This window comes from Neodiprion lecontei, chromosome 5 (genome assembly GCF_021901455.1).
Source record: "Neodiprion lecontei isolate iyNeoLeco1 chromosome 5, iyNeoLeco1.1, whole genome shotgun sequence".
Classification (NCBI taxonomy): Eukaryota; Metazoa; Arthropoda; class Insecta; order Hymenoptera; family Diprionidae; genus Neodiprion; species Neodiprion lecontei.
Window position 1 is genome coordinate 9,370,769 of NC_060264.1, and position 248,869 is coordinate 9,619,637.

The 248,869-nt window shown below is 37.2% G+C and overlaps 22 protein-coding genes and 2 long non-coding RNA genes across 67 annotated transcripts; 14 read left to right on the top strand and 10 right to left on the bottom strand.

The window, feature by feature from the left end:
• The first annotated feature begins 3,186 nt into the window (after positions 1 to 3,186).
• On the top strand, positions 3,187 to 70,387 carry LOC107224081 (rho guanine nucleotide exchange factor 10). 8 transcript variants are annotated; one of them, XM_046740886.1, is made up of 14 exons: positions 3,187 to 4,248; positions 15,703 to 16,210; positions 23,331 to 23,624; positions 24,792 to 24,958; positions 62,133 to 62,346; positions 62,421 to 62,661; positions 62,902 to 63,084; positions 63,244 to 63,540; positions 63,665 to 63,757; positions 63,843 to 64,067; positions 64,147 to 64,308; positions 64,404 to 64,610; positions 64,695 to 65,009; positions 65,098 to 70,387. In XM_046740886.1, the coding sequence occupies exons 2-14, from the start codon at positions 15,786 to 15,788 to the stop codon at positions 66,964 to 66,966; spliced, it is 4,692 nt and encodes a 1,563-aa protein (XP_046596842.1). In that variant the 5' UTR covers positions 3,187 to 4,248; positions 15,703 to 15,785; the 3' UTR covers positions 66,967 to 70,387. The 8 variants fall into 8 exon arrangements, with proteins under 8 accessions (XP_046596842.1, XP_046596843.1, XP_046596846.1 ...); XM_046740887.1 differs by having other exon boundaries at positions 23,334 to 23,624; XM_046740890.1 differs by lacking the exons at positions 3,187 to 4,248; positions 15,703 to 16,210; positions 23,331 to 23,624; positions 24,792 to 24,958 and adding an exon at positions 36,847 to 36,866.
• Positions 30,911 to 40,160, bottom strand: LOC107224082 (YTH domain-containing protein 1). 7 transcript variants are annotated; one of them, XM_015663998.2, is made up of 5 exons: positions 39,932 to 40,097; positions 39,172 to 39,265; positions 34,310 to 34,412; positions 32,276 to 32,589; positions 30,911 to 32,079 (listed from the first exon to the last, which is right to left on the bottom strand). In XM_015663998.2, exons 1-5 carry the CDS (start codon positions 39,963 to 39,965, stop codon positions 31,551 to 31,553), a joined length of 1,074 nt encoding a protein of 357 aa, XP_015519484.1. In that variant the 5' UTR covers positions 39,966 to 40,097; the 3' UTR covers positions 30,911 to 31,550. The 7 variants fall into 7 exon arrangements, with proteins under 7 accessions (XP_015519484.1, XP_015519483.1, XP_046596849.1 ...); XM_015663997.2 differs by having other exon boundaries at positions 32,276 to 32,598; positions 39,932 to 40,095; XM_046740893.1 differs by lacking the exon at positions 39,172 to 39,265 and having other exon boundaries at positions 39,932 to 40,160.
• Positions 54,495 to 55,679, top strand: LOC124294652. The gene is made up of 2 exons (XM_046740898.1): positions 54,495 to 55,138; positions 55,520 to 55,679. The coding sequence occupies exons 1-2, from the start codon at positions 54,549 to 54,551 to the stop codon at positions 55,521 to 55,523; spliced, it is 594 nt and encodes a 197-aa protein (XP_046596854.1). The 5' UTR covers positions 54,495 to 54,548; the 3' UTR covers positions 55,524 to 55,679.
• Positions 58,291 to 59,475, top strand: LOC124294653. The gene is made up of 2 exons (XM_046740899.1): positions 58,291 to 58,934; positions 59,316 to 59,475. Exons 1-2 carry the CDS (start codon positions 58,345 to 58,347, stop codon positions 59,317 to 59,319), a joined length of 594 nt encoding a protein of 197 aa, XP_046596855.1. The 5' UTR covers positions 58,291 to 58,344; the 3' UTR covers positions 59,320 to 59,475.
• On the bottom strand, positions 70,275 to 79,207 carry LOC107224075. Of its 6 annotated transcripts, XM_046740900.1 has the most exons (6): positions 78,887 to 79,207; positions 78,160 to 78,186; positions 75,511 to 75,674; positions 75,203 to 75,216; positions 72,180 to 72,261; positions 71,855 to 72,010 (listed from the first exon to the last, which is right to left on the bottom strand). In XM_046740900.1, the coding sequence occupies exons 2-6, from the start codon at positions 78,170 to 78,172 to the stop codon at positions 71,951 to 71,953; spliced, it is 333 nt and encodes a 110-aa protein (XP_046596856.1). In that variant the 5' UTR covers positions 78,173 to 78,186; positions 78,887 to 79,207; the 3' UTR covers positions 71,855 to 71,950. The 6 variants fall into 6 exon arrangements, 2 of the variants coding, with proteins under 2 accessions (XP_046596856.1, XP_046596857.1); XM_046740901.1 differs by having other exon boundaries at positions 72,180 to 72,252; positions 78,160 to 79,207; XR_006904582.1 differs by lacking the exons at positions 71,855 to 72,010; positions 75,203 to 75,216; positions 75,511 to 75,674; positions 78,160 to 78,186; positions 78,887 to 79,207 and adding exons at positions 70,275 to 70,955; positions 71,464 to 71,502; positions 71,722 to 71,848 and having other exon boundaries at positions 72,180 to 72,258.
• LOC124294651 (putative nuclease HARBI1) lies at positions 72,280 to 74,410 on the top strand. Its single transcript, XM_046740895.1, has 4 exons — positions 72,280 to 73,143; positions 73,256 to 73,552; positions 73,674 to 73,882; positions 73,981 to 74,410. The coding sequence occupies exons 1-4, from the start codon at positions 72,877 to 72,879 to the stop codon at positions 74,273 to 74,275; spliced, it is 1,068 nt and encodes a 355-aa protein (XP_046596851.1). The 5' UTR covers positions 72,280 to 72,876; the 3' UTR covers positions 74,276 to 74,410.
• LOC124294654 lies at positions 74,412 to 74,822 on the bottom strand. Its single transcript, XR_006904585.1, has 2 exons — positions 74,763 to 74,822; positions 74,412 to 74,655 (listed from the first exon to the last, which is right to left on the bottom strand). It is a non-coding gene; the product is annotated as an uncharacterized LOC124294654 (long non-coding RNA).
• Positions 75,604 to 85,383, top strand: LOC107224100 (transmembrane protein 47). Of its 5 annotated transcripts, none has more exons than XM_015664029.2 (6): positions 75,604 to 75,735; positions 76,798 to 76,872; positions 80,729 to 80,915; positions 81,017 to 81,166; positions 81,285 to 81,347; positions 81,886 to 85,383. In XM_015664029.2, the coding sequence occupies exons 2-6, from the start codon at positions 76,822 to 76,824 to the stop codon at positions 82,101 to 82,103; spliced, it is 669 nt and encodes a 222-aa protein (XP_015519515.1). In that variant the 5' UTR covers positions 75,604 to 75,735; positions 76,798 to 76,821; the 3' UTR covers positions 82,104 to 85,383. The 5 variants fall into 5 exon arrangements, with proteins under 5 accessions (XP_015519515.1, XP_015519514.1, XP_015519512.1 ...); XM_015664028.2 differs by lacking the exon at positions 75,604 to 75,735 and adding an exon at positions 76,070 to 76,395; XM_015664026.2 differs by lacking the exon at positions 75,604 to 75,735 and adding an exon at positions 76,070 to 76,351.
• A 1,002-nt stretch (positions 85,384 to 86,385) lies between these two features.
• Positions 86,386 to 96,465, top strand: LOC107224098 (zinc finger protein 729). Of its 2 annotated transcripts, none has more exons than XM_015664023.2 (7): positions 86,386 to 86,496; positions 87,843 to 88,202; positions 89,055 to 89,972; positions 90,091 to 90,219; positions 90,832 to 91,068; positions 91,366 to 91,693; positions 91,792 to 96,465. In XM_015664023.2, exons 2-7 carry the CDS (start codon positions 87,871 to 87,873, stop codon positions 93,151 to 93,153), a joined length of 3,306 nt encoding a protein of 1,101 aa, XP_015519509.1. In that variant the 5' UTR covers positions 86,386 to 86,496; positions 87,843 to 87,870; the 3' UTR covers positions 93,154 to 96,465. The 2 variants fall into 2 exon arrangements, with proteins under 2 accessions (XP_015519509.1, XP_015519510.1); XM_015664024.2 differs by lacking the exon at positions 86,386 to 86,496 and adding an exon at positions 86,510 to 86,658.
• Positions 96,466 to 99,495: 3,030 nt separating this feature from the next.
• On the top strand, positions 99,496 to 101,899 carry LOC124294655. The gene is made up of 3 exons (XR_006904586.1): positions 99,496 to 99,621; positions 101,351 to 101,488; positions 101,739 to 101,899. It is a non-coding gene; the product is annotated as an uncharacterized LOC124294655 (long non-coding RNA).
• A 17,813-nt stretch (positions 101,900 to 119,712) lies between these two features.
• Positions 119,713 to 126,379, bottom strand: LOC107223810 (ester hydrolase C11orf54 homolog). 2 transcript variants are annotated; one of them, XM_015663620.2, is made up of 7 exons: positions 126,302 to 126,379; positions 122,089 to 122,172; positions 121,904 to 122,002; positions 121,564 to 121,742; positions 120,901 to 121,168; positions 120,615 to 120,781; positions 119,713 to 120,405 (listed from the first exon to the last, which is right to left on the bottom strand). In XM_015663620.2, exons 2-7 carry the CDS (start codon positions 122,165 to 122,167, stop codon positions 120,220 to 120,222), a joined length of 978 nt encoding a protein of 325 aa, XP_015519106.2. In that variant the 5' UTR covers positions 122,168 to 122,172; positions 126,302 to 126,379; the 3' UTR covers positions 119,713 to 120,219. The 2 variants fall into 2 exon arrangements, with proteins under 2 accessions (XP_015519106.2, XP_015519105.2); XM_015663619.2 differs by lacking the exon at positions 126,302 to 126,379 and adding an exon at positions 123,297 to 123,563.
• Positions 126,380 to 127,798: 1,419 nt separating this feature from the next.
• LOC107223812 (solute carrier family 35 member G1-like) lies at positions 127,799 to 129,578 on the bottom strand. 2 transcript variants are annotated; one of them, XM_046739865.1, is made up of 4 exons: positions 129,215 to 129,578; positions 128,825 to 129,040; positions 128,388 to 128,657; positions 127,799 to 128,297 (listed from the first exon to the last, which is right to left on the bottom strand). In XM_046739865.1, exons 1-4 carry the CDS (start codon positions 129,524 to 129,526, stop codon positions 128,175 to 128,177), a joined length of 921 nt encoding a protein of 306 aa, XP_046595821.1. In that variant the 5' UTR covers positions 129,527 to 129,578; the 3' UTR covers positions 127,799 to 128,174. The 2 variants fall into 2 exon arrangements, with proteins under 2 accessions (XP_046595821.1, XP_015519108.1); XM_015663622.2 differs by having other exon boundaries at positions 127,799 to 128,657.
• Positions 129,579 to 133,641: 4,063 nt separating this feature from the next.
• On the bottom strand, positions 133,642 to 139,231 carry LOC107223819 (ester hydrolase C11orf54 homolog). 4 transcript variants are annotated; one of them, XM_015663635.2, is made up of 7 exons: positions 139,118 to 139,231; positions 135,845 to 135,926; positions 135,074 to 135,172; positions 134,740 to 134,918; positions 134,374 to 134,641; positions 134,113 to 134,279; positions 133,642 to 133,942 (listed from the first exon to the last, which is right to left on the bottom strand). In XM_015663635.2, exons 2-7 carry the CDS (start codon positions 135,921 to 135,923, stop codon positions 133,769 to 133,771), a joined length of 966 nt encoding a protein of 321 aa, XP_015519121.1. In that variant the 5' UTR covers positions 135,924 to 135,926; positions 139,118 to 139,231; the 3' UTR covers positions 133,642 to 133,768. The 4 variants fall into 4 exon arrangements, with proteins under 4 accessions (XP_015519121.1, XP_015519122.1, XP_015519120.1 ...); XM_015663636.2 differs by lacking the exon at positions 139,118 to 139,231 and adding an exon at positions 138,542 to 138,664; XM_015663634.2 differs by lacking the exon at positions 139,118 to 139,231 and adding an exon at positions 137,422 to 137,578.
• A 20-nt stretch (positions 139,232 to 139,251) lies between these two features.
• LOC107223807 (rotatin) lies at positions 139,252 to 158,254 on the top strand. 4 transcript variants are annotated; one of them, XM_046739861.1, is made up of 30 exons: positions 139,252 to 139,456; positions 139,553 to 139,737; positions 139,926 to 140,102; positions 140,234 to 140,349; positions 140,809 to 141,067; positions 141,217 to 141,375; positions 141,512 to 141,616; positions 141,766 to 142,287; positions 142,406 to 142,626; positions 142,702 to 142,939; positions 143,021 to 143,230; positions 143,318 to 143,524; positions 143,661 to 143,834; positions 143,912 to 144,047; positions 144,329 to 144,553; positions 144,662 to 144,923; positions 145,012 to 145,187; positions 145,300 to 145,545; positions 145,633 to 145,856; positions 146,034 to 146,327; positions 146,435 to 146,675; positions 146,768 to 146,936; positions 147,028 to 147,224; positions 147,322 to 148,061; positions 148,307 to 148,511; positions 148,690 to 148,901; positions 149,129 to 149,269; positions 149,446 to 149,575; positions 150,230 to 150,512; positions 156,906 to 158,254. In XM_046739861.1, exons 1-29 carry the CDS (start codon positions 139,411 to 139,413, stop codon positions 150,499 to 150,501), a joined length of 6,489 nt encoding a protein of 2,162 aa, XP_046595817.1. In that variant the 5' UTR covers positions 139,252 to 139,410; the 3' UTR covers positions 150,502 to 150,512; positions 156,906 to 158,254. The 4 variants fall into 4 exon arrangements, with proteins under 4 accessions (XP_046595817.1, XP_046595818.1, XP_046595819.1 ...); XM_046739862.1 differs by lacking the exon at positions 156,906 to 158,254 and adding an exon at positions 150,585 to 153,064; XM_046739863.1 differs by lacking the exon at positions 156,906 to 158,254 and adding an exon at positions 150,710 to 153,064.
• Positions 158,255 to 172,350: 14,096 nt separating this feature from the next.
• Positions 172,351 to 189,405, top strand: LOC107223821 (inositol-trisphosphate 3-kinase homolog). Of its 3 annotated transcripts, none has more exons than XM_046741814.1 (4): positions 172,351 to 172,911; positions 187,378 to 187,663; positions 188,245 to 188,925; positions 189,028 to 189,405. In XM_046741814.1, exons 1-4 carry the CDS (start codon positions 172,814 to 172,816, stop codon positions 189,229 to 189,231), a joined length of 1,269 nt encoding a protein of 422 aa, XP_046597770.1. In that variant the 5' UTR covers positions 172,351 to 172,813; the 3' UTR covers positions 189,232 to 189,405. The 3 variants fall into 3 exon arrangements, with proteins under 3 accessions (XP_046597770.1, XP_015519123.1, XP_015519124.1); XM_015663637.2 differs by having other exon boundaries at positions 172,352 to 172,911; positions 187,394 to 187,663; XM_015663638.2 differs by having other exon boundaries at positions 172,353 to 172,911; positions 187,394 to 187,579.
• Positions 189,406 to 190,953: 1,548 nt separating this feature from the next.
• LOC107223817 (pre-mRNA-splicing factor ATP-dependent RNA helicase PRP16) lies at positions 190,954 to 197,756 on the top strand. Of its 4 annotated transcripts, none has more exons than XM_046741812.1 (8): positions 190,954 to 191,823; positions 192,014 to 192,246; positions 192,445 to 192,728; positions 192,890 to 193,497; positions 193,633 to 193,776; positions 195,446 to 196,358; positions 196,445 to 196,725; positions 196,808 to 197,030. In XM_046741812.1, the coding sequence occupies exons 1-8, from the start codon at positions 191,344 to 191,346 to the stop codon at positions 196,886 to 196,888; spliced, it is 3,024 nt and encodes a 1,007-aa protein (XP_046597768.1). In that variant the 5' UTR covers positions 190,954 to 191,343; the 3' UTR covers positions 196,889 to 197,030. The 4 variants fall into 4 exon arrangements, with proteins under 4 accessions (XP_046597768.1, XP_015519116.1, XP_015519117.1 ...); XM_015663630.2 differs by adding an exon at positions 197,232 to 197,756 and having other exon boundaries at positions 190,960 to 191,823; positions 196,445 to 197,120; XM_015663631.2 differs by lacking the exons at positions 190,954 to 191,823; positions 192,014 to 192,246 and adding an exon at positions 197,232 to 197,756 and having other exon boundaries at positions 192,594 to 192,728; positions 192,910 to 193,497; positions 196,445 to 197,120.
• LOC107223818 lies at positions 194,097 to 195,331 on the bottom strand. Its single transcript, XM_015663633.2, has 2 exons — positions 194,985 to 195,331; positions 194,097 to 194,659 (listed from the first exon to the last, which is right to left on the bottom strand). Exons 1-2 carry the CDS (start codon positions 195,253 to 195,255, stop codon positions 194,256 to 194,258), a joined length of 675 nt encoding a protein of 224 aa, XP_015519119.1. The 5' UTR covers positions 195,256 to 195,331; the 3' UTR covers positions 194,097 to 194,255.
• A 137-nt stretch (positions 197,757 to 197,893) lies between the features above and the next one.
• LOC107223809 (RNA-splicing ligase RtcB homolog) lies at positions 197,894 to 200,923 on the top strand. The gene is made up of 11 exons (XM_015663618.2): positions 197,894 to 198,055; positions 198,193 to 198,293; positions 198,379 to 198,574; positions 198,696 to 198,826; positions 198,937 to 199,063; positions 199,147 to 199,253; positions 199,337 to 199,496; positions 199,676 to 199,851; positions 199,934 to 200,068; positions 200,152 to 200,316; positions 200,533 to 200,923. The coding sequence occupies exons 2-11, from the start codon at positions 198,198 to 198,200 to the stop codon at positions 200,758 to 200,760; spliced, it is 1,521 nt and encodes a 506-aa protein (XP_015519104.1). The 5' UTR covers positions 197,894 to 198,055; positions 198,193 to 198,197; the 3' UTR covers positions 200,761 to 200,923.
• A 996-nt stretch (positions 200,924 to 201,919) lies between these two features.
• On the bottom strand, positions 201,920 to 203,850 carry LOC107223811 (mitochondrial import receptor subunit TOM22 homolog). Its single transcript, XM_015663621.2, has 3 exons — positions 203,590 to 203,850; positions 203,126 to 203,231; positions 201,920 to 202,788 (listed from the first exon to the last, which is right to left on the bottom strand). The coding sequence occupies exons 1-3, from the start codon at positions 203,695 to 203,697 to the stop codon at positions 202,583 to 202,585; spliced, it is 420 nt and encodes a 139-aa protein (XP_015519107.1). The 5' UTR covers positions 203,698 to 203,850; the 3' UTR covers positions 201,920 to 202,582.
• A 1,835-nt stretch (positions 203,851 to 205,685) lies between these two features.
• Positions 205,686 to 213,395, top strand: LOC107223813 (protein flightless-1). Its single transcript, XM_015663623.2, has 23 exons — positions 205,686 to 205,828; positions 205,972 to 206,137; positions 206,357 to 206,467; positions 206,591 to 206,829; positions 207,085 to 207,246; positions 207,441 to 207,661; positions 207,748 to 207,964; positions 208,098 to 208,339; positions 208,460 to 208,551; positions 208,629 to 208,699; positions 208,808 to 209,054; positions 209,306 to 209,491; positions 209,720 to 210,034; positions 210,147 to 210,319; positions 210,418 to 210,544; positions 210,613 to 210,735; positions 210,836 to 211,039; positions 211,190 to 211,311; positions 211,450 to 211,701; positions 211,798 to 211,924; positions 212,055 to 212,237; positions 212,352 to 212,465; positions 212,528 to 213,395. Exons 2-23 carry the CDS (start codon positions 206,075 to 206,077, stop codon positions 212,660 to 212,662), a joined length of 3,726 nt encoding a protein of 1,241 aa, XP_015519109.1. The 5' UTR covers positions 205,686 to 205,828; positions 205,972 to 206,074; the 3' UTR covers positions 212,663 to 213,395.
• Positions 213,396 to 213,588: 193 nt separating this feature from the next.
• Positions 213,589 to 215,881, bottom strand: LOC107223808 (essential MCU regulator, mitochondrial). Of its 2 annotated transcripts, none has more exons than XM_015663617.2 (2): positions 215,157 to 215,869; positions 213,589 to 213,811 (listed from the first exon to the last, which is right to left on the bottom strand). In XM_015663617.2, exon 1 carries the CDS (start codon positions 215,454 to 215,456, stop codon positions 215,187 to 215,189), a length of 270 nt encoding a protein of 89 aa, XP_015519103.1. In that variant the 5' UTR covers positions 215,457 to 215,869; the 3' UTR covers positions 213,589 to 213,811; positions 215,157 to 215,186. The 2 variants fall into 2 exon arrangements, with proteins under 2 accessions (XP_015519103.1, XP_046597771.1); XM_046741815.1 differs by lacking the exon at positions 213,589 to 213,811 and adding an exon at positions 213,818 to 214,654 and having other exon boundaries at positions 215,157 to 215,881.
• Positions 215,882 to 217,631: 1,750 nt separating this feature from the next.
• LOC107223815 (ADP-ribosylation factor-binding protein GGA1) lies at positions 217,632 to 223,228 on the top strand. 3 transcript variants are annotated; one of them, XM_015663625.2, is made up of 11 exons: positions 217,632 to 218,060; positions 218,281 to 218,441; positions 219,257 to 219,490; positions 219,586 to 219,759; positions 220,484 to 220,703; positions 220,811 to 221,161; positions 221,494 to 221,629; positions 221,817 to 222,175; positions 222,292 to 222,458; positions 222,546 to 222,656; positions 222,738 to 223,228. In XM_015663625.2, the coding sequence occupies exons 1-11, from the start codon at positions 218,024 to 218,026 to the stop codon at positions 222,828 to 222,830; spliced, it is 2,043 nt and encodes a 680-aa protein (XP_015519111.1). In that variant the 5' UTR covers positions 217,632 to 218,023; the 3' UTR covers positions 222,831 to 223,228. The 3 variants fall into 3 exon arrangements, with proteins under 3 accessions (XP_015519111.1, XP_046596004.1, XP_015519112.1); XM_046740048.1 differs by lacking the exon at positions 222,546 to 222,656; XM_015663626.2 differs by lacking the exons at positions 217,632 to 218,060; positions 218,281 to 218,441 and adding an exon at positions 218,568 to 218,636.
• Positions 223,229 to 223,283: 55 nt separating this feature from the next.
• LOC107223816 (target of rapamycin complex subunit lst8) lies at positions 223,284 to 227,746 on the bottom strand. 4 transcript variants are annotated; one of them, XM_015663629.2, is made up of 9 exons: positions 227,583 to 227,746; positions 227,163 to 227,327; positions 226,792 to 226,914; positions 226,430 to 226,566; positions 225,921 to 225,982; positions 225,104 to 225,254; positions 224,483 to 224,685; positions 224,173 to 224,315; positions 223,284 to 223,785 (listed from the first exon to the last, which is right to left on the bottom strand). In XM_015663629.2, the coding sequence occupies exons 3-9, from the start codon at positions 226,841 to 226,843 to the stop codon at positions 223,661 to 223,663; spliced, it is 873 nt and encodes a 290-aa protein (XP_015519115.1). In that variant the 5' UTR covers positions 226,844 to 226,914; positions 227,163 to 227,327; positions 227,583 to 227,746; the 3' UTR covers positions 223,284 to 223,660. The 4 variants fall into 4 exon arrangements, with proteins under 4 accessions (XP_015519115.1, XP_046596005.1, XP_046596006.1 ...); XM_046740049.1 differs by having other exon boundaries at positions 226,430 to 226,582; XM_046740050.1 differs by having other exon boundaries at positions 226,792 to 227,071.
• Positions 227,747 to 227,998: 252 nt separating this feature from the next.
• Positions 227,999 to 230,455, top strand: LOC124294526. 2 transcript variants are annotated; one of them, XM_046740051.1, is made up of 4 exons: positions 227,999 to 228,179; positions 228,841 to 229,072; positions 229,358 to 229,442; positions 229,567 to 230,455. In XM_046740051.1, the coding sequence occupies exons 2-4, from the start codon at positions 228,918 to 228,920 to the stop codon at positions 229,846 to 229,848; spliced, it is 522 nt and encodes a 173-aa protein (XP_046596007.1). In that variant the 5' UTR covers positions 227,999 to 228,179; positions 228,841 to 228,917; the 3' UTR covers positions 229,849 to 230,455. The 2 variants fall into 2 exon arrangements, with proteins under 2 accessions (XP_046596007.1, XP_046596008.1); XM_046740052.1 differs by lacking the exon at positions 227,999 to 228,179 and having other exon boundaries at positions 228,416 to 229,072.
• Positions 230,456 to 248,869: the final 18,414 nt, after the last annotated feature.

Sequence of the window (248,869 nt, forward strand, 5' to 3'; positions counted from 1 at the left end):
CGGAGCCCAAGAAACTTTGCACTGCCTACCTAATCTCCAAAAATCCGAGTTTAAAAGCTGAAGTTTGAGGTTACAGTCTGCATGTAAATCCGACAAAACTCGCGCATGCGCAATCGGTAAACTTCAGTGTTAATCATCATTTTTTCAGCGAACCCTCCAGCCGGAATCAGTTGGTCTGCACGTCCAGCCCTTGGAAAAAATATTGCGAACCCCTGAGGCAAGTTGTTTTTTTAACCAGTTGAAAATTGAGTCTCTTCATCGAGATAGGAGCAGATGCCGGGTGGACGGTTCGTGGCTTGCACTGCCTCTTGCGCTATAATGCTGTATAAGTACATAATATATGAATACGTGTGTACATCGATATCTCGCCTGCACACGAACGGAACGTGCACAATGTGTGTATTGGGTGCATGACCTCACAGCCTCGTGTTCGGCGCTGTACGCGCATCACACAGACGTATTACGTGCAATCAGTGGTGGAACAACAGCGGAAAACTACCCTGGGTATCAGGACTTATACGGTTTACAAACGTACGTACAGTAATATGCATAAATGCCTCAAACTTCCGGCTAACTTGTTTTCGGTCCGAAACCAGATGCGAGTTCGATTCTATGCGAATTTTGTGATAATGACCGGCAACGCAGCCGACGTGAGAGAATGAAAGTCATTGTACACATAATTCGTATAGAATCGAACTCGCATTTTGTTTCGGACCGAAAACAAGTTAGCCGGAAGGTTTAAGCAGTAATGAACATGACTGTACCTATACACTCCTTGCAGGGAACGCCGACGATGAGATCAGCCCCGGAGCTCTTTTCAATTGGGTCGCACTCACGATAAGATTTTTCAAACCATCCACCTAAGCTGGCGACGACTTTAGGTACCGTTTCCTTGCCCTCCGCTCTTCGGTATGCGACCGTGACTACAGAGATGATATTAGATTCAAACTCACCGGTGTAGGTATATGACAAGAAAAAGTGAGAAAAACGAGTTCTGTTGTTAAATTAAATACGTGAGCTTGCGGCTTGTCTCACTTCGGTGACTTTGTCGTTGTGAACTTGGACGAAATTCTTGATGCTGGATCCTCCGCGAAAACGAACCTTTGTTTTAAGAAGTTGCGCTTCTTTCGTGTGGTTGTTATTCAGTTTCCGGGGATACGTGTCAGGTCTGATTCCTACATACAAAAAACAGCAAAAAGAAAAGAATTTCGATAGTAGTAAGGTATAAAATAACTGTGACCAAAGTCAATCAAGTTCATTTGTTCCAAGCATAAATCACCAAAATAGTTGTCGAAGATCATATTGATCAATTACTTATGTTTTATTAGGTATATACACATAGATTTAGTTTACACCTATGTGGGAATACAGAAACATATGAACGTCATCAAAAATTCATTTCAGGGCATTTGTAGAGGTATCAGTTCACACGAAATGAATCCACAATTTAACAAAATTTAACAGTATAAAATGCGATTAGTGTAGCATTCTGAAGGGCAGTGTTGTGAAAGTTACGTATACGACTGTCCATCGGTTCTAATGACCAATCATTTATGCGTTAGAACAGATTATACCTAAATCGATCCGCTCGTGAAACGTAATCGGAGATAATTGCGTACAGTATTTACACTGGTCTCCAAAACACTTTCGAATAAAGAGGCAATATAAAAATATGCCTATAGTAAAAATTCTTCCAGTCGTGTGCTTTGATGGTATTTTTCTAGACTTTTAAGAATTATATTATAAAAAGCTAGTTCTCATTACAAAAGACCATACAGCAAGGTAATACACCAGATATGCAATTTACAATTAGTAACATAACAATTCTACCGCCAGAGGACTACACTGCATATTAGAGATGACAAATTACATTATACAGTGATTTATTCTTTTTGTGTAGCAAATGTAGATGATAAATTAAACAATGTCTCCCACGAGGTATTGATTAGTAATTATTAATAGCATCCGGGGCGACTATTCCTTATCTCACAATCAGCTCTTACAAAAACCATGTTACCCAGAAGTTTGGAATAAAATCGAAAATATTTAATTACAATTTAGTCGAGATAATTGTGTTTCACGTTAAGCTGCAATAAAGAAAACGAAGACTAAATTCTTGTAGTTTAAATCAATTTCTACGATTATTTAATTCAAATTAATATTTTTATCACCAGCGACTCCGTTTTCACCTAGAAACTTATTCGTTATTTTGGTTTTCGATTTATTCTAAAAACGGTTATCTCGTTTACCAATGGTTCGGAATTCCACATTGAGTGTAACAGGAGGCTTTGGCCCCATTTACTGAATTCCGAAAAAATTCCTGTAATTTACTGGTTTCAAAATTTTATAAATACTCAATATACATCAATGCGTGGTTACAAAACATAAAAAGTATTGGTTTGCGACCAACCAATCACCTTAACTCGAGAATAAAGAGGAAAAGAACAACTTCTATTGAATATGGATTTCTAAGAAAACTTTCCGCCCGGAGCGGCGGAGCCAATTTGTCGGAACTCATCGCTGTGTAGGAAGAGCAAACAACGATCTTTGATAAAACAGGCTGGCTATAAATTTTTGAAAAACAAATTCCATGACATTTCCAGGTTTCCAGAACTTAAGACCCTGCAGATTTCCCTGACATTTTCCCAGTTCTAGTAAGCTACTAAAACCTAAGTCGTTCAACTCATTAACTCTATATTTGGTTCAAATTCCATTCGGATTGGAAAAAAAATATAATATTCAAAAAAAAGACAGTTCAAGCCAATTTTTTTCAGGACTCAAAAAAGTAAATTTGTCATCTAAAAAAAATCATACTAATTCCCATGATAGAAAACAGTTATTACTAGTTTTTTCCTCGGTCAAAATAAAACTTCCCGAACAATTCCCGGTTTTCCATGACCAACCTGTTTTTTCGGCAGGTGTGTGGCCACCCTGCCGAAAAGCATGAAAAATAACAATCATCAAAATGATGAAGTCCGTAACGAACGTTCGAAGCGAAGTGTGCTTCCATAGCGGCAAACAATCGAAAGTTTTCGCGGGGAGCAAGTACCGCGTTACAATTGCAGCAGTCGGTCAGTTCTCGAGTGTTTCCGTGAATAATCGGGCCGACCGAACCGCGTGGTCAGCCGACGAACCAACATGGCCACCTGTTGGCCGGCCTGATTCGATGCCTCGTGAAGTTGGCCCGCGACTCTCGCGGCGCTCGCACCGCAAGGGTAATTCACGCACCGAGTAGGTTGTATATTATGCATTGGAGGACGGCTGCATGCGGAGAGTAGAAAGAAGCCCGCGTGCCGTGATCGTTTTGCATCGAAAAACGGACACGCGACTGACGGAGTGACAGTGACAGTGACGCTTAAGCGTCGCCTTCGGACTATCGGCATCGGCCTGTGCCGTTCTCGTGCGCTCCTCGGCCTCTCCGGCTAAACAATGGGACGCGTTCGTGATTCGTGAGGAAGAAAGCAAGCAACCGAGCGACGGCGACGGCGGCGGCGGCGCCGAGCGGCGAGGCGAGCACGTTTGAGCTCGGGCGCTCTGTCGTCGGATTTTTAGCCCAGTTCTCTTCAGGCCGTCTCCTTGTCGACGACGACGAGCCCTCGAGAGAAGGGTCGAGAGAAGTATCTCCGAGTCTTACCGAGTCGCTTGCTCGCGGCGCGTGTATTCTTTTGTTTCGCGCGCTTCCTCTTCATTCTCAATCTCATTCTCATCTTTACCCCTGTTCCCCCTTGATGATAAAATCCGGTCTCTCAACCTCAACCTCAACCCTGAGAGGTCGTCGTCGGGCACTTGCCGCCGGTAACAGGAACGCGGCGTTCCTGCAGCTAATATCCAGCCTCCTACTCCTCCTCCTCCTCCTCCTCCTCTCTTCTGCTCTCTTAAACCGACCATAAGTGAAGTGCTTGGCGGTGAATAAATTGTTATTTTTACCACTCGTGCGGTTTACTCGCTCTTTTACCTTCGCGATGAGGTGCTTGCTGGAAGTTTTGTGGTGTGACTAAAACGTGGGGCGTTACTCTCATAATCGTCATCATCATCATCATCATCATCATCATTGTGGTATAAACAACAATGCATGTAAAACGGCCGTTCGGTAGTGCAAACTGGGGCTGAACAACCGGATTCGTCTTTGTTTTCTTGTTTGAAAACTTCTTCCCCGTTCCGCCGTTGCGAGATTCGTATACATACACGAATCAAGAGATACAAACACGGATAAGAGAGGAGAGACACGCAAGGATTACAAGAATTAAGGTAACGATCCATTACCATGTCATTTATTACTCTAATGCGTATTTATTGCCTCTTAATTCCCGGATCGAAACTCACGCCGCCTTGCAAGGAGTCCAGAAACGGACGCCCGTCTTCTTGCTAACTAAAATTCCGTAGTAGCATGGTTCTCATCGTCGTCGGTTCTCGGGCTCTGATTCTGAGTTTTCTCCTAATATCCTTGTCTCTCTCTCTCTCTCTCTCTCTCTCTCTCTCTCTCTCTCTCTCTCTCTCTCTCTCTCTCTCTCTCTCTCTCTCTCTCTCTCTCTCTCTCACGTTCTTCCCACACCCCTGAATATGGATATTTTTAGCAATCCAGTCCGCCGTCGGCCGCTTTTCGGTTAGAGTCTGCACCGAGGTAATGGGAACCATAGATTTACCAGATTTACGTCAAGCATTCGTGAATCGATTGCGGAAATCACGTCGTTTTCGGATCAAGAATCGATATTTCGCAGGTCTAGCTATTCGTTGAGATTTCATTGATCGGCTTAAATGCTTATATAAACACGATTTACCAGTAATTTTGACCCAATAAACGGGGATCCATGCAAATCGACCACGTTGTCATTCGGCTTCGTTAAAAAAACGAGGTTGAAATCGGTAGCGTTATCGTAATGAAAAAATTGAGAAAAACATTACTATTTTCTTATTTTTTCAATGACTTTGAAGGGACTAAGATTTCGAAATATGCTTGTATTATTACGGTTTATTGAATTTCAAACAATTCCAATGTCGCAAAATAACAATTTTTCCTCAGCATAAATCGTTACGATAACGTTACTAACTTCAGTAGAATCTAAAGATGATGCTGAAACTAGTAACGTTGACGTAACGAAACATCGGTGAAAAAAATCATTATTTCTCAATTTGAAAAAGACTTTCAAAGGAGTTGGCTTTTCAAAATAAGAGTATGTTTTGTTTTTCGTAGTTTACTATAACTTCGGACATTGCTAAGGGTGCGAAGTAACGATTTTTCCTATACATGCATCATTACAGTAACGTTACTAACTTCATAATCATGTCGAAGTCGACCAGGGCGCCCCCTGAAAACAAAGCGTAGATCTAGTATTTTCAGAATTTAAATTTTGACGTAACAAGGCGCAAATGTTTAAAATGATCAGTTCACAACACTTTTTTCGACTATCGTATCAACATAATGTCTGCGTTAAAAATCAGTTAGACAAGATAATTTATCATGCAACGTATCATCTTAAAAATCCATAAATAATTTTTCGAATATACATTCGCAACAATCCCCGAGTAATAGTGACGAGAAGTGAAACAAGAAGAATATATTACATATAATACAAACTCATCGCTTTTCAAGCGTCGGGTTAATCTCATGTTTTTGTTATAAATTTATCCTCGGATTATTGTTGTCACATGCGTCGTATAAGCGCTCTGTTTACGGTGTGATCACGTTTATGCGCCCCCCTACGTATTACATAACTTTACAATTCAAATTTAGTGTAAACAAAACTGTAACGGTTCTTCTTCTTATTCTCTCCGCGACTTTTGGATTGCGTATTATACGCATAATATTACGCCGAGCAAAGCGTTTGCGACTCGCGGTTTTTTTTTTCCTACGTCTGTCTTTTTACTCGGTTTTTCTTTTGACATACCTTCCCTTCCTGCTCGCGGGGGATAATTTAAAATGCGCGCCAGGTGGCGAATATAAGCTAAATTACTCGCAAAGCCCGGGGGATTACCTTCACGTACACAATTCGGGTTGAAACCTGAACTTGGGGTGTTTCGGGTTACACATACATAATATACATTATATACCTATATTTTTACGGCAACATAAACACCGGTATTCATTAGCTCTCCGAGACGACCCGTTTTACAACTCTCCTTTGTTTGTTTCGTATTCAAATATGTATGTGTATTTGTTTATCGTTTCTAGTCACCGTGTTCTGCTATAAGCTTGTTGCGTGTCTTTCCTTCGACAATTTTCGTTTCACAACGTTTGAGAAATCTGATTTTTCTTCGTCTCAACATTTTTTTACTACGAACCGCACCGGCCTGATCATTCTTAGCCTTGTCCGGAGTTGAAAAAGTGTGTGTAAAGTGGATGGGACCCTATTGCGTGTCGAAGCGACTATTAATGTAAGGACGAACGTGCCCGATGTGCCCGACCTTTGTTTTCTTTCCGTTCTTCCCCAACGCATGTGCATACACAGATCTAATACTTGTCTGTGTACCCAGCCCACCCTATTTCGTTATTTGACCAGCATAGTTTGTCGAAGGAAAAGACACGCCGCGCGACGAGTTCGGACAATCTGCAACAATAATAACACTGATCGAAGTACAATTTATCCTAATTGAAACGAATCGTCGTCAGGATCTCTAAACTAAGTAGGCAGGAGGAGAAAACTTTGACGAACGATCTTTCCGGGGGTTTTTTTTTTCCCCTTCGTTCTGTACCATAAGGTAGCCTAAAAAGCGATAGTTTTTCATTCCTTGTCGTCGCGATATCTCATCAAATGAAATAACGAAATCATCATTCGTCTCTAAATTGCGTGCGCGTAATGAGTAACGAGGCGATGCGGGATCGTCCGGCGTATAATTGAGTGAGTAGAATGAGCGTATGGCAGATGATGGAGAACGCACTCGAATCGACGAACTGTAAAAGACGTACCAATTTAACCTACCTACGCCGGATGTATTTTAGTTTATTGTATCTGCGCGTAGCCTGTTGCGTTTCTACGTGCGTTTTCGTTTTTTGAAGTTGCGTTTATCCCGTGCACTAGACGTTTATTCGATTGACGAGAAATTCTCTGTAACTTGATGAAAGGAAAAAAAATTGATGAGTAAATATTTTGTAATTTTAAATCACGGGGTAGAGTTGAAGTTTCGAATTTGAAAAGTTCTGGATGCGCCAAAACGTCGAACCTTCGATTGGTCCGAAACTCGATGCCCAAAGTTCCGAAGGGTCGAAATATTGAAAGGGCATAACTGCGAAGATCCGAAAGTGCGATAATGTGAAAATTTTAAAATCTGAAACATTGAATTTCTGGTTTGGTGAAATTTCACCGCCTTGATCTTTCCTTTGTTTTGGATTTTTCATATTTTCTTCACGTTAGAAATCCTGATCATTCAGATTTTCAGCTTTTCTCATTTTTACACCCACCCGTTGAGTAAACTACGCTGTCGGAGTATATTTTAATTTTCGGAATTTTACTCTATCGAAACTGCTCTATCGCACTTCGCAATTTTGAGCCGTCGGGTTTACGATCCTTCGAAGCTTGCTTGTTTCTGCAAAGTTTGATTTCTTTACTTCAACTTTCGGCACCGAGTAACTCGGAATTAGACGCTTTCGTAACTTTTCAAATTCGAAACTTCAATCCTGCCCCAAAATCACTCGGTTATTGATAAAACGAGCCGTGGTAATTCAGAGAATTCAGTAAATAGCTACTTGAAAAGCAATCGTACAAATTTCAAATAATTTTGTAAATACCAGTCTCTTTCACTAACGAACGAAACTCCATGTCAACAGATGTTTCAGCCTTCTCAGTAATTTATCATGCCTCATATCGTGTGTCTACGAATAGATTTAATTCCCGGCAGTGCTTTGTCTGGATTTTCCGTGCGGTATTATACACATAGGCATGCTTTTATTATTAGTTATCGGAAATTCTTTGTAAACTGCACTCCGGTCAATAAACGTACACGTACCTATTTTCCCCCATCGATCTTCTACTGTAGTTACACGATATTTCTTACATTTACCAACTTCTATTGAGGTTTGTGGGCATTCTGCTCAACCTCCAAGCCAATATAGAAAGTGGTTCACAATTCACTAAAGAGCACATTTTCTCATGTAAAACATACATAAATCAGTCGAGTGTTTTGGGATATATAAACCACCACTAATTTTTCCATTGAGAATCACCAGCTGGATTATAATTAATTGAATACCTTTTTTTCACACGCAGTGAAAATAAACAAGCTTTGTACGATGGTTATATTGACTTCGCTGGAAAAATACGTATTTAGGAAACTTTTACTGTGATTTATTGTATTTAACCGCTGATTTAGGCAAATTGGCGAATAAAATTTTTTCATTTCGTCCCCCGAACAATCTGCGTCTCCGATCGGTCAGAAAATAATTCATAAATCAATAAGAAATTTTCCGGAATGTTTGATGAAAAAACCGCGATTGTAGAATCCGATATTTAGCATAAAAATTAGCAACGCAGTTGGAAAGTGGCATCAAAATTTATATGTAACGTATAAAGCCTGAAACGATTTTGGGAATTGTGCGCGCTGCCACATTCATCGAAGACGAGGGAAAAGAGGTGAAGGAAAAGAAGATTAAGAATGAGAGAAATAAAGGAAAGGCAAGAAAAGAAAAGAAAAATAACTTCCATTGAAGTGTTATACCCACTTGTTAGGGGCGACCGCAAGAGTCTCTACGTAAGAGCATAAAATCGACTTTTTTTTTTTATACAAACTTCTTTTAAATATCAATAATGAAAGAGCTGGCTCTAGCAGCAGCAGCTGCTGCGGTCCATCCATGATCGTTGCTTGCCGCTCCCCGTGTTGAGAAGAACGCCGCTGATGCGTCGTTATCGTAAATGATATTATACACATACATGATATATATGGTGTATTCCATGGCAAATAATTCAATTTCAAACACGACTATTTTTTATTTTATTGTTTTTTTTTTTTCCAGGACACGATAAATTGTAGCATCTTTGAAACTGCCTGTGTCATGATGATTTTATCCAAACACTCTCATAAAGTTCAACTTTGTTTAAAAATGACGAAAAATTCTCGTACGTTTATTTTTTTTCCTTGTCTTTTATCTCAATCGATTTATAGATTGGATTTATGGTGGACCGATTATTATTGATTGAAAAAATTCAATGTTCAACGTTTTCGTAATGTCGTGAAAAAATATGCTGAAACTGTTTCAACTGTTGTAAAAACGCCATTGAAATTAAATTTTATTTCGCGATTTTTTTGTTTTTTTTAAACATCCAAGTGGTAAAGTAACCCGAACGACGTTCTAATCTACGAGAATTACCAAAGTGACTTGAAGGATGAATAAATAGACGGTCTCATTTCGTTTTTAGTAACTGCATTGATTCCCGTCAATCTAAAATTATTTTCAAAAATCCTGAAACAATCTTGAAAACAAATTTTTGATAATTTTTCAAAACAGGCAAAACTCTGATTCGTAACCTCAAAGTGATTCTGTAAAAGGAAGGTATAAAAACATAAATTGTGGACCTGTCACCCAAACAAAGTTATCAACGAAATGAAAATTAGTGTTGAAATCAAGATCGCTAGATTCGGCATGGAATGCCCCATATAAAAATTTATGCACCGAAGCAGCAGCGGACGATAAAGTTTCACTTTTCTTCGATTTCGGTTAATCAATCATTCAACAACTTCAAACTTCATTCGCCCTTCTTAATCTTATCGTATCTCGGAGCGGTATGAAATTATTGTTTTAAGTTTAAAAGACGAACTCGGTCCTCTCCCTCCTTCCCTATAATACGTGTCCATTCATTTTGGGTAATAAATTTCAACCGGAAATGCTTCGGCCTCTAATTTGCCCGTACGTATCCCTCCACCACATGCGCGATCATCTACAAAAAAAAGTTTCACTTCTTGGTACGCATTTATTGGTTCCTATACTTGATGAGAATAAGCATAAGTCAAGGGCGTACCATCACAGATTTACGATAATTGTTTCACAGGAGATACAATCCCACTTGTTACCTTCTGTCTAGTTTCACGAGCGTCTTGTTTCTTCATGTTTTAAAAAACTGTGTTGAATTGAAATGAAAAAAAGACCCACTCTGAGATTTCCGTCAACTTTATTACGATAATAATTACAATGATTATTTATAATTTAAAATGAAAATATCTTTTCTATTCCATCATTTTTATATTAAATACTATTCTTTTTCTTCTTTTTCGTAAATTATTTTCTTACAATTCGACGATCATGTCAATTGACACGCGGTTAGTAGGACCATGTTGAACTTAGTGACATTATCGTAAAGATTCATGCCAAGGAAAAACTTTTACATCATGATTTTGAAATAGTTTGAAATTCGGTAAACCCTAATGAAAAAAAAAAAAAAAACATACCCATATTTTGAAATCGTCGTTCCTTTAAAGATATGGTGAAAATAAAAAAAATAATGATTTTTATCCCAATTTTTCGTTACGATAACGTTACTAACTTTAATCTCGTTTAGTAGGTATATAATTTTTCATTTTATTTTATTTGAAAGAAAAAATGTAGTTCGTCCATATAGAAAGGGTTGAAAGCATAACGTTGTGTATCAAAGTTTGTACAGGATTTTACAGATAAGCGATTCGAACGAGTGGAATCTCTTGATAATTGGTCCACCGCCTCTCAGGGATTTGAAGTCTTTTTTTAATCTCCTCCTGTCACGTTCTCGTATAATTCCATATCGATCTCGTCACATCTATAGCGCATTCATACCCGCAGTATATTATATTATACGCTACATACATGATACATAGGTACATGTATTCCCTATAATCTTTCCTACGTGATCTGACAGTCCAAAACCGTGATGTTGCTGCTGCTGCTGCTGCTGCCTGCTTCTGATCATCGTAGTCGTCATAAGCTTTGGAAGCAACGGAAATGACTGAAATGAAAATAAAATTGAAGAAACAATACGAGTAACAATTTTATATAAAATATCGATACGTATTATTCTAAATCGTGCTGGGCGGAGGTTGAAATTACGAATTTGAAAAGTTCCGAAAGTTAGAAATTGTGATGTTTTTCGTGCCGAAACTTGAAGTGAAAAAATCAAACTTTGACGATACGTCGAAACACGACAGAGTTCCCAAAGTGCGAAAATGTGAAAATTAAAAAATTTGTAACATCGAAATTCCGAACGATCGAAGATTTTCAGTTCTGTGAATTTCAGACTTGGTGAAATTTCACCACCAAGATCTTTCTTTTTTTTTTTTTGGATTTTTGATATATTTACGCTCGGAATCTTGGTCATTCTCATTTTTGGTTTCTCTGATTTTTTACACCCACTCATTGAGTAAACTACGCTGTACGAGTATATTTTAATTTTAGGAACATCAAACCGTCGAAACTTTATTTCTCAGAACTTTGCTCCATCGTAACTTGAATTTTCGGAATTTCGAGCCGTCGGAACTTCGGCTATTCGAAACTTTATTGTTTCGTAAAAGTTTGATTTCTTTTCCTAAAGTTTCGCCACAAAATAATTTGCAATTCATCGCATTCGGAACTTCGACTCCGCTCCTACCGTGCACATTCCATCGGTAATAATAAAATTCCAATAACATAATCCACATTTCTAACAGTCACATTGTCACCTGCACCGCGTGTCTCCGATTTATCAACGAAGCACACAACCTGCATTTACACGTAATAAGAAAAGGAAGAAAATGTTTGTTTTGCGTGCAATTTCGTTCCGTCTCTTCTCAATCTTCCATTCATTCATTCATTCATTCATTCATTCGAGCCGTGACGACAAAGATACACACACGGTGCTTGTATACGCGTGGCGGCACGTATAACGTTCCGTGAATTAACCGACTGTGTCGTGTGTGTTCCTTGCCAACATCCCATAATCCCATCCAACGAAGCCGTTATCCTACACCTGCATCCCCCCCCACCGCCACTTAACATACACAACAGCTAGTTTTCTCACGAATTTTATTATTTTCGTGGTCAAAGATACCACCGAATTTTTTTTTTTTGTGTATTAACCTTTGTGTATTATACAACGCTCCAAATAAGCTCGGGTGATGAAATTTTTTTGTCACACGCTGTCGCGCCTTTTATCGCATCTCTAGGTGAAAAGTTATTGTTGTTGTTATTCTGAACACCGGTGCGACATTTTCGGTTGGAAAAAAATCGCAGGTATTCTTCGAGACTTGACCTTTGCGTTGATTTTGCCTTTTTTTTTCTGTGCTTCTTTGGGCAACTATAAAATTATATCTTGAAACATTTGGGTTTCCGAAATATGATTTATGCTTTACTTTGTTGGAATTTACTGAAAATTTTAAAACTATGTTGAATTGATTCATTTACGTCACGTTATTGACGATTATAGCATTAAATAGTTCGTGGAAAAAGAGGAACTCGATGTACCTTAATTCAACTATTATCAATAAAATATTTTTTCTACTCGCCAAGAATTCGAATTCCGCGATGATGAATTTTTTTATACGTTCCTAATGCACTGCCAAATACAATGTAAAATTTACAGAGAAATCAAAGGTGTCGTGTTGGAAGAAAACAAATAATTTCCGTTTTTTTTTTTCGTTTAAAATAGCCTTTCTTATGCCATAAAAAATATAACATGTATTGCATTGAATAGTTCGTTTAAAAACAAAACTTTTTTCTATTGAATTTTTTTTTAGTCCGACTTCAATCTTCCTGGATGTATGAGTGACAAAAAATTTTTTATTTTTTTTCGAAACGAGTAAATTGAAAAATTAGTAATAATTCACAGAGAATACCTTTAAGTAGTATTACTGGATATTCAATTATGAAACACATCCAAGAGGATAAGGAAAAAAGTGGCCGCCTTAACGGAGACCGCCCCCTATGTGATAAAATCCTTTCTTTTTTTTTTTTGTAAATTCTTTGTCAACTGGAACAAATTTTATTTAAAAAAATTGATATCAAACATCTTAAAATTATAAATGAGGAAAAATTGTTTTTAAATACAATTTTCAGAAAATACGATAAAATCTAGAGTGCAAATTAATTGAAATTGCAATCAAATCTTAGAATGTTTATCGAAGACGCGAATGTATTTAAGATTATTTCAAAATTTTCAAATTGTTTTAACACTCATTTGTATAAATCAGACATTTTTGAGGTGCTGAAAAAAGAAAAAAAAATGAACAGAATTATTATCTTGAAAAAGGTGAGAAGTGGCATTGTTACGATATTCAAATTGAGATAATTTGAGTGTTGAAAACAAAGACCAAGTTTCAAACCGACGTATTAAACATACTGTCAAATTTTTACCAGTTGAATCGTAATTATAATTTGTACGTTACACGTATAGTGTAACTCGTCTCGTAACATATATAACGTAATTGAATGTTATTCATTTCTCACAACTGTCTCTAATACGAGAAAACGCGCGCTCTGGACACGCGGTTGAATGAACTAAATTCACACGCTGCTTTCCTTCTTCGGAGCTGTTAATTATTGTGACGTCATCGTGCGATTAACGCTCCTGTCCTAATGCCTTTAGCCGTTGTCGTCGTTTATACTGCCGCATTATCAACGATTCAAGAGAGCTGGGATTACATTTTTTTTTTAATTTTATTTCATACGGTATTTTTCACACATGATGAAATTACCGCTGGTGTAAAAATTTCTTTTCATGTTTTCCCAATTTCTCAAACATGTTTAATAATTTTTAAACGGTGAGTTTTTACGTAAAACCGATAACAAAAAAATATACCAACAACAATAGACAATCAGCGCCGTAAAAAATTGCGCGTACGATAATTCTCTCAGATTTATCGTGCTTTGTTTATAATCTGTGTAATATACTGTACATACATAATAAACACGCATAATCGGGGTGGGGTTGAAGTTCCGAATTCGAAAAGTTCCGAAAGCGCCTAATTCCGAATTATTTGGTGGCGAAATTTTGAAGTAAAGAAATCAAGCTTTGACGATACATCAAAGTTCCGATAGAGCGAAACTATGTAAAAGTAAAGTTTCGATGGAGTAAAATTCCGATAATTGAAACATAAACAGCGTAGTTTACTCATGGGGGGGGGTGAGAAAAACAGAAAATCAGAATGACCAGAATTCCGAACGTGAAAATATGAAAAATCCAAAACAAAGAAAGATCAAAGTGGTGAAATTTCAGATTAAAAAGTTTTCCCATATTCATCCTTTCGGAACTTTGAACGTCGGGTTTCGGACCATTCGAAACTTTGACGTTTCGTCAAAGTTTGATTTTTTTTAACTTCGAGTTAAATTAGGCGCTTTCGGAACTTCAACTCCGCCCCGCCGTTAATACAGCATCGTGAAACTCATACATCGTAAATTCAACTATTATTGTAAAGGCGCAAAATAGTAATTTGATGGTTCAACGTTTCCATACGTTAACGTTACCAACTTCAGCCCGGTGACACATCTTCGTTCGCCTTACGGATGTCTCTTGGGCGTAATATTACGTGGTATAATGGTATAGGGTGTACAACACGCATCGCTGGGTTTCTCAGAAAAAGAAGAACGCATCAGCTGTAGAGCCGGTTGTTAGAAAAACATTAATCGAAATACCCTTAATGTGTCGCCATAAACCTTGTCTTATTAATTCGGTTCACTTAATCCGCTCGATATCCGAAACCATCGATCCAATGTATCGTACCTTGCGTACACAGTCGGCGGCTGCTCGACAATCAAAAAAATTCCACCATTTTTAATCACTTTGTTGCGTATGTTTTTCTCATTATTTTATGGGAAGATCATCGTTGCTTTTACGAATTTAATACATAACCTAAAGTTGGGGAAAAAATGTAATGGCTATCAAACAATTTTTGGGATTTCGGTCTGGTCGATGAGTAAAATCAGCTCAAAAATAATGGAATCGGACTAAAATAAAAAACAGTAAATTTGTATTATCTTCAAATAGACGAGGGTGTAGTTAGTAATGATACAGTTGTGATACGTTGAGAAAAAATATGAGATCAAAGTTAGCGACGTTATCGTAACGAAATAATGGAGAAAAAATCACTATTTTCTTATTTTTACAATAACTTTGAAGGAACGAAGACTTCAAAATATGAGTATGTTTTTTTTTTATTACGGTTTACCGAATTTTTCAAACAATTCCAAGATCACGAAGTAACCTTTTTTCCTCAGTATGAATCGTTATGATAACGTTACTAATTTCAGCATGGTGAAAAAAATCATGACACTGGAAGCAATAACGCAATTACAACGAATAATACGTTTGATAAAAATCTTTATTTTGCAACTACAGCGTTGTTTTGAAATTTATCAAACCCATATCAACGATGTAAAACGTACCGCGCATATCTTGAAAATTTAATTCCTTCAAATGAATCCTTGTAAAGATGCATAATACTGATATTTTTCTTAATGCGTTGTTGCCAACTTCACCGATGAAATTAGATTACCAAAATATGACTATATTTTACTTTGTTAGGTTTTTCAGGATTTTTTACACACGCATCGTTACACTTACAAGTAACGTGACCAACTTCAATCTGATTCAAATTGTTGATATCCCAGCTTGCGTAATTCGAATTTCGCTCAGATCAACTTAACTATTACGTATCACATGCGCAAATAATATTCCTGGCGATGTTTTTTCTGCTGTTTATCACGAATTTTCATTATGCAAACGGTGTACGGAGTATAAATATATAAACATAACAATGTTCTTGTTGGTTTTTCAGCACCAGGATGTGGTGTGAAAAAGATGCGAAATAAGCGGGGAGCGAACGGGAAGAAGAAGGTGGCAGCAAGCGAAGGATGAACAATGGCCTCCTCCCTCGGTGCGGGTGGACCAGGTCTGGCTCCAGGAGGTTCCATCCCTCGGAGAGCCAACCTGGAGTTCCCGCCACCGCCGCCTTATCCACCGCCCTCGAGGAACGCAGCAACGCCGCCGCCGCCAAATAGCGTCATTCCCTCTTCGCCGACGTCATCCTCGACGCCCCGGCACTCTAGTCAGACGGTCGTCGCCTCGGCGCAGGATTATGCCTACGCCTATTACGAGCCTGGACCTAGTCGGCTGCATCCATCGGTCTTTCATCATCATTCCCACGCCCAGTACCCCCAGGTTCGTCATGCCTCTCTGCAGCAACAACCGGCACAAACAAACGCCCAGGAATCAATCAGACGGCACACTTACGTCACTCGTTACGGTACGGAGGAAAATATCTACGAGGAAATATCGGAGATAAGGTGAGAGACACTGTCGTGTATCCGTACGAGCTATGTGCACTTTGGCCGCAGTGAGACGGCTTGTCTTCTTCTAGAAGAGTCCGTTACGTTGGCAGTCCTGAATCAGACCGAAGCGCCACCCTCGGCCGGCTGCGAAACAGGCTCAATCTTTGTGAACGCAATATAACCCGTGACCGTTTACTTGTCAGAACTTAATTTAAATAAAACTGAAACACAGAGTAAATATAAAACTTGGGTATTTAATCGTTGGAATCAACAGACGTTGTCAATACAATATCAAGCCTCACGCCGAACTGTTTATAGTCAGTTTCTCGTTCAGTCCACTCTCCCTAGAGGTGGGAATAGATCCGAGCGTCGTGACTTACGGGTACGATTGTGATTTCATTCCTACCATCACTAATCTAACCTAAAAATACAAAATTCGGCGGTCATAACGGATAGGGTGACACGGCTGCGTTTCCCTTACGGATGTGTGGTGGGCGTATTACGTTCTAACATAAATCATGACCGTAGAATCTAACCCAAAAACACAAAATTCGACGCTCATAGATTAGGTTATGTTTACATAGATTGAGCTGCTTTTGCTATCGACCGGTGGTGGCGCTGCCCGCTGATTCTGCATTGCCAACGTAATCGACTCGTTGGAAAAATTAGTCGCCTCAGAATCACTGAGGCCAAGTGTACTCGTCCCTCGTTTGTATAAAAAGGCAGAGGAAGAAGTCGCGATTGAAAATGGTCATTTTGGCGAAATACAATGATACTCGAAAAATATTCTGATGTTATTGCGTTATACGATGGTATCGATGGTCTTCGCTGAGAAGCAAAAATATTTCACACATTTTGAGCAGAGAAAACGAAAATCGTTTGAATATATTTATATCTTCTTTTATTAATTTCTTGATTTTTTCTGATAAATAAGAAAAAATAGGTCTCGATTATTCCTTGTTTCTCTGCCTTATGCACGTATAAAGGTGGGAGCTTTTTTTCTTTTGAATGCAAATCCTAATTCAATCTGATTTTGGAATTGAGTTCGTTAGTAGGATCATCAACGAAGAGACGAATCATACAATAGCATTGAGTATCAACGCACTAATTACTATGTAACTAACTAAAAATGCACTAACAAAGACAAGCGTCGTATGGCAGAAATCGTAATTTGGCTGCTTACTTTAGCTTCAATATTTGGAAAATTGAGGTAGAAAGAGAAATATCGAAAGTATTCAATCGGCAGATTCCCAATTTCATTCTAATTGGATACCTGGTAGTGCTCTCAGATACTTATATAACAACTACCCGTATTTCTTTTTTTATTTTTATTCTTTATTCTCAAAACTGACGAAATTACAAGCAATTACACCTGCAATTATACGAAAATTTGAAAAACTTACAGCAAGACGGTGCAAGTATCTCTCTAAGTATCTTCATTGGCTTGGAAGTTCTGAATTATATAACTATCGTTGCGAATCAATTGCGAGAAAGTTACAGATAAAAAATTGAAAAGGTGTTAACAAATTAAAAAAAAAATAAATGATAAAATGATGTAAATACATTTCGCAATCTTTTGATGTATCCGGAATTGTTTCTTCAATTTTCTGTTATTTATTTCAGATTATTCAAATCGCCCGTAAAAATATAGAACAATAAATTAAGTCATAGTGCTAGTAAATTTAAATACACCATTTCTACGGACTCCTGTGAATGTGGCCCGAAAATAATTTGACATCTGACAATTTTGAACTTCAGAATAATGACTAAACTTGAGTGAAAAATAAAAATCACAGATGATTTTATTCGACAGTATTTACAAATTATTGAATCAGGAGAGTTATAAAATGCTTCTGTCTTTCTTTTCGTGCTGTAAGAAATCATCCATCATGTACACGTATGCACATGGATGCATATATCACGTACCTGACTTCCCCTTCGCCGTCGAAGCAATTTGTGCTTACGAAAATAGCACGTAATTGGAGAATTTGATTCAATATTATCTCAACTCAACGCTCGTACGTCATCATCGCATTTCGTATAATAGTTGGCTGGGTATCCTTCACGGAAAAAAAACCCAAATTGGGTGTAAAATCGTACCCCTAACTTTCTTCTTATGGGAAATTAGCATTATCTATGAGTTGGGGTTACGAATTCACACTCAAGCGGAGGTTTTTTTCCGTACGGGATGCGCTTAAATTGCTCGCCTATTTTCTATTCGTAGCTTTATCACACACCTTATATCGGGACAATCTCTTGAAACTTGAAAATCAACCGCGCATGCGCCAAATAATTCAATCTCATTCGTCTCATTTTTGCATGCGATGCAGGGGGCCAACGTAAACAAAATGTGTACGTTTGAATTTTCAAAGAGCATGAGCATTAAATTCCGACCATTCTTTGAAGAATCAACTTTCCGACCCAATAACAAATGCTTCCCAAACCTTTCCGGGTCAGCACCTCAATTATTTGCGATTCTAACCTCGAAAATTCGTATCAACTACATCGCCGGCAGAAACAGAGTTTGACAGCTGAAACTCGGGATGGCCAGCCGATAAAACTCGCGCATGCGCGGTTGATTTTCAACTTTCAAGACATTGTCCCGGCTTATGCGTCCCAGAATATGAACTATATTTGCGAAACTCGATCGATGACGTGCACAAAACGTAACTTCTTCATCCTTGGTACGCAGCCTAGGTGAATAGATCAGGTGCGTGAATTGAAAAAAGAATAAAAAAGAAGAGTAAAAAATAGCAGAGTTGAATTTGAACGGACATACAGAAGGATAATAAAAAATCGCACTGTTGTTTGAAAAATTCTAAGACGCGATGACGGACAGTCGAATAATGAATGAAATTTCTCCAATGAAAAATGTATTGTAAAAGATTTTCAAAGACCATGCGATAGATGAACTGCGATACTGTATCATTTCGTACAACTGATGGGACATCGTCGGCGACAAGGTTTATATTGTTTTATTACATGTCGGGCATTCCGATGTGGACGTTTATACTTGGAGTACTTGGTACCAGCACCGAAGTCGTGCATGCATACACCTGATGTATTGAGAAACACTGATCTAGACTAAATAATAAGTTGCTTCGTGAGCAGAGCGCAAGCCGTAACCGTGCAGGTTGTGTTACAAGGGTGAAGGAGCAGTATAAGAGCCTCGGAACCGACAAGTTGAACGTGCGTCCTGGTGGTCAGTAGCTGTTAGAGGTAACGTCAAAAGTATAAAGGAGAACGCTATTTCTCTCTGCGTGTGTATGCGTATGCATTGATGCATTAGTGTATACATAGGTGGCACATGGGTATTATACAGAGGAAAGAGAGAGAGAGAGAGAGAGAGAATTTCCTCAAGATAGACTATTAATTAAAGGTGTAGTGCAGAGACGAAGGCGAGAGCATCTCATGAAGCTCAAGCTGGCGGCCATAATTAGCAGCCGAATGTGTTAAACTTTTTAGAAATAGAAAAATGCAGTTCAGTTTTATGCGGCGGGGTTGAAATTCCGAATTTGAAAAGTTCCGAAAGCACCAAATTCCACATTTTTTTTCATGGCAAAACTTGAAGCAAAGAAATCCGACTTTGATGAAGCATCAAAGTTGCGAATGGTCCGAAAATCGACGCTCAAAATGCCGATAGGGTATAACTCCGAGAAGTCATGGTTCCAAAATTGCGAAAATTTTCAAATCTGGAACATCGAAATTTCGAAATTCTGAAAGTGGATCAAACAAGGTTTAATTATTTAACATCATTGGATCTGGGTTAAAATGTGGAAAGAAAATGTGTAAATAACCAAAATTTCTGAAATTTCTATGTGTTTCGGTTTGCTCCTTTCTTATCCGTGCCGGTCATTCCATAGTTTAGTTTCTTATATTTTGTCCTTTCTACATTTAAAATTTTTACATGTTTTAATTCCACCCGGTATGTTTAGGTGCCTTTTTACAAAATCGATACTTTGACGCTTCCAGTTTTCGATGTTTCTACATTTCTACTCCCACCCACTCTACGATTACCGATCGATGTTACTTATTACTGTAATTCATTCGTAATTATTCAATATTGCAATTATTGTTCACCTTAGTTTTATTCACACCAATGCGATGTCGTATTATAATTTTATTATTGATAACAACAACTTATTTCGTTAATTTTAACCTGTTAATCATTGGACCCTTTCTTCCGACTAGTATGCTATATTTCGTAGCGATATACAATTTTTAAGAACAGATACGTGCAGAAAAATTCGTATCAGAAGTACGTAGACAGTTTCTCCGTAATTTGTACCTCAAGTTTACAACAAACGAAACGACCAGCCGAAATTACTCCAATACCTAAAACTACATTTTCATCAACGAAATTTAACAAATAATAGCTTCGTATATCATGCACAATACACACGCGCAACTTATACGTCTTACATTCATGTATAAATACTACAGTATACAGCATGACTATAGCCGAAAAAAAACCTCCATGGGTGGTCGAATTCTGCGGCTTCCACCGCGTCGTTCTTCGGCATTCGTTGCAAGTTCTCTGACTGTGTATATATATATATATGTATATATATAAATATATATATATAAACACTGAATGTATATATCGCTAGTCGAATGCATACCGGGTGTGCCGGGCGGTCGGCGGTCTGAAGGTTGAGGTCAAAATTCTACAAATTCCAAAGATATGAACGGATTGACTGTGAGCGTTTTGTTGTTGTTGTTGTTGTTTTTTCTTCTCTTATTTTATCTTTTTAATCCTTTTCTCTGTCCCCCGCGCGTTTCTAATGGTCCAATGGAAAGAAAATAAAACTGGGGGCCGCTCACTTCGTTTGACGATTTTTACATACCTTGAATGAAAATTTATAAGGCGCAGACGAGTCTGACCACATGTGTGTAAATAATTGTCGTAATCAAATCCACGTGTTAAGTTACATGCGGTAGTCGTCGTTGACCTTAGACTGTGTGTGCGTACATGCATACGTACACAGGTATATAAAACTAATCTGCTACCAGAGCATATATAAGGTGCATACTTGAAATTGAAAAAGTTTCGAATTCTCTCAGCCTAATTGCTATCTTAATCGCTACCGCGAAGACTGACTTACAAATTAGTACAGTGTGCATACATGGTTTTTTTTCCTTATTTGAAAATTCTAATAGCCTTCGAATCATGTTGAAGCTAGTAACGTTATCGTAGCGATTCGTGCTGATGAGGAAAAAGCGTTATTTCGCGATTGTTGAAATGTCTGAAATTCATTACACCGTTACAAAACAAAACACAGTCATATTTTGAAATCATAGTTCCTGAAAAATCATTGTAATATTAAGAAAATAGTGATTTTTTTTTTCACCAAAGTTTCGTTACGATAACGTTACCGAAGTCAGTTCGATACAATCTCTTTACGGACGATGTGCCCGAGAAGAGATTTTCTCTAGGTTTTCGTCGTTGTTGTGTTTTATTTTCATGCTTCTCTTGAAAATTACTGGGGTGCGAGGGTTTTATTGAATTCACATGGGTATTTATTGATACAAGGGGTTTACTGCCTCTCGCTGCAAGTAGGAATGGCCTGAAACTACCGAAGCTTCTGCTCTCGCAGGGAATCTCTAAACAGGTTTAAGGTTATACGGGCCGGGCAGGTACAACCAATAAATATTCCTCGGATTAATTTATACGCGGGTTAAGAATCGTGGAAAAAATATCTCTACAGGGATTCAAAGCTTTATCTCGCTTTATCTAAAATTTTCCCTGCACTCCACAAACTTACTTCAGGGCCTCTCAAATTATATACCACTCGACGTTTTGTCACTTGAACGAACAATTAGTTGAACCTTTTGATTGATCGTGGATGTAGGTTGTATTTTGTATGCGTAATACTTACGCAATACTTTACTTAAGATTTTTTTTTTTTTCTTTTTTTACTTCTATCTTGATACGTATGACGTGTATCAGTTACTTGTAGTATTAAAATGTCCGTACTTCTCGAGTATTACATGTTTGGAAATCTACATTTGGAAGACATAAAAATGATTACACCGTTTCAGTTTATTGATCCATATTAGAAATTTATGATAATATGTGCGGTAGAAATGATCAAGCTACTTTTTTTTTTTTCTTTTGTAAAGCAAAACTGACTCGATTTTATCGGAAAATTTTATAATTTGATCACAAATTGATAGTTGGACTGTCTTTTTATCGTTGAAAATTATAAAACCTGTAATTCGGTTTTTCGATTTGTAGATCATTTTTTTTCGTCCGACGATATCTCGGGATCGAGTTGTCGGATTTCAATGAGTTTGATCTCAATCGACGCGACTTTTTCAAACTTATAACTGATTAGAATTTGGCTTTGATCGGTTCAGTGATTTTTGAATCATTTCAATAACAAAATGCGAACATATAAAATGAAAACGGTGATATTTTGAAAATGGGTGAATAGATTCGAATTAAAATTTATACCGTAAGGTTTTTTGTATCGTCGATCACGGATCTAAAGTCAGATTTGCAAACTTTAAATTTAACGTATTCAATATGCTGAAAGAAAACTAAAAACATTTTGATTTTCATGAAAATCGGTCCTCAAAGGTTTGTTGAACGGCTGATCACGAATCTGACGTAATAGATTTGCGAAATCCAAAGTGGCAAATCCAATATGGTGAGAAAAAAATTCACAAATATTTGGATTTTGGTAGAAATTAGTAGGCGAAGGTTTTTTGCGTCACCCAAAACAAATCCAAATTCAGATATGCAAAATTTGTAACGGTGGATTACATTACATCACATTATAGCAGTTCGTCATACTTTCGTGTAATACGGTAACCTGCAGTCTTTTTGTAAATTGTTAATCACGTTTCTGAATTTGTAGTTCAAAACTCGAATTGGATATTAATCTTTTTTTTTTTTTCCTGTCAACTTGGAACCTGCAGTGTGAAAATGAAAAGTTCGATGGCTCCCTTACGGCCAGCCCTAAGCCGCATGTTTAGTTTTATCGAGCACGAACCTCACATTGACTTACAATTGTATCCATCGTAGTCTCAAGCTTACGTGGAGCTTATAAATTGAAGCACCCGAAGTAGGAAGGAGACGAACCACCGGTGCAGGTATCATGGTCTTTAATTTTCGACTTTTCCGTGACAGTAGGCAATGTCGAAGGGGGATTCACGGATCGAGGAGATCTTTGGTGGCCGAAGAAGTGAGGCGAGTACAGTCGCGGCATCGGCGAGTACTCGGCGAGCTGAACCTCAGCGTCGAGGCGATGCTGATGCCCCCCGGGTCTAACTGTCCGGTCCAGAACGACAGAGGTCAACGAGGTCAAAGAGGAACTTCCACGGAGGAGCTACTTGCCCCCGTAAGTCCAACCGACGAGCTACTATCACCCGTTGCCTGTGATTTGGACAGCGGTTTTAGCGGCAGTTCCAGCGCCAGTTACAGGTCAGCTATCATACCTTAATACGTCCGACCTTTTGTCAATCGAACTTGTCGCGAGTCCGCTTTTCGGTGTGTGAACTTGACGCGAGCCTTGGGCCATTCGTTTGGAAGTCAAATTAATCTTTACGAATCAGTGACATTGGTTTCGAGCGATTTTTACCTTTAAAATCGTTTGATTTTCATTACTGTACAGCGTAACAAGGCATTTTTATTAACTTCTGATCTTACTCATGATTTTCAATGATTTCCCAGTGTTTCAGGCGATTTCCAGATCAGGATCAGATGGAATTACAGGAAATGATACGAAATTAATCAGAACGCTGGGGAAATCATTGGAAATCACTTTGTAGGGTGGAAATTTTTACGAATTGAAAACAAGTGGCGTTTATCGTAAACAAAACTTACAACGATTTTCAATCTATTCAGTTATCTCGTATGATTTCTCGCGATCACAAGGAATACAATTTTAGTCATTTACTTTCCAAGTGTTAAATTTACGACCTCCTTGTGCGAATCAGTTGAATGCCTCCTCGGTTTGCTGTTTTTTCTTCACTTTCAATCATACAATCGTTGAACAACATGCTTCGAAACCCACATTTTCACGCATTCTTTTTGAATATCTTTTCTTCACTCAGGGTGGCTATGAAAGTGGAAATTTCGGAGAACTTGGAAATGTCACGGAATTTTTATAGTCTGGCAAAATCCATGCATTTTAACTATGGTTGTGAATCTTTTACAGAAAAAACAGATGCGGAACGATATACCGTGGCAATAGTTGTGCTATGTGTTAGTCAATGTTTGAGAAAAGTCCGATCTTGTGAATCTTCGTAGAATTTTAAATAATATCAAAGTTATACGATGAAAGTAAATTTTAGAATTTTTTTTTTTACTCAATAAATTTCACTATTCTTATTGTAAAATAAACGAGAAATTTCAAAGTCTACATTTCTGATTACCGCAACAAAAACAAAAAACTAGGTGTGAACTATTTCGAATTCAAGTTTAGCAATAGTCGACTTTTGTCTCCCACAAACTTCATCGACTTCGACAAATTATATAATTATACTCTTTATGACACGGTAGGAATATTCACAAAACACAGAATTCTCCGCAAGCTCCGTTCAAATTGTTTCAGTATACACTTAGACTAATCATTTTTCACACGTGTAGATCTGGACTGGGGTCACTTAGTCGTGGATATGTGAGAACAAGTACACCGGAGCTGTCTGCAGAATCTGGAGGCGGAAATTCACAACGAAAAGCAAAGGCTGTAATGCTGTGGCGAAAAGGCTGGAAGGGTTGGAAAAAAATACAATCATTTGGGGCGGCGAACAAGGGTGAGTAAAAATAATAAATATCTGTAAATACAATGCTCATCTTTACGTCAATAAACATATCTTCTATTATTTCGCAAGAAGAAGACAACGTCATTCAGACATTTCAAAACTTTATTATACATGTATCGTAATACTGGTTCCATTTGTTTTTTCCTTTTCTCTTCTAAGATTATAGTAAAAAATTTCGTCTGAACTCGCGATGGATAATTATAAAAGATGCTTTTCACTCGAAGCTGGTATTTTGCTAAAGAGAGGAAATTGACGCCGAAGGAAAAATCTCACGAAAGAGTAAAATCAAGTGAATTATATACGTATAACTGACGGTATATTTTGGACTCTGATGAATGAGAGTGAAAAGTAAGCCGGCGTACAATTAAGACGGTGTAATTAACTTTTGCCAATCTGTTTTTGAAACACCTTACTTCGCCCCTTTTCTTTTTGCTGTCATTGTGCCTTTCTTATCTCATTATACAATGGCATACGACGACAAAGTGGAGAGCTAAACTTAATAACACTTGTACGTTACTTACATAGAACGATACGGTGATACGTTATGACGGTACCGTAATTTACCCCGCATTAAATCCAATCAAGCAAACAAGTTTATTATGCGAATTTTCTCGGTTCAGTGGATCATTGCAGACGACAAACGTCTCCGCGTTATGTATAATATTGTGGTGTGCGAAAGGATCGATATTACAAGCAGATCATTTGCATTTTAACAAACAGTTGTGGGATATTTTCTCATAACTTAGGCATACACAAACGAATGCATACAGTAGATGATAAATTCATTCAACGACGCTTGGGGATTGATCGTTGAATAAAAATAATCAGTACATCGATCTTTTGAATCGTATAAAATATCATACAATGTTTTTCCTCTTTCAATATTGTTGAACGCCGTTATCCGTTCATATTTCGTGTACCATAACTGGCAGAATTGAGTTGCGAATACTCTAATTGCAATCAACGATATTCACCATTTATCTACGGTATGATTTATGAAAGAACCGCAAGCAATAGACAAGTTCACGAACTGTACGAAGACGGAAGATTGTCCCAGTTAATTGTTCACGTCTGTATTCATTAATTTTTTTTCGTAATCCAAACACTCGAATCACTCGATGTTTTTTTTTTTTTTTTTCAACGGGTTCTGCTGATTGGCCGCAGCATTTATGACGTCACTGACTTCGCACGTGCGGCAAACAAATGAGTTGCGTAATAAATACATCAATTTTGGAATGAAAAGATGTTTGTCTTGCTAATTCAATCTTCTTATCATCTCCTTTTTTTTTTTTTACTGAAATTCATGAAAAGTTTTCTTCATATTATCATCCTGAAATTTATACACACGTTAGAACGTCCGTATGAACGAGTTACCGAGCAGCTAATTAACGCCGACCTCATGATTGATAATTTCGAGGTAAATTAGAGCGGGAAATGACGTCAGAAGTATTCAACGCGTATATCCCACGCCCCTGTGAGCACAGTTGACTATGTTTTGTTTTTTTTTTTTTTTGTTTTTTTGTTTCGCGTTTCGCTTTTCCTGTAACAACGGGGAAACGTTGAAACCGAAAACGAGGCAAGACACAAGGTGTGATATAACGTTACGAAAGTGCGAAAAATTGCAATTGACACATGAGGTGTACAAGACCTCGGTAAGTCAAGCATTTTGCAACGAATGCAAGTTGCTCAATTGTCGCGAGGAATTTTTAGACATCGGCAATCGCTAGATGGGCTAATTTTATGCGGCACGTGCAGTTGAAGCGTAAAGAAATTTTGAATTGAAGGAATAAACGGTCCGTTTATATCTAAAATCAATTTTCCACTTTGTATCGAGAGAACGCGCAATTAGGGAAGGAAAAAGAACAAACGACAAAAAAATAATTAATCATCATTAATTATAGAAATTTTTCACTGAAAATGAATCGTGCTTGATTACTACTCCTTCATTTTCGTATATTATACATAGTTCAGATCCATTTGTACAGGGTGTGTATATCCAAGATACTAAATGTTGAAAATTTAACTTTATTATAACCTTGTGTTTCGTACAAGAACGGCTATTTTCTACATTGTATGTGTGCGGTAATGACTAATTAACGAGTATAATTAATTACTCGGTACTTTGACTGGAAGAGTCCGGCACGATAATGTATATAGTGGTTCACAATCAGTCAATTATAACCCTTATATGTAGAGTCTCTCTTGTCTTGTGTCTTTCTTTCGCTTCTTTTTTTTTTCTCTTCTTTTTTTAAATACTTATTATAACATCAGCTCGTACACGTGTTATAGGATATACATGCTCGTAATTAATAATTATTATAATCAAATTTACCCTATTATTTAAGCTGTATAGAAACTCCCCTGCGCCTTTGTACAAAACTTTCTCCACGTAATATGCAATGCTTGAAAATATATGTATAATACACGTGCACCTTCAGGACTGTTTATAATCCAATGGCGTAACTGTTGATGGTTTGCTTACGCTTATAGCTTATCCAACTCCAAATACCGTGTAGCGCATATATTGTTAGGAACTTTGCAACACTTCTTTGCTGTTATATGTACGTTACATTATTATACGCTATACTTGATATTTTTAGCGTATTGGTAGCTTTCTTTCTCCTATTCAAAGACTATGGTTTTGTTTGGCAATAATCTGTCAATAACACAATAAGACATGTCAGATTGATTGCGAGATTAATGTATCGATTTACCAAGCAGTATTAGTTGCAATAAATTTTATCTTTTCGAATGACCCTCGCGTGTGACAGTTGATTATTTCGCATTGAAATCATCTATGTGAACAAATTGAAAATTATGGTCGTCCAAATGGTTTTTTTTTTTTTTTCTTCTAACCAGCAGGTATAACGGTGTAAATAATATATCTATTTCTTTCTTTGACCTCGTCAATCTGTATCTTGCATCCTCTTTTAGGCTTCGAAGGTCATTAGCAACTCATTAGGTTTACATTTTTACCGCAAAGAGGGCCCTCTACGGAATTAAATTTTTCGATTAATTGACAGTTTTAATATAACTTTCCGATAGCCATTTCTATATTGAATATACTTAAAAAGAATTCGAATTATCATACAAGTATTCTAATTTAACGTAATTTTATGTTGGCGATTTTAAACGTCGAGCGAAGATTGTTTCTACACGAACATATGTGCGATAGGTTCAATTATTTTTAACTATATTTAATATAAAATTTCTTTTGGACAGTTGTATTACAACTGCTAATTAATTAATATTTTAGCTGCGAAGAAGGCCCTCTGTTTAATTGATGTACGTCAATAATTGATATAAAGTGCTAATGACCTGCGAATCTTGAAAAAGAACGGCAAGACATGAGAAATTAATATAGCAACGAAGCAACAGTTTTATCGATCTTTATATTCTCCTTTGGGAATAACAAATGATGGGGGTGGGCGGTTAGAGGCTTTTATGAAAATAACACACGTTTGAAGTTGGTAACGTTAACGTATAAGGACAATTCGGAGGGAAAATGACCGTTTGAAACTTCGGTATAGTTACGAATTAGCTGAATCAAATTTGTCAATGGCGTATGATAATTTATTAAATTTCAAACAATTCCAAATTTCTAAAATAACCATTTTACGCGCTATTGAATTTCAAAAAAAAAAAAAAAAAAATGACACTGTTACAGGAACGTTGCAAACCTTTATCCCAACAAAATAACAAGGGACAATCGTCACGCTGCTACGCCACTGCGCGTGCGCAGGAAGGTCCTGATGATATGTGCCATAAGTATACCGAACTCCACTCTATGCGTAATACCTAAAGCCCTTCATTTAACGCGTTTGAATCTGTGAACACGCATACACGTGCACATGGAACACGGTCACGCAGGGACGCGTATATTCGTATGAATGGGAACGCGTACCCTGTCTCTAATTTCCCGAAGGATATAGCGTCGCCGTCCGCGTTCCTCCTCCTTCTTTTTGCTCCTCCTCGTTCGTTGTTGTTCTTGTTATTATTATCATCACGCGTGAATACGATACGCGCATACCTTGTACCAACGTGTAACACGTATTACGCCGAGTACTCAACAACGAGTGTTCACGAGTCGGTGTGCAACAGGCTGCGTGCGTTACGAGAAGTGAACGCAGCCGCGCGATGACGCAACCAGGCATTCGTCGTTGCGGGATAATCGAGGAGAGCCGGGGCCGAGTTAATTATTGGTACTTGGCGAGGGTCAGCTAAGGGTCATTCGTCGGGGAGCAGATGCGAGCCACGTGCATCGTCTCTCTTTCGCTCTCTTATTCTTGTAGAGACTCGCTAGTCTCGGCCATCTTTCTTCTCGCTCTTCAAGCCCGACGATCGTCTCTTTTAAACGCAACTCGCTGACGAAACTTATTGTTAGTATGTACACTGAGAAAAATTTCATTTGTTACGGTAACTAGAAAAATTCAATGAAACAGGTATCGTTAGAAAAAACTGTTCGAATATTGTTGGAATTACGAAAAACGAGACACGCGTAAACATTTTCCGCTATCGTCGATCCTTTTTTGGTTATTGCAACGCAAAATCAGTTTTTGAGGTTTACTCGATTTTTTTAGTTAAACAAGGCTTTAACGTCAACAGTGATCGTAATGAGAAAGAATAGTAACGGATACTAGACTTTCCGGTAACTGCTAGAAAACTAATTATCATTTTATACCTGGAACTATATTTTTCGATTGTGGTAAAAAATGAAAATAGTCAAGGACTGAGCGGTAACCGAAACTAAAAATTTCACTTAGTGTAGGTGAAAGAGAAGCGAAGAGAATAAAATAGAACGGAACGGAACGGAACTGAGCGCGGTGACATTTCTCAGTCGCATATTACGTATAATCCGAGGTAAAAGAGATCAGAAAACCGAAAAATTGCTCGAAATTTTTACCAACCGACGACGCACGCCTTTCTCGATGTTCTTTTCCATGTTCAGGATCTCGTGGCCAACTGCAGCAGCAGTCTGTCCCATTCCCTTCCTCACCACCTCTCAGCCCTAGCAACTATCGTAGCTTAGGCCTAAGTGGTTGCATCTGTTTTCCGTTTTATCTAACGCTGTACAACTCACAGTTCTGGAATAACACTGAACAGGACTGTTGACGAAAGAAGCACACGGGAAAATTGGGAAAGTGGCTGGGCATTTTTAAGCTGTACCTAACTACTTTAAATTGTATAAATACACTGGTCGAGATAATTTTTCTACACAAAATTTGACACTTGGTATCTAATCTGGCACTTGGGTTGCAATTGAGTAATCATTTTATAGATACATCAAATAAAACTTGATGTAAGTAAGAGTTCACATTGTTTCAAGTTCAGATTATCAATACATGTTTCAAACAATCGTATGATTGATGACTCGCGAGTTAACTTTCTAGGACATTCAAGAAATGTTTAAAGTAAAATTCTTTTCAATAATACGCAGGGATTAAAATTGAATCCGAATCTAAGAATATATTATAAAGTGCTTATCGTTAAGACATGATAGCGAGTAAATAATTTTCCATTTCACTCTGATAATGAAATGTTGGAACATTTTATTCATTACGAGCCTTAATTGTTAAACCTTTGATGTTTTCAAACATGAACGTCAAATGTTGAGATAATTGATCATTTTATTACAACGTAGGAGGCGGGTCTTACAGATCTAAAGTCTTCCTCTTAATTCAAAAGAGTAAGAAGGAATATTGATATTTAAATTTTGCAGAAATAAATAACTTCTGTTGGAGTGCTTTCTGGAATTGATGTGAACAATATTTAATATCATTCTCTTCGTTTCCTAACTGACAATTAGTTCACCTCATAATATCGGTTTATATGTATTGTTTTGTGGTTGTTTTTTAATATTTAAGCGTCGTGTTTATTCACACGTGTACGAAAATCAAAGAATCATTATCGCATGTAAATTCCTAGCCGGCATTATAATTGGAATCGGTTTCATTTCTATTTTATTAAACATTTATTTACGATTAAAACAGCTCATTGTTACCCATAAACATCCAGAATCCCATAATACATGTATATCAAAGAACAAAGTATGATATAAGAATGAAAAAAAGAAAAAGTATTGAAAAGACACTAAACAGGTGGATGTCTGGTTCTTTTTTCTAAGTTTCGTAGTTCCTTCGTTCTCGTCTCATATTTTACAGCCGGAGCCAGGCGACGCTTTTGTGCTCCGTGAATAATGATTTCGTCTTTTTCTACTTCGCCGTTAGAAAATCAAATACAGATACACGTTTCAGGCGAGAGATGGTGACTTGAAATTTATTTTCAAACGAAACCCGACTCTCTCGACGGAAACACGAACGTTTTACATTATGCTGCAACGTATTTTCGAAGTACAATTTCCGAAGAAACAAAGTTTGCTTATAACGTATAATAACCGATGAATCGAATCTTGCAATAGTTGAAGTATAAAATTAGTTTCAGTTTAAAAAAGTTGGACACCAGTGGTCGGTATAAAACGGTTTAGTCACGGTACTCAAAATAAGGCGATTTCGGAGCGCTTCATTCTAGACTAAAATATTGACAAGTCACTGAGTCTAACGACAATAACAACACACACTTTTCACTATTTATCGGCGATTCTTTCAACGGCGTTAAGAATCCGGTTCATGATCACACGGTTTTCTTCATCACGACGTTTCGTGTACTCGAAAAACTCGCTCAGACATTTTTCTAAACTGCATTCATGACCGTGGCATGTTCCTTCGAGTTTCCTCCTCTTCCTCCGTTTCTGAGGAGGCTCATCTTCTTCCACCTCTTCTATTTCTTCCTCCAGTTCTAAACCATCCACCTCTTCAACCGCCTCTTCGTCGTCTTCGTCGTCGTCGTCATCTTCATCTCCATCTTTCATGGAATGATTACCGTTTATTTTCGTTACCGCCAAGGCGTCGTCGCTCCGCAAGAATCGTCCGATATTGGAAGACGGGTTAGTACTTCGGTCCTTTGAAAAATTGTTGACCCGGAGAACGGGCACCGAGGACGATGACGATCTGCTCACCGTTTTGATCGACAGTTCAGTCGCTGGTGGCAGTCGTGAGACCAAGACCTCGCTCGCATTTCGACGCCTCAATTCCTGCGCGATCAGCGACGCTCTGCTGTGAAAATCAGAAAAATCTTCGTTGTCAATGAGGTTGGGAAAAATAAAAATTTAACGTTAAAAAAAAAATGAGAAATTTTTTTTTTTTTGCACGCCCTTGTTTCTTTTCACTCAAAGTTAACTACAATATATCTTTGTGCCTCGTTATTACTTACACGTATAATTACTAGGATAAATATGCGACAACTACTCACGTTGCAGAAGTTCTAGGTCGGCGTATCGGAACCCTGGGCAGCCGTTCAATTTCAATTGAAAAGTCTTCATTGATACTTCGCAACCGTCTTAGAGCGGTGATCGAGTTCGATTCCTCGGTTTCGGAGTCTGCCCGTTGTTCATCTTGCGGTAAAGCCGACTCGTCTGGGGTCACCGAGAGGCATAGAAATTCATGCGGATTAACGTCGTCCTCGTCGTTACGATTGCCGTAACCTGCGCCAAGCACCTCGTCGATTGCACCGTAAAATGGCCACGATATGTCGTCTGATTTATTCTTGTCGCCGTGCACCGGGTTCTTCAGTTCCTTAAACAAATTCAATCTAGTCATCTGGTCTCTGTGGCAGTAAACGCATTGTACAGCATAAATTGGTTATTAAATAGAAATACAGTATGAGCTAGAAAATACAAAAAAAGTTGAGAGCACGATTTGAGATCAAATAACAGAATTTAAAATTCGTAATTGTAGATATTTCTAGAATGGAAGCACGAAGTTGCAAAAAATGCAATTGAAGTTGGAAATATATTTTTAGTAGGATTTTTCTTTCGTCTCGCTAGCCAGTTTGAATTTTCAACAGTTGAGTTGAAACCTCTTATGGAAAAATCTACGTATCTTTACCGATTTAACATTTTGCGGTAATCCATCATGAATCAAAAGGAAAATTAGAACTGATGGTTAGAGGGTCTGGATGGGAAAATCCCGTAGTTAGATCTGCCGGGTCGAAGTTATAATTGGACACGGGGTTTGCAGTTTATCACGGCGTGTCACGAGATCCTAAATATCACCCCGAAATCTCTAATTTACCCGTAGGGTGTGCGAAATTTCCCTTGGGGAAATCGTGCTCGGTTGAACGGGTTGCTCTGCGCATCATGTTTACAATAGTGATTAATTTTGGGCTGAAATATTTGGATATCGAATGAATTTGACCGAGAACCACGTACTACAAATATAAATGTTATAGGTTTCTTAATCAATTATTATATAAGATTATCTCTGAGGATTTTACAAGGGTGAACTTTGTCGAGTTTTTATGAGTGATTGGAATCCATCGTCTGAATCCAATGTTTGATAAAGAGATGGAACCGCTTAAAAAATGTCCCGCAATATTTTTGAACAAATTCGATGTACCAAAGCTAGGATACCAACAATTCAAAAAAAAGTTTAGTAATTAGAACGTTGAAAATGACTAAACTGTGATATTTTTCATCCTATTATAATGTTTTGGGGCTTATTTTGTTCGCCGTAGAAATCTGTAAATATCGTCTAGAAAAAATATGGCAAATGATTATTTTCCAGAGTGTAAAGATAAAATTAGATTTGTATAAGTACGTTCAGCAGATGTTTGTCGACAATTACATTTGCGCGTTACAACTATATTATAATGTAAGATTTTTTAAACGGTTTTAGACAATCAGTGGGGATCTTTTCAGCGAGCAATTTAGTTCCAAAAGGAACAGAATTGGATCAGAAACGTCAGTGTTTAATGAGGTTAAAGTTAGTAACGTTAAGGCAACGACGACACATTGGCAATAAGTGTACTATTTTCCAAATTTTCAGTGATTCGGAAGGACCTGAGTATGTTTTGTTTTGTCGCAGTTTACTCGATTTTAGATAGTCAAAACTTCAACAAGATAGAGTCTCATGATCTCGAACGTTCCAACTATAAAACCTTCTCTCAAATTGATGGTATCTTACTTGTGTTAACTTGTGTTATTCGAATTTGTTCGGATTCATTTTTGCTACATGTACCAGAGATGTCGTTTCATTCGTGTTCGATCAACGTCATTGGCGCAATTAATATTAATGGAGGTTATTTCAATAGTTTCTTCTATCTCTCTGTACCTAGATACAGACGCGATTGCTCAGTATTCCTTAATTCAAATACAAAAACTCGTACATGTGTTTTTCACCGCAGATTTGACTCAAAGAGACACGTTTTCATCGTCAATCACTTCAACGATTGACAAAATGACTACTCGTAATCGTTTAAATAACGTGTAATTAAGCCACTCCTCACTTTGTATTGTTGCAAAAGATTCGACCACTTCTTCTTGAGGACACGGTAGTGGACGTCAGCCATGATGGTTGGAAATTCCTGCCTCATTTGTTGGAGTATGTGTCTGAAAATTAATTCAATTGCGGGTAACAACAACTCATGTATGTAATATTACCCTTTATACCCTAACGAAGAGGGTTGAATCATGCCGTGCAGCATGACGTTTGCATTTGAAAATCCGCGAAGCTATATCTGGATCTTGGAAAATAACGATTGGGGGAACTTGCGACTGGACTCTGCGAAATTCGAGAACCTCGTCGTAGTCGCGTTTCTCTCCAGGCCCTCGTCTTTTTCATATATTTAGAATTTACGACTCTTGATAGGCTCCCCTGACGCCTCGGTTCCAAGCTCGAACATGCATGACCAACGTGCATAATGTTATTATTTAAAACGACACCCAGCCGGACTTGCGATTCGCCAGTTGCGAACGGTGCGCGTTGTTATAAATTACAACTAGTAAACGACGAGCGTCCCATCTAGTTACACTATCTGTACTATAAACTGGTTACACTCACTTCATTAATCGATCAAAAGATCAATCGCTGAACGGCTCTTCAATGCAGCTCTGATGTATCGATACCATCTCTTTTGCATCTTATCCGCGTAAGTTCAAGTTTTCTCTTAATAACTTAATTTATAGAAAACATTATCGGAAGGTTTCATTGTTATAATTACTCGGAAAGTTATATTTTCCCCTTTGATGTGCGTATACGTATTGATAAGCGGATAAACGATCACGTGAAAGCACGCGAAGAAAGCTTTTAGCTTTTTTTTTCAAACTAATTTTTCCTCTTCTTTGTTGCGTTCGTAATCAAATCTCTCTTTCTCTCTCTCTCTCTCTCTCTTCTCCATATAATAAGTCACAATACTACAGTGCAAGTTGCAGTTTGTCTTAGGCGTGTATCGCAGATTATCATGCATGTTGTTATCCATCTTCGTGGTGGGTGTAGACAAAGTAGATACAAATATAAATATTATACATAAATGCATGTGTAACTATAACGTGTTTGTATGTGAATATTTACTTTCAACATATAGTGATTGATGCGAGTAAATTTATTTTAAAACTTAGTTCTACCGCTGCGGGTATAAAAATATTCAAAATATTTGACCAGAATTTGTAACTAACCAAACAGTTCTAATGTTTATATTATACGTATACGCGTGATTTGGTGAGTAGATTTCGCGAGAAAAAGAGTAGAAGAAAAAAGAGGATGCGAAGCGAAAGAAAAAATTCTAATCTACAAACATTTGTAACATACCTAATTGAAAAACAAAATTCCGACTCGTTGTTCATAGTCTTAGCGAAATTCGTAAACCGAACAATTGCATACCTGATTCAACTCCATTATAGTTTCACTTCGGTGGGTTTCTTTATTTCTAAATCGTGCAGTCTGTGAAAATTTCAAAATATTTATCGAGTATCCTTTCAAAATTTCTAAGTATATTGATAAATATAAAATCTTGTGTATAAAATATTCACACACGAAAAACACGGAGAGATAATACATTTTTTTTTTTTCCTTTCATTATAATATAACATTATTAACCGTGTAAATTTGTTATCCCGCCTTATTGGAACTGTTTCAAAATTACGTTGAACTCTCTTGAATTGCAAAATTGGTACAAGTTTAAGCACAGCCAACCTTTGGCCCGAAGTGAACACCGAGTTCGGTTTAATGCCCAACGAACCTTAAACTTTCCTCGGCTCGGGTGAACAAATATTGAAAAAAGAGACACGAAACTTGCAAGTAAATTTGAACCGTCTTCGTTCGAGCGATAAATCGATAGGGAGAGAAAGAGAGAAGCCTTTACATTTTAATCGCTCTTTTATCAAGCCTAGAAAATTTCTGGTGGACCGGAGGCTAAAGCTTATGATATGTCTTCATTTTTGTTTATTCTTGGATCATCTATCTTTTATCTAAAATCGCACATTCCTTTCTCCTTGGTATAGAATTAATTCTAAATTAATTCCACTGGAACAAAGCACTTATTATTCGTGATAAATCATAAGAAATACAAAGGCCAGCTTCGATGATTAACCGATAGCTATTCATTATATGTGTAAAGTCTCGACGGAGGGGGGGAGATTACGTTAGTCGGAAACATTCTTCGCGGGTTTGTAATTTTTTTTAATATATTTATTTGTTTTCCCCCTTCTTTCTTTCCTCAAACGTGTACTTGCTCGTATGGCGTTAAAAGAAAAAAAAAATAAATAAAATAAACGGGAAGGATAAAAAAGGAAAATAAAAATAGGCGGTGATTATGAGCGGTTACATTGTTTGAAATAAATAACTGGAAAGCATTTGTATATAACGTATACAGTATACCGAGTTATATATCTATACCGACTCGATTGACGTCACTCGTTTCTCGACCTTGTTAAACGCGTATAATCGAATAGCGTTCGACAAATTCTCTTCTCCACTTCAACGACGCCGCTGTCAGACGAGAGAGGAGGTGGACCAAGAGTAGTGCTGTAGGATATTGAAGGGAATATAATAATATGGTATATGCGGTATGTATTTATTGTACATAGTACATTTTAAGAGGTGAAAATAGAGGAGCGAAGAGACGGTCGGTGGGAGGGTGAGGGGGGGGGGGGGGGAGGGGGGGGGGAGTAAAATTGTCAATCAAAAGGAAGGAAGATCAATGAAACGGCATGGCGACGCATGCGCCGGAAATTCTTAATATAGGGACCGATTTTCTCTCTCTCTCTCTCTCTCTCTTTCTTTATCTCTATCTCTCCCTAGATTCGCGCTCATGGATAGAAAATAAGATTGCCTTGTCTGGAACAGGCGTATGCTTGTCCGTTGTTTAAACCCCCCCCCCCCCCCCCCCCCCCCCCCCGGCATCTTGTCCAGCTGCAGCAGTTGTTATGTAAATACGATACAAACGGCATTTTATATTCACTTTTTACTGTTTCGGTCATGTTTTATTTATTTTTTTTCTTTTTTCGCCGTATTGTCCAAAATTCGCAGCAATTATCGAATCAAATGAACCGATCGATGAATTAAAAGCTCGCAATTTATGGTGTATTACCTTAAGGGAGTGTACCCTGATCGATTTCGACTTTGACTTCTACGTTTCAGAATATTTAAGTACACGTATCGCAAACGCAAAGAAGGGCTTAACGAACGCGGTTCTGTATGATATTCTGAACAAAAGCATACGAAATATTTTCATTCGACGCAGAAATAAAGAAATCGCATGCTTTCTACGAAATTGCAATAGTAAATTCGTAGATGTTATGTAATTTTTTTTTTTATTTCTGAGTCAAATTTATTGGAGTGTTTTTATTCGGAATTGCATATAGAATCGTGCTTCTAATTGTAAGTCTTTTTTCACATTTGCGATACGTGAACATCGATATTTGGAGACGTAGACGTCAATGTCGATACATTCGTAACGAATTGTTACAAATCTTCATTACTGTTATAATTATTATTTTTTATTATTGACTTTCTAGAATAAAGGTAAACTTTTTTACCCTAAGATTCTGTACATCGTTTATGCGATTGCAGACAATTATTATGCAGTAATAATCATCTGCGCAAATCGTAATATACATATGTATTATAATTGAGCCTTGTTTGGATAAGGAAAAAAAATTCAATTCCTATATTTTGAAATTCAAATCTACAATTTTTTAACACGTATCTTGATTGAGATCCTGCGCCATAAGATTGAAAATTCTGACCAAATTTTGCAATTTACTCATACCACCTCACTAGTATATGAAACGCGTAAAGCATCACGGTATGTGTGAATGTAAACGATGAAACGATATCGAAGAATAAAATTGTCGTGCGATCTTTGATATGTTCGGGACGACTCGCGCGCACGGTGATTAATAAAAAATCTATCTCGGAGCGAAATGATGCGTCTGTGCACACATATGCTACATGTTACATGTAGGTGTATGTAACACGTATGGAGGGATAACGATCAGCGCACTATGCACTTGCCGGCGGCCTTCTAAGTCTCTGTTCCCCCATCAGTCCCGATCTTGAGTATCAGCCTCCTCCTCCTCCTCCTCCTCGTCCTCCTCCCACCACATTTAACTGGACGTCGCCGTCCCACCTCAAAAGTTACAAACGTCATCCTGTTCTCGAGGCACGCTAAACGCTATAACAGCGCATCTCATATACGTGTATATAGGCGTAAAGAAATATAAAACTAAAGCAAAGGAAAGGAAAGCACGTTTTATACCAATAATGAAAGAAATGTACCAGTTCGACGGTAAAAAGGCGAATTGTACCGTTTTCACGGGTCTCAATCGAGAGATGAAACGACGCTGCGAGTATTAGAGAAGAGTGTATTATTATTATATGGTAGACTAGGATTATATGGTGCGCGGTGGGGCGCGTTTGATGATCGCACGATAACGACGACGACGCGACGGTGGTGGCGAACAACGTGTGGTACAAACACAACTCCGCGACGACGACGACGACGACGACGACGACGAATTATTACAACGCCTGTCCGTCAGTTATACACTGTATAACTTGACCGATGGGTGTCACGGGTGCTGCTTGTGCTTATTGTGCTTATTGTGCGAGTGCGAGTGCGAGTGTTTTTTATACGGCTCATAAACAACGGAACAACGAAGCGAGGGTGCAAAGGAACAATTATACCATTAGCTCCAAAATGACGCCGCCTGTAGCGGTAAGAATATTAATAATAATACGTGCGATCGTCGTGATGATTATATTTTTTCATATCACATTTCTACTAGAAGGGGTAAAGGCGGACTACTGATTTCTATGATACAGTTTAAAAAGAAAAAAAAAAAAAAAAATTTCTCATATTATACTCACTCCCATCCCGCCTGAGCGGAATACTTCCGTCCAGTAAATAAATTCCCGTTCTCCTTCCGCAGCTGTATAAACCGCGACGTCAGATTCTCCGTCCCTGTAACGTTCAATCGTACAAAATATTAGAGTTCTATTCCATTGCTTTATTATTATTATTGTTTTTGTTGTTGTTGTTGTTGTTGTTGTTGTTGCTGTTTTGATGATATTTATTTTAAGTGTATTCTTCATTCTTTTTTTTTTTTTTGTTTTCTTTCTTCAACAATGTAATTAACACATTCACAACTTCGGTTCCCGCTGTTGCTGCGCGATATTATACGCCTTGCGAGACTCGTTAACTGACGGGTGAAGGAAAACACACGCACTGAATCGTACATACACACCCCCACATGCGCGCACACGTACGTGCATGCATGCACGTGCGACGGTACGTTGATGTGTGTATGTAACGTAAATTGAATGTAATTCACATTTACACGCTTACTGCACGACCTAATCCATCCCACATACTGTCGGTATGTGCATTTTAGATATGCGTGTGAACGTACGTGTGCATGACGTTGAACACACGTTGAAAAAAAAGAAAAAAATAGACCGTGTGAATTCACCGAGTATACCGACGTTAGAACAACACAAGAAAACAGAAACAGCTAGAGTAAAGAGAGAGAGAGAGAGAGAGCGAGGATAGCGAAAGGGAGATGGAGAGAGAGAGAGAGAGGGAAAGAGAGAGAATATAGACGAAGATGACGAGAATACGAAGACTCACAACGAAATTTGGTCTGATGAAAAGCGTGAGTCATGGTGGTGGTCGTGATGGTGGTGATTATTGTAACAATTACGTCTCGGTCTCAGGTACGAAATGGCAAAACTGATCATGTTCGGATTCTAGTGCGTACTAAAATGTAGACCTCGTTTCAGTCTTGACTTGGAAAAATAAAGTGGGGATAGATGGATGGATGGGATGGACGGATGTGTGTATGTGTTAAAATGCCCAGCGTCGTTGCAGCGGCAGGCGAACGACGAGCCGAGGATCGCTCTGACGGGAGCAACGTTGCGCATGGAGGGGATGAGAGGACGCGAATTCATTGGTAGAGAGACTCCTGGGATGATATGGGACGAAAACAAACTGTATCGCCATCTCTCAATCGTTTCTACAAGCCTCCGACTGTTCGCCGCGGCGCCCCGCGCTTACTTTACCCAGACATTTCCTCCTAATATTCTAGGTGCAGCGCAGAACGGAACGAAAGAATTGCTGCATTATCGACCCAGATATCCTCGCGCTTGCCTGGATGCTGCCTTTCTGCCTTGGAGAAATCCCCACCCCAACCACATCGACGCCCATTCACCCATCCATCCGCTAGCCGCAAACTACTCTTCAAATCTCACTGCATTTCATTGCGATATTACGTAATTCCTCTCCTCTCTCATCATCCCCACCACACACCAAACCTTCCGCGACGTTATACGAACAAGAAGTTTAACGCGCTCTGATTCCTTGCGAGATTCGTCTTCTTTTGCGCTGTTACGTATGCTTCTTACGCGTGCGGGGTTTGATTCTTTTTTTTTTTTTTTTTTTTTTTTACCGTTCTTGAAATTAGTCGCGGACTTGCGACGAGACCTCGAGTTTCTTGGATTTAATCGTAAAAGCCTTTAGAGGGTGAAGGTGATATGATTATGAGATTGAAGTTAGGAACGTTTGTTGTAACGATTTATGTTTAAAAAAATCTTTATTTTATAATTGTCAGGAATTCAGTAATCTGTTATAAAGTGAAACGTAGTTTCATATTTTGAATATATATATATATATCCTTCGAAATTATTCTAAATGGGCATGATATCGATTTTTTTTACAATTTTTATTCGTTATTTTTGTTTGTTTGAAAACAAGATTTGGAAGACGTACACTCTTCACCATCGTTGAAACTTTAATATGAAACCTGTCCTATTCAAATTCTTGGCAAAATTCTTTTGCTTTCGTCAACCATTGACCGTATAACGGATTCAAAATCTGTTCTCGTGAAACACTTCACGTTTCGAACAAAGTAACGAATGTTAGCATGATCTTCTTTCTTTTTTATATTTTTATTAAAGTTCACTTCGAACAAATTTTAGAAATAGTCGTAATGTGGTCGTGTGTGAGTAGTTGTATTTAAATATAGGTATGATTAAACTTGCGGTTTTTGAGCGATAATCAAACAAGCGAATTATGTGACGTTACAGGGATTTTCTACTACCAGCGTAGAGTGACACCGCCGTGTCAACTTGAGCTGGTATACATATGAAATAATGGGCATTAATGACCAAAATACATTTATATAATATATTCTCGAACAACAAGGGTACAGTTATCATAGAATTTTATGAAACCCTTGCACACAAAATTATCTGCATAAAAGATAATATTATTTTGAAATTTTGTCAGAACAGTAGAAAAATTAACGGTCAAGTCTTACGATTCTTTTGTACGCGTGTTATGTAAATGGCTGAGCGGTTAGGAAGTTCTACCAAAAATTTGATTATTCCATTATTCGAGTAACTCTTATCTCAGATTCCGAACGTCGGCTAAATGAACATAGCGAATAAAGTCAACCCGGATGTCAATTGTCACGAAAATAAGAGATTAGCTACAAATATGATTAAATTAATTACTTCGATTTATCAAATACTGCCGTAAAAGGCAGATACCTGTACATACAATTTCCATAATACGAGATATGAATGAAAATAATGACTCGTACTTTAACCGCTATAAAGAAATATGCCACGGTTACATTGCGCAATGTCTGCATTAATATTAGATTTAAACAGCGATAAACAAGCATTGGAATATCAAACTTTTATGAACGACTGCAGGTATTATCGTTCGTAAGAACCTGAAAATATCTGGGAGTTTGAGACGAGAATGACTGCACTCGACGTGCTCTTGAAAAATCGACGCAACTGATTTAAACGACGCGATCCTTTGCGTGCGCGCTGATACATAATCCATCCTGTACTCCCGTTTGCAGTTTCGAATTTCGCACGCGTAGCTACACATACGTGTTGTGTAGACATTTGCCCACACACTACAAAGTCCCAGTGACTAGCTACCTACTGTGCACAGCCTTGTAACGCTCTTCTCTATTCTCACAAGATGTTGAATCGATCTTCGGCCGACTTCGCGTCGTACATATATGTACGTATACCTGGGTTGGTCGGAGTTCTTTCAGAAATGTTCGGCATGTCCGCCATCCGTTGCAGCTTGAGCCTTCGGCTCCGAAAAATGGGGGGGAATTGGAAGCGAGGACAGAGCACGGCAGGAAGAGAGCTGTTTGGTACAGAGATCCTTCCTGCCTCCGACAGATGCGTAGATTCCGAGATATGGGAGAGAGAACAGCTGCTGTTACTAATAACGCGGCTATACATTCAAAGCCAAAATCTAGGTAGGTTGCCGACGGGCTCACGCACGGTTTTCCTCAATGCGATGACGCCGGTTTTCAGAAGGTACGACGTCGAGTGTCGCGCTATTTCACGACTCGTAAGCACTCGTTTTACGTCCATTCATCCTTCTAAAAATTGACAATTTCTGCGTCAGCGAGGATTTCTCACTATAACCCAGGCTGTAATCAAAGCGGTTAACCCGACGCGACGCCGGTCTATCCTTGCCGCCTCGGATCTCTGACTCACGTTTTATTATTCACGAGAAGAAAACCCTCTCGTAATGTCTTCCGCTCGAGTAATGTATCAGAGCGCAAACTGATTGTAGACGATCTTTCCGGTCAACCCTTTGAGTCACACATTATTGTTCTCAGTCTAATTTTATAACAGTATAGTTTCCATAGGGTTTTTGGGCTTGCCGATTACGAAGTTGAAGTCAAAATTTCGAAATTCAAGATGGCGGATGCAATACAAAGGAAAAAAGTTTGTAAAGTTCATTAAACTCGGACGAAAATTTAAGCATAGAGTTTTTTTTCGCTCGTTTATGATTAAATTCAAAGTCTGAATATCAAAATTAAAAATGGTGGATTCAGATAGTTGACATCACCTTTTTAAGAAACTTTGTCGGCCATATCAGGGCCGCCGATGTGACTTGTCAAAATCTGAAGTCATGTTCGTAATGACCGAGCTAAAAATCTAGTAAACGATGATTTTCGTCCAAATTTAATAAATTTTTGTCTTCGACACTGGATCTGCTATTTCAAGTTTTCAAAATCTTGTTTCGGATTCATAATCACTGACCCCAAAAACCCCTACGCACTATTTTTTGTTTAGATTTGATCCAATTTGAATATTCGAAGTCTGGCATTAGATTATGAATCAGCAGCTACCTGAAAAACATATAATTTCTCAATAATATGTATATGCTTAAGGGGGTAATTTAATTGCAAACGAATTATTCCTTCAAATTTCACGTTGTTTCAATCAATTCTTTTAGTATACTGTCAGAAAAAGCAAAAAACCGTACTAAGGTATATCGACAAGTTTTGTAAATATTTACAAAATGGATACGAATTACGTAGGTGGTAAGAACACTTACCACCATGAGTCAAAGGGTTGCCATGCAATTACGTACACCTGCTGGAGTACCCTAAATCATGACACTGAAGTTAGTAACGTTAAACGCAACGAAACATTTGGGGGGGATAATACTATTTTGCAAGTTTACATTGACATTCAAGTAGTTGAGTTTTCAAAATATGAATAAATTTTGCTTCATTCCGGTTTATTTCGTTTCATACATTTCTATAATTGTATAAAACGTAAAATCATTAGAAATAGCGTTACAAACTTCAGCCCCATTCTAATAGGTATTCTTACATGTCTTCAAAGGATTAAACGCCGCTAAAGGGTGAACGGACAACAAGAGGCATTCATTACAGAAACTAAGCGCCTAAGCGTAGTTTCGAATCGAGCCTCTCCCTCGCAACGATGAAACGGTATAAACAAGGAGTTACTTTTTGGTCGGGGAGCTTGCGCTCACGCGCAAGGGTCACTAACGCACGGCTATTTGCCGTCGGCAACCACCGCACGAGGAACTATAAGCAGGAACAGCCGCAAGAACCAACCACGGACAATAGGCGTCCGTGTACGCCGTCTGTCGTCGACGGCGAGAACTATCGAGCATTTCATTTCCTCTCCCCTTCAGCTGGCTGGCCGGCCGGGGTACCATCAGTGCTCAACGGGCTCCGCTCCGCAGGCCAGCAATCCGACGCCGACGCCGACGGCAACGACGACGAGGACGGCACGAAGTCGTCAGCCATGTTTCTCAACGTTGTTAATACCGTCTCTTTGTTGTCACGCGTTGTTTGTTGCGCCGGGGATGCGCTAAATAAATAAACGATGAACGGGGTTCGCGAGCGTGTATGACCGGAAAGGCAAGAGGAAGAAAGAAGAGAAAAAAAATAAATAAAATAACAGGCAACATAAAAATAAAAGATAAATAAAGAAAGAAACGCAACGGAAGAGAGAGACTGCTCGTTGGGACCGGGCGACTACCCCCTTTTAAAAAAATACACATACTCACAGGAATTTGTATTGTTTACAATTTACACGAGATAGTTTGAAACAACTGTGTCTGCCTGAGAAGATGCCCAACTCCCTTATAATATCTTCGTCGGTGCCTCTTCGCACGCGTGTTTAAAAAAAAAAAAGAAAAGAAACAACAATAACTAAACAGAAACAAAAAACAAGAAAAAAAAGCGCATAAGCCCGGGCCACGGGACCCGCGATGGATGAAATGCACAACGGCGTTGTACTAATCAAGTGTAAGTTGAAACTGCTAATGTGTTTCGTAATCCATTTCTGATGTATGCATACTATGTACTACAGTGTACACCTATAAGTGCTGGTACAGCGTATAAGCAATGCAGATTGTTGAAAGGTTCTTTAAAATTAACATCATTTATCCATCCACGCGAGAGGTGCAATTTTTGTGTCGTGTGTTGTTACTGGTGCGCGCGGTCATGGTGCTGTGCTTATGTTTCGTGTGCAGGAAGCAGGTATTCTTCTCTCCTCTCTCTCACTCACGTTCACTCTCACTATCTGACGTAGGTATGAAACGTGTATTCCGGGTCCCAGCCCTCCGTGTTTGTGCGCTATTGCGTTGCATTCTCGCTGCTGTGTTGGCTTGCACATTCTGATCTCTCAGATTTCTCGGTACTTACAACGTGTCGTTCCGGAAACTCGGAGCAACGAAGGACAGTTTTGTTCGCTGGGACGTAATGATTAATCGAGTTGTCCTCGCGTTTAATTAATGCGCCGACTGCTCGGTTGGAGCATAATACAAACTCTTGTGCCTTGTGTCAATGCCTGTTGCACAGGCTCATTCACGCGATGACCGGATATAGTGTGCGGCACGATTATCCTCGAATGTGGTCGATTATGTGTAGGAGTCATTGTTCTCTTCTCTGTGTCAGGCTCAAAGCGTTTCTATACCTGCTTCCTATTGTCACACGGTTAGGTTTCGTTGAAATTCATGGCGAGTTAAAAAAGATTCGTCGAAAATTCATCGCACAGGCGTTGCGTTTGTTTACGTTTTTCGGAATACGCATCTCGCCATCGGCGAAAAGTTACAACGACGTATCTCGGTTCTTGCCCCGGTACTGTTGCAGCATGCAAGCGAAAACGTAAACTTGAAAATCGTGGAATGTCGAGGCGTGCGTGCCTGCTGCGCGTGGGGTTCCAGCTCGTTTCTCGGTAGTTCAAATCGTTGTAGTTACACTGGTACTATTTCTCGGGGACAATGACCTAGTTAGGCTATATTTGAAGCACGCTTAGGTACGAATCGGACGATTATAGATCGAGATTCACACCCGATGTTATTGCACTCTTATACCGAATGAAATTCGCGAACCTTTTCAGTCATTGTGGTAAGTATTTTTATTTTTTTTTTTTATACTTTGAGAACTTTTCCACATATTTCTTTGCGGTTTTCTTGCTATTTCCGATATAATACTATAATAGGTTTTCAATACTCGCGGGTAATTATTGCGATGTGATGTAAATTATTATTCTTAGCAACAAATTGATTGAAAAAAATCGTGAAATTTGAAGGAATAATTGATTTCCGAGGAAGTTACCCCTTCGCACATGTACATTTTTAACATAATTTATAACTTTTGGGTTCGCTGATTACGAATCTACAATTGGATTTAAAAAATTTAAGATGGCGGATCCAACATGGCGGACGAAAATTTCAAATTCAATCGAAGCTGGATCAAAAAAACTCTGTCTAGGGGTTTTTGCGGTTGCTGATTACGAATCTGAGATCAGATTTTTAAAATTCAGAATGAAGAATCCAATCAGCGACCCCAAAATCCCTGTACAGTATTTTGTCACTGTATTCTATCAAATATGAAATTTTCCTCCACCATTTTGGATCTGCCATCATGAATTTTTAATATCTGATTTCAGATTCTTAATCAGCGACGTCAAAAATCACGGAATATTGTTATAAAAGTTGACGCGAGCACTAAAATGTGCGATTCAAAAGGTTAAGTCGAGTTTTTTTTTTATTTCCTCTATGACATAAACAATATCCGCGCATCGTCATGCGGGATTGATTTTCTTTGAATTCAATTCGCGGTTACAAATAAACGCAACAGCGTAAACTCTGTATAATAATGTTACCACGGTTCCTTGATGTTCGCGATTTCCTGCGTACGACGTTCAGCGTTGTATACATTTCCCAGGATTATTATATGGGTTATCCATTACGCGTTAAGTGAGTTAGCTCTTCCGGAGGCTTGTAATCCGTGCAGAACCCGTGGTGTTGTTGCTGCTGCGCCCACGAAGCAGCGGCAAACAGTGGTTTGGTAGGGCATTAATACCTGTGCACCTGCTGCCTGATGCAAAACCGGGACCAGTCAGTCCCTTCACGAGTCGGAAGGTCTCCATTGTTTGTACAGGACCCTAACTTGGGGCTTCTTAATCGTATTCAGCTATGTTGTTGGATATGTGCAATACGTACATCAATTATACGAAAGTGATGGTATATAGAGTCTTAATATTCGAGTAACTCCCGTCACCGAGTAGAATAACAAATACGGTACTTTATTGTTTCACCTATAATGCATCATTCGATGAAAAAAAAAAGTAATCGAAGAATAATAGTGTCGTAACGATTCGACTAAATTACAATTCTCTTTCCTCGTTTGACTTCATTCGTCATTATCTGTGACACTGCATATCGTTTGTGGTAGGTAGTTCTAATTTCTCAAGTTCGAAAAAAACGTGGTGCAGGGTACTTGTAAACCATTGCATTGCGGCTGACAGGAATGCGCGTACTGCGTAAAATGACAAGGAATAAAGAAAGAAAGAGGACTGAGAACGTGCTCACACTGTATCCATGTATGTACGCGTATTATACCATACCTACCATACACGGCGCGTTGTTAAAACCCTGACAACGCAATCGCGGTGGGGGTGGGGTTCCGAAAGCGGCTAATTCCAAATTATTTTGGTGGCGAAACTTGAAGTAAATGAATCAAACTTTGAAGAAACAACAAAGTTTCGAATGTTCGGGAAACCCGACGGATCAAAGTTCCGAAAGGAAAAATTCCGAAAATTCAAGTTACGATGTAGCAATGTTCCGATAAAGGAAAATTCAGAAAATTAAAATACTCGAAGAGTTTTTCTAACAAACTTGTCAGATTTGGAATTTTAACCTCGCCCCCGGTAGAATTCGGTGAAAATAGCGAAGCGGCATGCGGATAATGTTTATACATATAACGCGTGCGTAAGTATCTCGGTTAAACACGGACTGTTTGCGGGCACTCCATGTAAACGAGTAGCAGCCACACACCAATTTCTACACATACCGCCATCTGTGTATACGTGTGTGTGTGTGTGTGTAATGTGACGTATCGCGGAGCAGAAAAAACTATCGTGGGTAGCTGGTACAGTAATAAAGAGAGAGTCGTCGTTCTCTCGTTGAGAGAGGGAATAATATGTTATGCTGGTGTAGAAGAGAATAGCCCTCGCTGGTTGCACGTTTCGTCCGTTGACAAGGCTGAAGGAGCAGGCGGAGGGCCTCGGGTCTCGCACCGTGGGTCGTCGTCGAGTTATCCGAGAGTCTTTTCGGCCTCTCTTTCATCGAGAGAGCGAGAGAGAGAGAGTGATAAAGCGGCTGTGGAGGGCGGCAAAGAACGAAGCGAGGACGAGGAGGAGGAAAAGGTTTTCTCGTCGGTTGTACAGTCGGTACCAAAAAGCTCTACGAAAATCAATTGCTTATAATTTTAAAGAGGTTGATCCGCCAAAAATTGATAATTTTTATACATTTTATTACACGAGATTGTCGTACGTTGAGTATTTGTTAACTTATTGTATTGTATGAAGATACGAAGATTTCTTTCAAAATATAAAACCCGAAGACACCTACTGGAATTATAACAGAAATTTAAATATCTATGCTTTTTTTTCAAATAAAAATCTAGCCGATTATGTAACCCGATTTCACTCTACGATGGCTCATTTTATTCAGAAAACTATAATTGCTTTTATACAAAGTCGCTGAAACAGATTTTCTTTTCAGTAACCCATGCAATATTGCCATTGAATTTGTAGATCGTAATTAATACTCGTGATAGATTGTAAGATTAAATATTTATGAGACTGAAGTTTTTAACGTTAACGTAACGAAACATTTGGGAAAAAATCATTGATACGCAATTTTGGTATGACTTTCAAGAAATCGGTTTACCAAAATGATACCATGTTTCGTCCATCACGGTTTACTACGTTTCAGACATTCCTAAAGGTGCGAAGTAACGATGTTTCCCAATCACGCAACGTTACAGTAACTTTACTCACTTCATCCTCATAAACATTTGACAATGCAACTGTATAAAAATAAAAAAAATTTTAAAAATATACGGTTGAGTGAATATTTGAAAAAATTGTCTTTCGAATAAAGTTGGCCACCGTATAGAGTGCAATTCAACATATCTATGTACTAGATTTTTGACAATTTTAAAATGATTTCAAACAAAGCATCGATATCTAAGTTTTCATTTAAAATTTCAGTATTTCCTGCATTTCTATTCTCAAAGTGATCTTCGTCGCTTACGAATACGGTAATTTATTGAATATTCAACGTACGATTTCTGATAATAAAAATGAAAAGTATATATATATATATATATATATATATATATATATATATATATATATTTGTATATACCCAGCAAACCCAACATTTTCAAATTCGATTTTTATAATCTGGCCTCAAAGTTGCATCGCGTAATTCGTTCACGCTGACATTCGACATCTGAAATTTTAATTTAAATGTTTAATTGTACAATTGGGGACAATGAATCTGAGACGGCTAATTTTTTACACTAGACAGTTACGTTGGCAACGCAGAGAAACCTACAGCGCCACAGTCGGCTGATCGCGAAACAATCTCAATCTTAATAAACATGACCTGACCCATGACCGTCGAATCTAAGCTTAAAATACATGTCAATCCAACAAGTCATCCCCGCGGTATTCTAAGGTTAGATTATACGGTCATGGGTTACGTTACGTTTATTGAGATTGAGTTAGTTTCGCACTCGGCCGACCGTGGCGCTGTAGGTTTCTCTGTGTTGCCAACATAACTGTCTAGTAGAAAAAATTAATCGCCTCAGATTCATTGTCCCCAAGTGTACATACTATATACATATATAGTACGATACGTATGTATATAGAATGAGAGGATTTTATTACGTGCAGCATACGGCGATTTTCCCACGCGTAATCGACGTCGCGGCTATTCCCTGCTCTCGGTATTTGTCGGTAGCGCAGTTTACGTTTTTACCCCCCTCTCCCACCGTTATGAAACCGTGTAGTGTACATTTTATCCTTTCTTTTCTTCTAATTTCTACATGCCTGCGGTGAAAACCTGCGATTAACTTTAACTTTTGCCTTCTATCTTTTTTCATACAGCTATATCTATTATGCGCCTGCAGTGGTATTTAAGCGTTTTGTGACTACAGAGGTGATGATGTTCCATGTGTCACCGTATATTTTGCGCGTAATTACCAACATCTACTTCTCATTTTTCTCAAATATTTCACTGTGCGAAGGGTTCTCTCTTGCACGGCAATGTCGTTAAAACGCCTCGTGTTTCGAAACCTAAACAAAGGGCAGACCGAGTGAGGCGAGGCTGCATGGCGCGGCTTCTATTCGTTCGAGAGTCCGAGTCCACGATCCTCGACGAAATTCGATACAGTGACTGTTGAGCGTAATGCGCGTAATAAAATTCAACTACAACGCGGTTGACGATAGATTGAGAGGTATCTTCTCTGATGTTACACATGTATACCTATACGTATGCGTAGAGGGCTTTATCAAAGAAGGCGTGTGTATAATTTACTTCTATCCGTGTCGATATAATTTACAGTGAATTCATTCACCTCGTGTTTTCGAATAAAAACTGCACTTCGTTAATTCTACTGGAAGACTCCGCTAACAAATTTTACGTACCTATGAAACGGATTGTTGCTATCATTCTTGTTTTCTAAAGAAATCGTGTATGGTTGAGAATTAATTTGCCGCACTTACTGCATGAATGTCGAACATTTTCCTGATATTCAATATCACACGATGACGACGAAAGTGACACTTCGATGTAATGTGTGACTGATAGATAAATCTTGTCGTATTTCTATTGTTTCAGGATTTTTCAATTTAATGGAGTCTCCCAAATCCATTTGTCATTTGGAGGTTGAGCATATTCAACCGACTTTACGTGGTTCAAATTTCTCAGAAAATCCTCAGTTTTTATGTAAGCCTATTCGTCACCGGTGATGAGACTTTGAAATTAATTCACGTATATTTGTATAACTATATGTGTAGCGATGTATTTAAACAACTTATTTACCCTTTTAAATAAACTCATACTTTATTTCACAGTTTTTCGACACACATTCTTATTTTCGCAGGAAGGAAAGTAAAATCGGAATTTATTTTACCGTATGTTATCTTTAATTATACACGGGAAGGCTGAGCATTTTTTGTCTAAACAGCGTGAGATTGAATAATAGTTTTAAAAAAACATACCACCGAATGTACACACAGCAGAAACTGTAGCGCTTGTGCACAAACCGTGATATAATTTCGATGAAAGTAATTTTTTCCTCGATTTCACCAAATGTCTACCTTAACGTGCCGTCATATTTTACTTTATGAACACTGTGAGGTGTTCACATTATACCTACATAGCCCCTGGAATTACATTAACGTTCATAAATTGTTTCGCAAAGAAAACTATGTTGTCGTTTTCAAATGTTATATTTATGTTTGGATTGATTTACAGTCATAAATTTACTAGAATGTGCATTTATTGAGGTGAAACAATGTTTTGCGTTCCGGTAAAACATTCAGAAGTAAAATTTGAGAGTAACAATTGAATGTTTCTTAAGTGAATCTGATTCGGTAAAATCATCCACTTACAAACGAACTTCATTTGGCTCTGCAAAATGTTTCCTTGTAATTAAACTCAAAAACTATATCACCGATGAAAACTAAATCCTTAGTCAGTTATAAGTTACAAAAAGTTGCATCGATTCAGATCAAAATCGAGATGTAATTTTTTTCTTCTCTTTTTCATGATGGAAAGAACTTTGTCTACGGGTCAAATGAAAATTAATAACTTGTAAATTAAATGACTTTTTGTTTCTCCATATGAAAATAAAAACGAATCTGTGATTGCAGTTTATATCAACAATTGAAAATCCTTCAAGATGGGATGTATCGATCCGGCCTCTATGAATAAGCGGCACAAATATGCAGCATCGCTTCATCGAGTTGCGGTTGTTACAGCAACTCTTTGTTATCCAATCGATTTGTACGTCTGACAATGAACGACGAGTAGGTTGGACGCAGTGTGTGTAAACGACGCGCGCTTGTACGTTTCAAGTTTTAAACTTGCGATGAACTTTAAAATAGATCCCATCCACATCCAGTCATGACGATCATTGGGGTCGCGCATGGGGGTTCATAAGCTCAACTCACTGTTATCATTTGCATCCGCTCGTAACCAACCCGCCTATCTTGTCAGTTTCATTCCAGTCTGCTGGCGACGACTCCTCGAGTCGTTGCATTCCGCGGTCGACGTCCCTAAACTGTTGAACTCCCTCTTCGTGTATTACACGGATTAAACACACACGGATTACACGCAACACCCGCGTACAAAGGAAATTATCTCACACGTCGCATTCTTTCAAAAATCCAGTGTTTATACAGAATGTAATACGTGTTACAATTGTCAGTATATCGTTTCTGAGAATAACTGCGGGGACAAGGAAATAATAGTGTTCTCGAAAATCATTGTTGTTGTTATACGCGGGGTGATTTTTTTTTTCGCCGGTCATCGCACGTTACTTCGTATATGAAAAGGCAAGTGCAGACAATTCTTTGTTTTGAAAACAATGCATCGCTTGATTTTTACTAATCTCTTTTACACGATCCGCGTTATTACGCACGTTGAAAAGAAAGGGATACAAAAAAATAACCGATTTGTCGCTCCTTATCGTCGCAAGATTTATTTAAAGCTATATGTATAACAATCGTTTATCGTCATGTTCTTCGTAATCGGGTAATTGTGGTTTGTTTCCGCGCGTGATCTGTAATAACAACGCAAGATGATTCTTTCCTTTTTACATGCGGTTGAAGTTAGTCACGTTAACCAACAAGATATTGGAGGAAAATTCAATGTATTTTGTAATTACAGAATGACTTCGAAGTACGTAGTCGAGTTTATAAAATGTACGGACGTTTCGTTTTATTTATATACCGTTTACCGAATTTCAGACAATATCGCATCTTAAGATTGCTTAAGAACGATTCATTCTTAAGGGGGGGGTAGGGTTTTGAGGGTTCAAAAAAAGTGATTTTTTTTTATTGCATATTATGAAAGTATAGTAACTCAAGAATGTTGTCTGTTAATTGGAAGTCAATCGGAGCAAAACTCACAAAGATATAGCTTTGGAAGTAGGCGTGTCTCGAACGACTACCTGAGCTGTAACCGCTCAGCGGGAGGGCCGCTGTTTTTCAATCTCTTTTGTTATTGTCTCTAAGCAGTTTACAGAAAGGTCTTAGACAGAGTCATTGTAACGGTACCTGGTGTTGCTTCATTTTCGAAACAGACGCAGAGTGTAACAGTCGTGTTGTATTTTCTTACTCTATTTCATTGTGATATTTTTGTTGTTCGCAAAATGCCGAGAAAAGTTTCCAGAGAGTGTAGAAAGGAGACTGGTAAAAAGTTGTATCAAGCTAAAAAAATAGTTCCTCCGCATAAACGAAGAAACGATGACGATATTGAGGCAAGGAGTACGTCAACGAAAAAAATCAGACTAAGTTTTAGCCAAAAAGTTGCTGAAGATACAAATAAGCATTTCAGAATCATTGATTTTCTGTTAGTTTTTTCAACAATTTCTACGTTAGTGAAGTGTGCAGTTTGTGATAGTACAGTATCATTTCAGTGTTGTGGCAAAATAGGTCTTGGTTTCAAGATAAAAATAAAATGTGAAAAATGCAAAGAACCTCGTTACGTTCCGTCCAGTGAACGAGTAGATAATCATATGTATGAAGTGAACTACCGATTTGCTTTCGTGATGCGAGTTTTAGGCTTGGGATTAGCTGGTTGTGACAAATTCTGCGGACTGATGGATTTATCCAGTAATTTCGTATCAAAATCGGTATACAACAATTACTTGAAGAAAATGTCCTCCAGTGTGACGAATGCCGCAAAAAGATTTTTTGTTTCTGCGATTGAGGAAGAAAAAGCAGCTATGTGTAGAGAAAAAAATATTGAATCTTCATCAGAATTAACCGTATCAGGCGATGGAAGTTGGAAAAAGCGTGGATTTTCTTCTTTGTATGGCGTGGCTTCCTTGATTGGATATTACACCGGAAAAGTCGTCGATGTTCTCGTAAAAAGTTCATACTGTCACATGTGCGTTACTTGGGAGAATAAGCTTGATTCTGCAGAGTTCGAAGAATGGCAAGAGAACCATATAAATGAAGATCAATATTCTGCAAATCACAAAGGAGCATCCGGTAACATGGAAGTCGACGCAATTGTCACAATGTTCAAAGGATCGCAAGAGAATAACGTGAAGATTCGCAACTATATTGGAGATGGTGACTCGAAAACATATAGTGGTGTTATCAATGCTAAACCTTATGGTGAAAATTTTCTAATCAATAAAAAAGAATGTGTTGGACACGTCCAAAAAAGGATGGGAACTCGTTTGCGTAATTTAGTCAAAAAAACTGTGACTGATAGTGAAACCAAAACTGGAAAAAAAATCAACAAAAAAACTCTCTCAGGTAAAGGGAAACTGACTGCAAAAATGATTGATAAGCTCACCCAGTACTATGGTCGTGCAATTCGTTTCAATTCTAATTATGTAGAAGAAATGAAAAAAGCCATTTGGGCTACTTACTATCATTATGCCTCAACCGATGCAAAACCACAACACGAAAACTGCCCTAGCGGAGAAGGCTCATGGTGTGAATGGCAGAAAGCTGCAGCTTCAAACAAGCTGAATAATTTCAAACACTCATATTCTGCTCTACCAACTGATGTTTTACAAGGAATCAAGCCAATTTATGAAGATTTAAGCAAAGATGCTCTCCTAGAGCGATGTATTGGCGGATTCACACAGAATAATAATGAGAGTTTGAACCAGCTTATTTGGAAGATTGCGCCGAAAGTTGAGAGTGGTTCAGCAATTATCGTCGAATTTGCATCTTCAGTGGCTGCTTGTGTTTTCAATGAAGGCTGTGAAGCTTATTTAACCTTCCTAGAAGAGATGCGAATCAGTACTGGTCCAAGTTGTCATGGATGGGCGCTTCTAACCGACGATATTCGAATGAACAGAGCAGATGAGCGAGCAGCTGAAACCGCTAAAAATGATAGAATTCGCCGCAGACTTGATCAAAAAGATGCTTTGGACATTCTTGACGAAAGTTCTATACTCTATGGTCCCGGCATTGATGATTCTATGTGAGTAAAATAAAAAATAAATAGCTTACTAAGTTTTATCAGGGTCTTTTCGCTACGAAAAACTTTAAACGCGTTTTTCTCAAATCGATGTTTTTTGAGTCGGTGCCCTCTGTATCTCAAAATCTATTCAACCGATCGTTCTCAAATTTTTTACAGTATTTCCTTACATAATTTATGAGGTAACACTGTTGAGATTTTTTCGTTTTTGATTTTATTTTTTTTATTATTAACAACAATAGTCATGAATTTAGGCCAAAAATCGGTATTTTCACTTTCAAGTCTTGTAAAAAGTTCAAAAATTAAAAAAAAATGGAAAAACTCGACAGAGATACCTAGAGGGACATAAAAATTAAAGGAAAAACTTTGGTTATTTCATTTCAGATGATCCAGTGCTGAGGTATGACGTGCACCGCAAAATGTATTTTTTCTGAGGCGCCTGCGAAGAATTGCTGCCATTCGGTCAATTTTCAATATTTTTCAACCAATATTTCACAGAATATAGTTCAATTACTACTCTTTAATGTACAATAATCAGAAATAAATTTACTTTCACCATACGCCCAAAAAAAAATCTGTAAAAACCTGTTTTTTTCTGCCTTCAAAACCCTACCCCCCCCTTAATTCATGCAACGTTACAACAACTCGACTAATAACATCAAAGGAGTTTGTAAAGCCTTCAATATTCAATCCCATTCTTTTCAACCATACCAGATCCGATCACGTGTACTACAAATGAAAATGTAACGTGAATGTACGTACACGGTACACTAATAATATTAATTACGTAATCCGTCTACCTTTATATACCTAGGTTTTATTAATAGTTACATCCGTCATTGAATTGACTAGATTGACTGCGCCTAGCTTGTGCCGTGGCAGGGAAGAACAGACAGAGTTAAACGGAGAGAGTGAGTTGAAACGGTCGATCGTTCAACGTGCATAATAAGCAACAGATATTGTCTCTCCCCACCCACTCATTCTCTCTCTCGCTCTCTCTCTTCTGTGCGATGTGGCGTTATTATATACGACGTATATGCATATTGTGACGACACACGATCCACCAGTCGAACCTCCGGTGCACACTGTGCGCGGTGCATCAGTAGTGACTAGTGCGCGGAGGCACACCTGAAGCAGCAAGTAGGTAATCCACGTATGCAGGCGAGTCGCAGCAGCATTGACAGACCTCGAAGTAAAGCGTATATTATACCCACTCCGTGTACCGGAGCTCCGGTGCCACAGTCATCAAACTCGGGAGAACAATCTACGCTCTGAACCTGTTCGTTTACTACCCACGCAACTGCTGCCCATACGCACCTACACGACGATACACGCAAATCACTGAATCCCGGCATATTAGGTTCAACAATGAGCACTGGCACCGAACCGTACTCGCCTCGTTCTCATCGCCCTGAAACATCACCTCGAAAGACCTTTCTTTTTACACCGCTCTTTGCCTCGTGTGTAGGTATAAGACGTAGGTACTACTCATGTGTTGAATTGGATATAATACGGTCCTGTGTTGTGCAGCATGCTGTTTTGTCGGATTCATAACTGCGATATTTATGTGGGATGGTTAATTCCGTCTTGAATCGTTAATACTTGTATTGATTCATGTTGGTGAAAAAATCTCGTTGATTTAAGGGGGGGGTAGGGTTTTGAGGGTTCAAAAAAAGTGATTTTTTTTTATTGCATATTATGAAAGTATAGTAACTCAAGAATGTTGTCTGTTAATTGGAAGTCAATCGGAGCAAAACTCACAAAGATATAGCTTTGGAAGTAGGCGTGTCTCGAACGACTACCTGAGCTGTAACCGCTCAGCGGGAGGGCCGCTGTTTTTCAATCTCTTTTGTTATTGTCTCTAAGCAGTTTACAGAAAGGTCTTAGACAGAGTCATTGTAACGGTACCTGGTGTTGCTTCATTTTCGAAACAGACGCAGAGTGTAACAGTCGTGTTGTATTTTCTTACTCTATTTCATTGTGATATTTTTGTTGTTCGCAAAATGCCGAGAAAAGTTTCCAGAGAGTGTAGAAAGGAGACTGGTAAAAAGTTGTATCAAGCTAAAAAAATAGTTCCTCCGCATAAACGAAGAAACGATGACGATATTGAGGCAAGGAGTACGTCAACGAAAAAAATCAGACTAAGTTTTAGCCAAAAAGTTGCTGAAGATACAAATAAGCATTTCAGAATCATTGATTTTCTGTTAGTTTTTTCAACAATTTCTACGTTAGTGAAGTGTGCAGTTTGTGATAGTACAGTATCATTTCAGTGTTGTGGCAAAATAGGTCTTGGTTTCAAGATAAAAATAAAATGTGAAAAATGCAAAGAACCTCGTTACGTTCCGTCCAGTGAACGAGTAGATAATCATATGTATGAAGTGAACTACCGATTTGCTTTCGTGATGCGAGTTTTAGGCTTGGGATTAGCTGGTTGTGACAAATTCTGCGGACTGATGGATTTATCCAGTAATTTCGTATCAAAATCGGTATACAACAATTACTTGAAGAAAATGTCCTCCAGTGTGACGAATGCCGCAAAAAGATTTTTTGTTTCTGCGATTGAGGAAGAAAAAGCAGCTATGTGTAGAGAAAAAAATATTGAATCTTCATCAGAATTAACCGTATCAGGCGATGGAAGTTGGAAAAAGCGTGGATTTTCTTCTTTGTATGGCGTGGCTTCCTTGATTGGATATTACACCGGAAAAGTCGTCGATGTTCTCGTAAAAAGTTCATACTGTCACATGTGCGTTACTTGGGAGAATAAGCTTGATTCTGCAGAGTTCGAAGAATGGCAAGAGAACCATATAAATGAAGATCAATATTCTGCAAATCACAAAGGAGCATCCGGTAACATGGAAGTCGACGCAATTGTCACAATGTTCAAAGGATCGCAAGAGAATAACGTGAAGATTCGCAACTATATTGGAGATGGTGACTCGAAAACATATAGTGGTGTTATCAATGCTAAACCTTATGGTGAAAATTTTCTAATCAATAAAAAAGAATGTGTTGGACACGTCCAAAAAAGGATGGGAACTCGTTTGCGTAATTTAGTCAAAAAAACTGTGACTGATAGTGAAACCAAAACTGGAAAAAAAATCAACAAAAAAACTCTCTCAGGTAAAGGGAAACTGACTGCAAAAATGATTGATAAGCTCACCCAGTACTATGGTCGTGCAATTCGTTTCAATTCTAATTATGTAGAAGAAATGAAAAAAGCCATTTGGGCTACTTACTATCATTATGCCTCAACCGATGCAAAACCACAACACGAAAACTGCCCTAGCGGAGAAGGCTCATGGTGTGAATGGCAGAAAGCTGCAGCTTCAAACAAGCTGAATAATTTCAAACACTCATATTCTGCTCTACCAACTGATGTTTTACAAGGAATCAAGCCAATTTATGAAGATTTAAGCAAAGATGCTCTCCTAGAGCGATGTATTGGCGGATTCACACAGAATAATAATGAGAGTTTGAACCAGCTTATTTGGAAGATTGCGCCGAAAGTTGAGAGTGGTTCAGCAATTATCGTCGAATTTGCATCTTCAGTGGCTGCTTGTGTTTTCAATGAAGGCTGTGAAGCTTATTTAACCTTCCTAGAAGAGATGCGAATCAGTACTGGTCCAAGTTGTCATGGATGGGCGCTTCTAACCGACGATATTCGAATGAACAGAGCAGATGAGCGAGCAGCTGAAACCGCTAAAAATGATAGAATTCGCCGCAGACTTGATCAAAAAGATGCTTTGGACATTCTTGACGAAAGTTCTATACTCTATGGTCCCGGCATTGATGATTCTATGTGAGTAAAATAAAAAATAAATAGCTTACTAAGTTTTATCAGGGTCTTTTCGCTACGAAAAACTTTAAACGCGTTTTTCTCAAATCGATGTTTTTTGAGTCGGTGCCCTCTGTATCTCAAAATCTATTCAACCGATCGTTCTCAAATTTTTTACAGTATTTCCTTACATAATTTATGAGGTAACACTGTTGAGATTTTTTCGTTTTTGATTTTATTTTTTTTATTATTAACAACAATAGTCATGAATTTAGGCCAAAAATCGGTATTTTCACTTTCAAGTCTTGTAAAAAGTTCAAAAATTAAAAAAAAATGGAAAAACTCGACAGAGATACCTAGAGGGACATAAAAATTAAAGGAAAAACTTTGGTTATTTCATTTCAGATGATCCAGTGCTGAGGTATGACGTGCACCGCAAAATGTATTTTTTCTGAGGCGCCTGCGAAGAATTGCTGCCATTCGGTCAATTTTCAATATTTTTCAACCAATATTTCACAGAATATAGTTCAATTACTACTCTTTAATGTACAATAATCAGAAATAAATTTACTTTCACCATACGCCCAAAAAAAAATCTGTAAAAACCTGTTTTTTTCTGCCTTCAAAACCCTACCCCCCCCTTAATTTTCACGTGGTATCACTGTCATCGTCCGAAACTGCTGATCTTGTTTGACATGGATAGTCAATGCGAAAGATGCTTATTCGCCAATGAAACCGTTCAGTATTTTGTGTATGATATAAAAGTGCTTCCGTATATTGACGGTTATCTTTATTATGGTTAAAACAAAGATGAAGAAGCAGTCCGCGTCATCTTTCGTCTCGTGTATTACAGCTACGATAACGGAAGTTTAAAACAAGGACCATAAATGCTATGGTGTGAGATATTTTATAGGTATATATACTATATATATATGCAATACATTTGTTGGAATAAATCTGAGCATTAAGCATGCAGGTGCAACAGGTTTGTTAGTCAAAATAGAGTGAGAGATTACTCGGTGACCGGTAGATGTTTGTTTCATTTATGAATCGTTCGCATTTATGCAGGCATCGATTGTATCTCTAGTCGATATTATTTTTCACATTATTATGGAACAACGAAAAGATGGAGGTACGCTTCCCTTTTTACTCCAGGTACTTCAAATCCATGAGTCATTGCTATTAAGGAGATTTGAAATTCGTTACGTCACACTGTCGGTCAAATTCGTGGGTTGGGTGACAATACAGGACTCGAATGAAAGTTCAGCTTAAGGCAATCTTACGTTTCCTCTTGACCGACTGAAATTATCTTTATTACAATTTCTCGATTCGATCTTTAACGAAAATGTTATTTTTACTGCCTTCTTCTCACTGCAGATCTTCCGTGAAGAATCGAATCAAATTGCGAAGTTTTCAGGTACCTAGTCAGTGAAACCAAGCAAGAGAACTACTTTGGATTGATATTTCTACACTGATCTGTGATTCATAAAATCATATAAGTCACGACCGCTAAAAATAATTTCGGATCTTTGAATGTTCTTATCAATATATTAAAAAGAACAAAAATTCATTGAGTGTTCACGTTATCGACTTGTTAAAGTCACAACCTTTCAAATTTCTCTGTGATTATAAAGTAGGTATACAGCATCGTATTCATGTTCAAGCTGTGTAACGTGAAATATCTCTTTTTCTTTTATACTCGCGTAAGTTTTCTTTGACGATTTCTGAACAAAACCGCGACTACGCCCAAGTTTTTAGTTCCACAACACCAATAGTTATCTCCGGGACTACGAAGGCAATCTTGTATAGAATATGCGTTATGTGGTCTTGGAAATCTGGTCGAGAAACAGAACGCAACCATTTTTTGCTACCCGTTGAATTTCATTCAGACTTATTTTCTCGGTCCGCTAATAGTTGACGCCGATCTACCATTAAACAATGTAAATGAGCATAATGATGAAAGTAAAGTTAAGTCGTTTTTTCGATTATCGAGTGTGTCGCTATATAATCGCTCTCTCACCTCAAATTGAGTTCTCTTTCTCATGACTAATCACTGTTCCTATGAATCACGCTCATTGATATGTGGGTTTGAATAAAAAAAAAATTGAATGGAAGCGCACATAACGTTTTGTGCGAAGTTGAAGTGAGGGGAATCGGCGATTTAACTGCAAATTGATGTCAGAGGATTATTATTATACATACATATAATAATCTGTATGTATATATCTACGCACTATAAAGAAATAAAAGGTTGCCGGGAATCTTTTTTGCATTATAATCGAGGTCGAGTGCATAACTATGTATGTCGTTTTTAGTGGAACGTTTTCATTCGCGCAATCCTCGTCGACTTATGATTAAATTTGCATTATCATGATCTATTAAGACCGGACGATGAGATAAAATGGAAGCAGAGAAGATTCACGACTGCCTACGAAATATGCATTTAACAAATATCTTTATATAGATTTACTATCCATGTCTTGCTTTTAATTTATTACATTGAAACGAGAAACTGATATTATCCCGCGATCAAAGAACTCGACAATGAATACATAACTACGCAATTATAACTAATAATTACTGTTGCGTGTCGTGTTTGGAGGATATAGGTAGGTACATGTATTATAACGGACGATACGCTCGATGTGTTTTGCTCGACTTCAACCGGCTGCATATATCGTGTGTACGTATGTATGTACAATACGTGCATTCGAATGCGGTAATCTGCACTCTTTATTTACCCACGCGGTAGTATTACAAATAATTTGCGGTATGCGCGTCTGCCTACGATTTGTACATACATGATGCAGCTAATCAGCGATTGCTGCATTGTAGGATGCGATATGAAAACTCATTTATGAGGTTTTAAATCTAGATATGTCTATACTTATACTATATGAAACGAAAGCGGGACAAGTAACATATAACAAAGCTCGCCTACAAGTTTCCAACATGGATATTCGCTGATATAGTTGAAGCTATTTGAAAAAAATATATTTTTATGTCAAGAGTCTTTGTGACAGATATTTTGCAGAGAATAACGTCATATTTGAAGCTGAAGAATCGAAAAAATGCAAATTTTGTTTATCGTCATTGTAGAGATCATTTGCTTGTGATGAAATTCGTACAGGTATTAATGGTGTTTTGTTTATTATTATTACACATGAAACGACGGTTTGATAACTTTCTCTTATTAATTTTTGATGTATTTTTCTGTTAAAGATGAGCCCCGTTCAAGATGTAGATCATGGGATGACGTAGGCTCAGCTAGAATGGAGTCAGCTAGCCAACAGCACAGAAATCCTCACCCTCCGTTGGAGGCAACGAGGTCGACGCAGTCAACTCAGTCTGCGCGTAGCGAGGATTCTTGGTGTTCTGCATCCGATCATGACCTTTCTTCTGATGATGAGAGCGAGAAAAGTAATATCAGTATTAAGTGAGTATTGAGTGAAATATTTTTTTTATCTTGATCAACATCTGTTCCTTTAACTACCTTCAATTTCACAACAGGAGCAACGGTCAGTTGAGGAATACTTTACACAAGGCACGAACGCTTTGTGACAAATGGAGGTCTCAGAATTTGAGGGTGAACAATCCGCCGGAGCCGCTAGAGTCGCCTAACAACCAAGGCAGACTTTCGAGGTGGTTTAGTATCCGGAGGGGATCCACAAATCAGTACGATGTGGATACGTGTGACACCATTTCCTTAACCAGCCCGATGAAAGCTTCGCAGATGCCACAGTTGCGCGAGGTATGTTTGAGTTAATTTTCAGAAAGATTTCATACAAGTCGCATATGATATTTCACAGGAAGAATCATTACATACGATTTAGATATGTTTAATTTAGAAAAATCAAAAGTATTCTGTTTCACGAGGACATTCAGTATGTCTGGAAATGATCAAAATCCTATAAAATTTTCGGAATTCTGTGCATCAATTGCACTGTATACTTCGAAAATATTTTGAATATTTTCTTATACTTGCGCTTAGGTTGAAGAGGAAAATGGAGCTATGGTACAGTTTCAATGTATGCAGCAGCGCAGACAAGCGCCGCCAACTCTTCCTCCTGTTCCTTCTAATTTGACACCTCAACAACTCAAGAGAAGACATATTGTAGCCGCGATTGTTCACTCGGAAAATAGCTATGTTGCTACCCTGCAAAGGCTTGTTAATGTATGTTCATCCACAGTTTTTTTTCTTTCTATTATTCCTACTTATTTTGTGAACATATGGAGTGGTCGCGCAATTGTTACACTGTCAAATATGGAGATTATAACACCAACTTTTCTCATTAATGCTCTGATTATTGTTTATTTTACAATATTCTTATAGGATTATAAAAAGCCTCTGGAAGAATCATCTCCACCTGTACTTGGCCAGTCAAAAATAGCTACGTTATTTCACAGGCTACCAGAAATATTGCAGTGTCACACGTTGTTCAGAATAGCTCTAGCTGAGTGTGTACGATCATGGGATAAGGATGAAAAATTAGGTGACGTGTTTGTTGCGAGCTTTAGCAAGGCTATTGTATTGGACATATATAGCGGCTTTATTAACAACTTTTCCGTCGCAATGGATCTGGCTAAACAGGAATCAAAGCGAAAGACTGCTCTGTCTGATTTTTTTAAGGTTTGTCAACTTGTCATTGACTCTTCTTGTTCAAACAACTCACCAATTCTGTAACAGTTTGTTTGCGACGCTTGATTCTTAGCAAGAAGAGAATATTTTGAAATACATGTGTCTTAATTTTCAGGTCAAACAAATTAGCGCGCACGACAGATTGTCATTTTTTGGACTGATGGTGAAACCAGTTCAGAGGTTTCCACAATTTATATTATTTTTACAAGTAAGCTTGAACTGAGTTACAATTACTTTCATTGCTCAGTGAATCGAGACTTCTTATATTAATTATTACTACGTGTGCATTTCAGGACTTATTAAAACATACGCCCCAAGGGCATCATGACAGAATGTCGTTGCAGCTGGCATTGACCCAACTAGAGAGCCTGGCAGAGATGTTAAACGAGAGGAAACGTGAGGCTGAACAATTCCAAGCATTTAAGGAAATGTTACGTCACGTTTCTGGCAAACTCTCTCATCGTCCCCTTTCCTCTTCTTCGCGTTATCTAATTAGAGAGGATAACGTTACGCAACTGGTAAGTGTTGAAGTGACTCATAAACTACGAGATTTTATTATATGCATTGATTGAATGATTTAAAATATTCCCATTTCAGGAATTCAATCAAAATGGAATGATTACCAAGTCTAAAAGAAGAAGACTGTTACTATTAAATGACTTAGTTGTATGCGTATCTGTTGCACCAAGATCTACTGAGGATTTTTCTGGCAGTGAACGCCTAAGTTTAAAGTGGACATATCCTGTTGCTGACGTTGAGGTATATTTACTGATTTTTCCTTTACTTTCCTCAAATTCTAGTACAGAGAATGACAATTTTATTCGGGAATTCTTATGGGAAAAATTCAATTAAAGATTCAGGATACCAGTACTTCGCCAACATTAAGACGTTTATTAACGGCTGGATTGAATAAAGGCGGCAGCTTGAAATCTGATAGAAGCGGAGAGTGTGGGCAGGCAGGTGCAGATAGTTTGTGTGCCGAAATGAGTGACTTGATGCAAGATTACGAGGTCATGTCAAGGATAAGTGATCTTGTCGCTCAACTCAAAGGGTCGTATAACGTGAGTTAACTGTATTAAATATTTTTAATTGCAACGTGACGTTTTGTTCTCTCATTGGATTGCATTAAATCAACTTTATTGCAGGGTATGACTCCGGAGAATACGAAACAAATCTTACAATCCATACAATCGTCGATACAACAGAAAGACGAGGATATGATATGGGCAGACAGCTGTTGTCTACAACTAACAACGAAACAGGGCCAGATGTATACATTTCAGACTGAAAATCCGTTTGTCAAAAAAGATTGGGTAACGGAGCTGAGACTCGCCCAGCTTGCTCTAGATCCTAATAATTCACCAGCGTGGGAAGTTCCCGAACAAGAACAGAGACCTTCGACAAAAATGCCTCTATTTGTTAGCTCACAACCTGTATATCACTCGCAACATCAATCGGAGGTATGTTGTACAGAAATACATTTTTTTCTTGTTTACAAAACTCGACACTTGAGACAAAGTATGCGAGCTCAAAGATATTTGTTTATAGGTGCGCTGCGGTTGTTACTACACGACACAAAATCCTCGCCCGACACGACGGCGAGGAAGAAATCAGAGTTACTTATGGATCTGTACCAGTGATGGAGTGTCAAGTCACGTTACGGTATTTGGACAATCAACTACAGCAACAACTACAGCTCTAAAACAAATTATTGCGTTCGATTTGGTTGAAACAAGAGTTGCGGCTGTTGAATTTGTCAAGGGTCTTTACAATGAGCCAGTTACACTTGCCAGCGATCTTGTATGGATGGGGACAGATTCTCGAAAATTAATCATTTATGCAGCTTCAGAGCCAGAGAAACAGGAAGAGCTAGGGAGTTATCCAGTCTCTGGATCTGTAGTACAAATAAAATATCATTGCGACAATGTTTTTGTGGCGCTAGGTACCGGATCATTGTTGATGTTCATAAGACAATTTGATGGAAGCTGGCTTCTCAGAAATCCTTTGGAAATATCGCTGGGAAATGATCCGGTTTCCTGCCTAATGCCAATAAATACATTTGTATATGCCGCCTGTGGTAAAAAAGTTTGGGTACTTAACGGCAATAACGGAGAAGTAACAAAAAGCTTTAGCGCACAGCATGAGCACGTCGGAAATGTTAAACTTATGGCTCATTCCGGAGTTGGACTGTGGGTTTCGCTGAAAAATTCTAGCACAGTTTGTCTCTATCATACGGAGACGTTCAAGCACCTTCAAGACATTAACATCGCCTCAAATGTACTTAGGGTAACAAAGCCTAGTAGTTCAAATAATTCTTGCGGTGATAACTTGAACAATAACCAAACTGTCGTGACTGTGACGGCGCTGATGGCTTGTAAGGGGTTGCTCTGGGTAGGTACAAATGTTGGTATAAGTCTTACCATTCCGCTTCCTCGATTGGAAGGAGTTCCTATAATCAGCGGACGCGTCAACATATCCTATCATGCCCATTTCGGTCCAATCACCTTTTTATTAGCTATACAAAACAACAAAAATACAACTAACTGCATCAAGGAAGAAATCATTGAAGAGGACAATGTTCAACTTAGAAACAAAGATGTTGAGCATAACCATCGGCCAAGAGATAGGGCCAGTTTAGATGCTTCCCTCTCCAGCAACATGGCTAAATTCAAACAACAGCTAACGAGCAGCCCTGTTATGCTGAGGCGTAAAAGAAGCAAGGAAAACGAGTATCGAGGATCAAAAACCCTCCCTCGAGGTTTAGGTTGTGGCGGTTGTTTATTATCCAGTTCTATAACAAGTTCGCAAAGTTCGGGTGAGAACTGCGACGTGTATGGATTGTACGGTGAATTGATGTACGTCAAAGATTATGAAAATGAAAATAGCTCTGGTATCGATCCTATTTATGAGACTCTAAGACAGAGCGATCCGGAACTAGCAGCTATACCAAACAAAGTAAGCACTTTGGACCGGAGGTTAAAAATGAAGATCACTAGACCCAGGTCTCTGGATCTATCTAACTGGTCTGTAGATTCGCATGCGAGTTCTTTGTATACATCGTCGGGATCTGAAGAAAACCTATCACTAAAAGCTGGAAAGTTATCACGAAACAGTAGCAATGCTAGCAGAAATGCTCCATATGAGATAACAATACCTGCTTCCAACAACACAACCCCACCTGTTAAGGATATAACGCCAGTGGTAAAATCAAAAGTAAACGGTAAGAAAAATAAAGGATCACAGCAAATTGATCAGCCTAAAAGAACAGTTTTAACTCTAATGGGTGGACGAGGGTACATTAATTGGAGATTACCAAACATTCAATCTGTTGTAGATAAAAATCCGAAGTCAACTTACACTTTAAAAGATCCTAATAGTAATGATGCTCATATTGTGTTGTGGGAAATGAAGTTATGATACCCATTCATAATAGACCTGCTAGATTTATTCTAGTAGAGGCAGTATCACTCGCCATTGCCACGGATTGGTGGCTGAGATTATTTAAACTTTGAAAGATCAGATTTTATCCACTGCGGTAACGACGTAAATTTCAAATACTCGTAATACAACGCAGTCAATGCAGGAAACGTCTATTATTTATGATGAATTATCCTGAGATTGTAGACGTTCCGTGAAAGTTTTGACATGACATATGCTAAAAAAAAAATAAAAAGAAACGAGCATCAATTAAACTTTGATCTGAATAATAAGGAATAAGATATGTGTCACCATATTTCATAACTTCACTTGCTATTACACTGTGATAGTGAATGGTAAAAAAAAGTGTGTAGTGCATGCTTCGAAAAAGTAATTGCAAAGTTGTTGAATACGATTTTTTTATTGAATCTTTCTTTCAAGTTATGCTCTAAAACATTTACATCCAGCCGCGTAAAAATACGCATATGTTATTTCTGGGGATAACAGCTTTAACACAAATAAAGTAATATGCTTATTACTTATAATCCCAATTGAAATATGTAACGTTGCAGAAATTCAGGCAGGTGCTAAGTCTTTATTTTGTTGAAATTATTTACGTAGCTTTAGAAGTGTAAGGGATCAAGAAAGTTTGTTACGTTTTATAAAACTATACGAAAAAATATGTATGGTATACGACAGCAAAGCCTGTTAATGCACGTGTGTTATCTGAGTGATTATTTTTTAATCATTGTAATGTTTAGCGATAATAGCACAGCACGCTGGTTCAGTTGAGCTCAATGATATGGACTGGTGAAGAGTGACGATAATATAAAGAATAAAGAATTGTAGCCAGAAGAACATGAACACGTATTTATCTGCCAAAGTGAAATTACAATAATTAGAATTTCTCATAATATGAGCAACTAGACAGTTCGCATAGCGATTCAATGTCATATGACTAAAAATCACCCCATTTTGAAATCATAATTCTAATTTACTCATATTGAATCTCTTTATATGTTAATTGAATATTCGCGCTCATTGTATTGTCGTACGACAATTCTTATCGCAAAATGTAACTATAAGTTCAATTGAGCGATCTCTTAGGAACATTGTACAGATTATCATGATCTCTGATAGAGCATTGCCTCTCTTATTCATACAAGATATGGTACTTGCTCTTATTTTTTCACCGCGTTTATGAATTCAGCAAAGTATTCTTGTTTTTTCTTTAATGACGTGAAATATATATAAAGCAATTCAAATCTTGTTTCAACATGAAAATGATGCTCTGATTTCGCAAAGTATATAAATCTAGCCCAATACTGACATTAAGGTCTACCTACTATATGAAGTACGTATATGTTATATGCTATTGGATATTCACGTCAATATTGCTAGGTTCGGAACATTCACTTGTAAATCTTCATACAAATACAGATTATTGAGATGAAGCGCAAGTTTATTTTGCGATCAAACGAGTTGAATATTCTCTAGATAATTGTGACCAAAGTAAGGCATGGGTTTCTGTCGGTGATACATGTAAATACGAACACAAACATTGATAATAGTCGAAAGACATGCTTTGATTCATTAATTTTATAAAGTCGGTGTCATATAAATATAATGTCCTTCTTTCGATGATTCAAATAAAACTTCTGCTTTCACATGCATCTGTATTTGCATAATTCCTCATGTATAAATATGGAGAAGACTGGCAACAAATGGTTTTTTGATATATTAGCTTTAGATGTGTTGTTGACAAACAAATTTGACTGGCTTCTTTGTATTTTATACGTTATATGCATTATTGCTCGATTGCAAGCCATGCCTCATCATTATAGTTTTGCGTCAAATTGTAGCGCGGCGACGTCCATTAACTAATATCCAATGGCATTTATGTTGTAAAATAATCAACCAGATATGCATCCATAAACACATATATCCAGAATAAATATAAGTACCTATTTGAAATTGTACATAGCGTTAAAACTAAATAGTATTGAAAACTAGTTTCTGCCATACAGTATTTCATTGTGTTATTAAACAATTGAAATCACTTACAATCACTATACATCTATGAGAATATAAACATTTTAATCCGCGTTACTAGTCGGAGCATTGTCCCTCTGGATTACGAATCTAACAATATGAAAGATATAGGTATCCTTTATTTGTGGTAAAAAAATCTGTTGTAAATTATCATGAAGTATTAGTTGAATTTGTTAAATTGAGTTAAAGTTTGGTTTGCTTGTTTTTGTTTCTTTTTCCCCATTTCCATTCCACGTCACGGCAGTAAATTTTGTGTAATTCTTCTTTTTTTTTGTTGATTTTTTGAAGTTGGTTTGTGCGCTGTGTGATAACAGCTGCGTTCAATCAAGTGAAATTAATACTCTAAATTGAACACAATGTTCTGATTTCAAACGATACTGAGAAAAAGTTTTTGAAAAAAATGCGTTGGATTTGTAAATGTATATTTGACCAGACATAAAGCATTTTATACTTTCTTAGTATCACCGGTAACATATTATAATATTCTAAAAATGTTAAGGATGTTAATAGATCTGATGATGTTGAAGTATTTGTAATGAAATATTTGTCAACCTTTTATATTTTATAAATGTTAGCTCATCAAATTATTTTCGCACAAAATTCTACCACTGGCACAATTATTGTATTGAGGAAGGCGGGGAGGATGACTCTTATGTGTAAAAGAAACATGCGTAGATAATTCGAAACATACAAAAATAATGTAAACAGACAAGAATAAAATTGTCTAATTTTTTTTGTTGTGATAAAGGTAAAGGTTTAAATTGATGTCAGTTACCCCAGTGATCGAGAATTATGCACTTTTTCATTGCAAGACCGTTAACATATACATACATACATATATATATACACATGTATATACATAGGTATATAACAGCTGGCACAATTACCGTAAGTGACGTGTGTGTGTGTGTGTATAGATACACATGCATACACACACACACGCACACACATACACATATGATCTTGTATTTACATCTGCAAGCCCAATTTTATACACTGTTTAGAGCAAACGTGTTTGTATTTTGTACACAATCTTCTTTAAAATGCATATAAATTTTTTTTGTATTTATACGTACACTAGATTAAGTAATTAGTATCGAAAACGCGCCGATACTTGATCAGGTGTATTTATTATTTAAATAAATATAGCATTGTTTCTTCAAAAATTACCTTAATGCTTTGTTTTATAGATCATTGTAATTAACAGGACATATGTTTTCACAAAATTATTAACAATGTAGGAAACATTTTTGGTAGTGACGAATCTGTATCTAGCACAGATCTGTTTTGTGCCTATCAGTACCTATCGCCGCCCCGCAACGACGGTATTAAACTTTGCTAATAATTAAATAAAATTACCGAACTGTAAGACTCCATTATCTTGCCTATGTGGTTGACTAATGATTAACGATAGTTTCACCTTCATGAAAATCGTAAATGAATTTAACTAATACTGTGATATTTTGGTAGGTTGAAAAGATGTTGATTTATTAGAGAAAATTATATTACGTGAATGTGTCTAAGAAAATGGACAATACGAAACGTATCAAATTGTAGAACTTGGTATGATGTGTAGATTGCCCTAAATGGGGTATACATATTGAAACACATGGTAGTTATTTTAACAAATATAATCTGCATTCGAAGTAAGGTAGATTGAAATAAATAAAATTAGAAGTATTCCTTCAATTGTCTTCTATTTTCGTACATATTCAAAAGTAGTACAGATTACTTCAGAAGTTTTAATTAACAATAAGGCATATTCGCAGCTCATTTATTAACATTAACATATTCATATAGCATTAGCAGGTATAGGAAGTTTAGGAAATGAGCTTATTCAGTTTCATTCTTGATCATAATATCAAACAAAAATGTACACCTTCAAACTTTTAGACGCACCATTGCGTTGGTAGTATGCAGATTGTCCACTGGAGCATCTATTCTGGAAGAAAAAAAACAAACAATCTTTGTTAGTCACATAGTAGGCGGGCTATGTATCTATTGAAACTCATAAAGGTTGTCAGCTGGTAGTGCATGTTTTGATTAATCATAATCTCATTTTATTCGGTCAAGGATATCATCATTTAGTAAATGTATAAAAAGCTATTTTGTAAAATTGTACATATCATGTCCTCTTAAACTATTAAATCAAGGAATTGGGTAAAAAAGAATATAAGAACGTCCTTGCTAATATCGTAAAATTCAAGTTCTAACTTCTTTTTCTAATCGTAAGAGTTACTCTTCACCTTTTCACCTTTTTTTTAAAGTACCCATGCAATTATAATTATGAAAGCTTCAAATTGACTGATCACTGTTAGACAGAAAGTAATGTTACACAGATAGAAATGTTTCAATATGTAAGCATACATATATTCATAGATCTTATAAAACTGCTATTGCTTGTTGTACACAGACCATAATAATGCGCAGAGTTTGAACACTTACCTATCAATCAACCTATCTTTTTTGGCGTATGCGCAAAACCTGGAAAGATAAAGATCAATTTTGTTACTTTTCTGTAATCAAAAACGGCAAGGTGGAGCAAAAAATTTCAAATATTCTTCAGTTGGTAGTGCATGTATAAGTTAATCACGACATCATACGAATCGGTAATGTGTGTCATCATTGGATTTAGATAGAATCATAATTATACTAAGCTATGGTAAACGAAACTGGTTAATAAAATACAAAACTTCAACTTACAGATCATTTTCTGGGTAGAACATGTGGTAATTTACCACATCTTATAACTGGAATCTCAAGAAGACGCATAACTTTTTGCGGAACTTGTCAACATCAAGTTAATCCTTCCAATATCTCAAGATTTAACCTGTGAAATCAAAATGATGAGTAAAACGTCCTGGTTTTACATGAATTTATAGTCTCAAATGATATACATCAGTTGGTAGTGCATGTTGTATTAATCACAGTTTCATTTAATTTCGGTTGTTATGTCATCACAAGTTTTCGTCCGATATATCCATACTTCTTGCTGATTAAATCCATTAACATTTTATGAAAAACGTGGTAAAATTTTACACATTGAGTAAATACGTGAAATTATTGGATTACAGTAATTTTGAAAAGAAATGAAGACATCTAAGACATTCTTTCATTCGCTATGATATCAGAAATGTAAAGTAATAAAATTTAATGATTACCAAAGCTTCGATGCGATCAGATATCCCATGCTTGGTTTTGAAAAACGCAAGATCAGCCTCACCATCGCCATCATCGCCATCACTACGGCCGGTATTCATAGTCAGTGCTTAAGACCGGACTCGAATAAGACGGTCTTATACGAGGCCTTAAGATGGCGTTTGGTTCCATAGACGTCAAACAAGACGGTCTTGAGACGCGGCAAATAAGACGGTCTTCATCAAGTCGGTCTTATTCGAAGCGTGCTTACAAGGTTGCATAGTCCAGTCTTATTTGAAATAAGCATGGTCTTGAGCACGCAACGTTTCATAGTCAATTAACGCAGTCTTATTTACGTATCTTGATCAAGTCGAGTTCGGACTGCACTTAAGCAAATGCTTGTTGCCTAAATATTACTCAATTGTTCTGATGCGTACGAAATTGATAATTACGAATTGTTTGGAAAATATTATATTCGAACAATATAAATTAACAGGAATAGATTGTGAAGGAATGTTTGGGAAAGTGCAGCTGGGACGGGATTATTTACTGTAAAAGGGTAGCAACGGAAACTTGCAATTGAAGTAGAGGTTATGAGAGCATTCGCTTTGAAAAATTTGTGAAGTGAAGTGAATAGTGAAATTCTACTGACATGGCGAATATGCAAGATATGTTTAATTTCTACGATCAGATCGAAGAAATGAATAATATGATTGTTCAATGGTCAACGTTGGGCCGAATGACGAAGACGAGGGTGAAGTACAGCGAGCTCCGAAGAGATACATCAGAGATGGTCAAAACCCGTTCGAGTTTTATTCCGAGCAGGAGTTCAAACGGCGATTCCGATTTTCAAAGGATGGTATTATGTACGGAATACTACCTAGAATTGAAGCTGCCTTAGTCAGTGCCAATAATCGTGGTCTACCAATTCCACCTGTCATGCAATTATTAATATGTCTACGATTTTACGCTACCGCTAGCTTTCAAGTAAGGATCATTGTGATTATAATTCCTGACATTCTACTGAAAATATAAAGTGATTTCATTGCTTCCTGTGATCATGGAATAAATGATTGCTAATACATTTTGTACTGTACAGCTCGTCAACGGAGATCTGATGACTATATCGCAGTCTACAGTATCGAGGATAATACACAGAGTATCGGCTCAAATTGCATCATTGATTCACGCAATTATCAAATTTCCTAGTACGGAAGCTGCTATGATCGCAAACAGAGATCTATTCAGACAACTTGGTGCACGCAGGGAGGGTATCGGTTTACCTGGCGTTGATGGCGCTATCGACTGCACTCACATTCGATTATGTCATACGAAATTTGCAGACCTGCAGGAGGTTTATAGGAATCGTAAGGGATATTTTTCCCTCAATGTACAGGTATGTCGCGTTGGTGATAACCGTTTACAAATACCATAAGTTGCAATTAATTTTATCTAGGATACAAATAAACAATACTATTCTATGAAAATCGGTACTTTTAATTTAAATGATACCACAGGCAGTTGTCGGACCCAATATGGAATTCTTGGATGTGGTTCCGGAATGGCCTGGAAGTAACCATGACAGTCAAATATTCCAAAATTCACGAATTTACATGCGGTATCATGAGAGACAACTTACTGGAACCCTGGTTGGAGATGCCGGCTATCCGTGCTTGCCATTTCTGCTGACTCCACTGGCAAATCCAATTACAGATGCTCAACAAAGGTAAGATAAAGATTATCGCATTACTTTAGATTTCGATAAGAAGTCATAAAATTGACAAAGTATACATGTGTGAATTAACCAAGTCGGTATCTTGATAGGTATAACAACGTACAAAGCAGAACAAGGCAAATTGTTGAAAGAACATTTGGAGTTTGGAAGCGACGTTTTCCTTGCCTATCCCGAGGTTTGGGAACCAAATTGTTGTGCTCTACCACAATTGTTGTAGCTTGTGCCGTACTACACAATTTATCACTAACATTGGATAATGCTCTTCCGGAAGATAATCGCATCGAGGAAGAAGAAGCGGATGAATTGCCACTTCAAGCACCGCATTGGCAGCCTGGAGAGGGTTTTGCAATACGCGAAGCTCTAATCGAACGGTTATTCATTTAATCAAAATATATGTATATCAAGTTAATTTAATTGTAAAGACTAATTGATTTTAGAATGAATATACTCCAAATATTTAATAAAATTGAATTTAATCTGTACAAACAGTTAACATTAGAATACATATTTTACTCATAACTTATCATTGGTTCTCATTTTATTTTTAAACCCCTCACTTACTCATGAAAATACTGATATGTACGTAATTGTACTAAGCGTCAGTCTTATAGTTACGATAATACTTATGAAAATTTGTCTACGTAAAAATATTCAGTACATTATAAATACAGCCAGTAAATAGAACTAAAGTTGCTCTTTTGAACTTTGAAGATCAAAGGTTGTCCCTTTCACGCGCATTTTTTTGCAAGTCTGCACCGGGATTCCTTTTAACATATCAATACAATTTATTTATCAGTAACCGGTATAGAGATTTACATAATGATATAGGTTAAAATATGTGTATATAAAAATTATATACACATAAACATACACTATAAAATTCTTTTTCTTCTTCTTCGTTTTATAGCTATACACCCACTACAAAAAATTGTATGCGATTTGTTCCCGTTTTTTAGTTCCTCTACGTGGCGCTAACGTTGTTGTGTTCATAAACTATAAAAATACTCAAGAGCTGCATGCCTATACGAATATCTTGCACAGGCTGAGAAATAAAATCCGAGCATCTTATTGGGGGATACATCGGAAATATTCCGAACATAACCGAACGTCGAATAAGACCGTCTCAAGCTCAGTCTTCGTCAAGACGGTCTTGAATGAAATAAGCTAGCGCTTGAGACCAAATTCTTGACGAAGACCGTCTTGTTTTCCGACTATGAATACATAGCATCTCAAGACGGTCTTGAACGAATAAGACGATCTTCACCAAGACGGTCTTAAGCACCGCCTTGAGACCTGACTATGAATACGGGCCTACTTGCACTGTTCTAAGCATGGAGCATGGAGACTAGAGGTAAGGAGGCCGAACGCATATGGCGGAATCGTCGAAAAGTGGTTTGTGAAAGCGATAAAAGATTTTGTAGTTCGGGATCTATCCGCAAGCGATACCAGCGCCTGGTTACGAATAGGATGCATCAGTGGGATGCATACGTGAGGATCGACGATTCACAATCACCGCGCTGACGGAGCCCGCAGTGGTAGCGCCGCCAGGCGGTTACAATCCGCGGATCGTTCATCACTTTCACCGACCATTTGGCTAGTATTGCGTTCGGCCTCCGTACCTCTAGTCTCCATGGTTTTAAGGTATACAGCAAATGAAACCATGTGGCCCACTTTGTAACGCGAAGATATGTCTCCTTCCCTATTTCATTCCTGTATGGACAGTCGTGCTCGGTACACAGTAAGTGACGGTCTGTTGGCCGGAGTCCGGAGGAGGATTTCCGGCCTGTGGTAAAATCAGTGGATTGTGCCGGGTCACGTTCCCAAATGCACGATTTCTCGACCAGGTAAATGTTTTTTTCCCATCGATTTGCATTTTAAGGTATGTATGTACTAATAATGAGTTACGTCGTGCGTTGAGTGGTCGCACTTGTGTCAACGATTTCGCAGATGGAAACCTCTCAGTATTCAGATGAATCATTATTCGTTACTGTTTGTGCGTTTCATTTTAGGGTATAATAAATGCAAAAAAATATTACAATTCTTTTCTGCATCTTTCAAATTCATAATAAACAAGTATGTGCTCCAAGGCGTAGACTAACTATTCGTATAGTTAGACAGAGAGCGGCCATTTTAAAAGAGTAAACACAGGGTGGTTGAATATCTATAATAAGTGCTGTGTATATGATATACGCACGCACCTCGATACGCCATTAAAAATATTTGAGAGCAGCAGCTTGGATGTTTACTTTTTGTCTTCATTCTCTCTTTGTACTTTGTGATGATATATCTCAAATAGCCTTCGAACGCCGTACGAAATATAAATTATATTTTCAGTCGATAACAGTTGATACCCATATTTTAAACGCCTTAGGTCGATTAGTAATGGACGCGAACAAGACATAATAGCTATTCACAATTATTCATCGGAGTGACTAATGTTTGCTTGTGATTAATGATTACGTGAGTATTTCGTATAGTGACTACAAGCGGTCTAATAAACCGTCGTAAGTGAATACCTGCTTACAGTGACATTTGTATATCGCCATAAATTGTTGTTAATAATACGATTATCAATGTTTACATAGATGAAAGTGTCTAACAATTAAACGTATTCAACTGAGTCCTTACGAAGAGTGAATTATTGTCTACCCGTGCATTGCGCTACCTGTTCGTTATTCCATTTGCCACTTTTTTTCTTTACATATTAATATCCTTTTGTTTACCTATCGACGAAATACTTTCACACTGTATATTATCATACCTATACCTTTCAACTCATTGTCTTTAGTTTAATCTCGCATCTACGTCTAAAGATTTTTTAATCAAATTAATCTATGATTGCACTCTTTATACATCAACTCTCAAAGGAAGCAAATGTTAATTCGACCTTTGCTTATGTGATGCAGAATAAATTCCATCCTCACGACACAATGGCTCAAACAACCACAATCGAAACTGTGACCATCACCAGGCCACTGAAAGTAAGTTTTCATGTTCTTTTTAACGGCATATAGCCAGATTTGCTTTCTATGTGCCAAATACCTTCGCCTCTATGTCGCGAAATAACTTTCAACAATGAAACTGACACGTTATAAAATTTCATGAACGGGTAGTAACACTTATCTTTGTCACGGAAGCAGCGATACGAGTTATTTCACCTGTTCAGTAGATTAATCAGGCCAAGGATTTTAAAACTTAAGTTGAGCTATATTTTTCTGCTCATTTTGCCTCAAACTTTCCAATTTTCCAGTCAAGTATGATATAAGTGATATGTACATCAATTTTGAATAACTTTTTTTCTCATGATTTGAAATCTAATTTTTTGAAAATAAAGATGAATTTTCCACCATTTGCTTCAAAATTAGTTCATGATTTTTTCAAACCGGTTATCGATGTTTACAAAACAAAAATAAAAAATAATACGAATTTGAATGACTATGAATGTTTATTAAAGATCGTAGAATTTTTTGCGACTACGAATTTTTTTTCTTTATCTCTTGACATCCTCTGCAAAACACTTGAATACATCGATTTATTACGACTATGATCGCTTTGATAGCTACGCAATCATGAAATAAAAGATTTAAAAGTTTTCTGAACATTTTATCGAAAATAACTTGTAAAAACCGAAAGTCAGTGAAATCTTTTTTTTTTTTTCAAACACAAAGTTGCATTCCAAAAATATTACTTGATATTGCAAGAGAGGGTTAAAATTCCTTTCCGCGAAATGGATTTATACTTTCCTTATTAAGTAATCGCTCTACTTATCTGTTCCTAAGATTATGTACCGCTAATGCGTATGTTGATAATTTTCGTTTATTTTTAGCGTATATAGCGCAAATGGTTAAAAGTTCTCATTTATCATATTCAGTCCGCCGTTGTGCAGAGTGCTTTTAATACTGTGTGACCTAAAATTCAGAGAAGTCTAATTGTAATCGTCTTCTTGATCCGACTGTACATTTACAAGCTCTGTAGTTGCGCTAGTTGAGGCCGAAAGAGTGTGAACTGCTGTTTCCGTTCTGGCGCTGATAAAAAATATGCCCTTATCTATTTCCGTAATCTTATCCGACTAGCGAATTTTTACGCACATATTTAATAATTCGCCCGAGCTTTTTCCTCCTGCTAGCCGTATTCTTGAATTGAAATGATAACGTAATCAACTTCCGTGAACTTGATTCCTTTTTTTACGCAAAACACATGTGTTACGCAACACATGCGTCCTTTGTAAAATCCCGTGTATGCGCGTTATAAATTATTCGTGCATGTACCAACAACCTCCATTTCCTTCAATTATTCTAGCGTTTGTTCACGCATCAAAAAACAAAACAAAGGAAGTCGAGATGGTAACATGTCGGGTTTAAATGAAAGAAATTGAAAAAATTAAGGGGGTGCCTGGTCGATATTCACGTTGACACATATATATCCAAATATCGAAGCCGCGTATCTTAAACGCAAAAAAAGGTTCATATTGTAGTTAGTAACATTATCGTAATGATTCCTGCTGAGGAAAACCGTTTTTTCACGATTTTGGAATTGCCTAACATTCAGTAAACCGTGATAAAACGAAACACACTCATATTTAAAAATCTTAGTTCTTTAAAAATCATTGTAAAATTGAGAAAATAGTGATTTTTTCACCGATGTTTCGTTACGATAAAGTTACAACTTCGTAAAAAGAGTTTAAAAACCCCGTTGTATACACAACTCTGAACAAAACACTCCAATATATTTTCGTTTGATGCAGAAATAAAGGAATGGGCACGAATTCTACGAAATCGCAATAATAAATTCACAGAAGTCAAGCCATTTCTATATTTCTGCGGCAAATGAAAATGTGTTGGAGTGTTTTTTTTTTTGTTAAGAATCGTGTACAGAACGGGGCTTTCAAGCCCTTTTCGCATTTGAGATACGTGGATTTCAATATTTAAAAATACATGTACAACGTCGAAATCGCCTAGGTTCATCCCCTTTTTCATCGCGACGAATTCCAATTACGCAGAACTTCCAAACTTCCGGTAAGAAATATTCTAATGGATAATGCATCATCAAAAAATGTCCACAAGCCATAAAACCACGCGTGTGTATCGATTTGTGGATTGGTTTGTTTTACAATCCGGCTCTTGACCGATCGATGTTAAGCACAATACAAAACCTCAGAGAAAAAAGTCACGTATCATGTGGCACTCGCATACCTCGTCTACCTAAAACAACCCTTCGCGCATACCCGCGTCGCGATGGCGACTGGGGTCGAAGTTGCGTAGGTATAGTCGGGATTGAATAGAGCGAAGAAGAAAGATTTGACGGTGAAGACGCGGATGAGGATGGGGGTCCGGATAAGGGCGAGGGCGAGGGTGAGCAAGTGGAAGCATCCCTCGCTCGCGCATTGCGCCGCGACCTTTACCGGACCCCTTTCCTCCCGTCGAACGACCTGGGCCAGTAAAGATGGCTGTCCATTACTCTCAGGATTCTTCAAATGCGAATGGTTTTTAGAACGCGATAAACGGTTTCCGGTTTTTCGATTAAGAATATCTCGCGACCATGCTCGGTGGACGGAGGAATTTGCCGATCGATGATTGAGGCCGTACAGGGAAAAAGTTGACGAACAATCGCGCTGGTCGCCGGTGGTGTAAAAATATTTGTAAATGCTCGCGACACACCTTCGATATGGCGCGGTCTACGACGTTCCTTAAATCGTAATTCCTATCTCCTATCTAAACTATATATAAACAGTGCGCAAGGTGCATAAGATGGACTGAATTTCGTTGAAATTACGTCATTGTATAACGTGCGGATATTCTTATTTATTCGAGAGACTCGCTGATATATTTTACGTGGAATATCAATTCATTATGATTATGTACACCGCCGCTGATAATCGTATGGGGCAAAACGAGATTGCTCAGGTATAAAAAGATTATAATAATTCGTTTTTATCGCACCCCCGAAAAACCTCGTTTTAGGGATCGATTTAAAATATAGCGTACCACAAATGCTGTGAATTTTTAGTTTGAATTATCATCCCAACCTATGCGTAATTTTTATTCATTTAAAATACAATTTTCATTATTCTACATGCAAAATACTTTAAGACTGATATTGAAGTTCGTAACGTTATTGTAACGATTTATACTGGGGAAAAAGCGTTATTTCACTATTTTGGGATTGGTTGGAATTCGGTAAATCGTAAAAAAACAAAACAGTCATACTTAGAAATCTTAGTTCCTTCAAAATCGTTGTAAAAATGAGAAAAAAATGATGTTTCCTCCCATGTTTCGTCACGATAACGTTGCTGACTTCAACTTCGAAAAGACTACTTAGCATACACTGTTCTTCAGTTGGTTCAGTTTTAGAAGTTTTTTTTTACTAATTTTCATGACTTACTGATTTTTATTTCCTCTTGTATTGATGGTCAGGGAGCGTATATTCTTGACACAGAACGCCCCCTTTTATTTACACATTTTTAAATGGTTCCCAATTCATTGAACTCTTAATAAGTTCGTACTGAGTATTTTTTTCTAATAAAGTCAGCTGCAGATTCAGTCAAATTTTCGTACACCTGGTATTTTAATTGCAGTGTTAATAGCAAACCAAAGATATATGTTTTATTCGTGTTTTTATTGAATTATTCTGTTAAATCACATCAAATAATATGCTTACATCATTTACATACTTTTATCTAAGATAATTGTCTTCAATAATTGGGTCTCGTCACTTATCTCTGGGAGTGTTAATTAATTTATCTACAATATTCTCTAATAAACCGTGAAAATAAGACAGCAAAGTCTTACTATTCTACAGGATTAAGTTATTTTTAATGTTTTGAATTTATACCAACAGGTGATAGCATTCGTATGTGGGGTGATAGTCATTTTGTTAATGATAATGGGACTGGCATCGACTGACTGGTTGATGGCGCTAGGATGGCGACAAGGTCTCTTTGCACACTGTATTGAAGACGGTGCCCCGACTCCATTGCCATTCCATATGACTACACCAGCGGGATGTTATCAGGCTCGGGATGTCGGTAAGATTCGTTCTTCGATTGATAATATTTTAATTTCATCTATACTATTAAAAAATTAACGAAACTTATCAATAAAAATGTTTTCCGTTCATTTTTCACAGGATACATAAAAGCGGCAGCTGCGCTCTGTGTCGTATGTCTTTTGGCTGATATAGCAGCAACAATTTTAACAGGACTAGGCCTGCGATCTCAAGACCATCGCGATAAGCACAAGTATTATCTTTTTGCGGTGTTCTGTATGGGGCTTGCATGTAAGTGGCAGTCTGAAACGTGTATAAATAAATTTTGTTGGAATTGTATTATGTATACAGTCAATCAATTGCATGTCTTGCCATTCACTAAATTTATTGATTATTTTCTCACTTTCAGTAGCCGCTCTTCTCATAGCTCTCGTCGTTTATCCAGTCTGCTTTGCTGCAGAACTGAATCATGGTAAGCAATTATTTTTCTCCCAAGTATCGCCAGAAGTCTTGTGCCACAAGTCTATGTTATCTTATCTTGCATAAACTCGGTAGCGCAATGCTTTTCGTACCAGGCAGTACTTTCATTGTGAAATGTAATTAGATATAATTTTTAGTAGTGAATATTCAGTTGATTGCATTAGTCTACTGAAAAAATTATTTTATTTAGGAAATACAAGAATGATCGAGTTGTAATTTATTGACGGATGACTCAAGTCTCCGCATTTTTTTAATGGAAATTTTCGAAAATTAATTGGTCCAAAGAAAATTTTTACTTCACTTGCATATCTTGAATAGTAATTAGTTCAACTGGTTTACTGCTCTTGAGGATTAAAAAGAAATAGCCGCACCATGAGTCATCCACATTGATTACAGTCGAGTATTTCTCTCGTCGACTGATTACTCAAGTTCCTATTTCAGTACTCAGAAATTCAAAAAAGCAGGCCCATATTTAAATATATACATATATATAGATGGTGATTCATGACAAGAATGTTATTGTCCTCAAGGAAACCGAACTATGTGGGAGTTTGGCTGGGCGTATGGAGTTGGCTGGGGGGCAGCTATTTTTCTATTTGGTGGAGCAGTACTTCTCTTATGTGATAAAGAGAGCGAAGAAATTTACTACAAGGAGAGAAAAATCGTCCGTGATGATATAGGAGGTGGAGGAGGTTCCATGATTGGAGTAGGGCATCACGGAGTAAGAAGCGGCACACAGCTAGCTTAGTGGCATTGCTCCCTGCCCGACGTTGTCCTCTAGGTGACTGGTTATATTTCTCTTGTGTCCACTTATTGCGCGATGTGTTCACAAAGAAATATAATAATATCGATGTTCACATGGGTTGAATTTCGGATAAAGTAACGGTATGTCTGCTACTGTTTCTGAGAGCGAATGATTTTTTATACGAGCAACGTGTCTTTAGAATATGCATACAAAATATATACATTGTATGTAGATTACGGAATTACGACTGAAATTCTGACTCAAAAATTACGGTGTACACTAAGTCCCAAGGTGAAGAATTTGTTTACAAAGGTAGAGGAGTATCAAATCAATTTTAGTACAGATTATTACATTATTTACTTATACTTATGAAAAAAGGTATCACTTTTCTTCCTGTTCAAAATTTTGGGACCATCCATATATAACGACAAAAGTTCAAACCCGTTTTCTTGAAATTAATGACGATATGTTTTTTCTATTCGACTTTAATACTCGTATAGGTGTCATAGTTGGGTCTGTAGATTTAATTGAATTGCCTGTCTAGCAATGATTGTGAGAAAATGGGAATAATTTGATGAAGTAAAATATTACATCCTAGGTGAGAAAGAAAAAACGATGAAAAAAATTAATTTACCGACCAGTATTGAGTATAATGAGAAGTGAATTTCTTCATATATGTCGATACAGGTATTTGTGTGGTTTCACAGTGAACTCTATTTTGTGGGATAATATTTGGCTGCGTCATTTAATTTAGATGCCAGTGATAGGTTTTAATCCACAGCATGTTCTCATTATGTTGTTATTAAAGAGACAAAATTGGATATTTCTTTCGGCTGCAATTTGTGTGGCTGTTTTCACTAGTTATTTGACAGCAGATTACTTATATAGACGAACGTTACGATTTAGTATTATTAAATTATTTCTACTTGATATTGTTCGTTCCACAACTTTCGTTTTTTCATGTTGGCAATGTATATAGGCATTTCCTTGGAGCGTTCAGTACTTCATCATGAATCATACCTCCTTCAGTATGAATTATGTTAAGGACATTATGGAAGAATAATTTATTGCATTTGAAAATTCTCATCTGAAATTAGTGTTTAATATTTCAAATTATAATTTACAATTAGCTAAGGTAACATAATTTTCATTATTTTTCCCGGTATCTAAAAAAAAAAGTATTAGTATATCTCTAAAGTTATTATACGAAATAAATTTGTGACAGCTATAAAGAAAATTTTAAATAGATTAAGTTAAGTTTTATCTACCAATCAGGGTCGCGTATTATATAAATTAATTTAGGTTGTCAGATATATAATTATTGTACTTGATTTAACTTTTATTCCAAACTTGGTGATACTTTGACGAGAGTACAAAGTTGACTGAGACTCTGAGGTAGGAGCACAATTATACCTAAACATTTTCACAGGTACAATAACCATTTTTTATATCTTCAGGTATATATTAATCAAGTTACGGTATCTCAACATTACAATGTCCCCTCTCCCCGTTGCATCGCGTGTGTTATTTATCACAATCATTGTTATTCGATATTAAGATTTTTCGCGATATGTAATTTACATCGCAATGATAGCAGAAAAAATTTGGCAATTACATTACAATGCAGCTTTCTTCCTCTTGCAAGGATATACTCAAGCTGCTCTTGCTACAATGGTTACATCTTATACATACTGGGTTTACGAAAAAGTAATAGTGCAACATCGTACAGTGCAGCTATAAATTAAGAAATGTTATCCGATTTTTTTTTTCTTCCATTAATCATACTGTTGACTGATTGTGAGTCGAGTGCGAAGTGTTTTGAGTGTGTGAGGTAAAGAGGCAGTTCGGGCAGGCATTACTGATCCATCGTGTTACCAGCGTCACATACGTGTGTACATACATACAATAGAGATTCTATGATTGCTTGTAACGAACTCAATGCAACTAATATATATTGGTCTGAATATAAGACGACCCCCAATTTTATGACTTCATTTCAGTGATTGTTTTTACAAACTGAATTATATGAAAAAATCATTGATTATCACAAGCATATTTATGGATTAATATTGCATTCATCGCATCAATAAAATTTGAGTGTATTGTATAAATATATCGTTTTTATTTACTTTTACTGCAGATTGATGCTATTCGAAGAAATTGAAGTTTGAGTTTTCAAGGTCCGTGATTTTATTGATCAAATTTTGTGACAATTGGTCGATAACGAAGTTTTTTCAGTTGATGAAGCAAAGTTCCGAATAAATCCCGATTATAAGTGGAGTACGGATTTTAAGAGGGATATCGGCTAACAAAAACCTCGACTTGTGTTCAGACCAATGCAGTAATTCTAATAATTATCATTGACATTACAGTTGCACTTACAATAAGCATAATATAGTCAATATTCGAATACATAAATGTATATACTTATATGGAGATATATACACAAAATATATCTGTGCATAAATATATCTCATACATATATACATATATATATATATACTTCTATATACATAGTTTGCCATAAACATAACTTAGAACACTACCACAGCTGTGTAATAATATCGCTGTATTGAAGAAAACAAATGTTCAATTCATTATTTCCGACAATTTTACGGGAGTGCATTTCAATTTTAACAAAGTAGCATGAAAATGCCGTAAAATTCTGTTGATATAATCTGTCCTCATAAATTGAATTGAACAAACACCCGAAAATCTACGTTGACCGTATGTGCAAAAAAAAAAAGTAATTTTCGGTATACGTTGGTTAATTATGTTCTTATACAAAAGATTAATGACAAAATATCAACAAGTAACTAAAATTCGATTGCGTCCAGAATTCATTTATTCTCAACTGTCATTTTCGGGTATCATATATATTTTATGCCGATGGAAGAGTACATACGTGCATGATACTGAGAGCATACAGTGAATAATAACTTCCATATCAAGTCCGTTAAATAGATGATTAGTATGCTTCTTTATTAATTGTAATATACACAGTGTAGTATAGAAATATTCATAATGATAACTATTTCTCGACATCTTCATATCAGAATAGTGATGTATGCATATCATAACAGAAAGCAAGTCAATGACTTAATTGATATTATAATGTTATATGATATAACAATATCTATACATAAAATTTCATGTTTCCTACCAACATAAATTATTAGAAGTAGTTATGTAGAATTAATTGTCACCAATGTTTGTATAACATTTACTTGATGTATACACGTAACAGGACTGTACAAAGAATTATATAGATCTTAAAAAATTATCATAATCTTGTTTCTTAAGCCATGTTAAAAAATTATTTGATCCTACTAAACTTAATAAGTACTTTATTTCGATTCAAGATCTCATTTTTTTTATTCACAATCATGTGCTTATACGTCACATATCATATTAACCATAATTTTAAATCAATTAGATTAAAAAATTTTTGAACACAGGTGATCGTAGCCATTCTGATTTGTATTATTTGATGTAAAACATTTCTAATATTTATTGAAAATTATTGTTTGTAATAATTAGTATGGCTTAAAAAATCTCATATTTAACAAAAGAAAACTTTGAAGACACTCATTTGCAATTCTTTCTTTATATATTAGAAAATACGTTTTGCATCGTTCCACAGTCGATAGAAAGAAATCAGTGCTGTGCATAAATTACCACACTTTGTAGAAAAATGTTAACAATCGACGAAAGATACAACAGAATTCAACAAATTATAGTTTTTCATTCTAACGACTCTGTTCCTGAAACAATTCTTGTTAGGTTGCAAGTTTATCGTAGCTGGGCTGGATTTGTCTCTAACTCCTCGGAAAGCATATTATACGCCTCTTTAATTGGAACATCAAAATTAATTTTGACCGATGATTGAAACACGATTTTTTCTGATGTGCTCACATGTTTCTACTAACAATAAAATTGAAAATTCCTTGCAAAAAAATTTCTACTTTTTTTTTGTGAAGAATTAGAGAATTGTTACGTTAGTTGGTTGTGTGGTAGTGACCCGACATCGGATTGAAATAAGGAGCCTAAAATGATTTAAGGAAAACCCAAATCTTCATTCTGAAAAGTAAGATGCTTAAGTGGCACAAGTCTAAAAGAAATGACCAAATCTATATCTTATCCATAGCCAGAGATCAGTAGTATTTTTTAAGTATATACTGGACAAGCCATGTGTTATGCAGCTGATAAAGCCTCTCGTCGGGTCTACTATCTAAGTTCTTTAACGTTCGTGGCGAGAAATGCCAGCCGCCATTTTGTTAAAATATATTTCTAAACGCATCCCCTCCAAATTGAAAACAACCGAAGGTCGACGCTGTTCTCGATCGCTATAAAGTATTTTTGGTTAGGTTCATAGCTGTGTTAAGGATATTAAACAGTAAGTAAAACGCTGTGATTACGTTAGTGATAAATGCGCACTAATTCGATATAAAAATACTGCGTTTACAAGGGCCGAAACGTTTCTTCGTGTCAGTTTATACTGTGTAATTGGGTGGAAGAAGGCTTGGCATAAAGAGAGGCTATGGCTACTGCCTGCATCGTATGTAAAATATTTATTGCGTCTTCTCGCCCACTTTTTTGTTTTCCAATCATTCAAACATACGCAACCATACCAGTCATTACTTGCCGGCTCGCATTATGCAATCATAATTACTATTTCACTTACTCGTTATAACCTCTAAAGTCATAACCTATATGTATAATATAACCTTAGATGTCAACAATTTTATTTGTGCCGTCTGGAAAATGCATTTTGATGAAAAGTTGATATTCGGGGGAAAGAAAATGGTGTAATACAAATCGGTCGACTGTTACTATTCTTGACTAATCGTTGTCAATGTCGAAATGGTTCATCCTATTTTCAATGCCGAATCTGATAACCACAATTCTTTGACTGCGAATAATCAGTGAGCTTGGAAACCATTATTATGCGAATCTGCTTCTGTATATAGGGCTCAGAAAAAATGTATTAAATTAAGTGATATATTCGTGCTTGTCACGGCCTCGTTTGAAATTTTTCAAAAATATATTTACAATGGTATTTCAATTTTTAATGCTTATTGTGCATGTCAGTGTCTGACGATAGGCAAAAAATTGTATAAGAATGGAAATAGCTACGCTTAAACTCTAGACTCTTTATTTTTCAACAAATTGATGAGAGCGAAATAGAAAATTTCAGGCATGCATTTTGTGTTGAGCTATAATATGACCGATCGATTTTATTCGAACATGCAAATATCAGTTCGCCGAGAATGAAATACTTTTTTCATTCTAGTCAGCCGAATAAGAATTTGCCGGAGCAACTCATTACATCACTTACTTGGCAGAAACTTCAACGTCGATGCTGAATCAAGAAACAAGAAAATATTGATTCTAATTTTTTAATAAAAAATTAGCTATACGATGACTCGGTGTCGTTTATCTAGTAAATTCATTTCCGAAGTACGAAACTTAATGAACAACTTTCATTGAAAAATGGGGAAAATGTACTTGCCCACTTTCCCAAATTGGAATTACTCGAATCTTCTTCAATTCTATTTATCATATGATAAAATAAAATAAAGCCACACATTTTTATCCACCTTATGAAACGCTATCAGACCGGCTTTTTAAAAGATAGGTTCTATGCAAGCAGTTTTCTACCTTAAATGATAAAAAAAACTATTATTTGCTAATTGATACATTCTGACAACTTATCTTTACGACTTAATTGACTGCTTTCAGTGATCAAATAGATACTTAGCTGAACGAGATGGATGTGGCCGGTGATTTGACCCTGCAATGGGTCGAGGAAGTGGGAAATGTAGTTCATGAGGAAGTAATATGCGACTTAGAAGGGGAGTTGGACACTCCAGAGGAGGAGGTGATCGGGGCATGTGAAGAAGTAAGCGTCGAGGACACAGTCGAAACTGTTCCAGAGGCTTGTCCAGCACCCGACTCCGAAATCCTCCTTGTGCCACAGTCTAATGACATGGAGTCTATTTACATAGTACCCCAAGATGGCCAAGGTCATGATTACTTGAATATCCAGGTCACTGAGGAAGTAATTAGTGATAACTGGGATAGACCGGGACAGCATGACGGGTAAAATTGAACTTTGATCATTTTTATGATATTAGAAGCGTCAAAAGTTGTGATTCTTTGCCTATGACGCTTAAGGAAAGACCACTCTATTTTTTTTTTAAAACTAAATTACACAATTTCAAAGAACTTAGATTGATATTCATGTATTTGAAGTTCCAACTATTCATTTCAACGAAATTTTGAGATAACCCTTTTCTATCGTTAGGAAACATTCTGAAACAATTACTGCCCGATTGAGGTAGCTAGTTGCAATCACACATATTTCGTTTTTTGCATAAGAATGTGGTTGGTACATAAGTCTCCATCGCTTTTCCTTCAGATGAATGTTCAGAACTGCATACACATTGATATTCCATGTACATCGAATGCTATTTGTACTTTTGATGGACTCACATAGTTTTTACCTGGAAAACTATGAAAATTGATTGAAACCCAGTAATTAAATATGTTGCGGAAAAATTTACCATAATTGTACACAAAGTTTTTCTTGCACAATGCCTGGCAGATAATTCCTAATTCTTAAAGTGCTTTGTAATTGAAGAAAAATCTTGATTGCATATTTCCATTCCCAATATTTTGGAAAACGTGAGAAAACAGAAAATTTGATATTACTAAACATGCTACAAAATATAAAAGCAAGACAAATATAATTTTTTTTGCAAATTTGTCAAAGTACTTCACCCAGAAACTAAAAAATGTTTGCACGCATTGTTGAGTGAAATTTTTTTACAACTTTGTGATCACCTCATGCCTCTTTCTACACTGATTGGAATATTTTTAAATTATTTACAAGAATTGAAACCTGTTGTAGTCTTAGCTAATTATTAAAATAAACATTCATGTCCATTACAGTGTTGAAATCCCGGAGACTAAAGTATCACACGACAATTTGCTTGAATATGACGACATGGAAATACCATTGCCGATTGATCAAGATTCATACACAAACACTCGCCCTTACCCGTGCGATTTCTGCAGTCGTCGGTTCAGGAAAAAAGCAAATCTAATGAATCACATGGTAGCTCATCAGACGGATCGTCCTCATGGATGTAATTTGTGCGGTGCTAGATACGTCAGAAAATGTGATTTAATGAATCATTTGAAAATTCATGCGTACGCCCCGTCTCGTGATGGATTGGAAGATGACTTGAATGATGACGATTCTCTTATCCCAGAAGAGGAGGAAACAAATAAAGGAAGGCGCAAAAAAGTTCAGTCTAACGCACCAAGAAAGCGCAAGAACAATGCAGCAGCGGCAAAGCGGGCTGCTCCAGAAATCAAAGTTGAGATGGGAAAATATGTGAATAAATCTTACGACTATGTGGATGAAGATATGCGACTTTTAGAAGAAATGACCAACAGAAATTCGGCGAGAGGAAATAATTATGCATCAAGTTCACGGTGGAATGAACAACTGACCTCGGAACATATTGAACCCCAACCACCACGTTGGCCTATCACAGACCCAACCAAACCGTATGTTTGTCAACACTGTGGTGTTGGATTTGCCAGAGAAAAAGCTCTGGCTTCTCACTCTCGCGTGCACGGAGGCGATAGTCCATTTGAATGCACTTCTTGTGGTGATATGTTCTGGGATGTTAACACCCTGCGTGAACACGTTAGAATCAAACATGGAGGTGCTGTGCAATCAGACTTAGAAGAGTACGATAATGATGCAACTTACACCGGTGATGAAAGATTTGGAGAATTTTACTGCGATACGTGTGGAGTACCTTTTCACCGTCTGGATCTTCTTAAACGCCATCGAAAGTAAGTAGTGAATGATGTATGGAACATCTACGTTTTAGTATATGGTTAATCTATGATAATGTATCCTTGCACTTGTTTAGTGATAAATTTGTTCACAAACATTTCTCAATTTTTCCAGGATTCATGTCAAGCAAGAAACTACAGAAGTGATTACCAAGGGTTCAAGCCAGCATCATGTGTGCAATGTTTGCGGAGAGTGGTTTGAAGAAGCTTTGGCATTACTTGCACATGCTGAGCTGCATGCCAGGTATTTGTATAGAATGCATTATTATCTTTACGATTGCTTGAGAAAAGCATTTTTACGGGATATATTACTGTAAAAGTAAGTACTTCTTGGAATTTTTATTCTGAGGACTATTTATTATGTTAATCTTATACGGTCTTCATGGGAAAAAGGTGCATGTCGATTCATATAATACGGACGTTAAATTCTAGTTAAAAATGCGGTTAGAAATAAAAAAATGTGTTGGGTAAATAATTTCTAATGATGACTGTTTGGTATAAAATTACAACACTTGAAAATCTCGTAATCCTCAGTTTGATATGGGTTATATCACCATTCAATAAGCAGCAGGCAAGAATTATTTAAATTGAAACTATAGTAATTTTTCACATTTCCGTGTAACATTGACACTTATTAATTATTTGATTTGTACGTTTGATATATGTATCTACAGAAGTACATTTTTTTAGATTATTTCTTATTCATTGTATGTCATTTCATGCTTTTTTTCATGTAACGAGGCTAAAATATTCGTATAAAAAGAATTTAATATGAAAAATCGAATTTGGAAAATTCATCGCCTATGTAGAAATTTTAAAGGGTCTCAAAACTTTAAGAGAAACTTGTATGATTTAGGTCACCTAGTCGGCGTTGCTTATTATGTGGCCAAAGGTGTCGAGATGATGCAGAAGTCGCAGAGCATGTCCGTCAAAATCATGCGGAGGATGCGCCGCCAAATACTTGCACTCTTTGTGGAAAAACGTGCAAAGACAAGCGTAGTTTGATCAAGCACTCCTGGGTACACAATGCTGATAAGACATTTGGATGTACAAAATGTGGTAAACATTTCCACAATAAGGCCAGACTCCGCAGGTGCGCTAAGATTCATTATCAGTATTTAATTTATCAATTTTCACACTAAATTAATATTTCAATTGACCTTTTGCAAGCTGTCAACTCAACTTGTTACTGTCAGAAACCAAGCTCCGGTTACTCGACATTTTAATTTTTGATGCATTAGATAAAATATAGCATGAAGTACTTCTGTTCAAAGGTTCTCGTCAGTTGTTGTAAACCCCATTAAATTTTAACTACTTAACTGAATTTGCTGTTTTTTAAAAAACCCACGTATTGTGACGAATGTTGGTTATAAATGAAAATCTTCAATAGGCACATGGTGTCCCATCGCAATAAGATGGTCGCATGTGACGAGTGCGGCGAAGAATTTCCTGATGGTAGAGCACTGGTGAGCCACCGTCACTCTCACAACAAGGATTTGGGTGGGCGTTCTTTCCCCTGTAGGGAATGTGGAAAGACATTTGGTAGCCGTAGTTCTCAACAGATTCATATCCGTATTCATACTGGTGAAAGACCGTATGGATGTAGATTCTGTTGGAAAGCATTTGCAGATGGAGGAACACTCAGAAAACATGAACGAATACATACCGGTGAAAAGCCTTATGGATGTGCCATCTGCCCTCGAGCTTTTAACCAACGTGTAAGCTTGATAATTACTTAATTGTTTACCAATAATCATTGATGCGAGTATATGCAATAACCTGTTCAATAATTAAAATTTTCTATAAAAACTTACAGGTCGTTTTGCGTGAACATGTTAGGGCTCATCATTCAGGTCCAGATCCAAAATGTCATGGCAGTATGACGCCATATCTATGCAAAGTATGCGGTGATTCTTATGGCACGTCCGAAGAAATAGTTGCACACATAGTGCAACACTGTGATGACAATACAGCCTTGCGCCGACAACCGCAAACTGGCCCGCGAAAGTATAAAAGGAGGCGCAAGCTCAAGCCTTATGAAACAAACCCTGTTCCCCCACGCATGGCTGCAGTGAGTTACGAAACGCCAGACATTGCATCCGATTCGGACGATAATACAAAACGAAAACTTGGAAAGAAGAACAAGCAACAGCACAGGGCGAATGTAGAAGAGGGTTATCAGAACGTATTGAAAAGCTTTGAAAGTTCACTGCAGAATATAAGCTCGATAGTAAGTAATTCCAAGGCTAATCCAGCCAAATCGAAACTTTCGAAAAGAAAGGCCAAGAAGGATGAAAAGAAAAATGAAACACAGACGTCTGCTCAGTCCAGTAGACCAAAAATGATTCACACTCAGAAAACTCGTGTACCGGTTCAGATTGGTGGTGACGGAGTGAAGAAGGGCCAAAAAACTAAAACCATGGTTACCAGAACTCCCAAAGTTATGCCAAACGAACATAAAACTGGGGTATTTCCCAGCGGTGAAAGAAATAGACCGAGGACTAAAAATGTTAGTTATCATATTGAAGGGAAACTTCAACTTACCCCAGCAACATTCCCAACAAAACCGAACGAGGAGCTCGAAAAGCCGCACTCCGTGACATTTTTAGAGAAAAATATTAAAATTGAACCAGGATCGCAAAAGAATAGCGGTGCAGTTCACAGTAATAATAACGGTAATATAGCCATAGCGGAGCGAAAGGTGGAGCCAACACCAAGGAAGAAACCTGCCGTCGTTAAGAAAGTGCGAAAACAAAAGCAAGTTGTAATAAAACAAGAGCCAAAAGATGATGAGTCGAGTCAAGAAGCCACGCAAAACAACAACAATGCGATAGAAATGAATCAAACGAGTCACATGTTAGATAATGCTCTGGATGGCAATAATTTAGAAGTTGCTTATGAAGCAAGCATCGTTACAGCTGAAGAAGAATCCATCCTTCCTGATTTAGATACGCACACCATCCATAATGAGGTTGCGGAAAAAGAAAGTTTCCAACTAAGTGTTAAAATGCTTGAATCAGCACCGCACAGAATGCTAGCTGTACATCACGTTATCACACCAGTTGACGAGGTTCCAGAGACCATAATTCCGGATGCTGTTGAATACACGTGCGAAATGTGTTCAGCTGTATTTTCAAGCCGTGCAGAGCTTTTGGTTCACGTTCCGATACACATTTGATTGCATTTGATTGATGTTATGGGAGAAGCATCCAGGTTTGTTCAATTGTAGGCCTCTTTTTGTCTAATTAATGTTTTTTTTTTTTTTTTTTGCCAATGCCGTTATGGATGCTGAACAAACTCGGCTTAGGTATCTAATCGTTTGAGTTGATCGTACACATAGGTTCAAGCCAAGGCCCCCTATGCTTGTTACTCTATGAGTTATACCACGTTCATTGTTGCATGTTCTATATTTTCATTGTATTGAGTTTTTGCAAAAGAAAAAAAACAAACCAAAAAAAAAAGAATATTGTTCACTCAATTATACATGGTGATATACTTACGCTGACAAGTTTATATCCTTTCCTAAGCATCGTTTGTTGCACCACAATTCATACCATGCAGTATGATGAGGGCAAATCACAAAATGAGCTGGGATTAACAGTTATTTTGTCATGGAAGATGAAAGGATAATTAAATTTTCAATAAATTTAGAATAGACCATTCAAATAGAATTTCAGCATAAAATGACTGTAAAAAATCTGTGTTGATGTAATCATTGATGTTTTACTTAGGTAAATTCAAAGATAATGTATATTACCTAAATTTATTCATCAATTACTATAAAATGTATATTATAACTTTCTTCTATATTCAATTATTACATAACAGGTTTCCACTCTATGGCTCATTCGTTTTCTTTGCTTAACTTTACATTTGGTCTTTTATGATTAAACTTAATGTAATTATTTCTGAGTTTTAAGAATATATAGTAGTTTATTGAATTCAACTTTAATGTTATTTTATGAAACATGGTTATTCATTTTCAGATACTGGCAATGTAATGCCATATTATAGGGGTATTAAAAATAATAGTAACTAAAGTTAACAACGTTCGAAAATTGTGTGTATTCATAATTAGATAGCTTGTAACAACATTTTGAAAAACAGGCCAATACTAGCCAAATGATCATATTTTTTTTCAATACTGCAGAAGATAAATTTGACATAGTGTACTAGAGCAATTATCTTATGATAGCCATGTGTTTGGAGTATAATACATAAATGTACATACAAAAAAAAATGAGAGCAAAATAGTATCAATCTTGTCTGAATAACTTTACTAGTATACAGTGTTTTCTTTTTTTTTTGTATATACCTATTTAACGTATAGATCTTATATCTTTACTCCCAAATTTTAAGAACAACAATCTGTATTCATTTTTCTGCTAAACACTTGTGATTGAATTTTTTGAAAAATACGAAAAAATAATTACTGTAGATCTAACGGTCGTAGCATCCCAATAAACAGAATCGATCTTTACAAGCATACTATATTTGCTAATAAGAGGGGAAAAAATATGTACATAAACAAACAAGAAATTTTGCAGATTTATAAACATACTCCTAGAATTTGTATGCCAACAAGTTATGATTTAGCAGGATATTTGAAATATTTTATAATGACTTAGACGTCAATAAAAAATAAATAAAATTACCTATATAACAGATACTTCCTTACTTTATAAACGGATTCTCCATAGAATATAATAAATATTAATAACTTGTGTGAATTGTAAGGTTCGCGACTATACTAACCAATATTTCGATATCGCCTTTTGGGTTAAAAGAATATTATGATATAATATGGCATTGCTAGTATCGTACAAAATGTACTGCTTGGTTAAATTATTTCAATTTTTCTTCCTCTTTAGTTCGCAATATTTAATAACCTCTAGCATGAATCATGTGAATACAGAGTTAGATATTCTTATTCACAATTTAATTGTTACATTCTTCTTTAGTTCTTAGCAATATTCAAACAGCTTTAAGATCAGTTTGATATAATAAATAATTACTATTTTATAAATTAAGTCAATAATGACATTATAAAGAAATTGAGTTAAGTCTTTTTAATCGCACATTCATCAACTTATACTAATATGTTAATAACGTTTTATGTTTTATTTATCAAGATGGTAGCACTAGATTCTTTGTTTCAAATTGTTACAGCAACGGAGTTGGCGTAACATGTACGTACGTACATGGCATTGCAAAGAATACGATAAACGCTGTTCAAAAATAGTTCTGTATTAAAATGCTTCAGTTTGTTAAGCTTAAGTTTTAAGTGATTTGCAGTTACACCCCTCATATTAATGAGCTCTATGCAAGATATAAAATTAATAAAAAGCCGTACTGTTGAAAGCGCTCTTATTTGAAAATTAGAAGAAAATTAAGCAGATTGATTTACCACGAATCGCAATAAATTAGTGACATCAAAGTATGTCTTTATCTTAGGAAAAATGATTCGCATTTGCATTTGTAAAACATTCACTGATTGAATAATCGTGCAAATTCACTTTGGCATACTATAAAGACCACAGTTGCCTTGTCAATTAGCAATCAACATAAGTTTTATAACGCATTATAACTTGAGCTGATGGTTGAAAATTAACAATGTTCATAGTACACCTACTTTTTCCAGTGAAAGCTTTGTTTTCATACAAAGGTCATAGAATTATAACTTAGTCCCAAAGATATTTTATGCAGTATATCTGTAATTATTTTAAAGGTGGTTAATTGCAGCAAATTTTGTGCTTGAAAATATTCTAAATTACCTTATGTAATATAAAATGTGAGTTGTGGCATTGGGCTAGGACCAAGAGAATACACAATCGGTGAATATACCTGTATTAGAGAAAATTGACAAATATTAGCAGAATCAAATTTTCGGTTACTCCCAATTTATCCGGAGGCTTTTAATTATACATTTTGCGATTGCCATATGGAGCAGCCGAAACAGTGGCGTATAATAACAAAAATACGTCTAACAAACATTAAATTTTTAAGCCATTTTGCTACGTGAAGTATAATAGTAATAAAACTATTCGAAGATCATGAAACACTTGTCATGAGTGTGGAAATAATTCTTGGTATTGAAGTTGAGAAACAGAAAAAATTTAATAAAACAATTAGTTACTCGATACATAGATGGATAATGCCATGTCATCATAGGTATGTAAGACTTTTAAAGAATTTAAGAAACTATGTGCGTGTATATATATATATATATATGTATATATACACACACACATATGTATAAGTTCAGTTGTAATTTGTGCTCCACGAAATGATTATTATCAACGTACTCTATAGAAATTGACTTAAGATTTCAAATATAGAAATATTCATTCATATACGCGGGATTGACCAGGAAAGAGTAGCAAGTTGTAAATATTGTTATATCTTGGGTTTAGTAAGGTGGTGCAATTTAATGTTAATCGTAGTTGTATTTTTATTTGAATAAATCATTAATAGTCACATGTTTTATAAAGGGAAACGTTACTATCTGAGCCCGCTCTAGTTCTGGTACAACTGACCTTAGTTTGCTAGGTCCACTAAATTTATTGCAATTGAATATTTTCATTGTGTAGTGAATCTATTATAAATAAGTTTAATATACAGCATTGGAATTGTACAAATTCATAGTAAATGAATCACGCAATGGATCATTTGATGCAATATCGTGAGTCACGCAAATACACTATTCATACTGCCACATGAATGAAAGAAACGTGATGGTAAAAATTTTAGAAAATACTTTTTTCATAGAATGATATATATTCTGTATATTTCTTCCTCAAACGGCATACCTTCACGGAAATAACTCAACTCCCGTGTATATTCGTACCCCCAACTCATAAATAAAGCTAAATTCCCACAAGAAAAAAATGAAGAGTACGAATTGACACCCAAGTGGAGGTTTTTTTCGCTTGGGTACAGATTACAGGTGCAACGACTGCCACTGCTGCGACAAGACAGTGGATGAAGTAAACCTCGACTGATCTGGGCAACACAAGCCAGGAATATGTCCAATGACCTGGTAACCAAAACCTTTTTGAACCCATAAAACACTAACATATGACATTTTTTTAATTTTATTCAAATAACTCAAAAACCACGTGATCTACAGAATCCAAAATTTAATCAGTTCTACTTTAGGAAAAACCCCGTCGATTCAAATCAAAATGACCCAAATCCGTTCATCCGTTCTCAAGATATCGTTGGACAAAAAATTCATCATATATTATACACACAAACACCTAGTCATAGATCTTGAAACGTTAAGATCTAATGAAAACTCGACTTTTCATTTTTGGTGGGATTATAATAACTTTTCGTATTCCCTGGAGAAAAAGAAGTAGGAAGTTAATATTTGAGAAATGTAAAGAAATTTGAAAAAAATCAAGAGGAATACATTGGAAATGATTGGTAATTATTACGAAATTAACGTCAATCCTGAAATGTCGAAATTGCAACTTTGTCATCAATGGGGGGAATATCTATGGTTACCTGTAATTTTAAATTATTTCTCGCATTTTATAAATTCTTTTAACGTCGCACGGCACGCTGGTAACACATTCGGCTTGCCCCCCCCCCCCCCCCGCGCCATTACTGAATAATGCCTACCGGACGAGCGACATTATAGTACATTATGTAACAAGAAAGTAGAGTTTTATTCCTATGTTACATATGGGACTTAATTTCCGACTCAAGTCTGACCACGATATTTATTTGAAAATTGGGACTTTTAAATTGGCCTCATATTTTTAGGTGATTTGAATTTGCGGGAAATGCGTTTTAGAGAAAAATATGCCACTTTCGTCCCGCTTTCGAGGTCAAAAAGGTTAACTTTGTGGTTGAGTCGGGAATAAAAAGAATCATCGAAATGCGACAAATACTGGGAAGTTATGGTCAATGTCAGATAGTCAGGAGGTAGAAAATCTTGAACTGTGAATTTATAAAAATTAAATTGTAATTTATTTTTCCTCCCTCGTTTCGAAATAATTCAATGAAAAAATCTGATATTTACAGAACTTTACATTCGTTGACTGAAGAATATAAACAGTTGCCTTGATGGGCTTTGGTGTGACAACCGAAAATCGTCGTGCACTTTCGCCCCCTGAGACGTTCCAATGGTAGAGTTGAGAACTTATTGCAGAACATCAGAGAGTTACCGATTTCGACACGATGCTGGCTGCATTCACCTTCCGAGTAACACAGTCTTCGCAATGGTAAGCCCAGGCCGGCGATACAATAAATTAATAAAAATAAATTACTTCCAAAATAAAGTTTAGGTACCCGAGAAAAGAATGTATACATAGATCATGAATAATAACAGATCAGATGTAATAATGATGCGGAGACAAAAAAGTATATGTATATGTATATGCGGTCCATGTACGACATTAATATACATGATCCATTTACGATTAAAACGTGATGCATACTATAAATTTTATAATTTTCCAGGAGACAAACTAGATTATCTACAATAATACGGCTATAATATGTAAATAGAAGAATTATTCATTTCGAAATGGGATTCTATTTGACACGCGCTCGATGTATTCCATCACATTAATATTCATAATTATTCCAACGACTTTTTATTTTCTCTCTCGATCTTGAATTTTCGGAGGCATAGAATCGAAACGCTGTTTTAGCTAGTCGCAAGTGAAATACTTCATGTTGGGTAGAGAAGCAGATTTGTTTTTCGTAAAGTGTATGGAAAAAAATTCAGAGTAACTGCAATACATCACGGATGCGCTAATTTTGATCGAGACGAAATGGATGCTCCGTATATGAGTCAGTATTAAACGCAGTGTCTTGATTTAAAGACCTAAAAACATGATTGTCGGCGATTTTTTTTTTTTTTGATAGGGACAGAAAGAACGAAGCTTCTTAAAACTTCGAGTGTATTTTAACACACATTTGAAAGGTACGAGCAAAAATTTTTATCATCCTAGTGTCGCAGAACGGCAGCGTTATTAGCTGACCCGTTAACTAAAGAATATATCTTAAGTCAACGGCTGACCATCGAAGGGCCAAGCCGCTTGAGTCTGGAATCGGCAGGAAAGATAAAGCGCGTATTTCTTGTCTGAAATGTGAAAACTAAAATCATCATACATCATATCATATTATCGTACATCATACATGATACATCATCATACCTCATACATCATGCATAGTATTAAAGTGCGAAACTACAGTTTGGATGTCGGATGTTTGGCTGTTCGGAAAGTGACGTCACTCAAATTTTTTTTTCTCTTGACGTCATCGATCTACAGTAATCAGCTAGCCAAATTCCTCAGTCTGGAAACAACCGCGCCGTAGCGCGGACGGATGAGAATCGCGCTCCGCAAATTTCGTGTACCGGGTTCTCTTCCTCCTGGGTCCTGCGTTCCGGGTTCACTTCCTGGTGAAACTCGACTTCAGGGACAAGCACTCCGTAGTTTCTGCACTCCAAGCCCGCTACCTGGTGAAAATCGACTTTCAGGACAAGCGCTCCGTGGTTTGTGGACTCCGGGTACGCTACCTGGTGAAACTCGACTTCAGGGACAAGCGCTCCGTAGTTTCTGCGCTCCCGGTCCGCTACCTGGTGAAAATCAACTTCCAGGACTAGCGCTCCGTGGTTTGTGGACTCCGGGTACGCTACCTGATGAAACTCTACTTTAGGGACAAGCGCTCCGTAGTTTTGGCTGTCCAGGTCCTTGACTTGGTGACTTCTGACCTTTGGACTAATTTTCCGTAGTTCTGGCTGTCCAGGTCCTCCACCTGGTGGATTTTGACATCCAGGAAAAGCGCTCCGTAGTTCTGGCTGTCCAGGTCCTTGACCTGATGACTTTTGACCTTCCGGACTAATTTTCAAGTTTACAAGTTTGATTATTGAAAATATCATGTTTTCTACTATCATCGGATCGGAAAAAAAATTGAACGACCAGGATCAACAAATTGCAATTGATGAGTGGTTGGCATTGTATGCATAGGAATACATGACAATAACGTCGTTCATTGGAGCTAGAATTGCTATGCGTAGTGTTTCAAATCTCTCAGCACTTAGCTGATTGTTCTGTGGTATTTTTTGACGAAATTTATTGTCATAAAATCACAATACGTTATACTTACATGCATGTGTAAACGTGATTTGTACCATTATATAGAAAAAATCTTACTGGTAGATTCGGTTTGCGTCAGTTGCACCAACACAGTGTTCATTCTGTATACTATGAAGCAAGTACCAGAATTTTTTGGGGACTCATCGTGCCCCAGTCTCCCCTACAACTATGTCTTCCCTACAAAAACCAATTACACTAGGCATCCGACCCCGAGCGAGCTTTAACAAGAGAGTGTTTTAAAACTAGTTATTTTTGATTCGCGCACCATTCTATTATCGATCTACCGAAATAACCCAAAAAACCGTGATATAATATTAATTGTCGAGCTCAAACGTAAAAAGTAACGATTTTTACCAAGAAAATTCGGAACCAAAATGAATGTGATTTAACATTTTTTTTATGAGTTTTGTAGTTCATCGTTGATAAAAATATGTGTCAATTCAAAGCAATTTTAGTTTTTACATTTCAGACAGAAATTATGCACTCCATCTTTCCTGTCAATTCGGGATTTCAGCGGCGAGGCGCTTCATTGGCCTGCTAATAACTTTGCCATTTTGCGATAATTGATGATAAGTAAATTTTTCTTTTACTCTCCAAATGTGAGTTGAAATACACTTGAAATTTTAAAAAGCTACGTTAGTTATCTCCCATAGAGAAGAAATAACCGACAATAAACGTTTCGCTTAAAAATTGTCGTGTTTGATTGATTTAAAAAATAAAAATATTTGTACTTTTCCCGATCTTTCATATGGCAGCATTTGAAAAACCCGGTTTCCACTTTGAACCGACATGAGAAATATTTTTTCTCCATTATCTGATTTTACTGTTGACCTTTTTTCGGTGTTACTTGAATATTTATCTGTATAATTATTAATTGCTTTCAGTTTTTAACCATTTGTATACGATAATAGTACAAAACAAATAATTATAATCAACTATTTTCATGTGAACCATTAACAAAAAGCTATGTTACTATTTGTGCACGGTCAGTATAACATTTTTATAACATTTAATGGCGATTGTAATTATATTTTATCCACATTTTTTTGAACTTGTCACATTTACTATGAACTATTTCGATTCATTTTTCGTGCGAGCCCAAATTCAGTAGCTATCAATGCGATAATAATATGTCTATATTTTTTTATAATTTTCACATAATCTTCTTGGTAAGATGTGTCAATAAAAATATTATATTAATCCTTACACAATATTTTTGAGTGTTCTAAATTTTACTGAAAATATTTATTAATATTCAAGGTATAACCGAGGTTAGCGGTGGTCGTTGGAGGTAGTTGGCGGGGGTTGCCGGTGGTCGGAGGTGGTTAGAGGTGGTGACGGGTGATCGTGCGGGACGAGGAGGAAGACAAGGAGGAGAAGGACGAGCATTTATGCATGGTGAGTTTTTTATTTTTATAACATTTTTATAATATTTGGTAGCAAGGTTGATTATATTTTATATGAAATTTTCTAAACTTGTCATGTTTACAATAAATCATTTAAATTTTTCTTCGTTCAAGCACAAATTCAGTAGCTATAAATGCGCTGATGAAATTTATTATTTTATTAATTTAATAAATAATTATATAAATCCTCACACAATATTTTTGACGTGTTCTTATACTGAAAATATTTATTACTATTCAAGGTATAACCCGAGGTGGTCAGCGGTGGTCGCTGGAGGTGGTCGAAGGTGGTAAGAAGTGTTTGCGGCTGATCGAGGGCGACGAGAAGGACGGAGGTCGTCAAAGGTGATTGAGCGTAGTGCGATGGTGGTCAGGTGTTGGGGTGGTGTGGTCATGGGTTGTTGGGGTGTTGGGGTAGAGGAGTGATGTGGTGGTGGGGTAAAGCTGTGGTGGGGTGGTGATGGGGGCAACCCCACCCCCTACCCCCTACCTTCTGCCCTACCCTACTCTACCCTACCCTACCCTACTCCTACTACTACTACTCTTACTTCTACTGCTCCTACTTCTACGTTAACTCCAACTCCTACTCCAGCTCCCACTACTCCAACTTCTTCATCTACTACTACTCCTACTCTAACTCCTACTCCTACTCCTACTCCTGATCCCACTCCTATTCCTACTCCTAATTCTGAATATTGATGTTATGAAATATAAAGACTGCATGTCAAATAAAATCCCATATCGAAACGAACAATTCTTTTATTGTCATATTATAGCCGATTATTGTAAATAATCTAGTATGTTTCCTAGAAAATTATAAAATTTATAGTATGCATCATGTATTCATCATAAATAAATCATGAATATCGCTTGCCATTTCTCTCCTGTTGGTCCTACGCTCTTTTCGCTGCGTTTTCTGAGTTCCTGGGGGTCCAATTGGTCGGGAAAGGGTCATACAAATCAATTCTGAGGCGGAAGATTTTTCGGTCAAAAAAAAAGGAAGGTTAACCCCTTTGTATTTTTGGCGAAAATTTTCGCGATTTTAAAAAGTGCTGAAATCAATTTCTACTGGCACTATTCCGACGCAATTTTGCGAGAGAAATCGATTGGGCGCAGTCCCAATAGACTGCGATCAACGGATCAAAAGTTACAGCCAAAAAACGAGAACCTGTGTTTTTGACATTTTTCAGCTGGTGCTTTTTCGCTCGCCATTTCCCTCCTGTTGGTCCCACGCTCTTTTCGCTGCATTTTCTGAGTTCCTGGGGGTCCAATTGGTCGGGAAAGGGTCATACAAATCAATTCTGAGACGGAAGATTTTTCGGTCAAAAAAAAAGTAAGGTTAACCCCTTCGTATTTTTGGCGAGAATTTTCGCGATTTTGAAAAGTGCTGGAATAAATTCTTTCTGGCACTAGGCGGACGCAATTTTGCGAGAGAAATCGATTGGGCGCAGTCCCAATAGACTGCGATCAACGGATCAAAAGTTACAGCCAAAAAACGAGAACCTGTTTTTTCGACATTTTTCAGCTGGTGCTTTTTCGCTCGCCATTTCTCTCCTGTTGGTCCCACGCTCGTTTCGCTGCGTTTTCTGAGTTCCTGGGGGTCCAATTGGTCGGGAAAGGGTCATACAATTCAATTCTGAGACCTAAAATTTTTGGTCGAAAAATGAAGAAAAAGTAAGGCTAACTCCTTTGCATTTTTTGCGAAAATTTTCGCGATTTTGAAAAGTGCTGGAATAAATTCTTTCTGGCACTAGGCATACGTAATTTTGCGAGAGAAATCGATTGAGCGCAGTCCCAATAGGCTGCGATCAACGGATCAAAAGTTACAGCCAAAAAACGAGAACCCGTGTTTTCGACATTTTTCAGCTGGTGCTTTTTCGCTCGCCATTTCTCTCCTGTTGGTCCCACGCTCTTTTCGCTGCGTTTTCTGAGTTCCTTGGGGTCCAATTGGTCGGGAAAGGGTCATACAAATCAATTCTGAGACGGAAGATTTTTCGGTCAAAAAAAAAGGAAGGTTAACCCCTTTGTATTTTTGGCGAAAATTTTCGCGACTTTGAGAAAAGCTGGAATCGAATAATTGTAGCACTATTCGGACGTAATTTTGCGAGAGAAATCGATTGGGCACAGTCCCAATACGCTGCGATCAACGGATCAAAAGTGACAGCCGAAAAACGAGAACCTGTGTTTTCGACATTTTTCAGCTGGTGCTTTTTCGCTCGCCATTTCTCTCCTGTTGGTCCCACGCTCGTTTCGCTGCGTTTTCTGAGTTCCTGGGGGTCCAATTGGTCGCAAAGGGTCATACAAATCAATTCTGAGACGGAAGATTTTTCGGTCCAAAAAAAAGGAAGGTTAACCCCTTTGTATTTTTGGCGAAAATTTTCGCGATTTTGAAAAGTGCTGGAATAAATTCTTTCTGGCACTAGGCGGACGTAATTTTGCGAGAGAAATCGATTGGGCGCAGTCCCAATAGGCTGCGATCAACGGATCGAAAGTTACAGCCAAAAAACGAGAACCTGTTTTTTCGACATTTTTCAGCTGGTGCTTTTTCGCTCGCCATTTCTCTCCTGTTGGTCCCACGCTCGTTTCGCTGCGTTTTCTGAGTTCCTGGGGGTCCAATTGGTCGGGAAAGGGTCATACAATTCAATTCTGAGACCTAAAATTTTTGGTCGAAAAATGAAGAAAAAGTAAGGCTAACTCCTTTGCATTTTTTGCGAAAATTTTCGCGATTTTGAAAAGTGCTGGAATAAATTCTTTCTGGCACTAGGCATACGTAATTTTGCGAGAGAAATCGATTGGGCGCAGTCCCAATAGGCTGCGATCAACGGATCAAAAGTTACAGCCAAAAAACCAGAACCCGTGTTTTCGACATTTTTCAGCTGGTGCTTTTTCGCTCGCCATTTCTCTCCTGTTGGTCCCACGTTCTTTTCGCTGCGTTTTCTGAGTTCCTGGGGGTCCAATTGGTCGGGAAAGGGTCATACAATTCAATTCTGAGACCTAAAATTTTTGGTCGAAAAATGAAGAAAAAGTAAGGCTAACTCCTTTGCATTTTTTGCGAAAATTTTCGCGATTTTGAAAAGTGCTGGAATAAATTCTTTCTGGCACTAGGCATACGTAATTTTGCGAGAGAAATCGATTGGGCGCAGTCCCAATAGGCTGCGATCAACGGATCAAAAGTTACAGCCAAAAAACGAGAACCCGTGTTTTCGACATTTTTCAGCTGGTGCTTTTTCGCTCGCCATTTCTCTCCTGTTGGTCCCACGCTCTTTTCGCTGCGTTTTCTGAGTTCCTTGGGGTCCAATTGGTCGGGAAAGGGTCATACAAATCAATTCTGAGACGGAAGATTTTTCGGTCAAAAAAAAAGGAAGGTTAACCCCTTTGTATTTTTGGCGAAAATTTTCGCGACTTTGAGAAAAGCTGGAATCGAATAATTGTAGCACTATTCGGACGTAATTTTGCGAGAGAAATCGATTGGGCACAGTCCCAATACGCTGCGATCAACGGATCAAAAGTGACAGCCGAAAAACGAGAACCTGTGTTTTCGACATTTTTCAGCTGGTGCTTTTTCGCTCGCCATTTCTCTCCTGTTGGTCCCACGCTCTTTTCGCTGCGTTTTCTAAGTTCCTGGGGGTCCAATTGGTCGGGAGAGGGTCATACAAATCAATTCTGAGACGGAAGATTTTTCGGTCCAAAAAAAAGGAAGGTAACCCCTTTGTATTTTTGCGAAAATTTTCGCGATTTTGAAAAGTGCTGGAATAAATTCTTTCTGGCACTAGGCGGACGTAATTTTGCGAGAGAAATCGATTGGGCGCAGTCCCAATAGGCTGCGATCAACGGATCAAAAGTTACAGCCAAAAAACGAGAACCCGTGTTTTCGACATTTTTCAGCTGGTGCGTTTTCGCTCGCCATTTCTCTCCTGTTGGTCCCACGCTCGTTTCGCTGCGTTTTCTGAGTTCCTGGGGGTCCAATTGGTCGCAAAGGGTCATACAAATTAATTGTGAGACGGAAGATTTTTCGGTCAAAAAAAAAGGAAGGTTAACCCCTTGGTATTTTTGGCGAAAATTTTCGCGACTTTGAGAAAAGCTGGAATCGAATAATTGTAGCACTATTCGGACGTAATTTTGCGAGAGAAGTCGATTGGGCGCAGTCCCAATAGGCTGCGATCAACGGATCAAAAGTTACAGCCAAAAAACGAGAACCCGTGTTTTCGACATTTTTCAGCTGGTGCTTTTTCGCTCGCCATTTCTCTCCTGTTGGTCCCACGCTCTTTTCGCTGCGTTTTCCTGAGTTCTTGGGTGTCCAATTGGTCGGGAAAGGGTCATACAAATCAATTCTGAGACGGAAGATTTTTCGGTCCAAAAAAAAGGAAGGTTAACCCCTTTGTATTTTTGGCGAAAATTTTCGCGATTTTGAAAAGTGCTGGAATAAATTCTTTCTGGCACTAGGCATACGTAATTTTGCGAGAGAAATCGATTGGGCGCAGTCCCAATAGGCTGCGATCAACGGATCAAAAGTTACAGCCAAAAAACCAGAACCCGTGTTTTCGACATTTTTCAGCTGGTGCTTTTTCGCTCGCCATTTCTCTCCTGTTGGTCCCACGTTCTTTTCGCTGCGTTTTCTGAGTTCCTGGGGGTCCAATTGGTCGGGAAAGGGTCATACAATTCAATTCTGAGACCTAAAATTTTTGGTCGAAAAATGAAGAAAAAGTAAGGCTAACTCCTTTGCATTTTTTGCGAAAATTTTCGCGATTTTGAAAAGTGCTGGAATAAATTCTTTCTGGCACTAGGCATACGTAATTTTGCGAGAGAAATCGATTGGGCGCAGTCCCAATAGGCTGCGATCAACGGATCAAAAGTTACAGCCAAAAAACGAGAACCCGTGTTTTCGACATTTTTCAGCTGGTGCTTTTTCGCTCGCCATTTCTCTCCTGTTGGTCCCACGCTCTTTTCGCTGCGTTTTCTGAGTTCCTTGGGGTCCAATTGGTCGGGAAAGGGTCATACAAATCAATTCTGAGACGGAAGATTTTTCGGTCCAAAAAAAAGGAAGGTTAACCCCTTTGTATTTTTGCCGAAAATTTTCGCGATTTTGAAAAGTGCTGGAATAAATTCTTTCTGGCACTAGACGGACGTAATTTTGCGAGAGAAATCGATTGGGCGCAGTCCCAATAGGCTGCGATCAACGGATCAAAAGTTACAGCCAAAAAACGAGAACCCGTGTTTTCGACATTTTTCAGCTGGTGCTTTTTCGCTCGCCATTTCTCTCCTGTTGGTCCGACGCTCTTTTCGCTGCGTTTTCTGAGTTCCTTGGGGTCCAATTGGTCGGGAAAGGGTCATACAAATCAATTCTGAGACGGAAGATTTTTCGGTCAAAAAAAACGGAAGGTTAACCCCTTTGTATTTTTGGCGAAAATTTTCGCGACTTTGAGAAAAGCTGGAATCGAATAATTGTAGCACTATTCGGACGTAATTTGGCGAGAGAAATCGATTGGGCACAGTCCCAATACGCTGCGATCAACGGATCAAAAGTGACAGCCGAAAAACGAGAACCTGTGTTTTCGACATTTTTCAGCTGGTGCTTTTTCGCTCGCCATTTCTCTCCTGTTGGTCCCACGCTCTTTTCGCTGCGTTTTCTAAGTTCCTGGGGGTCCAATTGGTCGGGAGAGGGTCATACAAATCAATTCTGAGACGGAAGATTTTTCGGTCCAAAAAAAAGGAAGGTAACCCCTTTGTATTTTTGCGAAAATTTTCGCGATTTTGAAAAGTGCTGGAATAAATTCTTTCTGGCACTAGGCGGACGTAATTTTGCGAGAGAAATCGATTGGGCGCAGTCCCAATAGGCTGCGATCAACGGATCAAAAGTTACAGCCAAAAAACGAGAACCCGTGTTTTCGACATTTTTCAGCTGGTGCGTTTTCGCTCGCCATTTCTCTCCTGTTGGTCCCACGCTCGTTTCGCTGCGTTTTCTGAGTTCCTGGGGGTCCAATTGGTCGCAAAGGGTCATACAAATTAATTGTGAGACGGAAGATTTTTCGGTCAAAAAAAAAGGAAGGTTAACCCCTTGGTATTTTTGGCGAAAATTTTCGCGACTTTGAGAAAAGCTGGAATCGAATAATTGTAGCACTATTCGGACGTAATTTTGCGAGAGAAATCGATTGGGCACAGTCCCAATACGCTGCGATCAACGGATCAAAAGTGACAGCCGAAAAACGAGAACCTGTGTTTTCGACATTTTTCAGCTGGTGCTTTTTCGCTCGCCATTTCTCTCCTGTTGGTCCCACGCTCTTTTCGCTGCGTTTTCTAAGTTCCTGGGGGTCCAATTGGTCGGGAGAGGGTCATACAAATCAATTCTGAGACGGAAGATTTTTCGGTCCAAAAAAAAGGAAGGTAACCCCTTTGTATTTTTGCGAAAATTTTCGCGATTTTGAAAAGTGCTGGAATAAATTCTTTCTGGCACTAGGCGGACGTAATTTTGCGAGAGAAATCGATTGGGCGCAGTCCCAATAGGCTGCGATCAACGGATCAAAAGTTACAGCCAAAAAACGAGAACCCGTGTTTTCGACATTTTTCAGCTGGTGCGTTTTCGCTCGCCATTTCTCTCCTGTTGGTCCCACGCTCGTTTCGCTGCGTTTTCTGAGTTCCTGGGGGTCCAATTGGTCGCAAAGGGTCATACAAATTAATTGTGAGACGGAAGATTTTTCGGTCAAAAAAAAAGGAAGGTTAACCCCTTGGTATTTTTGGCGAAAATTTTCGCGACTTTGAGAAAAGCTGGAATCGAATAATTGTAGCACTATTCGGACGTAATTTTGCGAGAGAAATCGATTGGGCACAGTCCCAATACGCTGCGATCAACGGATCAAAAGTGACAGCCGAAAAACGAGAACCTGTGTTTTCGACATTTTTCAGCTGGTGCTTTTTCGCTCGCCATTTCTCTCCTGTTGGTCCCACGCTCTTTTCGCTGCGTTTTCTGAGTTCCTTGGGGTCCAATTGGTCGGGAAAGGGTCATACAAATCAATTCTGAGACGGAAGATTTTTCGGTCAAAAAAAAAGGAAGGTTAACCCCTTTGTATTTTTGGCGAAAATTTTCGCGATTTTGAAAAGTGCTGAAATAAGTTTCTACTGGCACTATTCCGACGTAATTTTGTGAGAGGAATTGATTGGGCGCAGTCCCAATAGGCTGCGATCAACGGATCAAAAGTTACAGCCAAAAAACGAGAATCCGTGTTTTCGACATTTTTCAGCTGGTGCTTTTTCGCTCGCCATTTCTCTCCTGTTGGTCCCACGCTTTTTTCGCTGCATTTTCTGAGTTCCTGGGGGTCCAATTGGTCGGGAAAGGGTCGTACAAATCAATTCTGAGACGGAAGATAATTCGGTCAGAAAAAAAGGAAGGTTAACCCCTTTGTATTTTTGGCGAGAATTTTCGCGATTTTGAAAAGTGCTGGAATAAATTCTTTCTGGCACTAGGCGGACGTAATTTTGCGAGTGAAATCGATTGGGCGCAGTCCCAATAGGCTGCGATCAACGTATCAAAAGTTACGGCCAAAAAACGAGAACCCGTGTTTTCGACATTTTTCAGCTGGTGCTTTTTCGCTCGCCATTTCTCTCCTGTTGGTCCCACGCTCTTTTCGCTGCGTTTTCTGAGTTCCTTGGGGTCCAATTGGTCGGGACAGGGTCATACAAATCAATTCTGAGACGGAAGATTTTTCGGTCAAAAAAAAAGGAAGGTTAACCCCTTTGTATTTTTGGCGAAAATTTTCGCGACTTTGAGAAAAGCTGGAATCGAATAATTGTAGCACTATTCGGACGTAATTTTGCGAGAGAAATCGATTGGGCACAGTCCCAATACGCTGCGATCAACGGATCAAAAGTGACAGCCGAAAAACGAGAACCTGTGTTTTCGACATTTTTCAGCTGGTGCTTTTTCGCTCGCCATTTCTCTCCTGTTGGTCCCACGCTCTTTTCGCTGCGTTTTCTAAGTTCCTGGGGGTCCAATTGGTCGGGAGAGGGTCATACAAATCAATTCTGAGACGGAAGATTTTTCGGTCCAAAAAAAAGGAAGGTAACCCCTTTGTATTTTTGCGAAAATTTTCGCGATTTTGAAAAGTGCTGGAATAAATTCTTTCTGGCACTAGGCGGACGTAATTTTGCGAGAGAAATCGATTGGGCGCAGTCCCAATAGGCTGCGATCAACGGATCAAAAGTTACAGCCAAAAAACGAGAACCCGTGTTTTCGACATTTTTCAGCTGGTGCGTTTTCGCTCGCCATTTCTCTCCTGTTGGTCCCACGCTCGTTTCGCTGCGTTTTCTGAGTTCCTGGGGGTCCAATTGGTCGCAAAGGGTCATACAAATTAATTGTGAGACGGAAGATTTTTCGGTCAAAAAAAAAGGAAGGTTAACCCCTTGGTATTTTTGGCGAAAATTTTCGCGACTTTGAGAAAAGCTGGAATCGAATAATTGTAGCACTATTCGGACGTAATTTTGCGAGAGAAGTCGATTGGGCGCAGTCCCAATAGGCTGCGATCAACGGATCAAAAGTTACAGCCAAAAAACGAGAACCCGTGTTTTTGACATTTTTCAGCTGGTGCTTTTTCGCTCGCCATTTCTCTCCTGTTGGTCCCACGCTCTTTTCGCTGCGTTTTCCTGAGTTCTTGGGTGTCCAATTGGTCGGGAAAGGGTCATACAAATCAATTCTGAGACGGAAGATTTTTCGGTCCAAAAAAAAGGAAGGTTAACCCCTTTGTATTTTTGGCGAAAATTTTCGCGATTTTGAAAAGTGCTGGAATAAATTCTTTCTGGCACTAGGCGGACGTAATTTTGCGAGAGAAATCGATTGGGCGCAGTCCCAATAGGCTGCGATCAACGGATCAAAAGTTACAGCCAAAAAACCAGAACCCGTGTTTTCGACATTTTTCAGCTGGTGCTTTTTCGCTCGCCATTTCTCTCCTGTTGGTCCCACGTTCTTTTCGCTGCGTTTTCTGAGTTCCTGGGGGTCCAATTGGTCGGGAAAGGGTCATACAATTCAATTCTGAGACCTAAAATTTTTGGTCGAAAAATGAAGAAAAAGTAAGGCTAACTCCTTTGCATTTTTTGCGAAAATTTTCGCGATTTTGAAAAGTGCTGGAATAAATTCTTTCTGGCACTAGGCATACGTAATTTTGCGAGAGAAATCGATTGGGCGCAGTCCCAATAGGCTGCGATCAACGGATCAAAAGATACAGCCAAAAAACGAGAACCCGTGTTTTCGACATTTTTCAGCTGGTGCTTTTTCGCTCGCCATTTCTCTCCTGTTGGTCCCACGCTCTTTTCGCTGCGTTTTCTGAGTTCCTTGGGGTCCAATTGGTCGGGAAAGGGTCATACAAATCAATTCTGAGACGGAAGATTTTTCGGTCAAAAAAAAAGGAAGGTTAACCCCTTTGTATTTTTGGCGAAAATTTTCGCGACTTTGAGAAAAGCTGGAATCGAATAATTGTAGCACTATTCGGACGTAATTTTGCGAGAGAAATCGATTGGGCACAGTCCCAATACGCTGCGATCAACGGATCAAAAGTGACAGCCGAAAAACGAGAACCTGTGTTTTCGACATTTTTCAGCTGGTGCTTTTTCGCTCGCCATTTCTCTCCTGTTGGTCCCACGCTCTTTTCGCTGCGTTTTCTAAGTTCCTGGGGGTCCAATTGGTCGGGAGAGGGTCATACAAATCAATTCTGAGACGGAAGATTTTTCGGTCCAAAAAAAAGGAAGGTAACCCCTTTGTATTTTTGCGAAAATTTTCGCGATTTTGAAAAGTGCTGGAATAAATTCTTTCTGGCACTAGGCGGACGTAATTTTGCGAGAGAAATCGATTGGGCGCAGTCCCAATAGGCTGCGATCAACGGATCAAAAGTTACAGCCAAAAAACCAGAACCCGTGTTTTCGACATTTTTCAGCTGGTGCTTTTTCGCTCGCCATTTCTCTCCTGTTGGTCCCACGCTCGTTTCGCTGCGTTTTCTGAGTTCCTGGGGGTCCAATTGGTCGCAAAGGGTCATACAAATCAATTCTGAGACGGAAGATTTTTCGGTCAAAAAAAAAGGAAGGTTAACCCCTTCGTATTTTTGGCGAAAGTTTTCGCGATTTTGAAAAGTGCTGGAATAAATTCTTTCTGGCACTAGGCGGACCTAATTTCGCGAGAGAATTCGATTGGGCGCAGTCATAATAGGCTGCGATCAACGGATCAAAAGTTACAGCCAAAAAACGAGAACCTGGGTTTTCGTCATTTTTCAGCAGGCGCTTTTTTGCTCGCCATTACTCTCCTGTTGGTTCTACGCTCATTTCGCTGCGTTTTCGAGTTCCTGAGGGTCCAATAAGTCAGGAAAGGGTTGTACAAATCAAATCTGAGACCTAAAATTCTTGGTCGAGAAATGAAGAAAAAGTAAGGCCCCTTTGCATTTTTTTGCGAAAATTTTCAGGATTTTGAAAAGAGTTGGAATAAATTCATTGTTGCACTATTCGGACGTAATTTCGCGAGAGAAATCGATTGGGCGCAGTTCCAATACGCTGCGATCAACGCATCAAAAGTTACAGCCGAAACACGTGAACCTGTGTGTTCGACATTTTTCAGCAGGTGCTTTTCTGGTCGCCATTTCTCACCTGTTGGTCCTACGCTCTTTTCGATGCTATTTCTGAGTTCCTGGGGGTCCAATTGGTCGGGAAAGGGTCATACAAATCAATTCTGAGACGGAAGATTTTTCGGTCAAAAAAAAAGGAAGGTTAACCCCTTTGTATTTTTGGCGAAAATTTTCGCGACTTTGAGAAAAGCTGGAATCGAATAATTGTAGCACTATTCGGACGTAATTTTGCGAGAGAAATCGATTGGGCACAGTCCCAATAGGCTGCGATCAACGGATCAAAAGTGACAGCCGAAAAACGAGAACCCGTGTTTTCGACATTTTTCAGCTGGTGCTTTTTCGCTCGCCATTTCTCTCCTGTTGGTCCCACGCTCTTTTCGCTGCGTTTTCTGAGTTCCTTGGGGTCCAATTGGTCGGGAAAGGGTCATACAAATCAATTCTGAGACGGAAGATTTTTCGGTCAAAAAAAAAGGAAGGTTAACCCCTTTGTATTTTTGGCGAAAATTTTCGCGACTTTGAGAAAAGCTGGAATCGAATAATTGTAGCACTATTCGGACGTAATTTGGCGAGAGAAATCGATTGGGCACAGTCCCAATACGCTGCGATCAACGGATCAAAAGTGACAGCCGAAAAACGAGAACCTGTGTTTTCGACATTTTTCAGCTGGTGCTTTTTCGCTCGCCATTTCTCTCCTGTTGGTCCCACGCTCTTTTCGCTGCGTTTTCTAAGTTCCTGGGGGTCCAATTGGTCGGGAGAGGGTCATACAAATCAATTCTGAGACGGAAGATTTTTCGGTCCAAAAAAAAGGAAGGTAACCCCTTTGTATTTTTGCGAAAATTTTCGCGATTTTGAAAAGTGCTGGAATAAATTCTTTCTGGCACTAGGCGGACGTAATTTTGCGAGAGAAATCGATTGGGCGCAGTCCCAATAGGCTGCGATCAACGGATCAAAAGTTACAGCCAAAAAACGAGAACCCGTGTTTTCGACATTTTTCAGCTGGTGCGTTTTCGCTCGCCATTTCTCTCCTGTTGGTCCCACGCTCGTTTCGCTGCGTTTTCTGAGTTCCTGGGGGTCCAATTGGTCGCAAAGGGTCATACAAATTAATTGTGAGACGGAAGATTTTTCGGTCAAAAAAAAAGGAAGGTTAACCCCTTGGTATTTTTGGCGAAAATTTTCGCGACTTTGAGAAAAGCTGGAATCGAATAATTGTAGCACTATTCGGACGTAATTTTGCGAGAGAAATCGATTGGGCACAGTCCCAATACGCTGCGATCAACGGATCAAAAGTGACAGCCGAAAAACGAGAACCTGTGTTTTCGACATTTTTCAGCTGGTGCTTTTTCGCTCGCCATTTCTCTCCTGTTGGTCCCACGCTCTTTTCGCTGCGTTTTCTAAGTTCCTGGGGGTCCAATTGGTCGGGAGAGGGTCATACAAATCAATTCTGAGACGGAAGATTTTTCGGTCCAAAAAAAAGGAAGGTAACCCCTTTGTATTTTTGCGAAAATTTTCGCGATTTTGAAAAGTGCTGGAATAAATTCTTTCTGGCACTAGGCGGACGTAATTTTGCGAGAGAAATCGATTGGGCGCAGTCCCAATAGGCTGCGATCAACGGATCAAAAGTTACAGCCAAAAAACGAGAACCCGTGTTTTCGACATTTTTCAGCTGGTGCGTTTTCGCTCGCCATTTCTCTCCTGTTGGTCCCACGCTCGTTTCGCTGCGTTTTCTGAGTTCCTGGGGGTCCAACTGGTCGGGAGAGGGTCATACAAATCAATTCTGAGACGGAAGATGTTTCGGTCCAAAAAAAAGGAAGGTTAACCCCTTTGTATTTTTGGCGAAAATTTTCGCGATTTTGAAAAGTGCTGAAATAAGTTTCTACTGGCACTATTCCGACGTAATTTTGCGAGAGGAATTGATTGGGCGCAGTCCCAATAGGCTGCGATCAACGGATCAAAAGTTACAGCCAAAAAACGAGAATCCGTGTTTTCGACATTTTTCAGCTGGTGCTTTTTCGCTCGCCATTTCTCTCCTGTTGGTCCCACGCTTTTTTCGCTGCATTTTCTGAGTTCCTGGGGGTCCAATTGGTCGGGAAAGGGTCGTACAAATCAATTCTGAGACGGAAGATAATTCGGTCAGAAAAAAAGGAAGGTTAACCCCTTTGTATTTTTGGCGAGAATTTTCGCGATTTTGAAAAGTGCTGGAATAAATTCTTTCTGGCACTAGGCGGACGTAATTTTGCGAGAGAAATCGATTGGGCGCAGTCCCAATAGGCTGCGATCAACGGATCAAAAGTTACAGCCAAAAAACGAGAACCCGTGTTTTCGACATTTTTCAGCTGGTGCGTTTTCGCTCGCCATTTCTCTCCTGTTGGTCCCACGCTCGTTTCGCTGCGTTTTCTGAGTTCCTGGGGGTCCAACTGGTCGGGAGAGGGTCATACAAATCAATTCTGAGACGGAAGATGTTTCGGTCCAAAAAAAAGGAAGGTTAACCCCTTTGTATTTTTGGCGAAAATTTTCGCGATTTTGAAAAGTGCTGAAATAAGTTTCTACTGGCACTATTCCGACGTAATTTTGCGAGAGGAATTGATTGGGCGCAGTCCCAATAGGCTGCGATCAACGGATCAAAAGTTACAGCCAAAAAACGAGAATCCGTGTTTTCGACATTTTTCAGCTGGTGCTTTTTCGCTCGCCATTTCTCTCCTGTTGGTCCCACGCTTTTTTCGCTGCATTTTCTGAGTTCCTGGGGGTCCAATTGGTCGGGAAAGGGTCGTACAAATCAATTCTGAGACGGAAGATAATTCGGTCAGAAAAAAAGGAAGGTTAACCCCTTTGTATTTTTGGCGAGAATTTTCGCGATTTTGAAAAGTGCTGGAATAAATTCTTTCTGGCACTAGGCGGACGTAATTTTGCGAGTGAAATCGATTGGGCGCAGTCCCAATAGGCTGCGATCAACGTATCAAAAGTTACGGCCAAAAAACGAGAACCCGTGTTTTCGACATTTTTCAGCTGGTGCTTTTTCGCTCGCCATTTCTCTCCTGTTGGTCCCACGCTCTTTTCGCTGCGTTTTCTGAGTTCCTTGGGGTCCAATTGGTCGGGAAAGGGTCATACAAATCAATTCTGAGACGGAAGATTTTTCGGTCAAAAAAAAAGGAAGGTTAACCCCTTTGTATTTTTGGCGAAAATTTTCGCGACTTTGAGAAAAGCTGGAATCGAATAATTGTAGCACTATTCGGACGTAATTTTGCGAGAGAAATCGATTGGGCACAGTCCCAATACGCTGCGATCAACGGATCAAAAGTGACAGCCGAAAAACGAGAACCTGTGTTTTCGACATTTTTCAGCTGGTGCTTTTTCGCTCGCCATTTCTCTCCTGTTGGTCCCGCGCTCTTTTCGCTGCATTTTCTGAGTCCCTGGGGGTCCAATTGTTCGGGAAAGGGTCATACAAATCAATTCTGAGACGGAAGATTTTTCGGTCAAAAAAAAAGGAAGGTTAACCCCTTTGTATTTTTGGCGAAAATTTTCGCGACTTTGAGAAAAGCTGGAATCGAATAATTGTAGCACTATTCGGACGTAATTTTGCGAGAGAAATCGATTGGGCACAGTCCCAATACGCTGCGATCAACGGATCAAAAGTGACAGCCGAAAAACGAGAACCTGTGTTTTCAACATTTTTCAGCTGGTGCTTTTTCGCTCGCCATTTCTCTCCTGTTGGTCCCGCGCTCTTTTCGCTGCATTTTCTGAGTCCCTGGGGGTCCAATTGTTCGGGAAAGGGTCATACAAATCAATTCTGAGACGGAAGATTTTTCGGTCAAAAAAAAAGGAAGGTTAACCCCTTTGTATTTTTGGCGAAAATTTTCGCGACTTTGAGAAAAGCTGGAATCGAATAATTGTTGCACTATTCGGACGTAATTTTGCGAGAGAAATCGATTGGGCACAGTCCCAATACGCTGCGATCAACGGATCAAAAGTGACAGCCGAAAAACGAGAACCTGTGTTTTCGACATTTTTCAGCTGGTGCTTTTTCGCTCGCCATTTCTCTCCTGTTGGTCCCGCGCTCTTTTCGCTGCATTTTCTGAGTCCCTGGGGGTCCAATTGTTCGGGAAAGGGTCATACAAATCAATTCTGAGACGGAAGATTTTTCGGTCAAAAAAAAAGGAAGGTTAACCCCTTTGTATTTTTTGCGAAAATTTTCGCGATTTTGAAAAGTGCTGGAATAAATTCTTTCTGGCACTAGGCGGACGTAATTTTGCGAGAGAAATCGATTGGGCGCAGTCCCAATACGCTGCGATCAACGCATCAAAAGTTACAGTCGAAAAACGTGAACCTGTGTTTTCGACATTTTTCAGCAGGTGCTTTTTTGCTCGTCATTTCTCTTTTGTTGGGCCCACGCTATTTCCGCTGCATTTTCCGAGACCCTGAGGGTCCACTTAATCAGTTAAGGGTAATTCAAATCGAATCTGAGACTAAAAATTTCGGCTCCAAAAATGGAGGAAAAGTAAGGCTTTGCGTTTTTGGCGAAAATTTTCGCGATTCTGACAAGTGCTGAAACAAATTCTTTCACGCACTATTCCGACGTAACTTCGCGAGAGACATCGGTTGGGCACAGCCCTAATACGCTACGATCAACGCATGAAAACTTACAGCCTTCGACCACCTACAACGATCACCGCTAAACACTTCGGGTTATACCTTGAATAGTATCAAATTTTCTCAGTATAAGAACACATCAAAAATATTGTGTAACGATTAATATAATTCAATAATAATGAATAATAGAATAAATATCACCAGCGCATTAATAGCCACTGAATTTGGGCATGCGTAAAAAACGGATTGATGTAATTAATTGTAAACGTGACGAGATTCAAAAATTTTCCATGAAAGATATTTACAATTGCCATTAAACATCATAAAAATGTTATACTCACCGTGTACAAACAGTAACATAGCTTCTTGTTAATGGTCAACGTGAAAATAGTTGATGGTGATCATTTATTTTCTACAATCAACGTATACAAATGGATAAAAACTAAAAGCCATCAATAATTATATAGCTAAATATTTAAGCAACACCGAAAAAAGGTCAATAATAAAATCAGATCATGGAGAAAAAGTAGCTTTCATGTCCGTTCAAAGTGAAAACTGGGTTCTTCAGATGCTCCCGTATGAAAGATGGGGGTAAGCACAAATATTTTTTTTTTAATCAAGTCAGTGAAATACGATAATTCTTAAGCGAAAAGTTGATTGTTGGTTATTTTTATTTAATTGGAGATAACTAACGAAGCTTTTCAAAATTTCGAGTGTTCTTTATCTCTCCAAATGGACAGTACAAGAAAAATTTACTTATGATCAATTGTCCCAAAATGGCGATGTTATTAACCGGCCATTGAAGCGCCTCGCCGCTGTAATCTCGAATTGGCAGGAAAGATGGAGTGCGTAATTTTTGTCTGAAATGTTAAAACTCAAATTACTTGAATTGACATATATTTTGGTCATCGATGAACTAAAGAACTGAGAAAAAAACGTTAAATCACATTTATTTTCGTTCAGAATTTTCTTGGTAAAAATCGTAACTTTTTACGTTTGAGCTCGACAATTAATATGATATCACGGTTTTTTGGGTTATTTTGGTACATCGATAATAGAATGGTGCGCGAATTAAAAATAACTAGTTTGCAAACACTCGCTTGCTAAAGATCGCTCGGGGTCGGATACCTAGTGTAACTCGTTTTTGTGCTCGTGCGCTCGCTAACTCGTCGCCAGTGTTTCACCAGATGACATAGTTGTAGGGGAGACTGAGGCACGATGAACCCCCCAAAAATTTCTTTTACCGTTCTTAAAATTCTTAAACGTTGAAACATGCATGTAAGTATAACGTATTGCGATTTTATGACGTTAAATTTCGTCAAAAAATACCACAGAACAATCAGTTAAGTGCTGACAGATTTCAAACACTACGCACAGCAATTTTAGCTCGAATGAACGACGTTATTGTCATGTATTCCTATGCATACAATGCCAACCACTCACCAATTGCAATTTGTTGATTCTGGCAGTTCGGTTTTTTCCCATTCAAAATGTCATCTGAAGCATGGATATTGGTTTGATAGTACAAAAGATGAGGTTTTCAATAATCAAACTTCTAAAGTTGAAAGTTAGTGGTGAAGGTCAACAGTCACCAGGTCAAGGACCTGGACAGCCAGAACTACGGAGCGCTTGTTCTGGAAGTCAAGTTTCACCAGGTAGCGGACCTTGAGCGGAGAAACTACGGAGCGCTTGTCCTGGAAGTCGAGTTTCATCAGATAGCGGACCTGGAGCGCAGAAACCACGGAGCGCTTGACCTGGACGTCGAGTTTTACCAGGTAGTGGATCTGGAGCGGAGGAATCATAAAACGCTTGTCCTGGAAGTCGAGTTCCCGCAGGTAGCGGACCTTGAGCGCAGATACTACGGAGCACTTGTCCCTGAAGTCGAGTCTCACCAGGTAGTGGACCTTGAACGCAGAAACTACCGTGCGCTTGGCGCTGAAATCGAGTTGCACCAGGTAGTGGACCTTGAGTGCAGAAAGTACGGAGCGCTTGTCCCTGAAGACTAGTTGCGCCAAGTAGTGGACCTGACGCGCAGAATCTCCGGAGCGATTGTCCCGGATGTTGAGTTTCACCAAGTAGCGGATTTGATGTGCAGGAACCACGAAGCGCTTGTCCTGGACGTCGAGTTTCACCGGGTAGTGGATCTGGAGTGCAGGAATCACGGAGCGCTAGTCCAGGAAGTCGAGTTTCACCAGGAAGCGGACCCGGAGCGCAGGATCGAGTAGGTAGAGAACCCGGTACTCGAAATCTGCGGAGCGCGAGTTTCATACGTCCTTTATACTGCGCGGTTGTTTCCAGACTGAGGAATATGGCTAGCTGATTTTCGTCGTCGACGATTACTATAGATCGATAACGTCAGGAGAAAAAAAAATTTGTGTGACGTCACCTTCGGAACATCTGAACATGCGAACATCCAAACTTTGGTTTCGAACTTTAATACTATGTGTGAAGTATGAAGTATGATGTATGATGTATGATGGATGATGTATGATGAATGACGTATGATGATATGATATGATGAATAATGTAACATGAATCGTAACGATAAGAGTAATGTTATCTGAAATTAACCAAGCAGCCTCTGCCTAGCGATTCCAGGTAATTTTTTGAGCGGCAGCAAGCGACAGCAATCATCGCTGCAACCTGCAGAACTGCTTTTACAGTTTTACAGGTTGCAAAATCATTCAATCGACAGTTTCAACCAGAGCTGGGCTGATGGTAGAAAGTACCGAAAAGAATGCAATAAATATATAAAAACAATTCATTCCCTTGTGATTGGTTTCACCATTGTTATTACAACATTCAGCATATATATATATATAAATATGCTGGGTGAATAATACTGTAAGATGCAGTAGCGTCAATACTGAACTTGATGCTTCGGTAAAATCGTAAACGATTGTTACGTTCTGTAAACGACTTCCAATGGAATATTAACTGTCACACATCTGGTACCTTTGATACAACTGCAAATACAAAGCTTTGCATGTTGAGAGGATTATTAAGGATTGGGATTAATGAAGAAACAAGTTGCGGGTGGGGTGCACTGAATTTATCATCTGAATAATTTAGATACAGTCGTAAAGTAGTTCATCTAAAGTCATCAAGAGTGGTAGAAACTCAATAATGTTTTCATCAGTGAGAAAAAAAAATATTTTTCGAAACAGACCTTCGATTAACCTTTGATCTTATGCTTGGATCTACATTTATTATAATTTTTTGCATGGCAATAATATGTACAGCGTAACTTAGGAACATTGGCCCAGAGGTTACCAATGTGTTTCTCGATAATTCTTGAGACTTAAACGTATTTACTTTTGAAATTTATCGATCGCGAATTACAGTCGATTGAAATTGGCCAATCCACCAGCCCTTAGCTATTAGATGCTATCGAATAGGTCAATTACAAACGGATGTAATTTTTTGCTACACATTAACGAGAAATCCTGTAAAATATAAAATTCGCAATAAAATGCTTTGAACAAATTTGAGATGTTAGTTAGTTAGTTGTAAATACTACAGATTAATTAAACGTTTCTTTAAATTAAAACAGATTAAATTCCCCTTCAAAGTTGAAAGGCACGGGAGGTTGGTCCACTCTGTAAACTGTTTCAATAACATTGAAGTAGCCCACATACTCAGCAGTATCTGGAGTCGTATCAAAATGGAAATGCCCTCCCTCACCATGATCTGAGAAGGTATGGAAATGTTCAACTAGCAGATCCAAATCCTGCAATAATAATAAACAGCAAATATCTGATCCATAATTCCGTCGAAAATGAAATTTCACATACAGAATGCTTCGGTGAATTCGATTCATTTACTTTCGGTAATGAATAATAATTAATAATCCTTTGAAATAATAAGTGATGTAACAATATTTTTTCGCTTATTCTATATGAGCCGCTAAAACGAACAGATTTGATGTCATTAACTTACTGTGCTTGCAGTGACGAGAGTACCAAGAGCTACCAGAGGTGCAGACATTTCGAAGAAGTTGAGCCATTTCTTCAAGTCATCATAACTTATTAGTGGTGCCTCAGTAAAATCTGACATAATGTGGAGTTTGGCTTTACCTTCTTTCAGAAGGAAGGCTCCGCCCAAACCTGAGATAATGGATCACAAGATAATGAAATTATCGTAGAAACTATATGGGCACACAGTAAGTAATAACAAATATTCTTAAATATTATTATGGTTTGTTTAAGTATTAATATAAACTTACAGACAACTTGTTCAGTGTAGCGAGCTGCTAGGGCTGCGCGAATGCTGCCAATAAAATCGTTACTTCCCGACCGTTTTTTGACATGAACCTTTATGACCTTGCCAGGTTTACCCTCGCTTAGAAAAAGATTGGCTGATAGAGAGAAACGTGTTTCACTAGCAGATAAGGTCTTGTCAACGCATTTTCCATCACCTTTGTCAACCATACAAATGTGAGTGGCATTCTTAGTTGAACTCTCTGTCGGAGAAATTGACATGTTCATCATCAACTGTAAAAATGTTAAATAGTCCAGGTAATGAAGTCACAAAATAAGGCTTTGGATGCAAAACGTCAAGGACAGTTTTAATTTGGTAGATTTTTGCAGTTTGGTGTCCTAATTTATGCTTAATACTTTCAGCCTGGGTAGGGACGAAAAGGAGATATTTTCGAAAAACTGGTTTTCTCGCCATTTTATCAATATGGCAGCGATTATCCAAGTTCGAAAACTTAGAACATTTACTAGGAGGCGAAATATCACAAAACTGTTCAAATCTACGAAATTAGAACTCTCCTTGACCATTTGCAAGTTAGAACCTACCCATTGCCAGTAAGAAAATTGAATTGCGGATTGAAAATTATTAACAAGAAGTTTTAGTACATACAAACAAACATTTGCTGAATTACCTCACAATTTGATTTCACAAGTGGCCATGGCCCAACTCCAGCACCAATGATGAACGCTTTGCCACTGTGATCTACGTTCTGAAGTATGGATTTTATATCATACACCTTGTCTCTGTGGACATGAGGGAACAAGTATGGAATGCCGCCGATTTCAAGCAGTTTTGTACCACCACCAAAACCTTTAAGTAAAAAAAAAATAATTCAAAAACTCACATCAGATAACACAGAGCACAAATTAATCTATATTATAAACTTCTTTACAAAAGTTACAGAGAACAATTAGTCAAACTTATTGCATTTGGAAATGATGGTAATGTTTTCTAAATTTGGTACTAATTACCTGGTTCAGCCAGAGAGAATGGCTGCTGAGTGAGGTCTGGGCAATCAACTACGTCTATTGTTACCTCTGCAAAGTTTGCAGGCAAGGCTTCCCTCAGGACTGTGAACAGATAAGTAAATATTATCATATACGTTTCACTTAGCCACTTTGTTGTTCATTATTAAATTATTTTGTTAATCTGTTACTGTCTCTTATTTCTTCTAGGGGTGGAACATGCAACGCTCTCGTCACTATCGGCAGTTTGCTCGAATCCAGGGTCGCCATTGTACCTGTAATAAGGAAATATACTACAGAAATGTATAATAATATTCAATATAATTAAATGTTGATATAATAAAAACTATTATCAGTTATACATAGTAATAAAGATAACAGGCAACCTATTGCCCTTGGCAAAATCAAAATGGGTATGTCTTTACGTAAAGACAATCTGAGACGCAAAAGCTGATTTTTTGAAGAAAATATAAAGGGTACTGAAAATGTAGGATTGATCTGTAAACAAAATTCGACTGAAATTGCGAAAATAAATAGGGAAATTACATGACAACATGCCGGTTAGTTGTAAGAAAAATGAAGCTGTTTCACTTTGAAACGAATGGGGTAGAGTATTAAATAAGCAAAGTGCATTTGTGCCACTAAAAGTATACCCCAAACAATCGGAGAGTTGACGATGAAGAAAAATATACCAAACAATGATGAAAAATAAAGTAGTAGCAAAAGCTCAATTAATAAAATAAGTTATGTATCTTCCATTTCCCATGAATTAAACATGGGAGCAGTTCAATTTTTTTAAATTTCGAGACAGAAAATTGTTAAGACCAATTGTATAATAATATCAGGTGTATGAGAGCGAAGACTTCTTAGGAATGGAATGATCCAAAGGAAGGAGTGTAGTAAACAAGATTTTTGATTTTAGGATAAAAATTATACATATATAATGTCTTTATATATACCTATATTTGTAATTTCTTGGCAGGAAACGAATCGCTCAATTCATTCCGGTGAATAAATATTACGGTATTAAAATTATATTCACAAAATATTGAGACCCTAATTCACAGCGGGTTACAAACAGGGCTTAATGTGCGAATAACGCAAGAAAATTTTGAACGACTCAGTCAATGAGAGCAATTGACGTAGCTTACAGCTCAGACGATAGTTCTGCTAAATAGTAATATAATAATAATAGTACTCCGTTAGACGCGGCTAGATACGTAGAAAAACTGTGCCAAAAACTGTATCGAAACAGATGTAGAATCAATATTTTGTCTATTTCTTTACAATTTTAGGCACATATTCTGTAAGTTTCCATTCGCGACTAACGGAATTGTAAATTCAAATGCGACAAGCAATTCATGTGTATTATATAACAAAAAAAGATTTGTTGACTCACAGTATTTGAGAGTAGCTCTTTACAGCTTGCGACGAATAGAAGAGCTAGACCAAGTAAGCCAGTGGATTACGTAGCGTGATTTACTTCAGAAAATATTGCACTCGAATTGGCTGATACGTGCCTTAGATCATCTTCGATAAACTTGTATGACTTGATACCATTCTCCGTAATCAACACCGATGTTATAACTCAATTTGATAGTTCAACTACGCCGAATGTTTGCCTCCTCGCCTGGACTTGCATAATTTAAACGCTGTACATTCGGACCGTACTCACCTAACTGTATGACGTAGAAAAAGAGGGGAGGACACGTGACGAATGAGCAGAACAAAATTTGATTGTAACGACCGAAATCATTTTGTATAGATGAACAAATGAAAACAAGTATTCCTTGATTATAATTTAGCCTGTATGAATTAAGAGTCATATCTAACAACGGAAAAGAAATACGCCATTGTGAATCGACAGAGTGGTTCAATGGTATTAGAACACAAATGATTTATTTCTGCTGATTATACTAAATAGATGCCTGGAGCTCCTACTAATAACTGCTCATCTTACTTCTCTTGAGAGAAAGGATTTTTGACTTATCACAGAGAGTACTTTATTACTTCAAAAAAAAATTTTGTACATTTACGATGCAACATATTATTTGATAGCGGTAATCATTTAATAGCTCTCATGATTTTGTAAATTTTACCAGAGGGTATTCGATATTTTGATAATACCATGAAAAACGCATTATTTCTTTTATTCCCGACTCAACCGTAAAGTTAACTTTTTTGACCTCAAAACCGGGACGAAAGTGGCATATTTTTATGTGAGATCATATGAGATCATATTTGCTGCAAATTCAAATCCGGAAGAAGCGAGCGCCTTGAAGAAAACAGAAGAAGCGAGCGGCTTGAAGAAAACAAAAGAAGCGAGCGTAAACAATTGCCCATAAGACGCACCGCACCGCGTATGCCGCGGGAAATTTAAAAGTCCCAATTTTCAAATAAATATTGCGGCCAGAGTTTAGTCGGAAATAAAGTCCTATCTAACACAGGAATAGAAGTCGACTTTTGTTCTTGTGTTGCATAATGTACTATTGATTGACTAAATGAAAATCGAGATATCGTATTTGTATACTGAGAAAAGAGGTTATTTACTGTTAACAAACGCTTATTTGCATATAGCGAAATAAAAGTTTTTTCATTATTATCAAATTTTAGTTGATCTAAATATCGATCGATATAAATTTATTAATAGTTAACAAATCATATTTGGCTCAACTAAAATTTGATAATAATGAAAAAAGATTTATTTCACCATATTCAAATAAACGTTTGTTAACAGTAAATAAACTCTTTTCTCAATGATAATTATATTTTATTCTAATACATTTTTTAGTAATCCTTCGATGTTTACAATAAAATATTGTGTTCTCAAGGGAAAATTTTCTACAAAATTCTTCTACAAATGAATTTCTTTAAAAGGCAAAAAGTTTTCTTTGTGAGTGCAAACATATTACATTCCTATCACACGAATCACTGCGATGTTCTTGAAGAAGCGGATTGTGCCGGTCATGCTGATTTTCAGTTTCTGTACTTTTACCTTGAGCCGACTAACAATGTAAACAAATCGCGAAACGGAATCCGTTCGCGATAGTTTCCGCTAAACTTTGGCACGTCGAGATTTGTCACATATTATTTTGGCGGGTCTCGTTAAACGAACCATTATTACGTATTGGAGGGGGGGTCTAAAATCGTCCAAAAAAGTGAAGGTATTTGTTGAATGGCTCTTTTTCCCTTTGACGCAAAAACCTGCCGAATTCGGTCGAAGGAGCAAAATGTTTGTTTAATATTTTGACGTTGCGGTTCCCATCGGAAAACGAAGATTTCAAAATCTTAAGCAGGGAAAGGTTACTGTTACTGTTTTAACAAATATTTGCGGTGAATGCAATGGTATTGAGAACAGTCCGAGGAACATCTTCTATTAAGTGTAAATACGTCAAAAAATTAGAGAATTTCACGGCTTTGAGTATGTAGCAAGAATCAGGTATTCTGAATGTCTAATACACTCAGCGAAAGATGTGAGAAAATTGCGTTTAAAATTGACCAATTTTGCATTCACTTTTTTCACAAGAGAGGAAAACTTTAAATTACATCTGTTCGCAAATAATCTGTTAACAGAGCTTCAAGAATTAAAATCTTTGATACTGTCAGCCTAACGGAAAATAAATACATATAGATCATTATCGACGAGATAACACAAGCAGCTATCTTTTTCACTCTTATGGCCGGTGAGCTGCACTCAAGTTAATTTGGACACACACGTAATAGAAAATCAGTGCCTGAACTGTAAGATCATGAGTAACGCGGATAAAAATTATCCTGTGTAATGAAATTTGATTCAATGGTGAATCAATTTTAATGCAACAAAATTCAACTCCGTGGTAACAACCGATCAATTGTCTAATGATTTTATTGACAATTCTTATTACATTCTCTGATTTAATTTTTCCGCTCCTATTCATGATGGTTAAAAATCGCGATCACTGAACATTACAATCGGCACGATATAATTAGCGATATAAGGGACAAGCAAATACAGAAACTATGAACTGCAGTTTTAAATTTGAAGACAGCTTTTCTCTTCTATTTTTATGGACGGTATAACTTTGTATATGCATTCTGATAGAAATACTGCACCGCTTGAACATGACAGATTTGAAGAATGAAGATCGAAGCTGCTTCACAAAAAACGCGATATCAGATTATTTTTTTAATTACCGAGGCTTTCGGAAATTTTTGTCGTTTGCCCTCTTAACTTCGGGAGTTTTTTTAAAAGAAATTTACGGATTAATGTTGAAATGTTTGAATCGAAATATGAATTAAATTACGTACAAACATCTTTGCTGTCTGCTATTAAGTAATAACTAAAACTAACTTATATGTTGATATTACTACATGCTACATATGCCGTGCAGTAGAAAATTGCCAATTAACCAATGAAAAACTTACCGAAATGTCAGTCTGTGGTCACTACACTAGGAATGGTGTTGATATCTCTTGTCACGAACTCTGAATATCAGAGACTGATTATGTTTATCTTTAACTGTGAGTTACATAGAAACCCACTATACGTTATCTTCTCAAGTTACACACTCATTCTGAACGACCTTATTTTTGTTTCAATCGACAGAAATATTTCAAGATCTGGGAGTGAGAACGGCTCATCTATGCATAATTTCATCAGTCAATAAAATCTTCTCATTCTAAGGAGTTAATTAAATATGAAGCTAATGAATCGCGACATATACCTATTAACTTGATTACATTGATTTCAAATTTGGATAAACGAAAGTGTAAGGAAACAGAGCACAGTGCACCTTAACTTTATGAAATTCATTTTGATTCCTCATAATAATAAAAGCTGCACTTGCTGTCTTTGTAAAATTGAGAATTCGCAAATTAAACTCTTCAGACGCTCCATTTTATCAATATGTTGATTATTATTTTTATTTTTCACCTACAAAGAAAACATTCAAAAAGGAGACCCATACGGAAATTTTCATTAAAAATTCATTAAAAAATTTTTAAATTGCCTCTGACATTTCTGATAAATGGAATTCGGAAAATTCATCACCTATTTAAAACTGATTTGGGTCGTCATTTTATGTTCTACACGATCTACAGAAATATTTTATAATGACACAGACGTCAGTAAAAAATACGGAACCCTGATAAATAAAATTACCTACGTAACTGACACTTTCTTACTTTATAAACGGATTCTTCATAGCTGGTACAATGCATAATAATATCTTGAAGTGAATTGCATGGTCCGCAACTGCACTAACCAATCTTTTAATATTGCCTATTGGCTGTAGGAGAATTATAAAATAATATGGCATTGACAGTACCTATCGTACAAAATGTACCAGTTACCTTTTTAGATTATCTCAATTTTTTTTTCTCTTTAGTTTGCAACCATTAATAACCTCGAGCATGGTTCGTGTGAATACAGAGTTGAATATTTTTATTCACAATTTAATTATTACGATCTTGTTTAGTTCATAGCGTTATTCAAACAGCTTTAAGATCAGTTTATTACTACTTTATAAATTGCATCAATAATTAAATCGTATAGAAATTGAATAGAAAGTTTTTGTAATTGCACATAGATATACTTCGATTGATACAGTATCATTCAAACATAGTTCTGTACTTATTTTCTTCAATTTTTTAAGGTTAAGGGTTAAATGATTTACAGTACACCTTACATAGGTATATAAATAAGCCATCTGCAGGATTTAAAATCAATGAAAAGTCGTAGTTTCGAGAACGTTCTTATCTATTATTTACAAATTAGTAATAGAAACTAAGCGAATCAGTTTACCAGTAATCGCGGTACGAATTGTCGTTACGTCTTGGTCTTGGAAAAAATTGTTTAATTTAAATTTAATTATAAAATTTCATAACAGAAATATTTATAAATATACGTGGGATTGCTGTCACCAAAAAAGAGTAATTGTAAATATTGTTATATCTTGGGTTTAGTAAGGTGGTGCAATTTAACGTTAGTCGTAATTGTATTTTTATTTGAATAAATCATTAACAGATACATATTTTATAAAGGGAAACGTTACTACCTGAGCCTGCTCAAGTTCCGACCCAACTAAACTTAGTTTAATATTTATATTGTGTATTGAATCTATTACGGTTAAATTTAATTCACAACATTTGGAATTTTGCAAATTCTTAGTAAATGAGTCGCACAATGGATCATCTGATGCAATATCATGAGTCAGGCAAATACACTATTCATACTGCCACGTGCAGAATGAACAAAGCAAAAAAACAATATTGTTAAAAACATTGGAAATGACTTCTTTCATGGAATGATGTCGCATACTCCGTATATTTCTTTCTCAAATCCCATACAGATTACAGATAAAAGGACTAGAAGTGCTCCAACGATACTGGTCGAAGTAGGCATTTCACCGAAGAAGTAGACCTGAACAAAATAAGCTAGGATTATGTCCAAGGATCTGGTGACGGAAACCTTTCCTGCTCCTTCAAGTTTCAATGCTTTGGCAACTAATACCTGGCCAGAGAGTCCTGAAATTGCTACAATGGTAATTTGACCCCACTCCCACCAGTCGTGAGGGAGATCAATTTTGTACTTGTGATTCTCAGACATTACAAGGAAAAAAAATATTGCTGTTAAAAGAGACCACACCGATAACGTAAATACTATAACACAGTAGTGTACATCCATGCACTTTCTCATTACAACTATGTTCAACGCTGTAAATAACGTTGCTAGGATTGCGTAAACGTAGCCCATGACGTCATAAGGTACCGTTCGATGCATCTAAAAAATATAGTTGCATTCACTGTACAGATATTTGTAATATTATTCTTCTTCTATGGGATGAAAAAAAAATCGAGGTCATGTAACTTGATATACTTACATCCAACACAAGTAGATCTATGATTTTCACAGTAATAATAATTTTCAATGGGTTACAGTGTACATACCTGAAATAGAAATGGTGGTTTTGCAACTAAGATGACACCCAGCATTAAGGCGCAGATGACGACAACGCGTAATAGGCCACAGGGTTCTTTTAGGAAAATAAACGAGAGCGCAATGACGATCACAGGCGAACTGAATATTATGGTCGTTGCATCTCCAAGGGGAAGTTTTCTGAAGCTGTAATAGAGCAGTGCTAAGGTAAGGCCACCGATCAGGCCCTAAAACATGAATGTAGAATATATTCTGATTAAGAAACATGTCATTGAAACGAAAATGAAATGTCTTTTCCATCTCATTTATGAACGAACACCGCATTCTGCGCAGTATAATATTCAATTTTAAATGTAACTATCGATGTATTAAATTTAATGAAGTCTAGATAGTAATCTTACCTGAAATTGAACCAGCAGTCTCTGCCCTCTCGGTCCGAATAAATTTTTTGAGTGGTAGCAAGCGACAGCAACCATAGCTGTGATTTGCAGAACTGCTCTTATGGCTAGCAAAATCATTGGATCGACAGTTTTGATCGCCTTAACCAGAGCCGAGCTAATGGTGAAAAATGTCCCAGACAAGAATGCCAAAAATATACCAAACCAATTAGTTCCCTCGTGATAGGTTTCCACATTGTTGTTGAAGCGTTCAGTATATAAATATGCTGGGTGAATGCTATTGTAAGATGAGGTAGCGTCAATATTGAACTTCATTTTGTGATATAATAAAAACGATTGACTAGCAATATATCAATTACGTTTTACAAACGACTTCCAATCGAATACTGACTGTCACACATCTGTTACGTCTGATACAACTGCAAATACAAAGCTTTGCATGTTGAGCGGATTATCAAGGATTGACGAGTACTGAAGACTGTATAATAAACAAGTCGCGGGTGGATGCACGGAATTCATCGTTTGATTGTGAATAAATCATACATTCGCCGGTTCGATAATAATCAGTGTTAAGAATTGAGTTCCTTGGTTTGTATTTAGTTTCCCTGGATCTATGAAGGATGATCGTGACCTCGAATAAAATAAGATCCTTATGAATGCAATAGTAATGAATCCGAGCACATTCGAATAACACGAGCCATCTAGTGTTTGTTCAAACTATAATTCTAATGTTTTGCAGTCCATTCTGTTCGATGTAAAGGACTCCTGAGATCGCATTAAAAGAATTTTACGAATTATAATTGCTTCTCGAGCTCGACATAGTCAGAAATGGTAGAGAATTAAAGAACTCAACGATCTTAGATTGTTCTATGGAAATCGAAATTATGAAAAAATCTGAGTCGATGCTAGATATTCATTCGATTTTTATATGTAACTGGACTTAGTGTTAGTCAGAAATGGCTAGATACAATAATACGAATTCTTAAGAAAGAACCACTGCTAGATGTTGCACTTTTTTCACAAGGAAAACTTATGGTAGACATTATGGTAGACATATATTTGAAGACTCTTCTCGTCTTTTGATTATGATGGAGACGGTTGTAGAGAATCTGGTATGTATTTGTTCACGCACCTTGTCTCAAGATCTGAGTCTTATAAAAAACTAATATTAATTGTCAATTTCTCTAAATCAGGAATTCTAAGATATTACATAACAAATTATATCTGTTTGATCATTTCATATGAGAAAAACAATGCTGCAAAATGCGATCCATTCTACAATTATCCATAAAAAAAATCATGAGAATCTACCGAAAAGTACGATAATATACAAAAAATATTCATTAATATGCAAAATAAAAGCCCAATAAGTTTGGGAAAATTACTAAAATCTAAGAATTCTAATAATTCATCTTAATTTATTCATATTTCTCAACGAGTCTCTGCGCTTGTTGAGAATGTGAAACGAATTCTACAGAACTACTACGAAATTCGTTGTTAACTGTCTGAAGTATCTTATGGAGGATGAGAGAGATTGTCGCAGTGGAATTTCACTGAATCCGGTATTTTTTTTAATAGCGTTTTCGAAAGCTACGTGAGCTCAAATTTTCAACAACGGCGCATTATTCTGAAAAATTAGAGAGGAATACAGCAATTTCCTCAAATAGATTGTTGATGCAGAGATGTCGGAATTTTTGCGCACAGCCTTGCATTACCTCGCACACACATTTTCATCGCAGGAAGTTGACATTGTTTTTCACAGTCTATACTACCATAAAATAAAAGTTGGTGAAAGGAATTTATTACGATTTTTTTTTAGACAGTTGAGAACTATAATTTGCTTATGAGATCGCTGCGAGCGGTAAGACGGAAAAACTGACTATTTCAGGGTAACGATCGGTTTGCCGATCTTTATACTAAAAGCTGACTAAAAGTGTAATCAACTGAACAGAATGATTTCTTGCCCGCTACAATATATTTGGCATTGTTGTGTGGGTCAAATACAACAAATCTTTCGGTAAAAGACTCGGTTCAAAAGCTTCAGTGACCGTTCACATACGCTCATTTATAGCTCATCCCATTGTCAAAATCTGAATGGAAACCGTCTGAACAGGAGTCGTCGAAACGGACTGATACTACTGTACCAAGTTTTAATAGATTGCGTGAAAATACCCATTTCTCGTTATAGGGCAGTAGCTCAGCGATCGTTTACAGCCAATTCTGGATCCAGAGAAGGCGGAGCCTCAAAATTGAAGTACTCTAGCCTTACTTTTATCAACTTCCGCTTCAATGCCTATTACAACATTTCCAGCCATCTCACTGTTGCCTATTTGAATCGGTCGCGTTGTGCAAAGTCTCACGTCAAACTTTGTGCAAGAACGGGACTTGTTTCGGACATTATATTCTAGCTGACATCTTCATTTAGTTGGACATGGTCAAATCCATTACAGCAGTATTTGAAATTGGCTTTATCATTACCGGTATATACCCGCTTGAGTCTGGTATCGGCAGGAAAGATAAAGTGCGTATTTCTTGTCTGAAATGTAACAACAAAAACCATTATACATCATATCATATCATCATACGCCATTCATCATACATCATCATACACCATACATCATGCATAGTATTAAAGTGCGAAACTACAGTTTGGATGTCGGATGTTTGGCTGTTCAGAAAGTGACGTCACTCAAAATTTTTTTTCTCTTGACGTCATCGATCTACAGTAATCAGCTAGCCAAATTCCTCAGTCTGGAAACAACCGCGCCGTAGAGCGGACGGATGAGAATCGCGCTCCGCAAATTTCGTGTACCGGGTTCTCTTCCTCCTGGATCCTGCGTTCCGGGTTCACTTCCTGGAGCAACTCGACTTTCAGGACAAGCGCTCCGTGGTTTGTGGACTCCGGGTACGCTACCTGGTGAAACTCGACTTCAGGGACAAGCGCTCCGTAGTTTCTGCGCTCCAGGTCCGCTACCTGGTGAAAATCAACTTCCAGGACTAGCGCTCCGTGGTTTGTGGACTCCGGGTACGCTACCTGATGAAACTCTACTTTAGGGACAAGCGCTCCGTAGTTTTGGCTGTCCAGGTCCTTGACCTGGTGATTTTTTACCTTCAAGAGTAATTTTCCGTGATTCCTGCGCTTCAGGTCCTCTATCTGGTGGTTCTCGGCCTCCAGGACTCGCGCTCCGTAGTTTTGGCTGTCCAGGTCTTTTACCTTGTGGATTTCGACCTCCGGGAGTGGCACACCGTAGTTACGTTTTGTTGAAATTGTTGCTGTACATTCAATATCTACTAACAACGTGATCGAGTGAACGTCGAGATTCACTATGTAAATTATTGTGTATGTATTGTAACGTTTTGGCGAACGTCACAAAATAAATACGAGTTCGTGAGCTTAATTAGTGAACCAATGAAAGGCGGAAATTAAATATTGAGAAAATGCTTTAATGGCAAGTAAGTGTTTTCAGTTTAACGTCCGAAACAAGGCTGTTTTTACAATATTATCGGTTGACGCAGCAACCTTATTCATTTTATGAAATGTGAAGTCTTACATTTCTTTTATCTGTGACCACTAGATCAATTGAAAGGGAGGTAAAACGGGTGATTTCACTCGTTGTAACAGTATATTACGATACATACAAGCAGAATTATCAGGTAGTGAGTTATGTTTTAACGTTCTACGAATGTAGGTACGCTAAAGTAATGACAGTAAGGCTTTATCCAAACGAGCACAAAAACCAGCTACGCTAGGCATCCGACCCCGACCGAGCTTTAGCGAGCTAGGGTTTTAAAGCTAGTTTATATTATTTTGACGAATTAATAACATAGATCGTATATAATTCACCCATTTAGTACCATAAAGTACACGGTATTTTGCAACACCATTTACAGTATTAATTAATTGCATCAATTGAAAATTTTGAATTATGTCCATACTAATCTTCCTGTGTGCTACTTTTTAATTAGTCATACTGAATCCCAATTACCTGAAATAACTATACAGCCGGGACAGAAAACAAGGTATATACACGCAATTTCGAATTGCCAAAAGTATTCGCTTTGTTACATTCCAATAACTCTTTTTAGTACTTCTCAATACTTCTCAATTGATTAATTACTCACAAATTTTTCTATAAAAAACCAACTAAATTACTACTACTATTTTATTTTTTGCAATTCGATCGATATCTAAACCGTTTTTGAATAACGTTACTCATTTTACTAGAATTTTCTAGTAACTAGGAAATCAAATTTTTCTCAGTGCCGTGGTTTCTACTGATATTTGGCATGGAGTAGCGCTATAAATAGTTTCATTTTATATTAAAGTCATTTTATAACGTGTTAAACTAGTCGTTCTTCCATAAACTGCATAAAACCAAATTAAATATCGAAATTGATTGAGGAACATTTATTAATCAGAGATATTAATGTTTCAGTCATAGAATGTGAATAGACTTTATTCATAGAAAAAATATATGTATGAAAAATATTCCATAACATTGTATAAAACTATAATATCGAAATTCTGTAAATTTTATAGACGTTACTCTGTTGCAACTAATCCTTTCCGAATGCTTGAGCCATGGGCGGTTTGTCTATTCTGTAAACTGCCTCACCAACATTAAAGTAGCCCAAATACTCAACAGTGTCTGGAGTTGTGTCGTAGTGGTAATGCCCTCCTTCACCATGATGAGAGAAGCTGTGGAAATGTTGAACTCGCAGATCCAAATCCTGTAATAATAATTATCAGGAAATCTCTGATTCATGATTCCAGCGGAACTAAAATACCATTTACATTTAGCACTCAAAAATTATCTTTCCATGTAAATAATACATCAGTATTTGTTTTAATCGTCATATTTGAGTTGATTTAACGAAAAAAGTTAATACGATTAACTTACTGTTTCAGCTGTAACGAGAGTACCAACAGCTACCAGGGGTGCAGACATTTCATAAAAGCGTAGCCATTTGTTCAAGTCATCATCGCTTGTCAGTGGCACCTTGGAAAAATCTGGCATAATGTGCTGATTGGCTTTACCCTCTTTGAGAAGGAAGGTTCCACCCAAACCTAAGACGATGAATTACTAAGTTAATGAAAGTATCAAAGACATATATAGATAGATGGTAGGAAATAACACATTGTTTTTTCATCATAAACTTACCGACAAGTTGGTTGGTATAACGAGCAGCTAAAGCCTTACGAATGCTGGCAATGAAATCATTACTACCAGTCCGTTTCTTGGCATGGACCTTTATCACCTTGCCAGGTTTGCCCTCACTTACAAACAGATTGGCAAGTAGAGCAAAACGTGTTTCACTAGAAGATAAGGTCTGGTCGATACATTTTCCATTATCTTTGTCAACCATACAAATGTGAGTAGCATTCTTTGTTGAACTCTCTGCTGGAGATATTGACACGTTCATTATCAACTGTAAGAATGGTAAGTCTTAGTTAAAAAATTTAGTTATGGATTGATAATTATCAACAAGGTGTTTCGGTATACATATGCAAACACTTGCTGAATTACCTCGCAATTTGTGTTCACAAGTGGCCATGGACCAGCTCCAGCACCAACGACGAAAGCTTTGCCATTGTGATTCACATTCTGACATATGGATTTTACATCATATACCTTGTCTCTGTTGACAAGAGGTAACAGGTATGGAGGTCCACCGATTTCAAGAAGTTTCGTACCACCACCAAGACCTTCCCGTACAAAAAATGTTTTAATATCTCAGATAACAGGGAGCGCAAATTGAACTGTAGTATAATAATTTTACAAAAAAAATGTAGAAAATAGTTAGTAGAATTTGTTGCTTTGGGAAATGATGACAATATATTTCAAGTTTAGTATCTGTTACCTGCTTCAGCGAGAGTAAATGGCTGCTGAGTGAGGTCGGGACAATCGACTACATCAACTGTCACTTCTGCAAAGTTTGCAGGTAACGCTTCCCTCAGTACTATAAAAGATGAATAAATATTATTACTCATTACGGTGGTCCTTGTTTGGGGGTCGGAAAAGTTTTCATTGGGACGTCCCCAGATCTGTTCCAAATCATTAAAAAAACTCTACGTCAACTGGAACACATGCCGCTAAGGTCTGATAGTTTTAAATGTAAAATACATCAAGTTTTTATAACCAGTAACTTGGTAGAGTTATTGCTTATAATAACAGAAACAAACTGTGAAAATTTCAATATTTCATCATCATTTTATAATATATTTCTCTTTATATGGAAGCTTAATAGTATTACTTTTATTAGGCTTATATATAAGGGAAAAATAATGATAAAATTTTGAAATTTTCAGGGTTTGTTCCTATCATTATAAGTAAAAACTCTGCCAACTTTCAAGTCAGTAACTCAATTTATACCAAAGTCATACACAACAAAATAACTGGTTATAAAAACTAAATGTATTTTATATTTAACACTTACAAAGACTAGCAGGACGTGTTCCAGTTGACGTAGAGGCTTGAAACTTTACACAGATTTTTTTTTAATCATTTGGAACAGATCTGGTGGGTGTCGCAATGAAAATTTTTCGCATCCCTAAATAAGGACCACCCTATTATACGTGTTTCATGTAACCACTTCGCTGATCATTATTGAATTATTTTTTCAATCCATTACTGTCTCTTATTTCCTCTAAGGGTGGAATATGCAGTGCTCTCCGCACTATCGGCAGCTTGCTCGAATCCAGGGTCGTCATTATCTGTAATAACAAAAAATATTCAACGAAATTCGACGTAATATCCATTATATAATATTCATACAATATAAATATTTAATAGTATTCAACTTAATCTGCTTGGCAATTCATCTACTATCAGTTGTACATAATAATAACGATAACAGACAACCTATTGCCCCTTGAAAAATCTAAATATATCTTTCCTTGAAAGCCATTCGAGTTTTTGTTAAAAAAAAATTATAACTATAGCATGCAAAGAAATTCTTTAAGATACTACTTGATTTAACACATAAGACACATATGCGATGCTTTAATTTTACTTTCTTTTTTAAATATTTTGTTTTCATGAGAATATGAAAACTCAATACAAAATTTCTTATTTGAGAAAAAAAAAATGGTCTATTGTGTCTGCCTTTGGCTAAATTTGACCAACAGTAATCATACAAGAGTTTACATGTTATACAACTATAACATACTCAAGTTCAAATTTGAAATATTTTTTAAATCCAAATTTCCGTCAATAATTATCGTGAAAATCCACTTTACACTTCCAGACTTTTTATATTTTACATATTGGCTCGACATTGCAAAACCGTGAATGAAATTCACCAACCCATAATCGACACTTGGATTCATCGTTATATTACTTTTCCTGCCAATGCTTGGCAGATTATTTTTCTTATTTGGTATTGATTAGGTGAACCAAATTCCCTTCAATTCCTATCAGCTGTTATTGTTTTATCTCCGATTTCGTGTTTCCTCTATTATTCATGATTATTATACAATACCATGACCACTGCACTTGGAACGATACAAGCCATTGCAACTGGCAAAGACAAATACTGAACTATAGTTGTCAGACCCCTTTACTCTTGAATATCGCTTTCCTATTCTGTTTTTAAATCTCAATCAATTCTATCCATTTCTTTATAAATTTCAATTACAGTATTCCTAAAATATATATCTAAAGATAGTATTCTTGACCAGAATTGATGGTTGAGAAAAAAATCGTCGAATGTTAATCAACCATGACTTTTATTAATAATGTTAACGTTTCAGCCGGGCCCAGCCGACTATCGTCAAGATTTTTTGATGACCTGTGCCTGCAAAGATGTAACTTCCGTCCAAAATGGTGTTACATTAACATCTTAGCAGCCACAGTTCGAAATGTCAACGTTATTAATAAAAGTCATAGTTGACCAACATTCAACGAATTTTTCGTCAATAAAACTTATATCCTTTAGGAAATTTGAAGAAATGTCTAATTTTTGGAATTTTTGGAATTTTCAGCCTTGCAGCTTCATAAATTCTGGAAATTTCATTCACAAAACTAACGACATCAATTTTAAAAGATTTGAATTAAAATAAACAGGATTTTTATTTCTGAAATTATCGAGGTATATTTTCCTTGACTGTTGCCAAGTGATAATTTGAAATTACTTAAATATTTATATTACGACATGCCACATACTCATTCCATTGTAAGTAATTGTTGAGTAAGCAGAGAAAAACTAACCGAAATGTAAGTCTGTGCTGACTACACGAGGAACGATGCACACGCGTAAAGTTGTAATCTCTTGTCGCAAACTCTGAGCAGCAGAGACTGATCATGTTTATCTTCGAATATGAATTATATGGAAAGCCACAATTCGTTATCTTATCAAGTTATACACTTATGCTCAACAACCTTATTTTTGTTTCAATAAACAGAACCATTTCAAGACCCTGGAGCGAAAATGGCCCATCTATGTTTAATCGCATCACCCAATAAAACCTTTTCATTCTAAGGAGGTAATTTATGTACAGAGTTATGCAACAGTATGAAGTTAACGAATCGCAGCAGATACTTATTGACTTGATTAAATTCATATCAGATTTAGATAAACAGAAATATAAGGAAACAAAACATAGTTCATTTCAAGTTTATAAAATCATATTGATTCCATAATAAAAGCTGCAGTAGCATTTTTATAAAATTTGCAAATTATAAAATTTAGCCGTATTATCTTACTGTTATTTTATTAATTTTTTTTTCTCCACTTTTTAATTACAGAGAAAACATTCAGAAAGAAGACCTAGGCGGAAATTTTTCTGTAAAAATTTGTTAATCAACTCTGGGATTTGCTCTGACATTTACTTGAAAAGTGAATTGCCTGCTTCTATATTTGCAGACTTTTCGTTTAATTTTCTTCAGGCAAAAATTTTAACCAGGGAGAAAGTAGTTTCAGATTGTATGTAGCATATCGATCACATTGTTAATAAATATTGGTAATACATAAGTACAAAAAAAAATGCAAGATTAATCATTAATTTGTGAGTAAACCGTTCAAAGCATCTGTTGAAATTTTCAGAGTCAAGATAGATTTGACGTCATTTCTACATTGCGTAAACGCAAATAACAGTATTTTCTAACTTGATTTTATTATCGTAACACAACTGGCAAATCATCTATTACGATTTGTAATCGCGGTTGCAGATCATTGCCGTTGGTTTAAAAACCGCATTAAATGTATTATTATATGTGAGGTGGATTTTATTAAAATGAAAAACATCGTGAATATAAATTTATAGAAATACATCAAGTTTATTCTTATTTATTAAACTAATTAGCGTATTAACTAAAGTAGATAGCTTACAAAGTAAACTCGAGTCAACAGGTTGTTTTACACGAATCTGGTCACATATCAGCACAGGTGAATAGTGTGTGCGGAATTCAGTTTCTGACCTTTCGCTCGAGATATCAATAGTTTCTCTTTTTACGAGTATCAAATAAAAAAAGATAAAAGTTACCTAGATTCTCCATGATGAAATCTAAACGGAAATATGATGAGAATAAAATTTAAGGTTATCAATAAAATGCACACGTGTTTTAAAGTAGCTTTTCTTCGTAAGTGTGCTATATTTTGGATTATGGCATATTTTTTCGAGCATAGAAACTCCGTCAAAATCTGAGTAGGTGACTCATTTCAGTTACAATTTTCGTATTATCAAATAATATATTTCCGAAAATCTAGTCGCCATCAAGCGGATCACAATTCATGTTTTGGCAAGAATTTTAATGAGCTTTTGGACGTTAATTCGTTCTTAACGAGCTCCAGCTAAATTTGGTGACAAGTAAATCAGTTCTTTGGATAAATCAGTATGATTTGCACGAATATTCATGCTTTAAAATTGATATGATTAACATTAATAGAACCGTGGTAGAAACGCACCTTTCAGTCTCGACTGAATTTCAGCATGTCCTTTGGTTTTTCATGTCATTCATGGACTTCCGTCGTCGTTGTTGCTTTGGGTTCGTTCCGAAACTAACTGACCGCGCAAAAAACTCCCTAGGACAGAGACAGACTTATCCATAAATTCGGCAGCGCAAAAGAGATGAATGACTGTTGACAGTACTGGGAGCTAATTTCCGAACGCATGGTTTGTTGCGGTGAAAATTTCAAACGTGTTTTATAACCTAAACGATGACTGATAAAAACGCCGATGGATATGGTCGATTTACAAAATGAGCAGTATTAATACGATAACGTCGGTCCACATAAAAAAATTAGGTAACCTGAAGCTATGGCAACTCCATTGGGTATCCAGATAATATTTTGGAATTCGTACATAAATATCTTCTTTCAATTTGGGATGTTTATTTTCAGGCCATTCAATCGACGAAATCCGCCTGAGAGCACTCGACAGTATCATTTCAAAATTTGATCTTGGTTTCGGTTGCGATTGTGAAGCGGTCAAGAAGGAGCTTATTCTCAAACTATTCAATTGGTTCACGTTTCCAAACGTCCCACAGCCAGAAAAAGTTTTGGATTTACTACTACGATTAATTCAGGTAAAAGAGAAATCAAAGACTGTTATAGTTATCACGTTATTAATTACCGCCACTTACCATCGAACTGATCAAAGTGTACCTGTGGCTAAGCGAGGAATGTCAGTATGATTAACATGTCTCAGAATTTGAAGCACATGTTTTTCCAAGCCTTGTTTAACATGTTGATCGTGTTGTTCACCTGTTCGCAGGAAAATGGAGAAAATTATACAAACGCCTTTGGCAGACTCAGATTTCAAAATGAAATACGTGAATTACGAGCCCATCTCGATCCGGCACTTCACAATAAATTGTATCAAATTGAGGCTGTTGCTACAGATACAAATAATTCTCAACGGTCTGCCAATATGGAGGTTCGAACTATCAAGGTAGGAATTTTTACATTTTGAATAGAGTTTGAAATATAAGTATCAACAAAATAGATGTGGCCCAATCTATAAATTGTGAGGATATTTGAACAGTTTCAATTCCAGTTATACACAAAATTCTATGATTTCAGAGACCAGGTCGGTTTGTTACATCTTCCACAGAAACTGCAGATCTCCAGCTTAGAGACATTGAAGGGAGTAATAGTGTTTTGCAATCTTCTACAACAAAAACTGCATCATTAATAAGGTGTGCAGTTTGAAGTTAAAAATATAAAATTTATTTTTTTCATATGTGAAACAAATTCAAGGCAATGCTATATTCGATTTCATTCAAATTTCGATTTTTCACCCATGAAACTGAGTGAATAACTCGCAAATGACAATACTGTATAAATTTCCGTTCATACTTGGAAAGGGCATTGATCCAACACAGCCTGATCCTATATTAAATTATTTACATGATTTGTTACAAAATTGTGAATTTGCAATTTGACGTTTTTCCAGTTTCCTCTCCATAGACAATTCGTTATGAGAAAGAAAATCGGTTTTACTTCTTTCTGCAGACTTAATTAGAAAAATTATTCACAGTAATTTGAATTTCTCAAGAAAAGGTATAGGATCACCTTGAATGTTATGAGTAATGATGAAATGAAACTGCTTTCAAATTTGTAGTTTTTGAGTGGTATTATAAGTGATTTTCATTCAGTACATCACTATTTGATCCGACTCTTCAATGTGGAGATGGAACACACATTGACAAAAAGACGGATGGTGGTATAAGATGGCTAGTTATGCCCTGGCAGCCTCTGGTTACTTCGGACAGAGGTGTGCTAGCTGCTATTGAAGAAGCACTGCACAATGTAACTGATACAACTCTAATACTACATACGTGTCAATTCATCACAAACGTTATGTTGCAAGATTTTCCAGCAGAGGTTTTTTTGCAACGGCCAGCTATTGTCACGGTAATATTTTCTTGTTTTCTATATTACATGGATCATTGTGTATAAACCACACATATATCCCAATGAAGAGGCATGGCTATTTATTGATGCTTCATTAATTTTCCCATATGGTTTATAGTGTTTGGAGTAATGGTTAATATGTTTTACAGGTTTTACATAATCTTATTACAGCGAACGAGGACTACGAGGAAGGTAATTTTTCAGAGATGGCTACGGCGTTGCTGAAAACTTTGTACAAGTTGACACGTTCTTTAAGATTTCGTGTTTACTATTATTGTGATCCTTGTGTCGCCAATAAAAAACAAAAGGTGAATTATGAATCGTATTTTTCCATCGTTTGATTTCATCTCCATCTTTTATTAACTTTTTTTTATATTGCTTATCAACTCTTACAAAGAGAGTTGTAATACCTTTATATTTTTGTATATTGTTTTTTGATCACAGCTGCTGGCAGAAAATGTGGAAAGTGCGACCTACCCTTCATCCGAGGAAAGAGACAGTCCAGATCCTGGACTTCCAGAAGTGAATTATCAAGCATATCAATCCACGGTGAGTGATGCAAGTCTAGAATATGACAATTTTTGTTCTGACCTTACTGTACTTTAATTTTTGAAAACTATTTTACGTAAAAACAATTTTAACAATACCTTTGGTGTTGTTCTGCGTTGTTATGTTTTAAACATATTTTTTCCATTTAGGGTACAAGCGAACGAAGTCAAAGTATTGTAGATAACATAGAAGACACTGTTTTACAATCACAGCAAATGACGATACCAACTTATTGCATACAGACACTAAAGAATATTTTGTTACTTTTGGGTCTTCCAATCGATCCTGCATTTCCATTGACAAATGTTATGCATGTAACAGATTTGGCTTCTGAGCTTATTTGGCTATTAAATATAAGCCTTTTGCCCAACATTTGGCTCTGTGGCGACAGCGAATCTTTGAAAGTGAACGAAAGCTTAAAGACCTTGTTAAATCTGCTCGGCGAGATAATTGAATATCTAGCATCATATTCCAGTCTGGATCACTGCAGAGTAACGTATTTGCAGCTTGTATGCATTACGACGAAACTGCTTAGTAATCTTGTTCCACTAGAATTAGCAGACTTGATACTTGCCAAACCATTGAAGCTTGCAATTGTCACTGCTGTTATGGATGCACCAACGTACTTAATGTATCCAGATATACACACAATTTTACAAGAATATGCAAGAGTAAGTTTTCTTTATTTTACCAAATCAGACAATAGATTTGCTATGAAATTACCCGGACGGATGAATTTCGGATAAATTTTTGGTTGATTATTCTTGTTATGTTTTATCACAATCACAGCAATTTCATGGTAAAGAAGAGCGCGAGAGTTTGAAATTGTTTGACGAAACATGTCTAATAACGAAATCGATGGAGGCTGCTATTTCGTTGATGAAAAATACTAATGAACTACCCATGCCAGTTGCTCTAAAAAAGATTTATGCCTCAAAATTATGCTTTTCGTATCATAAAAACTTCAATATAATTAAACAGGCAGTTTCAATTTTACAAAATCTTGATGAGTGAGTATTCGTAGTGTATGATTTTAGTTAAATTTGACCTCTTACTTCTTTGGTAACATTGATCACGTTTTCAAGGTGCCGCATAGATCCTAACGATAAGACATTAGCTACAAAACTGGTACTGAATTTATTGGCGAATAACGATGTGCATGTACAACTGGCAATGTATGTAGAATGTCATAAACTAGTGGTAGCGATTTTAGGAGTCACTTTCACTAAAGGAAAACATTCGTGGAGTAAAATATCGTTTCTTCTGGAACCAAGTGTCTTGGTGGAAATTATTTGTCATGGACTGGGCAATGAAAATCTGGAGGTATAAATAAACATTGATTGCATATTTATTTAATTTATCAGTTATCCGAAATTCATCAGACATACCTGTTTCGTTTTCCAGCTAAGAAACTTGGCTGAAGAAATTATAGTGTATTTACTCAAAGCAAAAATTCAATTTGGAGAAGAAGGATGGCGTACTTTCTTAGAAGTCCTTTCGCCAGCTCATGCCCTTTTGCAATGTTTTGCTAGTACTAAGTCAACTTTAGGATCATGTGTGTTGAAAATGTTAGACCCTGATTTGTGGTCTAGTATCCAAATTCCATATATTGAGGTAACTTATATACAGATCTGAAACTCTACCACATATTTGTGATTTTTATTATCGCTTATACTTTTTCTCGCTTGTCTCCTTTTGAAGGTTTTGAAGGGCAACACTAGGCTCTTGTTCGCTATTAATTCTGATGTTAGAGAAGAGGCTGTTTGTCGGCTCATCTGGCTGTTGGGAAAGGAAACTGATTCTGTTAGGAAGTTACCCCGGTTATCTTCCCTTCACGGTCTGCCGCTGAGTTCTGTCTGCATAATCGATAGAAATTCTTCAATCAGACAAAGCCAAGGCAATTATCAGGTTATTTACTTATGATTTTAATACTTTGCAATCCAAAACCTAGTTACAGCTCAGAATAAATGAAACGAATTTGAGTTAAAACTTGCAACTGTATGACAAAATACATATTATTGTGACTGAAATAATTCCCGTTTAGAAAAGCAGTCTATTGTCTGTTATTGAGATGCTTAATGCGCCTGGAGTTGACCCAAAAATGCGGAAATCAGCATTGGTACAAATTAGTGTGATGCTTACTGATTCATCGCTACATAGTATTTTTATCAACGAAAACGGCTTGGAGTTGATATTAAAAATCTTTGATAGTGCCTTGGTATGTACGTGATTAACAACACATTTTAATTTTATTGTCAGTTAAGTACTCATTATTTAATTTGAATTTATTTCCAGATTGAACAGGAGTACACAAATTATCCAGATTCTGTAATCCCTATATTGACGATACTGAAGCTGGTTTGCTCAATGGATAGCTCTACAAGACACGAATTGGCAGGCCGACCTGCAATATATTTGAATATTCTTCGAAGTAATTATTACATACTCATTACGAAGATGGTTGCTTGAGAGATTTTTTTTTTTTTTTTTTAATTGCCGAAATCCCAAGTTTCTTCGCCGTAATTTTTAGGGTTGCATTTCAATATCTTCGTTTAGAATAGCTGTTTTTTAAAATCCCATTCTCTCTAATGGTAAACAAAGCTCGCAAATGTAAGAACGACTCCAAACTGATGCTCAAGCGGCTTATTTTCTTTCAATCATATCCTGTAACTGAACTACAGTAATTTGAAATATGTTATATGTTTTTTGTAGGTTTATTTTTGTTTCCAAATAACGATTGCGTGAAAAACAATGGATCACATCTTCTCTGCCTGTTGTTGTACAGCGATTACATTCTTAGAGTTGGGGACAAAGATACAGATAGACCAAATCCTACAAATGTATCTCTTCCATATATTGTGGTAGCAAGAATGAGGTTGCCATTCACAAGTAAATGCCATTGGAAAACCAGTATCCACAGGTGTCCAGATTTGTCAGGTACGTGACTCTTCAGCATTAAAAAAATTGGCCATCATGTATGTTGGTAGAGGAAGTCTGAAGAGGCGAAAGTTTCCCTTTTTTTTTTCTTAACAAACCCTGAATCAGTTCTTCACAGCAGCAATGAAAAGGCATTGACGTTTGTGAGGCAGTATTGGGCTTGGGAATGGAATGACAAATTCGATACATTGTGGAAATCTATCCATACAATAAACGACACTCAGATATCAGAAAGACTAATGATCCACGAATCTGAATTCACTTGTCTCCAACTGAGTTCGGTACGTTACTGTTGTCAACAACAACTGTATAACATACAGAATTCAACTACCCATGGCGGAGTAATATGTGCGCTTGATTTCCTTACTGTGTAAGTGGTATGAAATTAATTGCAAAGGTATTAAATTTATATTTTTAAGCTTATTCTTCATGTTACTCACATAACACCTACAATGCAGGTATCTGAAGTTGTATGATATGTCAAAGTGTACCGAATTATCTGACGTTACTTCTCTGCCTTGGGAAAAATCGTTTGAACGGTTTTTATTATCATATCCCACGAACTCAGAAGATTCCAAACTATTCGTTCATGTTCTATCGTTTCTCTACTCGTTTGTGAACATTACAAAAAGTGGTAGGTTTGAAGGGTCAAAGTTATTTCAAAATTTTAACTCCCCTTATTTAAGATTTAAAGTTTATATTAATTGTAATTACTTATTCAATTCTTACCTTGTATTGGACACTAGGCAGCAATGCTTGGCTCTGTAAGATTATGAAAAACATGACAAAATCTCTGTCCGATTTACTTCGAAATCTTGATACAAACAACCAGGATGCACATCAGGCCATACTTAAGCTGGCTCGAGCATGTTCAGCAACTGAGTCGACAGATGAAACTCATGAAAAATCGAAAGATGAATCGTGGATTAATTTCATTGAGCTTGTTGTTTCCAATCTTTGTTTTGGTGATCAGCAGCACTTCTATAATCTAGGTATGTAATAGATCCAAACATACCACTCTGGTAGAATCCTGTGATTACTTTTCTCATTGCGTAATGGGTGATTACTGCAATTTTTAGCATATCTCGACTGGCTCCTCTCCTGCCTTTCTTACTTGACGGGAAAATGTCAGTGGAACAAACATAAGAACTTGTTAATTTCACTTGGCAATGCATTGATCGAACTGATCATATCATTTCACGGAGCAGGAACTTATAGTTACATGGGGCTTTCAATAACGAGGAACTCAATTCTGTGCTTGAATCATTTACTGTATCAGATGCAACAAAGTGTTGATAAAAACGTGAGTAAAGAGAAATATATTCCTGAAACAAATATCTTCTCAATGTTTTTACATTTAAATGAAAGTTGACTCTATGCTTCTGAATTTTCTTTTCTTTTCATTGTACACTACGGTTGCACTTTAAAAAATTTGAACTCCAATAGACACGTTTAATCGTAAGAGTACCGTAATTCTCAGACATGGGCAACATTTTGGTACAACGAGGGAAGTTGTCTCAGTTGGTTGCCAATGCTTTGGCAGAATCGAGATCCTCTAGTTAGAGCATCGGCACTCCAGTTACTTGCAGGATTGACTGCTGCGCAACATACAGCTGTACAACTTTTAAACGCCGTTGCATTAGCTCCGAATGAATTGTGCCATGCACTGCTTGATCACATTACGAACAGAATGGAATCTTGTATAGTGAGAGAACAAGCGGCTGTAGCTTTGAGCAATGTTCTACGGAATTGCAAATCATCGGCATATCAATATGTAAGCATCCTCTTTCAAAGTCATCCTAAATGTTAAGCTCATTGCAATATAGGAAAGTTGTAATTGCAAAATAACTTTAATTTTTGTTTTAAATTGACGAATTTTAGGCAGATTCACTAAAGTCTGAAGCTATTTTAATATTTGCTGAACAGAGCAATATTTATTACGAGATCAGTCTAATATGCTCCAACATTTATTTGCTATCAACACTGGATCCAGATCCATCTAGTACTGTTAGTGAAGAAGTTATGTTATGGCAATCCGAACATAGTGGCACGTTTGATAATACGTTGTTATCACGGAAACATGTCACCCAGGTTTATAATTGTCATGAGGAATATAACTTGCGTACGTTGGTACTATATTCTCCAAATTTTTGTTTCAAATTTTCATTCTACAAACCATTTTCTTTCTCAAATTATTCACACATACATTTACAGTGTCAGGCAAGGACTCCGAAATTACAGAGGAAGACAACACTCTCCAATTTGTATCCACTCCGTCTCTAATCACAGCGATTTGTACATTACTCACTGATTTAATACATGCTGATGAGCATAATATCATTCGGCAACTCTATGAACATTCGATAGATAAATATTTTTTTGGGTACGTAAATTTTTGGATACGCTATGTTCCTCGAATTTTTTTCATTCATCAAATTCATCATGCTGATAATTCATTTTATTTGGATTCATAGATGTTTCAAAGGTATTCCACAGAATATTGAATCTAGGAAAGGTCTAGTGCATTACTGTGATGTCATTGAAATGTATACTGGCTTATGTACGGTAATCACAAAGTGTGTGACACACAACAGCAAGCTTACGACTACAGTAAACTTTTCTCCCGACTCACTTTATCTGGTCATAAGTCTTTTAAATCATACTTTATATTGTAAGTACACACCATTTCAAAATAATTCTTACATTTCATAAATCTTTGTTGAAATTAGCTGCAATAAATAAACTGATTATGCATTTTGCTTGTACAGATACACAGACACCAAGATTAGTTTACTTACGTAATCAGCTTTGGACAGAAATTTATAAGTTATTAGCTGTTCTCGCTATTTCGGAGAATCAATGCTCGGAGGCTGTGCAATCTGCAATCGAATTATGTGGGCCAGAACTAGTGGTGTCTTCGATGTGCATTGCCATTAAAAATTCTACTTCTGAGCTTCAAATGAGTGCAATTGGTTCACTCGCATCTCTCCTGTCATATGAAGTTCAGAGTGATGTGCCATTGAGAAAGGATGCTTCGTTGAAAGTTATACTAGATACAAGTCACACTACAGTTTCCGATAGGCGTAAAGAAGTAAGCTTGAGGGATATTGTGTCAGATGTAAATAAACTGTCGATAAAAAACGTGAACATGCATCTGAAGAAATTAGATGATGGTGATCTAAATGGGGAAAATATTTGCAACGAAACTGAAAGGATAACTGCAGATGGAAAATTAGCTCTGATTGGTTCGGAAATTTGTAAGACATTGTTGCAACTCTATGTTGCACACAGTTACACTAGATTGAAAAAAAATCGTAAACCAACGGACGACAAGGATCTCATAATTGGAGCTCTTACAAACTTACTATGCGTATCCATAGAAGCTAAGAAAACTGCACTAGAGGAGGGATTACCCGAAACTACAATGATGCAGCTAAAAGAGTTATATGTTAAACTCAATTTACAACCGTTGGAACTTCAGAAGAATGGCTTTGACAGAGAAAATAAAGTAAGTTCTGGGTAATTAAATTCAGACCGATATATGTTTGGTTAGTTGTAAAATTAATTTGGTCAAATCGATGTTTGTAATTTAAGTGGTGCGCAGCTTACGAATACTATAATGGTGCTGCAATTTTTTACATATTTATATAGTGATTACTACACACAAACTGTGGGATGGACACATATTTAAAATAATTCTTCAAATATAGAAAGTGAGTGATCAAAAAAAAAGGATCGACATATTTTTTACAGATGAATCCTTTACTTCACGAGGTAGGGTGTATTTTTACGCTACTCATGAATTTTATGTACAACGGTCTCCAAATGAAAAAAACCATGGCGAAAGCTGGATTAGCGGACATCTTGCATAAATTGTGGGCTTGGGTTTCGATGAATAAATCCGTAACAATTTCTGCACTGAAATTACTCGCAACGTTTACAACTCATTGCCAAGAAGGTAGTTTATATTGAGAGCATGTTTATAGATCCTTAATTTTTTTGCACAGGTTTGAAACTATTTCATTTCGTAATTCTTTCATATTTTAAATATCATTTTCCCTCAATTTCGACTGCACCAGTTAGAAGGTATCAATTGTCTCTTAAAAAAATGTATTTTCCATTTCTATTGTTCTCAGCTACACAGTCTCTGACATTAACATCAACACTACCTGGAGTTGGACTCAGAAAAACGCCAAACACTGTTGCTTTGATTCATGTTATGATACACTTGGCTGCGAAAGAAATTGAGAAAGCTGGTCATCACTTTGACAATCACAAACTCCATTTTGCTTTTCATATTTTACGGAATGCTACTCATATCCATGAGTGCAGAGTCTCAATTTCGAAGGTGAGCTGAGCAATGCTCTGTGTATTGTGAATAAATATTATTGTGTAACTTAGCGCTGTTGTCTCGAAATATGGCTCAGCTTTTTATTTGTAACTTATATTAAACATTGAGATTTCTGAAATAGAAACGTAATCAAACATGTACGTAATATTTGTAGAATGAGTATTACAGTTATATTATAACTTTTGAAGATATAGCTAGCGCCTACACATTGTATCCATTTTCAGAGTAATCTGCTGCAGTTTTTCTCTAAAATTCACCCAATGACAACAAAAAGAGTGAAACCATGGCCTCTGGTGGAAATATACTGCTTAGAGTTTTTGATCGACTTTACATATCACGAAGAAGGGCAGATATCTGTATCAAAAGTATATAAATTTATAGTTTCGTAATTTATTTGATTATAGTCGCTTACTCCTAAGATTGCTGACCAAAATAGTACTATCAATTGTTTTATTTTTTTTTTTTTTATATCCTCTTCATTTCATCTTAACAAGTGTAATAATTCACAATCTATCAATGATTTATGATTATTAATTTACAGGCTACGGATGGTTTGGATGTTCTGATCCAATTAGCTAAGTGCTCATCATCGTCAATTAGAATTTTGGCTATATCAATACTACGGAATTTGGGATTCAACATGGCAAATAGGCCAAGGCTTCTGAGTTCAGGTAGTTATTCAATTTAAATTATTCTCAAATAGTTCTTCAACAGGTATAAGTTGATTTGTGTCTTGGTTGATCTAAATTTTCACTAGCATCTGTATGGACTTCATATTTGGTTTTTTTAAATAGTGTTTCCAGTTTGAATCATGTGTTTTTTTATTATTGTAAATTGATCACTCTTAAAAATCTGAATTTTGTGGCAATCGTGGTTGCATTATATTTGATATTGATGCATTCTACGTATGCAACTCCCTATGATACATTGTGTAAGTTGTCAGTGGATTTAGACAGTCAAAATCTCGCACTTGCACACCATTTTTGTTACATTCCTACATATTTTGAATAGTTAACATCGATTAATCAAATTCAGCTGTTTGCATTACCATACTAATTTGCCTCCAGTTCTTACTACCTCTGCCCCTATCTACTAAATTTGTAATTACTATTCAATTATTTGGCGCAGAATGATACCATGGCTCAAGCCTACTCATTTCGAAAATTTAAATGTTAATCACTCGATGCTAATTTTTATTGGCGAAACCAGAATTACAATATCATAAATATGACTTCCTTTAAAATGGGTTTGACTTCGTGGGCACATATGATTTGTTTACGCTATAATCAAGTTCTGGTTATTTGTATTATTTTTCTTTATTGCAGTTGATTTCATCAACTTGCTGCATAATATATTTAGCAAAGGATCATTAGCTGAAATTGGAGTAGCAGGTGCTATGCTTTGGTCTCTTGTCAGCAACAATCAAAAGGGTAAACTAATTGCTAGAAATGCTGGTTTTCTTCAAAGTATCCAAGAAGTACTGGGTCGATTGACACTCTCTGTTCCACATGCCGAACAAGAGCAAGAATTAGTAAAGATGTTGCAATACCTGATACGCATTTTGTCAACTTCTGAAAATCCAAACCATGGAAATTAATTTCTGCAAAGGTAAGAATTTTATATTGATTCACTATTCAATTAATTTGTAAATATGATTCAAATCCAGTTAATCTCTTGCAGAATAATCGAATTAGTTAACCTTATAATTAATTATAACACTGTAATTTTAACTTATTTGATAGACTGACTATTTAAATAAGATTTTTTAAGCATATTTACACAAAGCTTATAAATTTTATACACAGATATCCTGGCTTTAATTCACAATTTGTAATATTAAACAGAAAGTGTGTCGTTGATTCGTTAAAATTTTGTAAGTTCGTCAACCGTTTCTACCGCCATTTGTGATTCAAAAAGTTTCACGGAGAATTTAATGCTGTTTTATTTGAGATTTTTTTATTGCAAAAGTAATACACTTACGGGTACAAGGTTAATCCAGAGCGTTGTATCTTAGACAACTTGCCTGCCAACTCGTTGATTCAAATATTGCTCGTTAAATTAATGAGGAGGAAAAGCTGGTCTTTGCTCTTTTTCTTTTACACATTCTGTATATAGGCAAAGATACCATATTTATATGTACGTTTGTATAAACAGCTTGTATAAAACAAATTTCAGAGCGAAACCACTCAACCATGTCTCTGATAAAACTCTTTGTATTGTTTATTAGGTATTAATGAGTTGTACTTTACATACATATTTACATGAATTAAAAATCGCGTTGGGAAGATATTTTCAAAAATTCAAGGAAAGTAACAATTATTTTACCATTGAAAATCACGTTTAAAATCTTTTGATCAAGTGCCATCTGATTTCTGATTGTTACCAATCTGAGAACATATTGCTGGTGAATCTCACTAATAAGATTCCAATTTTCTAAATAGCGAATTGATTTTTTTTTCACGTAAAAACACGTCATTTCGACAATGGTTTCAAACTAAGGAAAAACTAATGATGTGCACGTATCTTATAAGTTTCACCGAAATTATGTGTGAAGATTACTATTTGCTTATGATAATTAACTGATGAATCAGTCTGACGAATTTTAGGCGGATGATTGGTGTAGAATTCAGCACCTACACACACCCATAGAAATAAAATAAAAACTGTGCTAATAGTCAACTAGGTTGAAAAATGTCGGTTACACAGCTGTGTTTTTTTTCTGAGTTCTGACATAATGTAATCAGTTGTTTTTCACCAAATCGCGTAAGAACTTGAATTTTACGTGAAATCGTGAAAAATTCGGGGGATCTTAGAATTGATTAAACAGGTTCGTTCCATAAGCCTTTTGCACACTTTTTATCATTCGATTCTTTCTTTAATCTGACAGTTACAGTTCTTCACTGTACCTACTTGTATGTTAAATGTACAATTTAATCGCCTATAAACTACTTTTCGAAGCCGTCTTAAGTTTAAGCAAAAACCCTGTCGTCGCTGTTCAGACTCAACGACTCGTAAGTGTTCGTTTCGTTTCCGTTAAACAATAAGCCAATCATTTGTTCGGTACAAAACGAAATTTACCATGTTCGCGTAATCTATTAAATTAAATGTATGGTGGATGGCAGCAAACTTATTGTATAACTCTGTACGTTCAGACATTCATAATTTTATTAACGATTTCAATGACGTATCTTTTTTTTGCAAGTTTAAAAATGTTTTCTTTTTCACTTTCTTTACCTTTCACCGTGGTCATATACATAATTCCTGATGTACACGTTGCGTTATAACAATTACGCAACAGCCTAATTATCAACGAAAGTCCAAAACGCTTCTTCATTTTGTGCCGATCTTTCTTACCCTGCTGATTTCAATCTCTATATTTGAAGTTTCGTGATGCAAATGCTTAACACAAACGTACAGAACGTTCTTACGCTACTCCAGCAATGATATAACGCGGTTCAAGAAACAACCAATCTCCTCGGACAATCCGATACGAGATATTACAATAACCATCTTATTTTCAGCCGGTGTTGAACTAACCCAAGTTTTCGTTGTATATATGGGAAGATGCAAACTCTAGTGATTTCAAATTTAGCGAGGAATTCGGGAATCCGAAGCGGAGATTCGTTATTAGATCATTATTTGTATATTTGAATTTATGGAGAACGATAAGGTATCGTGAAATTAAACACGTAAACAAACTCGCCCGGTAATTGTCAAAATCCTGAATGAGAGAACTACTATTTCATTCTTCATAATTTTCGGACCTTGTTCAACTCGATTTATTATGCAACCAGGGGTTTTGTGCTTCTTTCACAACCGCGTTAGTAGCAGCTACCCACGTCAAAGACTCGCCCGTCCTAATCAGTTGAATAAATTTAAGCAGGATACAGTAGTGATAAGCGATTATATTATCACAGCAGCAACGACGTGAATATCTCAGCTAAATTATTGATTTTGGCTGTTCAGATTATTACGAAATAAAAGAATAAAATCCGTGACGTGAGAATATTCGAAAAGACCTTTTTCTATCATTTTCTGTTTCTCCTGTTGCTTACTTTTATTTCGACGGATAATTTTTTATTTTAAACAAGAAATCTCTATCTTTCCACATATCATTTCATACGCTTATAAACGTAGGACAAAACAAACAAACATCCGCATAAGAAGGTGTGTAAAAAAAAAAAAATACAAATCGTTTTCATAAGTGTTTACGTCAGTCTCTTTTCGGAGCGAACAAAACTAACGATTGAACAATTTGAAATCATGTTTTATTCGATGGTATACTCTGTAGTATTATTCGGAATTATAATCTGTAAAAAGCATATGATAAATTATCGTACATGTATCGTGTGTGTAAAATAATCGTTTACTGTTGGACTCCATAATCGATGCGAAAAGAACTTTCACCGACTTGATCATCGGCGTTACAAAGTTTCCTAATTATACAACGTAAAAGACTGTCGAAGCCGCTCGCACGTCACGATCCCCGTGTTTTCAATTAAATTCATATTAGGTTTTTTATTTTTCATTCTTCTATTTTCGATCCTTGTAATGCCATATCACCTCCGCATTCGAGCATAAAATAAATTGTCACTGTTCTCTTTTTTCCGTAGCTAGTTTTCATTCTTGCATAGCTTTAAGTTAATCAATCGAATATGAGGAAAATAACTCACTTGTCATGTCAGTGAACATTTTTTTCTATCCAATCACGAGGAAAAATGGGATTTGAAAAACCGTCGAGCCGAGCGATACGATTTCATACGGCCAACTACGCGTGCCGGAAAATAAATACCGAACTAATTGGGGCCGGGAACCATTCGGATAACCGAACAATATGCAAAAAAAACGTTGATATGTTCAATGCAGATACATACGAATGTATTTCAAACAAATGAACTATCTTCTTATTCGATAGATAGTACTTTTGGTTAACATTTATAATACTTACGTAATAGAATATATAGTGTATAAAATATATGTATTGAGAAACAAGTGTCTATACTAATATTAATATTTTATAAGTGGCAGGTCTATGTACATATTTGGTTTAATTCTTTGGAAAAAAGTCCACAATTTTCTTCTGTTTTACAACGAAAGTTCAGCCTGTAATTCGAAAAATCAGGAACTAAATAATCTTTCGGATGATTGACGATTCGGATAAATCAAATCACCATTCGGATAATTGACGTTTCGGATAACTGACGTTCGGATAATCGACGCTCTACTGTATTACATGCGTGCACTAATAATAATAAGTACATCACGATTTATCGCGAGTTGGATTATTTCGATATTGCGCGTTATTTAGTGATGCCTAGTTGCATCTAATCAAACAAAAGGATCCGGCCGAGTAATTTTTATAGCTTCCACAGTACCACTGTACATCGTATTAATTTCCTCAATTCATTCGCCGAAATCGAATCTGTAATACGCAGCTCTAGTCCACGCAGTATCCGATATAGTTTCTTCATTATGATAGAAAAGCATACGGATACGTTTTGCGTTCAGTCCGTGCGATGTTTTCGAACACAGCTTATGTATTTACTGTTGCGAGAAAACTCCACACCGGAAACAACAAACTACGTAGCTCCTAGATTCTAGCGATTATCGACAGTGATCATAGTACGTAAATGCATATTTTTCTCACGCCAATCTGTGAAATTAATGGGACAGCCTCGTCGTGTTTTTGTAGATGATATTTTTGATCGTGATAATTAATTGTCAACGATGAAAGACCGATCGTTTGGCATACAAAAAGTCGAGTCGACCTCGTTGGTTTCGCTTCGCTTTATTTCTCATTTCTCTACCTCCAAGACGGTAATGACTGAGGTGAAATTATCCGCTTAACATTGAGTCTTGTAACACGGAGGTTAATGAGTGCCGTCAAATAATTGTCTATGTGTATTACGAAAGCGTGGGTGGCCCTCTCTATAAATACATATAGGCATGAATTTAATGAAAGGTGGTCTCTCTGACGGTATTGTGTCCGAGTCACGTGGCATCGGATGGATTTGCGTCAATGGTGACCTCCGACGTTGTGTCGACGCATACCGAGCGGATGAGGAGAGGTGGCCAGCGAACGGTGGCCGACAACCGAGGCTGGGAGGCGTGTCCGCAACAGACAGCCTGGTTTCCAAGTCGTTTAAACTGTCCAATTTACGCCGGTCGCACAGCATATGCGATACATACACTACTTCGAATATTACACACTTTCTTGTAATCTCGGCATATGCGTATCTACGTCAATTCTATGGCCCCTGATAAAGTTCACTTAACTTTATAGAGGCGTCACGATTATAATATCCAAGTAACTCTACGGACCCTGATGATAAAACTGATGACTCCTGTATATTTAAAGCATAGAAGATAATTGTTTTATCATCGGGGTTCGTAGAGTTACTTGCTTTGTAATTGTCACGTCAAAGTTCGGTCTTTTATGATCAACCTCTTTGAAGTTGAGTCAATTTTATCAGAGGACATCGAATTGGTAATTAGACCGTAATCTGAACGTCTACGTACGATGCGGCTTCCCCTCTCCAATATCCTATTTTATGCTCCCACCAAAGAGCCAATTACATTCTTCTGACGCGGCTTTCGCATATGTGTTCGTACGACGTATTGTCCACGATGGGAGATTATCTTACTTAGGACGTTTCAACCTCGACTATGGATCGTACACAGGCTCGTATCTTCGACCGAAACAATTGCCTGCATGCTCTCTTCGTCCCGTAAAAGGTGAATTGTTTTGAACGCCAAGCACGATTATCGGAGTTACTGCTGTATATGTTTCGAAAAACAGCGACCGAAACTTTCCGTCGCATCTATTTTCTACGATCTGCATTGTCGATGCTTAACCGCGGACTATCGCATTCAAACAACTATTCAAAATTCGAACGCTTATTTATGTACATCATGTACATGTGTATAGTATATACTCTATTGCCAGAAATCGTTTGCCGTTCTTAGAGTATTCTGAAATGTTTCCCATTATCCGTGAAGAAACAAAGAGTAAAAATAATTAAACGTGCCATAAACTCGGTTCAATCACGTATTCAATTAAAAATAACGAAATGAGTTCTATTCTTACTTAAAAATAAAAACCAGGGAACTTTTTTACTATCCTGCAAGACAGTTGAACCTGTAAAATACCTTATACATCCTGGACAACCGAGCCGTTACCGTCATGAACAAGTCAATTTTGGTCAACATCCTGGTTATACTTTATATTATACGAATGACTTTTACAAACCTCTGTATTCTCTGTTTCGACTCCGATCCGAACGAGTATTGCAGCAGTTATTATTTCTATGTGTATTTTTTAAAGTCTTAAATTCCCTAACGAAAGAAGCACGCACATAGCATCTACTATTGTTACACCAAGTATCGCGTTCATAGGTAACATCTATCAATCAATATCCCGTGTAGATTTTACGGCCGTACGATGATTGATGAGTAACCGCGTTGGGAGGGCGCCGGTCACGATTATCTAACAACCACCGTCGTGTCCGAGATATATGTTTTTTTTCCAGCACCACCCAGTGCAAAAACAATCGCACAAACACGCAAAGTGCGAAACAAGGTAACGCACACCTCCCGCGGTGAAATTTATGCTGTTTGAATTGTGTCGTCATTCGGTAAGTTATGCGCACTTCAGAGACACGGGGCAACGGACACGGTGCATGACACCCGTTTATGATCTGGGTTTTTGAATGCAAAGACGTTCTAAATCCACGTCTAGTCAAGCTCAATGATTTAAAAAAATATATTCCATTAATACTAAATACTTATGCTTGCTTGTCTTTCGTTCTATCTATTAATCAATCGCGTTTCAACCTATATACGTTATATGTACAAAATGACCACGCAGCTTTTATCTACTGTGGGGATACTAGACCTACACGATTTCGCATCTTTACTACGCGCGTATAAGTACACGATTCATATTGTATACAACAATACCACTGTTTTATAGTTGATACTCTACTGTTGCTTTGCTCCTAGGTTATGCAGGGGGATTCAGATTGACGTCATTTGCCACAATGTCAATGTACGACAATCAGAGCGTATATCATGCCGGTTTAGTAAACACCAGTTTTACACAACATATAAAGCCAACCGAAGATGCTATTTCTTCATCGCGCAGGACATTTTCGCTCATTCACACGGTATGACACTAGAATAATTTTCGAAGAAATTTATCCTGTGAAAAAAATCCGCAGCTTGCTATGTATTATACACATATATACGTCGTGCTTTTTGCTGTGAAATATTAAACTAAGTATCGCAAGTATCGTTAACACCATTAAAAGTACATTTAGTTATTTATCGTTGCCAATTTATTTATTTATTTTTTTTTTTGCACATATTCACGTAGGAATGTGTGATGTGTATAATTTACGGTAAAATAGAGAGTAGAGGAAGCTCGAAATTTATCAGGGTATTTTTTATAAGACGAATATAACCATAAAATAAATATCGTTGGATGGTCTGTATACAAAGTCGAGTACTTAATGTTCTTTGATCAAAAGAAGTCGGCGATAAATTATATAAGGAAGAATGAAAAGAAAGAGAAAGAAAATAAAAATTGTATTTCGCCGCTCTGTACAACCTTGTCGAAAACAAGAATTTTTATTTCGCGTTGGCCATAAGAAATGAATATTAGAAAAAAAAAGATGGAAAAATGCAAATCTTGGGCATGGGCCGAAAATTTATATGGCGCCTTACAAACAGAGTGATTATGTGCGCGTGTGTACGTATAACATTTGACGTCATCGTAGCACCGTTTATATGTTTTTACATGTATCTTATTCCATACGCGATTTGTTTAGCCTTATAGTTGAGAAGATATTTATCTATGATGTAAAGTAACTTGACAACTTATATATTACGGTATTATACATAAGACCGAACGCTACAATAATTTTATATGTATAACACATGAAACACACATCAGTACCTGTATGTAAGGGAAAAATAACGGTACTATTAACCATTACTAATCGGTATATAAATGGCAATCATTTCCTCATTCATGTGCCTTCTACGGCTCGGTTTGAGTCTTCTCCAAATCTTTTTATCGCACTAATAATTCAATTACGTATTAATATAACATTTACAACAATGGCGAAAACCAGTACAATTTTTTTGACAATAAATCGTAACATTATCGTACGTAAAGAGACTCCAACAACGATTGTGTGAAAATATTATTTTGCAATAAAAAATCGGTGCAAACGAAAACTAATAAATGTATCAGAACATTATACGCAACTGATTTTTTACAAATCACCAATTGTACGTTAGTTATAAAACCTACACCTGTATAATATACTCATGATCCTGACATGAAGTTTTATCCTAAGTGAATCGATGGAGTTGTTGTATGTGTCTGAAAACACAGGTATAAACCGTACAAGGTATACCTGCTCGGATCCAACTTTCAAGAAGATCTTGTTTTCATTCTAAAGCTTGACACCGACTCCCCTTCGCCTCGCCCTCCAGCACGTTTAACGTTCTTGACGTCAAGAAGAGAGGCCATGACGCATTGTTGTAGGTTACGCCAGACGATCGGATAAAATTAGAATTTTCGTCCCTGGCCGACACAAAATCGATCCGTAATGTGCAAGCTCAACAATGTATAAAGTAAGTATGCTCAAGCCTATTACAATATATTATGTTACAAGTGCGGAAAGTTGGCGATTTCCAAAAAGTGTGAAGTTTGCAGCATGAGTCAAGGCGAGCGCTTTAATTATACGAGTCAGATATCGCCCATTCGCACGTGTGACACAAGCTATTTATTCCAATAATTGTAAACGAAAGTTTGATTTGAGAATCGACGAAGGTACCACTGACAGTGCGTAAAATTTGAGTTAGGTAACTTACGCTCAATGACACAGTGCGTGAAATAGAGTTATTCGAGGGTGCGCATGCGCCAAAGAAAGCTCTAGTGTGTAAAACCGAGCATTTCAGTGGCGCGCGTGCGCCAACGTCATTCCACCGTACAGTTCAGAAATGAGACACTTTATGCACGGTCCACAGGTTTCAAAAATCGAACTCTTCAAGCAGGTGACAAAGAAATATATTCATTCGTTATTGTGCACAGTTTCGCACCCACATTTGTAAATTCTGCCCGCTGTACAGAATGAACTGTCTGCCTTTTGTACGTGTAGGTAGATATCTTTTCAAAATTAGTTTAATATTTTCATTTTTCTTGAATTGTGTTCAACCCTTAGATACTTTGACGAAATTCGCAAGTCTGAACACAATAAAAGTGTCGAATGCCTGACACTGCATATTGTAAGGTGTTATATACGCATGGGATCACGTGACCGATCACATTAGTCAAATACGGCAAATCGTATTTTAAAATTCTTCCTTGTTCCGAGCAACAAAATCTCGTAATTGTAAGTTTGGGAAATGATAGATTTTACGATTGTGCTTTTCGGTTGACCAAGAAAATTTCGGAAGATTGATGCTAAAGTACAAAAAATATCTGATTCAGTTGCAGTAGCGTACCATCATTTCAAATCAAGTGAAAACGACCTGTAAATACCCTAATGTTTCCGGCAATTTTCCGAAAAATTTTTAGACCTCTTGGAAGCCAAATTTTCTAAACTTCGAAGATATTTTATTACTTAGGAATTAAGAAAAGAATTTTAAAATATGATTTGTCGTATTTGCGTAAAATATTGGTTCGATTTGAGATTTTTAGTGATACGGTAGTTTGGATATTACGAAGTCCGCTCTGGTCAGCTAGGATCGATAGCTGAATATGAATTAGTAATCAAATTATTTGCAAAACATAACCTTGTAGCTCGTCTCGCTGCAAAATGAATACATTAAAGCTCTCTTCGATATTTGTTTTGATCTAAATGACCTAACACGACTTAAAGTTATGACATCGTCATGGGGAGACAATGTTGAATTTTTGACAGTTTTTCCTTAGACCATCTGGAGTATTCGAAGAAGTTTGAAGATGCGATATGTTTATGATATATTCGCCTGAAAAATGCCTGTCTTAGAATACAGTTGATTAAAAATACGGTTGATTATGAGTTAAACAAACAGACCGCTACGTTGTACGGAGGCAGTTGGTCGACATTTGCCATTGGTATAATATCACGTCATAAAAATAACAAAACCAGCATGTAAATTATACCGTGATGTGTGAATGTTGTAACAACGTTAGACATTAGTTGACAAGCGTCATCGATGACTTTGAATTTTGCATCAGACATTGACTAGATTAATGATATCTTCGTTTTTCGAGACGCATCTTACAAGCAAACCTACAAAGTTGACCTGCACAACTCGTAATCGAGATCCATGCGCAAAATTGGATGTTGAAAATTTTATAGATTAACGATCGTTTCATTCTACGGCAATTTACACCATTTCATAGATGATAAAAACAGTGATTTGCTCATTCGCGCAGAGATTCAAATTTGATTCGTAACGATGGTCGCGTCTCATTATGGACGTAGAAGTAGCTGCATTAATTCATTTCCGTGTAAATACGATAATGACCACAATTTTTTGGATTTGAAAATGAGCAGAAGACCCTGTTGTGATGATAAAACAGATCACGCTGTCATATCTGATTGAAGACGGAAGTGATAATGAAGTCAAAAATGGATTAAGCCTCAAACTCCGACATGCTCTGTATTTCTATTTTGACTGATTGTAAATCTAACCCCTTGAAATCATTTTTTGCGCACATTAATTATTCTCAAACACACCGTTAAAAAAGTATTTCAGCTAAGTGACGAGCACAGCTAACACGTAGACCAGACATTTTTATGAATCATTTTACGTTTGACAAAGCTTCTCAAAAAAGGTATATCAAATTTCTATTCAAAAATACGACACGATTTTTAATATTTTATTACACTTGAAATACAACATAGAAATTATTCTGAAAAAAACTAAAAACTTCTGTGCATTGAAATGTTTCACACAAATATCTTCTTGTATCCCAAATTTTTTTTAAATATTTGCAATGCAAAATTTGTCCTAATTTGGTAACTGCGTACCATTAGAAGAAAAGACGAGGAGAACGATGATTAGGAAAAACGAGATGAGACTCGATGACACAGCCAATAAATTATTTGCATTCCGAAAATGACTCGTAAAAAATAGTGAGTTCGTGAACACGATGAATTCTTAATTAAGTAGCTGTACTTAAAAAGCCGTTTGTTGATGTACCAACCCTGTCTGCAATCCAAAAATCTCATCGTATTTGTAAAATTATTACCAAAATAGCAAACATTTTAGGCTACTCATATACGTTAGCACTTTGCGTATTTTGTAAAAATTAAAAAATTCTGGTCTAAGGTTGTGATTGAAGAACAAACTGATTATTCATTGGATGTAATCATATCCTGAACAATTGAAATTATCGCATCCGTTTGCAGAGTGCGAGGATTTAGTGAATTTTAACGTCGTAGAATTTTGTATATGTAAAGTGTCTAGAACACCGAATTTAATCAGATTTTTTTTTGTATTTAGTACTTTATTCGGTATATCTAGATACCGCTGTTTGCTAAACATTTAGACAGCTACACCCACAGCATAACTTGTGAGCTTATACTAGTTGACCTTTGGTATTTCAGCTATTGGTGAGGATAAAACAACATTTTTTGCTGATAAATGGGATACCGATGTGGAATGCTGTTTTCTTTTTTCTTGTCCCTTAAGGTAACCGTTCTACTCTTTTTTCTAAACTCTTTTTCTTCTGTCTATGGGACGAAAAGACGTGTCGCAGTTGATGTTATTTGCATCTTATACCGGTCTTTATAACTTACACCTCAAACGAGCGGAGATTTATATCTATATATTCAAATTTTCGCGTTAAACTTGTGCTTCAATGTTCTTTAATAAATATGTAATACGTTGTTAAGTGAGTACAGATTACTAATCATCCCTGAAGAGAATGAAGAGAATATCAAGATCTTTGCAACTACTTCTAAGCTTAATTTGCATTAGCTTCCTTTTTATTCGAAATTTAGATACACTGTTAAACATGTTTGTAAAATTACTAAACATTTACTACACGAAAGTATAGCTAAATTACAAATTTCGTGTTTTAAAGTGAATTTCTAAGCATTCTCATTAAATTTGCAATAAAAATTTGTAATTTTGCTCAACTTGGTTGGAGAAACGCAAAACCGTATTTTGAATTTACTAAATTATGTATTAAATGTATTATATTTGTAAATTTACTATACATTTGCTATATGGTATTTGGAATTTACTACACATTTTGCTGACTGTGAGTTCCCGAGATAAATGTACAAAGAAATTCGAGTACAGTCCGTTAAAATTAAAAATCTATTATAGCAAAAAGAATTAATATGCATCTCTATTAATTTAGACTTAAGTAAACTTTAAATTCCGTAGTCAGATTTCGAATTTCCCAAAATCTAAGTTCTCAAATCAGCCCGAAGAATTTCAGTTTTTCTTGATAGTACGTCACGCGTGCCGTATTTTAAAAGTTTCTCAACAGTTTTTGTAAATTCCGGAATTTTCTTGCGAATCTACTCAAATTGTGTGTGTATAAATTTTATAAAAAATACTTAACACTATCAGATTTCAACAAAGCCCAAAAAATTACCACGTTAATTTTGGCATAAGTAATCAAATTTTCAATTTCAAACAATTACGCTGTAAATTTACTGACTATCTAACAATTTATTAAATTTGTAAGGTAAATGCTCTTGTCAATTTATTTAAAATTGTACTGCGAGTACGAATTTGGAAACTATAATCTTGTTGCTGAGTTTTCAGTGACTGTATTGTCTGTCACGTCATGTGGACCGTATTATATTACATTCACATAATATTGTAAAAATAATACTCAGATTTATTGAAATTATTGTACTAATACTTAATAAATTTACGGTAATGTTACGATGAATTCAAAAAATCAGTTTTCGAAAAATACTTGAAACAAGTGAAGTAAATTTATTCTTCCGTAAGAGGATAAAACGTCCATTATAATTTTTTTTAAACTTCTAACAAAAAATTTTAACAGTGTACGCACACGTTTTGTTCTGTACCTTATGTCTAAAAATCTGAGCGGTCTTTGCCTAAATTGAAAAATTTTATCACAACATTTCACATATCTGATGGAAATTTTAGCGTTTGGAGTAATGGATTATATAGTTTCTATATACGTCATAGACTGGAATTGAAAGTATCGAAATAAAAAAGGCAACAACACAAAACCGCGTAAAAAAACACTATGCTCGTAAAGAATCTTCAAGATAGAAATGCTATATTCAAATTGCTTATAATTTTTTTCTACTTATAATGAAACGAGCCTTATATATTTTGCGTCGTATTCGCACCATTACACATACCTACGACGTAAAGATTGATCTACAGATAAGCATAATATGTTAAAATGTGGTTCGTAATTAATTGAATCCTTGATTCGAATGAATAACTTGCAAGCTTCAAGACCATCCAATTTGGCGAATTTAAATTATACGTGAATTCGTTTCTCACGTGGAAGAATCGTTGACAAGTTATGTATATGACCTTGAGCCTGAAACGTTAATTAACCAGTCCTATTTGCCTCGCACGTTAAATCGCACCAATTTCATATTCCACAAACTATGATTTTACTTTCCATAAGCTTTACTTACACATGCTTGTACGTACTTACGGAATAAAATCGAATTGTAATTTATTTCCTACACATTTCACGTAAAGTGTGCGGGGTTGGAACGAAAAAGGAACATTATAATATTCATCTTTGCAGAATATATCTATACGCAAATGATCTATAGATTAAATTCCGATCGTGTATTATAATACACGATGTGTGCAGTGATTGAAAGTCTGAGTCTTTTCGTGTTACTTGCAATACCGAGATTCGCATTGCCCAATATTGTGTAATTTTACCTCATTATTCTACGAATTATATATAACTCGAGTAGGGTCAAGTTTTATACTGCCCGCATGCATGTAATTACGTACTGAATGTCTCATTCTAAAACCATTTTAGGAAACCTATCGTCTTTATCAGATAAAATCATTACGCCTGGCTTTGAGACAAGTCCGTAAAAGGAATTGTTTTTTAATTATCTTTAAAAACACCGAAATTATGATGCTTTTTAGTTGGCAGAGGTTTTGAATCTGGTTTATTGCCAGTCGAAGCGGCCATTTATGGTTTTGGTTACTTCGTACCAAATAATGAAAAAATAAAATCTTCAGCACGGATGACTCGAAAGCCTTTATTGGACTACAATCTTTGGTAATCAGTGATCAGAATCAACCTTCGTTGAATCCAAATTTGAGTACTCTTGGATCTTAAAAATTGTACAGCTATGGTTGTGGAAAGTTTGAAAGATGCTTATTCGGTGCATTTCACTTACGATTATACGCCTTGTATACACCACGACAATTATAATTCTTATCTCTTACCGGCAAACATTTACGTCAGTAAATCACGACTTCCACCGCACCAGCTCGATATATCCCACTTCTACGTGCATCAGCAATTCATTTTTCCCGAGGAATATACATATATGATACTTTATACTTTGTTTTCGTAAATTCCGTGGTTTCATCTCCCAAAACTCCCAAACGTGTCGACACGGAAAATGATGATGCTGAAAGTAAATTTCATCGAAATAAGATCCCTTGAAAAATGAACAATCAATCGATAACCGCAAATTTGAATGGCTTGATCATTATCAAATTTGGAGAGTACAACTGTACTTTGTGAGCACTCACTATTTTCACTACCGAGAAATTGGATAACGCGTAATTTTGGTCAGCGGTCATTCTGACTTCCTTATTCAGCACATTGCATCATATTTATCGTGACGTCGATGGATGTTGGTTTACTCAAACAGGAAACATTCATTGTCAGCTACTAACGATTTGTCGATTCGCGTTCACCAGAAATATAAAAAGAAAAAAACCTTTGTTTGTACACTCGTGGACGGATTTTACGCGATTATGAAGCAAGCCATTGTGATAGTTGTAAATACGTCAGTCCGAAGTTGGGATGTATAAAAGGAAATCACGTTGCATTGCCGGATGTGTAAATATCGAGAGTCAATGTGAGTTGTCTTTGATCTGCAATAGAGGAAGTACCGATGCAATCTAAGGTTGATATTACTTCACAAAAAGAAGATAACATTTCCCCCAACAGAGCGGAAACGCAAATAAATTACAATTTTTCTGCTCAACGACTCAATTTCGTAAGATTAAATATAGATTTCAATATTTTAGGACTCTTAACTTACCTCAGAAAAAGCGTTTACAATTTATAGCGGAAATTTTGATGCCAAATTTTCTGAAAATATTCTGATTCGGAATATATCAAAAACTCGGAAGAAATATGTGACTTTTTCTCGAAAACAATTACCTAGAGGAATGCGTCGTAACTTCCTTCGATCGGTAAGAACCTCTGGATATTAGATCGATTGTTAATTTATATTCAGGCTACTGTGAGACGGAATATAACTTCGTGCAACAATCGATCCATACACCTTATGGTGTATTAAATCGTTCAATCCTATAAGAGATAATTTAAGTCTAACCTTGTTAAATTAGACCGACTGAACACATAGTTAAAGTTAATTCGTGGCTTGAAACGCATACCACGCATATCTCAAACACACATGATACATAATAGTATATTCTGACACTAGTACGAGAAAACGACCATTATATGCATGCTGCGAAGTTAGCCGCAGAGCTGATTAAAAGTAAGCTTTTCTATACCGCGCGCATGCGCTGTCGCAAACAAATCCGACATTAAGCGACCCTAACCTCAATTTCGCGCTTCGTGAAAAAACGCGTAACGTACTATTGTTATGTAAAGAATCGTGTGCAACAAGGAGGAAACTATCTTTTCGCCTCGCGTATTTGCAACATTCGTCCTCGGCTCACCTACGACTCATATTGCAAATTTACGTTCGGCCCGAAAACACGGAGTTTGCCTCCTTGTTACATCCTATTCGCGTACTCCGATCCTCGGTCTCAAATCCAGTTGTGGCGAACAGGTTTCGTAGTAATTTTCTTCCTTTTATTTCCTTCTCAACTCTAGCATCATTTCCCTATACTTATAAGGATTTCTTATAAGAGTTATAAATATATATATATAATGAATTTAATATTAGATCGAAAAATGCCTTTGTTTATAGCTGACGAATGTTCCAAGTTAATTTGTGTAATGACGTACGTATGCTTATAGTTATAATAAGTGGGCAACCATTTGAATCAGAAATATAAAATATCGTGGTCGCTGTGAAACTTCATTCGGTTCAATTACTCATTGTCATAAAATCAGTCAAATAATTAGTCACCGGTAACTTTGATTAATTGTAAATGTTTCTTTCAGCATGTGGTCAAGTAAAAAAAGGTTGATGAAGATTAATGATCGATATACTTTTAAGGAGATTAAGGATAAACGGACATCACCGTCGTAATCAAAACTTAGGAAGAGAAAAAAAAACCGATTAAAAAATCTCCAGTAATGTTATTTGCGCGAATGACAGTGAACAGAAAAAAAATAATATTCCTACTACGTAATAGAAATAGATTCAAGCAAATTCGAATAACACATGATAAGGCAGCAACGATTTAAAAAAAAACGATTTATGGGAATTAGAACGTTCAAAATGATTAAACTCTGGTGTTTTTAAACTGATTCTAATGTTTCTGGACTCATTTTTGTCTCTGATCAAATGTCCACAATTTATCTGAAAAACATTCAAGAAATCTTACATTATGATACAGTCACCGCACGCTAACGTAACTATTGACGAACATTCGTTTCACCCTACCTGCAAAGGTCTATTTTTATTCAATATGGAGATGGCTGATCGTAGAAATTTTTCAAGAAAAGTTTCGAATAGGATCAACACAGCAGAGTTTGATCAGTTTCAACAACCCCGATTACAAATCCTTGTCTCAAACTGTTGATACCTTAGTTTGTGGAATCAGAATCTGCTGAGATCCATTTCTATTTCATAGTAGGTATGTCGTGACATTCGTGTTCTCTATCATTGGCTCAAATAACACTGATAGAGATTTTCCAAACAGGTTTCTTCTTTTTTCCTAACTTTTGCTTCAGACGGTTGGGACTCATTCGTCCTTAACGAGATATCATTGTCCGCCAGCGTGTTGCCGAAAGACGTGTGGTTTAAAATAGCATCAAACCAAGATGGTTTAACATTTTTGAGATAACTAAAATAAGCAGAACCGTTGTTACATGATACAAGTACGTATTTGAATGGCGATAGGAGTGACTACGGAAAATGTTTGTAGACATCTGCGAGTTTATCGTTTTATAGCACAAGTGTTAAGTAAAGTATAAATAGTAATTCGTAGTACATACGAATTCATGCATACCTTAGCTCAGCGAATGTGTACTTGATAATTTCAGTGTAATATGGTATACTCCGTTACTTAGAAACGTATAACCTGCGTACCTACGTAGTACAACACCTAACAATTTGAGTATATCACACCTTTAATACCACCTGTCACGATGCCTTTAATGGTTAATAAAGACCCGGGATAAATTGCAGAGAGATATAATACCGGTGTGCACATGTGGAATAATTTCGCCGGTTATCTCATTGGTTGCTTGTAGATTCAAGATTCTATCTCGCAGCTCATTTGTCAGCCGGTTAAATTTTATCTGCAAAGAAATCTCCATCCACAATAATAGGTCTAATGGCGCGTCATTCCATGGTTTCATGTCTCTTCCTCAGCCTACCCCGTAAACGTTGTAATAATGGTACAATTCCCGGAGTCCTGTACCCGTTCTTTAACGGTAATAAATTAACTTATTTTTTTCCCCGTTTGTATACAATCTACAAGATGTCTCATCATTATTCCCGCGATGGATTTACCGCGCGTTAAACGTTTTTACAGATTAGCCGTCTTTTTTCACGCACGTATATGATATACATCCGCATCTTTCCCACGTCTCATAACGAACGCCTGAGCTCAGATAAAACGAACTAGCCAATTGACGCACGCTTTGACCTACAACTTCTTCAGACTATTGCACGTATTACATGTCTACACATCCTACAATTACATAGATATTACGATCATCGTCCGTATGTCCTCGGGTGTATATTCATCTTTGTGCAAATACGATCACGGTTATCCTCTCGTTCATTCGGTATTTCACAAATAGATACCGTGTGTAATACGTATGTACATCGTTAAGGTATAACCCTGGTGACAATAGAAAAAGAGCGAATCGTAAAAATTCATCAAGAATTGAAGAAGAATTGTCATAGAAAACTACGACGTTCTTCATTGAAATCATGAGAAATAGTTCCGCGTACATTTTGAGAAAATAAAACAGAAAATCTATGAAAAACTATCACCGCAGTTGAACGGAATAGTTTCTTTCGATTCAGCAGAACAAAAATATGACGATATACGAAAATCTAAGCTTAGAATTCGAAATTTTGAAAAGTACAACCCTTCGTAAGCTTCGTGAATTCTCATAAAAGAGTACGAATTTTTACGAAAAATTGTGATGATCGACAATTTTGCAATTCAATTTAGATGTAGATTGATAAGGTAACGAATATGTAATGTATGAGGAAGTGTGAAATACTATTTTCGAACCACCGCTAGATATCGCGTCTCACTCGCAAAGAAAACTTATTGCAGATAAGTTAAGTTTCTAGTAAAATTCGGGTGGAAGTCCGAAGGCTGATCTTCTCATTTTCTGATTCTGAGTATGATCTAGACGGATTTAAAGAATCAGGCGTATATTTGTGAAATCACCTTACCTGAATAAGTGAGTTTTATGAAAAAACTAACATGTTTATTCTAGTAAACTAGGAATCTTACGATATTTTATAACAAGTTGTATCCATTTCAACATTTATGATATAAGAAAAATAATCACGCAGATTCGATTCAATCTACACTTATCTATTAAAGACTACGATAATCTACCAAAAAATACAAATTGTTACTTAATCCAAATTCAAAAACTATGGATCGGCTCAACAATTCTCTACTTTTGCATAGAAATTTCCATAAAAATTCGTTGAAATGTTCATAGAAATTCATAGAAATTTTTATACAAATTCGTAGAACTATTTTGATCAGGGAATTCGACCAATGTTGACACTTACCGAACGATCACTGCAAGTACCACAGTTGAAATTAGTCGAAAACTGGTTACATACATGGCAAAATAACAATATATATAATCGGGAATTGTTGCTGCATTTAAAGTTCGTTTTTCGAAATCAGGTATTCCCGAACAATCATACTCGATATTTGCAAAAGTATTTCTTCCAATAACCGCTGCAAATTACCTGATGCTTTAATCAATTGTTGAAGAAATATCACGTCGAGACAGTGATTGATCCCTGCGGTGTGGAAACGACGTTCATCTGCAGTTTGTTTAAATTTGATGTACAGAAATTCCTGCTAGTTGGACTGTGTCGACTACTTCTAGTCAATTCGGGATTTTCTTAATCGTATGTGTTATATCTTAATCATAATGTTAAATTCGCGAATTCGTACGCCTATGAAAGTTTGCCTCCCCGTTTCCGGAGAAGAGAAAAGAATCTTTTTGCTACGTCTGCAAATATGCACGATCATTATAATATGATGTTCTCTGGAGGAAAATTACGTCAGAATAAAAGATGGTGTGTGGGAGAGAATTAATTAATTTTCTCTTATGCATACTTACGTAGGGATCGTGTGATCTAAAGCGTGATGTAGTTGGCTGATTTTACCGCAAGTCTGACTGTGAGACGGAACTTGTCACTGCGTTCGAACGATTTAAAGGTCGTGATAGTCTCGACTGCAGGAATTGTCTGACAATGAGTAATAATGTAAAATTGACGTTCGACTACGGGAAATCGACTATCAGAATCGAAAATTCGCGAAAAGCGAATAATCGCTAGATGAGTATTACACAATGAGCGCATTTCTCGCGTTCGTGAATTCATTAGAATAGGTAAGGATCGGAATTCATTAAAATAGCGACACTCATGACTCATCCAAATTCCCTGGATATTCATGTGGAGACATGCGTAAGTACTTTCTTCGCTCTCTGTTCGTTCTGCTTTGCTTGTTAACACTTTCGGTTTTCGCTAGAATTTGTCCAAGCTGCTGCTCCTTAAAAAAAAAAAAAGACCTCTGATTCCCTCGAATATCAGTAGCCACGCATTATACTTTTTTTCTTCTCTCTTCGTGGATGTTTGTTATCACGATGGCACGAAAAAGGCCACTCTTTCAGCCATGTGAACAAATATACAAGCGAGCCGGTGTTTTTAGTTTAGAATCCAAAAAAGATAGGAAAAACATACAGTGTTTTGTTGAAATTCTTCCGTGATAAATTTACGAAACATTCGATAATTTGCTCCGCTTCCTGCAACTTGTATCACTTATAGTGTATATATAACCGAACAAGATCTCCATTATGCTTCAAAGACGAGGATTACGTGAAATTGATCTCCGGATACGAAAATTGTTTCGTAAGATTAAGATCGTGCAGGTGATGCGCGCTTTTGGTTGTTTAGTTCAACCAGTCGTCTTATAACACTTTGTTTTTTTTTTTGGAGCAAGGCTAACAATAAGGAATCTTTATGTAATATCGATCAACTTATTATACGACGATTTTTCCTAAAATTCTTAGCAATCGTCATTTGTACAAACTTCTACGAAATGGAATACATCAGCTAACAGTCGCACACTCCTTTGTACCAATAATTTTTTACACAGGTAGATAAATTGAAAAGCGGTGGCAGGTACTGGCGGCTACTGTTAACCATGAATTTAAAGTTCCGCCAGATCACATTCGCCAGCTGTGAAATTAATGACTTCTGACGAGCATTGCACACACCATTTGTAACGCGTTTCTCGTGTTACAGAGTCGAGAAAGCTTCGCTTCAAAAATAAACTAATCTTCTTAACCGCGACAAGGAACCGCAAGGTTCGTTTCTCACAACGATGTACTCGAGAGCCCCTCGTCCACGGGTCAAAGAGGAAGCTCTACTTGAGCCCGGTCGACTCGTCGTTTTGTAAATTTAGAGAGCAGATCAGTCAGCATCGTTCGTCGTAAGGATAATCAATCGCCTGCAGCTCGTTTTTCAACCGAGTGTCTAACTATACGTTAGCATACGGAATAACCTTAGGTTTTTTTTCCTGCACTCAAAGCAACGATCTTTTTGTACAACTATGTGACGACAGTTGAACGACTCTCCATTTTTATTCAATTTTTACTGATTGTCAGCCGCAGTATGTGCATGCAGAATTTGGGTTGATGACCTGGCAGAAGGACTACAGGGTACTGTTTATTGACAAAATTAGCGAATCTGCAAACAAGCGAAAAAGGTTTGACTCAGACATGTTTTTATGGCATCGCAGGGTTCTCCATTTTACAGTTTACCTGTATATTCAGCTGTATGGATGCAAGTTATGAGGTTAAACTTCGCAACTTTAGTGTAACCGTGTGCATTTCTCTGAAAAATCGTTATTTCGAAAACTTCCAGATAACTAATACACTAAAGCGTTTTTGCCTGCTCAACTCCTTCGAAATCACTCTGAAGTAATAAAATAATGATTTTTTTATTTCCGTTGTTTCGTCATACGTTAACGTTATACAAGCTTGAACCTCGCAAGAAGTTGACTGTCGTTCCTCTTCTTCATGCTCTTCTTCGAATCATCCAAACGTCTATAATTTTCGGTATCGATTACAGTGCGTTCAGTCGCGCCCTGCGTACGCTTTTAAACCGGATACGAATGACGCTGAGAACAATTAATGGGTTCTCAGTAGCTTACCATTTTTGTAGAATCATACCTGGAACGAGTTTCCTTTCCAAGCAAATTTTATGACGAATGAAAGAAACCATAAGTTGATCACAGACACATCATATTTCTATAGAAAGAAAACTCGTTTCAGTTTCGATTCCAAACAAGAAAAAAAAAAAACAAAAAAAAAAAATTGGCGAGCCGCTGGAACCATTGAGGAACAGTAAAGTTCATAAATGACTTAATTTTCCGGCTGACTCGTTTTCGGTCCGAAACAAAATGCGACTTCGATTCTATACGAATTATGTGACAATCCATCTCATTTTTTCGCATCAGCTGCATCGCCAGTCATTGTCACATAATCCTTATAGAATTGAAGTCGCATTTTGTTTCGGAACAAAACAAGTTAGCCAGATGGTCAAGGCATCTATGCGTTTTACCGAACATTACCGCAGTACAAATCTAGCGAGTAAATTCCACTCCTCGCCTCAAACACGAGGCACGCTAGCTGCGAAGGGTGGTTCATTCCTCTATCGCAAAATGGCGAGTAAAACAAAGGAAACAAACGAAGTCGTCTGGGCGATAGAGTGACGTCGTCTATCCGATGATACCGCGTGTGGTGGTGATAATTAGAGTATAGCTGGAGCAGTGCTCGACAGATTACGATTAGACCGTGGAGCGGCATTAGCTACGATCGTTGGACTGAAACCAACTGAAACCGTGTGGCAATTTCTACACGAGTGAAGTCAGCTATTGTCGCAACTGCTGGCGTAGTTTCGGTGGGTTATAACGGCGGCAGCGAGCGAACCGGCGCAATGAGACTAGTTCGAAAGGCCAGGCGCTAAGCCTCCAGTTGTAATCCAACCACGGAGAAGAGAAGAACGTCGGACATCCTCTCCGTCTGCGGTGTAAAGACGCAACATATTATCGTCGTACGTTTACCTTCGAAGAGACACGTGTTTTCTCATTCGAATGCCGAGACGCTTAGTGGGTGATAACAAGTGTTCCTCTCCGCTGTTACCTGGCACTATTCGTCGCTCGAAACTGTTTTACCTAACACCGCGGCTACACCCTGCAGTGACAATTCCGACTCCTCGTCATACTCGGAGTGTATTATTGTTGTACGATGTCAAGTAGTGTGTGCCATGCCCCGCTTCCAGCCCGAATGGAAGCCTTCACCACCAGGCTCTGCCTGCGAGCTGTCGACCAGTATGAACGCCTTCTTCAGGCTCACTTCAACAAGGTAAGCCATAGCGATTCGATATTGTTTGGATCATTTTACCGGCTGATCTTCGCGCTCGGCTGCTCTCTCTGTTCTCAATTCCATGCCACCTAGTTGTGCAGTCGAGCTTTTCGAATCACACGTGACTTTGCTGAAATGAGGTTGAGGCTCGTAACGTTATCGTAACGATGGAAATCCTACGAGGTTGAAATTGAGGTTGAAGTTAGCAAAGTTATCGTAACGACTTTCTTAATATTACAATGATTTTAAAGGAACGAAGATTTCAAAATATGATTGTCTTTTGTTTCGTTACGGTTTACTTAATTTCAGACAATTTCAAAATCGCGAAATAACGCTTTTTCCTCTACATGAATCGTTACGATAATGCAACTAACTTCAATACGATCGAATTCTTACATATTTCGTAAACTATAATATACTGCATAAACGTAATCACATTTATGCATTTCGAAATCCGTGATTATTAGGGACAAAAAATTACTTAACGACCCAACGATTCCAACTTCAGCTTCGTTGGATGTTTCGAGCGTCCGTCACGTGGGAAAACCAATTACCTGTATCAATTTTGAATTCACGCGTGTTTAGCTAATGTCTGTCTCCAGAAAAAAATCGTGTAATAAGCTTACATGAAATAAAAAATCTGTTGGAGAAATTTTTACTCGCGCACACTTTGCCGATTATCAATTCAAGAGTTACGTAAAAAAGGGGGGCTATAAACTCACGCGATTTTGATGGATAAATTATTTTAAACGTTACATCAGCGTTCTAATCATTTAAAAAGTGTGCCGAAGTTTCTTTTAATACTTATTTTTATTTGGGATGGGTAAGTAGCTGTTAAGTCGCGTCGAGGTTTTACGCCAATGCTGATTAGACGATATAAACGTTGACAAGCTGATTAATGCAGACAAGTTTTTGCGAATTATTGCCTTTTTACTCAGTCATTTAATGGCCTTTTTCACTTCTACCTCACACTTTTTTTTTTTTTTTTCGTTTACGTCCCTGCATCACATATCCGATCAGTTCAGACTTCGGTTCAAGCGTTTTATTGATCCGCAAAAAGATTCTGCAGAGTCCAGCTGGCCGTATTTTCGAAGCCTGTAAGTTAGAACCGATAAGGACTGATTGATTTCAGCTGTTTCAGCTATTTTCACGTATATCTGTTCACGTGTTTTGAATCCAATTTCTCGATGATTGATTCTAAGTCTTATAATTTCGGCGAAGCAGGCGTTGATATGTGATGATTAACAGGGTGTGAGTCAAAATTTGGAAGGAGTCAAAAATCAACATTTCGAACAATTCATCTTTCGCTATTTTATTATCGCATACTTGAAGTCTCGATTTATCGGCCATTCCAAATATTGTTCATTCCAAGTTTTAACCCCCGCCCGATTAACATCCAGATTCATTGATAATCCAACCGCAATGGCAATAGTTGCCCCTCATTGTTTACCCATCGGAATCACGCCACACGCAAATTAGCTCATCAAAATGTCATACGTCAGAGAAAATTTTTATAGTCAGAGAAATTTGTTCCTGTATATATGTGTATATTTATATATACATATATCTATATATAATATATGTATGCACGTACGTCTGTAAAACGACTATGAACGTACCTACGTACGCTTTTATACTTATATGTATATATTATAGATTCGCTCGACGCAGCACGCGCATCACGTTGCTTGAAGTTTATTAAGCACAATGTGAATAACAATGATTAGAGCTATTTATAAATCAGGCTCGAAGGCATTAATCATTCATCGGTCATCCGTTCTTTCGGTGATGCAGTTTTTTGCTTTTGCAAACACACGATATGCACATTGGGTATATATATATATGATAATTAATCTCAAACGAACAAAACGGCGTTTCGACTTTAAACGACAAATTTGATGGTGTGTTTGTATGCATACCTTCGCATATTGGTTTCGCAATATCGAAGTGCATCCGGATATGCAGGAAGGAATTCTCATCTTCACCTCGAGAACAAGGCCGTGAAACGAGCGTTCTTTTTCTTTACTCTTGCACAAGGGTACACGATGTTATTATACCTTTTACGTATACCGAAGCCCAAATTCTTCACTTACACAAAGTTTTTTTTTTTTTCTATCAAATCAGGAAATTTTGTTCCGCTAATCGTCCGTTCGAATTTCGTTGCCTAATTCATCCAAACCGCATGTTTAAATATTGAAAGAAAACTTATTATCCACATTGTTGTCTAATCTCTAAGCATTTGATTTTTCGAATCGTGCAAGTAATACCAAAAAATGGAAAGTTTTTATATACTTTTTTTTATCTTTCTCAGAAGTGAATGCAATGTTTAGCAATATAAGGACCTGTAAAAAATTCAGTAAACAAGACTCAGGTTTGACTCGCTCCAACGAGGAATCAGCAGACCTCTCGATATAATAATATATAAACCGTCGGCAAGTCGCGCGTTGCGAAAAACGTCGGGTTTCGAGGAAATAATCATGGTATTCGACTCGCGAGCGATCGCGGTGTTTCGTCACGCATATAATCGGCTTTTATAAGGCATTTTCAAACTGCCGATGATCGTTTTGTATACTCGTAAAACGCGTTAAACAAACTACGCACGTAGTTTCATAGATATATCATGTATAATATAAATTTGTATCCTGAATTCCGGACAAACGACTTGATTGATTTTCAATAGATGTAACGAGTAATGTAATATACATTAACGTTACAAAAACGACCCGTGAATACATACACGTATGTGGATACATGTAATATGTACAGAGTGATGCGTGTTGTACACAAAACCCTTTCATCTATTACATTTACTTCCGGTTGTGGAATATAATCACCGCAGTTGCTATATTCTATTATTGTATCGGTTCGATCATACCTGTAATCGTCATAAAACGATTTGAGTTTCTTTTTCTTTTTCTTTTTTTTTTCATGCTTTCCACAGGATGAATAGATGATAAAAAATTGCGTGGTAAAATTTTAACTGTAGAAAAATATCTAACGTAAATCCTAACATGAAATTCCGTAATCGTTAAGTTACTAATTCATTGATTAGCAAATTATCCGCAGTATTAAATCTGTGATACCTATAAAATCGAACAATTTTATACATTCTTAATTATCTGCCTGCTCTAGACCGTCGTTTTCTAATCCTATTTCACGATATTAAAATTTAGTACGGCGCCCGTATTTTTGTCTTCTATTTTTACCGCTCTTCGACTTAATTATCATCGTCGAAAATATACGTAGTAGTATAATACAAGTTACGAAGCTTTGGGGGCGCCGAAAGTTATGTATTATATATATATGTAATGCACGTGTATAACGCTTCGTTCCATTCAACAAAACGATCTACTGTATTACGTTTGAGATAAACAGTAGTGTACAAGACTTGAAATTATTCACCAGTTTTATAGGTTGATTTATGCACTGCTTATATGTATTACATACTCAGATTCGTAAATTTTCAAATGAAGAAAATTTCACTTACAATCGCCGGTAATAAGCTACAAAAATTTTTTTTTTTTGCCTCTCTTTATTCGAACACGTGTGCATAGGCATCGGTATATTATGCGTCGATATCGACGCTCGCGTACACAAAAGTATATATATATATATATGCACATACTGTACATACATGGATGTCACACTGCCGTATGGTGATCTTTTTTCCACGTTACACATGTAGGCATGTATAATATACGCACTCTTATTACACGCGTAACAGTATTCTAAACAACTGTTCGTCGTATACGCTTAATCATATTATTGTGTTTCGAAGAAAAACAATGCGGGGAACAAGAAGGAAGTATGCTAGTCGGAAACGGCAATTAGGTGGCGGAAACTACGTCAATTCTTAATAGAAAAACGAGAGGAAGATAATTAGAAGGAAGAAATCAAATTAGACGTGAAGATAATGTCGTTTAAATAAACGCCTCAATTATCTAAATCGCATAACAAACTAATTGTAAATTTCGCACCCATCTATACACGTATACGAATTCATATAGAATATAATATATATATATATATATATATATATATATATATACATATATAATATAGGTGTGACCGGATGGTGAATAAATAATTATACCGTATACGCGTATATATATATATATATATATATATATATATATATATATATATATATATGTATATATGTACATTCTACACATATGCGTAACGGCTATGAAAAAGCCCCCTCCCCCCTTTTTTTTATAATCTGTATCCTAGTGTCGCATATATGAAAGTACATATTATATGGGTCTGAATAATATATGTATACATTGCGGAAAAAAAGGAGAAACTACCTACGTCAATCTCATATCTACTTTAGGATCGGTTATAGCGTTTCTCGAAGCCGCAATCAGAACGGAGAGGAGTCAGAATTATGTTTATATTATACGAAGAAACGTCTGCGTCGTTCCTTAGCTACGGTTATTTTCTATCCTCGGACAGCAATGTGTATAATATTTTTTACTATGAAAATTGTTATAATATAGCTTTGCTGAACGATCATCATCATTGCGCGCAATTGTATCGCAATAACTATTATTATTATTATTATTATTATTGATAAAAGTCTACGTTCGTTGACGTTGAACAACAATACGCTTGATCGTTTTGCAAATAGAAATTTGCCAATCGTTATCGATATTTCGATTTACATATAACGTTATACTTTCTTGCTTAGATCTGCAATATGCTGATATTCATGCAACTTAAACTCTGTAAAGATTGATTACCTTTGTATTATCGGATGCAGGGGGTGAAACGTATATGTACCATAATCTAAGTCGTAAATTTATCTCGTATTACTTGACCCAAGCTTTACCTGCACACATCAGCGATCAAGTTAATTGGTAAATGCGATAAGCCGAACGACGACGATGTATTTAATAACTATAAATTTTTTTTCTCCTTTTTTTTTTTTCCTTTCTGGATTAAACAAATTGATTGCTTGCGAACGAACCGTGAACGAAGAGGTGATTAACGTGTTTGTAATATCGACAGATTGTCTGAATTATTATACCTTATAATACACGAATAACGGCGAGATATGATAAAGGGAATTTTTTAATTTCTCCGGTATTTTCATACTTATTTTTAGATTTTTTTTTTTTTTATTCTTTAATTCCTTACGCAAAAACACATTAAATATTATGAAGCAGCTTATGATCCTTGATAACGAATTAAATTGAAATTAATTTTACCGGTGGTGTATATAACGCGTGCAGATTGGTGGAGAAAAAAAACGATCAACCATTGCGGTAAAAATTATTAGAGTTTAATCTGTAACTCCTTTATGTACAACCGCTTATCGCGCTAGTCTCAAGGTACGGCTCCAAATTTTCTTCTTATCTGCTGTACGGTGTTAACGGTGCTGAAAATTTAGCTGCAAAGCTACAACGCAGTACGATTATCACTGTTCTTTCTCTTTCGCTCTCGCAAGCAAACACGATTATTGGATCAGGAATTAACCATCATACTTTTTACTGTCGATCTCAAAGGTATGCTTGTGCGTAAAGAGTTGAAAATTTTCAGAGGTAACATCAGCATTGCAGGATAACCGGAGTCTTCTTCGCTACTTGACGACCATTCGTCTTGGCCAAAATTAGTATAATAAATTTTTGAATAATTATGAAAATCCGCTTGCTATAGAATATACATTATACAACTACTCGTTTGTATTTGTATTCACTTTACACAGCCTAAATCTTTTCGCCGGTTAGCGCTAATCGGTAAACATTAAATAACGTTTGGCCAAATAATCATGTGGTGAATCTTTGTCCTCAGCTTTTTCTCTCTCTCTCTCTCTATCTATCTATCCATCTCTCCTTTTTCAAGATTATGCCTGTATATACCTGTATATTTTTAAGTTTATAATCGGCTTTTCATGTTAGTTGTTTCCAGTGAAACGGAGCATTGTTATTTGAAGAAGTATGTTTTTTTGCTTTTAGTGTATTGCTCGTTCGTAAAAACTTTGTATATATTTTGTTTACATTTTTAGCAAAGGCATGCCAATTTCATCAAGCAGATTCACAATTATTTTTATCCAACGCGAGCATGTCTTACGCGTTTTTTCATGCGTTTTTTCCGTACGCAAAGTATCCGTTTCTATGACGGCGCGTGTGCGTCTGTGAATGCGCATGCGCGGAGTACAGAAAAGACCACTTTCAACTCCTAGGCACTGATATACCGGGACAATCTCTTAAAACCTGAAAATCAACTGCACATGCGCGAGTTTTATCGACTGTTCGTGCAGGCTGGCCAACCCGAGTTTCAGCTGTCAAACTGTTTCTGCCGGCGATGTAGTTGATACGGATTTTCGAGGTTAGAATGTTAAATAATTGAGGTAGTGACACCGAAAGGTTTGGGGAAGCATTTGTTATTGGTTCGGAAAGTTGATTGTTCAAAGAACGATCGGAATTTAATACTTATGCTCTTTGAAAATTCGAACGTCCACATTTTATTTACGTTGGCTCGCCTGCATCGCAAAATATCGCCGACCAATGAGATTGAATTATTTGGAGCATGCGCAGTTGTTTTTGAAGTTTCACCAGATTGTCCCGGTATATACTAACTAAATAGCCGATTGCGTATGTCTAGCATGGGCGCAGCGTCGTCCCATTGGAATCCCGGAAGGCGCAATTTTTTTGGAGCTCTCGTATGCTCCATATGAATTCAAATTTTTCAATATTAATTGTGGACGTCGTGTGATAAGTTCATTTGTTTCGTAAAGAACCAGCGTAAGCAGCAGTGACCCCGCCATAAAAACTTCCGTGATGAAAGGAGATTAGAAATTTTGCCAACAGGTGGCGGCACAATGAGGCTCGAATTAAAATGGCGGCTTCCGGGATTCAATGGGGAGCAGAATTTCACGTCTATATACAGGCATCCATTATCTGTCCGCGCGCATGCGCTGTCGCAACCGAGATTACGCGATCCTAACCTCAAATTTGTGCTTCGTGAAAAAACGCGTAACACACTCTTGTTATGTCAAGAATGGTGTGCAACAAGGAGACAACGGTATTTTCGCCTCCCGTATTTGCAATATTCGTCTTTGACTCACCTAAGACTCATATTGCAAACTTACGATCAGCCCGAAAAGGTTGAGTTTGCCTCCTTGTTACACAATGTGCTATTCTTTTACAAAATACAATTTTTCGATTGATTTTTGTCACACAAATATCATATTATACAAATAGAATCCTACGCGTCTGCTACACGGCATGGCGTTTCGTGTTTCATTTAATTAACGTTCAGATTTTATAACACGCGGATACATTTCCGCTGTTTAAAATTGCCAAATGGAAATCGGCGTCTCGATGCGCAAAGAACGAGATGCAAATTTTTTTGTCAAGCCTCAAAACCCTACATAACAATACTATACACGAATACGTATATTACATATACCTGTACAGTATAGCTAATCATCTGACTATAATGCAGTTCGCGGTCAGACTCAATGCCGTCGTCTGTAATAAATTATTGTACGTTTGCATATATACATATACAATAACATTTTTTTTTTTTGCTCTCGTAAATATTAAATATAAACGTTTTTGAAGGAGAAATAATTGAAAGGTGAAGATATGAAAGAATATTATCTATTACTGTCTTATGACATTACCGGCGTAGATGTCAATGCTTCCAATTGAATTTACGCTTTGCATGTAATGAATTATTGCAAAAAAACTTTTGTCACTACGCCAAATTTCCTCAACCTTGTATTATGTATGCAAATATGCGTGTATATGTATATGTTGTAAATATATATTTTATTTATATATATAGAAAACCTTGCCTATGCGATATTAAAATTAATACCTTGTCGCTGAAACTAGATATGCGCAAGGTATGCTAGACTTGTGTGTATTGCGTGCGTGTGTTTTGTGTGCAGTGATTACACGCCTTATACATTACAGTGATACGCGTATCCAGTAGAGGATTTTGTATCGCTATTTTCGACGCCATATGTACCTTAAATAAATATGTATAATTTGCATTTGGACATATATATGTATATGTGTACGTGTTTGTACTTGCATACATACTCTATGTTTATATGTATAAATATCCTACGAGGACTGCTCTAAAGATAGCCGGACGTTAGAAGTACGACGTGTAAATGTTTTCATTGTTTTTTCGCACGCGATTCTCATTCAAAATCAAGCCACGCGGTACTTTTTTGCAACACTTAAGTCTATAAGTAGGTTTATTATACGTATGTATATGTACAGTATCCTTATGCCGTATGAAATACGGTTGTTGACTTCGCATCGTTTCGCCTATAATATTATAGATATAATATATAAGGCGTACTACACGGCGAATTTTGGGGGTCTCATGTACACGGAAACGATCATCATTTCTACATTGCGAATTATGTACATGCGCCACGTTGTGTATAAAAATAAAACAACCTCTGCAGGCGATGCATAATTATTACCATTTATGTATTCGCGTTCCCGTGTCTTGATTATCAAACGTCTGTTTAGTGGGTGTTCTTTAGTTTCTGTACCAATCACTTGTTTGCGGTTTTTTTTTTTTTTTCAATTTTTACTTTTTCACCTTTCGCAGTGCGTACAGTCAGAATAATTCTCATCGAAATATGCAGCAGGCGTGTGAATAGTTTGCTTACATGGTTTACAATGTTCGGTATATTTTAATTTATTAATTATACATTCACGCGAACGAGGAAAAAAGAGGAGTTTTTAAGTTGATTGAACGCAATTGCTCGAGAAATATTTTCGTATATACTTTTTTTTAGACGCACATACCTATAATTTCAAGTTTTCGAAACGACGGTAGTGTATTATATAATATTATTATACGTGCGTGTAAATTGTAAACAAATTTTTTACCTTTCTTAATTCGCGTTACTTCATGCAATTTTTCAAGATATTAAACTCGTTACTTTCATTCACGAATCATTTATATCGGAGAAAGACAGAGAGAGAGAGAGAGAGATAAAGAGAAGTAGAAAAAAACCATAAATTTTTTGTAAATGTGAAGGAAACATCAAACAACTTATTGTTGAAGAGAATCTATTAAAAGTTTACACGATACCGTGATGAAAGATATGTGAAATTTTTTTAAACTACGTCCATTAATATATGACGATTAACGAATACTAAATATTATTTGAATGGCGGTAAACGGTGTGCGAAGAATATTTTTTTTTCAAGTATTATCACACGTGCAGGAACAGCGGTTATAAATAAATATAAGTAGCGAACGAATAAAATCGAATACCGAGACATTGGAAAAATATACATTAAACGTTGCAGTATATGTATAATACACTTTTGTTGCACCACTCTGCAGCACAAAGCTGATAAAATTGTTGCAGTGTATCACTTTTCAAGCCAATCGAATATAATTCACAGCTTTAACTCGAATATCGCTTGTCATAATTATTACAAAAAGAAAGATATTCCTATTAATTATGGATATATATGTCAGTCAGATTTCTATTTCACTCTCCTACAGCTATATCTATTGATAAAAAATATATCAGCATTGACTTTTCTTGTTTTCCTTATTATATTCAGGAACATCTGGCCGTATTAAGGAAATTTCCAAATTTAAAATCGTTTGCTCAAGCTGAAAATATTAATCAAGATTCTTCTCTTTGAAACCACTTTATTTTTTTGTCAACACCGATATTATTCTCACTAGTCCGTGTCGCAATTCGAAGAACTTGATTTTTCGATACACCCTAATATATCTGTGTAAATATGTATAATATTCTTCTTTATTGCTTTCGACGAATTGGTAGGAAAATTGCGGGTCATCATATTACATACGTCATATACCGAGAACGCGTCTATGCCTATCAAGAAACTAACGTATACACTTCTGTAAAAATATATTTAATAGATTGATCGATCGTTAGCAGGATAATGTATAAAGTCCATCTTAACCGGATCGCGTCAGTAAAATGACGTTTACTTTGGCTTTCAGAAATATGTACACCGGGGGACAATGAATGTGAGACGGCTAATTTTTTACACTAGACAGTTATTTTGGCAACACAGAGAAACTTACAGCGCCACAGTCGGCCGAGCGCGAAACAAACTCAATCCCAATAAACGTAACGTAAACCATGACCGTCGAATCTAACCTTAGAATACCGCGGGGATAATGACTTCTTAGGTTGACACGTATTCTAAGGTTAAATTCGATGGTCATGAGTTATGTTACCTTTATTGAGATTGAGTTTGTTTCGCGCTCGGCCGACTGTGGCGCTGCAGGTTTCTCTGTGTTGCCAATATAACTGTCCAGTGGAAAAAATTAGCCGCCTCAGATTCATGGTCCTCAAGTATACATACGTATTTCTGTCGTTAATCTCGCGGCATGAAGCAGAAAGGTTTTCGATATATTTTTGTTCAACGTTGCTTGAATATGTACGTGCAATAAAAATTGCGCTATCTGCGGTATTTTCACGACGTGTATGCATGTAAGCACTGATATTACTCAAAATCAGTGACGTATCTTCTTCGGTCGGTAATTTCTGACTATACCTGTAATATATAATCTTCTTGAACTAGAAAAAAGAAACCACATAGCGCGATGAATATTAACAAGAACTACAGCGTGCAAAAATCCACGTAATTTTCAACATTGTATGATTGTTAGCGATTTATAATCAAGTCTCGATTCGATAATACAATTCTCGGAGGTTGTATGTATGTATGTACAACATACATAGTTTAATATCTATGGTAGCTACATACATGGTGGCTCAATCATTAAACATGTATGTTTGTATGGGAATATACGATGTCGATATGAATGACGTCGGCCCTGATGAATTTTCCGAATTTGCAACAGGTTTCTTGTAATTACCCAACACGTCTCCGGTACAACCAACTCGTCTTTATACATGTGCTGTAATATAACTTTCTGGACTGCGCGATACGTTTACCGGCGCAGGATTTACGCAACTGTTTTTGATGTGTAATAACGAGAAGAAAGAAAAAAAATTGAAAGAACTTCATAAAATATTACATGTATATTTATGTACGAATAAAAATACTGACGCAATTATTATGACGACTAATTATAATACTTGAATCACTGCGATTCATAATTCCAGCATTATTATATTATGGTTAAGAGAAAGAATTCACGTCTGCATAATATGGGAGACTTCTTTAAGAAAAAATAACGTCGACATTTCGCGTACCAAAGAATTCACCTTTGACGTTGGCGTGATATGATCCTTTCTTATTGAACACGATACAAATAATTTATATACTTAAAGAAAATTTGAATATTATAACATACGTGTGGTGTATTATGTACCACATAATTATGTGTATACATAGGTGTATGTATAAATATTTATGCGGTATATAGTGCGGAATTTGCCTCGTTACGCCGCAAATACATGTGATTCGATCTTGTTACGAAATTTTTATCCATATACTCCGTGTATGTAACAAACAATATTCATTATGTACACACACACGCACACACATACACACAAGCATGTATATAACGCATTGTGTACGTACATACAATGGTTTTGAAACGAACAGTTATCTAGTCGATTCGGAATTTTATATTATACCGGCTGTACAGATTGCAGATTCGATTTATTCTTCCTTTATTTTTCTTTCAACTCTTATGAAACTAGTGTTCTTTTTCGCAACATCATAGTACCTACATCGATATATCGTGCATTCGTATTTCTGCAGTAAAATTTTCCTCAAGTAATGTGGTAGAAGAAATTGCTTAAATTCGTATATAAATTTGAGCATGAAGAGAAAGGAAGGAAAGTTTATGGTGAATTGGGGTGAATGCTATTAACTGATTGTAAAAATTAATTGAAATTCGATAAGTTGCTCGATTTTCCGTGGATATCGCTTATTATGCCATAACTAACAAATAAATATCTGTATCACGTGCAGACTTAAAATTCATCTGTACGAGAGATTAATTAGTGATATATGCATAAAATACCTAGATATGTCAGGTTGAGATGTGAAACGGAGTTAATTAATAGCTATTAAGAAATAATTATCAGTATATATTTCATGAAGCGCAAAAAAAAAAAGAAAAAAAAAGAATAGAAAGAAAAAACGAGTAAAACTAAACCGCGGCATATTTGCATAATAGATACGTAAACCGCGGTAAAATATAACACTCGAAAGCTTTATCATCATTCTCGTATGTTGCAGTATTTATATAGATATAAAATTTTATCAACAGTTTCCTGTAACTCGCTATGAACTCTTAAAAGCACAAACTTGATCGTGCAAGCGAAGCAGGTAACACGTGCAATGCGAGATAAATTTTATCTACATGTATATTTATGTACTATATCAATATCAGTAAAACGTATCATATTCTCATTTCAGTGATTTATTTTTGCTTGATTAAAATATGCTCTTGCCAACTCGAGTACTTCACAAATTAAATATACTTTTTGTTGTATTCTGTTCATTTTTATACTGGTTTGCTTTCGTTTCCATGTATCTGAAGGAATAAAAAATTTAATTTCATCAAATGTATACCTGCATCGAATTAACCCTTTGAATGACATTATTGTGCTGAGTCAACTTTTATAACAAGATAGTATTCTAAGGTTTTTGGGGCAGGTAATTACGAATCTGAAACCAGATTTAAAAAATTCAAGATGGCGGATCCAATGCAGTGGACGAAAATTTCAAATTTGATCGAATCCGGTGAAAAAATTCAAAGCAGGGGTTTCTGTGGTCGCTGATTGGTTTCGCCGCACTGAATTTTCAAAATCTGGTTTCAGATTTGTAAACGGCGACCCCAAAAACCCCTGGACAAAGTTTCTTCTCCGGATCCGATCGAATTTGAAATTTTCGTCCGCCATCTTGAATTTTTAAACTCCGATTTCAGATTCGTAATCAGCGACCCTAAAAACTTATAATTTATGTGAAACGTGTATATGCTTAGAGGAGTAACTTGCTCGGAAATGAATTATTCCTTCAATCTTCACGATTTTTTGCCAATCAATTTGTTGCTAACAATAACAATTTGCATTATATCGCAATAATTACTCTCGAGTATTAAAAACCTATTACTATACTGCCAGAAATAGCAAACAAAAAAAAACCCGCAAAGAAATATGTTGAAAAGCTCTCTAACTATACAAATAATGGATATAAAATAGATGGTAAGAATACTTTACCACTATGACTCAAAGGGTTAATTGTAAGATGGAAGAAAATCGTCAATTATAGAATTAGATTCGCGCTGACGATTGTATACATATTATAGTCGAATTATAACGGCTTATTAGGTAAAGAGAATAATAAGACATTGCAACTTTGAGCAAAGTCACGAAACGGTATGACTGTTCAATCTTTATCACTCTCTTTTTTTTCTCTCTCTATCTCTCGGAATAAGGTATTCAGATTGTAGACTAAGTACAGAGTTGCTGCGAACCTCGGGCATTTCGTTGAGTTGCGCGGTTATCGCCGACTCGTACCATATACTATATACGATCGATGATCGGCGTGCGCATTATATAACCAGTACCGCATGTAACATTATTCGAAAAGATGGTTTCTCCAATTTGAACGTAGAGTGAAAACTTGATTTTTCGTATTTCACGCATAAACACACGCGCCTCGGCATCGTGCTTAGTACAATACTTATATTATACGTAGGTATGCAGATACAACAAATTATACTTTCTGGGAATTTATTCTTCGCACTTGCGTCTGTCTCCCTATCGTATCTTTATCTTTCGTTCTCTCCCCTCTTTTACGAGTGCCGGGAAGATATTGGCCCCTTAAATTGATAAAATATATAAATAGGCAGTACACGTTTTATATTTGAAAATTTGTTTTATTACATTTACAATAACGAATAAAACTTATCTGCAACGAAATGCAATGATTGATAAATTTGTATTTTTGTCATCTTTGTTACTGGCTTACATCTAGTGTACGGAATTATTGTTACTTGTTTTTTCTTTGGCGTAAAAGAAAATGATTTAAAATCGAGGTTCTGGAAGTAAGGTTAGCAACTTCCGTCACTTCGTTTCGTTAATTTCTTTTGTTATGACTATAGTCTTTCGACTTGTGTTATAATATGTACTGTTGTACGACCGAGAAATAACTGTCGCGCTATTTAATTATCGCATAGACACAATATTTTACATAATGTATATTATTATAAACAGAATGAGTTCAGAGTCTCCGTGGTTTATTTTGCATTCTTGTGAAAAAACGCGCAAGCTCGTACATAGACATGCTCTTGTTCTGTTCCATTTATTTTACTTTACGTTTTCACTTGCGACATCGATCCTCGTGTGCCAACATGTGCTGAAATCAATTCGATAATTCTCATTTAATTGTCCCCAACACGTAACACGGCTTTCCACATTATAATCGTTATAGCTACACGCGTGACGTCCATAAGAAAATACGTTAATTTTCAGGACGTCCATGTTTGACGTCGTTAAATTCTTAGTAGGTTTGTTTGCTTACAGCCCTCGAGCAAGGAGCAGCCATCACGTTTAAGGCATGAATCGGCTTCGCCAAAGGAACAGCGGCGCCGTAAAGAAAATCCGGGCTCGTATTCTGCAGTTACCGCCTTCCGACAATGGAGAAGGAGCACTTCCGTCGGCAGTAGATCCGGTTCTGCTAACTCGAAACTTCCCAACGACCCAGCAACGGTACGAAGACTCGAACAATTCCCCCTTGTGCTTTCCGACACGTCCATGCCAGATGAAGATTTATCCTTAAAATTTCTCGCTCTGGTACGTGTTATCCTTTCATATTTCATTTATCCCTGCACTTTTAGAACCCCCTTTCATCTGGTTGATTAAATACATGAATTCTTCACGAGTCGGAAAATTTCGTCACCAAGCACAATTGTATATATTGAATAAATTTTCAAAATTAAGAACAGTATTTCCGTAAACTCTGTGAAGTAGAGATGATTATTTTATAGAGATGTAGAGATTCAAATTGTTAGCGGATTCGTTTTTGATATTTGAGTTTGAAATTCGGGACAAAATCAAGATGGCGGCCGTTTACTCACTTACGATTCTACTTCAGCTCTACGATAATTCATAGCTAGTGTAATTTATCTAGCGTCGTTTGCTTGATAAATTCGAGGGCAGCAAGACTAGTTTCTTCGTGATTTGATTTTCACCAAAAGCCCAAGCGGTCAGAGATTAACTTGCAAAATTCCCATATGCACATGGTATGCTACCCCTATGGCTCACTTTTGAAAATAAAAAACCAAACGAGAAAAAGACTAAGGATAACAATCCGCATCGGAATTAAATGAATTCGATTTTTTTTTTTAACTAATTTATCATGCTTATGTTTGTAGAATGCACTCGATCTTACTGCGCCAGCAAGCGACGTGTTGCTGAAGAACCGCCTGAAGTCGTGGTTTCAATTATCGGGACATCCGGATGGTTTTGCTCCAGCCGGACCTGGAACAGTGTGGAAAAGACGTACGGGAGGCGCGGAGAATACCGAAAGAATGGTATACGAGGCGCTGAGCAAAGATGAAACGATGAGAGATTGCGTGCCACGGTATTATCGTGAGGTGGAGTACAAAGGGGACACGTTTATTGAACTTCAAGACCTACTTTTCGGTTTCAACGACCCGCACGTCATGGACATTAAAATGGGTACGCGTACCTTTCTCGAGTCTGAAGTTTCCAAGACAGCAGCCAGGCCGGATCTTTATCAAAAAATGGTTGCCGTCGATCCGGATGCCCCTACTATTCAGGAACACGAACAGCGAGCTGTTACTAAGTTGCGATACATGCAGTTTCGCGAACAACAGAGTTCGACCTGTAGTCACGGGTTCAGAATTGAGGCTATGAAACTGCCGGGTGCACCGCCGATCACCGACCTAAAGAGGGTCAAGTCTCATAGCGAGGTTCTTGGCACTATGGCCATGTTCTTGAAAGGCCGTGGAAATACCCGACAAAAATTACTTGAGCGGCTCAGAAATCTTCGGGTCAAATTCCAACAGTCGACGTACTTCCAAACCCATGAGGTGAGTTCGTATCTCTTGACTCTGTAATGCGATAATTAGAATGCATTATTGATTACTATTGTAACGATTCATAACATAAAACCTATTTTTTCTCTTTTTAAGGTAATCGGTAGCAGCATTTTCATGATATACGACGAGGACAAGGTTGGAGTTTGGCTGATAGACTTTGCAAAGACCTACAGAGTTTCTGACGGTCAGATATTAACCCACAGATCGGGTTGGGAACAAGGCAATCACGAGGAAGGATTTCTTTTTGGGTTGGATAACTTGATTTCAACTATTGAAGAAGTTGATATCTCTTCGTAGAATTTTGCAACCTCTGACTGACATATATTATACGAATATTATAATCTTATTTAATTATATAAATTATTGTTTAGTATAAGATTTGATAACGAAATTCTCTGGTCTGATTATATTGTATTTTAAGATTATATATTTATAAAAGAAATATTACTAGAATAAATTACCTTCGAATTATTATCTATAACACATCGCTCAGATGCGTTTCTACCGGCTCATATTTCGATGGGTATCATTGAATTCGATTTAAAACCTTTTTCAGATCTCGATGACCTTTGAAATCGTGGCAGTTAAACCGTTTTTCCGATTATTTATTTCTACTGAACACGGAAAAAACAATTACTCACTTAATATTGTGCATGGGACTTTCAAAGATAAGACAAAAACAAAACAATTCTCCAGCTGACCTAATTACAAGTTCGAACTAGATAATTGTCACAATAGGCTCAACAAATTATCAATTGGCTGGTGAGCTATAGCATTAAACGTATAGTACGGCTGAACCTGCTTGCAGCTGCTTTTAATTGACGGTATTATGTGTACTGGTGTTTCACTTACGCCTGTCGAATACTTCACCAGCTGCGGGTACTATTCAGTTAGATTTTCTTATTACGTCTATTTACGCGTCATCGCTGAAAATAAATTCATGGATAGCAACGATTTCACAAATTACAAATAAAAGACAGCTGACCTAATATTTAACTACAAAGCTGAATTGGAATTAAGCCACTGTGACGCGGTTTTAGAGGTATGTACAGGATGATTAATTCTAATTTATTGTGAAAGGCTATGGTTCAAAAGTTGAGCAAAATTGAATTTTCTTAAAAAAAACTTTTCTATTTTTTCCTTCTATGCCTTATTCAGTCCTTTGAAATTCTAATGATAGCCTTTGAATCAGAACTTTAATCTAAAAACATTTTCAAGCTTTCACGATTGAATAATTAGGCTCCTTTGAATTTGCACCTGAATGGTCAGTCATGAGTAACAATTATGTTTCGTTATTTGTGTAAGTCATTTTCCCTGATCGTTTTGTTATTGTTTGCTGACTCCGTGGAATTGGGTGAAACGTGCATTAAGGCATTAAAATTTATTCGTCTTACAGTTTCGCTAAAGATTTGGTGTACAAAAAATGAATAACAACATAATGAGCATATCGATTTTCATTAGCTTAGTCAATAACTTGAACTATATTTCGAGACTTTGAAATTACAAAACATCAACATTTACAGTTGCGTTTAAGCGACATTTTTTTCACCTGTTATAATAGAAATGCATAATATTGGGATCCTCTGAAATGTAGCACTGCCTGAATGACGGTACAGGCTTTTAACCACTTGTTCTTTTATTTTTAATCATCGGCAACTAATGTTATATTTTAAATATTATTCTAAATTAAATAAAGGTCGCTAAAATTAAAAGTATCGAAATAGATCGCCTTTTATCAGAACAACATGGAAAATGGAGATGTTGTATGCTAATTCTTGAACTGTAGATTTTTGGAAGCTCTGTGTAGAAAATTAGAGTGTATTTATGAAACCTGAGGTTTTATTCACATCATTCATTTTGTTTTATCTTACAAACATTATTTTTTCTGGTGAATCTGATTCAATCTGTAAACGACATTTATGATAAAGATTCGTGTGATTTGCGCCGGAAAAATGATTACCAAGCATACACATATGCTGCCACACATCATTGATCGGCATTCGAAGAACAGCGCTCCTCTTGACCAAACTTGGAACTTCTGAAATTATTTAATTCGCACAGAAAGTTGTTGTGTTTTACGAGATTACGTGCTGTATAAAACGTTTCTTATCGAGATTTTTCTCAATAAAACTTCAGTATTAACGTGCGGTCGTAATTTGATAATCATGAAATAACTCACCTGCGATTATTTAACCGCATTTTAAGATCGGTCTTGTGAAAGACGCGGATTGTCATCACGGCGACAACCAAAGTTAACCTTATTCTCATTTTTTAACAAAAAGAACGCCACGGTGTTTTGTGTTGACTTGAACGTTTACAGCCATTTTCCGTCGCTAATATTGGTTCTTAAGTGTAATGCTGCTTTTTCTGAACAATAATTGTAAATAAGTATCTACTTTCGCGGTGAAAATGTCAGAGGATCCAGATCCAGAGTTGTACAGGTTAGAAGGTGAATCAAATCAGACCGGAGGTCTGATCATTCGTAAAAAGGCTTCGGATCATACCTTCAAGAAACCGCAACCGTCTGTATTAGGATTAGACAAACTAGCAGAGCGTAAGCGGAGAGAAAATTCGCAAGAACCTGGCAGCGCCAGGTCTAGTCCTAGCACTAGCCAATCGCCGGATCACAACCCTGATCCCAAGGAACGCAAGTACCGCCTTCACGAGGAAGAAACTCCAACTCATACTGGTGGAGTAAATTCAGAAGCACGACGAAGATTCGAAGACAGATTAAGTCGTCAAAGAATAGATGCTCAAGATCGATTGTATAGGGAGAGACGTAGGAAGGATAGGGAACGTGATAGAGATAGAAGTCGAAGCAGAGACAGCGTGCGTCAAACGCCGATGAGATTTAAAGACGAACCTCAAACGCCAAAATTCAGAACAAAGGTAAGCAATAAAATCTGTTATTAATGTTTATATCCAAGAATAACTAAATCTATGAAAACTTGTTACTTAGTCCAAGTGCATATCCATGATTACCTTCTCTCAATAACTTTTATACGAGATTCAGAATAGTTTCTGCTTTTATGAAAGTTCTATTATAATTGATATGACGCTCTGGAATTTTAAATTTCAGGACTCAACTTCTCGAAGTAATTGGGACGACGACGATGATTTTGAACCACGAAAATCGACATGGGATCATCCAACACCAAAACTTTATGGATCCAAAGATCCGAAAGACAGTGTAAGGAGCGAATGGACGCCTTCGTACAAGTATAACTCTTGGATCAAAGAGCGTAAAGCATCTGGAGCAACTCCGATGACCGATGGCGAAGAAAGAGAGATGTGGGAAGAAGAACAGAGAAGGTATATCAAACTTCATTACCACCAATACCATGTATCCTCGAATAAATTTTTTTATATTTCTGTTTTTAGCTACCTAAAAATATTATGATTTTGGTTCTGACAATAATCGTTCGTATTTTCAAATTTTTTTTAGTCTATTAGATTGAACGAAAATTATCACTGTTACTCTAATATTTTTTCAATCCGGGTAAATTTCAGACTGGATCGGGAATGGTATGCTTTAGATGACGGAGAAAATCGTCCATTTGCTGATGTCTCCGAAGAGTATGCACAAAAAAAGGAAATGGAGATGGAAGCAAAGCGTGAGAGACGAGTGTCAGCTCAGCAGCGACAAATAAATAAGGACAACGAACTGTGGGAGCGCAACAGAATGTTGACTTCGGGTGTAGTAAGTTCCCTGGAACATGACGATGATCCTGATGACGAAGCAGAAGCCAGAGTTCATCTATTAGTTCACAACGTAGTGCCGCCTTTCTTAGATGGTGAGAAGCAAGATTTTTAAACCACGTTATATTCATTACAATGTTTTCAGGTAAAATTTGCAGTTCTTGCTTCATTAAGTTTAGTAAAACCTCATCTGTCTCACTTAAATAATCTTTAAAAACAAAAAACTCTTTCGTTGAAATGATATGAGATTGATTAGGTCGCATCGTGTTCACAAAGCAGCCTGAGCCAGTGGTACCAGTCCGGGATCCGAGTTCAGACATGGCCGTGGTTGCACGAAAAGGATCAGCTTTAGTACGGGCCTATAGGGAGCAGAAAGAACGCCGTAGAGCGCAACGTAAGCATTGGGAATTAGCAGGCACAGCAATTGGAAACATTATGGGAGTAAGCGGTCCTGACGGCAAGCCAGCCGAAGGAGATCAACAAGGCCAAGATACTGACTTCAAAGCAGGGCAGAAGTACGCTCGTCACATTAACACTGGCGAAAGCTCCGGCGATTTCAAGCATAAGACAATTCAGAACCAGCGAAGAAGTCTCCCAGTTTTTGCAGTGAGGCAGGAGCTGTTAAATGTTATCAGAGAAAATAGCGTTGTTGTCATAGTTGGAGAAACTGGTAGCGGAAAAACTACTCAGCTGACACAATACCTGCATGAAGATGGCTACAGCCGTTACGGTATCATAGGTTGCACTCAACCGAGAAGAGTTGCGGCCATGTCTGTAGCTAAGCGAGTATCCGATGAAATGGCTACACCATTGGGGGAAAAAGTTGGCTATGCAATTCGTTTTGAAGATTGTACTTCAAAAGAGGTGAGCACTGGAGATTTAATTAATCTAGAAAATTTTCTGGGAACATTCTGCAACAATGCCATTTAATGTGTAACAGAATTCTTCGTAATACTGTTACAACTTTAATTTTGATTGCGAAAATTTTTGTTCCATCAGACTGTCATAAAGTACATGACCGATGGGATTCTTCTACGAGAGAGTTTAAGAGAGGGTGATTTGGATCGATATAGCGTCGTTATCATGGATGAGGCTCATGAAAGATCTCTGTCCACTGACGTACTATTTGGACTACTGAGAGAGGTCAGCTGCTATTTCTTTTTACGATTTATTTTTCCTGTTGTCCTTTGGTTAGTTCACACAATCCTAATGCAAGATATTGGTAAACTTGATTACGATTTCATTTCGAACTCAGTGTAACAAAATATGGGCATGATTTATGTCATCGATAGCAAACTTGGTATCTTCAAAAACGAGCGTTCTTATCTTAAATATCATGATTATACCAGATTAGGTAGTTTAACATTATCATGTTATCACAGTGGTTTATAATCGATGAAGTGCAGTGGAAATGAAAAAAAAAAGAATCGAAACAAATACTGAACACTAAAATAGAATATTTATTCAGAAATTTATTCAAGTTTTGGGTGAAGCTACATATTTCTTCGATTTAACAATTTCTCCTCACTTTTCTTTACATTGTTACAGTAACAGTTACACAAAGAATTACTAGTCATTGTACTTGACAATATCAACAGTGTTATTAATGAGCAGATATCATTCTATGCCCTATGATTACCGGCAGAATGATGTCGTTGCTGTTTAGAAAGATAAAGCAGTGCTCCTGCGCTTGCAGAAACGCTTCCCCAACGTATTACAGAATTTTGCATCTCTCTTCTTTTCCAAATTTCTTTATCAGGTACAGAATGACCATAACGACACCATCGAACAAAAGACCGACTCGCTGTCCATTTGTAAGAGCCTTTTGATGCACAGTTTATCCGTTCAATTATTATTGACGAGGCATTAGGGCTTTCTTTTGAATCATCTGTATTGTTTATTCGAATCTCTGTAGCATCGGCCCAGAAACTTTGCAAAGTACTAAATATTATTCCTCGACCTTTATTCTGATACTTGTTGTTTGCCTTGACAAGGTGTACCACCATAGCTTCCTTTTTTTCTCCAGCTACCTCAGAGAATTCAAATATTTATTCATGGTAACTATAATTCACAGATGATATAAAGTAAATAAAACTGTGTTTTTGATAATGTAAAAAATATAAAGTATGTATTTAAGTAAAGTAAGCATTTTCAGATGAAAAGTTTCTGTTCACTAATAGGAACAATTCATTTAAAACTCGTGAAATTATTAGTCACAATCCAGTTCACTTAGTTTCAATTATCTCATTAACGTGATAAATGAAGTGAAACTGTTACCTTGCCTATGTATTTGACTGATACTAGATTATTGTTGTTGAATAGTTGAATAAAAACTTTAATTAAATACATACCCGGCTTCTCTATCCATAGAACAATGCCGTACTCCACAGTAGCTGCTATATCTTTATTAACGTTGCGCCCATCATTTTTGTTCGTAGCACGTAGCTCGAGGATATAACCAGAATCAAGTACATTTTCAAATAAGTTATACTCTTTTTTCGTAAACCAACGAGAGTCTCTCAATGGAAACAGTCTTGTACTTTCTAATGCTTTTCCACGATATCCACTGCATCCATTGCTTTTATTCCCCAATAATAACGACTTAAAAAGTCGAGCTGCCATTGATTATCATTTAAGGCTTGAGTCACAATAACAATGAGTGTATCTGGTGAAGTACGGTTCGGTTATGCTATCTAATCTATATTGCAAATTGTCTAAGGCAATAATCTTGAATCACATTTTTATTTTTTACTGGCCTATTCACGATTTGCGATTACTTTATCAGATTATTAACCGTCAATGTATATTATAGGTGGTGGCACGTAGGCACGATTTGAAGCTTATAGTAACATCGGCAACTATGGACTCGACGAAATTCTCAGCATTCTTTGGCAACGCAGCTACTTTTGCAATTCCTGGTCGTACTTTCCCAGTTGAAATAATACATGCCAAGAACTCAGTCGAGGATTATGTCGATGCTGCGGTTAAACAAGTCTTACAAATTCATCTCCAACCCCGAAGTGGAGATATTCTGGTATTCATGCCTGGACAAGAAGATATCGAAGTAACATGCGAGGCTCTCAAAGAACGTCTCGGAGAAATTGATTCTGCACCTCCACTCTCCATACTCCCAATCTATTCCCAGTTACCATCCGATCTTCAAGCTAAAATATTTCAACGAGCGGAAGGGGGCTTTCGTAAATGCGTTGTGGCAACAAATATCGCAGAAACCTCCCTGACTGTGGATGGCATAGTATTCGTCGTTGACTCAGGGTACTGCAAACTGAAAGTCTATAATCCAAGAATAGGTATGGATGCGCTACAGGTATATCCTGTCTCAAGAGCGAATGCTGATCAAAGAGCAGGTCGAGCCGGTCGTACAGGACCAGGACATTGCTATCGCCTTTATACGCGTCGCCAGTACATGGATGAGTTACTTCTTACTGGAGTACCAGAAATTCAGAGAACCAATTTAGCCAACACGGTCCTCCTTCTGAAATCTCTCGGGGTGCAGGATCTACTTGCTTTTCACTTCATGGACCCTCCACCTCAAGATAATATACTGAATTCTTTATATCAGTTGTGGATCTTAAGTGCTCTGGATCATACAGGACGCCTTACTCCACTCGGACGTCAAATGGCCGAATTTCCTCTGGATCCTCCGCAGTGTCAAATGCTTATCGTCGCCTCTCAGCTTGGCTGCACTGCTGATATTCTCATCATAGGTATAAAATGCGGAACTTTTTTACTCCATTTGAATCTATCCTTGGATGTTTTAGTACCTAATTATTTATCATTTATGTTTCTGCAGTTTCAATGCTCTCCGTCCCATCAATCTTCTACAGACCAAAGGGGCGAGAGGAAGATTCAGACTCTGCTAGAGAAAAGTTCCAGGTACCAGAATCGGATCACTTGACATTCCTGAATGTATACAACCAGTGGAAATCCAACGGCTATTCAACCTCTTGGTGTAACGACCACTTTATACATGGGAAAGCAATGCGAAAAGTGAGAGAAGTGCGTCAACAACTAGAAGAGATACTTAAGCAACAAAAAATAGAAGTTGTAAGCTGTGGCACAGACTGGGATGTGGTGAGGAAATGTATTTGTTCAGCATATTTCCACCAAGCTGCACGTCTCAAAGGTATAGGAGAGTACGTTAATTGTCGTACAGGAATGCCTTGTCATCTTCATCCTACGTCTGCCTTGTTCGGCATGGGATTCACCCCTGACTACGTTGTTTATCACGAGCTAGTAATGACTGCCAAAGAATACATGCAGTGCGTTACCGCTGTTGATGGTCACTGGCTAGCCGAGCTTGGCCCAATGTTCTTTAGTGTCAAAGAGACAGGGCGTAGCGGTAGAGCCAAACGACAACAAGCGCTTCAGCATCTTCATGAAATGGAAGGGCAAATGAAGGTTGCCGAGGAAGAAATGCGGCTAAGAGCGCAAGAGCAGCTTGAAAAGGAACAAGCTTCAGTGAGAAAGTAAGAAAATTATCACACTAAAATGAGATTAAAATTAAAACCGTAATTTTTGTACCTGAAATTAAGTGAAGAATTAAAGTGTTCATACAAAATAAAAATTTTTTCTCACAGGAAAGAGATTTTAACTCCCGGTGTAAGAGACCCTGGCACACCAGTAAGTTATCGGAAAACTCCCGGCCGATTCGGATTGTGATCAATTATAAATTTGCAAGTAATATACGGTATGTTTTCCATGTAATGACTCGTCTCTTGCGATTAGATATTTTAAGTAAATGTTAAGGAACAAGAATCCATTTCTGAAAAATTTATATATATGGACCAGATTTTACTTGTATTACGTTCTCTGGCTTTCGTTTACAATACTTTTTCTGAATTCTACTTGATTATACCTAGGTGTAGCATATAATGTCATTCGAATATCATAGTATATAAGAAATTGTAATGAATGTACGAATTAAAATATCAACGGACTATATTAGAGGGAAAAAGTGAAGTACAAACTTATTTTGCAATCCAATATTTCACAGAGCGAAATCGAAATACAGCGAGAGTCATTTTTGTGTACACTTAACTGATAATAATAAGAAAGCAATAATAAAAAAGTGAATCAGCCTATCTGATCACCGTTTTAAGATATTTATTGGGAATATGTGTTATTTAATCATGCAGAAATTTTCATTATGTTATAATAGTCTCCCTGGTTATAATCATCTGGGTGTTTGTTCTGTAACTTTGCCACTCCGAAAGGCATTCCCGGGGCGGTGCGTATTAAACTGTTTCCGTCGATAAAAACACACGCGTAATCTACCTAACTGAAATCTAACCTAAAAACCGGCATTACTTGCCAGCTCTTAAAGGACATTCGTGATCAGAAAACTTGAAAAACTATTTAGAAATAGTATTAAAGTTTCGAGATACAGGCACTCAATTGATAAGTAAGTGATCATATGTTGAAAGAAGTTGTCAAAACTGGTTTTCAGGAATTGTCAGCCTTCGAACTAAACAGAAAGTAATCGAAGCTATACTAATTTTTAATGTGGAATAAAATTGCTTATTTTGTTAATCTTTAAAGGAAACATGGTCGTCCGTCAGTATCAGGAAGAATTGAAGTACCTAGAAAAAATCAACGATTACTGCTGGAGAATTAAAAAGGGGTTTCAGCCAAATATGAATGTGAGAGTACACCAATGCAATAAATATTCTTATTTTGTAATTTACACTATTTTCAAAATCAAATTTTGCTCCAAAACGAATCAAGGTCGAAGGTATATTCTATGTAAACAATACCCTGGAACGTCTAATGCTAGAAGAATTACGCAATTCCTGCCGACCTGGTATGGTAGGTGGATTTCTACCAGGAGTAAAGCAAATTGCTAATGTGGCTGCTTTACCTGGCATTGTAGGGAGGTCTGTCGGATTACCAGATGTTCATTCCGGATATGGATTTGCCATCGGTAAGCCATAATATTTACTTCCATATCTATTCTCTGTTTCTTAATGAGTCTGAACTTTTGTTTTACACTACGTTAAATTAACCATCTGAGATAATGATTTAAATTTTCTTATTTACCTCAGGCAATATGGCGGCATTTGACATGAATGATCCCAAATCAATAGTCTCCCCTGGAGGTGTAGGATTTGACATAAACTGTGGCGTAAGGCTCCTTAGGACTAATTTATTTGAGAAGGATGTCCAGCCTATAAAAGTGCGTCAAATAATTACACAATTTTTCACATTGAATAATTTCAAAGGTTATTTCGATGCATGTAATTGTCTCATCTCAATTAGAAATCGGTAAACAATTATATTTTTTAGGAACAACTAGCTCAAAGCATGTTCGATCACATACCTGTTGGTGTCGGATCAAAAGGAATCATACCCATGAATGCCAGGGATTTGGAAGAGGCCTTAGAAATGGGAATGGATTGGTCTCTTCGTGAAGGTTTCTTGCCCAAAATACATATTTCATTTTGTGATAGTCAGTAAAAAACTGTATACTTATTCGATTCATATTTTTTTATCCAGGCTATATTTGGGCAGAGGATAAAGAACACTGCGAGGAATATGGTCGTATGCTCAATGCAGATCCTTCAAAAGTGTCAATGAGAGCTAAGAAACGTGGTCTGCCACAGGTACGACACATGCCATTGAACGGTGTGATATCACGTTTCTTAAGATAATGCTTTATAACATTTGAAACAAATTTTGTTTACAGTTGGGTACGCTAGGTGCAGGAAACCATTATGCGGAAATTCAAGTAGTCGAAGAAATCTATGATAAATGGGCAGCTAGCAAAATGGGTATTGAAGACAAAGGACAAGTTTGTGTCATGATTCATTCTGGCAGCAGAGGATTTGGACATCAAGTTGCTACTGGTAAATTTTTATTTATTGTGGATAATAGATATCACTAACTTGATGCAATTAATTGCTGTTTGAGAACTATTCCCTTAGAATGCGTTTAGTCAAACGACATTTCCTCATACCATTACGAAAATGATGAAGTACTTTATCAAAACATATGAGAAAATTTTTCATGTCCATATAATTTATAGATGCTCTTGTACAAATGGAGAAGGCTATGAAGCGCGATAACATCGAAACAAACGATCGGCAGTTGGCATGTGCACATATTCATTCAACTGAGGGACAAGACTATTTAAAGTCAATGGCTGCAGCAGCAAATTTTGCTTGGGTTAATCGTAGTTCTATGACGTTTCTTAGTAGACAGGTGTGTGTATACAATTTGCAAAACGACATAAATGCAGACTGCGATGCTATATTTAGATTTCTAATGATAAGTAAATTTTCAGGCGTTCGCAAAACAGTTTCACATGTCACCTGATGACTTGGACATGCATGTAATTTATGATGTATCCCATAACATTGCCAAAGTTGAAGAACACATTGTTGATGGCAAACAGAAAACTTTACTAGTTCATAGAAAGGTAATATTAAACATCTTTACTGAAGTAAGAGCGATACTCTCATACCATTCTCATGTGTAATGTGTGTAAACATGTTTTATTAGGGTTCAACACGTGCTTTCCCACCTCACCATCCGCTCATTCCAGTTGATTATCAGTTGACGGGACAACCTGTATTGATCGGAGGTACCATGGGGACATGTAGTTATGTTCTCACAGGAACTGAAGAAGGCATGAAAGAAACTTTTGGGTCAACATGTCACGGAGCGGTGAGATTTTCACAAATTCTCGAATAACAAGTTAACTTTTTGTGTTTAGATTATTATTATTGCTGCAATGTATTCGTTGAGGAAGGTCAGAAGGTCCTTGACGAATACATTGAAGCATTCCACCTCAAGGGTCTCAAAATCACACAATTATTATTATTATAAAATATCAGTACAGTGCAGTGTCGCACAGTTCCAATATTATCTCACCATTTCCAGGGCCGCGCATTATCGCGTGCAAAGGCACGACGAAACTTGGATTACAAAGACGTATTAGCCAAACTGGAACAATCTGGCATATCGATCAGGGTTGCATCACCGAATTTGGTCATGGAGGAGGCTCCTGAATCTTATAAAAATGTGACTGATGTAGTTAACACATGTCACGCGGCCGGAATATCCCGAAAATGCATTAAACTGAGGCCTATTGCTGTCATAAAAGGGTAAATTTACAGAAAAAAAATTTGAATTCCCGGATTTTGTGAAATTGCGATTGACATAATAATCTTGCGATATTTTCACAATGCATTTCAGTAAAGCGTAACCCTGTTATAGAAGGGTTGGTTTATTGTCAATAATAAAAACAAATCGCAAATCTTATGCAACTTAACTGTGATATTTCCTTAATTTATAATTTTTAATTATTGAACGGTTGTAATTTATTTTACCCATTCTTATTGACAGTTAATGCAGTTCTTAATAAATACAGCAGTAGGCGATGTTTATTATTGAGTTAAATTTATAATTCATTCAAATATAACTTCTTCGTCTAATACAATCAGACGAAACATTGTTAGTTTTCACAAATATGTAATTATTAAGCCGCTTACTATAATCATTTGCATTGAAAATTTAAAAGAAAAACAAGTGCTTAGGCTGATCTTGAGAGCTGACTCAAAAACTTCCCGCTCCGATGCGTTTACAGGCCATAAAAATAAATAAATAAAATTGTTATTTTTTTTTTTTTTATGACCTCGTAAAAGACGAGTTGTCACGAAATCTCGAAGTTCGAGTTATTTCTGAAGCTGCTATAGACGTATTTTGATTGGCTGTCGATGTCGTGTTCGGAGTTTGTTTATGTGCGTATTTCAGATCGTAGCAAAAAGTGAGAAACAATTGCAGCTCATCCGATCCCGATCGTGTCAGATACATTTATTTAGCGACGCGATCGTGTCAAATAAACTTATTTAGCGACAAGAGTGAATAAGTGATGGAAAAATTTAGTAAGAGCGATTTTACGTCGAGCGAGGAACTCGATACGTTAACGGCGGGTGATAATACAACAGACCTAATAGTAATATTGTTATTAAAAAAGTTATAAGACAATTAAAGAAAAGCGCGCGCGGTGACCCTAGTGATGGTAAAATGAAGTGACTTGAAAGCTGAATCATCCGAATCTATTCATTCGTTTCAGAGATCGAATAAAGAATTGATCACATACGAACGCACACACACACATGCCAAGCCATCCATCTGAGCATGGTCGGAGACGATTCTTTAATCTTAAACTATCGACATTTAGTGATAACTCACCTTTTCGTTTTAAGATCGGTTATAGTATCTTGAAAATAAGAGCGGGAAGTTAAAAGGAGAAACAAAGAAGCGATTTAAATTCACTAACTTTTTATTTTGCTTTTGTTAACATTTAAACAAAAAATATCATATTATACAGACGTAACTAGATACAAACTATGTACTACCTTGATTACAGCAGCAAAAATTTTTAATAATATTGTTACAAATAGTTTTGTACAAGAAATTTAATTTTCACTTCAGATATGTGAAAAATGATGACGTCATATTGTGTACAATCTCAATCTTAATATCTGCAAACATTAGTTCACATATAAAAAAATTGATGGTAAAACATAATCTAAGAGTCAAAATGGCGTACAAGTACCTCCGGCCACCTGAAATGCAATAAATTCGGTTCGTGGCTAAAGCCATGAATCTACATTTTCTAAGCAAATATTGAAATGAATCTTTGGAGCGTGCAGCGCTCACAAAAACCTCTACATATTATATTCTTAAACGCCATCAGTTGATACGAATTCATTTCGATAAATTTCGGAACTATGAATGCACATGCAATTTTTGTATGTATTTATTGGTTTCTTTTTCCCATGTATTTCTTTTATGGCCAAGTATCAATCGGTCTACACGCGACTTGTAATATGGTTAAGAGTGATGATTAGTTATCTTGGTGTTTTTGATTGAGTGGAAAAACTCAATCCAGATTGAATTGAGCTGCGATAAACTCTGCCGCAGCCTATCGTTGAACAGGTGGAGACATTGGAAGGCCAGGTGAGCCCATGTTAGAAACCGCAGAGTTTGGCCCCAACAAAACTTGTTTCTGTTGCGTTCTCTGCACTTCCTCCATTTGTGCTCTCTCAACTTCAAAAATTATGGGCGCAAACAGAATCGCCGACGAACTGAAGAACAACCAAGTCGCCGAACAGGAGAACCCGTATAATCCTTAACAAAAAATAACAAACATTTGACACTTTATGTAATGTGTTTTGATTTTTAGCTTTTGGGTATTTATGAATATGTAATATTGTATGGAATGCAAGAAAGTTAATCAACAGATTATTCACGATGATCTAAAATATGAAACCAACATGCTTCACTTGCAGTATTTTAATATCAAGATTCTGATATTTTTGAAAGGCAAAAAGATGATTCTTGAATTATTTTTCAAAGAACAGCAAAGTGAATCAAGTTTTATTTTCCATCTAGCCTAGGTGCATAATTATTACAACACTCTAAACCAAGTACAACTGTACATGTTCAGTACTAACGACGCATTTACCTTTAACGAAACTGCAAAGACTGGAGCCCAGTGTGTTTCCCAGTCGACGAACGTCCTCTGGGAACATTTCTGTGAGCCCGACGAGTCGTTCAACAAGGCTTTCATCCTATGTAGAAACATGGAAATACATTTTTCGGTAATATCACATGTTACACATGAAACATCTTACGCTGAATTCTTTGTTGAGAATCTAATGATTTGAGTGACGTTAGAAATGTTGGCAATGATGAGTATAATACGTGAAGTTCAGCAATTCATAATGCATATACAGTGAACATAGCCTTAATATCTAGAGAATTGAAATCTCTGAATGTACAGTTTGATTCGAACTAGAAAGAACGTGCGAGAAATATTTGTACGTAACGCGTGGCTGTGAGGAACAGTTTGAAGCAAAATTCGGGAAACAAGTAGTCCAAAATTGATAAATAAGTGGGCAAACGGGTGCTCTGTCCCTGTTGCAATACCTCTTCATCATCGTTATCGTCCGGGAGGATAGACTTTACTTCTGGAGAGCGTGCGTCGCTGCTGCCCATTCCGCTGTCCAACTGATCCAATTCTTCAACTGAAGCCATGTACGCAATAATAAAACGATAGTTTATATATAAATTAAGGAATAACGTTCACTCGATAACGCTTCGCCCTGAGTGAACTTATCCCTCCTGTCCCTGTCCTCGTCGGCCCTCGTGCGGACGGCTTTTCTCAACGTTCAGCTTCGGCTCATTGGCTCGGCTAATGCCGCCGCCACAACGTCAATCAAAACCAATACGCGAGGGACGAGCTACGGGGGAAGCAGAGGGATATTTGAACTAGTTTTACGGACAACGACTTACACGCCGCGTGAAATTGCTCCCCAAAAGAAAGACCATAGGATTAAAAATACGAGCTATCTTCTTTGATATTACTACATAGAAAATAATGTCTCACGTCGATTGTTTTCTCGAAACAAAACTCGAATCAATAGTTATTTGCGTTAACTGATTCGTTGACTGTAGACAACTAAACGACTGTTAACTTCAGTCAAAGCTGTTGAAGACCCTATTAGGGATTTTTGTGTCTTGTGGAATTCATAGCCATATAAATGTGGGATTGCGTGTTAAACGACTTCCGCCGATAAAGACGCTACCGGATCGCTAAGACGACTTTTTATGGTCCCGGGCCCACTCAGGCCCACTTACCCGCAGAGTACCGGTCATGAAAACTTTTCCAGGGATAACGTCTTCAAATTCTTAACCCGTCAACGTTTGTACTGCAAGCGAGATTTTTCGAATCTTACGAACGTTGCTTGTGGTGTTCAATACACTTGGTCCGCACCATGTTTTTTTCAGGATAGTTGCAAGAGTTGAGCAAAATTTTTCCCTATAGCGTTTTTCACTGACTGCGATTTTGCTAGGATTCTACTTCTGCTATTATTCGAAAATTTGGAAAATTGCGTTCGTGTCGGTGCGCATCAAATGCAGTCAGTGAAAAATGCTATTAAATCAGATCCTAGGACAAAAATTTTGCACCAACTTATGAGAAAACATCATGCGTACAAAGCATGACCGGAATTACAAGAAATTACAAGTACACGGCATATAAGTTATAGCATTTTTCACTGGCTGCACTTGATACTTTATTGGACTGCGATTTTTCTAGAATCCGCCTCTGCACTTGGTTAAAATCTCGAGAGTTGCACTCGTTAGTATACAATAAAAGCTTGTTTATTTTTTCCATATTTGGCTTGGCTTAATTCAGTACTGCTTATTGAGCAGAAATATTAAAATAACTCCTCTGGAATATGATATGCCATTGAACTCGAGCTTACCGAATAAACACGTACAGTGAAAATTCTCTTAACGGACACTCCCCAACAACGGATTTCTCTTTACAACGAACAGTATAAAAATCTCCAGGAGTACAATTTACACGTTAATATTCTTCTCAATAACGGACATTTCTCAATAACAGGAAATATTTTTAGTCCCGAAGATGTCTGCCATGGGGAAGTTTCACTATATTTTCGAAACAGGTTTTTTTCTGCCGTTACTTCATATTTTTTGTGTCAGTATATTTTCTGAGTGTGTATCTAACACTGTCGAACGTCCGTATCTTCATTCGTTCTGAACTTTTTGGTTGATGAACTGGAATGCGGTATGTATAGAATGGCTTCAACAGTGTCTGTGCACAGATTCAAGTCAGACAAAACCGAATCGGATTCTCTAAAAATCAAACTTGTATATGATCGGTGCGATTCACACGACTTTCAAGCCATAGGATCGTTTTGAATATTCATGGAGATCCTACAGAAATCTTTGTATTTGCCGCTGAAATTCAACATAGTATCTACGCTTTTTTAGTGTGACTGAATACGCAGGCAAATGTGACAAACCAATACATGTGTTTATTGTACAAATGCACGCAGGAATGTATCTTATTTCAGGCTTAAGCTGAAATCTTATTGCAGCGGTGATGAAAGGACGAGTATCATTGGTCATTGATAACAGAACATTGTATAGTGGGGGGTATTCCATCATCTGGAGCCAATGGCAGGACTAGGATTCAGCCTGTCACCACGCAATGGGATATCGAAGTACCAGCTTTATGTTTTGAGTCAGTGGGATGAGTATAGTTGTCGGATTATTTCGGACACTCCTAAACTTGATATCGTTTGATATTAGGATTTATGTTGCTACGTTTCGGAGTGTGCACGTATAGTTGCTGCAGGTACGGAAGTGTCGCTTGTCATAAAATTTTCTAATGACTCGTAAACTATGTGGAGTGTTTCATAAAAAGTCAAGTGTTTTTAGTTATCTCGATCAGTTTAAGCTAACTTAACCTCTAAGTGTTTTATTTGGGGCATTTAACAGGAAATGATTAAGAATACATAGCTGCTATCGGAGACAGTCTATAGATTACATCTGCACGGAAACGAAAATTTACGAAAAACGAGACGAATATTACTTACGAACGATGGCTAATACTGGGGTCTTACCGTTTGTGCGCGGTGTTGACTTCAGCAGCAATGATTTCAGTGTAAGTTGCACGTATTATCTTGACCTCAAATCGTTGAAAGCTTAGGAATTTGTTTATTTTATTCGATTAGTTTTGATGTTAAATCATATTAACTCAATATACTTTGTTAACTTCGAGAAGAATGTTCTAGATTAGCGGGTCACCAACATCCCCCAAACTAGGACAACTTCTAATTTTTTGTAATGTTATCTTATATTTTAATATTTTTTTTTTTAACAGGGTGGAAAATTTCCAGAGTCTGTGCGCTTGATGACTGGAATTCAATGGCTCAAATTAGACAAGACAAATCTAACAGAGATACCAGAGGAAATGGGAAAACTATTGAAATTGGTAAATATCTAGGATCCAATTTTATTTTTTCACTTTTTTTACCTTTTTATTTTATTTGACAAACTATGTAATTGAATAATGTTTGTATTCATTTTTTAATAAACAAACATTTTCTACGCTCAGGAACATCTTTCTTTAGTAAAAAATAAATTGGAGCGTTTATACGGAGAGTTAACTGAGTTGGGTTGCCTGAGAACTTTGAATATACGGCATAACAATGTTAAGAGCAGTGGCATACCTATGGAATTGTTTCATTTGGAAGAATTGACTACTCTTGATCTCAGTCACAATAATCTCAAAGAAGTTCCTGAAGGTTTGGAAAGGGCACGATCTCTTCTTAATCTAAACCTCAGTCATAATCAGTAAGGATTTATATTTGTATAGTAATATTTTTATATTAATTTATAGCAAACATTTATCATTTTCTACGAGCTGATTTGTAATGAAGTGCGTTCCATGCATCGATTCATATATTTTTCTTCAATTTGCGCAAGTCATTAAAAAATTGTAAAAATATATTGAAATATATTTTGTCGAATAAGTTCAATTTATTTTACGCACTCTGTTCAACAATCATTCAACCTTCAGTATGACTTTTTATTTTTCTTTACATATAGTATCGAAGCGATTCCAAACACACTGTTCATTCATTTGACTGATCTGCTATTCTTGGATGTGAGCAACAATCAACTGGAGACTTTACCACCACAAACTCGGCGTTTAGCGAATCTACAGTCATTAAATTTGAACCACAATCCTCTAGGACATTTTCAATTGAGGTCTGCATGTTAAATCATCATTATTATTACATTGCTCCATGCAGTTCAATACTAGCATTTATGCACGGAATTAAGCTGCGCAGTATTGATTGATTGTTTATTGTAGTATTTTTACGTAATTATAATTTAGTCAATATACCAATATTTTACTTCAATGAATTAATAATGTAAATTTTTTTATTCTTCGGGTTTAGACAGTTACCTTCACTCATGAATTTAACTACGCTACAAATGCGAGATACCCAGAGAACGGTAAATAATATCCCCACAAGTTTGGAGAGTTTGACAAACTTGCAGGAACTTGATTTGTCACAAAATGATTTGCCACGAGTTCCAGACGCACTTTACTCGCTGCCAAATTTACGTCGACTTAATCTTAGCGATAATCAGATCACTGAACTTTCAACAGCAATCGGTGAGATATCAATGTTTTTGTCAAAACATTCTAATATTCATTTATTAAACCTGAATTTATTAATGATCTTCCTCTTTCTTTTACAGATTTATGGCAAAGACTCGAAACCTTAAACCTGTGTCGAAATAAATTGACAACCTTACCGAATTCATTATGCAAAATCAGTACTCTGAGAAGGCTTTACTTAAACGACAATGAATTAGATTTCGAAGGTATCCCTTCGGGGATAGGGAAGTTATCTTCTCTCCAAGTTTTCTCTGCTGCTAAAAATCATTTGGAAATGATACCTGAGGGCTTATGCAGGTATAGCGAATAACTTGTGCTTTGAATTTACTTATACCAATAGTATGATAATCAATATGTCCCTAGAATCGAATTTAGGTAAGCCTATATTGCGGATGATTATTATCTATGATTTCTTATGATTTACTTACAGATGTGGATCACTGAAGCAATTAATTTTAACTTCTAACCGACTAATAACAGTTCCTGATGCCATACATTTACTTACTGATTTAGATCAGCTTGACTTGCGGGATAATCCGAATTTAGTTATGCCGCCAAAACCTACCGAGGTCCAAAGAGGATCGGGAATAGAGTTCTACAACATTGATTTTTCACTGCAGCATCAGTTGCGACTCGCTGGAGCAAACGTCCCGGCTCCAGTTCAAACAGCCAGTATGTTGTTTTCGTATTTAAAAAGTGGATGGATGAATTTTTGTCTCATTTATCTTCATTTTAGGTTTCTTTTTCTGGCACCAAAGAATCATGTAATTAATTTATAATGCATTTTCGCAGATAGCAGTAAAGACCCAATCGCTCGTAAAATGAGATTAAGACGAAGGAGAGACCAGGAAGAAGCTGATCAGGATCAAGCTAAAATTCTCAAGGTAATTTTAAATATATTACGTATATACAATACATCAAATACATATTTGCTGAAAAAAATATGCTCGAATATTTTTAGGGTATGAAAGACATTGCCAAGGAAAAAAATAAGGATAAAGGCTCTGAGGATGCCAAGGCGGAATCGTTAAAGTGAGTGCAGTAAAACTCAATTTTCAATTGTTCATCATTACTCTTTTGTTTGATTGAACTTGATTTATTCTTTAATCTCAATGGTTTGTTGTGTTCTACTGTTATTAGGCCAAAGAGATGGGACGAGACGCTTGAAAAACCCCCACTAGATTATTCGGAGATCTTTGACGACGATGCAGGTCAGATACCTGGCCTGGCAATATGGGAAATCGAGAATTTTCTCCCAAACCAAATCGATGAAGTTGCTCATGGTAAATTCTACGAAGGTGACTGTTACATTGTACTCAAAACAGGCGTCGATGAACAAGGCTCACTTGCATGGTCAATCTACTTTTGGATTGGAGAAAAAGCCACGGTAATACATTGACAGATTTAAACTTGTTTGTTTCTACTTTCAAAATCATACATCGTTCTCATCTCATAGAATAAATAATTATTGATCATAAAATAAATAGTATATTTATTTGAAATTTGCAATTGGCTGAATTTTGTGATCTTGTAATCTATTTAATTTAACGTATATAATGATGATGAGATACCTATTTGTGTTTGATATTTAGAATAACACACTGATTCTTGTCTAATTATTATTTTTACACATAACAGTTGGATAAGCGTGCCTGCGCTGCAATTCATGCTGTAAATCTGAGAAACTATCTTGGTGCCCAGTGTCGCACTATAAGAGAGGAACAAGGCGATGAGTCAGACGAATTTCTCTTACTTTTTGATTCAGATGTAACATATATAGAAGGCGGTCGAACATCTTCAGGGTTCTACACCATTGAAGATCCAGTATGTATACTGAAATTTATCAAATAACTGTATAGTAAATACCTACTTTATGAGAATTGCATTATTAAAAATTGTCAATTTTAGATTAAGGACAGCACTTTGAACAAATATTATCGATTTCCCCGAATAAATGCCTCATGTTAATAAATGTTGACGACAACTGCTGCCATCTGGATTGTACATAATATGTTTATTTTGGATTACTAGATATTTTCGTTTTTCTTTTAGCCTGCTATCGCGAGGTTGTATCGAGTACATGCTGCTGGTGCTTCAATTCACTTAGAACCAGTTCCTGTAGCTATTGAATCTTTAGATCCACAATTCGTCTTCGTATTGGACAAAGGAACAAAAATATTTATGTGGTATGGAACTAAAGCAAAGAACACACTGAAATCAAAAGCAAGATTGTTGGCTGAGAAAATTAATAAGAATGAACGTAAGAATAAAGCAGACATCATAACTGAAACTATGGGATCTGAGACAGAAGAATTCTGGAAATCTCTTGATGAAACCGGTGAACTATCTGGAGGAAACCCAATCATAGTAAGTTTCAACGGTTTTTGAACATATACATTCGCATAAATGTGTATCTTCTTCAGTCTTATAAAATTTTTCAACCAAATTACATGAAACTTAGAACAGTTGTTCTCTGTAGGAACACGTTGATCCGGAATTCACTCCAGTTACACCACGTTTATATCAAGTGCGACTCGGTATGGGTTACTTGGAATTGCCACAAGTTGAAGTGCCACATGGAAAATTGATCAATACTCTCTTGAACAATCGTAATGTTTACATATTGGATTGCTACCTGGATGTGTTTGTTTGGTGAGTATATCCAATTAGGATACTCTGTTTCTTTATTTTGTACATGCATTTGCTGTTCTCTACATACTGTTTCTGTTGATATGATAAAATCTGAACAGGTTTGGTAAGAAATCAACTAGACTAGTCCGTGCAGCTGCTGTAAAACTTTCGCAAGAATTATTCAATATGATTGAACGACCTGAATATGCTATGGTCACGCGATTGCAGGAGGGCACAGAATCACAGGTGGTTATAAAAAGAATTCAGAATGTTTATAGAGTGCAACTTACTTTAATATTTTATCACCCTCCTAGATATTCAAGTCTAAGTTTACCGGATGGGATGAAGTAATTGCAGTAGATTTCACAAGAACTGCAGAATCTGTTGCTAAGACAGGCGCAGACCTCACTAAATGGGCTAAACAACAAGATACTAAAGTGCGTAAAAGTTTCCATGAGATATCAGACCATTTTTCCCTAAAGTATAGTACTGGAGGTATAAAATGAACCTTTTGTCACTTTTTCTTTCATTTCGTAGGCAGATCTTTCAGCATTGTTTATGCCGCGGCAGCCACTGATGTCAGCTGTTGAAGCTCAACAACTCATGGTAGAATGGAATGACGACTTAGAGGCAATGGAAGCTTTTGTCTTAGAAGGGCGAAAATTTGTTAGACTCCCGGAGGAAGAATTGGGTCACTTTTACAGCGGTGACTGTTATGTATTTTTGTGCCGGTATTGGATGGTATGTAAGAATTATTGACATAAAAATTATAGAGGAAATACCTTGTTTATAATAATTTAAATGATATAATATCTATCAGCTTGAGGCACATAATAAAACCAACGCAAGTCAGGCGATGCTCATGTACTTTGACATTTTATTTTCATTCAGCCTTTAGACATAAATGGCAGTGACGAAGGGGATGACCAGTGCGAGGATGATTTTCAATGTGTGGTATACTTTTGGCAAGGTAGAGATGCTGGGAATATGGGCTGGCTTACTTTTACCTTCAGGTATTTAAAGCGCAATTAGCTCAATTAGATTTCACGCAGTAATATTTTTAATAAACCTTTGGGATTTATATGAGCAAAAAACATCAGAATTTTGTGCATCAACTTTTTTCTGATGATTTGATCATATCGTTCTATTAGTTTACAGAAAAAGTTTAAATCTTTATTTGGTGAAAAATTGGAGGTCGTCAGGACACATCAGCAACAAGAAAATCTGAAATTCATGGCACATTTTAAACGCAAGTTTATCATTCGCCAAGGAAAACGAAAAGAAGTGAAATCACCTAGTAATAATAAGGTTGAGTTTTACCATCTCCGAAGCAATGGTAGTGCCTTATGTACTAGATTAATACAAGTTAATCCAGATCCTTTTTTATTAAATTCTGCTTTCTGGTAAGTAACTGTGACAACTTGTCTAAAATCCAAGCTTGGTCGGATAATTCCAACTCGAATTTAATGAAAACTAATGGCTTGACGAAAAATTTGCAGCTATATTTTAAATGTGCCTTTCAACAATGACGATGAAACTGGTATCGTTTACGTATGGATCGGGTCAAAAGCTGACAGTGAAGAAGCAAGACTTGTGGAAGAAATAGCAGAGGAAATGTTTAACAACGTTAGTAAACTAGGTTTCATATTTTTTATCGAAAATCATCCTCCAAATTGCTGTCAAAAATTTAACAAAATATGAGTTATTTTTAATGTAGTAATGCTACTTGAAATGAAAATTATTGAATCTCTTATAGCCATGGATCAGCCTGCAAGTCCTAAACGAGGGTGAAGAACCGGATAACTTTTTCTGGGTCGGCCTTGGGGGGAAAAAACCATATGATACCAACGCGGACTACATGAATTACACAAGACTATTTAGGTGCTCAAACGAAAAGGGCTACTTCACAATCAGTGAAAAATGTACAGATTTCTGTCAGGTAATGATTTCCTGATCCTAATTTGAAATTGCAATCTTGCCAAATATTTTACTCAATACAAACTGTAATGCACGAAAATCTCATGAAATATTGAATTATCATATATATTTGTAGGATGATTTAGCCGACGATGATATTATGGTGCTAGATAATGGGGAGCAAGTATTCCTTTGGTTGGGGGCCCGATGTTCGGAAGTGGAGATTAAACTTGCTTATAAGTCAGCTCAGGTAAGGAATAGCTTGAATATTTGCATTGAAAAAAATTTCAAACGAATATGTTTTTGATATAGGTCTACATACAGCATTTGCGTGTTAAGCAGCCGGATAGGCCTCGAAAATTGTTCCTCACTGCCAAAAGCAAGGAGTCTCGAAGATTTACAAAGTGCTTTCACGGTTGGGGATTGCACAAACGACCCCCAGAGTAAATGCCCGTATATAGAGACGTGTTCAAACACAGAGCTTCCATATTATGTTTTACTTATAAACTACTTTTTGCTCATTATTACTTATCAAGTTCGTGCGTAATTTTTTTAAATATTGCGAACAGATATTATCTGCGTGTTATAACACCAATCATGTAACGTTTACATAGGTATTTGATTGTTTTAGTTGTTAATCTATTTATCCATTTGCATCCGTATTATTTTTGCCATGTATGCTATTATAATTTTTCCTCGTCAACAATATCATTTTATTGTGATTACATTTAGCTCTCTCTCATATAATTTTGAAATTTGTTCATGTGATATCCTAATATTTCTTTTTAATAATTGGATTTCAATTTTTTGACATCAACAACAACCATAGTCTTCCATATAGTTTACTTTTGCAGGTATTCATCTCTCAGTAGCAATGATATACGTTTTCAGTGTGCATACCAAATTGGCATCATCTTAAGTAAGGTTTAAATATGAGCCCCCCAATGCATGCTATTTGTACTTGTGACATTTTTAAGTTTTATCACAAATATTTCACAGGTATGGTTCCTCTTGTTTGGTTTTCCTTTAATTTTGACATGAGTTTGATTTTTTGAAAACACCTTTACATAAACAAAGCTGGAACTAGCAATCAGAAATATCAGCCAAATTTGTTAAAACTTCTTTCAAATAGGATAATATGGTTCAGTTTTAATCTTGTAGAGTATTGGGGCGTCAAGGTAATTGACGGAATTTTGATCGTCAGACTTCACTACCATATTTTACTAGAAACACTGGCTGATAGATTCAATTCCGTTCAAAATAGATGACAAGGTAATGCTGAAGTCAATGAAAAAGTATTTTATTGCTATGGAGGAGGAGGAGGGAAGAATAGAGAATAATAAAACATATGCTTACATATGCATACATACATATTTATTTATCATCAATTTATTTATTTAAACAATTTGAACATATTTGAAAATATTTGTAATTTGTACAATTACTGCTATGCGTACTAAAACTTTGTCATTTTTGTAAATAAATACTTAAAGAAAAATAAATACAAGTCAACAACCGTGCCTCGAAATCTTCCAATCATTGAGATCGCAGACCATGTTGTCCTCATTTTATAAAGCAGTTTAGCAGATAAAGCGTCTGTAATGTAATAATCCTAGAATGTAAGAAGCATTGTTTCGGAGACTAATTCCTATAAGCAACTGGCTGGAGAGTGGATACGAAAGATTTTTATTCAACTGAGTTGGTAACTCAACTTATACTTGTTGACTGCACATTTGATTAAATGCAGCTCATCATGTTCATTAAGATACCTAGTTCAGTGTGACCTCTTCATTGAAAATCTAGTTATAATATTGTTAATGATACGTAGATTGTTATTAATTATGTATGAATCAAAATGTTTTGAATTCGTGATTCAACATATTGTTTTGTTTTTTTTTGTAAACTATATTGCATGAACAAGAATATGTATGAAAGTGTCAGAAAAACTTGTAGAATGGGAGTTCTGATGATTCTGGAGTGAAAACTCTAAAACAAATGTAGAATTGGAGAAGAAATATCTAGAACAGATAAAGCAATAACATATGGGCTGTGCCTTGTGTAAATTTAATCAGACTGAAAGAGCTATGTTTATATCACATCAATTTGATACACAACATGAATAAGGAATGGGAATCCAATTAGTGCAAAAGAGAAAGTAAGTAGTTTCCTCTGCAATCTATCATGTTATTGATTAATCCCATTTATGGTCCATGTCAAATTGATACAGTGTAAACAGGGTCTATAAACTAGAATATCTCATTTAATGCACTCTTGGCACTATCGTCACGTAAGTTGGCAAGGTATTCCTCATGGAAATTTGCCATTAGATGCTGTCGGGTTGGCCAATTTCACATGGCTGTAATTGGTAAACGACAAATTTCTCACCAAAAGTAAAAAACGTTTTTGACGCTGGTTTTTTATGAGGAACACTTCGGTCACCTATGGAGCAATAGTCCCACATCACCCTATATATACTGTGACATACATTTCCACAAGCATGTATAATGATATATAATGTTGTTGGACAGATTTATATCGCATTTTTTTTATTTTATGAATGTTCACAAGTCTCTGTAAGCAATCAATTCTTGCATATAAATTTGCATCATTGAATGTACAAAAATTTGAAGAGGTACTTCGAGATGATGTGTAATTGTGATTCTTCCGGACACAGAGGTATGCGTATATACTTAGATTCTATATTACTATGACTCTACCTGACTGTCATTGCATGATTACCGAAAATTTAGTAATTATTATAATTATGAATTTCCAAAAAAAATTCACAACACAGATTACGAAACAGAAACTATGTTTATAATATTTCAAGTGTGAACGGGTCTGAACATAATTCATGAGAAAAAAAGTGCAGCTTTGAAACAGTTGAGGAATAAACCAATTGCTTATAGAATCAAGGACGCGATAAAAGTTAAGTTATTACCTCAGCATTGGTATACTACGAAGTTTGAGCTTAATCGTCATCATCATCATCGTCCGACGGTACGAAGAGCTCGTTCTCCTCAAGAAAATTGGCCATGTTTTTGCTAATGGTCGCACCGATCAGAAGGCCGGGAATGACGGCACAAATAATACCTAGAATACCGAAAGGTGTTTTTTTCGGTTCTGGAAGAAGACTTCCCGACGGAGTGCTCGTCACCGGGCGTTTTCCTTGGTATAATTTATGGTTGGAGTGCGGGTTTATTCCCCGAAACAGTAGCTTCACTCGGGCGACCGACATCATTTCTCTTAATTAACAGGCTACAAGTCTAAAACCATTATCCTTCGTTTTTTTAAAAAGAACTTGAGCTATTGGCTACCACACACAACACCCTCGTAGCCAAAATAAAACTGTCGGGGTTCACAACTGACTTGAGCTGCTTTGTGAGTGACGTCACTCTTATAAGTCTATGGAACCTACGGATCATCTACTCAAGGCTATTTTGTATTAGGTTGTTGGCCACCTTGCTCTCTCTCTCTTGAATAAAATACGCGTTGTTATAAAAGCTGTGTTTCCGCGTGTCCCGTCTTTTACTTCTCAGGCTGTAATTACATCACAAGTATTCCCAGTAGGAATATTGATCCTAATCTCAACAGGTTATGGGCCCAGAACGGTGTAATAGTTGTAATGTAATTACAGCCTGAGAAGTAAAATACGGGACACCGGAGACACAGCTTTTATAACAACGCGTATTTTATTAAAGAGAGTGAGCACGGTGGCCAACGGCCTAATACAAAATGTAACTACATTTAATCTCATTACAAGCCTTATAGTTAGATGTTCCTGATTTCATACGTAGACAAAGTACCAGCAGCAGCAGCAATTCAAGTTACTAGCACTTCCGGCGCAAGTTCTTGCAGCTTGAAGTTCATTCATCGTTTTTTAAATGAGCAGCGCTACTGCTGCGTCAAATCACTAAACAGATGTTAGTAACATCTAGTAAGTTGATAAACTGCTGCTGCATTTTGCTGCCTAATGAAATCCTATTTTTAGAAATCTAATGCAGAGAAGTGTCATCTGTTGCTCGCTGCTAATGAGTGGGAATCTCCTATTTTATATACATTCCTATGCCTGGATCTTCACGGGCAGCAAAATGCAGCAGCAGTATTTTGCTGCCTAGTTTTTGGCCAACAGGAATGCCAAGAAAATGGGTAATTCGCATTTAACGCACACCAGGTATAGACTTACCACTTAAAGATTTTATTAATTGCACTTTAAGTTCAATTTTCAGCGACAAATATTGCCAACCGTACTGACATGACAGATATATTGAAATCTCGCGTGGTTTGAACCCGTTCTTTGTTCTTTTTCTGTTCTTCGGTCGACATTTTGCCTTAACCAAGTTTGGTACATATTTATTACTTGAACAATTATTGATATGAAAATATAATCCATGTTGAAGTATCACCAGGTTGTGTAACAAAAAAAATGCGTTTCGAATTACAGATGAGAGATATGTGATTATAAGCTGTTCGAAAAATGAAAAATAAAAGCTAGATAGGTGATTATTAATTAATGAATAAAATTACGGAGAACATTGCATTATATTGCTTCGTATATTGTATTACTGAGGTTATAAACACTAACTGACAGTTCTTCAGTTCCTCTCGTTACTCCATTTGATGGCTACAAGGCTTTCGAACCTCCAAGTGCCACATAGTTCTCATTTTAAACGCAACACAGTTGCAGGTTTACCAACTCGAAATAAATTATCCTCATTAAAGTAATGTGTGTAGCTGAATACACACTTTATCCCAACAGACTTGAACATACTGACCTTAAGACCCCCACTTAAAGTGTATGTGTAGACCAGGCAATAGAAATAGACTACGTGGTCAGTACACCGAGCTGAAGCCGTATTTAGAAAGAGAGAGCAACAGCTGGGCCAGAGAGATCAGTAACTTAGCTGGGGTAGCCTTCGGATATATATTCATTTACCTAGACGGTGTCTCGTCACAGCTATTACGCATTATACGGCAATGCCTATGCGAAAATTCGATTTGTGCCTCCGCCGTGGAATGACCATGTAATGACGGATGAATTTGCCATTTTGTTTTCCGTTCGGTAAAAACGCCGTTTGGTTTATCCCAGCCCCTGACACACGCTGCTAAAGGTGGTTCGCAAAATGTCCCTCGATTCTGCCGCCAATCTCCACCACTAGTGGCGCTAGTAGTTGTCTGACAAGCTCGCGCGCAGTCAGCGAGGCCAATGAGCGTGTCAGAAGTCTACTAGTGCCACGTAGAGCAACTAAAAAACGGGAGCAAAACGCGTACAATTTTTTAGTATACGTGCAGTGTGGAGTGTCCGGGGGCTGGTCAGGGGGCTGGTTTATCCTTTTGCGTCCCATTAACCGGAAGTTGTAAGCTGTGATGCTATTTCATTGGGAATGATTTCTACATGTGATTTGTATTCGAAGGTTATAGTCGGGCCGCGATAAGTCATCGAAAATAGAAGATAAAAATAATAATAAAATGTGTTTCTGGAAACTGTTCCATGTTTATTCCGCCAAAGAGTCAATTGGGTATGCATACATAACGAATACCTATTATTCGTAATATTTGGTAACCTTGTGAATTGATCATAAGTGCTGAATAATTCGTTTCGCGGTGAACACCTACGAAATGATAACTGGGTGTTAAAATCGTAAAGCACCGTATTTAAGATTTAAACTGTTATAAAAAATGGTGTAACTAAACCCGTTTCAATTTCGAATTAAAATGTTTTAAATAACGCCGCCTTTCGCGGTATTTAATCTGTCACTGCAAAATTCACATGATTGAATAGTGTCGGTGAATAAATAAATTGCGAACATGGATGTGGTTACTACGAGCCTCGAGGCTTTAATACGTAAGTTTTACACGTATAATAATTCATCGCTCGATTCAAAACAAACGTAACTCACGAATATTCGACCTACTCACGTTCCTCATACCATTTCATTACGAAAAAAAAATAATAACCGATATTTCTGACGTGCACCGACCTAGTCCACGTTTACAACGTCGCATTTTAAATACTTGGTAATTATTTACGCAACGACCAAATCATTTTATTTTCCGAATTACAGAGAGGGTTACCAATCCGCAGAATCAATTCACAGATGTTGCAGCTATCGAGGCTTTCTGTGTTATGCTAGGCAAAGAATCTGAAGGTGCGCACATCGCCAGCAAGTTATTGGCAACGCACATTCAGTCGCCTACAGAATGGGAGGCTCTGCAAGCTCTCGCGGTATGTTGTTAAATTAATTGCACTTCCATTCATCAGTTTGCAGTGAATCAGCTGTTTTGAGCTGATGACGATAAGCACTCACAGTCATCTTAGCTTTTTCATTATCTTGATACATTATCTTCACCCTACCAGAATTGTGGTGAATTTTCTTTGGGTGACATGTAGTTCCTTATTAAACTTGGGATAAATATGATGGTATAAAATTAGTTATATACTTTGAAAATTGTCTACGGAAGTGTGAAAAAATAGCTCACTTGCAAAATTGCTTTTCATTTTAAGAGTCACACCTAAAAATTCACTTTTCAACACAAGCTTGTAATTGTTCTTTATGAAAAAACATTTGAAATCTCACTAGAAAAAATTTTAAACCAATAAAGATTAAGTGCTTTGCCATAAATAATTAAATGTTGATTTCTTGATCAAGATTACCAAATGCATAAAAGAAAATTGTCTTCTAAATTAAAACAGATTCACGATATATCAAGGAACAAAATTCAAAATATTAATTCCAAATTTAAAGTCAATTACCCAACGGGTTTTGAATTACCATGTATTCATGTTGAATATGGTAGAATATCTGCAAATTTGGTTATTAGGCTTAGTTACTACTTTTCACTATTAGAATTAGGGCACTGTTACTTCTATTATGTTTACAAATATTTAATTGATACTGCTCTTCAAATATTTTGAATATACAAGGCTTAATATTTGATCAAACTTTGATAGTGTTATAATTATGAAGTGGTTTTAAATTATCTATATCAAATTTTTTTTATCTTCAATACTTTAGTGTTCTATATTAAATATATTTTCAGCTATTGGATGCTTGCATGAAGCGGTGTGGATCATCGTTTCATGCGGAGGTTGGCAAATTTCGGTTCCTTAATGAAATGATCAAGCTCGTATCTCCAAAATATTTAGGGAGCCGGACACCCGCTACTGTACAACAAATGGTATTGAAGCTTCTTTGTACTTGGACCCAACAGTATCCTGGCGAGGTCAAAATCAAGGAAGCATATGATATGCTTAAAAAGCAAGGCGTAGTGAAGGTTATTGCTTAAAAGAGAAGCTATTGCAGTTAAATCAGCCCACCGACTGTAAATTAAAGATTAGTCGTATAAAATCTTGTTTTGCTTTTCAACAGGAGGATATTGCAGCGCTTTCAGTTGATTCAGAAGACTCGAGTAAGTCTTCAAAATCCAAGCACCCAATATTCGAAGATGATGAGAAGTCGAAGCTGTTGCAAAAATTGTTACAGAGTAAAAATCCTGATGATTTACTAGCAGCTAATAGACTAATCAAAACTATGGTCAAAGAGGTAAGAATTATTGTTTTGTTCATAGGTTGCCAATAGGTTGCTCATAATATTACATTAAGCATGGATTACACCGGTCAACATGAATTTTAAGTCTGGGTTCTGGATGTCAAATTTTGATATCTTCTATGTAACTAATAAATAAGAAACTCGTTTTATTAGATAAAGTTTGTTTTTGTAGAAACCAAAACAATATTTGGGATTTTCCGAAAAATTACCTATTTTCTCAAACATTTATTGAAAAAAATAATTAACCAAACTTCAGTTCTGCATTTAAATCACTTTTATTCTAAAATAATAATTAATTCTCAACTACAAATGTAGAAGAATTGGTAATCAAAGTTTAAAAATGAATATTCTTCGTACTTCTTACATTTTCGTATGGACTTTTTCCTATCAAACCCCAAACGTAATTTCCCATCATGCTCTCATTGTACTACCCTTGATAATGTTAGTAACGATAAAGTTCATCACACCTTGGTGAATACGTTTTCTGTGTTCTTCTGAGTAGGCACTCATATTAATAATGAAGCAAAAACTGAAAAGACTTATTTGTCAATATAAAAAAGACCAAAACAAACTTTATAAGTAATAATTAAAAGTTTCGGTTATTATTCACTGTACAGTTCGAAATTTATTTATGACAATAGAAACTGAAACGAAAAGTTTTTTTAGTTGACCTGTGTTTTTAACTTAAAAATTGTATAAGTTGATTTTATCACTTCAGGATGAAAGAAGAGTGCAACAAAACTCACGCCGGATCATGGAGTTAGAATCGGTTCACAACAATGTGAGGCTATTGTCTGAGATGTTAGACTCTTTCAACAAGAGTCAAGCTAGTGCGGACGATCTCGAATTAATGAAAGAACTTTATCAGGCTTGCGAACGGTTGAGGCCAAACGTCTTTAGATTAGCTAATGAATCCCAAGATAATCAGGAAATGCTTAGTTAGTATCTATCCTGCTATTCACCAAGAAACATCAACTTGACTTTAGACCAAGTTTATTAGATTATCAACTAAATTTTACATATAGACATTTTACTGATTTTACAGACGAAGTCCTTGCTGCAAATGATGAGCTAGGTCAAGTGTTCGATAAATATATAGCGGTAATTGTTCTTGGTCAACAACCAGGAAAAACGAAAAGCAATGCCACCAATGGATCATCACTATTAGATCTCTCTGCTTCCAATGAACTAGATCTATCAGCACCAGTAACATTACCGGTTAATAAGGCGAATGAATCTGATTCAAAGAACTCCCAAACAGACCTGGAGATGTTGGGTGACATTTTTAGCTCGCTGGAAGCAACGACAACAACAGCAACAACCCAAAATACGCCTTCATTATTATCAGATGCTAGCATTATGCAACCAGTCAGCATTTCCCCTCTAGTCGTTAAAGGTAAGGCTCAATCATGTTACGGAGGAACATTCCATGCTACATAACTCGCCTTTCCATGTTCAGTTTCTCATCGGCTTTACAAACTGATGGAATTGATTTATGAATTCATATGAAATACCACACATCCTAACATATGGGCAATTGTAAAACTTGCTATTGCGAAATCCGATTTAAATATTGTAATAACGGTTGTTTAAGCATTACTCATTATTTGCCATTTCAGTTACGTCCAGATATCTAATTCCTACCAAAGAATAACTATATATGATTGATATATTAAAAACGTGTAAAAGGCTATGCAAATTTAATAAATTTTCTTTTAATTACAATAGCGCAAGACTGTACCAACACTGAGAAAGTAGATAGCAAATCTAAAGCACTTGAAGATTTAGATGCCCTAGGGGAGTCTCTACTAAAACAAAATCTCACGTCATTTTCTGCTGCTCGTACTCAGTTTAACAATATCAGGTTGGTGTCGTAGTTTTCAGTCATTTTTATCAGCATCACCTTCATCATTCCAATATGTAATACCTATCATGCATGCTGTAAATCAAAAACGAGATAAAAATGTTAATAATATAGTCTACTGATTAATCCGTGTTCATTAATTGTACGCCTTGTGCAATATATTCTAGTGTTTCAATCACTTTTGCAGTAAACCACCTGCAAAGGTGCCGATGAATAGTATGGCAAAGCCTCCAATTGAACCAAACCTCAACGGTCCGTCGACAGTGAGTTTAACATCTGAGGATTCTAATTTGGTTGATCTCATGAAAGGCTCCAGACTCAAACCAGAATTGGTAATGAAGGATCAGTCTCATAGTAGTCTACAAAGATTGCCAAATGGTGATGACTCACTTGTCGATATTAGTGACATCACCCAACCAGTAAGCGTGGAAGTGAAACATGCAGATTCTGTAACAACAAAAGAGGTCAAAACGACGCCTGTCTCTACAGAGCCAGAAATAAAACCTTTGACTGATATAAATGTTACACTCGAAACTATCAAGCCAGGTAATTTACACTCATATAAATATGTAGCAGTTAAACTGAAACTTGAGAGAACTGAATTATGGCTGAAGAAAATTTGTACCAAGATAGGTCTCAGTCCTCTTATTATTTTTACACAGGGACAATTCCTCCACTAATGGTGATTGATGAGAAAAATGCAATATCGGTGGTTTTACATTTTGCTAGAGATAGCCCGCGACCTGACGTATCAGTTATTGTTGTTACGACAATGAGCAAGAATTCGAACCCACTTACCAATTACTTATTCCAAGCTGTTGTTCCTAAGGTAAGGTATCGAATGATTATCTTACAATATATGCCAAACACGTACATACACGAATTATTCATTGGGAGTTTTAACATTCTTCAACAGACATGTAAATGTAGACTTCAACCACCATCGGGAACAAACTTGCCTGCACATAACCCATTCTTACCACCATCAGCGATAACGCAGATCATGCTTATTGCAAATCCAAACAAGGTATCGCAAGAATTTGGTTCATTAAGATCTTGGATTTTTTTTTGGTACACATTCTGGCTTATGCAAAATGTATTATTTCAGATTTCTGTCTCCTTGAAGTTCATGCTCAGTTATACAATGGAAGATGAGACGGTGACAGAGATGGGGGAGGTGGATAAATTACCAATTGCATAAGATTTACTTAAGAAAGGTTGACCCTGTTCGAATTAGCTAATTGGCCCTAGAGAGTCAAGTATAATGGTATGAAACTTACAGTATAGAGACTTTGACCAAGGTCTATGAATTAGTAATAGATAAGTCTCGCAAATCTTCGTACTTCTTGTTTGCTATGCATAACTGCAAATTATACATATTTTATCTTGAGTCAGAGTAACTGCGAATTCACAATTGCGTACCAGAGATCTTGAGTTAAAATTGTACATTAAACTTAAAACCGTGATATATACATGTGTATATGTAGTATATTATATATCTATTGATAATACTGTAAACCCTATTTTAAGAGTGGTTATTAATTGACTTACTGCTTGGTGGAAATGACATATTACGTTGCTCATGTAATATTTGTTTTTGCGCAAGAATAAAAAGAATGGACAAGCAACTCCAAAAATTGAAGGCAGTAAATTGTTTTTAGCGTTTTGAAAGGTGTGATATACCTATTATATGCAAATCTCTAACGTCATAGGATACTGTTTTATGCTTTTTTTTTTTGCTCATTTTCATAGTAATATTTACTCATATTGATCATCTTTCAGTACTTGAGAAGGTTGTTGCTAATGAAATAAAAAAATATTAGAGTTATTCAAAGCACGTATTTCATAAGAATATATGTAAAGCGTAAATCCAACACGTATCGCTTCTTGTATATACAAAAAGTAGGACTGGCATTGACAGTTACCTAATGAAATACTTAGAACTAGCAGTGGTAAGTCCTACATTTATAGGTATTTCAATATGGTTACAATAACAAAGAGCTTAATGTATTGTACAATATGTTAAATAACTCAAGACGAAACGCGAACCTCATCTCTGAAAGCTAGTGCTGTGATAGCTTTTTGGTGGCCTTGGTATTCTCGCTCGACAACTCCAGTTGCAACATTCCACAATCTTGCAACGCCATCTGAAGAAGCTGTGCAAGCAAATACCAATCAGTATCTAACATTTCTAATCGTTATCTTTAAAAGCTTTCTGCGAAAAATGCAGGAAAATATTATTCAGTCGTGTCCATGTGGCTAAAGAAATAAACTATAATTTGGAGCTTGAAAAGTTCTGGTAATAACTGCGTTATTTGTATTTCAAATTATGTGTTTTTTTAGTAACTTGTAAGTGCTTAATGAATGGTAAAATTGATGAGACCTAACTGCAAATAAGAAACTTGTCATAAAATGAATCTTGTATAATTTGTAACGAACACAAAGAGAACCAATTCCACAAGTTGGTTTAATATCATCGTTCATATACCAGCTTCTTCGATTATTGTTAAGATCCTTAACTTTGTTTAGTATTTTAGTCATACCTGTAAATATATACTGAGAATCTGCGCTGAATGCAGCATCCCACACCCATCTTTTCGCCTCATGCTTCAAAATTTGCGTTTCTGTAAAATCGGTCGTTTCCCATACTCTTGCTGTCTGATCGGCAGATGTTGTTACCAAAAGCCTATAAATCAATTGTTTAAATTTTATTACATGTCAAATACAAGGTTAGTCATGATAAACAGTTACCGTAAAACACTAGTGAACACTATTATTAATTGCAGATTATCTGTGGGGTGGTATTTACTTCATTGTAGTTTCAGCAACGCGGTAATGAAGAAATATACTTACGAAGAGTCCGGACTAAACTGACATCTGAGTGCATAACGTTTGTGGGTTTCAAGCTTTTTTCTGGGACTCAATTTAGTAGGTTCTTTGCCTACACCACCAGACAACGCCCATATGTAACAACTTCCCTTATTATTTACAGCAGCCATATGAGTACCTTCCGGATCTATGGCTATGTCCTGTATAGACGCCTCTGCTTCTGGTATCTGAAGATGTTAAATTTTTTTGAACAGGGCAATTCATAACAGATTACTATTGTCTTTTGAATATATTACGATCCGAATTTCTCGCCCCAAAATCATAATTGAGTCGACTTCAGGTTATATAACGATGGAGCTATGTGTAAAAAGTACACAAAATTCTTTCCCTGTTTAGACATGTTCCAAAAATTTCGAAGTATACATTTTCAACTTTATAAAAACTATTTGTATGCCAAAAATCATTCATATTCAGCTTATCCTATGTAATCAATGTCAATTAGTTTATTTTCTGAACAACTATGATTTAATTTGTCAATACGTCATGGTTTGAAAATCTGTCGTTTGCAATGGATTTAATGGGAATTACGATATAAAGCCACGTCACAGATATACATAAAATCGATTTTGGGGTAGTATAGATTACCAATTGTTCGTTATGGTCAGATCGAAGGTCCCACAAGTGAATAACACCACTTTGATCACCAACTATTAATTCAGCTTGATTTGGGTGCAGACATACACAGTTCACTGGGGCTGAAACTTGAAAGATTCTTTGGCACTGCAGATCTCGTGATCTAGAAGCAATAAACATGAATATAATAATGATTATAGTTGATCAGAATTTTAATCCTAATTAGATAATTGATGTCGATGTTATGCGAATTGAATTGATACCAAGCAAATCATGAAGTTGAAATAAAAATTATCATCGTATTATTAAATATACAGGGTGAGTCACATCATGTGTCGAGAAAGGGAGGAGTTTAGTTGATGCAAAGTTACACACATATTCGTAGTATTGTACATCCATCGACAGTAAAGGTAAATACATCAGACTGGTATTGGTTTACAGGGATCCCATAGATTCTTTGATTGGTTTTATGAACGGACTTCTGGGTTACTAAGCTCTTCCCATTTTCAGTACATAAGGCAATTCACTCTGTATGTAATAAAACTATGATATATCATTTAATCGTTTGTATTGTAGTTTTTCATAGAGGTTGGACATCTCTGAAACTTGAAACCACTTAATATTTTTTGTTTTAGGACTGTGCAAATCTTTGGTGCTTTTTAATATATAAGTATGTCGATGTTTGGTGTATAAAGTTGTCACTGTATTGAAGACTTTCTTATTGTCTATTTCTAACTTCGTTAAACATCAACTTAGTTAATGATTCTTTTGGAACGAACTTTTAATATATTGATGTGCAGGCTTTGTGATAAAACTGCTCGAATCTTACCTAAGATCCCAGATCCTTGCTGAACAATCTTCGCCCCCTGTATACATCCACTTCCCGTCTTCCTATAAATAAATTTCAGATCCATGTGAAACAACATAACTGATGAAGCGTTGAGATTGCTGAATATTTTTATTGTAAAACATGTGAAAAACTCACATGGACTACCAATCGTATTCATTATATCCATCACATATTTAATAATTATTTCACATATTAGAATGAATTACAATGAAGCTGAAGCTAGCAGCCAGAGTTAGCAGCCAATCGTGTTAAATTTTATGGAAATAGAAAAATGCAGTTCAGTTTCCTTATCAATCTATAAAAGCATGGGGGTTCAAGGCATTTCACAATATTTTTCTTTTTGATTTCTCCCTTATTCGAATGAATGAACCTTGGAACGTTTAGCTGTAAGCTTCAGCCGTGTTGAATTACACAGTTATAAATCGATGGTTTAATGATTTGTTGAGCTCAAATGTTACTTTTTAATTGTAAAATGAAACATTTATTACCTGAAAACCAAGCCCAGTAACGTTCTTAGCAACGCCATCGTAATTGATAACAGGATTTGGATTACTCGATCCCAAATCATACATACGAATATGTTGATATCCAGCAGCAGCAACAAGCTGCTTATCCGGCGTAATATCTAAAGCATTAACTTGCTAAAGATTTATGAGGATAAAAATAGAGAACTTTATTCATTGCAATAATATTAACTAAAGTATGAACGTAAATTCATTGGCTACTCGTTATCACGTGTAAGTAACACTCTATACTCTGCCAAATGATATACCTCTCCACAAGGGGCTCAGATTATCACTATCGAAACTATTCTACAATCTTTTCGAAGTATAAATTGTATTAAGGATACAGAGTCCGTGTGTTGAGCCGTCCGTTGACAAATTCCAGTGTGTGCTTGCCATATTTTTATTGTGTGATCGTACCCTCCAGTTACGAATATTACTTGTTCATTTGGAGGCCCATCACCTGTCATCTTTCAATGAGAATGCGAGGCTTATTGATTTGAATCGAATATTCAAAGCACACAGTGAATTTTAAGTTGAATTATGCCTGGTTGATTGTTTTTTTTGTTTAAAATATCATGTTGTGGGCATAATTATTTGTTTGTATACAGTGTTTGCAGGTTATACCTGAAGGCAAGAAATTTACAATAAAATCGGAACCTAAAATTAACATGTCTACATTGATCAATTGATTTCTTTTTGAGGCTCAATCGCTTACTATTTCAAAAAACTTTCAATTTTAGTTGATACGTATCAATAATAAGATCGGTGAGACAGTTCCTGAAAATTGCTCTGAGCCAGCCAGTTAAATGCACAGTGTTGCCAGATACTTGTCGCACAAATTTCCTAGGGTAACTTTCAAATCCTCCTAGATTCTCCTAACCTGCAAAGAAAATCTTTCTAAATTTCGTTCTAAAATTTTTAACTTACAAAGCGATATTGAATCAAGTTCATATAATGTGATTTAAATATATAATTGGTATGTAGACGTAAAATCCGCCTTTTAGGCTGTCCCTATTCTGAAATACTCTACACTACCAGCAATTCTAGTACTTGCTTTACCGATAGAATCTCATACTCCCTCAAGCATAGATGAAACGACATTTTGAATATTTATTCATATCAACTTTTAACATACCGTGAATGAATAAAAGAGCGTTTGTCCCGTTATGTTTATAATTTATTGCAAGAGGAGCAGATTTGGTAAGCTAATTCGACTTTGCCATCTTCGCCGTCACACTTGCGCGTGAGTGTGGGACCATTTTTGGCACCCAGAACAAGAAATAAAGCGTAAGCAACAGCATAAGCGTCCCGTGAACGGATTTTTATCGGTTCTCCAAAGAACAAAAGGTAATAATTCTCCCGCCCTCTCTGTCTCTTTACGCATGGGGTGGGAGCTACGAGAGGGGAAGAACAGCTAGACAGGTGCGTGCATCTATCCCCACTCCTAGGGAAGAGCCGCAGAGAGGGCGGGAGAATTACTATTTTCCATCCTTTAGAGAACTGATTTATATGTCTTCTAAACGCCGTGCGGCATCAGTTGTTTCCGAGCAGTCGGAGCGAACTTACGTGTTTTCGGTATCAGTTCAACATTCAAACCGCGTTGTTCAGGTTGTGTCACGTTGTTTGATCCGTGTATTTCCACCATACCATCTGTGAATAATACACGAGGAGCAGCGTGTAGCCTGAAGAAAAACCGAGTTACTGAAACAAAAACATCCTGCGAACGTTGCAGGTGAATTTCGTGTCCTGAGTTTTATCATTGTTTTGTGTAACTTCGGATTTCAGTGATGCGTATTTTTGTTTCTGTGCGTTGCGTGTCACTTTTATTATTATTTTCAGCAAATGCGCAAATGTAGTTTTTCAAATGACAATTTTACTCCTGCGTAAATTTAACTTATTTTCAATAAAACTCATGCTTCGATATTGTGCAACGCATGTGGAATCGTGATAATTTCGGATTTCACTAATTTAGTTAGAGTAAATTCCACGTAAATACATTTTTCTTTTTAATAAATTTCGTTTCTTAATTAAAGTCGACAAAGTGCGCGTACCTTAGGCAACTTAGAGTTTGGCAATTTGAACATCTTCTCCCCGGCTTGGCCTTTCGCAGTCGACACAGTCAAATCCTTGAATTGTTAAATTCGAAAGTTTTACTCGCTAGTCATTGAATAACTCGGCTTTTCGAAGAAATTAATTCAATTTCGATTGCCTGTCCGGCACAGCATTCCCAGTATTTCTTTCTTGAATATTTTGTATTACGAGAATTCGTAATTTCACATTTAATCGCGCCTCATGTGCGTAAACTTGATACTTCAAGGTTACGAGCACAAGTCATTCAGCGCTGTACCTGACACGCGTCACGAACAGACATTGATCAAACAATTACTGTTTAGGTCGAATCATGTTCATCCGCAATCAACACGGTGCTCGAATCAAGTTTTTACAATAAAACACGATATTTGCCTACGAAATGAGCAAGTCTCCCGTGACAAACGATAAAGAACAAAAAAACGAAGCTCACTCAAAACCGGCTACTAAAAATGACAAAAAGAACGATGTTAAAATTTTGTACGTTCGAGATACGGGTGATTCGTCTAGAAGACCCATTGTACAAGATGGAATACAGTAAGAAATTAACTCCCACCGTCGCTTTTGAACCTATATTGTACAAAATTATTAAAAAATTTTTATGACAAATTTGTATACCCGCTTAATTTCTAGATTACTTGACTGAATCTACTGTTGGATGTTTTTTTTCAAAAAATCATTACATTCATATGCATAAAAAGAAAGGCAACTAATATGATAACTTGCATTTTGTAATATTATTAATTGATTTTAGACTCAATTAAAAACCACAAAAAAAAATATTTTGTCACATTATGCACATAAATTTATTACTTTTGACAGAAAGGAAGTGATCCGTCAAGAACGCAAATCACAAATCAGTTGGAATAAAAAATATGACTATTTGAGTGGGAACAATTTTCAACGGGTGATTATTGAATTATTGTTACTTACAGTATAATTGTGAACAAAATAGTATGTACTAAAGGTCGAACTCGGTAAGATAATACATAATGTGCATATGCTACAAATATTTTCCTCATACCCCGCAGATACTTGCCGAGGAAGCTGTGAAGGCCGGACTTCCAGAGGATACATTCGTAAAACGCAAAAAAAATGATGCATCAATAACTAAACGTTTTAGACATAAGTTGGCTGCCTCGCCACCAATTCCAAAGACGAGTACAGGCATTGTTGGATGGCGATCTTCGCAGGAAGAGTATCGCTTGGAATTTAACGGACCTATGTATATTTCGCCAAAACGAACAACCAGCCCACCACCGGAACCCGATGCCCTTCCAATAACTCATCAACGATGGATATTTCTTGGATGATTACGAAGCAATTACATCAATTTCTAACAAGTTCCTTGTAATTTTAACATACATATATAATGTAACTCTTTAACATTCTAACAATGTCTCTACTTCACTTCGTGTAATTCTTCTTCTACATAAGACTGCAAAATTTGTGAATTCTATTTGCGGAAATCTATAGAAATATTTTGATAGATCAGAATCCTGTCTCAGAAAAGACCAATGGATTTTTGGAAGCAGATCTCTCTTGAAGCTTCCGAAAGGTCTTACAACCTTTCGTCTGTATTATTTTGACAGAGATATCGTAGATAATTGATGAGAATTTGATTATTAAGGATTCGGAAAATCCATCTTTAGGTGATATCGGTCGATAGTTTCTGTTATCCTATAGATAGTATTATTACACAATTGTATCCTCTGGGTAATACTATTATTAGGGGTTATCGGAAAAGTGCTGAAATTCCCGATAAAATAGTATCGACTTTGTCGGGAATACATGTTCTCAAACTCGAAATTCCTTACAATCAACACGGGCACTGCCATTAATATGTAATGAAGTGGACAGATATGAGCAATTATAATCCGGGACACTTGATAATAAATTTCTAAACAATCTTGTGTTATTTGTGTTAATTTTCGCGATTCTGATAAGTGCCGCAATAAATTCTTTCATGCAATAATCCGACGTAGTTTTGCGACCAAAGTCGATTGGGCGCAGTCCCAATACGCTGCGATGAAAGCATCAAAAGTTACAGCCAAAAAACGTAAACCTGTGTTTTCGACATTTTTCAGCAGGTGATTTTTCGCTCGCCATTTCCCTCCTGTTGGTCCCACGCTCTTTTCGCTGGGTTTTCTGAGTTCCTGAGGGTCTAATTAGTCGGGTAAGGGCAATACAAATCAATTCTATGACGAAAGATTTTTTGGTCGAAAAAAAAGGAAGGTTAACCCCTTTGTATTTTTGGCGAAAATTTTCGCGAATTCGAAAGGTGCTTGAATAAATTGTTTCTGGCACTATTGCGACGTGATTTTGCGAGAGAAATCGATTGGGCGCAGTCCAAATACGCTGCGATGAACGCATCAAAAAGTACAGCCAAAAAACGTAAACCTGTGTTTTCGACATCTTTCAGCAGGTGCTTTTTCGCTCGCCATTTCCCTCCTGTTGGTCCCACGCTCTTTTCGCTGGGTTTTCTGAGTTCCTGAGGGTCTAATTAGTCGGGTAAGGGTCATACAAATCAATTATGAGACGAAAGATTTTTTGGTCAAAAAAATAGGAAGGTTAACCCCTTTGTATTTTTGGCGAAAATTTTCGCGAATTTGAAAAATGCTTGAATAAATTTTTTCTGGCACTATTCCGACGTAATTTTGCGAGAGAAATCGATTGGGCGCAGTCCCAATACGCTGCGATGAACGCATCAAAAGTTAGAGCCAAAAAACGTAAACCTGTGTTTTCGACATTTTTCTGCAGGTGATTTTTCGCTCGCCATTTCGCTCCCGTTGGTCCCACGCTCCTCTCGCTCCGTTTTTCAAGTTCCTCTGGGTCCAATTCTTCGGGAAAGGGTCATACAAATCAATTCTGAGACGAAAGATTTTTTGGTCAAAAAAAAAGGAAGTTTAACCCCTTTGTATTTTTGGCAAAAATTTTCGCGAATTCGAAAGGTGCTTGAATAAATTGTTTCTGGCACTATTCCGACGTAATTTTGCGAGAGAAATCGATTGGGCGCAGTCCCAATACGCTGCGATCAACGCATCAAAAGTTACAGCCAAAAAACGTAAACGTGTGTTTTCGACATCTTTCAGCAGGTGCTTTTTCGCTCGCCATTTCCCTCCTGTTGGTCCCACGCTCTTTTCGCTGGGTTTTCTGAGTTCCTGAGGGTCTAATTAGTCGGGTAAGGGTCATACAAATCAATTATGAGACGAAAGATTTTTTGGTCAAAAAAATAGGAAGGTTAACTCCTTTGTATTTTTGGCGAAAATTTTCGCGAATTTGAAAAATGCTTGAATAAATTTTTTCTGGCACTATTCCGACGTAATTTTGCGAGAGAAATCGATTGGGCGCAGTCCCAATACGCTGCGATGAACGCATCAAAAGTTAGAGCCAAAAAACGTAAACCTGTGTTTTCGACATTTTTCTGCAGGTGATTTTTCGCTCGCCATTTCGCTCCCGTTGGTCCCACGCTCCTCTCGCTCCGTTTTTCAAGTTCCTCTGGGTCCAATTGTTCGGGAAAGGGTCATACAAATCAATTCTGAGACGAAAGATTTTTTGGTCAAAAAAAAAGGAAGTTTAACCCCTTTGTATTTTTGGCGAAAATTTTCGCGAATTCGAAAGGTGCTTGAATAAATTGTTTCTGGCACTATTCCGACGTAATTTTGCGAGAGAAATCGATTGGGCGCAGTCCCAATACGCTGCGATCAACGCATCAAAAGTTACAGCCAAAAAACGTAAACGTGTGTTTTCGACATCTTTCAGCAGGTGCTTTTTCGCTCGCCATTTCCCTCCTGTTGGTCCCACGCTCTTTTCGCTGGGTTTTCTGAGTTCCAGAGGGTTTAATTAGTCGGGTAAGGGTCATACAAATCAATTCTAAGACGAAAGATTTTTTGGTCAAAAAAAAAGGAGGGTTAACCCCTTTGTATTTTTGGCGAAAATTTTCGCGAATTTGAAAAGTGCTTGAATAAATTTTTTCTGGCACTATTCCGACGTAATTTTGCGAGGGAAATCGATTGGGCGCAGTCCCAATACGCTGCGATCAACGCATCAAAAGTTACAGCCAAAAAACGTAAACCTGTGTTTTCGACATCTTTCAGCAGGTGCTTTTTCGCTCGCCATTTCCCTCCTGTTGGTCCCACGCTCTTTTCGCTGGGTTTTCTGAGTTCCAGAGGGTTTAATTAGTCGGGTAAGGGTCATACAAATCAATTCTAAGACGAAAGATTTTTTGGTCAAAAAAAAAGGAGGGTTAACCCCTTTGTATTTTTGGCGAAAATTTTCGCGAATTTGAAAAGTGCTTGAATAAATTTTTTCTGGCACTATTCCGACGTAATTTTGCGAGGGAAATCGATTGGGCGCAGTCCCAATACGCTGCGATCAACGCATCAAAAGTTACAGCCAAAAAACGTAAACCTGTGTTTTCGACATCTTTCAGCAGGTGCTTTTTCGCTCGCCATTTCCCTCCTGTTGGTCCCACGCTCTTTTCGCTGGGTTTTCTGAGTTCCTGAGGGTCTAATTAGTCGGGTAAGGGCAATACAAATCAATTCTATGACGAAAGATTTTTTGGTCGAAAAAAAAGGAAGGTTAACCCCTTTGTATTTTTGGCGAAAATTTTCGCGAATTCGAAAGGTGCTTGAATAAATTGTTTCTGGCACTATTGCGACGTGATTTTGCGAGAGAAATCGATTGGGCGCAGTCCAAATACGCTGCGATGAACGCATCAAAAAGTACAGCCAAAAAACGTAAACCTGTGTTTTCGATATCTTTCAGCAGGTGCTTTTTCGCTCGCCATTTCCCTCCTGTTGGTCCCACGCTCTTTTCGCTGGGTTTTCTGAGTTCCTGAGGGTCTAATTAGTCGGGTAAGGGCAATACAAATCAATTCTATGACGAAAGATTTTTTGGTCGAAAAAAAAGGAAGGTTAACCCCTTTGTATTTTTGGCGAAAATTTTCGCGAATTCGAAAGGTGCTTGAATAAATTGTTTCTGGCACTATTGCGACGTGATTTTGCGAGAGAAATCGATTGGGCGCAGTCCAAATACGCTGCGATGAACGCATCAAAAAGTACAGCCAAAAAACGTAAACCTGTGTTTTCGACATCTTTCAGCAGGTGCTTTTTCGCTCGCCATTTCCCTCCTGTTGGTCCCACGCTCTTTTCGCTGGGTTTTCTGAGTTCCTGAGGGTCTAATTAGTCGGGTAAGGGTCATACAAATCAATTATGAGACGAAAGATTTTTTGGTCAAAAAAATAGGAAGGTTAACCCCTTTGTATTTTTGGCGAAAATTTTCGCGAATTCGAAAGGTGCTTGAATAAATTGTTTCTGGCACTATTGCGACGTGATTTTGCGAGAGAAATCGATTGGGCGCAGTCCAAATACGCTGCGATGAACGCATCAAAAAGTACAGCCAAAAAACGTAAACCTGTGTTTTCGATATCTTTCAGCAGGTGCTTTTTCGCTCGCCATTTCCCTCCTGTTGGTCCCACGCTCTTTTCGCTGGGTTTTCTGAGTTCCTGAGGGTCTAATTAGTCGGGTAGGGGTCATACAAATCAATACTATGACGAAAGATTTTTTGGTCGAAAAAAAAGGAAGGTTAACCCCTTTGTATTTTTGGCGAAAATTTTCGCGAATTCGAAAGGTGCTTGAATAATTCTTTCTGGCACTATTCCGACGTAATTTTGCGAGAGAAATCGATTGGGCGCAGTCCCAATACGCTGCGATGAACGCATCAAAAGTTAGAGCCAAAAAACGTAAACCTGTGTTTTCGACATTTTTCTGCAGGTGATTTTTCGCTCGCCATTTCGCTCCCGTTGGTCCCACGCTCCTCTCGCTCCGTTTTTCAAGTTCCTCTGGGTCCAATTGTTCGGGAAAGGGTCATACATATCAATTCTAAAACGAAAGATTTTTTAGTCAAAAAAAAAGGAAGGCCAACCCCTTTGTATTTTTGGCGAAAATTTTCGCGAATCTGAAAAGTGCTTGAATAAATTTTTTCTGGCACTATTCCGACGTAATTCTGCGTGAGAAATCGATTGGGCGCAGTCCCAATACGCTGCGATCAACGCATCAAAAGTTACAGCTAAAAAACGTAAACCTGTGTTCTCGACATCTTTCAGCAGGTGCTTTTTTGCTCGCCATTTCCCTCCTGTTGGTCCCACGCTCTTTTCGCTGGATTTTCTGAGTTCCTGAGGGTCTAATTAGTCGGGTAAGGGTCATACAAATCAATTCTAAGACGAAAGATTTTTTGGTCGAAAAAAAAGGAAGGTTAACCCCTTTGTATTTTTGGCGAAAATTTTCGCGAATTCGAAAGGTGCTTGAATAAATTGTTTCTGGCACTATTGCGACGTGATTTTGCGAGAGAAATCGATTGGGCGCAGTCCAAATACGCTGCGATGAACGCATCAAAAAGTACAGCCAAAAAACGTAAACCTGTGTTTTCGATATCTTTCAGCAGGTGCTTTTTCGCTCGCCATTTCCCTCCTGTTGGTCCCACGCTCTTTTCGCTGGGTTTTCTGAGTTCCTGAGGGTCTAATTAGTCGGGTAAGGGCAATACAAATCAATTCTATGACGAAAGATTTTTTGGTCGAAAAAAAAGGAAGGTTAACCCCTTTGTATTTTTGGCGAAAATTTTCGCGAATTCGAAAGGTGCTTGAATAAATTGTTTCTGGCACTATTGCGACGTGATTTTGCGAGAGAAATCGATTGGGCGCAGTCCAAATACGCTGCGATGAACGCATCAAAAAGTACAGCCAAAAAACGTAAACCTGTGTTTTCGACATCTTTCAGCAGGTGCTTTTTCGCTCGCCATTTCCCTCCTGTTGGTCCCACGCTCTTTTCGCTGGGTTTTCTGAGTTCCTGAGGGTCTAATTAGTCGGGTAAGGGTCATACAAATCAATTATGAGACGAAAGATTTTTTGGTCAAAAAAATAGGAAGGTTAACCCCTTTGTATTTTTGGCGAAAATTTTCGCGAATTCGAAAGGTGCTTGAATAAATTGTTTCTGGCACTATTGCGACGTGATTTTGCGAGAGAAATCGATTGGGCGCAGTCCAAATACGCTGCGATGAACGCATCAAAAAGTACAGCCAAAAAACGTAAACCTGTGTTTTCGATATCTTTCAGCAGGTGCTTTTTCGCTCGCCATTTCCCTCCTGTTGGTCCCACGCTCTTTTCGCTGGGTTTTCTGAGTTCCTGAGGGTCTAATTAGTCGGGTAGGGGTCATACAAATCAATACTATGACGAAAGATTTTTTGGTCGAAAAAAAAGGAAGGTTAACCCCTTTGTATTTTTGGCGAAAATTTTCGCGAATTCGAAAGGTGCTTGAATAATTCTTTCTGGCACTATTCCGACGTAATTTTGCGAGAGAAATCGATTGGGCGCAGTCCCAATACGCTGCGATGAACGCATCAAAAGTTAGAGCCAAAAAACGTAAACCTGTGTTTTCGACATTTTTCTGCAGGTGATTTTTCGCTCGCCATTTCGCTCCCGTTGGTCCCACGCTCCTCTCGCTCCGTTTTTCAAGTTCCTCTGGGTCCAATTGTTCGGGAAAGGGTCATACATATCAATTCTAAAACGAAAGATTTTTTAGTCAAAAAAAAAGGAAGGCCAACCCCTTTGTATTTTTGGCGAAAATTTTCGCGAATCTGAAAAGTGCTTGAATAAATTTTTTCTGGCACTATTCCGACGTAATTCTGCGTGAGAAATCGATTGGGCGCAGTCCCAATACGCTGCGATCAACGCATCAAAAGTTACAGCTAAAAAACGTAAACCTGTGTTCTCGACATCTTTCAGCAGGTGCTTTTTTGCTCGCCATTTCCCTCCTGTTGGTCCCACGCTCTTTTCGCTGGATTTTCTGAGTTCCTGAGGGTCTAATTAGTCGGGTAAGGGTCATACAAATCAATTCTAAGACGAAAGATTTTTTGGTCAAAAAAAAAGGAAGGTTGACCCCTTTGTATTTTTGGCGAAAATTTTCGCAAATCTGAAAAGTGCTTGAATAAATTTTTCTGGCACTATTCCGACGTAATTTTGCGAGAGAAATCGAATGGGCGCAGTCCAAATACGCTGCGATGAACGCATCAAAAAGTACAGCCAAAAAACGTAAACCTGTGTTTTCGACATTTTTCAGCAGGTGATTTTTCGCTCGCCATTTCTCTTCCGTTGGTCCCACGCTTCACTCGCTCCGTTTTCTAAGTTCCTATGGGTCCAATTGTTCGAGAAAGGGTCATACAAATCAATTCTAAAACGAAAGATTTTTTAGTCAAAAAAAAAGGAAGGCTAACCCCTTTGTATTTTTGGCGAAAATTTTCGCGAATCTGAAAAGTGCTTGAATAAATTTTTTCTGGCACTATTTCGACGTAATTTTGCGAGAGAAATCGATTGGGCGCAGTCCCAATACGCTGCGATGAACGCATCAAAAGTTAGAGCCAAAAAACGTAAACCTGTGTTTTCGACATTTTTCTGCAGGTGATTTTTCGCTCGCCATTTCGCTCCCGTTGGTCCCACGCTCCTCTCGCTCCGTTTTTCAAGTTCCTCTGGGTCCAATTTTTCGGGAAAGGGTCATACAAATCAATTCTGAGACGAAAGATTTTTTGGTCAAAAAAAAAGGAAGGCTAACCCCTTTGTATTTTTGGCGAAAATTTTCGCGAATCTGGAAAGTGCTTGAATAAATTTTTCTGGCACTATTCCGACGTAATTTTGCGAGAGAAATCGATTGGGCGCAGTCCCAATACGCTGCGATGAACGCATCAAAAGTTAGAGCCAAAAAACGTAAACCTGTGTTTTCGACATTTTTCTGCAGGTGATTTTTCGCTCGCCATTTCGCTCCCGTTGGTCCCACGCTCCTCTCGCTCCGTTTTTCAAGTTCCTCTCGGTCCAATTGTTCGGGAAAGGGTCATACAAATCAATTCTAAAACGAAAGATTTTTTAGTCAAAAAAAAAAGGAAGGCCAACCCCTTTGTATTTTTGGCGAAAATTTTCGCGAATCTGAAAAGTGCTTGAATAAATTTTTTCTGGCACTATTCCGACGTAATTCTGCGTGAGAAATCGATTGGGCGCAGTCCCAATACGCTGCGATCAACGCATCAAAAGTTACAGCTAAAAAACGTAAACCTGTGTTCTCGACATCTTTCAGCAGGTGCTTTTTTGCTCGCCATTTCCCTCCTGTTGGTCCCACGCTCTTTTCGCTGGGTTTTCTGAGTTCCTGAGGGTCTAATTAGTCGGGAAAGGGTCATACAAATCAATTCTGAGACGAAAGATTTTTTGGTCAAAAAAAAAGGAAGGCTAACCCCTTTGTATTTTTGGCGAAAATTTTCGCGAATCTGGAAAGTGCTTGAATAAATTTTTCTGGCACTATTCCGACGTAATTTTGCGAGAGAAATCGAATGGGCGCAGTCCCAATACGCTGCGATCAACGCATCAAAAGTTACAGCCAAAAAACGTAAGCCTGTGTTTTCGACATCTTTCAGCAGGTGCTTTTTCGCTCGCCATTTCCCTCCTGTTGGTCCCACGCTCTTTTCGCTGGGTTTTCTGAGTTCCTGAGGGTCTAATTAGTCGGGTAAGGGCAATACAAATCAATTCTATGACGAAAGATTTTTTGGTCGAAAAAAAAGGAAGGTTAACCCCTTTGTATTTTTGGCGAAAATTTTCGCGAATCTGGAAAGTGCTTGAATAAATTTTTCTGGCACTATTCCGACGTAATTTTGCGAGAGAAATCGATTGGGCGCAGTCCCAATACGCTGCGATGAACGCATCAAAAGTTAGAGCCAAAAAACGTAAACCTGTGTTTTCGACATTTTTCTGCAGGTGATTTTTCGCTCGCCATTTCGCTCCCGTTGGTCCCACGCTCCTCTCGCTCCGTTTTTCAAGTTCCTCTGGGTCCAATTGTTCGGGAAAGGGTCATACAAATCAATTCTAAGACGAAAGATTTTTTGGTCAAAAAAAAAGGAAGGCTAACCCCTTTGTATTTTTGGCGAAAATTTTCGCGAATCTGGAAAGTGCTTGAATAAATTTTTCTGGCACTATTCCGACGTAATTTTGCGAGAGAAATCGATTGGGCGCAGTCCCAATACGCTGCGATGAACGCATCAAAAGTTAGAGCCAAAAAACGTAAACCTGTGTTTTCGACATTTTTCAGCAGGTGATTTTTCGCTCGCCATTTCTCTTCCGTTGGTCCCACGCTTCACTCGCTCCGTTTTCTAAGTTCCTATGGGTCCAATTGTTCGAGAAAGGGTCATACAAATCAATTCTGAGACGAAAGATTTTTTGGTCAAAAAAAAAGGAAGGCTAACCCCTTTGTATTTTTGGCGAAAATTTTCGCGAATCTGGAAAGTGCTTGAATAAATTTTTCTGGCACTATTCCGACGTAATTTTGCGAGAGAAATCGATTGGGCGCAGTCCCAATACGCTGCGATGAACGCATCAAAAGTTAGAGCCAAAAAACGTAAACCTGTGTTTTCGACATTTTTCTGCAGGTGATTTTTCGCTCGCCATTTCGCTCCCGTTGGTCCCACGCTCCTCTCGCTCCGTTTTTCAAGTTCCTCTGGGTCCAATTGTTCGGGAAAGGGTCATACAAATCAATTCTAAAACGAAAGATTTTTTAGTCAAAAAAAAAGGAAGGCCAACCCCTTTGTATTTTTTGCGAAAATTTTCGCGAATCTGGAAAGTGCTTGAATAAATTTTTTCTGGCACTATTCCGACGTAATTCTGCGTGAGAAATCGATTGGGCGCAGTCCCAATACGCTGCGATCAACGCATCAAAAGTTACAGCTAAAAAACGTAAACCTGTGTTCTCGACATCTTTCAGCAGGTGCTTTTTTGCTCGCCATTTCCCTCCTGTTGGTCCCACGCTCTTTTCGCTGGGTTTTCTGAGTTCCTGAGGGTCTAATTAGTCGGGTAAGGGTCATACAAATCAATTCTAAGACGAAAGATTTTTTGGTCAAAAAAAAAGGAAGGTTGACCACTTTGTATTTTTGGCGAAAATTTTCGCAAATCTGAAAAGTGCTTGAATAAATTGTTTCTGGCACTATTGCGACGTGATTTTGCTAGAGAAATCGATTGGGCGCAGTCCAAATACGCTGCGATGAACGCATCAAAAAGTACAGCCAAAAAACGTAAACCTGTGTTTTCGACATTTTTCAGCAGGTGATTTTTCGCTCGCCATTTCTCTTCCGTTGGTCCCACGCTTCACTCGCTCCGTTTTCTAAGTTCCTATGGGTCCAATTGTTCGAGAAAGGGTCATACAAATCAATTCTAAAACGAAAGATTTTTTAGTCAAAAAAAAAGGAAGGCTAACCCCATTGTATTTTTGGCGAAAATTTTCGCGAATCTGAAAAGTGCTTGAATAAATTTTTTCTGGCACTATTTCGACGTAATTTTGCGAGAGAAATCGATTGGGCGCAGTCCCAATACGCTGCGATGAACGCATCAAAAGTTAGAGCCAAAAAACGTAAACCTGTGTTTTCGACATTTTTCTGCAGGTGATTTTTCGCTCGCCATTTCGCTCCCGTTGGTCCCACGCTCCTCTCGCTCCGTTTTTCAAGTTCCTCTGGGTCCAATTGTTCGGGAAAGGGTCATACAAATCAATTCTGGGACGAAAGATTTTTTGGTCAAAAAAAAAGGAAGGCTAACCCCTTTGTATTTTTGGCGAAAATTTTCGCGAATCTGGAAAGTGCTTGAATAAATTTTTCTGGCACTATTCCGACGTAATTTTGCGAGAGAAATCGATTGGGCGCAGTCCCAATACGCTGCGATGAACGCATCAAAAGTTACAGCCAAAAAACGTAAGCCTGTGTTTTCGACATCTTTCAGCAGGTGCTTTTTCGCTCGCCATTTCCCTCCTGTTGGTCCCACACTCTTTTCGCTGGGTTTTCTGAGTTCCTGAGGGTCTAATTAGTCGGGTAAGGGCAATACAAATCAATTCTATGACGAAAGATTTTTTGGTCGAAAAAAAAGGAAGGTTAACCCCTTTGTATTTTTGGCGAAAATTTTCGCGAATTCGAAAGGAGCTTCAATAAATTGTTTCTGGCACTATTGCGACGTGATTTTGCGAGAGAAATCGATTGGGCGCAGTCCAAATACGCTGCGATGAACGCATCAAAAAGTACAGCCAAAAAACGTAAACCTGTGTTTTCGACATCTTTCAGCAGGTGCTTTTTCGCTCGCCATTTCCCTCCTGTTGGTCCCACGCTCTTTTCGCTGGGTTTTCTGAGTTACTGAGGGTCTAATTAGTCGGGTAAGGGTCATACAGATCAATTCTAAGACGAAAGATTTTTTGGTCAAAAAAAAAGGAAGGTTAACCCCTTTGTATTTTTGGCGAAAATTTTCGCGAATTCGAAAGGTGCTTGAATAGATTGTTTCTGGCACTATTGCGACGTGGTTTTGCGAGAGAAATCGATTGGGCGCAGTCCAAATACGCTGCGATGAACGCATTAAAAGTTACAGCCAAAAAACGTAAACCTGTGTTTTCGACATCTTGCAGCAGGTGCTTTTTCGCTCGCCATTTCCCTCCTGTTGGTCCCACGCTCTTTTCGCTGGGTTTTCTGAGTTCCTGAGGGTCTAATTAGTCGGGTAGGGGTCATACAAATCAATTATGAGACGAAAGATTTTTTGGTCAAAAAAATAGGAAGGTTAACCCCTTTGTATTTTTGGCGAAAATTTTCGCGAATTTGAAAAATGCTTCAATAAATTGTTTCTGGCACTATTGCGACGTGATTTTGCGAGAGAAATCGATTGGGCGCAGTCCAAATACGCTGCGATGAACGCATCAAAAAGTACAGCCAAAAAACGTAAACCTGTGTTTTCGACATCTTTCAGCAGGTGCTTTTTCGCTCGCCATTTCCCTCCTGTTGGTCCCACGCTCTTTTCGCTGGGTTTTCTGAGTTACTGAGGGTCTAATTAGTCGGGTAAGGGTCATACAGATCAATTCTAAGACGAAAGATTTTTTGGTCAAAAAAAAAGGAAGGTTAACCCCTTTGTATTTTTGGCGAAAATTTTCGCGAATTCGAAAGGTGCTTGAATAGATTGTTTCTGGCACTATTCCGACGTAATTTTGCGAGAGAAATCGATTGGGCGCAGTCCCAATACGCTGCGATGAACGCATCAAAAGTTAGAGCCAAAAAACGTAAACCTGTGTTTTCGACATTTTTCTGCAGGTGATTTTTCGCTCGCCATTTCGCTCCCGTTGGTCCCACGCTCCTCTCGCTCCGTTTTTCAAGTTCCTCTGGGTCCAATTGTTCGGGAAAGGGTCATACAAATCAATTCTGAGACGAAAGATTTTTTGGTCAAAAAAAAAGGAAGTTTAACCCCTTTGTATTTTTGGCAAAAATTTTCGCGAATTCGAAAGGTGCTTGAATAAATTGTTTCTGGCACTATTCCGACGTAATTTTGCGAGAGAAATCGATTGGGCGCAGTCCCAATACGCTGCGATCAACGCATCAAAAGTTACAGCCAAAAAACGTAAACATGTGTTTTCGACATCTTTCAGCAGGCGCTTTTTCGCTCGCCATTTCCCTCCTGTTGGTCCCACGCTCTTTTCGCTGGGTTTTCTGAGTTCCTGAGGGTCTAATTAGTCGGGTCAGGGTCATACAAATCAATACTATGACGAAAGATTTTTTGGTCGAAAAAAAAGGAAGGTTAACCCCTTTGTATTTTTGGCGAAAATTTTCGCGAATTCGAAAGGTGCTTGAATAATCCTTTCTGGCACTATTCCGACGTAATTTTGCGAGAGAAATCGATTGGGCGCAGTCCCAATACGCTGCGATGAACGCATCAAAAGTTACAGCCAAAAAACGTAAACCTGTGTTTTCGACTTGTTTCAGCAGGTGCTTTTTCGCTCGCCATTTCTCTGCCGTTGGTCCTACGCTCTTTTTGCTGCGTTTTCTGAGTTCCTGAGCGTCCAATTATTCCGGTCAGGGTCATTCAAATCTAATCTGGGACCAAAAACTTACGGCTTCAAAAATGAAGAAAAAGTAAGGCTAACCCCTTTGCATTTTTGGTCAACATGTTCGCGATTTTGAAAAGTGCCGGAATAAATTCTTTCATCCATCAATCTGACGTAATTTTGCGAGAGGAATCGATTGGGCGCAGTCTTAATACGCTGCGAGCACTGGATCAAAAGTTACAGCTTGAAAACGCCATATTTTCATTGTCGCATCTTTGGCGTTGGTCCCACGCTCCTTCTCGTGTGTTTTCTGAGATCTCACAAGTCCAATTAATCTCAAAAAAATTAAAAAAATTACGTTGTACCGTACATCAGTTGCGTTAATTTACTTGCGGCTGCAGTGGCATGATTATCATTAATATTATTACTAATATCAATGTTATACTGACTGTTGTTATTGGAATGTCGGTTTATTCGTGTCGGTAAACACCCGTTTATTTTATTCAACTTTTATAAATAGCATTTCACTGCGAATTCTTACTATGATATAATGTACACATTTAATAACCGTGAATATAGAAAATATAAAAACAATAATAAGAATTGTATCAATGACATATGTATGTGTTACCGCATAATTTATAAACAAATACGTACTACAGTTGAATATAGTTTAGGATATAATTTATATACTATGTATAAACCAGATACATTATGACATGGAGTTTGTGAATTAGGCTTAGGAGTATCAATAAAAATACTTGAATTACATATTATGCATGGTTATGATCACCCATAAATTTTTTTACACCTTCGTACTTAACGAGGTGTATCCTTGATTAACAACGAAATCCCTATACTTTCAGTCAGAATTAGGCGAATTGGAGGAATTTCAGCGTGTAACTGCTCCTGGTATCCGGAGAATATCTGTACCGAGGAGGTCGCTTGAAAACCTCCAGTTAGAGTAAGGCAAATCGAAATTATTTAAGCGAAAAATTACTCCTGGTATCAGGGGCGTATCTGAGCCAAGGAGGTCGATAAAAGGCAGGGACAACTTGATTGACAGCATGTGATGTACAAGAAATTCTTTTTAATTGTTTCTTCTTCATTTTTACGACATGACTGCCGCGACGTTTGAAATACTAATTTCTGGTGTCCCCACAATCTAATTAGTCTTGACCCTACCCTGTCCTGCCCTGCCCTGCCCTACCCTACCCTACCCTACCCTAACCTACCCTACCCTACCCTTTCCCGTCCTACCCTACTCCTACTTTTCCTACCTCTATTCCTACTTCTACTCCAACTCCTACCCCTACTCCTACTTCTACATCTCCTAATTCTACTCCTACTTCTACTCCAACTCCTACAGCAACACCTACTGCAACACCTAACACGTCAAATTCTACACCCACTCCTACTTCTACTCCCATTCTTAATCTTACTACTTCTGCCTACCACGCCTTACTACCTTCGACCACCTCCGTCCTCCTCGTATACCTAGTCCTCCTCCTCCTCTTCGTCCTCGTCCTCTTCGTCCTCCTTTACCGCCTTCTCCTACTTCTCCAGCCACCTTCTATTACCGCCAGCCACCGCCAACCACCTGCAACGACCATCGATTACCACCTCGGGTTATACCTTAAACAGTAATACATAGTTTCAGTATAAGAACACTTCAAAAGTATTGTGTAAGGATTAATATGAATAATTTATTAATTAATAATATAATAAATTCTATTAGCGCATTCATAGCTACCGAATTTGTGCTTGCGCGAAAAATGAATTGAAATAATTTATTGTAATGATGACAAGTTTCAATAATTTTAGATAAAATATAATAACAGTTGCCATGAAATATTATAAAAATGTTTTACTCACTATGCATACATCCTCGTTCTCCTCGTCTTCCTCGTCCCACTCCTCGTCTGCCTTGATCACCAGCAACCACCCCTAACCACCTCCGACCACCACCGCTAACCACCTCGGGTTATACCTTGAATAGTAATAAATATTTTCAGTACATGAACACATCAAAAATATTGTGTAAGGATTAATACAATTAATTAATTAATTAATAATGTAATAAATTTTATCAGCGCATTCATAGCTACTGAATATGTGCTTGCGCGAAAAGTGAATTGAAATAATTTATTGTAAACATGACAAGTTTCAATAATTTTAGACAAAATATAATAACAATTGCCGTGAAATATTATAAAAATGTTTTACTCACCATGCACACATCCTCGTTCTCCTCGTCTTCCTCGTCCTACTCGTCGTCCTCCTCCTCGTCCGCCTCGATCACTCGCAACCACCCCTAACCACCTCCGACGACCTCCAACCACCGCCAACCACCTGAAACGACCATCGCGAACCACCTTGGGTTATACCTCGAATACTGATAAATATTTTCAGTAAAAATTGGAACACATCAAAAATTTCATGTAACGATTAATATAATTTTTTTTATCGACAGATTTGACCAAGAAGATTATGAGAAAATTATAAAAAATTATAGAAATTTTATTAGCGCATCGATAGCTACTGAGTTTGGGCTCGCGCGAAAAATGAATTGAAGTAATTTATTGTAAAGATGACAAGTTCAACCAGAACTACGGAAAATTAGTCCGGATGGTCAAAAGTCACCAGGTCAAGGACCTGGACAGCCAGAACTACGGAGCGCCCCTCCTGGAAGTCAAGTTTCACCAGGTAGCGGACCTGAAGCGCAAGAACCACGGAGCGCTTGTCCTGGAAGTCGAGTTTCACCAGGTTGCGGACCTAGAACGCAGAAATCACGAAGCGCTCCTTCTGGAAGTCGAGTTTCGTCAAGTAGCGTACCTGGAGGCCAGAAACTACGCAGCGTTTGTCCTGGAACTTGAGTTGCACCAGAAAGCGGACCCGAAGCGCAGGATGCAGGGCGTAGAAAACCCGGTACTCGAAATTCGCGGAGAGCGATTCTCACCCGTCCGCTCTATTGCGCGGTTGTTTCCAGAATGAGGAATTCGGCTAGCTGATTTTAGATCGATTAAGTCAGGAGAAACAAAAATTTTGGGGGACGTCGCTTTCTGAACATCCGAAAATCCAAACTTTGGTTTCGAACTTTAATACTATGTATGATATATGATGTATGATGTACGATGATACGATATGATGTATAATGATTTTAGTTTTCACATTTCAGACAAGAAATAAATACACACTTCATCTTTCCTGCCGATTCCAGACTCAAGCGGCTAGGCCCTTCGATGGTCAGCCTTTGACTAAGGATATATTCTTCAGTTAACGGGCCAGCTAATAACACTGCCGTTGTGCGACGGTTGGATGATGAAAACTTTTGCTCGTACTTTTCAAATGTGTGTTAAAATACATTCGAAGTTGTAAGAAGCTTCGTTTTTATCTCTCCCTATCAAAAACACAAAAATCGCCGACAATCACCTTTTTTGGTCTTTAAATCAGGACACTGCGTTAAGTACTGTCTCATATACGGAGCATCCATTTTATCTCGGTTAAAATTAGCGCATCCGTGATGCATTACAGTCGCTCTGAATTTCTTCAATACGAATACTTTTCGAAAAACGATTCTGCTTCTCTACCCAACGTAGATACTTCACTTGCGACTAGCTAAAACAGCGTTTCAATTTTGTGCCTACGAAAATTCAAGATCGAGAGAGCAAATGAAAAGTCGTTGGAATAATTATGAACATTATTGCTATGTAATGGTGGTCGGAGATAGTAGGAGGTGGTAGGGGGTGGTAGAAGGTGGAAGGGGGTGGTAGGAGTTGCTAGGGGGTTGTAGGAGGTGGTGGGAGGTGGTGGGAGATGGCAGGAGGTAGTAGGGGGTGATAGGAGGCGGTAGAAGGTGGGCGGAGATGGTAGGTGTTTGCAGGTGGTTGGAGGTGATCGGAGATGGTCGAGGACGACCATGATGACGCGGACGACGGGCGGGGGGGGGGGGGACACAATCAACTACAAACGATACTGAAGCGACTAGGGCGTTTGTCGTGAATTCCCAAGGAACTACAAACGAAAAAATCGGCACTACAAACGATTACAAACGATTCTGAAGCGAGTAGGACGTTTGTAGTTAATTTTTCAGTCACTACAAACGAACAAAATGGTACTACAAAGAACTACAAACGATTCTGAAGCGAGTAGGACGTTTATAGTAAATTTTGCAGGAACTGCAAACGAAAAAATCAGTACTAGAAACGAAAAAAATGGTACTACAAACAACTTCAAACGTTTCCGAAGCGAGTCGGACGTTTGTAGTAAATTTTGGAGGAATTTTAAACGAAAGAAATTGTACTACAAATAACTACAAAAGATTTCGAAACATTAGTTGACAGCAGGGCCACAGAAATTCTAGCTATAAAAAAAAAAAACAAAAAAAAAAACGCGTGTGTGTCAGCTCCGACGCACGACTGGAGCTTACTCCTTACGAACGATAATTATTATACATATCGAATAGAAAAAGAGAGTAAATGAACGCATCTTCCAAAATGATAAGAGAAACTAAACATATATCTAATTATTCGGATTATTTATATTACTTCAAAAATTTCCCAATTTTGAGTGCATATTCGTAATAAGTGACCGCAAAAAACCCCGAGTACCAACCTTCGTTCCCGTCAACCGACTTTTTACATTTTCGGTCCGCCATATTGGATCCGTCATCTTGAATTTCTAACTTTTGAGTACGGATTCGTAATTAGCGACTCCGAAAACTTGCGTGTGCCAACTTTCGCTTTCGTCAAGCGACTTTTTGCGTTTTGGTCTGCCATATTGGATCCGCCATCTCGAATTTCTAACTTTTAAGTGCAGATCCGTAATTAGCGACCCCGAAAACCCCCGAGTACCAACTTTCGCTTTCGTCAAACGACTTCTGCGTTTTGGTCCGCCATCTTGAATTTTTAACTTTTGAGTGCGGATTCATAATCAGCGACCCTGAAAGCCTCCGAGTACCAACTTTCGCACTTGTCAAACGACTTTTTGCGTTTTGGTCCGCCATATTGGATCCGCCACCTGCAATTTCTAACAATTGAGTGCGGATTCGTAATCAGCGACCCTGAAAACCCCCGAGTACCAACTTTCGCTCTCGTCAAACGATTTTTTGCGTTTTGGTCCGCCATATTGAATCCGCCATCTTGAATTTTCAAATTTTGAGTGCAGCTTCGTGATCAGCGACCCCAAAAACCCTCGAGTACAAAATTCAAGTTGATAGTAAGTAAGGAAAAATGTGTGCCGCTAAGGGTTAATATAAGTAATATAAAATATTATATAAATATAAAATATGTATATTGAATCAATTAATCAAAAATAATAAAAACACTAAATAAAAGATCTAGTTGTTCGTATTTGAAATGTATATTATTCATAAATGTAAACGATAAGCTTACCAATTAACCGCATCCATGTGTTTTTCGGATTCTTCTTCATTATCATCTAAATCAGTTTCTTCCATATTTTCAAATATTTTGATGTGATAACGTCACGTCTTATAAATTCATACGCAGGCACACAACACACACGTACAAACTTACGCACACATTCAACTCTCAGACCAGAGGTAGTGGACTATACAGTGAGACTACGAAGCACCGCACGAAGCGGAGACCCCGAATATAGGATACGCTGTGTAATGCATTCCATCTCATTCTTTTGCACGTTCAATATATGTTTGTCTCTTTCTATAACGCCTCAAGTTTTCGTGTTACACTTGATTTTACTCCTCATATAATTTCCGTACCGGGCCCTATAACTCAAATCGTTTCTTAAGGAGTAAACTCCAAAATGTATCCTTTCCTTTTCACTACAAACGAGAATATCTTCACTATAATCAACTACAAACGATTCTGTACGGAAATCTACCGATAAATTCGATTTTTTTCAAAATGGGGTGCTGACATTTTTTCAACCCCATATATTTTATTTTTGGCACTACTACCAACGAAATCATTGCTACTACAAACAACTACGTACAAAAACCTACAAGAATCAACAAAAAATAGTTAGGTTTTTTCAAGTCGGGTGCTAAGTTCACATAGGTGACCTTGAGCGCAGAAACTACGGAGCGCTTGTCCCTGAAGTCGAGTTTTAGCAGGTAGCGAACCAGAAGTGCAGGAACCATGCAACGCTTGTCCCTGAAGCCGTGTTTCTCTAGGTAGTGGACCTTAAGCGCAGAAACTACGCAGCGCTTGTCCTGGAACTCGATTTACACGAGGAAGCGGACCCGGAGCGCAGGATCCAGGAGGTAGAGAACCCGTTACACTAAATCTGCGGAGCGCGATTCTCACACGTCTTCTCTATTGCGCGGTTGTTTCCAGACTGAGGAATTCAGCTAGCTGATTTTCGTCGTCGTCGATTACTATAGTCGAGAGAAAAAAATTTGGGTGACGTCACTTTCTGAATATCTGAACATCCGAACATCTAAACTCTAGTTTCGAACTTTAATACAATTAACGTCAGGCCTGAA

Bases quoted from the DNA above. Each gene is read 5' to 3' on its own strand.
- LOC107224098 (XM_015664023.2), top strand. From the start codon at position 87,871: ATGGATGTGGCCGGTGATTTGACCCTGCAATGGGTCGAGGAAGTGGGA. The intron at 89,973-90,090 runs GTAAGTAGTGAA...CAATTTTTCCAG, and splicing joins CTTCTTAAACGCCATCGAAA to GATTCATGTCAAGCAAGAAA. The intron at 90,220-90,831 runs GTATTTGTATAG...TGTATGATTTAG, and splicing joins CATGCTGAGCTGCATGCCAG to GTCACCTAGTCGGCGTTGCT.
- LOC107223816 (XM_046740049.1), bottom strand. From the start codon at position 226,914: ATGACAGGTGATGGGCCTCCAAATGAACAAGTAATATTCGTAACTGGA. The intron at 226,583-226,791 runs GTATCCTTAATA...ATAAATCTTTAG, and splicing joins CGGCTCAACACACGGACTCT to CAAGTTAATGCTTTAGATAT. The intron at 224,686-225,103 runs GTAATCTATACT...TAACATCTTCAG, and splicing joins CTGACCATAACGAACAATTG to ATACCAGAAGCAGAGGCGTC.
- LOC107224100 (XM_015664030.2), top strand. From the start codon at position 79,741: ATGATTATGTACACCGCCGCTGATAATCGTATGGGGCAAAACGAGATT. The intron at 80,916-81,016 runs GTAAGATTCGTT...CATTTTTCACAG, and splicing joins TTATCAGGCTCGGGATGTCG to GATACATAAAAGCGGCAGCT. The intron at 81,348-81,885 runs GTAAGCAATTAT...ATTGTCCTCAAG, and splicing joins TGCTGCAGAACTGAATCATG to GAAACCGAACTATGTGGGAG.
- LOC124294651 (XM_046740895.1), top strand. From the start codon at position 72,877: ATGGTCAACGTTGGGCCGAATGACGAAGACGAGGGTGAAGTACAGCGA. The intron at 73,144-73,255 runs GTAAGGATCATT...TGTACTGTACAG, and splicing joins ACGCTACCGCTAGCTTTCAA to CTCGTCAACGGAGATCTGAT. The intron at 73,883-73,980 runs GTAAGATAAAGA...GTATCTTGATAG, and splicing joins ATTACAGATGCTCAACAAAG to GTATAACAACGTACAAAGCA.
- LOC107223821 (XM_015663637.2), top strand. From the start codon at position 172,795: ATGTCAAGTAGTGTGTGCCATGCCCCGCTTCCAGCCCGAATGGAAGCC. The intron at 172,912-187,393 runs GTAAGCCATAGC...GTTTGCTTACAG, and splicing joins TTCAGGCTCACTTCAACAAG to CCCTCGAGCAAGGAGCAGCC. The intron at 187,664-188,244 runs GTACGTGTTATC...TTATGTTTGTAG, and splicing joins CCTTAAAATTTCTCGCTCTG to AATGCACTCGATCTTACTGC.
- LOC124294526 (XM_046740051.1), top strand. From the start codon at position 228,918: ATGAGCAAGTCTCCCGTGACAAACGATAAAGAACAAAAAAACGAAGCT. The intron at 229,073-229,357 runs GTAAGAAATTAA...TACTTTTGACAG, and splicing joins ATTGTACAAGATGGAATACA to AAAGGAAGTGATCCGTCAAG. The intron at 229,443-229,566 runs GTGATTATTGAA...CATACCCCGCAG, and splicing joins GTGGGAACAATTTTCAACGG to ATACTTGCCGAGGAAGCTGT.
- LOC107223808 (XM_015663617.2), bottom strand. From the start codon at position 215,456: ATGATGTCGGTCGCCCGAGTGAAGCTACTGTTTCGGGGAATAAACCCG.
- LOC124294653 (XM_046740899.1), top strand. From the start codon at position 58,345: ATGAAAAAAGCCATTTGGGCTACTTACTATCATTATGCCTCAACCGAT.
- LOC107223812 (XM_015663622.2), bottom strand. From the start codon at position 129,526: ATGAAGTTCAATATTGACGCTACCTCATCTTACAATAGCATTCACCCA. The intron at 129,041-129,214 runs GTAAGATTACTA...TTCATGTTTTAG, and splicing joins GACTGCTGGTTCAATTTCAG to GGCCTGATCGGTGGCCTTAC. The intron at 128,658-128,824 runs GTATGTACACTG...TATATTTTTTAG, and splicing joins AACCACCATTTCTATTTCAG to ATGCATCGAACGGTACCTTA.
- LOC107223815 (XM_015663625.2), top strand. From the start codon at position 218,024: ATGGATGTGGTTACTACGAGCCTCGAGGCTTTAATAC. The intron at 219,491-219,585 runs GTTATTGCTTAA...GCTTTTCAACAG, and splicing joins AAAAGCAAGGCGTAGTGAAG to GAGGATATTGCAGCGCTTTC. The intron at 219,760-220,483 runs GTAAGAATTATT...TTATCACTTCAG, and splicing joins TCAAAACTATGGTCAAAGAG to GATGAAAGAAGAGTGCAACA.
- LOC107223813 (XM_015663623.2), top strand. From the start codon at position 206,075: ATGGCTAATACTGGGGTCTTACCGTTTGTGCGCGGTGTTGACTTCAGC. The intron at 207,965-208,097 runs GTATAGCGAATA...ATTTACTTACAG, and splicing joins ATACCTGAGGGCTTATGCAG to ATGTGGATCACTGAAGCAAT. The intron at 210,736-210,835 runs GTGCGTAAAAGT...TTCATTTCGTAG, and splicing joins CTAAACAACAAGATACTAAA to GCAGATCTTTCAGCATTGTT.
- LOC107223818 (XM_015663633.2), bottom strand. From the start codon at position 195,255: ATGGCAGCTCGACTTTTTAAGTCGTTATTATTGGGGAATAAAAGCAAT. The intron at 194,660-194,984 runs GTATGTATTTAA...TCTCTGAGGTAG, and splicing joins TCTATGGATAGAGAAGCCGG to CTGGAGAAAAAAAGGAAGCT.
- LOC107223809 (XM_015663618.2), top strand. From the start codon at position 198,198: ATGGTCGTCCGTCAGTATCAGGAAGAATTGAAGTACCTAGAAAAAATC. The intron at 198,575-198,695 runs GTAAGCCATAAT...TATTTACCTCAG, and splicing joins CGGATATGGATTTGCCATCG to GCAATATGGCGGCATTTGAC. The intron at 199,852-199,933 runs GTGTGTGTATAC...GTAAATTTTCAG, and splicing joins TGACGTTTCTTAGTAGACAG to GCGTTCGCAAAACAGTTTCA.
- LOC107224081 (XM_046740886.1), top strand. From the start codon at position 15,786: ATGGCCTCCTCCCTCGGTGCGGGTGGACCAGGTCTGGCTCCAGGAGGT. The intron at 24,959-62,132 runs GTGAGTAAAAAT...TTTCTGTTAAAG, and splicing joins ATTTGGGGCGGCGAACAAGG to ATGAGCCCCGTTCAAGATGT. The intron at 62,662-62,901 runs GTATGTTTGAGT...ACTTGCGCTTAG, and splicing joins AGATGCCACAGTTGCGCGAG to GTTGAAGAGGAAAATGGAGC.
- LOC107223811 (XM_015663621.2), bottom strand. From the start codon at position 203,697: ATGGCTTCAGTTGAAGAATTGGATCAGTTGGACAGCGGAATGGGCAGC. The intron at 203,232-203,589 runs GTATTGCAACAG...GTTTCTACATAG, and splicing joins ACGATAACGATGATGAAGAG to GATGAAAGCCTTGTTGAACG. The intron at 202,789-203,125 runs GTAAATGCGTCG...TTTTTTGTTAAG, and splicing joins TCTTTGCAGTTTCGTTAAAG to GATTATACGGGTTCTCCTGT.
- LOC107224082 (XM_015663997.2), bottom strand. From the start codon at position 39,965: ATGACTCACGCTTTTCATCAGACCAAATTTCGTT. The intron at 39,266-39,931 runs GTGAGTCTTCGT...TGAACGTTACAG, and splicing joins TCATCAGACCAAATTTCGTT to GGACGGAGAATCTGACGTCG. The intron at 32,080-32,275 runs GTGAGTAGTTGT...TGATTTTCACAG, and splicing joins CGACCTAGAACTTCTGCAAC to CAGAGCGTCGCTGATCGCGC.
- LOC124294652 (XM_046740898.1), top strand. From the start codon at position 54,549: ATGAAAAAAGCCATTTGGGCTACTTACTATCATTATGCCTCAACCGAT.
- LOC107223817 (XM_015663630.2), top strand. From the start codon at position 191,344: ATGTCAGAGGATCCAGATCCAGAGTTGTACAGGTTAGAAGGTGAATCA. The intron at 192,729-192,889 runs GTGAGAAGCAAG...GAGATTGATTAG, and splicing joins AGTGCCGCCTTTCTTAGATG to GTCGCATCGTGTTCACAAAG. The intron at 196,359-196,444 runs GTATAAAATGCG...ATGTTTCTGCAG, and splicing joins TGCTGATATTCTCATCATAG to TTTCAATGCTCTCCGTCCCA.
- LOC107223807 (XM_046739861.1), top strand. From the start codon at position 139,411: ATGAGCAGTATTAATACGATAACGTCGGTCCACATAAAAAAATTAG. The intron at 142,627-142,701 runs GTGAGTATTCGT...CACGTTTTCAAG, and splicing joins ATTTTACAAAATCTTGATGA to GTGCCGCATAGATCCTAACG. The intron at 144,924-145,011 runs GTAAGTGGTATG...CCTACAATGCAG, and splicing joins GCGCTTGATTTCCTTACTGT to GTATCTGAAGTTGTATGATA.
- LOC107224075 (XM_046740900.1), bottom strand. The intron at 72,011-72,179 runs GTAATCATTAAA...GGATTTAATCAG, and splicing joins CTGATCGCATCGAAGCTTTG to CAAGAAGTATGGATATATCG.
- LOC107223819 (XM_015663635.2), bottom strand. From the start codon at position 135,923: ATGACGACCCTGGATTCGAGCAAGCTGCCGATAGTGCGGAGAGCACTG. The intron at 135,173-135,844 runs GTAATGGATTGA...CATCTTTTATAG, and splicing joins CTTAGAGGAAATAAGAGACA to TACTGAGGGAAGCGTTACCT. The intron at 134,280-134,373 runs GTAAGTTTATGA...TCATCGTCTTAG, and splicing joins TTATACCAACCAACTTGTCG to GTTTGGGTGGAACCTTCCTT.
- LOC107223810 (XM_015663620.2), bottom strand. From the start codon at position 122,167: ATGGCGACCCTGGATTCGAGCAAACTGCCGATAGTGACGAGAGCGTTG. The intron at 122,003-122,088 runs GTAACAGATTAA...ATCTGTTCACAG, and splicing joins CCTAGAAGAAATAAGAGACA to TCCTGAGGGAAGCCTTGCCT. The intron at 120,782-120,900 runs GTAAGTTTATAT...CCATTATCTCAG, and splicing joins CTACACTGAACAAGTTGTCT to GTTTGGGCGGAGCCTTCCTT.